The 261,167-nt window shown below is 38.8% G+C and overlaps 1 protein-coding gene across 1 annotated transcript; it reads right to left on the minus strand.

The window, feature by feature from the left end:
• Positions 1-100,618: 100,618 nt before the first annotated feature.
• LOC149219889 (glutamate receptor 3.3-like) lies at positions 100,619-243,225 on the minus strand. Its single transcript, XM_089386945.1, has 6 exons — positions 242,921-243,225; positions 118,408-119,741; positions 117,958-118,235; positions 101,793-101,824; positions 101,138-101,544; positions 100,619-101,050 (listed from the first exon to the last, which is right to left on the minus strand). Exons 1-6 carry the CDS (start codon positions 243,213-243,215, stop codon positions 100,619-100,621), a joined length of 2,778 nt encoding a protein of 925 aa, XP_089243071.1. The 5' UTR covers positions 243,216-243,225.
• Positions 243,226-261,167: the final 17,942 nt, after the last annotated feature.

The following is a 261,167-nucleotide window of genomic DNA, read 5'->3' on the forward strand; positions in this document are numbered from 1 at the left end:
GCCACAAGACCTCCAGGAATAACCCAAGCCCTCTAGGTGTCCAACCCTTGAGACAACTCACCTTTTCCCTAACCTAGAGACCCAGTCACTCCCTTAGAAAGGCCTCCATGTGACAATGGGTTCCTAGTCACTCCCATAGGCCTGCATCACTGCGACTGTAGCATTTTTCTGTTAGTGTTGTGTCAGTGACTGCGATAATTAAGGCTACTTTCCAAGGCTGGGGTTAAGCCTTTGCCCATAAATCCATTAAACTTCCATAACTCATAAAATACAGGAAGATAATGCTTACAAACCAAAATTGGAACTAGGACTTGACCTTACCATCCCCAACTGGGACTGAAATTTTGTCAAATACTTGGTAGATATGCCACCCACAGGTCATGAATGCAAGTAGGAACATAAGGGATTGAAAACTTAACTGAGGTTTAACAAGAACGGTCTCTACCTTCTCACATTAGCTTTCATAACATCAATTAGGTGTTTCATTCATTATTTATTCTGTTACAAGTAAAAACATGAATAGAGCCATGACTAAGATATGTCATATAACCATGCTTATAACCAGCATATAACCATATAGATAACAATAAGAGAACAACCATTAAAGCCACATAATAACTAGTATATTTCCTTACCAAAAGCAAGAGAAACTTAGTTTTTGTTAACCATAGGCAATTACCAACTGGGTTTGGTACTTCCATGTTCCACTCGACCATAGATTGGCTAAACCAGATCTTTCTTTCAGCCAATCACCCCCATGCCATATTCCAAGCATGAATGTGGGATATCATGGGATAAACCAATCCATAAACAACCAAGGGAATCCAGAGGTTAAACCACCTCCACTCTCTCCATACCGTGATCACACCTAAACAGATGTCGAGATCACAAAGCCGAACCGAGCTTGAATGCTTTAGAATTTCTTCACCATCTTTGACGAATTTTCCTATCTCCACCCTCAGGCTTTACTATGTATCCCGCCATTACCGGTTAAGGGATTGCTAGGCCTTTGGGATTTTTCCTGAGACCACCTCACCTCACATTCCAAAACCATCCGATAATTCTAAGCTCAATCCGAGAACAATCCCATCACACCATGGCTATCCAGAGAAACTTAGTTTATATTAATCATAGGCAATTGCCAACTGGGTTTGGGACTTCCGCATTCCACCTGACCATAGATTGACCGAACCAGATCTTTCTTTCAGCTAATCACCCTCGTGCCATATTTCAAGCATGAATGGGATCTCATGGGATAAACCAATCCATAAACAATCAAGAGAATCTAGAGGTTAAACCACCTCCATCCTCTCCATAGCGTGATCACACCTAAATCGGTGTTGAGATCCCAAAGCCAAATCGAGCTTGGATGCCTCTGTATTTCTTCACCATCCTTGAGGAATTTTCCTGTCTCCACCCTCAAACTTTACCATGTATCCCGCCATTACCGGTCAAGGGATTCCTAGGACTTTGGGAATTTTCTTGAGACCACCTCACGCCGGATTCTAAAACCATCCGATAATCCAAAGCTCAAACTGAGAACAATCCAATCACACCGTGGCTATCCAAAAGTGGAAAAGCTAGGCTAAAATCCATTATCGAAACCTGACAAAATCCATGCCAATGACAACAAAAGAACCAAATACCAACATACACATACTGCATGTCAAAACCAACTAGGAAATCACATATGAAATCTGTTACCTACAAGTATCCTCACTAAAGCTGCTTGATCCTCTCCTTCCTTTTCTTTCCTTGTCCTTCTTTGGTTTCCTTTCACTTCCTTGCTTTTCCTTTCCTTTCCTTGCTTGCTTACTTTCTTTTCCTCTTGGTGCTTTCTCCTCTTTGAGACAAATTCTAACACTAAACTGACAAAAGGCTACCAACTAATGCTCAGAGGTCTTTTTATCATTGATGTCTCTATTTTCTTCAATTTTCTATTATTTTCCTTCATTTTCCTCCTCACACACAACATGTGACCTTTCACCTTCCTTTTCTCCTAATTTCCATTATTTTCATAAATAAAGTGCCAAAAATAACTTTTTTCCTTTCCAAATCCTTAGCCATTGCCTTTGTCAATATCCCCTTAGCCATAAAATACAAGAAGTGATGCCCACTAGGATATTTTGCCCAACATTCAACTTGGAATAAGTGTCCCTTGTTTGTGGTCTTATTTTACCTTTATTAACTTTTATTACATGACCTTTTAACCCGGGGTTGTTACATACCCCTCCCCCTTAGGGGAACACCGTCATGGGTGTTAAATCACACCTAGACCCAACAAAACCATTGGAGAGTAAAAATATACTACCTATGGAGCTTTATAACCCAGCTCATTGCAGTATTTACAATAACATCCTGCTAAAAAGCAAAACCATCATGTAAAATATGACAACATGATAACCATACCGCTTATTGGAGCTTTATAACTTAGCTCATCGCGGTATTTACAATAGAAACCATACATAAATATGTAGAAATACCAAGACGACTCATTTGCCTTCACCAAAAAATAATGAAGGATACATAACCCACATATGATCAGTCATCTCTCATGTAGCTTCATTGAACCCAAAGTGGTTCCACTGCACTTTAACCTACTCGAGTGCTCTATTCCAGAGCACGAGATGTTTTTGCTGCAATATGCATTGGAGTTCCGACTGGAATTCTCCTTCTTGCTCCACCTGTAATACATACCAATTAATAACATAATCAACGCAATGAAACATGAAAAACATCATGGAATTTCACTTTTGGAGGCAGTGCAAGTCTATAGGCCACCGGTCCAATCCTCTCAAGAATCTCAAAAGGCTCGCAATACCGTGGTGCCAACTTGGCACATGATCCAATCCTCAAGGAGATCTTCTTGGGCTTGATGCGCAAATACACATGCTCCCCAACCTGGAACTCCTTAAATGCCATGTGCTAGTTTGTATAACTTTTCTGCCTGTCCTGTGATGCCTTTAGATTCTTCTTTATAACCTGCATTTCTTGTTCCATGTTTGCTAACATGTTTGGTCCAATAAGTACCTTGTTCACTGGATCACTCCAGTTGATGGGAGTGTTACAAATCCGCCCATATAGTACATCAAACAGACTCATCCTCAGTGAATCTTAGTAATCGTTGTTGTATGAAAACTCAACTAATGGAAGGTACTCCTCCCATATCCTTTATTGATTCATGGCATGCATCCTCAACATGTCCCCCAATATCCCGTTGACCCTCTCTGCTTGTTCATTTGTCTGTGGATGATAAGTTGTGTTGAAGGCAAACTCTATCCCTAATCCTGTAAACATCTCCTTCCAAAACTTGGAAGTGAACTTGGCATCCCTGTCCGACATTCTTTGGAACACCATGCAATCTCACGATCTCCCTAATGAAGACTTGTCCTACCTCACTAGCTGAACATGTAGTCTTCACTGGAATGAAGTGAGCTACCTTTCTCAACCTATCTACCACAACCATGATAGAATCATGCTGCCTTGATGTCCTCAGAAGACCTATAATGAAATCCATGTAAATGACCTCCCATTTCCACTTTGGAATCAGAATAGGCTGAAGTAACCCACCTGGATGCTTGCACTCTGCTTTGACCCGCTAACAGTCCAGACATATCGCCACGAACTTTGCCACTTCCTTCTTCAAATTTGGCCAGTAATAGAACTTCTTTAATGTTGTCAATGTTTTTTAATATCCCGAGTGACCTAAATATGGTTTTACATGAAACTCCCTCGAGATAAACTTCTTGAGTTCATTGTTGTCCAACACATAGATCATGTCCCTAAATCTCACTAAGCCACTTTTTGTAAGATTATAATCCACATCGTGATCACTTGTACCCTGTTGTAACCTAAGCATAAGCTCCATGTACCTATCATCTTTTTGTGTTGCCTGTAAGATCTGACCCTGTAAATCTGTCCCATATGAGCTCACTGTTGTGACATGGTTCAACTACAATTTCCTAATGAGAGCATCCATAACATTGTTCTCCTTTCCCTTAATGTACCTGATCTCGAAGTCAAACTCATTAAGGGCAGCCAACCATCTAACTTTCCTGACATTCAGATTCGGCTAGTCAAATAGATATCTCAACCCATTGTGATCGCTCATCAACACAAACCTCATTCCAAGAAGGTAATGTCTCCACATCTTCAAGGCATGAATAATATCTGCCAACTCAAGATCATGAGTCACATAGTTCTACTCGTGCTCATTCAGTTTCCTGGACTCATAACATATCACTTGTCCCTCCTGCATAAGGACTCCACCAAGCCCTCTTTTGCAAGAATCTGTACACACTACAAACTCTTTATCCAGATCTGTAATCTTCAACATTGGAGCATTTGTCAATAACTGCTTCAACTGCTCAAAATTGGCTGCACACTCCTATGTCCATTCAAACTTCTTACATTTCCTCTGTAATGATGTAATAGGATATGCAATGCATGAGAAATTTTTTGTGAACCTCCTGTAGTAACCTTTTAAGCCCATGAATGATCTGGCTTCCTCCACATTTTTATGAGTTGCCCACTCCATGACAACTTTTATCTTCTCCGGATCTGCTGCTATGCCATTCTTGGAAACAACATGTCCCAAGTAGTGTACTTCTGTCTTAAAAAAACTACACTTGCTAAGCTTAGCATACAATTGATGCTCTCTTAGCAATCTCAAATTTGTTGTTAAATTCTCGGCATGCTCTTCTTCATTCTTAGAATATATCGAGATGTCATCAATGAATACAATAACAAACTTGTCTAGATAAGGATGCAACACACTATTCATCAAACACATAAAAGTAGTTGGAGCATTAGTCAAACTGAATGGAAGTACAAAAAACTCATAATGCCCATACCTCATCCGGAAGGTAGTCCTGTAGATGTCTTCTTCTTTGATGTGTACCTAATGGTATCTTGATCGCAAATCTATCTTTGAGAAAAATGTTGATCCCTTCAACTGATGAAACAAGTCATCAATCCTCAGAAATGGATACCTATTTTTGATTGTCACCTTGTTCAACTGCGTGCAATCAATGCACAATCTAAGAGTACCATCCTTCTTCTTCACAAACAATACCAATGCACCCCCAAGGCGATACACTTGGTCTAATATATCCCTTGTCAAACATTTCCTTTAGCTGCAATTTTAACTCTACTAATTCTGGAGTACTCATCCTATAAGGTTCCTTTGATGTTGGTGCTGCCACTGGTACCAACTCAATAGAAATATATACTTCCCTGTGTCGAGGCAAATTTGGAATCTCTACTGGGAACACATCCTGAAACTGTTGCAATACAAGGTACCTCTTGAATATTTATGCATCCTCAACATCCTTACCCTTATCACTGGAAATATTAACTACAAACATCGCACACCCTTTTTTGTAACTGCGCTTAGCCTGCATAACTGTGACTATCCTCATTGATGTAGGTTTCTTCTTTCCCTACAAGATTCTATTCTCTCCATTATCATCTAGGTACTCAATATCCTTATCATAGCAATCTACTTTGGTAGTGTGAAGATACAACCAATCCATACCCAAAAGCATACTATACAATCCCAATGGAAGTACATTCAAATGTATTTTTGTAGGCATACTGTTCAACTCAAATGCACAAGCTCTTACCCAATAATGAACTATCTTCTTCATACCTGTAACCAACTGAACCAACCAAGGCTCTGCATGCACTTCTTTTCTCAAGCCACACTTATCCACTAGTTCAGGATTAACATAACAATAATTAAATCGAGGATCAAGCAAAATAGAAATAATTTGATCACAAAGCTTACCATCCATCTTAATGATAGATGCCTATTGATGCGCATACCTCTTGTCCACAACCGCATAAATCCTAGGAATACTATGACCAACATCCCCAACTGCATGCACCTCCTAAGCACTATAGATCTGAGGCCCACCTCCCTATTACAATGGACAATCCTTCTTATGATGATCTTTGCCACATATCCAACACCGCAATGGTGCTCTATTGTCACCTTTAGTATGCTGCTATCTAGGTTGTGGCACATCTCCCTTCTCAACTGTACTGAACTTCTTGTAAGGAGAAACATTTTATTTCTCACTTGCATCTTGAGGCCTTCCCCGCTTCGGTGGGCATTTTCCTTTTACTTTCTCATTTTTCTTCAAGTCATGTTTAGGCTCAGATTTTCGCTTTCACTGCTCATAACGATGCTACAATTTACGAATGGCTTCCTCTAACGATCTAGGGTCATCAAACTCAATCTGGTCTCTATATTCTACTGGAAATCTGCTAATGAATCTCTGAGTCTTAGCCTTCTCCTCCTTGAGATATGGCACATACCTCAAAATCTCTAAGAATCTGCTAGTGTACTCATCATCTGTCATAGAACCCATCTGTAGCTCATAAAACTCCTTAGCTTTAGCATCATAGTACCTCTCTGATAAGTAATTCTTCTTGAAGAGCCTCTGGAACTTATCCCAAATCAATTCTTCTTCCCGAGTACCCTTGACATTATTTACATCCTCCCACCAGATATCTTCCTTCCCTTTAAGACTGAAAGTGGCTATCTTAGCTTTCATGTTCTCTAAATAGCTATGCAATCTGAAGAATTTCTTCATTCCAAGTAACCATGCCTCTACATCTTCTAGATTCTTCATCTCTCCATAAAATGTAGGAGGCTTCACGTTCTTGAACTCCTAAGACAAATACTCAACCCTCCTATAAGGATGATGATGGTGATGACTATGATGATGTCTCCTGGACGAGGAACTAGAATGATGGCCATACATAATAATCCTCCTGTCAGGTGTATCTAGGGATCTTCCACCTCTAACTGTGTCCCCTCTATCCAACCTGTATCAGGACCGAGGTTTGCTACCATAACCTCCATTAGTTTTATCTTCCTTATCTTGACTGATTCTCATTTGTCCCAGTCTTTATCACACTCTGACAAGCTCTGAAGGATTGCTGCATTAACCTCTACTTGCTTCTCCCGAGCCATTGCAAGTCTTCATTGAGCCTCAACCAACTTGTCATTTTCTAATTTGCAACTTTTGATCTTTGCCCTCAAGCTCCTCAATGTATCTGCTATACCATGAGAATACTCTTATCCTTGCTATCCAACAGATCTATAGGGAGAGTCACGGGAACTGTAGTCTACCATTTTGCTTGTCATCTTGAATTCTCTTCTTCCTGCAAGTATACCATGTCAGATAAAACAAATAGATACCAAAACCAAATCCATACCTTAGTGATTTTCAGGGGATGCTTATCTCATCTGCAAGATCAATCCACATTAGCATGTACATGTATAATCATAACCATCTGTGTAATAACATAACATCACAACAACATCATGCATGATCATACCAACTGTATACCTTGATCCCATGCATGACAACCATAACCTTGACAACATCATACTTATTCAAAGAGAGTGAAGCCACACTCTGATACCACCTTGTGGTATCAAATATGACCCAAAGAGAACGCAACCCACTATGATACCACCCTGTAACATCGCCTCCTCTCACATCTACCCACTTTCACCGTCTTACCCAAGGTAAACATGAGTTGATGGTTTACTATGACATGAATCAACCTCCTAGCCAGCCTTAAGGAAATGGAGTTAATACAACAAAACCTCACTAACTTCCCTTAGGTACCAAAGGACCTCCAAGAGTAACCCAACCCCTCCGGTGTCCAACCCTTGAGGCAACTCACATTTTCCTTGACCTAGAGCCCCAGTCACTCCCTTGCCAAGGCTTCCATGCGACTATGGGTTCCTAGTCGCTCTTGTAGAAATTCCCACTGTAGATCAACAGATTATGCAATATACTAAAACACAATACAAGATCTACTTCTACAACACTTTGCAGAAGCTTAATCGAATTGAGCAAGATCAAGAGAATGCATATAACTGAGAATGAGAAATCAATCACACATAACACAGAATAAATATCACGGGGAAAGCCTCATCCTAAAACCCCAACTCTGTATTATCATACAAGTGGAAATCTTGTTCAAGTTACAAAAAGAATCAGCTCTCAAGCTATCCTGCTCTCTCTACAATCAAACAATATAGTTCACAGACTAAATAGACATGGTATATGTCCTCCTCAAGCCCTCCAAGCCCCCATTTCCTTGCGCAATTTTTCTTGGGGTCCAATGATGTCACAAGTGTGAATTGGCCTCATCACACTCACAAAACTTGAAGAAGTAACTACGCAATCCTCAAGGAAAGAATTCCTTCTGCATGCAAGGAATATTCACAATGGAATATTCTAGCAACTGATAGTACACTGCCCCTCCATCTAATCTCGACTGGGTCTCTGTCTGAACTGACATGCATGAGTTATTTATGAGAGAATACTCACCTATTTGAAGTGTAGTGGTTACATGCATGCAAGCATTAACTAACTGAACTTACATTAATTCAACAAACTATTTGAATTAATCTAACTGGACTTGACTCATATAACTGATCCAACTAATTACAACTCATAATTACAAATCATCCTTATCCTTTCAATGATGGATAATATCCTCAATGGAGAAATTGTTGCATGTCCCCACATAGACTTCAAGTTTGATTTTCCTTAACTAATTAACTCAAGATGAATTAATTAAATATTTTACAAACTGTTGCTAAGATCAAATTCGAATTTTACTTCACTATTTTAGTATAGGGACTGACTAAAATAGGAAGGTATCCTGAAATGCTAATTATAGAATGCTATTTTTTACCAATTCTATTTTTAGCATTTCTTGTTGCTATTTTCAATAGCTCCCATAGGCCTACATCAGTGCGACTGTAGCCTTTTTTTGCCAATGTCGTGCCAACGATTGTGAGAATTAAGGCTACTTTCCAGGGCTGGGGCTAAGCCTCTGCCTAGAAATCCATGAAACTTCCATAACTCATAAAAGACATGAAGACAATGCTTACAAACCAAAACTGGAACCAAGACTTGACCTGACCATCCCCAACCAGGACTGACATTTTGTTAAACACTTGGTAGATATGCCACCTATAGGTCATGAATGCAAGTCTGAACATAAGGGACTGAAAACTTAACTAAGGTTTAACAAGAAGGGTCTCTACCTTCTCACGTTAGCTGTCATAACATCAATTGGGTATTTCATTCATTATTTATTCAGTTACAAGTAAAAACATTGATAGAGCCATGACTGAGGTCTATCATATAACCATGCTTATAACCAACATATAACTAGATAGAGAACAATAAGAGAACAATCATTAAAGCCACATAATAACTAGTATATGTCCTTACCAAAAGTAAGAGAAACTTAGTTTTTATTAACCATAGGCAATTACCAACTGGGTTCGGGACTTCCACATTCCACCTGACCATAGATTGGTTGAACCAGATATTTCTTTCATCCAATCACCCTCGTGCCATATTCCAAGCATGTTTACGGGATCTCATGGGATAAACCAATACATAAACAATCAAGAGAATCTAGAGGTTAAACCTCCTCCACCCTCTCCATAGTGTGATCACACCTAAATCGGTGCCGAGATCACAAAGCCAAATCGATCTTGGATGCCTTCGGAGTTCTTCACCATCCTTGAGGAATTTTCTTGTCTCCACCCTCAAACTTTACCGTGTATCCTGCCATTACCAGTCAAGGGATTCCTAGGACTTTGGGAATTTTCATGAGACCACCTCACGCCAAATTCCAAAACCATTTGACAATCCAAACCTCAAACCGAGAAAAGTCCAATCACACCATGGCTATCTATAAATGGCAATGCTAGGCTAAAATCCACTGTCGAAACCTAACAAAATCCATGCCAGTGATAACAAAATAACCAAATACCAACATACACATACTGCATTTCAAAACCAGCTAGGAAATCACACATGCAATCTGTTACCTGCAAGTATTCTTGCTAAAGCTGCTTGATCCTTTCCTTCCTTTTCTTTCCTTGTCCTTCTCTGGTTTCCTTTCACTTCCTTGCTTTTCCTTTCCTTTCCTTGCTTGCTTACTTTCTTTTGCTCTTGGTGCTTTATCCTCTTTGAGACAAATTCTAACACTAAACTGACAAAAGGATACCAACTGATGCTCTGAGGTACTTTTATCATTGATGCCTCTATTTTCTTCAATTTTCCATTATTTTCCTTCATTTTCCTCCTCACTTGCAACATGTGACCTTTCACCTTCCTTTTCTCCTAATTTCCATTATTTTCATAAATAATGTGCCAAAAATACCTTTTTGCCTTTCCAAAGCCTTAGCCATTGCCTTTGCCAATTTCCCCTTAGCCATAAAACACAACTAGTGATGCTTGATGAGCTCCAAAAATGGATAATTATATGGGCTCATTCAACCTCCTAATTCGACTTAATCCACCATTCTCATTAGTTTATTGCATGTTTTTGATTATATTTATGCTAATAGAGTGAATTGGGTTAGTCATTATGCCAACAAGTCTAATGAGTGCTTTGTGCAGATTTTTAGTCAATTTTGAGACAAAATCAAAGGTTTTAATGAGCACTTGGCAGCCAAATTCGTGGGAGAACAAGGGAGAGGATTTGTAGGAAGGTGTCCCCTTCATTTATGGGCCCTTACCTCGAATTCTCCACCATCAGCTCGGAGTTCAAGGGCCACCAAATCAATTATCACAAGGGCAGCCGAGCAAGTGCTAGTAAAAGTGCTGTTAACTACAAGTTTTGGCAGCCGAGTTCCTAAAGTTTAGGAGGGCTGTTGGGGTCCTCAATTTGTATAAATAAGAGGGCTTAGGGCCTCATTTCAGTTAGTCACTTTGTAGGCAGAAGTTAGCTAGTTTGTAGTTCGATTTTAGTCAGTAGATTAGCTTTGCATTTCAGCACATTTTCAAGCTTTCCCTTGTGGACAGTTTTTGATGTAACTCTTCTTTTCTTGCTCAATAAAGATGAATCCAGCTTTGCACCAGCTCTAAATCTCTCTTAGGAGGTTGTAGCTCTTGGGGTTGGGCCCATCTCAAGTGCCCAGTACCTCCTTTGTTTACTTTCATGTGTCTTTGCTGCATTCTTAGAATAAAATCTGTTATTTAGATTTAAATCTTGCTTTGTTATTTAGATTGCTTTTGATGATTAAAAAGACTTTTTATGTTCAGATTGAGTTGATAGGTTATTAACATGGAAGAGCTTCAGAAAAAGACCATCAAGCACCTCTGGTTTCACCTCTCCCTCAGTGGGATTAGGAGCTGAGATCAAGGTGACCTTGCTGCCAACAAAAACACAGTCTTTGCTTCGCCATGCAATCATTAGTGTTAGATTTTTATTTGCAGAAGTTGGTTACATGTTCAGAGTCTTGATTGCTTAGTTTGCATAGCATTTCACGTTATTTCGTTGCAAATAAACTATTGTTCATTTTCCTTGCTGATATTTAGGTCAAATTAGGTCAAGATAGCTAGATCTTGGGTTTGCATAGCCTTTGTTTGGTCAGTTTTAGAAAATTGTGTGCAGATCACCTGTATTACCTCTCTATCTACCTTTCCTCCATCAGATAATCTGCTCCAACCCTTAATCCATGATTCCTACCCTTCATTTGCCATACTTTTCCCACCTTGCCCTAATTTCTACATTCTTGTGCATCATCGCTTCCTCCATCCTTGAACCAAATCCAATCACTCCTTAGCCTCATGCACCAGGTCCTAAACCCCTTAACATCATTATCCAACCTCCATTTCCACTTTCCCACCATTTTTCCTCCATCAACCCTCCAAAATCCACTTTTCGGAACATCTTATAGAAAATTACAGAACATCTTGTAGAAATTCCAGAACATCCTGTAGAACCCCTGCAGACTTCCTATAGAAGCTCACGAATGAGGTTTCTTGGTAGACAAACTCTGTGAAACTCTCTGGAAGGGTGTTAGGGACCCCTTAGGCCCTCTATGAACCTTCTCGACCTCCTCCAAGCATTTCCTCTTGCTAATCCACCTCTGCATAGTCAAAAACAGTTAAATCGCATGCATAATAATTCTGCCAACTTACTCAAAAATACAAAAAGATGGTTCGTTCAGATTTGACTATAAAATTAGCTTAGACACATGCATTTCATCTTCTTAGAAGTCAATGGCATCTCTCCCAGTAGCTTGCATCCTCTTTCTTGCATCAGTAGAGCTAGCTGGTAAAATTAGGGTTTGTTAGGGTTTACGTTTCCTTTCAGCTTTCCAGTTTCTTTCTGCAAGTAGATTAGCCTTCTTTGAGTTAGCTTTCATCCATCAGTTAAAAAGCTTCTTCTAAGAGCTCATAGAAGTTGGCTTAAGCTCCTAGCGGACTTGTGCCAGCTGACCAAGTGACAGCTGCGGCAAGAGCTAGTACTTGTGCATACAACACCGTCACTTCCAAGTTTGTTACGAACTACCGGTTGATAAAATTAAAGAAGGGAGTCCCAGGAGTTGTAGCATTATTGCTGCAATACTGGGGCCCACCACTCTTTTTGGCGCCGTTGCCGGGGAAGCGTCAGAGTATTGGTGATTGCTGCTATTCTTCTATTTTCTACTACAACCTTCTGCTAAGTAGTATATTTCATTCCAATTATGCAATTTCATTTCTGCAAAAGTAGATTAGACATTTCCTGCTTTCATAGATTAGCATTTCAATTTCGCAATTTCATTTCTGCAAGCGTAGATTAGCATTTCAATTCCACAAGCGTAGCCTAGCATTTCATTCCTGCAATTTCATTTGAGCAAAATAGATTAGTCCTTTCCTGCTTTCATTTCAATTCCACATTTTCATTTCAGCAAGATAGTTAGTTGTAGTTCAATCTATTTTAATTTTTGCAGGTACAAGTAGAAAAAAACAAAAATCAACAAAAAAGTTTTCCTTTCATGCCTTGTAGGAGTAGAGATAATTCAGAAAAATAATTGCACAACACCCCCACTGCTTCACACAGCCAACCTTCTCTCTTTTTCGATGGCTATGAGAGAAGAACCCCTAGGTGGCCAACAAGACATATTTGAAGCACCTCTAGGGGAGAAGAAGAAGAAAACATTTCTCTGGAGCAAATGGCTACACGCAGAAATGTTGGGAGCAGTACCTTATCCAAAAACGAATTTGAAAATAAGATGGAAGATTTCAAGAGTGATATGAGGCATTTTCTTGCCATGCAACTGGATACCTTGCAGATCCAAAGGAAGCAAGAGGAAGCCAAGAGGGCTTTGGTCATCTTTTGTCCTAGGTGCACTAGAAAGCATCCTAGGAACGAATGTCCAATGCACTCCCTAGAAGTGTGTTTCGTCTGTGAAGAATACCATCCTACGAATCATTGCCCTTCCTTGCCTGGACTTAAAGCTGCATATCAGAGAGCCAAAGGAGCCACTGAATCACCCTATTTTATGAACCAAAGGAGGCCACATGGACCCATACCCTACCAGCAGGGAATGCAAGGGACATCCCAGACCTATTATGACCCCTATCAAGCCACTTCCATGCCTTCTTGGGGTCCCCCTGCTCATCCTTCCTGGTCCACACCCCCTCCTTAGTCACATCCTCCTCAATACCATGCTTCTCCAGTTGCTCATTCGTTTCATTCTTATGCTCGGCCACAACCTCAGTGGAATGCACCTCATCAGGGGTGGAGGCCCCAGTACAACTCTCCTCCCGCTCATTTGCCTCTACCACCTGCCCAACCACAACCCCATCCACATCCATCTCAAATATACACCCCCACTCAACTACCCATACCACCATTTCCAAACCCGCACATTGGAATAACTCAACCCAATTGCAAAGCTGAGGCACAACATGTCCAAATGACTCCTCTTGAGCTCAATGATCTTCACCATAGCTCAGGAAGAGTGTTGCAAAACAGAGATTATATTGACAACATTGAAGGACCAAAGGCAAAAGAAGATTCCAAAGAGGAGATCAAAGCACCATGGGCTGCACTTGATGAAGAGAAAACATCAAAAGTAGAAATCAAGAAAGCTCCCTCATGGTTACCATCAAACCCTCCATGTAGTCAAGAGAAAAATCAGCACAAAGAGGAAGATGTGAAGGTCATGATAGAAGAAGATATGGAGAATGATCCAGATCAGAAAAATGACCAAGGATATCAAAGCTATATTGAGACATGGTTCCAGACGGTCACTAAGTTGCAGCAGTACTCTCTTCTTCAACTATGTTTGATCCCTTCAAAGTCAAATCATTTGGTCTCTGAAATCCGGATAGCTGTCAAAGCATGCATTTCAAGCCTCCACGTCATCTTGTCTCTAATCTCGATGTGCACATGGCTCCATTGGAAGTATTCTTATACTTGAAAATGATTTTGTTTTTCAAGTAGGGTAGGGTAGAAAAAAAAAAGAAAAAAAGAGAAAAAAATGAAAATAAGAGGAAAAATCTAAGGTGAAAACCTCCTTGGAGGCGCCTTAGATTGGCTCATTGATTGAAAACCTCCATGAGGCGGTCAATGGGTTGAAAAAAAAGAAGAAAAAAGAGAAAAGAAAAAGAGAATAAGATCCCTGGGTGAAAACCTCCCTTGGAGGCGCCCAAGGCAGGCAATTAGGGTGAAAACCTCCATGAGGCGCCCTAGTTGTTTTCAAAAAAAAGAAAAAAGAAAAAAAGAAAAAAGAAAGCAGGACTAATCTCTGTGAAAAATTGCAAGTTGCAGTGAATACTTTGCAGGAAAAGAGGGGCGCGCAAAACGAGGACAGGAGTCCGTACTAGGCTCTAGGACATCCCTTCAGACACTCCCTCCATGGCCACTCACCTCTCCTAGGATTTGGTCACATTCAGGTCAGGATTTGGCTTTCTACAGGAAGTTCCAGGCGTTTCTACAGGAAGTTTTGAAACATCCTGTAGAACCTTCGGACGAACCAAATTCAATTTTAAAAGGGAATCTGATGGTTGGAATCTGTTGGTTAGGCCTGCAAGCACCCCTGTTTCCATCCCTCACCTTTCTCCATCATTTTTTCCACCTCATTGTGCTTCTACAGGAAGTTCCTGTAGAAATTAAAGGAAGCTAGAAATGGATTTCAAAAAGGTAGTTTGGCGAACATGAAAGCTTCCTCAAGGGTTCAGAAGTTCTCCTGCTATCTTCAAACTCCTCCTCCATCATCTCCATGCCTGCATCACAGCCCAAGCTCATTTTTTTACCATGCAAAAACTTGTAGAATGCTTTGAAGAAAAAATACATAGAACAAAATTTGTTTTTTCCCTAGCTTGAAAACCGTGCATCCATTTGAAAAATTGTTACAGGGGGAGTTGTATAGGGACAATGGCAACATGCCTGAGCAATTTCAGCCCATTCCGGTGCACGGTTTCCAAGAAATCAGCCTCCATCACCTTCAACCATTTTTGCATTTTCTCCATATCCGTGCATTCGTTTCAAAACCTGTTTCATGGGGAGATGCACGTGGGTGATAGTAGCCTACCCAAGCAGTTTCAGCCGATTCCGATGCACGGTTTCCGAGAAATTGATCTTTGTAATCTTCAGCCATTTTCCGTTTTCTCGAAAACTGTGCATCCATTGATCGCAATTTTGCTACGGGAGGTGCATAATGATGATAGAAACATGCTCAACAAGTTTCAGATCGATCTGATCTATCGTTCAAGAGCAATGGCGAAAACAAGTTTCGGTCCTGTGAAAATTCGACATCAGCAGCTTGAGGGTGCAGATCTGAACGTGAAGCCAGCTCCTACAGCATGGATCCGGCCAGAGGATACCTGCACAAGAAAAAATAGCCATGAATCAGCAACCAAGCCACCATGCAACCACAGAAACCAGTGCATGCAGCAAATGAAAGGCCACAACACCTCACAACAACCATTCGACTTCCAGGTATGTGACTAAAACTCGTTCCTCTATTGCATAAATCTAATTTAAAAACTGCATGAACGAATGGAATGGTGGGATTAAGCCACGAATCTAGCAGGGTTAACCTGACATTGCCTTCTCTAGCGTTCAGCCGGAAGTCATGCAGTACACGTGGACAGTCGACTCACGTGAAAATTAAAACAACCGGGAGTGTTGGCCGTTTAAACCTCGGTGCAATTGACGGCAGTGATTACAGGGGGAAACATACAGTTCATGAACAACACTACCATCTGCATGTGGCCACGTACACCTGGCCACTTCACTCCCTCACCACAAATCACGCAACAATTACAAAAATGCTCGGCTGACTCTCACCACCCTCTTTTCAACTGCGGTCACAATTGGAGCACGCATCCACCACGTCCAGATCAGTTAACCAGTGGTCCTCTGCAAGATTCCTGCCTGATTTCTTGAGATTTCTACCATTTTAAAAAAAAAAAAATCCCGCCTATCGGGCTCTACAGGAAGCGCAGTTTCGTTCTACAGGAAACGCAGAAAACAACCATGCAGAAAGAAAACCTGGGATTTTCGGCGAATTTCAAGCTCCAAACGAGGTAGGATCGGGGAAACTTCGTTGTGCATGATTTGTTGGTGCAAAATGGTGAATTGAACACGGAATTAAATTAAAAAAATGAGAGGAAAAGTCTGCCTACACATTGAAAAAAGGTGAAAAGTCTGCTTGCATATTTTCTGAGTTCTACACAGTTCTTTTTTCCCTCTGCATTCGAAGTCTGGCTTCTTCTTTCTCACCTTCTTCTGAAAAGAGAGATGCAACCATAGGAACTAAGCCTGTGTGAAAGAATGAATTTGCAAGACTGTCCACTTTCTAGAAAAAAACTATGTTATTTGTTCTCTGATCTGTCAAAAAAAAAAATATTTCTTTTCAAAAACTAAGAAACAAATTCAGGTTGGAAAATTTTGAAGAGAGGAAAAATTGGAGTTGTTGTTGTGAAAAACACGAAAATTCCAAGAGAAGTAACAAGTTTACAAGAGGGGCAATGAGCTATCTTTTTAGAAGAAAACACGGTTTTTTGCAAAATTTCTGGCTTCAAGAGAAGAAGAAAACAAACAGTTTTATTTGTTACATGTTTATGCAAAAGAAGCGATGCAATTCTAGGAAAGAATCAGGCCTGAAGAATGTGAAAAAAACCAATGATGAGGGAGCACAAATCATTCAAGCAGAGGGCAAAACAAAGGAAGAACAGAAAAGAAAAAGACTACAGCAGAGAAGGCAGAAGCTAAACAAGATGAGAAGAAAGCCAAAACAGAGCGTGAGGAAGCAAGCTAACAGAGGCAGAGAAGACAAAAGAAGAGGAAAAAAGGAGGAAGAGCCACATCCAGCCAAGCAGACCAAAACAGTTAAAACAGTTTCTACAGGAAGCATGAAAACCGTTTCTACAGGAAGCCAGAAAACAGTCAGCACAGGACTTTCTACAGGAAGTCTAGAAACAGGGGAACAAAAAGGGAAAATCGCCTGAGATTTTGGCCAGGGAGGCAGCAGCCATGATTGCCACGATTAGCACACCTCCAAGACCAAAAAGGAAGAGAAATAGGCAAACCTCCATGTACTTTAAAGTGAAAAAGGAGCACACGGATAAAAGTAGGCAGACCCAAACCATAGTCAAAGGAGCAAATTGTCATTAAGGACACAAAAGCTAAACAAAAGGAGGAGCCTCCTTCAAAGATATCCATCAGCTATGAATGGGGAAGCCCGAAGACATCCACCTAGAGAGAAAGAATGAAAATGTTGGACACAAAGGCCTCTCTACAGGATGCCGAGACAGTTCTACAGGAGCTAAGAATTCTCTAGGAAAAGGAGCACAGGTAGTGGGAAGAAGCAGAGAGAAAAGCATGGTTTCATGAGCGAGAAGAGGACATCTTCAAAAGCTTGGAATGACAGGGAGGCCACCAGGGCCATCAAAGATGAGGAGATAGATTAGTTGCTCAGAGGATGAGCAACACTTTCAGTAGGGGGGTGATGATGAGCCCCAAAAATGGATAATTATATGGGCTCATTCAACCTCCTAATTCGACTTAATCCACCATTCTCATTAGTTTATTGCATGTTTTTGATTATATTTATGCTAATAGAGTGAATCGGGTTAGTCATTATGCCAACAAGTCTAATGAGTGCTTTGTGCAGATTTTTAGTCAATTTTGAGACAAAATCAAAGGTTTTAATGAGCACTTGGCAGCCAAATTTGTGGGAGAACAAGGGAGAGGATTTGTAGGAAGGTGTCCCCTTCATTTATGGGCCCTTACCTCGAATTCTCCACCATCAGCTCGGAGTTCAAGGGCCACCAAATCAATTATCACAAGGGCAACCGAGCAAGTGCTAGTAAAAGTGCTGTTAACTACAAGTTTTGGCAGCCGAGTTCCTAAAGTTTAGGAGGGCTGTTGCGGTCCTCAATTTGTATACATAAGAGGGCTTAGGGCCTCATTTTAGTTAGTCACTTTGTAGGCAGAAGTTAGCTAGTTTGTAGTTTGATTTTAGTCAGTAGATTAGCTTTGCATTTCAGCACATTTTCAAGCTTTCCCTCGTGGACAGTTTTTGATGTAATTCTTCTTTTCTTGCTCAATAAAGATGAATCCAGCTTTGCACCAGCTCTAAATCTCTCTTAGGAGGTTGTAGCTCTTGGGGTTGGGCCCATCTCAAGTGCCCAGTATCTCCTTTGTTTACTTTCATGTGTCTTTGCTGCATTCTTAGAATAAAATCTGTTATTTAGATTTAAATCTTGCTTTGTTATTTAGATTGCTTTTGATGATTAAAAAAGATTTTTATGTTCAGATTGAGTTGATAGGTTATTAATAGGGAAGAGCTTCAGAAAAATGCCATCAAGCACCTCTGATTTCACCTCTCCCTCAGTGGGATCAGGAGCTGGGATCAAGGTGACCTTGCTGCCAACAAAAACACAGTCTTTGCTTCGCCATGCAATCATTAGTGTTAGATTTTTATTTGCAGAAGTTGGTTACATGTTCAGAGTCTTGATTGCTTAGTTTGCATAACATTTCACATTATTTCGTTGCAAATAAACTGCTGTTCATTTTCCTTGCTGATATTTAGGTCAAATTAGGTCAAGATAGCTAGATCCTGGGTTTGCATAGCCTTTGTTTGATCAGTTTTAGAAAATTGTGTGCAGATCACCTGTATTACCTCTCTATCTACCTTTCCTCCATTAGATAATCTGCTCCAACCCTTAATCCATGATTCCTACCCTTCATTTGCCATACTTTTCCCACCTTGCCCTAATTTCTACATTCTTGTGCATCATCGCTTCCTCCATCCTTGAACCAAATCCAATCGCTCCTTAGCCTCATGCGCCAGGTCCTAAACCCCTTAACATCATTATCCAACCTCCATTTCCACTTTCCCACCATTTTTCCTCCATCAACCCTCCAAAATCCACTTTTCGGAACATCCTGTAGAAAATTACAGAACATCCTGTAGAAATTCCAGAACATCCTGTAGAACCCCTGCAGACTTCCTGTAGAAGCTCACGAATGAGGTTTCTCGGTAGCCAAACTCCGTGAAACTCTCTGGAAGGGTGTTAGGGACCGCTTAGGCCCTCTATGAACCTTCCCGACCTCCTCCAAGCATTTCCTCTTGCCAATCCACCTCTACACAGTAAAAAACAGTTAAATCGCATGCATAATACTTCTGCCAACTTACTCAAAAATACAAAAAGATGGTTCTTTCAGATTTGACTATAAAAGTAGCTTAGACACATGCATTTCATCTTCTTAGAAGTCAATGGCATCTCTCCCAGTAGCTTGCATCCTCTTTCTTGCATCAGTAGAGCTAGCTGGTAAAATTAGGGTTTGCTAGGGTTTATGTTTCCTTTAAGCTTTCCAGTTTCTTTCTGCAAGTAGATTAGCCTTCTTTGAGTTAGCTGTCGTCCATCAGTTAAAAAGCTTCTTCTAAGAGCTCATAGAAATTTGCTTAAGCTCCTAGCGGACTTGTGCTAGCTGACCAAGTGACAGCTGCGGCAAGAGTTAGTACTTGTGCATACAGCACCGTCGCTTCCAAGTTTGTTACGAACTACCGGTTGATAAAATTAAAGAAGGGAGTCCTAGGAGTTGCAGCATTATTGCTGCAATACTGGGGCCCACCAATGCTCACTAGGATATTTTTCCCAACATTCAGCTTGGAATAACTGTCCCTTGCCCGTGGTCTTATTTTAGCTTTATTAGCTTTTATTACATGAAATTTTAACCTGGGGTTGTTATAGAGAATCTACGTAATTGCTTTGACCCTCTCTGAGTGTAATTTAATCCCACTTTTGGCAATTATGTGGCCTAAGAGGTTACCCTTGGACACTGTGAAAATACTCTTCTTGGGATTAAGGGATATCCCATACTTACGACATCGCTCAAAATTTTCCACAAATGGAGTATGTGGTCGGATCTATTCTTAGAAAACACCATGACATCATCGAGGTAGACTACCATGCTTTGTGCAATCAATACACGGAATGCAATGTCCATTGCACATTGAAATGTTGCACCAGCATTAGTCAACCCAAATGGCATTCTCTTGAATGCGAACGTACCCCACTTAGTGCGTAATGTTGTTTTAAGGCGTAATGTTGTTTTAAATATGCCAGACTCTAAGACTAGAACCTGATTGTACCACGAATACCCATCCAATAAAGAAAACATTTATGACCCCGATATTGTTTGCAGTATCTGTACCATAGACGACATGGGGTAGTTTTCTTTTTCTAAGGCACACTTCAGCTTGCAGAAATCAACACACAAGCGGATTTCCCCAAACTTCTTCCTCACTTGGACAAAGTTCGATACCCAGGTGGAATGTCGCACTTGATATATGATCCGAGCTTCCAACAACTTCCTTAACACCTTTTGAATGAGAGGCTCAAGCGTAGGATGTACCTTTCACAACTTTTGTTGGAACGGCTTGGCCCTTACTTTGATTGAAATTACATGTTGGATAATTCATGTGTCATGAGTTTTGAGCTCATCATACGTCCATGCAAGTACATCTCAGTACTGCTTGAATAAGCGGATAAAAGCTTGCCGCTTTTATGGTGTGCAACAAGTACGAAGATTGACATACTTCAGATCCTTTTTTGTTCCCATATTTATCTGCTCATGCGACAACGTTGAGTTGTGGGTCATTGCATTGAATGGCCCTCAAAATCGATTCTGCAATTCATACAAATTTTCTAATGATATCACGCCTTTCGGCACGAGGTTTCCTTTGCTTGTGCTAGCTGCATCTTGCAATCCCTTCTCGTGCTTGTCTTCATTGATCATTGCATCTTTGAATACATCAACGTTCTCCATAAAATGCAGTATTTGCTGGTCATCATTGAATATGTGTCAATTAGTAATATTATTAGGGACGGATGGCTTATAAAGAATCTCTACAGAAAACCGTCCCTAAGCAGTGATAACTTAGCAACAATATTTGTTAATGCATCCGCATATGCATTACGCATTCTAAGAAAAATAATATTAAAATCTTTGAAATATGAAATCAAATGCCATACCTCCTGTTGGTAACTTTTGAGATGAGGTGACACATAGTGTATGGTATCACGTACCTGTCATACAATAATTTTTGAGTCACCTATTGCTTTGAGAACTGCAACGTTGAGGTCGATGGCTCTTTGCAAACCCAAGATGAGTGCTTTGTATTCTGTAGTGTTGTTCATGCACTCAAATTCCAAGCGGTTAGAGATCAAATGTTTTCTCTATTGTGGGTCTATTAAAACACAACTAGCTCCGGAGCCCTCTTGCATTTTGGAACCATCAAAATACAAAGCCCACATATCACATGTACAAGGGCTACATTCCACACTAGTACTACTATTATTATTACTACTAAATGTACAATTATCATTTTCACTAGTTGGACTAGGAAGGAGCTCCAACTTTGTATCTGATGGGACTAGGGATGGCTAAGCAAGATAACACCCAAGTTCTGTGTCCAAAAAGCAATTGCCAAAGATAAGGTCTGCGAAAGCCATTAGCTCATTCTCGCCCTCTAAGGGAGTTACCATGTGTTTCATATATCGCTCTGAGTTCACCCGAATCTGATTGTTTTTTCCCTTATATGGAAGCCACAAATGTGACCAGTCTGTTGCGAAGTACCCTTGTAACTTGCTAGACCAGTACCTACTTAATAATACACCATATGCTTCCAGAATGTCCACAATTACTATGTTTATAGGTTGGTGAACTCAGTGATCAGATGATAAATGAATAAGCACATTTTTGAGTTCACCAATTGCATGGACATGAGTCTTTTCCAACTAAATAATTTGTGCATATGTTTTATCCCATTTTACGTTGATTTTCTTTGCGACGGATAAGGGAATTATGTTTACTGATGCAATAGAATCAACTAAGAAATTATATACATTATAATTGAAAATTTCAAATGTCAATAGAAACGGAGGGCAGAGTCACATTTACATTGAATGTTAAAGAATTAAGTATAGACTCCAAGGAACTTGAGGACTTACCATATTCAACACCCTTTTGTGAAGAAGAATCGTTACTTGAGACAGACTGTCCAAGTGCGCGTAGGAGCATGTCCCGCTAGCTCCTAATCTCTGTTAATTTGAATAGTGAGACATTCGCACGAGCCTTCTTCATTTCATCGACTATGTTGTAATTTAGTGTAGGAGAGATTGCTGAGGTGATTGGGGAAGTTGGCTTGTCCGCTAATTCCAGAGTGATGGGCTTACTTTTTCTACTTGAAAAAGTGATTTTCACTATGACTTCATTTCTAGACTTGTTCTGAGTATTATACATTGAGTTGACAGACAGAGTGATCTTTCTTAACAAATGTTCCTTCAACTTCTGCTTCGTCAACTCTTGTGTAGGAGCCAGCCCTTGGCTTCTTAAGTTATATCGAGTGGTTTGCTTCTGGGTCGGGTCATTACTCAGTGGTTCTTTTTTGACATTTCTCTTTCCATTTGCAAGTACGCAACTGGATGTGTTCACCGCATGCCCCGTGCTTAGGGTCTCTTCGGCTGTAGAAGTTTCTCCCTTTTCTTTCGAAGGCTCAGTCTGCTCGTCAATCAACACCGTGTCAATAAAATGTGCAGCCATAACGTTCATGTTGTGGTTCCACTTTGGGCATGTTTTCTCTAAATGGTATTCTTGATGAAATGAACAATACTGATCCATGGCCATACTTTCAATATTCAACATAACGTTCAAGCTTTGTGCAGACTTGGCCGGTTGATTGTTGCTGCTGTCGGAATTGGAAGTCCTTCTAAAAAATTTGAACATGGGAGGTCGGACGCTCATAGTGGTCTCACTTGACCTTTGTTTCAATTTTGCCAACTCATTGGACAGAGACTTGATAGTGCAGGTCAAGCTTTCAAGATCAATTGCTTCCTTTTCTTTGGCCTTTCTTACAGAGGCCTGAGACATTTTCCCCGTGTCTTTGGAGTCATTTGTTACTTCATAATATTTGATGAATCTAATCACATGCAGGTCCTATTCAACTGCGATTTCCTCTTCAAAAGTTTCAGCCAAAGTTGGTTTCGTAGTTCTTTTCACGAACTACACAATGCTTGATGGTAAGGCAGATGTGAAATAGTCAATTGTGATGGAGTCATGAGGTTTTGTGTTTGGTGGAAATCTGTTCAAGATACAGTTAAACCTCTGATGAAATCTTTCACCTTTTCTTTCTGCTCCATCTTGAGATTTCCCAACTCTTTCAAAAGCATGGCGGGGGTTTTATCATCAACAATTTTTTCAAGAAATAATTTCTTAAAACCCCTCCAATTCTGGATCGAGTTTGGAGGAAGGATATGATACCATACAACTACTCTACCATATAAGGTACACATAAACAGTCTACATGCAACATCATCATAATGTACCTCAAGTGTTTGTAGATGTAGGTAGAAGTTGTCTAGATGGTCCTCCGATTTAATTGCTTTGTTGGGGTCACACTTCATTAGTAGCTTCTCTGGGTGCCTTGTCATCTTGTGTAACACACTCAGCAGTGTAAGTGGGCCTTGAGTCATCCAGTCCAGATCTTGGTCTGCCATGTCTTCTTCGTTTTTATCCCCTTCTTCATCATAATCTGATTGGTTTTCTTCTTCTTCTTCTTCATCGCCTAACACGCGGAAAGTATCATCCGAGAGCACTACGTTATCATTGTCATCACCGTTGAAGGTTGGAGGTTGTTTTGGTTTTTCAACGTTTTCTTCATAATCTGTTAAATTTTCAAGGGTGGCGAGAACCAATTCTTCTATCGTTGAGACCACTATCCCAATGGGGGTGGTTTGGTTCTTCTTTGGAAAATATGAAAGAGTTTCTACTCTGGGTATCAATATAATAACTCTTGCAAACTTTTGGGTGATGGGGTGGATGGCCCAGATTTGATCGTAAGAGACTTCGTAAGCCTGCACAGTTCCAAGCTTATAATAATTACCAACTTCATGGATGTGCACAGGGGAGTTGCTGGGAATGTTATTGCCTTGACCAGAGGAAGTAAGATTGGGGTTGTTGAGGTTATTAACCATAAAAATCTGGTTGCCCTCCTTCTAGCACCAGAAATGTTGATGGTTCTAGACTTGCCAAAATTCAAGGGGTCTCCCCAATATGTGGCCCCATTTGTTGGAAATAATACTGAGAGGGGGGGTGAATCAGTATTATCAAGTTCTTCCTTATTTATACTTTGAATTATTTTTGTATGTCAGTACCATAAAATAATGAGCATGAACAAGAAAAACAGATAGCCACACCAAAGAACACCAGATATAAGGTGGAAACCCAATGTGGGTGAAAACCACCTGCTGCAATATGTCTCTATCTTCTTTCAAATTAGAAACTTCTTTTACAATGATTTTGTACTGGTGCAGTCCTTTACCAGTACGTAGGCTGCAACCTGCAGAGAGCTACAACTCTCTCTCGTTTTCCAGTCTCTCCTGGAAGGGAGCTACAACCCCCTACTTCTTTTCTTTCAAGGATCACTTTTCATAAATTTTCAAACTGGATCCATAAACATCAAGTGATCATCAAGTACAAGTAAATCACCCAGTCAACTGCAGTAACAAGATCAATAGTAACAGTAAACAAAATCCAGAACACCTTATCAACAGAGAAAGGTCAGTCAAATAAATGCCTTAATACAGATCCGCAGTTTTTCTTTATCTGGCATGCGTTGCTACGCACTTCACCTCATGCACCTCTGCGTATCCCCGCATAGAGCCTTGAACTGCACTGCGTATCCACGCACTGTGCCTTTAAATGCGTCGCGTACCTATACTGTGCCCCCGCACCCACTGCTTCTATCGCGCCGCGTACTTTCACTGTGCCTCCGCAGTCACTGCTTCTATCGCGCCGCGTACTTTCACTGTGCCTCCGCAGTTACTTCTTCTATCGCGCCGCGTACTTTCACTGTGTCCCCGCACCTGCGGCTTCTGTCGCACAGCGTACCTCCGCGCTTCTGCTTTCTCTTCACTGCGAACCACCGCACCTGGACTTCTGTCGCGCTGCGTACCCACGCACTGCGCCTTCTTCTGCTATGCGTACCCCTGCACTTGCACCGTTAATCACTTGCGAACCTCTGATTAGGGCCAAATTGGCAGTCCACCAGTGTGCTACAGATAGTCAGATGCCCAGATCTGATCATGCGCCCGAGAGATCACACTTCATAGATTCACTTTCAACTTCACTTTTATATAGATCAAACTTTCAAACCGATAACCCAATATTTCAGATCTTAAGATATTCAATTTGCAAAAGATACCTTAGCCAAGTAATCTCCTTCCCTAGTTATAGTCAAGCCCTTATTCACACCATGGGACAAAACGATCAATAACCAATACAAGGGATCCAAACCGGGGCTAAATTAGATCCTATACCACGGGCCAAAACCATAGAATCAAGAACGGCGGGCTAAATACCACGGGCCAAACATAAGAAACCCCATGTGAGCGCGCTTCTCTGCCTTGAAGTGAGTGAACTGGGGGTCCGCACCTCATGAACGGGTAACCTGCGGGTATGAACGCACTTCCTGGCCGGTGTACCTGCGGGTCCGCACCTTTTGAACCATTCACCTGCGTACCTCTTAATTTCCAATATTTTGAGAGCCTGAACAGAGCATTGCCACTTGAGTGAGTTGCCATCAAGTACAACACAACCTCCTGTAACATAGAGCCATACCAGAATCATAATGCCAACAATCTCCCCCTTTGGACTTGATGGCAACCTCAAGATCCTCAACGTCATTCTCCCCCTTTGACATCAAGGGCAAAGGGTTATGCTCCCCCTAAGAACATGCTCCCCCTGACTATAACCCAGATCTGCAAAGAAGAACCATAATCCATCAAACACCATAAATGACCATGAAAGAGCTAGAAACGTATTGCAGCAATATTCAGACCAACATCCATGATCTCCTTCTGTACTTCCTCCATAATGCCAACAATGCATGATATGCTCCCCCTGAACCTGTGCCATTCGATCTTTGACCAATCGAAACCCAGCATATGTACGCATATACCCCATATGAACCTTGCGTACAACCAACAATCAGAAGAGATTCAATCAATAAGATGATGCATCAACAACCCCCAGCTTTTGCCTGAGGTATTCAAAGGTCTCCCTGGGCAATGGTTTGGTGAGTATATCAGCAACTTGTTCCTTAGAAGGAACATACTCCAACTTGACCTTTTGTTCAAGTACTTGTTCCCGGAGAAAATGATACTTGATCGGTATGTGCTTGGTCTTTGAATGCATGACTGGGTTCTTTGAAATGCTGATTGCACTTGTATTATCACATAAGATGGAGATGGGTGGTATACAAGTGATTTGAAAATCCTGCAAGGTCTGCATCATCCAAAGGAGTTGAGTGCAGCAAGATGCAGCAGCAACATATTCGCTTCAGCTGTAGACAAGGCAATCGAACTCTGTTTCTTGCTGAACCAAGATACTAATCTGGAACCCATAAAGAATGCACCACCACTTGTACTCTTCCTGTCATCCACGCTTCTGGCCCAATCTACATCTGTATAAGCATGAAGTGTGAGATCTGTATCTCTAGGATACCATAAGCCATAATTTTGAGTCCCTTGAAGATATTTGAAAATTCTCTTCACTGCCTGAAGATGAGTTTCCTTTGGATTTGCCTGAAATCTTCCAACTATTCCCACTGCATGCATAATGTCTGGTCGGGTACCTGTCAAATAAAGTAGACTTCCAATCATAGACCTGTAGGTTGGTTGATGCACTGTTGCGGATTCATCATTTGCACTGAGGCTACATCTTGTGACCATGGGTGTACATACTGGTTTTGCATCTTCCATGCTATATTTCTTCAAAATCTGCTTGAGATACTTGGTTTGAGACAAGAAGATTCCTCCTTCCTTTTGTTGGATTTGCAAACCAAGAAAATATGTCAATTCTCCAAGCAAGGACATTTCAAATTCTTTCTGCATCACTGAGGCAAAGCTTTGACTCATAGATTCTTCATTGCTGCCAAAGATAATGTCATCTACATACACAATAAGTATTAGCAATTTGTCATTTTCAATTTTTATATAAAGATTGCTATCTGCTGATCCTTTTGAAAAACCTTGTTGATGAAGATATTTGTCCAACCGATAGTACCAAGCCCTTGGAGCTTGTTTAAGACCATAGAGAGCCTTCTTCAGTCTGCATACAAGATTTGGATCATTTCCAAGAATGAAACCATCTGGCTACTCAATGTATACTTCTTCTTCTAAGTCTCCATTCAGAAAGGCTGATTTCACGTCCATTTGAAATACTTTGAACTTTTGAAAGCTTGAGAGAGCAAGGAACATTCGGATGGCCTCAAGTCTTGCAACAGGAGCAAAAGTTTCTTCAAAATCTATTCCTTCTTGCTGTGCATACCCTTTACAAACAAGTCTGGCCTTGTTTCTAATTACTTCCCCATTTTCATTCAACTTATTTTTGAAGACCCATTTTGTCCGTATAACATTCTTATCCTTTGGTCTAGGAACCAACTCCCAAGTGTTGTTCTTTTCGATTTGCTCAAGTTCTTCATCCATTGCTTTGACCCAACATTCATCTTTGCATGCTTCTTTCACATTTTGTGGTTCAGTGGAAGAGAGTAATGCCAGATAGCTTGAAGCTTCTGCAATTGTTCTTCTTGTTTGTACACCTGCTTCTTTCTCCCCCAAAATCTGAGATTTTGGATGATTCTTCTGAACATACCTGGATGGAGTCTTCTCTTCTATCCTTATCTGTTCCTCTGGTGCTTCTTGAGGTTCTTCTTCTTCATCATTCTGTCTTTGAGGGTAGTCTTCATCTTCTTCGATATTTTCATGATTTACTTGCCTAGGAATGTATCCCTTTTCATCAACCACTACATCAATGCTATCAATAATTCTTCCAAGTCTTTTATTGTAGCACTTATATGCTTTGCTGTGTGGAGAATAACCAAGAAGAATGCCTTCATTTGCTCTAGGTTCAAGTTTGCCAAGTTGCTCATCAGTATTCTTAATATAGCATTTGCTCCCAAAGATTTTGAAGTGCTTTACCGAAGGAGTCTCACCATACCAGAGCTCATGAGGAGTTTGAGTGCTGTTCACTCAGACATTTGTTTTGTTGAGAATAACAACCACAGCATATGCATCTTCACCCCAGAAAGTTGCAGGAGTTCCAGACTCATCAAGCATAGCACGAGCCATTTGTTGGACTGTTCTATTCATCCTTTCCACCACTCCATTTTGCTGAGGAGTTCTAGCTGTAGAGAATTCTCTTCTTATCCCATGTTCTTCACATAAATCGAAGAATTCATTTGAGGTAAACTCCCCACCTCTGTCGGACCTGAGGCACTTAATTTTGTGACCTGATTCATTTTCAATCAAGGCTTTGAAGGATTTGAATTTTTCGAATGCTTCGTCTTTGTGCTTCATAAGTCCTAACCAAACAAACCTGGAGAAATCGTCAATGAATAATATCAAGTATTCTTCTCCTCGAGGTGTCCTTTTCCTAAATGGACCACATACATCTGTATGGACTAGCTCAAGAGGCATGCTGGCTGATCCTTCCTTCTCCGGAAAGTTAGTTCTGGTTTGCTTTCCAAACTGACATGATTTGCATATGGTGTTGTCTGGAATTTTGATATCTGGAAGACCACGAACTGCCTGATATTTGCATGCTTTCCTTATTTGTGAAAAGCTTATATGCCCCAACCTCCGGTGCCATAACCAGTGTTCATCATCCTTGCTCAAGTAGCATTGTTGTTGTCCTTCTTCAAATATGTATAGATTATTTGGAGTTCTTCTACCTTTGATCACTGTTTCACCTGTATTAAGATCACAAACACGACATCCATTTGATCTAAATATTACCTCGGTTCCTTGATCACACATCTGGCTGACACTCAGAAGATTATGCTTCAGTCCATCAACATACAAAACATTTCCAGCTTTGACCTTTTCTTTTAACTGAGCAGTGCCTTTTCCTTTTATAGCTGCAGGAGTATCATTTCCAAAAGAAACTTTCTTACCCTTTTCTAAAGCAGAATATGATTCAAGTTTTTCTTTATCACCTGTCATATGCTTCGAACATCCACTGTCAATGTACCATAGATTTTCCTATCCCTCTGCATAAAATGCTATCCCACATCTTTCTGTTTGTGGTTCCTTTATTCTCCATGTTTTGGTGCTTGAGGCTTATTCCTTTGTCTGCTGATACCTGCTCCTGCATTCAGAATCTTCATGACCAAAGTTATTGCAAATAGAACATTCAACTTCATTTTCAAGAGCCGAAAAGTTGTTATAGGTCCTTTTTGTAATCCCGGTCATACTTCTTTGTTTTTGAGCTTCTCTAGTCATGATTGTTTTATATGCAACACATTGAGCTGCTTTGTGACCAAAGTTATGGCAAGAGAAGCATTGTCCATTGAAGAAACTTCTGCGGTTATCAAATCTTCCGGCCAAATGATTGTAATTTCTATTGTCATCCATTCTTGAAGCAAATTGAGAGAATTTTACCTGTGGCTGGTTGTAGCTTTTGTTCATCCTTAAGACGGATTGACCCTGGTTTACCTGATAGTCTTTGTTTGTTCTTGATGTAATTCGTCCTTGTTTTACCTGGTGATCTCCATTGTGCTTTTGCTCATTCCTTCTTGCTGCATCAAGATAACTCTTTGAGGTGGATGGTTGAGAAGTTTCTCCATTATACCCCAGACCTGTCTTGTTTAGTGGAGAACGCTGTACATTGATGATCTCATCCAGAGTTTCAGATCCTTTGACAAACTTAAGATTAATAGCCTTTGTTTTCTCAATCTCTTTTCTAAGACCAACAATTTCACCTTCTAACTTTTCAAGATATTTTTCTTTTTCATCAATTTGAAATTGTAGAGTATCAATGATCATATTCTTTTCTTCTATACATGTCTTGAGTCTAGAAATTTCTTCATAAAAGCTATCCACATCTATAGCATCCATGTAATCATCATCTTCAAATGCCATTAAAAGTTTATAGTCATTACTTCTTTCATCTTCATCACTATTTGATAGACCATCACTATCTTCATGAGTGTAGTAGCTTTTCTTATTTGCATTCTGTTTCTTGTTCCATCTAGCAGGTTCCTTTCCTTTGTCAATCTTATCCTTATGAGGACATTTCGCAGCATAATGACCTACTCTTCCACAAGCAAAACATTTAAAAGGTAACTTACCTCTGAACCTTCCAGTACCCCGTTGAAGATTTCTGACAAAATTTGATTCTTCTTCTTCTTCTGGCACGTGACTTGCTTCATAGTAGTCTCCTTTGCCTGAAGCCTTGAAAGCGGCTTCTCTCCTGTCTGATGGACCTCCCTTTCTCATTTCATAAGCAGTTAGAATTCCGTGTAGCTGAGACATAGTAAGGGTTCGTAGATTTTCCTTTTCTTCTATTGCAGACACTTTAGATTCAAACTTGGGGGACAATGATCTTAGAACTTTTTCAACCACAATAGCCTCTTTTATTTCTTCACCCAAGTTTTTCATGCAATTAACAATCTCGTCTACCCGAAGGAAATAGTTAGCCACACTTTCATCATTATACATTATGAGATTCTCATACTGAATCCTGAGGGTTTGAAGTTTAGCACGCTTTACCTGTTCATCTCCTTCGTAGCTCAAGACAATCTTGTCCCATATTTCTTTTGCGGATTTATATTGCATAACCTTCACAAATTTTGTTTGAGATAAGCATCCCAGCAGAGTATTGACTGCTTTAGCATTTGTTTCATATTTCTTCTTTTCGACCGGATCTGTAGGAGTAGCTGAAGGAAAAGTGTAGCCTGTATCTATGATATCCCAAACTTCTGTACCAAGAGATTGAAGATAGGCAGTAACTCTTACCTTCCAATAATTGAAGTTTGTCCCATCAAAAATTGGTGGCCTGATTGATGCTTCCCTCTCGTAGTTGCTCATGATGAATGATCTTCCTTCAAGCGATCAAGCTTCTCTGAAGGACCTGCTCTGATACCAATTGTTGGAAATAATACTGAGAGGGGGGGTGAATCAGTATTATCAAGTTCTTCCTTATTTATACTTTGAATTATTTTTGTATGTCAGTACCATAAAATAATGAGCATGAACAAGAAAAATAGATAGCCACACCAAAGAACATCAGATATAAGGTGGAAACCCAATGTGGGTGAAAACCACCTGCTGCAATATGTCTCTATCTTCTTTCAAATTAGAAACTCCTTTTACAATGATTTTGTACTGGTGCAGTCCTTTACCAGTACGCAGGCTGCAACCTGCAGAGAGCTACAACTCTCTCTCGTTTTCCAGTCTCTCCTGGAAGGGAGCTACAACCCCCTACTTCTTTTCTTTCAAGGATCACTTTTCATAAATTTTCAAACTGGATCCATAAACATCAAGTGATCATCAACTACAAGTAAATCACCCAGTCAACTGCAGTAACAAGATCAATAGTAATAGTAAACAAAATCCAGAACACCTTATCAACAGAGAAAGGTCAGTCAAATAAATGCCTTAATACAGATCCGCAGTTTTTCTTTATCTGGCATGCGTTGCTACGCACTTCACCTCATGCACCTCTGCGTATCCCCGCATAGAGCCTTGAACTGCACTGCGTATCCACGCACTGTGCCTTTAAATGCACTGCGTACCTATACTGTGCCCCCGCACCCACTGCTTCTATCGCGCCGCGTACTTTCACTGTGCCTCCGCAGTCACTGCTTCTACCGTGCCACGTACTTTCACTGTGCCTCCGCAGTTACTTCTTCTATCGCGCCGCGTACTTTCACTGTGTCCCCGCACCTGCGACTTCTGTCGCACAACGTACCTCCGCGCTTCTGCTTTCTCTTCACTGCGAACCACCGCACCTGGACTTCTGTCGCGCTGCGTACCCACGCACTGCGCCTTCTTCTGCTATGCGTACCCCCGCACTTGCACCGTTAATCACCTGCGAACCTCTGATTAGGGCCAAATTGGCAGTCCACCAGTGTGCCACAGATAGTCAGATGCCCAGATCTGATCATGCGCCCGAGAGATCACACTTCATAGATTCACTTTCAACTTCACTTTTATATAGATCAAACTTTCAAACCGATAACCCAATATTTCAGATCTTAAGATATTCAATTTGCAAAAGATACCTTAGCCAAGTGATCTCCTTCCCTATTTATAGTCAAGCCCTTATTCACACCATGGGACAAAACCATCAATAACCAATACAAGGGATCCAAACCGGGGCTAAATTAGATCCTATACCACGGTCCAAAACCATAGAATCAAGAACGGCGGGCTAAATGCCACGGGCCAAACATAAGAAACCCCACGTGAGCGCGCTTCTCTGCCTTGAAGTGAGTGAACTGGGGGTCCGCACCTCATGAACAGGTAACCTGCGGGTATGAACGCACTTCTTGGCCGGCGTACCTGCGGGTCCGCACCTTTTGAACCATTCACCTGCGTACCTCTTAATTTCCAATATTTTGAGAGCTTGAACAGAGCATTGCCACTTGAGTGAGTTGCCATCAAGTACAACACAACCTCCTGTAACATAGAGCCATACCAGAATCATAATGCCAACACCATTTAGACCTGACACCATTTTGGATAGGAGCACCATTCGGAATATGGCCCAGTTCTTGATTATCTTAAAGATATGCCTTGGCTCTAACCGTCAGCAAGAGAGAGGAGTACGAATGCACTTTCAAAAAAGCAAGGGGGTGTGCCTGGTGAGTGTTCAATCATATGTGTGCCAAAGCTCTTCCAAAATCGAGGGGAGGAAAAGTGAGACTCTAAGAGAGAGGTAGTAGTACCACCCTAGTAGAGACACACATGGATAAGAGAGGTCTGTACAACATCAAGCGGAATAGTAAACGGAGATGTGACGATCATTGCAACCAATGTAACAAAGAAGATCTACCTAATATCCAACGGAATAGTCCACGAGGCTGCAACAACGATAATAACAATTACAACACATTCTCGATATGATAAGTACCAAAATAACCGAAATGATTCAACTACTTTTGCATAAATTAAAGCAAACACGAATTACAAACATTCACATAATAGTCTTACAAATATCCATAATCAATGCATGAAGAATGTGTTGGCCCATATGGCTTCTTATATTAAGTAAAAGTTCCAAGACACATGTATAAAACGAAAATCACTAGCTCCAATTGTGGAGCATTGGATTCACTCCTTGCTCCTCCAAAGAACTAGCTTATCTCTCTAATGTTTTGTGTGAGGAGCCAAGATGAAAAAGTAATTTTCTCTTACAATGAGGGTGTATATATAATAATGAGGAAGTGATGCTTCACCTTCCTTATGACTCTTCATCTACCCTCATGGATGTTTGACTTCCTATGGCTTTTCCACTTTACATGACTCTTCATATTCCATACATGTCCTTTGTACTTCCACTTTACAATACATTTTTGAAACATAGTTTACATCATTAACCCCAATGGTGTGGCATGTGACAACTCATGACATGACATGACATGACATTGCTGACATAGACTGCTTGATGATGTGGCAATGTCAAGCCATTGTTGCTACTATGTGTTGCAGGTCTTCTTGAGAATACTCTTCTTTTCACCTCTGCATGGCTTGGTGATAAGGGATCTTCAATGATCTCAAGCCTTGAATGGTGATTATAAACTAGTGTACCTTTGATTTCTCTTAATTGATCAGCTTCGTACTTAGTTACAAGATGGTAATTCAACATGTTTCGCTCCTTCATCCCTTTCTTCATCATCTCGCCATGGCATAATAAGGTACTTGTTTATGCAATTCACTCATGACGAGACGATAGTAGTCTGAAAACCACCTAGCCTAAGATTGTGCATGCTAATCCATTGACTGAGCCAAAACCAGATGGAAGGTTGGGAAAATGGCTCAGTGGCTGCGCAATTGTGCAGTTCAAGCAGTCAAGGGGAGCATTAAGCCTTGAGACTGCATAGTGCGCAGTTCAGGCTGGGCTGAGGGGACAAACTATGCAGGCTTGAGGGTCAGTGTGGCATGTTGAGGGGATGAGAATTGGGTGAGCACATTGTGCAATTTTGGAAGACAATAGAGGCTGGGCCATTGCGCATTTACGCATTGCAAGAGCTCAAGGATGAACTTTAGGCTAGAGGCTACGTAGACGTAGTTAAGGCTGGGTTGGGAGAATGAATTGTGCAATTATGGGAGTCAAGGCTAGGGCTTGAGCACACAAACTGTGCAGTGCTGTACTCCTAGGAGGTAGGAACTGCGCGCTGTGCAGTGTTGAGAGGAAAGGTCACAATAGAGGACTGAGACTGCACAGTGCACAGTTCAAGGAGGCTGATGAGAATAATGATAAGACTTCGAATGTGATCACACACTTATAATACTTGACGACACAACAACATAGATCATTAAGGACATATGCCAATGCATTTTCCTCTGTGTGACAACTTTACAACAAGTGCGACACTTAAGATACACTTTGTGACGAACGTGACGACACTTGTGCGACAATGCTTAAAACTTTGGAAATGAGTGTGACCAATGTTTACATGATTAGAAAAATTCATTTACACAAAGGTGACCTCTTGAAACCACTAGAATAAGATTATATACATGATGCGACAACTAACATGCGAAAATACAACATTTTTCCTATCTTGCAAAGGGGATTAAAACTCCTTATGAAAACAATGGAATGAGTTTCAAAGTTTGCGACGGCAATGTACAAGACCAAGGAAGGCTTTGAAATTGAGCGTAAGCCAAAATTTTGAGGGTGTTTTAGCAGCGACAACAATATCGTTAATGAAGGACAAGTACCTCCTCATCCTAGCCTTCTTGCAATTCACCTCATTATTTACCGATTTTTGAGGAATTGAGGGGAAGTTCAACCATAGAATAGGCATTAATTAAAATCTACCAAGACCACTTTGCATCACACACTCAGATAACATTTTTTCATTTTACAATTGGTTATTGTGTAAGTTGAGTTGTAAGCATTTATTTTACTTGCAAGCATTTCATTTTATTGCTCTTGTACTTGTCATTTAAATTATATGCCCATTGTCCTTTGATATCATTCTATCTTATTAGAGTATCTCTCTTAAAACTACAAGTATAAGGTCTATTTATCTTGCAATCCTTTCTATTGATCATATCTCAATATTATACTTAATATCTTGTAATATCAATTCACTAACGCTTGTCTTGCAACATTGCTATTCCTATAACTTGAAAGATCATTTCATTTGCAAGTATCATAATTTATCTTTGAGCATTATCTAAAGGCATTGGTCTCTCATATTTTATCTTGTTGGATGTCTTATTGATTTCATTGAATCTATCTCATTTACATCTACATGCTCATTAATATTCATACTTGCTAATTAATCTTTAAATTCAAGTTATAATTGAATGGTGATTGCTTTGCCCTTTATCTCCTAGGCCTTGTTATCCTTAACAAGTTCTTCTTTAGTGTTATCTTTAGGTACTACCCCCTTTGGTTTAACTAGGAGAGAGCTTAAACAGAGATAGTTGGGAATAGGTGACAACCCCTTATCTTAGCGTTGCACCTTAAAGACCACATTTGGTGGGATTGGGGACTTTTTCCACATTAATATAGGTGTGCATCTTAGGCAACAACATTTTATGGCATCGTTGTCGGGGATAAGTTTGCTTTGACATGGGATATGACTAACTTTCAATTCTTGCATCTTGGATCTCTAGAATTATATTCCTGTTGGAGTGGCAAATCCACTTATTTCATTTCCAGCAAGAATTTCTACTAGAAGGAATCCAAGTAGCTCGATTACTCCCACTTCTAATCATGAAAAGGTATTTAGAGTGCGATTAAATAATCTCTCTTCTTGTAGACTTCTTGTTAATCTCAGGCAGGAAGCTATTTTGAAATCCATTTGCTTTGTTAGGGTCGGGCTCAATAAGACATCATGAATGACTTGTTTGCCCCTTATAGTTTTACTAACATTAATGGTGATTCGCATGCCATTCAAGATAAGGCCATCAAGAATTTTCCTTCTTTCCAAGGCAATAGTGTTATTAGTGCCAAAATTCACCTTAGGAATTTTAACCTTTGTGTGGATAAAAGGTGTAACATTGTTGACCATGTGGACGTTAAGATGAGACTTTTCGTTCTCTCTCTTGATGAGAATGCTCTTGACTAGTTCACAGAGTTTCCTGCTAACATGTTTGACTTGTTAACATCCATTATTGATGCCTCTAATGGAAAATATAAAGATAAAAGAGATGAGAGGCATATGCTTTACGCTGTTAGAAATATGGAGAAGAATGAGAATGATACAATGGAGGAATTTAATAAGAAATTTTATGATATTATGAAAATTTTGCCTCAATATTTTAAACCTCTAGAGAAATCTCTTTTGATTTACTGTATTGATGCATTTAGAGTTGACAATTATTATGAGCTAATGCGCACTAAACTTAAGGATTTAAAGGCTGCTCAAACTTTGGAGAAATCTACAAAAGCGACTGGAAAGTTTGAGATTCCAGGATTTGATAGGGGTCCAAGTAAGTCATGAGAATCTAAGGGAAAATAGATTAAGGAAGTGGATCATGACCCTATTAAAGAGCTCACACAAATGATTAGGAGTATGGAGCTAAACCAAGCAAAATTGATAGCAAATCAAGCACAAATGATAAAGACCATGGAAGAAAAACATGCAAAAGAAGTAACGACCTGTTGTGGCCAGCAACAACCCCCTTCTTATTTAGTGTTATTACTAATATTAAATAAGTGGGGACCCTTTGTCAAAAAATTTAAAAATCAATTAGTGCTTGAATTTCCTTTTTCAATAAAACTTACCATCATAAACTTAGGAGAATACCCTTGAAAAATCTAAAATGCTTAAGTTTCATGATGAGATAGGATAAAATCACTCCTTAAGAGATATCGCATCGCAAAAAGGATAATGGATACCTCCTTACAAACGCAATTCTAAGGTTGCGAGATCGCGATGCGAAACTTCATCGCATCACATACATCAAATATCACTTATGTTGAAAAACCTCAAACTGCGATATGCGATGGCGCATATCACAGAAAACACATTAACGGATGATTGTCATATGCTATGCTCTTGCGATATTGCGATGTAGCGATAAAGCGATAAAGCAATAGAGTGATAGAGCGATAAAGCGATATTGCGATATTGCGAAGCAAATCGCAAAATCGCTTCATCGCAAATCTTTCAGGCTCGTTGTTCAAAAAAGTATTTTCATAAACCGAGATCTGGTTATGCGGTTTAATGCTAATTAATGAGTTAGTTGTCAATCATTAATGAAATAGGGTTTCATGCTTATCGAAGAGCTTTTCACGTAAGGTGGTATATTTTATATGTCTTCAGCATTTAAAGCTTTCCCGTCACCTTTTCCTTATCATGACTCTTACCTCATTTGTAAACTGCAGGAACAAAGAATAGAGAACGATACAAAGCGGTATTCCGGATACTATGGGAAAGAAAGGCAAAGCTCCGAGTTCTGAAGATCAAGAAATGACGCCCTTGTATATAGACACCGCCTGTAATAGAGACACTGGTATTATTACTAGTCTACTTGAGGAAGAGAATCACAAAATAATGGAGGTTACAGCTACTGCAGGCTCACATGGGTCTTCTAAGGCATCTATTACAGAGCTAGCTTGCTCATTCTTACACCGGATAACGGTGAGGCCCAAAATTCTTCCATACACAGACATGGTTAAATGGGTACTGGACAGTGCTGACATCACAAACAGACAATTTAAGACTCAGTGTCAACAACTTACGGAATCGTTATTTTCACAAAATTTAAGCTTTATATCTGCTAACAAAAAGCGTGCAAGAGGCAAAAAATCGCACCAGGGAAGCCCAGATCAAGAAACGGAGGCAATTTCCGATGTGCGATTAATCGCGCATCGCTGAGCAAAACCTCTTGAAAGGGAAAGCCTCTAATTGCTCAGTCACCTGTAAGCCCAGAAATTTGTAAGAAAGCAACGCTAGAGGTAAAAAAGTAAAACTTGAATCCTAAAACTAGTGGTATTTATCAGAAATATCTTCAAAATGGTATGTATATATGCTCAGCAACTACAGACAAGTTGGAGATAGAAGGCTCAAGAAAAGGCAGAATTGATCAAAAGATTAACTAAGTTGAATTGGGATTCTTACTGGGCATATTTGGTAAAACCACACAACCAGTGCATGACTCTCAAATGTATCATCAATTCTGCTGAGAAGATGGCGCCAACTCTTGCCGACGCCGTTTACAATTAAATTTGGAAGTCAGCCAGCCGACTCTTCTCAAACAAATGCTGAACGCTTACGATTTCAAGGAACAGATACATAAATAGTTAGTTGTTAGTTTTAATTTTAGATTCAATATTAGTATTGATTTTGCTTTATTTTTGCCTGAAATGAGGACGGTCATTTAAAGCGTATCCTACATTTTTGTAATAAGTTATTTTTAGATTTAATTAGTAGTATTTAAACCCTTCTCATGCATTTAGAGAAGGGTCCTGAAATTTGTCAAAAACTTCTCCTCAGAACATGCACTTCTGCACCCTCCGAGGAGGTTTTGATGAATGACTGGAACAAGATTTATTGATATCTACATTTAATATCTACTACTGATGTTGCACTTCTGTACTCTTAGTGGATGTTGGATTAAGATGAGATAAATCATTATCGCTTGAAGCTCATGAGTAGAACTAGTTATAAATGGTACTTCTATCTCTTAACTCTTTCTGCCTTTTGTGTTAAAGTGATATTTATGTTTAGTTGTTTATATATTGATGCGTGAATGCTTGAGTTATCATTTGGCACTTTTGTACGGTGATAGCTATTTATTTATGCTTAATGTATGAGTAGCTTATTATGCGATATGTTTTTCACAACTGTTTCATCTAACTTTTTATACGAAGATGTTTATCTCTATTGAATTCTCTTCTTATAACAGTTGAATGATCTTTATTACCAATTGTTATTTGAAATCATTTTAGATCGCATAACGGAAAGATTACACCCCGAGTTAGTGTAGAATTAGATATTTCTGTTTATTAGAATACAATTGCATGTTATTAGATTAGAGTTAAAGTAAAAGCATTTCACTTAGGAACTTTTAGAAAGGAAATATCAAATCTCAACACACACATACACATAAATTGGGAAACTGGTCCCATATCCCCAGTCGGACCCACTATACCAAACGGAAAAGGAGCTGCTAACCAAGGTCCGGACCGGGTGGGTATCCCCCTTGTTGTAGACCCGATTTTCGGGGCTTCAACATATTTGGCGCTAGAAGGAGGGCCCCGAACTGTGAATGGCAAGTAAGTCTAAATCTAAATACCATTCTGAGAGTAAATCGCCCTCACCATCTCCCCCGACTTCTCCATCGCACTTAGAATCTTTAAATCTAGAGCCAGAAGTCGAAAGAACAACAGCCACTGCGACAAACCCTGACATTTCAGAACAATATACTATTGAACCTCCTGAAGTTGAATCTTTGATCCATAAACTTCAGTGATTTTCCATATCACCCCAAAGATCTGATAAATCTCAAAGGAGCGTGACTTCGCAATATAACCGTGCTCATCCTCTTACCAAATTAAAGAGCGAAAAGTTTGGTGTTCAGCCAACCGAGTTACCTCTACCTACAAGAAATAGAGCAAGGAAATCGCCTAAAGGGTCTGATAGCGAGACTCTTTCATCATCATTATCCATCTCCACCTCTCCATCGCGAAGTCAACCATCCACTCCTCCACTTCAGATTATTTTCCACCAGTCCACAAGAACTTCCACACCTTTTTCTCAATCATCTGGAGTCGTAATATCCTCATCTTCTCAATCGCAGGGATCATCTTCTGCACTTTCCTCTGTTAGTAGTTCAGCGATGGCCCAATCTCCATGGAATAACCCAGGGGCAGTCTTAATGCCTGCGCCCTTGAGTCAGTTACCGGTCCATCCTGAAAAATGGCTGCCTAAGTTTAATCCTGAAGCAGGCATGCTAGCGGAAGAACATATAAATAACTTTATGTTATCCATAAATCTCAATGGAGTTACCAATGAAGATGTTGTCGTCTGAATTTTCCCTTATACTCTGCAAGGAGCAACCGGATCATGGTATTTCTCATTACCGTCTGGATCTATCACTAGTTGGGATATCTTCCAAGAACAATTCCTGACTAAGTTCGGTGATGACAGGTCTACGGCAACACTGATCAATGACCTGTCTAACCTTAGGGTTGAGTCAAAAGAACCTATCAAAGATTTTAATTCACATTTCAATAAACTGTTAAATAAAATTCCTACTGCGTCCAAGCCCAACGAAGAAGTGTGAAGTGAGTGGTACATCTCTGCTTTACCGTCAAACATAGCAATCTTCGTTGATAGGACTAATAAAACAACTTTAGCCCACAATATGAAAGAAGCAATAGCGGTAGTGAAACGTATCATAGCTCTAGAAAAGAAAAACGCGATAGAAGAACGAAAATACAAGAAGGTTACTTTCAAGGAAGACCCAAAGAAAAAACAATCGAAAGATCCGTTTGATTTAGAAGGATTGCAAAAAGTTTTGAAAACCATGTCTAACGAAATGGTTGACATTAAGAAACAAGTGGCAGAAACTTCTTCTAAAAAGCCGTACAAGCCTTATAGAAGAAACCCTTCAACCGACTCAAAGCCGCCAAATGCTATCACAAGTGCTGAATCAGAAGAAGAAGAAGAGGAAATTGTTACCGAAGAACATATTGATGAAGAAGAAGTTGTAGAGGTACAAGGTATGTGGGACTTCATCCTCCCAGATGAAGAGGATCAAGAGGCATCCCCAGTTAGTACTCGAAGTAGAAATCAACTTGATCCTCCTCAACCTACTCCTAAGCCAAAGAGCGCAAGCTCAATGACTAAGGATAAAGTCGCAGCCAAGAAAACGACACCTAAAGCGACTCAAACCAGCCCAGTCCAAACAGATTCATCAACTCCATCAAAAACGCTGATCGTTTCAGATGAAATGGAGTATAATATCATAGAAGACATGAAAAAGACTAGGGCTAACATCACTTTTTACGAATTGAGCAAGTTAAAACACCAGCAAAAGGTACTTTTGAAAGAATTACATGCTGTACCAGTTGCACCTTTGCCCACCGCTATAATCTTTTAAGCTTCCCATGAAATGGGAAGACCTCCAACTAACGTGATTAATAAAGTTGATCCAAACAACATAACTTTAATTGGAGGAAGGTCGAGATCTCATACTCCCCCATTTCTTCTTACTTATGAAATTTTCAATAAAAATTTACATAATTGCTTAGTGGATTCTGGAGCTTCATCTAATATTCTACCAAAATCAATATGTGCAAAGTTGAACGTTCAACCGCAAAAATTTACTGTACGCATAGTTCAGCTAGATCGATCGCAAGTTGAAGTGATCGGCGAATTAAATCATGTTACCATAAGGCTATCATCCAATCCAAAGGTATGTCAAGTTATTGACATTTTAGTTGCTGATATTCCGGAATTTTATGGCTTAATTCTTAGCAGAGATTGGTCAGAAAAACTTCATGGATACTTTGCAACTGAGTGGTCGCACATGTGGCTCCCTTACAATGGTAAACCAAATCAAATAAAAGTTGAGCGAGAAAGACATCAGAAATACACAGTTCGGAACTGGAAGGAGAGAATGAACCAACAGCATACAACAATAACATCATTGGCAACTACTCAGTAGATTCTTTCTTAGGAAATTTTAATGCTCATACTTCACCTTACCTAGAACATTCTGTTTTATCTCAAGTAGAAAATTTCTCTCAAACAGATAGTTCTAAATGTATTAATTTTATAGATAGTCATGTAAATAAATCTTTATTTTGGAAGTTATTTTTTGACGGTTCTAAGTCTAACGAAGGAGCAGGAGCAGGATGCGTGTTAATCAGTCCAGAGGGAAACAAAACTATGCTAACTTGCAGACTCGAATTCGATTGCACCAATAATATCACAAAATACGAGGCTTTAGTCCAAGGATTATACAAAGCAATCGGATTAGACATCAAATATCTTCAAGTTTTCGGAGATTCTGAAATTGTAATCAGACATGTACGCAATACTATACATTGTTTATCAGGTCATCTAAAGCATTACCAATCTTTAGTTCAAGATCTAACTGAACACTTTATAGCATTTAATATTTCATCAATTCCCAGACTCCATAATGCTAGTGCAGACCTCCTAGTTAACGTAGCTTCCAAGCTCATTCCTTCAGAAGACTATAGCCTGATCGTTTTTCAATCGAATTAATCTTTAGACCCTCAATTCCTGATAACATTACCAATTGGAGGATTTTTAACGACGATCCTGACATTGTGAGCTTTCTCACATCCGAAGGATCTTACACCAATCAGATAATTGCTGAGGACCAACATGACAGACAATTGCAACAAGATAACTCTAATAATGCTATGCCAAAATCAGTAGTCAAGTTAGAAGACCTTTATGATTTGAAAGATCGATTCAAAAGATCTACCAATTCAAAACTGCAAAGTTCAACTTTGAACTATGAATTAGTAAATCTAGGAACTGATGCCAAACCACAGAATATCAACCTAGGCCTTGGCCTAGCTCCTGAAGAAAAATTAGCGTATATTCGTCTCTTGAGACAATACAAAAGTGTCTTTGCTTGGAACTACGATGAACTCAAAACTTATGACACTTCTATCATCCAACATACTATCCCAATGCTAAACGATGAAAAACCTGTCCAACAAAAGCTGAGAAAGATCCATCCCAATCTAGAAAACCAGATCAAATCTGAACTCAATAAGTTATTGAGAGACAAAATCATTTTTCTCGTTCGACATTCCAAATGGGTTTCCCATATGGTTCCCGTTAGAAAGAAAAACGAAGACATTAGAATTTTCATTGAATTTCGAAACCTTAACAAAGCTTGTCAAAAGGATAATTTTCCTTTACCTCCCATGGAGCAAATACTGCAGGCAGTCGCAGGATCAGAATTAATGTCCTTCTTGGATGGATTCTCAGGATACAACCAAGTGTTGGTTCATCCCGATGATCAATTAAAAACCACATTCAGAACCAAATGGGGCACTTATGCATATCAAAAGATGCCCTTTGGTCTGATCAACGCTGGTGCCACATTTTAGCGAGCCATGGACATCGCATTCAAGGGATTAGTTAATAATTCAGTGGTAATCTACTTGGATGATATAACTGTATATTCCAAGAAATGAGGCAATCATCTTAAAGATTTAAAACAAATCTTCCAATGTTGTCAAAGGTATGGAATTTCACTTAACCTGAAAAAATCCTTTTTCACATTAAGTGAAGGAAAACTTCTTGGATTCATAGTGTCAAAATCTAGAATTCATATTGATCCTGACAGAATCAAGGAGATTTCCGAAATACCCCTACCTCACAACAAGAAAGCTATGCAATCTTTCCTTGGCCAGATTAATTTTGTAAAGAGATTTGTTCCAGATTTTTCAAGAATTGTGTCTCCTTTACAAGTAATGATTAAAAAGAACTCAAACTTCAAATGGGGCAAAGACGAACATGAGACATTCAATCTAATCAAACAACCAATTGTTAATACTCCATCTTTAGCAACTCCAAATTTTTCCGATCCTTTTATTTTATATACATTTGCCTCTGATAGATCATATGCTGTGATACTCACTCAAGCAAATCAAGACAAGGTAGAATCTCCAATTGCTTTTTTTAGTTCAAATTTACAGGGTGCGGAGTCAAATTATTCAGATGTATAGAAACAAGCTTATGCTATTTTCAAAGCAATTAAATATTTCAGACCCTTTCTACTTAAAACCCATACAAAAATCATAGTACCGTTTCCAGCGGTAAGAAATCTCTTAATACAGAAAGATGTGGGTGAGAAAAGAGCCAATTGGGTTATTGCCTTACAGGAATATGACGTAGAAATCAAACTGGCAAGTATTGTAAAAGGTCAAGGCTTTTGCAAAATGCTGGCTGGAGCATCGCTTATTTCCTAAATACCATCTACCGAGATACAAATGTATGAGGTAAGCCTAAACGATGTTGAATCATTATATGCTGATATCATATTTTATTTAAAAAATGGATATGCTCCTTCAAACCTTGATCATACCAAGAAAAGAGCTCTAAGGTTGAAGGCTAAACAATATCAACTTGTAAATGATGTTCTTTTTAGAATAAACTATGATTTTGTTCTCCTTAGATGTCTTGAGAAATCTGAAGCTGAAAAAGTCTTGTAGGAACTCCACGATGGGCCAGCAGGCAGACACTATGCTGGAGACGCTACTGCACATAAAATCTTACGCGCAGGCTATTACTGGCCCACATTATTCAAAGACTCACATAACTACGCAAGGAAATGTCAAGTTTGTCAAACCACTGTTGGGAGACAAAGAACCCATCATTGCCGCTGCAACCGGTCAACATTGAGTAGGGTTTTGATCAATGGGTATTGGACATAATAGGTGAGATCGTTCCTCACTCCTCTAAACAGCATAAATATATCCTTACAGCAATAGATTACTTCACTAAATGGGTAGAAGCAGTCCCTCTCAAGACAGCTAATGCCGAACACATCATCGAGTTCATAGATCAGTTCATAATCACCAGGTTTGGGTTGCCTTCTGCTTTAATGTTTGATAATGCATCATATTTTTCTGGTAATGCGATGACTAAATTTGCACTCAAAAGGGGTTTCAAGCCTAAATACTCTACCAATTATTACCCACAAGGGAATGGGTTAGCTGAATCTACAAATAAAAACTTAATCAGAATCATTAAGAGAACCATTGATAAAAATCACAAAAATTGGCACAAGTCCTTAATATATGCTTTATGGGCAGATCGAATAACACAGAAAGCCTCCATTGGCACTTCTCCCTTTAATTTAGTTTATGGGAAAGAAGTGGTTCTTCCAACTCATTTAGCAATTCCCTCTTTGGCCTTAGTTCAATATATTGATGAAGCACCAACTTCTTCCTTACAACTAAGGCAACTGGAAATAATTAAGTTATAAGAAAAACGAGAACAGGCCAAAATAACTCATGCTCATCACCAAGTATTAGTAAAAGCTTCTTTTGATTCAAACATAATATCCAGAAAGGACTTTCAGATGGGAGATCTAGTTTTAAAATGGGACAAGGCTCATGAGGAAAAAGGGAAACATACGAAATTTCAACGAATGTGGCTTGGCCCTTTTCAAATCGCAGAAGTCATAGGTCCGTCTACTTTTATGTTACAGGATTTAACAGGAAAAAGAGAATCTTTACCTGTTAACGGACAGATCCTCAAAAAATATTTTCCATAGGAGATCATTCTTCTATATTGTAGATTAGTTTTTTTTTATTTTAATTTTTATTTTCATAATAAAACCAGTTGTAAATGGTTACATTCGGAATTCACGAAAAAGACACAAATTCTCTGTTAGATTTTGTTTTTCACTTGTATAAATAGAATTCTTTTAGAAAATTGATCGTTATCACTGAAAGATACAGTTAAAGGCTCTAGGCCTAGAAATGATAATAGTTTCAACCTTGTAAATTTTGATGAAAAATGACCTTTAGTGGGAAATTGTTTTATATTAGTCCAATGAAAGGTATCAATAACAAAACGAAGATTCTCTATAGAAAAGCTCTTTCCAAAAAACTCTACCATTGTCGTCTAGAGCTATCTTAAGGAAACAATGACTTCCTCCCCACCTAGGAAATTACAACGTTCAAGGAATAATCCAATGATACACTTTAACTTAAAGAGTAAGAGGTCTCATCACGAGCTGACTTATCATGATCATAGATATTATAGCTTGCTGACTTTGCCAATACTGCATACCACAACAGGGCAATGACTCAAAGATTGTTGCAATCAAAAGACAAGGGGTCTCATCACGAGCCAGCTTGTTCAGCAAAGTTATAAATCAAGTGAATGGCACTGTCATAAATTGGCTACCAAACCAAGACATTGTTCTTTAAGGGTAAAAAGAAAAATGAAAGCAATAAGTGTGAATATGGATTTCTCTTTGAAAATTGTATATTTCTCCAAGCAGGATATAGGATCATTGCTGGGTAACAGGTAACCTTGTCGAGGCTATAAACGCCTGCTGGCAGCAGAGGCTCTACCTACGATAAATGAGCATATTTAAAACTGATTTACAGAGAAGGCTTTGTTTTTATCTTTATAAACCAAGTAGTAACTGATGTAGATAAAAGGACTAGCTTGAGGGAGTAAATAATCAAAATTAAAAATAGAAGAAACGAAATATCATTGATAGGTAAAAGCATAATGTACTTTGTCTTTCTATAATAAAATTTGATTTTCTGGAAAATTTGCTGTTTTGGAAGTTTAGAAAATTCAAAAGAAAAGCAGAGATAACTGGTTCTTCCGAGTGAATCGCCAATTGTTGTGGCCAGCAACAACCCCCTTCTTATTTAGTGTTATTACTAATACTAAATAGGTGGGGACCCTTTGTCAAAAAATTTAAAAATCAATTAGTGCTTGAATTTCCTTTTTCAATAAAACTTACCATCATAAACTTAGGAGAATACCCTTGAAAAATCTAAAAAGCTTAAGTTTCATGATGAGATAGGATAAAATCACTCCTTAAGAAATATCGCATCGCAAAAAGGATAATGGATACCTCCTTACAAACACAATTCTAAGGTTGCGAGGTCGTGATGCGAAACTTCATCGCATCACATACATCAAATATCACTTACGCTGAAAAACCTCAAACTGCCGATATGCGATGGCGCATATCGCAAATCGCATATCGCGAAAAACACATTAACGGATGATTGTCATATGCTACGCTCCTGCGATATTGTGATGTTGCGATGTAGCGATAAAGCGATAAAGCAATAGAGCGATAGAGCGATAAAGCGATATTGCGAAGCAAATCGCAAAATCGCTTCATCGCAAATCTTTCGGGCTCGTTGTTCAAAAAATTATTTTCATAAACCGAGATCCGATTATGCGCTTTAATGCTAATAAATGATTTAGTTGTCAATCATTAATGAAATAGGGTTTCGTGTTTATCGAAGAGCCATTTCACGTAAGGTGGTATATTTTATATGTCTTCAACATTTAAAGCTTTCACGTCACCTTTTCCTTATCATGACTCTTACCTCATTTGTAAACTGCAGGAACAAAGAACAGAGAACGATACAAAGCGGTATTCTGGATACTATGGGAAAGAAAGGCAAAGCTCCGAGTTCTGAAGATCAAGAAATGACGCCCTTGTATACAGACACCGCATGTAATAGAGACGCTGGTATTACTACTTGGGAAGGCATGTATAGTCTAACTTGAAATAATGGAGGTTACAACTACTGCAGGCTCACATGGGTCTTCTGAGGCATCTATTACAGAGCTAGCTTGCTCATTCTTACATCGGATAGCGGCGAGGCCCAAAATTCTTCCATACACAGACATGGTTAAATAGGTACTGGACAACGCTGACATCACAAACAGACAATTTAAGAATCAGTGTCAGCAACTTACGAAATCATTATTTTCACAAAATTTAAGCTTTATATCTGCTAACAAAAAGCGCGCAAGAGACAAAAAATCGCACCAGGAAAGCCCGGATCAAGAAACGGAGGCAGTTTTCGATGCGCGATTAATCGCGCATCGCTGAGCAAAACCTCTTGAAAGGGAAAGCCTCTAATTGCTCAGTCACCTGTAAGCCCAGAAATTTGTAAGAAAGCAACGCTGGAGGTAAAATGTAAAACTTGAATCCTAAAACCAGTGGTATTTGTTAGTGTCGGTATCTTCATCCCTCCGTCAGAGATCAAATTCTCTTGTTGCATTGCATATTAGGTGTCTTGCTCAGTCAGCTGCATTCCATTAGAAGCATGGATCATCTGATGGTAGTGGCTTCTCCTATAGTTTCCCTCATGTCATTTACCTGCTGGCTCATGTTTACTCATTAATATCATGTACTGTCACTTTTTGTCTTAATAATTGCAAAAGTCTTTTCTAGGGTTTCATTGTCATTTAGGTCTAGGGTTTCATTAGGATTTCATAAAAAAGGGTTTCAAAATGTCCAATAACAACCAACATGCACATGAGGAGGTTTTAGTACCAATAAATTCATAATCACTTGCTTAGAAATGAATTCATAATGTGTTTTTCTAGTAAGAAAAACAGAGTATTCTAGGTTTTTGTTGTATAAATTCATGTAATTTCAGTTCTCTTGTATGTAAATCACTTTAGTGGCAACCCTGGTCACCTTGCCAAGCTTCAGCTGCTCCATCCCCTACAAGGAAAACAAAAAATCAAAGCATTCAGTTCATCACAGACAAAAATAAAGCAAACTGCCCAAAAACAGAGTTTGAAAAGTAAGTCACATTGCAAACATTGTAAAAGTGGGTTTTATGAAGGAAAAATCAAAAGCTCTTGTATATAAATCATCTTTACAATTCAAAAGCTCATTGGCACTCAAAGAAGAAAGATTGAGCAAAGTGAAGGTCATGTTGGAGAAAGGAAGCAAAATCGCAGCAAAGAGTTCCAGTTTTGGAGGCGCGGCGCATTGGGCAACTGGCGCGGCGCACATATCAGGCGCGATGCATAGAGCCGCGATCTCCAGTTCAAATTTACACAGGCATGGCGCATACACAAGGCACGTCGCATTGGGTTTGAGGCGCGACGCATAGAGCTACCAAGCCCGATTTGCTTAAAAATTCCCTCAAATTGCCAAAATCACTCAAGTCTTCTAGTTTGCAAGTAAGTTAAGCCCTCTTCCTTGCTAGTGAAGGAGTTTTTCATACAATTTATGGTGGTTATGTAAAAGAAAAATCAAACCCTACTTCCTTGCCATTTCTCAAGAAACTATTGCCTAGGGTTTGTATTGGTTATTTTGGCTGCCAAGTTCATTCTACCACTCCCTCACTTTTCACTCCATTTATTTTCTCACCTTATTCACCCATTCCCCAACTTCCATATTCAGTCATCCCTATCCCCAATTCCCATTTTTCCCAAATCCTAACTATAAATCCCCAAACCCTAATTGTTGTCCCAAGAGCTTCATATCACCATTCAGCTGAGTGTACCATCATTCAGAGGGTTGTCATCATCATGTCAGGTTCCAATGGGTCATTTTACACCTTGTTCATGCTTCAGTTGTGCCTAGGTAAGGTTCATTTCCCTCTCCTAGGGTTTTGAAGCTAATTTCTCTTGGATGGTCAAATCATCAGAAAAACTTGTATCTTGATGTTCATACACCTTCCCCTATCCTTAATGTACCTTATTAAACACTTCCCATCACTGAGATCCCCCAAATTCCTCATTTTTCCACAAACCCTAGTTTCTTGCTACAACTTGACAATTTTCTAGGTTGGGCCTGTGTTTAGCCCTTTTTGACCCATTCCCCTCACTCAATCTTTGAAATTCCACTTTCCCCTGCTTCCTAACATCCCTCCCTACTTTTAAAATTTTCTCAAGAATTTAGAAGCCCCTTATCCCCTTCATTTCGCTTCATTTCAACAAAACCCCTGTTTCACACATCAGGATAGGTTTTACTCCAATGATGTTTCTGAGAAATAAAAGATGAATTTTGGAAAACTGAGAGAGGTTTTTGTTCAAAATAGGCCAAGGAAGAAAAACCTCCTTCACTTTTTACACAGGTGTCATTTTTTTTTTTATAGAAATGTCAAAAATATAGTTGCCTCAGGAGAATTGATGCAACTCTAAAGATACCTTGGGAAAATCAAGTTTTCTCCTAGCTTGGTTGTACAAATGACTTGCTTGATGAGACAAATGATAACTAGACACAAATATATTTCCAATGAGCTATCATGAGCTCAATTTGGAGTTGAGGAATACTTTCAAAAGTTGACTGCAACAACACTCTACCTTTAGGCAGCCTCATTTTGCACATTTTGACCAGTCTTGAGAGATTTGATTTTTGACAGGGAAAATGAACTCGGAATTCAAAAATTCCAGTTGGGTTGGAAATTAGACTCAATAAAATTTACAACGAGCTATATCGTGCCCAATTTGGACACCGGGAAGGCCCTCAGAACTGGTCTGCAAAAAGGCGCTACACATAGAAATTTTTAACACAGGGTTTTTTGCTCTATGCGCCGTGCCACCTGGCGCTCACTTTTGATGGGAGCCTCCAAATGACAAAAACTCAACATTTTTGGATTTTTCATGAAAAATTATTCTTTCCTACCTATGGCCAAGAAAATTGGGTAGGTTTTGAGCCCTCAAAAAGGTCAAAAACACTCAAAAAATGCCCTCACTACCCCTATTTTGACACACAGGAAGCAGTGTTCGCAGAATGGACTTTTGGAGGGGAAAATGGAGGCAAAATTGAAAAATTCCACTTGGGTTGGAAATTAGACAGGCAGACCTTTCCAACAAGCACACATGGAGCTCATTTGGACACCGGGAAGACCTCCAAAAGTGGGTCCAAACAGGTGCGACGCATAGAGAATAAGGCGCGTCGCATGGAGGAAAAATTGCCAGTTTGACCAAGTTTTGCTCTGTTTTTCACCCAGCTTTTGCTAGTTTGAATTTTTCACTTTCCTAACGGAAAATTTGTGATGTAATTTGATGAACATTGATGGATCATGATGTAATATGTTAAATTTTCACTTGTAGAGGTAGATTCATCAATTTAAAGGTCGTTTGAAACTGAATGAATAAGTTCCCTTCTTTCTAGAGGCATGCTGTTATGTTTCCTAATTTCTAGTTCTCAGTTTAGAATCAGTTGGATCAGCTCCTAAACATGTGTGTTCGACCCCTAGAGGCTAGGATGAGCTATGGTTTGTCTATATTATGTTGTTTTTCAGTCATTAGCATGGTTGGACTTTTGAGAAAGCCTTGAGCTTCATTGTACACTCATATCAGCATTTTGGCTAAGGAATTGAGACCAGGGTTTGCAGCACTCTTTGGGATCCCTGTGGAATTTTGTTTTGGTACAGTGCTTTCTTCTGTATTTTTTTATGTGTTATGTATGACATTATCTATCTTGTTTCTTCCTAACTAAATCAAACAAGAGTGTAAGTAGAATCCATTGAAATTGTAGTGCTCTACTTGAGGTTTGCTTTAGTTTCTTGATGTTTTCAGCTGTTTGGAGAGGATCCATGGTTTCTCTTACCCTCTTCAACTCCTCACTTGTCTAATCCCTCCATCTCATTCAAATTGAAGTGCCAAGATCAGTTTCCTACCTTTCCCCATTGAGATCTTTGCAAGACTGAGCCTCATTCCCCGCACCCAAAATCTGCCTTTCCATTAGAGCCAACAAAAACATCATTTCATTCAATCAAGCTCTTTTGCACATATACCTAGCCTAAGATCAGTATTTCTATCAGTCATCTCAAGCCCTGATCGATCATAATTTGCTGAGATTGACCCGAAGAGAGCCCTCTCCTGACCTGGTAGGGCTAGCTACCAGGCTGAGCATGGTTTGATGTTGGGCTTGGATCCTACCTTTTCAGCCTGAGGTAAATCTAGGCACTAACAGTATTTATCAGAAATATCTTCAAAATGGTATGTATATATGCTCAGCAACTGCAGACAGGCTGGAGACAAAAGGCTCAAGAAAAGGCAAAATCGATCAAAAGACTAACTAAGTTGAATTGGGATTCTTACTAGGCATATTTGGTAAAACCACACAGCCAGTGCATGACTCCCAAATGTATCATCAATTCTACCGAGAAGATGGTGCCAGCTCTTGCCGATGCCGTTTTCGCAGGACAGTTAAAGTCGGAAGTCGGCCAGCCGACTCTTCTCAAACAAATGCTAAACGCTTGCAATTTCAAGGAACAGATACATAAATATTTAGTTGTTAGTTTTAATTTTAGATTCAATATTAGTGTTGATTTTGCTTTATTTTTGCATGAAATGAGGACGGTCATTTAAACCGTATCCTACATATTTGTAATAAGTTATTTTTAGATTTAGTTAGTAGTATTTAAACCCTTCTCATGCATTTAGAGAAGGGTCCTGAAATTTGTCAAAAACTTGTCCTCAGAACATGCACTTCTGCACCCACCGAGGAGGTTTTGATGAATGAATGGAACATAATTTATTGATATCTGCATTTAATATCTACTACTGATGTTGCACTTCTGTAATCTTAGTGGATGTTGGATTAAGAAGAGATAAATCATTATCGCTTGAAGCTCATGAGTAGAACTAGTTATAAATGGTACTTCTATCTCTTAACTCTTTCTGCCTTTTGTGTTAAAGTGATATTTATGTTTAGTTGTTTATATATTGATGCGTGAATGCTTGAGTTATCATTTGGCACTTTTGTACGGTGATAGCTATTTATTTATGCTTAATGTATGAGTAGCTTATTATGCGATATGTTTTTCACAACTGTTTCGTCTAACTTTTTATACGAAGTGGTTTATCTCTATTGAATTCTCTTCTTATAACAATTGAATGATCTCTATTACCAATTGTTATTTGAAATCATTTTAGATCGCATAACGGAAAGATTACACCTTAGGTTATTGTAGAATTAGATATTTCTGTCTATTAGAATACATTTGCATGTTATTAGATTAGAGTTAAAGTAAAAGAATTTCACTTAGGAACTTTTAGAAAGGAAATATCAAATCTCAACACACACATACAAATAAATTGGGAAACTGGTCCCATATCCTCAGTCGGACCCACTATACCAAACGGAAAAGGAGCTGCTAACCAAGGTCCGGATCAGGTGGGTATCCCCCTTGTTGTAGACCCGATTTTCGGGGCTTCAACACGACCATGCATAATAGGTTGGTGGAAATGAAAATATCACAAGTACATAAGTTCCAACGTAGGCCAAATGATATATGGAAGAAGAATAAGGGCCCTCCTAATTAGAGTAGGCCAACAAACCCACTTGAGTCTACAAACCTTGTCGATCAAGCTCCACCATATTGCAGACCCCATGATGATCTTCATGAGGAGACTACTTTTCCCATTGTGAGAAATTTAATTGAAAGTAGCATGAGTAGAAAGGAACATGGGGAAACTAGTAATCATATTAATATGTTTTCCATGGGGAATCAAGCTAAAAGTATTGAGAGAAATTAGATGATTCATCACATGATCACTAATAGTGATGATAAAATTACCAATTTTTTTGGGGAAAAACTATAACTAGACAAATTCTTACTATGGAAAAATATAAAGGAATTACTTATTAAAAGGGGAATAATCGAAAACAAAGCAATTATAAAATCTCCCCCCCCTTCCCCCCCCACCACTTCAGAATTAAATTTTGACTTGGGAGATTGGGTGAATAGTGCAAAGTTTTGTATTCCAATATTAGAGGTTTTGAAGATATCGTCTTAGAGGACAAAGTTTCTAAGTGCCATTAGAGCTACTCAGAGGGAAGAAATGCCTTATGATGAACTTGAGGATGAATAAATTATATTGAAGAGTATGAATTGTTATACTGGAAATGAAGAAAACCAACCTTTCATTATTTCTTTGCTTGTGAATGATCGTCTTTTACATAACTACATGTTAGATTCAGGGACTTCAACTAATATCATGACCAAGAAAGTCATGTAGCAACTGAACTTAAGGATATCTAGGCCTCATAATAACATATGTTCCATGGACTTGAAAAGGATTGAAGTGTGTGGATTAATCAAATATTTACAGGTTTTTCTAGCAACATACCCCGATAAAATAATCACCATGGATATAGTTATGATAGATGTGCCTTATACATGGGGCATGCTCTTATTGAGAAAATGGGCATAGGATTTCGGTGGTAGCCTTAAAATGGACCTATCTCATGCCACCATCCCCATGCCATATAATACCTTTGTCAGGCTGATCGCGAGTTAGAGCGAAGATATCATGTTGAGGATCCAAGGAAGCCCTATAACGAAATTATAAGGGGGTCATCCATGTTATAGAGTGATGCAGTTTTGACAAATTTTCCATCACTCTTCACATGAAAAATTTAGAATGAAAAGGTAGGGCATCCTGTAAAATATTAGGACACTTCAGATTTTGCATCAACACCTTTTGAAGACTAGGTAAAGAAATCTACAATGGTCACATAATCATCAACGCTACAACGTACCAGGAAGAAAATTAAAAAGCATAAACGAAAAAAGAGGAAAAAGATAAAGGATATAAAAGATAATTCATCAACGATAAATCAGGTCAACCTTCAACAAGTTCAAAGTCGGAAAAGAAAACAGAAGTGGCTTGATAAATCTGATGGCCATATGCAACGCAACATTGCGATGGTTAATGTCCCAAGATGATCAGAATGGAACAAGGCACGACAAAGAAACAACCCATGGATCTGCTTGTGAGTCAATAAATTCTTAAGATGGAATTCATCTAGAGCATCTGATGCCCAAGGGGCATCCTTTATATTATCTTTCTAACCCTACTCTCGTAGATTAGATTACATTTCAGCATTGTTGTTTCATGATCCCAGATTAGATTCATATTTCATGTTATTAGAATAACTACATATTTCAGCATAGTTTTTCAATTTTCAATGTTTGATGTGAGGATTTCTAGATTTATATTTGAATGGATATTGTTGATGTACCTTGTTTGAATTAGATGCAAATTCTGGATTCTCACATGATTTCATGAAAGTACACGTCCTCATATGGAGCCAGATGTTGAGCACTCAAATTGGATTTGAAGTTTGGTCAACCATTCCATGATGAGAGCACATTTCAAAGCATCTCAACATTGTCAGAACAACTAAGATATCAGAATTCATCATCATCATTCAACTTTTGGTCATCATCTTATATTCCAAATTTTGCAGCCATGTGGGCATTATGTAAAAATGATTATAGTATGATGATAATGGAGTCATATAACACACCTAGGTAACTTATGATTTTGCTAGAGATTTTTCCTTGTAGGGAGTTTTTTTTCTTTAGCTAATTATTTGTGTTTCTTGACGATAATTAGTTAAGTTTTTCTCACAAATATCCCCCAAAGCTGGAGTGAGGCTTGATGGTAAAGTATTAGGTGAGTTCTAGTGTCTAGAATCAATGTAAATTGTCATACTAGATCATCTCTAAAATCTCACAGAATTTGGTTGTGTCTAGGGGTCAATTTTTAATTGTGAAAATTCCTCGTTGAATGGGATTTTTATATAATAATTGATGTAAAATGTAACAAGTGTTGTCTATAGAAGTTGTATGGGGTATGAGTAATCAAAATTAGACATCTACACCTCAACCTTCTATCTAGAGACACTTTGAGGGTGGAACAATATGTCTTTAGCCCTTGAAAACCAAATTTTCTAATTTTTGGCAAAAAATGACAAATAATTAGCCAAAAATTAGCCATAAAGTAAAATGAGAGAAAAATAAAAATTCTCTCCAAGTGAAAATAATAAAAAATGAGATGGAAAATCCTAAATACTAAATTCAAGTCAAAGAAGTGTGGGAATTCCATTTACCAAGAAAAAATGACCGATGGAAAAAATCGCTAGTCTAGAAAACGAACCCATGTCCTAGCAAAATCGAATTTTTAGAAGAATGGTCCAAGATTGTTATTTTGAATGAGAGATTCTCAAGGATAAAAGAGAAGAAAATTATTTTAGTGGTCCAAACCACTTTGGGATCGAATTCTTGGTCAATCCATCTCCTTCTTCAAGGCAAATGAATTCCCTCCTAGAGATCCGCGCAACTCATGAAGGGATCACATTTGTTTGACATGGATCAAGCCATTTGCTGAAGAGAACTAGCTATTTTCACTTGGAGAGGCTCCACTCTCTCATTTTTCTATAAATTGAGCCCTTGGCTACTCATTGTAACACCTGAGATCATGTAATCAAGCTCTTGGCTCTTGAAACTCTGTTGCACTATGTACTAGATATTTTTTGAAAAATAAAGGCAATCTTTGGGGGTAAAATTTTTGTGGTGTTATTCTTCCATGATTGTGGTAATATTGTACTAATTCATTATGCTTAATTTTGCACCTTTGCTATTAATTGTTATTTCCATTTGCTATTGTAGATTTATTGGTGTATAGTTATCTTGCACTCGTATTTGGATTGGAGAAATACTTTAGATCTAGAAGCGCTAGTGGGTTTTTGGTTGAACCCCTAGTCTTCCTTTTCATTGTACTATCCAATCCCATTTGGATCTAACAATATATTTTTTGAAAGTGCGTATAAATTATTTTTGTGAATCATTTTTTAGTGTTCGGGGACGTTTTTAGTTCAACCAACCAACTCTCAAGCATATGATTGGAAGAACCCACATTAATCTCTTTCAAAGGCTTATAAATAAAAAATCTTAATTTTTTGTAGGGGTTTCTTGGTTATAGCTCAGAAATGTTATTGATCCCAATCTCTTTCTTTTTATCATTGCGATTTAATTGAATAATCTGGCTAATTTAGAGCTATATTTTGTTACCCAAGAGCAGAGTTGTACTCATACTCTTTGGGTTAACAAATTTGTAAATTTTGTAAATAATACTAACCCTTCTTGTATATAAATTCTATTTCTTTTACACGTGTATTTGGGTCTCCTTTGTGTTTACGTAGATTTGAAAGGAAGGAGAAGGGTTTCAAGGTTGAACTTTTGTTTTTTTTTGTAGGTGGATGCTTGAGGTTTGAAGAGATAAAATTTTTGCAAACTATATCTACCTTGGTTTGCGAATAAAACCCCTTTATTTTTTTTAGTCTCTACGCAGATCTTGAGGATGAATAGGGTTTTCAAGTGGATCATAAGAGATTTTTTCTTGAAGCTTGGAATAATTTAGATCGATTTTTGTTTTGGAGCCGTATTCTTTCTTTGAAACCTTTCTTTCCTAGCCGTAAGCATAGGAGAAGCTTCTCCTCTTAGATGTCAAAATTTCTTCAAGAAAAATTATCTCGAAAGAGCAAAGCATTTGTAAGGCTTGGGAATCTGAATATTTAATTTTGGAAAGCTCTATAATTTATTTTTTATTTTCATTTTTGGAGGCTTCTATCTATTAGCCTCAACATTAGAGGGTTCTTCATTAAACTCTTGCGTAAATTTCTTTTCCCTTGGACGTATGGCAACTTAAAAGAAATACATTTTTGGAAGAGAAAATTAAATTATCACTAGTACAAAATGAGGGATGATTGATTGCGTGACTAAAAAAGTTAAACACCACAATTATTTTAGGTGAATTACTACTAAATTTGAGCAATTTTAAGTGATCCAACTAAAAAAAACTAAATTAAACAACTAATTTAATCTAGGGATAAATTATATGAATAGATAGTAAGTGACCCAACTAAAAATGACCAACTTAAATGACTAATTTAGTCTAGGACTAAAATATATGACTAGATAGTGACAAAAGTAAAAATTACTAACATTAACGACTACTATAGTCCAAGAATAAAAGTATGACCAACTAACAAGTACAACAAGTATATGAATTAGTCATTTATGCTAGTCATTTTTAATTATATCACTCCGGGATCTCTAAATCCATCTGCAACATTAAAATTTAGAGACAAAGGTGTCTCTGAATGCATCTACAATTTTGAAATTTATAAAGGGGTGTCTAAATCTGCCTGTAATGTTAAAATTTAGGTAGATGGATTCAACTACCCTCTTAAAGGATCTATGAATACATCTATAATACTAAAATTATAACAATTTTATACAATATATAGTATAAGTTTACAATATATAATAGTTTTATACTCCCTTTGGAGGGAGGGACAAGAAAGAGAGTTTGAAACTAATATAGAAGGGTTTTAACGGTTAATAAGAATTTGTTCCTCACATCTTAGAGAGACAACACACTATTTGTTATTTGTTGTGGGGTTTTAATGGTGTTGTTACATACCATGGTTGATTATTGCAATAGATTCATAAAAATAATATTTTTATTAATTTGAATTCAAAGTATGTTGATTTAAACTTAGTCAATTAATATAAATCTAGATTACTCTAAAACCATATTACTCTAAATGCTTATGTACCCAAGCGAGAAGGATGGATTAAATTTAATGCAATGCATTAAAAGAAAGCATTGGTTGTTACATTGGTGTAACAATATACACTAGAGGGATGGATGAATTCCAATGCAATGCATTAGAAGAAAGCATTGGTTGTTTAATTGGTGTAACAAAGGATGCGTGTTGTTATAGGGTTTGAAGGGGTTTAAGATATTTAGAGTAGTGGATGCGGGCCGCTACCACCAACAACAATGGGATATAAGCAGTGTATGGCCCATGTGATAAATTAATCAGTAAAAAATGAATGAATGAGTCAATATATCTAATATGTTACATTAACTTTATGCTTGAGATGATAATTTCCTTTTACCAATGATCAACAAATCCCTAGCATTGACAACCACTGAGGATATGGATTGGGTTATTGGATTCTGACTGACTAGGCTTTCTTATTCTTTTGGATGCATATGATTTAGAAGGCTACATTGGAGCTCGAAACCCATATTTCAGGCCAATCTCTTGCATCAATTTTAATGTGGAACTCCCATAAGAAGGTTTGGGCGTTAATGATTTTTTTTTTGGGGTTTTTTTTCCCTCTCTAAAGTTTGGTTTAGAGCAATAAATATCTGATTGAAACCCACAAGAGATGCAAGAGCATGTTTATTTATCACCTTAGTTAACACCAAACTGAAATTTGCACACATAATTTATTTTCAGCGTATTATCTTGATACAAAAAATTAACACAATTAAACTTGTAAGAGAACTAAGATTTATCATCTACCAAAGCATGAGTACATAATTTGCATTCCCATAAAATATTTTGGTAATATCTAGTTAAATGAAAAAATTAACTCAGTGAAAGCCTCGAGATCTAAGAGCATATGTATCTTCTACCTTAACTAATGTCTAATAAATGTCGAGTACAAAATTTGCAGACCGATATTTTATGTTGTTAGGGTTTGGTCTATACACAAAAAAATAACTAAGTTCAATCAACTTTAGATCTATAAGAGCATATTTATCTTCCACCTCAATCATTACCAATCATTGAGTACAAAATCACATACCCATAATTTTTTTCTTAGGGTATTGTTAGCTCAATGCAAACACAAGATATCTAAGAGCATATTTATCCTCCACCTTAATCACCACCAGTCGTTGAGTACAACCCCGAGTTCAAAAGTTTGAGCACCTATCATAATTATTATCAGGGTTTGGTCTAGATGTGAAGAATAGCTCAATGCAACCCACAAGAGAACCAAGAGAAAATTTATCTTCCACCTTAATCATCACTAGTACAAAAATTGCACACCTATTAAAGTTTGTGATTTTTTTTTTTTTTTTTTAAGATAAAATATAGCTCAGTGAAACCCACAAGAGATACCATATTTACCTTCTACATTAATCACCACCATAGTTTAAGCTCACAAATTGCAGACCTATGCTTTTTCAGTGTTTGGTCTGGATGCAAAGAAAATAAAATAATCTCAGTGAAACCATAAGAGATTCAAGCGTATATTTATCATCCACCTTGGTCACCATAAAACCTGAAGTACAAAATGATTGGTTATTAATCAACCAATCCTTCCAAGAATTTAAGACCATACTTCACTTCCACTTTAATCGCCACTTCCAGCCCCCTTCCTGCTTTGTATCCATAATCTAAAACCTGCTCGAAATCAGTTGTATTTCATATGAAGAGGCATGTTCTTGTTTTTATGGATTTTCTTTTTCCTTTGTGTTATAAGAGAGTTACACTAGATTCTATAAGCCGAACATGAGTATACCAAATGTGAAACAATTTAGTAACCTTTAACAACGAAGAATCCAAATATGATAGGAAAAATACATATGAAAGTCCTAGACCATCATCTTTCAATGATAATTTTGGCTCTTGTCTATATTGGAGTAGGTTTTGCATACAAAATTCCTAGACCATAGTCCCTCAATGGTAGTTTGGCTCTTGTCTCCATTGGAGTAAGGCTTTCTACTACATCAACAAAACCATGCAAAACACCTCTAAGATATATTGTTGATTTTTTTGCTCCTCATATAGCTATTAAGGAATTCACCCATTTTATTCCAAACTCCCATGGTTTGTGAGGGTGAGTAAGTCATATCAATTACTGAACTATGTACAATTTGAAGGAGAGATCACAATGGTGAATCCCCATCTCTACTGTCATTGTCTTCTGCTTCACATTCTCCTAAAAGACATCCATGATAAACACATCCCTCTACTCACTCTTTAGATACCTTCACTCTTGTTTGGATCTCACCAAAACATTGCTTACCATTTTTGCAAGCAGCTGGTGGGGACCTCCTAAGCCATGGTGAAAACATGGGTGCCTAATAATTAAGGATTTATGTTTGAGCCCTAAGATTGAGGCTCAAAATTAAAATCAACTGTCTCGATCCAACAAAACAAAGTCTTGATTGGATATCAAAAGATCAATTGCAAAAATTTGAGTTAGATATATTGATTTAATACGTTCATATTTCTTCATAGTTTAAATGTGTTCTTTCTTTGCATATTGTCTAGTGTAGCTTTGTGATGATTTCTTTGCAGAGAGTAAAGTTTTGTCCATCTAATACTTTGTAAATGGACTTACTTTCATATTATGGTGTAGGCTTGTGATGGAAGAGCTTTATGAAAAGTAAGAGTTCTCTTTTTTCTAATGGGTATGTTGTGGTATTTAATATCAGAGGTAGCAGACCATTTGCAAGAAGAGCCTTTGTTGATGGAGGCCTTCCACAAAAACATGTCTATCAAAGAGTAGATTTTGAAAGAGAACTAGTTGACAGGGATAAATACCCATGTATTTCTTCTCATGAAATTTGGTCCCAATATAGAACAATTGTGGATGATGAGATAACTCTCATTAGGGAAGCACCAAGGCATGGAAGAGTTGGGTATGCTGACAACTTTCAAAATATAGACTGGTTTTATGAAATTGATAACTTTTGAAAATTTGATGACTACCCTTATACTGATCATCTTCAAGGGTATGGTTTTGAGAGGATTGGACAATTTGGTGAAAAGAATCTTGAAGGTTTGGATAAAGATAATTAATAATAGATCACACTCTTTACAACCAAATCAAAAGGACAACTTTGAAACAGATTACAAGTTTTCTTAATAAGCATTCTAACCATTATTCTGGAAATGATAAAAGAAGAAGCAATGTTTAGTAGAAACAGTTGAGTGACCATGAAAAGTGGGACATGACTATGGTTAATGACAAAAACGGTAAGAAGAGGTGTCGTGACCATTCTAAATATCATGGCCATCATTATCGTTCAAGGTCACAATCACCTAGAGGGCACAACCATGGGAAAAGCTGGAAGGGATGTTATGAATACGTTCATACAAGGACCAAGAATGAGAAACATAGTGACCTTGATGATAAGCATAATCAAGAGGATGTATCTGTGGTAACTTCTAATCATATGAGAATTATTTGATTAATAATGGGCATGATTTTTGTTATAGAAATGTGTTTCTTCTGTTATCTATATGCTATGCTTGAATCCTAAATTATGGAAATTAATAAATTTCTACATTTAGGTACCATCTGTGACACTTGTTTTTAAGGGACTATCCCCAAAAACCATAGAAGATGATTTATATCAGGCTACGATAATGATTCCAATTTCATCCTTTTATTTTTAAAGTTCATCACCAGGTACAGGAAGTAAGGTTGATACAATCTGTTTTATATATACAAATGCAACATGAATGGGGTCCCCTACGCCATGTGTGTGTCATCAAAGAAATAAATAGAGGCTTGTCTTGTGGATTTGCTTTTGTTTATTTTCCTTCTACAGTAAGTGGCTCATCCATACTTGTTCTCCTTCTTGAAGTACATTTCACCATTGTTAGGTTAAAATCTTAAATTCTAATAACTAAAGTACTGGATTATTTGTGATTTTTTCTAAATAAATCCAAGGAATCAATGATATTCAGTTCTAAGATATGCTAGTTTACTAAATCAACAAGCAACTTAACCATTTGGTTACTTGTAATCATCTGAATTTGCGATTTGTTGGCAAGTGTATGTGAAAATGAGCAAGCACAAACAAGTTAAGTCAGGATAAGCTATTTTATTTTAGAAATAAGACGATGTGAACACTTTAATTTTTAAGAACCTAACGAGCAGTCTGTTACTTTAATGGTGAAATCTTACATTTTAAGAACCTAACAAGCAGTCTGTTACTCTAATGGAAGGAAACTCTAGAAATTTGAACAAATATGAAATTTGGAACTAATTGAGCTACACAATAGTTTTTAATGGAGCTAACTGTAGTAGTAGAAGGTTCAACACAAATCGACATTTTTAACAACCATAACCGTACAGATTTTCAAAGTTAAATGACCATGAGAGAAACTAAGCACAAAGATGTAGCACAAAGAATCCATAAAATGTCATAAAAATTAGTAACTTGAACATTTTTAGTAGAAGTGGCTTGTAGTTCTCTGAAAGAGATAGGTGTTTTCTCAAGAAATCATCTAAGTAATTATGTTTAATACTCTGGCAGGAAGCAACCCAAAAGATAATGGATGAAACTAGTGAGAAGGTATTATTAGTGGATGGATATCACCTTTTCCTTGAGTATAGGTTAGTTTTTTCCCCTTTCCCTCATAAAATACAAAATTATGGTTCATTCTCCACAAGCTAGAATATGAGAATGTCGTTGCCCCAAGTGAAAAAGATACATTGTATGTTCGAAAGATTTTGGTCAATTTAAATATTTTGTTTACACAAAGAAATTGTGCTTTAGATGAACTGGATGACCATGGAAATACATTGGTAGGGCAAGGCCTTGTAGGCATGGTGATAGTTGCAAACGAAATTTTCTCTGTAGGCATAGCTTCCAACTCACCATGGAATTTATAGAATGATAAATTTGAGGGAATTAGTTTAGTTTCTAGTTGATGTGCATCATTTATATCATTGTATGCTTATGCAACCTTCTACCTGAGACAAACGCTTCATCTTCCTACAAATTGTATAGAGTCGATGACATTGCAATGTTTGGAGTTTATGTCACTAATCATCACTTTTTATGGATCACAATAATAAGCCAAATGGAGGTTTAGCCCAAGGCAGGGCAGTTAAACTTGACAAATGGATCAAATGAAGGAAGCTCCAAAGGTCCTACTCCTGTAGTTTATTGGATTTGCATTGTATGTGGTTGTGTGAACTTTGCTCATTGAACATCATGCTTTCAGGTCAGTTTTATATCACTCTTGAATTATATTCATGGAAATACACATCATGCCCAACATTTTGTCATATTAAAGTGTTTGTTAGTGTATTTCTACCTCCATGTGTTAGTTTGTTGCCTCTTTTATGCATAAAATAATTCTATTTGTTTTGTCTTATTCAAATTTTGCATGAATGGGCATGAGCTACATCTTCCTTTTGTGAACAGTGTTGCTGCTCAAACTTTCCTTTTATGAAAATGTTGTTTCTCAACCTCTTAGTGAAGGGAAAGCCTATTCCTACTAGCAAGAGCCAACATGCAACTTCTAGGCAAGCCATTAGTTGTCACCTTGGTGGGCTTGCCTCCCACTTCTAGGTTGATAGGAAGGTGTCCTAGACATAGTTTTCAAAAACTAGAACCAGTCAAATTGGCTTACTGGACTGGGTGTGGTATTGAATCAGCTAATGAACCCAACCAAATGGCTAGATCCAATCCTAACTGGCTGGTCAGATCTCACATACGTGGGGGGAGTCCTGTGTTGATTTTTTAGTGTAATTAGGGTCAAAACCTCTTACCTTTGATGGTCAAAAGAGAATCAGGTGGAGTCCTCAACGTGGATTTCTTTTTGGCAGAGCCAATGCCCTTCTTGAGCCCATGTTGAAGCTCTATCCTCAACCTAGTAGATTAAACCTATAATAGCTCTTGAACAATACTAGCAACTACAAAGAAAACAAGACTTTTGCACAAATTTACTTAGATATTCTCTTCATTATTCTTCAATATATTGAAAATGATGATATTGCTTCTTATCTATAATGGAGTTCTCATTGCTTACAATGAGATATAATAAGTGGGCTCGAAACCACTGGCGCTCAAAACCACTTGTTCAAAACCATGAAATGAATTACAAAGTGAATATATCACTCTCAAAATGCTCATTGAGGGGAATTTTTACAATGCGATAATAAAAAATTCCATTAAAAGGGTTTTTATTACAAATCACAAGGGCCATAAAAGTGCTCTCTTCCCTAAATCATGGATTCAACTACCATATGTGCAACTGGAAGTCGAGACAAATCTTAAACTTCAACATAATGTCTTTAAATAGTCTCCTCCAATACTTGATGAATTGAGCTTATGTGTCTAAGGTAGATGGTGGATGTGGCATTCTTTTCTACAATGGAACATTTGTATCTTCATTTGGAATGGTGGTATGGACCCTCTTCATGATTTGTTAGGTGATGAAATCCTAATAAGTCCTCACAACACAACATAATAAAGATAAATTTATAAGCAATCATCAGTTCGCAGGACAAGATGTGCTTAACAAGAGGTTAGAAAAAGGTACGCTTTATAGTAGCTACTTATGGATTGGGAATGAAACAGGGATCTTTCATGGCATAACCCTCAAATTCAATTGATGCATAGGTCTTTCATTGTTTCATGTCTAGCTGTCTAGAGTTAGGACTTCTTTTTCAATAAATTTTAAGAGGGAGCTTAGAGCATTGAGCTTTCATTCTTCAACTTTATTTAACTACCCTTTTTTTCATTCATTCAAGTGTTCAGTTCATTGAACATGTCCCATTTCGATTTAAATGTTCTTTAGACAAGCTAATGACTAGGGGGGAGCCTCATCATGAGGTGGTAGTGGCTCAAGCTTTGTTCAATTTAACTTTGCTCTTCATCTCTTTGTCCCTTTAGATATTCTATGGATAATCTTCGGATTTTCATTTCAGTTAGGTTTTGTTGTACTTCCATACTTGAATAGACCTCTTAATAATGACCCTTGAGAAGCCTAGCATGAAAGGAGGGAAATCCTTCTCATGAGTGGAATTAAGGTGAAGCAACAGAGTGGAGAGTGTGATGTATGAAGGGGATATGGAGCATTACCTTAGCAAGTCACCTAGAAGAATAACTTGACCACGGGAGATGGCACATATTAATGAGCTGACTATGTCCCATAATAGTATGGCAAGACAAATGAATAAATTAGAAAAATATGAAGTGTTATTAGGTCCTACTTTGGTAAGCATCACTATCAACAGCCACTAAAAGCCATAACACCATCCAATTATGTTAATGTGATCATGGTACATCATCTAATAATTTCTTTATGCCATATGGGAGGCGAGGAAGGCATATGGTACTTTAGCAACAACCAAATTGGACTCTAGGCAAGTCCAATTCTTGACTCTATAGCATAAGCAACAAACTTGGCCCTTGAGTGACAACAACATTAATATGCTACCCTTTTCTTCCTCATGCATATAATTGTAAGCAATAAACCCCAAGGGTATATATATATATATATATATATATATTTTAAATGAATTTTATGAATTATACCAATAAATGGGAAACTTATATTATATAAGACTACAACAAAAACTACAACTAGTGTTACAAACCTGTAGTGTTCATAAAGTTTCAAGCTTGACTGCATTACAATTTTTAACCATACCTACTGCAAGCCAGCAATACAAAATAACTTGGTTTCTAAACAAAATATCCCAGATTTCCTTAGTAATGTATACATTTTAGGAGATACTCGAAACTCGCTATAATGAAAAATGCAATAAAATTAACAAAGTGCTAACACTGAAAGCATCCTTCGGGCATGTGCTTGAAGGTTCAATTTCTTGCTCAGATGTTGCCGTCTTGTTTTCAAAATTCAAATTGATTCTTCATTTCTTCGCCCTTCATTTGACCTCTTGAGGAACACATTACCATTCTCTAATTTGATGCTGCAAACTAGTTCCTTTTTAGAAAATTTAAAGCCAGGTTATGAAGGAGACTAGATTCTGCTTCAATCACTGCTATTTGCTTCATTAAATCCATCAGAGAACCCATTATATCAGCCATCTGTGTTGAAATTTGTTGTTCCAATTCATGTAATTTAGAAGCCAGGTTTAAAATAGAGGATCAATTACAATGCACATGTTCTTCATGGCTTTGAAGAGCCCCACAAATATATTGGAGTTCCCAAGAATCCATTTGGTTCCCAACTGAACCAGAATCATCAGTAGAAAAAGACTGTCCATTGCCTCCACTGACCAAACCATCCTATAACACCCCCCAACAAAAATACCTTTGTGCCTGAGTGACCTCAAACCAGATAATGCCATGAACTTCCCTTGCTAAACTAACCAAGGGGTGGCTAGAGACTGTGTGTGCTAGAATTTTGCAAGGGGGTAAGTTACCCTAGCAACTCTCTTGCTCCTAACAGACTTTGAAATAAAAAACAAATTCCCAATCACTAAAAACAAATTTGAGGAACACCCAAAAGAACTGGATACAGGTAGAAACCATTATCCTATAATGAACTTGAAAAAAAAGTGCCAATTAAAGATAAGCATGCAAAATTAAAGATTGGAGCATGTAGCAGATTAGCTCCCATCTCTTCATGTTACAAATTGTATGGGTGATGAATAATGGTTGGTGCACCACGTGCTAGTGAATGTGTACCACGAGCTTTTGCATACAACCATTTAATACCATGCAATGTGGCATTAACTAGATGAGATTTAAGGCATAGATTGTTGTTCTAATGTTCCAATAGCCACTAACTCCCCAACTTTTAGTATCACTCCATTATTGGCCCATTGATCTGCCTAATTGTTGACCTCACACAATACATGATAGAAGGTGTTATGCAGACAAACCACTTCTTGTGGACAAGAAGGATATCCCTAGATTTCCAACAAAACCTAGTAACAAACATCAAAATAATTGCTACCTTTCCTTAGCCTATAACTAAAACATGAAACATGTAGTACACGAAGAATCACTTACCTATTAGCGATGTGCTTGTAGAATTCCTTTCAGTTCTTTCCACAACCATATTTTCCTCAATGCCTTAGAGGCTTTCCTAATGCTTTCCACAACTTCTCCATGATGCTCCAAAAGAGATCTGCATAGAAAAAAACATTCAAAGGGATCAAAGCATCTCACATATAAAATCAAAGGTAAATGAAACTCCTAACTTAACATACAACATACAGTTTAATAAATAATCAATTATAAACCATGAAAGTGATCAAGGAATCTCACAAATAAAATCAAAATATATGCAATTAGGAAAGAACAACTACTCTGTATTAAATTCAAAGGAGAACAAGGTTACAACCTGGTTTCCTTGATGTCACAAGCCTCTTATGATGGTCCCCATTCCTTACCTTGATGACAAGCTCTTTAGACCCAAAATCAACAACATAAGTTTACAAATCCAAGTCTCTCTTTCATCCTCTAGTCTTGTGCTCAATTTATAGGCAAGAGGAGGAGGTTTCTAGTTCCTTTTCTCAAGGGATATGATTCTTAAGAGGAGGAGATTAGTTCCATGAACCAAGGAACGAGGCACATGTATGTAGTGGTTCTAGGTTTCTAATTTGGATAATATTCCTCCATCAAAGCTTCTAGAATTTTCTTTTTTTATTTTTACCTGTGTGAACATGCTTGCGCAGTTTATAGTGGAAGACAGTGCGCAGAATTGCGTAGGCCACAAAAACTGCACATGTGCAGGTAATAACTAGGAAAATTGCGAAGATGCTCAAAAATGGTTTTTTAAGCAATGCAACCCAAAATTCCTTTTGTCCCTTCCCTGATCGGGGTGTGTACTAGATCCTCAGTGCAATCACCTTAATTAAATGACAGGTACATCGAAGGATAAAACCACCACCTTCCACATGCGTGGCAAGGTTGGTAGGGTCACCTCATGCAAGAGGGGAGGTAATATCAACGCAGGTGGCAGTAGGGGGAGCCATCCAAGGCATATAAATCTGGTTGATTGCATGCAGTGGTTTGGAGGCGAGTCATTGGTCCTGGCTCAAAGGAAGGTGGTAGACGAAGTTAATTGCAATGGAGAAAGACCGGAACTGGTGTGCCCTCATCTGTCCTTAGTGCTGGTTATTTGGTATGTAGTTTGTTTCCTCTCCTTTTTCTCCATGAAGAGCGTCTTCTGGATAAAATAATTGGGTTAACCTGGTCTGAAGTTGTGGGGATTAGAGGGTCTGCATCCTGTCTTGATAATGCATAAGTCAGTTTGGGGATTAAATTTTGGTAATTGGACTAGGCATGTCCCTATATATATTTTGTTCAGCATCTGGCTGTCCCGAAGGGGATTAATTGTAGTTTGCTACCTCTCCCTTTTCTCCATGAAGAGAGTCTTCTGGATAAAAGACTTGGGTCGTTCGGGTCTAAAGTTGTGGGGATTAGCATGCCTGCATCCTATCTTGACAATGTATAAATCAATTCTAGGGTTAAATTATGTTAATTGGATTGGGTATGTTCCTGTGTCTGTCATGTTTGGTCTCCTCATGATAATAGAACCCATGGATCTTTATTTGTATAGGGTTGACCTAGTTGGGCTCTAGGGTAGTATAGTGAAGTCTCAGGCTATGACTGTAGGAATTCTGAGTTGATTCGGGACAGGTGGGTGCTGGGTAATCTGGTGCTGGGGGGACTATTCTACAACCGAGACTCCCTGGTAGTGCTGTGGGAGCAAACCCTTGGGCCATATCCATGTGAGTCGGTCTGTGTTGAGTCTGCCCCTTAAATCCAATTGGTCTTGGTGGAAGGGGATGGAACCCCTGCCTGTTTTGGGGAACACTATTAAAATTTTTTGTGAAGCAAGGAAGGCTAGTAATACCCATGTTCTGGTTTTACAGGTGTATGTTGGTCTCTGGACAGGTGGATAGGTTGCTAACAGAAACTGCAAGCTGGGTTGCTATGGGTTAATAACACCTGCGAGTACTCAGCGTCACATTTCTTCAAGCTGCAAAATGGTAACAATGGCTCGTGCTGAAGCTCAAACCTAAAGCCCTGCCCTGCGAGGTCGTGGTAGGAAGAACAAAGGTAAGCATGAAGATGGCCAATCCAGTGCACCTAAAGGCAAGCCGAGAGGCCGAAAGCCTTCTGTGAGCATCATAAATGAAGCTACGGAAGCTTACCATAAAGGCACAATAGACGATTGGTCCAGCAAGCTAGACAAATATTTTGCTACAAATTGGTCTCACATGTGGCTTCCGTACAAGGGCAAATGCAACCAAATTTGGGTAGAGTCCGAGAGGTACATGAAGCATAATGTCACTTCCCTTAACAGTGAGAACGAACTATTGGCCTTCGCAGAACTCATGTTTGGCAACTGCCTCTTGGAAAAGACATTGTAGTGTTATCCTGCACGACCAGCTCCAACCTCATTAGACATGTAGTTCCTTCCTTGCCCAACTGATGGTAATGAAACTTGTACAATTTATTTCTCCAATAGTAGCAGTAGTACTAGCACGCCAAACGGTCCGTGTATAGACGAGCTGTGGGCCATGAGTCTTGACAAGTCAGGAACACATGATGGCTCAAGGACCGAGTGTATCTCAGTCATCCAAAACAATGGACAATGCATGATTTCGAGCTTTTTGAAGTTTGAAGGCACAAACAATGATGCTGAGTATGAAGCACTCATGCTGAACACACAAAGGACCAACACTACGAACGAACAAAGCAACCTGGGAACCTACCACGATCCGAAGATGGCCAATCTCGGTACAAGATACACACTATAGCAACGACAAATCATTGACCACTTGATCGAACAATATCAGGATGGGTTTGCACGAGTAGATGATGACCTGAGTACATCCACACGTGAGCAATCCAACATGAGATTCCAGGTAAAGGAGGAGACAAACCATTGCAGCAAAGAACATGTAACACATACATGTTGTTTGCACTCCTTTCACTGAAAAGATTGACTAACATTTTAAGTGTTTGGATTACTTGCAAAGTTCATCATCATACTTGGTTTTCTAATTTAAATCCTGCACGTAAGAAATCTGGGAAAATCCGCTTACGCATCAACTTCAGAAACTTGAACCCTTCCTGGAATAAAAACAACTACCTCGTGCCATCATCCGAGCCCATGTTGCACACAATACCTGAAATAATGGTGTTGTCTTCACTTGAAGGTCTTTTGGAATGCCACTAGGTTTCGGTAGCAGAGCCCGGTGGACTTGCACTAGTCTACGAGAAGCTTGTCCCACACACGTATCATTTTCTTGCTGCTTGTTGTTTCATTTGGTTTGTTTTGCTTATTATCTTTTCTTTTGCTTTGTTTGTTTTTTCTTACTATATTTGTTCACGTTCATTTTGTTTTTTTGATATATTACTATTTTTTGTTTCCGGAAATAAGTGTTGCCAACTACTACATCCTGGCTCTTGAATAGAATATGTGGCTGAAATTTGAGGAAACTCGTGACACTGCAGCGCTTGGCCAATCTTGTGTCTGCCTTCTCTACGCTTGGTTGTAACCTTCGGCCCTTGAAGTCTTGACGGAAAATATGAACCGTCTGCAAGGGAAGTTTTGGTCCAACCGTGAACCTATGTCCACACTGGGAGGCCCCATGCCTGTACTCAGCCTTCTGCTCTGTGTGTTGAAGCTCATCAAACTAGTAGAAACAGAGAAGGGAAAAATCTAAACGAGCAAACCTATGTTAGAGGTCTTACATGCTTCTCTGAAGTAACCTCTTTTGCTCTCAATAAGTCGAGATCCCTCTTCCGCCCCAAAAATAAATAAGTGCCTATGCATAGTCCTCTTGAAAAATATAAAGGCGAAAGAAGGGAAAGGCTTCCTGTGTAGAGAGGTGAAGTATGCAACTACACCGGGGTACTAACCAGGCTCGATGGCAATGGAGCAATGTGTGTGTTCTTACGTGACTCCGTCGGGGTACTGTCTAGGCCTGCTGGCAGTGGAGCAACACCAGAGATGAAAACTTATACTCTGAAAATCTTCAACTCGCGAGCTAAACTACCCTTCTCGGATTCGAAACACTGAGATTCAAGCTGAACTTTTGATTGTGTTTGATTGAGTTGGCAAAGGGTGAACCACGTATGTCCATGGGGTAAGTGGGGAAACTGAAGTAACCTGCACAACGATTCAATACTCCCCGAAAGACCAAGGCCCTGTGCTAGAAATGAACCGAAACAGAGAAGCTGGAGTTCTACCAGTGTGTCGCCAAGTGTTGTAGCGACTACAACCACCCTCCAAAATTTTGGCCTGCACCAATTTCGGAGCCTCCCTTGAAGAGTTTCACTTGATGACTGCACACACTTGGGTTCACTCCATGAGCTCGTGTGAGTCTTTACATCTGCCTTGCTTGTTCATTGCATTCAAGTCTTTGCATGCTGATGTCTAAGTCATGTTTGCGACCATGTTCTGGTTATGCTCAAAGTCTTTGCTTCGTATGTGCTTGTTGTGTTTGCTATGAAAGCATCTGTCGCACTCACACATAGAGTCACATTCACTGTCGTGCAAGCGTCGTCTCGATCAATGAATGATCAATCATGAGTGTCGCACTTGTCACTTACACCGTCGGTCAGTCTTGTTGAACATGTGTGTCTGGATGGTTTGGTCGTTTCATCGTCAAGTCATGCGAGTGTGTGTTCATATGATCACCTATGTATATTTCGATTGTTCACACACTTAGCCATTTTTGCTGAAGGTTCTGATGAACTTGACTCCCCTCTAATAGTCGGGCCATCACCCTGCCATCGACTCGATCAACTATCAACCAGATCAACGCAGAAGCACCAACTAGTCTTTACAAGCTGCGCTTCCCGCAAGTAATTCAATCAGCTCTCATGTTGGCCACCCGGACAGTCGGACCCGACAATCACCCTGGGACTGACTCCCCTCAAAAATTGTGTAGAGGCCACTGACCTCACCTGCTCAACTGACTGAGGAAATTGTGCAGACAGGCCGGACATACACCAAGTTCCCATCCTTGTATCCCTCAGAAAATTGCGCAGTTTTCCGAGCGAGTCATCCCAATAGTCGACCAACTATTCATCTCAGAAATTGTGCAGTGTTCATGAGCAGGCCTTCCACTGCCCATTAGTCAGCTCACCTCAGAAATTGTGCAGAGATGATCAAAAGGCCGACCTCCTGGCCTCAGTGTAGTTTTCCTTGTAGCAGCCATGGCAGCAGACTGCCAAACTCCAGCAGCCAACTGGCATCTCCCTCTGGGAATTGTGCAATTTTGGTTGCCAGTGACCCTAGTAGCCAACTGGAAGTTCCCTCTGGGAATTATGCATTTTTGGCTGCCAGTCTCTCGGGCAGTTCCCTAGAAAAACTGCGCAATCCTTGCCTTCTGACCCTTCATGCAACCCACATCTCCACAATGGGCTTATTGTCAATCAATGTGATGTAACGTGGAAGTCCAAGAGACCCACTTGTTGAACAAAGTGTCATGCAAGTCGAAAAATCATGGAAGTCAAATGGTCATGAGGGTAGTCAAATAGCCAAGAGAGTCTGTAATCTTTTAGAGGAGTAAGTAGTGGCTCCAACGCCCCGCTGATGGGATTAGTGATGTATGGTGTAACGATGTGTCTTGGAAATTTTGCTTAATTCAAAAGCCTGTTAACAAGCCAACACGTTTTCACACATGTATTGTATTTGTTGTAAGACTAATCTTTAACACTTGTAATGCATGTTGCTTTAACCTGTGTTCTACATCTAAACTGATTCATTTGTTGTAATGCATAATCTATTAATGGAAATGTGTTGTATATGCTGTTAATGTTGTCCGTCTGTGTCGACTGCTCTGTCGGACATTAGACAAACCTTTCACATGAACCTTGTTGTAACAACCATTGCACTCGTTTGGACTGATCCGTGAGTGCTATACGTGTTATCTTACCTTGTATGTTGTGACTTCAGCATCCGAGTGGACTGTTTCGTCGGAAGCTGTGTATGTCCTCTTTGTTGTGTGTTCCTAGCCGAGTTGGGACTGATCCCTTTCAACCTGGAACTCACCTTCACCTTCTTCCCATCACAGTGAAAGAACCATTGACACAAGTACACTTACACTCACTAGGCACGCGAAACTCACTTCTCGAAGACAAAGCGAACCACTCTCCTGTGCTGACAAGCAAGAGTTGAGGCAAATCCTTAAGATATTGGCAACCGGGCCATCATACCGGATGGGACTCCCACACCAAATGGTGTGAGGTCTAGTTGGAACTTCATACCGGGGTGATCCCCTGAATGTTGGCAGGTCCAGCACTGTCAACAAATGTATATAGTTATATACATATAACTATTATTATATAGTTTTCTTATTTAATTTAATACTAATTATTTAATTTTTTATTTATTTAATTATACAAAAAAAAGAAAAGAAAAAAAAGAGTTTTGTATTTAAAAAAAACTAGGGTCAAGTTAAGGAAGAAGGTTAAGCTTGATAAGTATACACCACCACACACTCGATCGATGTCATCATCAATGATGATGAACAATTTTAATAAAAAAATGATAGATCTTGAGATTAAAGTCACCGGACATGCCGAAAAAATTGAGGAGCTTCATAATACAACAAAGAGAATAGAAAATTAGCTCAAGCATAATCATAATGAATTTAAAAGGGATCATGCGATCCTTTCAAATAAGGTGGATCGAAATCATAATGCTTCCTCAATAGTTCATGATCAATCAATGACGATGTTGACCTGTATTTGTGACAAGTTGAAGATTACACCTAATCAAATACCCTAGAATAACGAAGCTAATCAACATCCAAATTCTTCAGATACATCAAACTCATCAGACTCACTTCAAACCCTTGAGTTTCCAAAAGCATCTTCCATGCCCAATCAACAAAATAGTAACATGAATTTTCAAAATATGCAGCTCTGGAATCAATACTCAAATATGCAGTTCTTGAATCAATGCTCCTTCTTCACTCCACTAGTGGTTACATATCAACGAAGAGCAAAATTGGAGTTCTTCAAATTTGACAGTAACAAGAAATATAATGTTGCATGGTTCAATAAAGAAGAAGAATATTTCGAGATTTACGGTATTGACAATGATGATGAAAAGATTAGGCATGCATCCATGCAAATGGAAGGCGAAGCATATAATTGGTATATGTGGTGGAAGAAGATGACACTTGCTATCAGTTGGAAGAAATTCAAAAATGCATTCTTTAAGAGGTTCCAAGGTGTCAAGGAAGAAGAGTTATTCTCAACACTCACCAGACTGCAACAAAAAGGAGATGTCGACGAATCTAGAGAATGGGAAACTATAGCTACATGAGTACCTGTATTATCAGAGACTCGTCTCAGTCAATCATATATCACGGGACTTAAACCACATCTCCAGGCTGAGCTTGAGCTTCATGACATCACTTCTATAGAAGAAGCGAGACAGGAAGTAAAAGCTGCAGAAAAGAGGCTCGAAAAGATACAATGGCAAAAATTTGAAAGAGTATATTCGAGATGAAGGTTTTCCCAAACTTCTAACATGGATAATACAAAATATGTTCCACCACATCTTCGTGAAGGAGAAAAAACTAATTTGGAAATGCAAAGAATGAAAGAAGGTAAGTGCAAACATTGTGGTGAAAAATAGGATCCTAAACATAAATGTGCTAAAGGAAAAGAGACCAAGAACCGATATGCATGTGAAGCAAAAAATGATTCAGACATTGAAGGATCAAATGAAGAAGGAATTGAAGATTCTCCACAATTCTCTCCAGAATCAGATAACGAGAATATTCTGAAAGTGTCATTATCATCCATGACAGGTGTATCTCAACCCCAAACATTAAAATTAAAAGGACATGTCAAAAAGAGCAATGTAATGGTTCTAATAGATATCAGAAACACCCACAACTTTTTGGACTCAAATATGGTGAAAAGGCTCAACATTGTCGCATATCCCATGCCCAACATGAAAGTGATGGTAGCTAATGGTAAGAAAATTGAAAAAGTAGGGAAATGCCATAAAGTCAAATTATAGATTCGTGACTCTAATCTAGAATCTTCGTTCTACACTATATTAGGAGAAGTGGATGTGGTCCTAGGTATCTAATGGCTACAAACCCTAGGCACTTACTCTGCCAACCATCAAAAGCAATTTATAAAATTTAAATGTAAGGGGAAGAAATACAAGTTATATGGGTTTCAACCCCCTGAGAATCAAATTGTATCATCGTTCGAGATGATGAAAATGATCCGGAAGGGAGCACCATCTTATTTAGTGCGGTGTCATCAATTAGAAATGCTAACTTCAAATCTAGTTAATGAAGAGTCACCTGAAGTTCAAGAACTAATTCAAAATCACAAAAAAGTGTTCCAAGACCTTCCAATGAAGATGCCTCCTAAAAGAGAAATCGAGCTCACAATCAAAGTCAAATCAGTATCAAATCCCTTCAACAACAAATTGTATCGCTATCCACATCATCAAAAAATCGAAATCGAGAGATTAGTCCATGATATTTTAAAATGTGGTATTATCACAAAAAGTAGAAGTCCATATGTTGCTCTAGTTGTATTAGTTCGAAAAAATATGGACCATTTAGACTATGCGTATATTACTGAGGGCTAAACAAGATAATGATTAAGAATAAATTTCCATTCCTTTTATCAATGAAATGATGGATGAACTACATGGGGCTAAATCCTTTTCAAAATTAAATTTGAGATTAGGGTACTTCCAAATAAGGATAAGGTTGGAAGACATAGCAAAAAGTGCTTTTCGAACACATGAAGGTCATTATTAATTTAAGGTAATGCCCTTCAAATTAACTAATGCTCCGACAACCTTCCAAGCCACCATGAATGAGATATTTCATCTGTATCTAAGGAAGTTTGTGTTAGTGTTCTTTGATGGTATTCTAATATATAACAAAACATGGAAGGAACATCTACAACATCTGTAGTAAGTTCTGAATATATTAGAAGAACATCAGTTCTATGAAAAGATATCCAATTGCACCTTCAGAAAAGAAGAAGTAGAGTACCTTAGACACATAATATCCAAGGAAGAAGTGAAAATAGATCCTAATAAGATCAAGGCTATAAAAGAATGGCCCAAACTAGTTAACATCTCCAAGTTAAGAGGATTCTTAGGATTGACTGGGTACTATCGAAGGTTTATTAAAAACTATTCCCATGTAACCACACCCCTAACAAACCTTATAAAGAAGAACTCATTTCGATGGGATGATGAAGCATAAATATGTTTTGAATATTTGAATGAAATTATGTCTAATGCACCTGTATTAGAAACTCCAGATTTTTCAAATCAATTTGTAATTGAATGTGATGCTTCAGGTTTTGGCATAAGAGCAATATTAATGCAGGATGGTCACCCAATCGCGTTTGAAAGCAGGAATCTCAACAAGAAATAATGTCTCAAGTCTACATATAATAAGGAAATTCTTGCCATTATGCACACATTAGCCAAGTGGAGACAATATATATTGGGAAGTAAGTTTTTAATACGAATAGACCATAATAGTCTTCAACACCTCCTCCAACAGAAAACATTATCTACAGAACAACAAAAGTGGATCAAAAAAATTGTCACTTTGGACATGGATATATTACATAAGAAAGGGAAGGACAACGTAGTAGCTTATGCTCTGTCTAGAAAAGACAAAGAATCGTCATTACTGGCAATTTCAATTGCTATTTGAGAATGGATTAATGAAATTCGAAGTGAGTATGCAAAGGATCCAAAAATAAGTGATATAATCAATAACCCTCCTCAAAATTCATGATTTGAATGGAAAAACGATATTTTGTGGTACAAGGGGAGAATTTACCTAAGTCCAAATTCTAAATTTAACACCAAAGTTCTCAAAGAGTCCCATGACTCATTGTCAGTTGGACATGTAGGGTTTTTTAAAACCTACTATAATGCACGTCAGTAATTTTTCTGGAAAGGAATGGGTAATGACATTTAAAAATATGTAGCAGAATGTGATCAGTGCCAAAGGAATAAAAGTGAAAGCGTTAAGACCCCTGACCTACTCCATCCCTTGAATATTCCTAATCAAAAGTGGGAAGAAGTATCAATGGATTTTATTGAGGGATTACCCATGTCAGACGGAAAGGAAAAAATTCTCGTAGTAGTCGATAGACTCACAAAATATGCACACTTTATAGGGATGAAGAAATCAGATTCAACAAAAGAGATCGTTGAGATATTTTGTAAAAATGTCTACAAATTACATGGTTTTCCCAAAGTCATTGTTAGTGATAGAGATGCCAAATTTAAAGGGAATTTTTGGAAGGAACTCTTCAAACATGTTGGGACATACCTCAACATGAGTTCAGCATATCATCCTCAAACATACGGACAAACTGAGACCGTCAATAAATTCTTAGAAGCTTACCTTCGTTGTTATGCAACAGACAAGCAAAATAAGTGGGCTCAGTGGTTACACCTTGCCAAGTGGTGGTATAATTCAACGTATCACACTTCCGGAAAAATGACCCCATTTCAAGCTTTGTACGACTATGAACCTCCTAAATGGAAGGACTTTGCCTTCACTAAAACTAGAGTTCTGGCAATTAAAGACCAGTTGGAAGAGGCCTAGAAAATCCTTCAAGCATTGAAAGAAAACTTTAAGTATTGCAAGGAATCACATGAAACAACAAGCCGACCAACATAGATCGGAAAGAGAATTTGAAGTTGAAGAGTGGGTATTTATTAAGCTTCAACCTTAAAAATAAGTATCCCTAAAGCATAAGGGTAAAAACAAGATGGCACCGAAATTCTATGGACCGTACCAGATCAACAAAAATATCATCCAAGTAGCATATTGTAGAATTTCCCACTGTAGATCACCTGATAATGCAATATACTAAAGCAAAATACTTGATCTACTTCTACAAACAAACTTGCGGAAGCTTAATCGATTATGAGCAAGATCAAATAGAACACATATAACAGAGAATTAGAAATCAACCACACATGAACACAAAAGAATACTCTGGGGAAATCCTTAGCTAAAAACCCTGATCTCTGTATTATCATACAAGTGGAAATATGTCCGGATTACACAAAAATTTAGCTCACAAGCTATCCAGCTCTCAGTACAATCCCTCAATACAGCTCACAGACTGAATAGACACAACATATGCCTTCCTCCAATCCTCCAAGCCTCCTATTTCCTTGTGCAGTTTCTCCTGGGGTCCAATGCTGCCACCTATGTGAATTGGTCTCATCACACACTCATCAAACTTAGAAGTAATTACGCAATCTCCAAGGAATGAATTCCTTCTGCATGCAAGAGATATCCTGAATGGAATATTCCTGCAACTAATAGTACATTGTCCCATCATCTGATCTCAACTGGGTCTCTGATTGAATTGACATGCATGAGTTATTTATGAGAGAATATTCAGTTATCTGAAGTGCAGCAGTTACATGCAGGGAAAATTTTAAGAACCCCCCCTAAATTTATAAATATAATAAATGGGCGAATCTCCATGGTATATAGGAAAAATGGAAGGCGATTTTATCAATAATATAATATGTATATATAATTTTTTGGCGAATCTCTCACCAGGCATGGCGAATATTTTACTCAATTATAAAATCTTGTAAGATCTTGGCGAGTCTTTCACTAAATAATAAAACTTTGTAAAGTCCTAGTGAATCTTAGCATAGGCTACATGCTGGTTTAATTCCCCCATTTAAATAGGCTACATTCCAGGTGAATACCATGGGTCAATACCATGTGCCATTTTGGTGAATACCATGGGTCAATACCATGTGCCATTTTTATTTTTATTAATTCTAATATTAGGGTTAATAATGGTTTTTTGCATGGTATTAATAACAATCTAGTCCATGGTATTTGTCCCATGGTATTTTGGCCATAGGTTTCACCTAAATATAACCCATTTTTTGAGTGTTCGTAAATATAAGGTGACTTATGGAGTAAATATAAAAAAATATTTTATTTGTTTACCATACCTCTCGTTTATTTATATTTTTATTAATTTACCATACCTCTTTTACAAATATGGTATTTGGCCCATAGGATTCACTTAAATAAAACCTCTTTCTTGAGCCTTCATAAATAGAACGAGGGTTATGGACTAAATATAAAAAGAGGTTTATATTTATTTACGATACGTCTAGTTTATTTATATTTTTATTTATTTACCATACCTTTTGAGTAAGTAAAAAAAGACGTTTTATTTATTTACCATACATCCACTTTACTTATATTTTTATTTGTTTACACCCTTACATGTATATAAGGTGACTTATGGAGTAAATATAAAAAATTCTTTATTTATTTACCATACCTCTCATTTATTTATATTTTTATTAATTTACCATACCTCTTTTATAAATATGGTATTTGGCCCATAGGATTCACTTAAATAAAACCTATTCTTGAAAATGGGCGAATGGATTCACTTAAATAAAACCTATTCTTGAAAATGGGCGAATGGAAGGTTGTAAGTCCTAATTTCAAGGGCTAAATTTACCTTTTTTACCCTCTCCCTTAAAATAAGGTGGGCTATTTGAGGTGATTTGTAAAAATGTACTATGATACAAAATATTCGCCCACTAAAAATTTAAAACCCCTTAATTTCGCCAAAGGGCGAACATTCGCCCCTAAAATTATCCTTGGTTACATGCATGCATGCATTAACTAACTAAACTCACAATCAGTTCAACAAACTGTTTGAACTAATCTAACTGGACTTAACTCAGTTAACTGAGCTAACTAATTACAACTCAAAGTACAACTCATCCTGATCTCCTTTAATCAAGGGATAACTTCCTCAATCAAAGGGGAAACTGTTGCATGTCTTCACATAGACTTCATGTTTGATTTTCTACAACTAATTAACTCAAGATGAATTAATTAATTATCTTACAAACAGCTGCTAAGATCAAATTCGAATTTTAATTTTCAATTTTAGTTTAGGGACTAACTAAAATTGGAATGTATCCCAAAATTCTATTTATATCAGTGTTATTTTTGGCACCTCTATTTTTAGCATTTCTTGTTGCTATTTTCAACACATATAGCTTAAGCCTTCCCGACAATAGTCGATTTCACAACATTTTTCATGTATCTTGTCTTAAAAAGGCATTGGGTAAACACCAATCAACACAAACTACCTTGATGAAGCTAAGCTCATTCTAGAATCGGAGGGAATCACCACCGCCAGGGAGAAGATGTTACGTTCACGAGTAATTGAAGAATACCTTATCGAGTGGAAGAATCTACTAGAAGAATAAGCCTCTTGGGATAAAGAAGCATTTCACCAAAAACACCCATGGTTACATATGCTTTGAGGACAAAGCATCTTTTCAAGAGAGAGGCAATGTTATGTAAAAATTATTTAAGTGTAATTTTAGGTTGATTAGATGAAAGAGCACGATCATAAGATCATGCCCTTTCCCAAAAAGGTACTCATGGAGGTATATAATCCAAGGACCCTCATTATAAACATCATCATTTTCAAGTAATTAATAAAATATATATCTTTTATCATCAGTTTTGAGCTTGTATTCTCCATAGAACTTATCAAGTCCCTGTTTTTGTCTAATTGTACATGACCTGCAATGCCTTCCAAGTAAGTTTGTAGTATTATATTTCGTAACTGTGCTCCTCCTTCAAAGACCTTCAACGCTTCTAATTTTGAAATATTTCCACCAGCACTTGATGACACATAGTGTTTTGTAAAAGATATCTTTCCTCCTTGGTTCAAGAAGGCATTGATAGATTGGGCAATCATCAATATACTGTCATAGGCATACAATCCAAATGCATTTGAGGACACATTAACCATATGAGTTGTTTGTAATTTACTCCACCTTTGGCTCAACACAACCTGCTGTCTTGAATTTGGAGTATGTGGACGTAGGGCAATTAACCCTTGAAGTGACTTCATGATGTATGTTTTCGGTGGAACTAAATCTAGTACAGAAGATAACCAACATGTGGCTATCCAGACATAACTGGTGCTCAACATTCCAATGTCCATAACTTCAGAAAAAAAAAAGAAAAAAATAAGAAGAAGAAGAAGAAGAAGATCAACATCTGAATACATATGGACTACAAAGACTCGTGTATCCATTAAAGCCAAGTTTTCCAAGACATTATCCATCTCGCTTTAGGTAATTCCAGGAATCATAACAACCTTCATGCTATTCATAGTACCCACACTTGCCAGAGCATCCCAAAGATCAGTAATTATGTTTCTCCCATAGTCGTTATCTATATACACAATGACAACTTCTCTCCAACCATCATAACCCACAAAACCCCCAATTGATTCCATCTGAAGAACATCACTATGGATCATATGGATAAAATAAGGGTATTCATATGTTGCGAGAGTTGGATTAGTGGCAACAAAGGACAAAACTGGTATTTGAATTCCATTTTCTATATGAGATACAACATGAGCAAGGTCAGAGTATTGTGGGCTAATAAATGCGACCACGTATGTTTTCATTAATTCCAAAGCTATATCATTGCATAAAGAACATGAGAAATTATATTTTTCCATTTTATAACTGGCTACAAGGTCTTAATTGGGAGTGCAGAGTTTTTAAAAGCATAGACATAATAAACATGATTTTAGCAGTTGCATAGCTAGAAGTTGGTAGATGCAACACTACTAAACTAAATCAGTACACTTCAACAACCATTATTATGAAGTAATATAGTCTTCTTTCTGCCTTTAGGCAAGTATTATGCCATCTAAACATGATTTTCGCAGTTGCATAGCTAGAAGTTGGTAGATGCAACACTACTAAACTAAATCAGTACACTTCAACAACCATTATTATGAAGTAATATAGTCTACTAAACTAAATCAACACACTTCAACAACCATTATTATGCAGTAATATAGTCTTCTTTCTACCTTCAGGCAAGTATTATGCCAACTGCATCTAAGAAAAAAATTAACCTCATAATAGATGCCTTCAGGCAAAAATTAACTTCATAATAGATATTTTTTGAGGAAAGTAGACATCGTATAACAAAAATACAAGAAAATAATGTAGAGTCAATGCACTTTGACTGCGAAGCTAATGCTATGATGTTATAGTCCCTCCTTGGCCAAGTAGAAACCAATAAGGTAATTGTTTAAAATTAGACACTGAATGGTTGATTTAGACATTCAACAAACAAGACTAACAATTAACTTTGTTCCATATTAAATGCCTAAAATCAAATGTGTGGATTAGAAGTAAGAAAAATGTGTGAATCAGATGTTTAAATCTTATACTTTCCAAAAATATTTCAACTAGAAATTTAAATAAACTATTTGAAGATTTATGTTAACTAATTTATGTTTATGGTTAATTTTTTTTTTTTGGTTTTATATATACTCTATTTAGCATTCAAAAATACAATGTAAACAATAAAAAATAACACATTGTATTTTCACTCTAAAAAGGTTTACACATGAAGAAATTGGATCATATTTAAAACGAATTTATATACTAATACGCTTGCAATTACGTTAATAAAAGATTATTAACATAGTTAATATCATTGTAATATGTAATCAATATTAGTACGAAAGCTATCTCCATAACTGTAAACTACGATCAAATCTATGGAAGCATTGGTTTATACATTCCTATTGGTATTTTCGCTATTTTTTTCTGAGTAGCACTCAAAGTTCCGACTAAAGAGAGAAAATAATTTTACTTCTCCAAATCGTCATTCTTTCTCTCCCATAAAAAAATAACCTTCTTTCTCTCCCATCAAAGGAAAAATGACCTTCCCTATAAAAACTTTCAATTAATCTCGTAACTAGCGTTGAATAACATTAATCATAATCCATCTCATAAAAAGGAACAAATAAAATAATACTCTCAACAAATTATCCTATTAGATATGAATGATTAGATCCCAGAACGCAAGTGAACAGGCTAAAGCATGAGCACAGTCCTAAAAGGAATAGAGCCATTGATATTAATAAAAAGAAATAGACAACTAGTCCAACTTGATTACAAGTATTTCTCTTAAGCAATACATATCATTTTCAATATTAACGATATTAATTGTGCAAAACCAAAATCCATAAAACATAAATATATACTTGGAGTGTTGTCTCGTGATCAAAATGGCAAACAAAATAATTGAAAATATATACTTTCGTTGCAAAACGTTTTCTAATTTGACTAACAAACCAACTCCACTTGGCGCACTTTTTCTAACATGCCATCGAAGTTTGGGACAACCTGATATCTTAAAGTTCAACGCCTTCCAATTATGCTAATTCATCACATTCAAAAACCAACTATGATAATTGTTAAGCCCAACAAATGCCCAACAAATACTTTCAATACACAATTGCTTTCCTTAGCAATTATGGGGGAGAAACTTATGCAGAGCTCAGCATAACGAGAGAAATTTATGCGGAGCTCCGTACCAACGAATTCGTAGAGTTAAGGTCTGCACTTCCTCAAAAACCATTGTAATTTGTAATTTTATTGTGCTTGGGAAGTTGATGTAATAATGATGCCAAATATGTAAACTTATTGTGGGAGAGTGATTATTGTGGGAAAGTGATTGATGTAAGTTTGATTTTTGGTAATAGGACCATTTATATGAGTGATAGAGTCATTTTTCAGAAACTTTAGCATGTGTTTAAGGGAGCATGATCAATGTTCATACTCAACATTTTAAATATGGAAGTTTTCATTCAACATTGGTCAACCTTTTACCCTTGATGTCAAAGGGGGAGAGTAACTTGGTTTGGTGTTTGGTATACTCAACACTTTAAATATGGAAGTTTTCATTTAACATTGGTCAACCTTTTACCCTTGATGTCAAAGGGGGAGAGTAGCTTGGTTTGGTGTTTGGTTTGGAGAGTAGGTGACTCAAAAACCATTGTTAAGTATGTTTTGGGTGATGCTAAAATCGAACAACATACACTCAGGGGGATGGCTCAAGAAAATTGACAATCTATGGACTTTATTTCGGAATTCCTCGATTATGCATATAGGTAGGGAATTCAACCAATAAGCTGATCGATTGTCAAAGGAGGGTTTGCTGGTGCAACTGGCAGTTGCACATAATGGTCAAGATGGGAGACACTACATTTGACGCGCGAGTGTTTCCATTCCCTGGGTGACTATTGCTGTTATGTTTTGTTTTGTTTTTGTTTTTTTTTTTTTATATATTTTTTGACATTATATGCTTATCTACATATCCCTGATCTTTTTCTTACTACTGTGGCATTGATGTTTATATTATGGAGTATGTAGAACATATGCTTTTCCCTCATGGATCAAAATACAGCTTCATAATTGTTACATATTTTTTGTACACTGTATAACGTGGCCAAACTTTCTAGGCCATCTCAATTGGAACTGTTGGATTTATATGATGTATGATGATTTGGATGAGAAGCGAGATCTCACTTAGGGTTGATATGTTGTATCTGATATGGACTCTGGAATCACCTTATATGTAATTTGATCCCATTATATATATATATCTTTTTTATCGTTGAAAAAAGCTCTCCACTTCTTCATATAACATTATAACAAACAATATTATCTATTTTGATTTAGTATTTTTATTTTTTTACAATGTTTTATTATGTTCACATCATATGGTAATTAAGTCATTCATGGAAACTCATTATCCATTTTTTGTCCTCTAAATCCAATCTATCTAAATCTGATCCCTTTTTTTATTAAATCTAACCCTTCCTAAATCCTGCCCTTCACCCTCTCTTCTTTTTCTTTTCTCTACCTTCCATTTAATTCTTCAATTCCTTTTTTTTTTGTTTTTTTCTAAATTTCTTTAAGTTCTCTAATTCTAATTAACCATCATTTCTTTAAGTCCTTTCCAATTTTGTTACATTTCTTAATTAATTTTAATTTAAACTAAATCATTCTCATTTATTTTTAATTTTTAAACTAAATAATTCTTTTAGAAGAGGAGGAATAACCTGTTATAAAGTTTTATGAACCCAACTAATTCTTGTTTATTTTAAATCATAATTGTGTTAAATTATTTCTTTACTACTTTTCTCATTAATTCTAAATTCTAATTTTTATCTTAATCCTATCTTTTTATTACAAATAATATTATTCATAACTCATTATTTATAATAATAATAATTTCATTCCATCTTAATTATTATTCACTATATAATAATAATATTTAATTATATAACAATAATAATTACTTTTAATCAATCTATTTATCTATCTATCTTTAGTATATTTTGTCCTTTTTTTTTTTACCTTCTAAATTAATCTAATTTGTCTCTCTTTTATAATTATATTTAATCAGATTTAACATTTTTTACTTTGTTAAAAACTTAATGTCCTAATTTTATTTAATTAAATCTAACACTCTTCACTTTATTAAAAATACTTAATATCCCTGAAATGTTTACCAAAAAATAAGACATATCAATGTTATAACCAGAAACAATTTACCACAAATATTAAACTTCATCAAATTATTGACTGAAAATATTCATACTAAAATATTTATATTTTCTAAGATTTTAACCAAAAAAATGATATATTTCTTAATTCAGAGATATAACTAAAAATATTCATACTAAAATATTTATATTTTATATTTTCTAAAATTTTAACCTGGAAAAATGATATTTCTTAATTAATAGATATAATGCATTCATATACAAATACATATAGGCATGCAATAATCTTAATTCTTAATTAATTAATAGAGATAATGCATTCATATACAAATACATATAGGCATGCAATAATCTTAATTATATTAGTGCATTAAAACGATTAAGGCACACTATTAAAAAGAAAGGAAATGACACTGTTGCATTCAAATTTAGGAAACGACACTGTTGCATTCAAATTGTTGATTATTGATTAATAATCTCTCATTCCTTTTTTTTTTTCAGAGAGAAAAACATCATGGATTATATTAAGAGAATATAAAGTTCTGTTACATAACATGGCCGTCCCATCCTGGAACAAAGACAGATAGGTCTGATACTGCAGATTAATCGGGAAACTTCCACAAAAAAGACTGTCCAGATAGCTTACAGATATATCATCATTAGAAACAATTTATAAAACCATCCAAAAGCAGAGAGGAAGATCAAAAGAGAAAAATCATCCACATAAACCAAAAAAGAAACGATAGAGGTAAAATTGACAGAAACCATGGCTGGAGGTTAACCAGCAGGGTCGAGGAAAGCGAAAATGTGAACCAGGACAGAGGCAAGGGGCACCCTGGAATCTTGAAAGATGCGAGCATTCCTCCATTTCCACAAAAACCAGCATGTAAGGATGAATACTGATCGCCAAGCTGGTCGCTGTTCGCTCCACCATTTGAAGCCCTCCTGTACAGATGAGAAAACCCGGTGAGGGAAACCATGAGATAATGACAGATCATACCAGATTTGAGACGATGCAGCACACTGAAAGAACATGTGGGCATTTGTTTCAGCCGCCAGACAACACATTGGACATCTGCCCGGACCCTGCCATCCCTTCCTTTGAAGGACCTCCCATGTGAGGTTCCTGTTAGAAAAGATCAACCATGAAAATAAAATCATCTTGAGCGGACACGACGCTTTCCATAATTTGGGAGGAAAGATGGGAGCGGAGAGCGGCGGAAGGCCAGATGAAAAAGCTGCATATAGGTCCTTGACACAAATAGGCTGTGTAGAGTTCTGCATAGACCATACTAGCGCATCCTTTGAGCCTGATTGCTTGATACCTTTGCCTGCAAGATTATTAACAGCCGAACACCAAATGGGACGAAGAGAAAGAGGCAACAGTAAATCATCCCCGTCCTTCCATACTGGAGAAGATGAGGACCAAGATTTAATCAGTTTGTTCCACGTAAAGAAGCCTTTTGAGTGGAAAAAGGAAATCAATCCAGGGGGAAGCAGCGATTCGAGACCATGCACTGTTGGATCAATACTGAAATAGATGCTCGAGCCTGTAAAGATTCTCCATCTTAAATTTCCCAAGAAGAAAAACTGAATCTTCCTAAAACTTTGCCAAATGGCTGACCCCCTGTTAATGCCCAGTGATTTTCTTCTGAACCAGAAAACCAAGCTCCTGCCTTTAAGATATTTTTGGTTGATGATATTGCTCCACTTGCCCTCACCATAGATGGCTCTATGAAGGGATTTGCAAAGGAGGGCTTTACCAAAAGACCTCATGTGCATAAGGCCCCAACCGCCCACCTTCTTCGGCCTTGTGATGGAGTCCATCTTAACTAAATGGAATTTGGATTGATAAGATCTTCCACCCCATAAAAAATTTGCAGCTAAAGAGACCATTTTGCTAATAATGGAAGCAGGAAGAAGATATAGATGGGCCCAATAAACCGCAAGTTGAGATAGAACTGTCTGTACCAAGATAAATCTGCCCCCCAGAGATAGGAATCTCATCTCCCATCTTGATATTTTTTTATAGAAGCGGTCGATCAGCCATAGCCAGTCCTGTTTACGGTTTCCTTTTGCTTTCAGAAAGAAACCCAAATATTTAAAGCCCTCCTTAATTGATGCCTGGTTAATGCCAAACAACGCTGCAATCCATTGAACTAACTCCAGATTGGACTCATTGTGATACAACATGGATTTGTTCCTGTTAATGACCAAGCCAGAAGCTGACTAGAACTTTTGAAAGATCTCATTCAGGCAGAGCCAGGTTTATTTGCATAGCATGGCAAAGATAAGAATGTCATCGACAAATAGATTATGAGATAGGAATATATCCTTGCAAATCTTGATCGGCATGCACCTTCGATCGGCCACTGCATTATTGATCTGGGTGCTGAGAGAATTCATCACAAGAATAAAGAGGAGGGGGGAGAGAGGGCAGCCCTGACGAAGTCCTCTCTCCGCCTGGAAAAAGGATGAAGGGGTGCCATTAATAATAACTGAGTATTTAACATTTTCGACACACGCCATTACCCAGTTTATACCCTGTGACCTCAAACCGATTTTGGCCAGAAGGATTCTAAGAAATCCCCAATCTACACAGTCATACGCCTTTTCTAGATCTATCTTTAGAATGGCCGCATCAATGTTGTTTGATAAAACTGAAAATAAGCATTCTTGAGTCATAGCGACTGCATCGAGAATATTCCTGTCTTTTAAAAAAGCATGCTGGTCCCTGGTAATGAAGGAGTTCAGAACAGGTTTCATCCTTTCCGCTATAATTTTAGAGATGATTTTAAAAAGAATGTTACATAATGCAATAGGCCTGTAGTCCGATAATGATTCTGAATGATCCTTTTTGGGAATAAGAGCTAAGAATGTAGCAGTCAAGGCGCTGTTTATATTCCCAGATGTGCGCGTAGCATCCACCATCCGCAGCATGTCCTCTTTGAACATATCATAGAAGTGAGAAAAGAACTCAATCGGCCAGCGATCTGGCCCAGGACTTTTGTCCTTTTTGAATTTCTTGATAACATCATGAAGTTCCTCTTCCATAATAGGCTTAAAAAACTCGGCATTTGCATCCTCGTCAAACATAACAGGCACCAGGTCCACAGCCCACAGGATGTCATTTATTTCACTTCGCTGCCTCTTATATTGGTTCTGGAAGAATCTTGTGGCTTCCGCCGATATGTCATGCTGAGAGGAAAAGAAACCCCCATTACCATCTTCAATCTTCCAGATCGAGTTTTTACGCCTCCTTGCATTTGCGAAATTGTGAAAAAACTTAGAGTTTCGGTCGCCCTCCCTGAGCCAAGTCGCTCTGCTTTTAAGCCTCCAGGATGCTTCTTCCTTTAGCAGCAGCGCTTGTTTCTTTTTTTCCAAAATTCTGATGAGATTCTTTTGATCAAAAGACAAGCGATCATAATTTACTGAGTCAGTGAGGATACCTATCTCCTTTTTGATGTCGATCAGCTCCTGTTTATCCTCCTTCCTCCGCTTGATTTGCCAGTCCTTAGCCACCTCCCTTAGAGATTGGATCTTTTCTCGGAAAGTAGAGAAGGGAGCCATTTCGGATTGTTTTAAGTCCTCCCACTTTTTTGTTATGACCTCATTAAAGGATTTGTCTTCCAAAAAGACTCTGTTAAATTTAAAGGAATAACCCATCCTGCAATCCATATCCTTCCATTCAAGAAAGATGGGTCTGTGATCCGAGGTAAAATCATTACCTGTACTTTTGGGAGGCATTGTTGGCATGTTTACGCACTATGGATTGGGATTGCCATTGTCCAATGGCTATGAATAAAAAATTTCATGGAAGGTACACTGCATGCTCTCTACCATTTAATTATTTTATATAATTGTTAGATAAATTTGATTCTGTGATAGAGTTGAGGTTGTGTTAACAGTTAGGGTTAATAGTTGTAGTTTGTTGGGTATCTGATATTGGTGACCCATGGTAATAAGCTCATAGTATTATATCTAGTTGAAACCATTAAAAGGCTAGAGGATTATTCATTGTAGTGAGAATAATAAATCTATTGTTGATTGGTTTTTCCCTAATTAAAATTTTCTAGATAAATCATGGTGTACATAGTTTGAATGTTTATTTATTGTTTATTATATTTATTTCTCTTGAACCCTAACAATAACTGTTGTTGCTGTCATTTTCATTGTTACTATTCATGAACGATTTTGCAATGCACAAACAACCATATGCAACTACAACTTCAACTACAAAAAAGACAGTGAGTTAACTCAGAGTAATCTGAATACGATGTTTAATAGTCTTGTTCAACACGCCTCCGAGAGTGGGTTTAACATTTAAATAACAACAACAACAAACCATAAACCCTAGTTATAACCGGCATTCAAACACCATCTAGATGCCCACTCATAAAATTAAGTCACTGCAAAATGCTTCACAACCTAGATATTATGTCAACTGTTATTCATGGAAATCGCTAGCAAAATGCAAATGGTGGAGCGTGAACTAACATCTTCATCAAGTACTCTGTCAATCAGACGAAGATAAAAAGTGAGGGTTAGTTGGTGAGTTGCTAATTGAGTTAAGAAGTTCATTCTACAGTCCAATATGATGTGTAATTTTGTTTGTCAATTATCAAAGTTAAAATTTTGCTCATATCTATAAAAAAAAATAAAAAAAAATAAAAAAATAAAAAATCTAAAAATAAAAAAGCACGTTAAGGAATTGGATCCTCTCAGCTCATGTTAAAAGCTAGTTAGTGAATTGCTAATATATAACATAGTTACCCCCTGATCAGGGTGATGAAGTGGGCTGGCATAGGCATAATGACTGACAGGGGGAGAGGACGGCTAGGACTGCCGACCACTGCCCACATGCTTGTACAACAGGGCGTGGTGGCGTCCTGCATGACTGCGGGACAACCCAGTAAGAGAAGTGGCACAAGGCGGGAGATTATGAGGAGAGAGGGTGGCGAGAACGACGACGATAGAAGGATGGGACGTAAGGTAGGTGTGAAGGGATATGTGAGGGTGGTAAGAGTTGGGAGAATGAACAGATCGCGGAACAGGGAAGTCGGGAGCAGGGCAGCGCAGACGTGGGGAGCTTCTTTGACTGAGCATATTGAATCCGGGTATGTTTCCTCACGTTTCTTTCCTGTAATTCCCACTGAGAATTATAGTATGTAGAGCGAGGGTGGCTAGCTCGAGCACTTTGGGAAGGGGATGTGAAAGGGTAGGCCTGAGGACAGGGATGAGGGGCAGAGAGATAACCTAGAACCGCTGCATATTAGGAGCCAGGGCATAGGCGCGACCAGGGACTGTAAATCTATGATAAAGGGTTGGCCCTGGGAAGTTAAGGATGGGAATTCTCGAGAGGAATGGAGGTTAGACTGCACGGCCTCTTTCCACAGACTGTGGTGGGAGCGAGCCATGACACTCCAGAGCGACGGGGACAAGCTAAGCTGGGTGGGAATTTTTTGAAAGAAAGAGACGCTGAAGGAATGGAAGGGTGAAGATTTTCCTGATCTAATTTTTTATGTTGATCACTGTAAACAAGAGTTTGATAACGACACAATGGCTTGCTTAGGGAGAGGCAGGGGCCGTAGGGGTCGAGGGTGCTCAAGCCAGGCAACAAAAGAACCTAGCACCTCGGAGACTGTAGAGCCCAGAAAGGGTAGGAAACCCATCGAGGTGGTGGTTAATGAGGCGGCCAGAGCATATAAAGTAGGAATGGATGTCGACATCCGCAAGTTGATTCAAGAGATGGAGGACAACATAATGGAGGAAGACTCTGAACCGAAAATGGAAGAATGGGGGAACTCGTCCCTGACCCTGGGAATACTAGGGCAGGATGTCTCAATTTAAACAGATCCTGCACATATATTGGGTCATGAAGCGACTGCTAGCCAGAGCTCTGGAACAGGTGGCAGGGGAGATGGTGGAAATTTCCTGAGGCATGCCCAACCTCAAAAAAGATATGAAGAACATGCAAATTCTACTTTTTGTGTAGGACAATAAGCTGGATAGGATCCAGAACAGAATTATGGAGTTGTCTCCGGCGCTGGGTGACTTTGTTGCAGCACTGGCCATCGTGGATTCCGAGAAGGATGATAACAAGGACTAGTATTTTACTTTCCAGGTTTTGCTAGACTTTTTAGTAGATAACCTTTACTTTTCTTGTCTTAATATGTATTTTCAGACCTTAAACTATGTTTCTAGTTGTGAAGTGTTTCTAGCTTGGGTAGAAAGACTTGTTAAATTTTGCTACTAGATGACATATAACAGTTTCAGGTGGCCAACAGACTTGGTTTCCCATTTGGGCAAGTTGAGGCCACCCAGATTTTGTATATGGAACAACTTGCTTTATAAATAGAAAAAAGGATCCACCATAGCTTACAAAAAAAAATAGATAACATAGTTACCAAGTTCGCCGCAATATATTTTTTAGAAAAATTCGCTAGTCACGTCCATCTTAATACGATATGAAATTTTAGGATGATAAAAAAAATCAATATTAAAAAGTACAAAAAACCAATGTTTTTATATTAAAAATTTGTAATTAAATAACAAGAAGTTTTTATTCATTTTCATAATTTTTTATTTTTATTTTTTATTTTTTACACAGAAACGGGTAGTGGATATATTAGAAACTTGGCCTTAATGCCAAAGAGCAGATTACAAAGGATGAGTCTAAAACGATAAGTGCCGAACAACCTTGCAAGACCGTGACATTTATGATTAGCTCACATCTTTTCTTAGCTGCAACTATGTGATCAATTTCAGAGATTTTCCCAAGCTTGTGGGTACAAACAAACTGATTTAACAGAAAGCAATAAAACATGACAATGTTCTAAATTAAGGGATTGGTTCCCATATTTCCTGTCTGCCTTTGAGCAGAGCACCAGCGGTAAGAAGGGCTGCTTTGTTAGCTTCAGTGTCCGCCTCCTTATTATTGGCTCTCAACACATGATAGAAATTTAAATTCTGGAAAGAGTCACCAAGGTCTGAAATTCTATGAATCAACCTTGCTAGCCTTAGGTCCTTTGGCTTAGATCGTGTCACCATAGTGTTAATAATAACCTGAGAGTCTCCAATAACATTAACCTCCCTGATGTTCAGCTCTTTCAACATCTTGAGTCCTTGAAAAAGAGCCAAAGCCTCTGCTTGGATGCTGGAAGCGATGCCCAAGCCCCAGGCAAAACTGTGAATCCTAAAACCAGCTGGGTTTAAAATAACTCCTCCAGCACCAGCTCTTCCAGGATTGCCCTTAGCAGCCCCATCAAAAAATAGAGAGTGCCTCTGATGGTTTGCAATCCATCCCTAGAGCTCGTTTGCTGTAGCCCTTATTTGCCAAGCTTTTGGGAGGGAGATACTCTTTACCAATTTTTGGAACTGAAGGTCGAGAGAAGAGCCCCAATTTTTATCTTGCTGGGTGAGATTTAAATCATCTTTATAGTCTCTCAGGCACTCTTTTAACTGGCATTTAATTTTAACTATCACTAGCTTGACGTCCTGCTCGCAATTTCTGAAAATCCTTTTGTTTCGTTCAAGCCAGATCTGCCAGCAGGTAATTTTAGGGAGAATAAACCAAGCAGCTCTAATAATTTTGTTTTTTGGAGGAGGACCAGGGTACCTTTGCAGCCATTTGTCAAAAAAATCAGCAGTGGAGGAAGGCAACTCGAAGCTGGGACTCAAAGTATTCAACAACGCGGACCAGATTTGCAAAGTAAAGGAACATTCTAGCATCAAATGTGAAACACTTTCCTGATTTACCTTGCAAAGTCTACACCTTGAAGGGTCGTGGAAGCCACGCTTTTGCAGATTATCGTCAGTCAAGATTTTGGAATGGCATAACAGCCAATTGAAAAAATCGATTTTTGGTAGAGAGGGGTGGTACCAAATCCCTTTCCAAGGCTCTGGATTCGTGGTCACATGGGGGTGCTCACACAGCTTGGCATATCCCTGAGCAACGGAATAACCACCAGCCTGCACACCCCAACCTCTAGAATCCCTGCTTCGCATCCACGATGGAGCCAATCCGTGGAGCTTGGAGAGCAGTTCCTCGCATTCTATAGCCAAATCTGGGGGCATTTCAATTTTCCAGCCAGCCTAGCGTGAATCCTGCCAGGCTGAGATATCCCACAGGGAACGCATTCCAACATCGTTCATCCAACTGCGCAACGCTTGGAGAGAGGGACAGTCTCCCAGCGGCTCATTGTTCATAATTCTGTCTGTCCAAAGGTTGATCCTTTTTCCATTACCAGGGACCCAGTAGGCATGAGTATTTATAAGCGGGCAGGATTTTGAACAGAGCTTCTGGAAGGGTGTATTCAGGAGCGGCAGAGGATGGTCTAGACAGTGGGAGCGCTTGCCCTTAAAATATTTTTTCCAAAGAGCTAGATGAGCCCAGCCAGGGTTAGGAGCAATAATTCTCCAAATGAGCTTAGCTCCCATGGCGATATTTTGATATCCAAGATTTTTAAAATTCAAGCTGCCTTCTAAGAGCGATTTGGAGATGGAACCCGATCTGACTAACAGGATCTTTTTCTGAGATGATCTCCTCCATTTTTCTAAGAATCCTGTAGGGAGCAAGAAGAACAGAAAACTGAAATAAGGGAAGACTGTTAAGGACTGATTTAATGAGGATAGACTTACCAGCAATGTTGAGCTAGGAAAAGCCCCAGGGAAGCAGCTTGTTCTTGAATTTCTCCAGTTGGGGAAGCCAATCTCTACTGAAGGCTCTTTTAAGAAAAACAGGAAGGCCCAAATACTTGAAGGAAGACCAGTTTGAGGAGGCTGCGAAACCAAAGGTTCTGGAAATGGAATTGAGCATGCTGGAAGTGGTGTTCCAGCAATAGATATGGCATTTGCCATTGTTTAAACTGCTTCCCGAAATCGAACAAAACTTGTCTAGGACTCCTTTAAATCTGGAGGATATAAGCACAGAGGCAGCTCCCAATAACAAGGTGTCATCCGCAAAGAGGGCATGATTGATGTTTTTAACACCTCTTGCCATACAGAGCCCAACAATTTCTTGATTCATCATTTTTTTGTCTAAATAGAAGCTCAGGATAGAGGCTTGAAGAACAAAAAGGAGGGAGAGAGGGCACCCTTGCTTGAGCCCTCTCGTGGCTTTGAAAAAGTCAGCAGCTCTACTGTTTACTAATGGAGCGATCCAAGGCTCCAAAATGCAGGCTTGAATCCAATTTATAATATTCTCCCCAAATCCAAATTTGTGTAAGACTTTCAGCAGAAAACTATGCCTGACTCTATGAAAAGCATTTGCTAAATCAAGCTTGACAACCATAGCTTTTTCCTTGCGACTCATACTTGAGTGGATTGCCTCTTAGACCAGCATGTAGTTGTCCACTATCTGTCTCCCTTGAATGAATCCTCCTTGGCTTTCCGGAATGATTTTGGGGAGGATGAGCTTAAGTCGATTAGCAATGACTTTAGTAATCAGTTTATAACTGATATTGCATAGCGATATCGGACGAAACCTGTTGAAAGTGTTGGCTCCTTTCTATTTGGGGATGAGGGGAAGAAAAGTAGAGTTTGTGCTGCCTCCAATTTTCTGGCAAGCTTGGGATTTACTCACTATTTTGTATAGATCTTTTTCCACAATCTGCCAACAATATTGGAGGAATCTGGCTGTAAATCCATCCGGTCCAAGGGCTTTGTCTGGGTCCATGGCGAAGAGGGCATCCTTGACTTCATTCTTAGCGACTTTAGCTTCAAGAAGGTGATTCATTGCAACAGTAATCAAGGAGGGAACCACGTCAATCATATCAGCACTTTGGTCCAGATTATTATCTTCACTATACAAGCTTTTAAAGTGAAGTGAGGCAACTTTTTTGATGCTTGCATTGTCTTTGTGAGTAATAGTGCCATCTTTGATTCGGAAATGGCATTGGTACATTTCCTTGCTTGAGCTTGTTTATGGAAGAAGGAAGAGTTCCTTTCCCCTACTTTAAGCCAAAGACTGTGTGACTTAAGTCTTCAGTACTCTTCTTCTGCTAGGCAAGCCCTGTGGAAGTTTTACTGGAGTTGGGCTCCTTTGTCTAGAAACTCTTTAGTTATGTCTGCTGTTTCAGCTTGGAGGTGGTGATTTTCCAGACTGCGCTGGAGTTTTTTTCTTTCATTTGTTGGATTGGGTAGCGTTTTGGCCCAACTTTTTAAAGCCCTTTTCACTCTTCTGAGCTTCTCTTCCTAGACAAAAAGGGGGGAGCCGTTTACTGGCTGCATCCAGATGTCCTTAACTAGATGCATGAAGTCTGCTTCATTAGTCCAGAGCGGGCTGAATCTAAAGGGGATTGGACCTAGGTCAAGCTAAAACACCAGTTCCAGCTTGATGGGTTTATGATCCGAAGTACTGCATGGGAGGATATGAACTCTAGCCTCTAATCCAAGCAGAAGAAAAGAGCTTTGAATTAAGAATCTATCCAATCTAGCAGCAATGTGGCTAGGACCAATTCTTTTGTTAGTCTAAGTGAACTTACCAGAGATTGGCTTGATGTCCAGCAGGTCCCAGTTCTGCATAAGGACCTGTTCTGCATAAGGTCCTCTGCCCATTCCCTTGCCAGATCTCGAACAATGCTGCCTCCTCTCTTTTATGCTGACAAGAGAGTAAGATTGAGATCTCCTGCTATGATGATATTCTCAAGATTAACTAGATCTGCTTGGATTCTTATGGAGTCCCAACAGGCCTTTTTTTCCACAGCATTCACGGGGATGTACACATTGAAGAGGCTGATAATCTCTTTTGAATCTAAGTGCTGCAATTTTAAGAGCAGCCAGTGAGTATTGAGGGTCTCAGAGACGAATGAGAATTTGCTAGCGTTCCAAAGAGAGGCCAGCCCTCCGGAAGCCCCTCGGGCTGAGATAGATTTTGCCTCACATTTGTTCCAGAGTTTCTTGCTTGCCTGAAGGAAGACAGAGTCTTCTAGTTTGGTCTCCTGGATGAGAAGTATGTCAAGAGTTTCTGTTCTTATTAAACTTCTGATGGCTTCTTCTTTGATTCTGCTCCCCATACCTCTACAGTTCCAGGAGACTATCTTCATCATTTGTATTTCTGATTGGCTCCCTTGGAGCCTTGGGGTTGGTTTCTCGCCATCTTTGCTTTTGATGCTAGGAGCTTCTCAAGGGTTGGCTGGCTGCCTTGAAGCTTATCCTTAAAAGTTTCCTGCTCTCTTTTTTCCCGATCTGATTTGCGGCCTCTTGTGGATCTCCTTATCGAAGCTTGGGATTCTCCTATTTCCCCTTCTTCATCCGAGCACTCCGATTCATGCTCCTCTTCCTCTGTTGCGACAGTGTTTCCTTTGGAGATCTCAGCCATTGCCATATCTATTGCTGGAACACTACTTTCAGCCATTGCCTCTATTGCTGGAACACCACTTCCAGCTTGCTCAACTCCAATTCCAGAACCTTTGGGGGTGCCTTTAGAGGGTGGGGTTGATGTTTGATTTTCTGGTCCCTAAGCTTCCTCTATTTGCGAGCTTAGAGGGGCGAATTTTTTTTTCTTGATCCTTTCTGGGAGGGGGTTGCTGAGAGTGGGCTTGAGGACCTCTTCCGTTTGGACCAGCCTGCTTTTGGGTTTTCCTGGCACACTTGACCTGATTCCAAGATTCTTCTTTACCCTTATCTGGTTCCATATTGGTTGGGCATCCTTTGGCGAAGTGGCCGTAGACGTGACATTTTCTGCATTTGAACGACAGCTGCTCGTAGTCCAGCTTCTGCAAATGGGATCAGTTTCCTAATTTGATTTTGATGGCTTCTGGGAGACCCATCTCTAGGTCTACTTCTACGCAGATACGAGCACAGTCATATTGATCTTTGCTATTAGTCCTATCAATGAATTTCCCAAGGGCATTTCCGATGTGTTTCAGCGAGTCCCAGTTCCAGTAATGGACTGGGAGATTAGGAAGTCTGACCCATACAGGGACAGCCGAGGGGACATCAACTGCAGGGTCGAAATCTGGCATCCATCTGTTGAGATACAAGCCCTGGGGGCCCATGAAATAGGGGCCATTTTGAAAGATCAGATCCTTGTCCTCCTTTGAGGTGAATTCGAAGAGGAAAAACCCTCAACCTAAGAAGTAAGAGGTGACGCTGCTCTTGATCAGGGGAGCCCAGTTCCTATTTACCCAGGACTCAGTGGTCTTAGGAGAGGGCCATAGACCGGTGAACTGACCAACGAGAGCCCGCTCAGCTAAGGAGAGGGCAACTTGAATCGGGGTCTCTGGCGGCAGGGAGATTTCAGGAATATCTTCCAGCCTCTTGACAAACTTGGTTGCTTCGCTCTTCTTCTTCTATGGCAAGCTGGCCAAGAGCCGAGAGAAAGCTTCGGCAGATGAAGGCAGGCCTGCCTGAGGCGAGCTCGGGACCTCCATGAGGGCGAGCCTGGCTTAATCGACCCACCTAGCAGAAGACGTGCACTCTGATCCGCAGAAGCTCAAAAAGGAATGCTGAGAAGGGGGCAGAGGGCCCAAAGCCACGGGCCGCAGAGCAGCAAGGGTGTAGAGGCGCCGAGGCGCAACTAGGGTTTCATGGCTGCTCCAGTGCTTGATCTACTCCTAAATAATGTTTTTATCTTTATCAATTTTTTGGATGATAATAATTACTAAGTTAAATTATAGCAATTACGGTGTACTGCAAAATAAAGGATCAATGGTGTGGAATTCAATTAGAAGGGTTCATTTTCTGTGGTCCACCACAAAGAATGATATACACTCACACTTAATGTTAAATATATTTAGATCTAACAGGAATAATGATTGAAACATAAATTCTTTAGCATATGGAGATCACTCCAATCCTACTTTTAATATCCAGTATGTCATTTTTTATATTGAACTTCAGTTTTGAGATTTTCATGTTATTAGATTTTACTTACAGGTTTTCTCACTCTACAATATTAATAAATTGGATACATTTTGTCTTTCATTATTTTCAGACCATTTTATATGTAAAAGCCCAATCCTAGGGTCTTTTAACAGATCTATTTTTCTAGAATTTAAATGCAACCAGAAGCAATAATTTACTTTCTTACAAGACTTTTAAACAATGTAAATTTTATCATTTACATCTTAATCCTTATAACTTATAGTGAACATTCCATTTTAATAAATTTATATGAACAATCTATAGAGGAATACCTGTACCGGTGGCTGGTGGAGATGCCTGTGCGTTGTTGCTCCTATTGACTAACCCAACTGGATTTACTTCCCAGCCAACTAGGAAATAATCCCTAGCCTAGGAAACCTCCATAGGTTCCCTAGCCCTCCGAGCCCAAGTTAAACCAAATGTAGTGTGTGTGTCCAAGATGAATGATCAAGACCAAGATGAACATAATTTCTCTCCTCTCAACAACCCAAGAAACCTCCACAGGTTCCTGAGGTCTCCAAAATCACAACAAATCCTAAAATCACAACCAACCTCCAAAATCATAAACAAGGCCCTATACCCCTTTTCTCCCTTTCCTTTTTATACCCTCCTTTTCCTCTCCATCTCAACCACCTCTCATTAATGTCATTAACTTCTCATCCATCCTTACAGTTGACTCCTCTTCTCCCAAGTAAAGCTGGAAATACATTTGGAAATGTGACATGAATATAAAATTGAGAAATTAATGGGAGAGGACCATGTTTTCTCCCAAGTAAATCTGAAAGTACATTTGAGAATGTGAGATAAATATATATATTGATAATTAAATGGAGAGGACTATGTCTTCTCCTAAGTAAGTGTAAGGGTACATTGAGGAATGTGAGATGTAATTAAATGTAGAGGATGATGTCTTCTCCCTAGTAAATGTGAGGGTACATTGGGGAATGTGAGATGAATATATATATTGATAATAAGTTGGAGAGGACCATGTATTCTCCCTAGTAAATGTGAGGGTACATTGGGGAATGTGAAATGAATATATATATTATTTGAAATAATGGAAGGAGACCATATCCTTCCTAAAATTCAATTTGAAAAGGTAAGTTGGGAATTTGAATAATAAAAATCATGAATTTTATATTAGAACAATATTTTTCAATATTTTAAGATAATGTAAACATTAAGAAAATTTGCAGGCTAAGATTTAAGTGAGGCATTACATTATATATACACATAAAAAAATTAATATTGGGAAAAAGTAAACAAAAGTATCTATGAAAAAGATTTAATGAATTTTCTTTGAAGTTTTGAAATTACAATTCATTTTAACTTTTAAATTTTTTGAAAAAAAATAAAAAAAAATTATATGTTAATTTTTTTAGATGCATATTCTGGAATTTATCCAGATAATTTTTTTTCGAAACAAATCTGAATCTGAATTTGATAACTTAGATAAATAGTGTATAAGTTTTTCTTGTTATGCAAAACTCCACACCAACGAATTCACAGAGTTGTTGTGCCTTTCAAGTTTGAGCTGACTTAGGAATGCAATTTTTTTAATTGAGTTCATTTCAATTCTATAAATACATTGGATCTTTGCTATCCAATGATCCAGATTTATTTCCGATCAAACTTGCAACGCCACAGGTGTGGGGACTGCTTTTGCATATTGTGGCGGGCCTTCAACGTTATGAACTTTGAAATTCAAAACTGACATTATTTGGATTAGCAGGTCTGTAGTCTTTATAACGCTGATAAGGCCATAGTTTTTGGTATCGTTCTCCCCTGATAGGCTTATAAAGCTACAGCTCGAGAACTAAAGACAGACAAGCGTACAGAGAAGAAAAATACAGAATATCTAAGAAGAAATAACCATTCACTTACATTTAAAATAATAACCGTGATAGCTAAGGCAGCTCAACATCAGAGGACAGACTTTCCCATCCATTGTTCCAATATTATTTAAGCTCCACTTCTTTCAGAGAAGCAGGCTGGCATATGAAACCTCGCCAGCTGACGTGACAAACTACTCCCTTTCAATAATAGATATCCATCTTTACATTTACAAATGTTACTCAGGCTTGTAACTGAAACGGTGTAGTTGGAAGTACAGAACTAAAAGGAGAAATAGCATGATCGACTAACAATGTATGACTGAGACTGAGGCTGGTAAAGGACTCAGGTTGACTCATCTCAGACTCCAGAATGCACATCCATTTTCTTCTCTGATGCCTTTTTCTGGAGCTGTTCGTTTCTTTCATGATCATCGTCCCTCAAAGCATAACTGCAAAATGCTTTCAGAATCCTTGCACTTCTTGAGATGAAGGAACGGGAACCATGATTGGAATCTTCAATATATCTGCCAGGATCACGAGTGAACAGGTAAATCATGCGACAGAAAAATACAAGCAAGGCTATGATGCATACAATTCCAATCAGTAAGAAGAGACCCCAGAATCTGTTCAGGTCAAGCTTATTGGAGTTGAAATTGACTTGACTGTTCTGTTTATCACATTCATCATGTTTCCACCACTTATTGTTAATACTCTGAAGTTTGCCACTCTCAGAAAGGGCCAGGATAGCTGTGGACATATCGGGTGCGAGTGGGGAGTTCTTTGGAAAAACCTGTTGATATCAACATAGATATTTTCAGGATTTTCATATTGAAGAAGAATAAAATGGCAAAACAGAATTGAGAGGAAGGCTACTTACAAATCCCCATCCACTTTGGGAAAATTGTCCACCCACAATTGTAAATCCACAATGCTTGGATAAAAACAATTGAATATAGGGAAGCTCGTCCACAACTGCTGCTACACCTCCTTTGTTTGGTCCCAGAGATAATGCTTCAGCATAGCTGTGGATCGAATCCAGAGGAACTAGTCTGGATTTGGCTATACTGAACGTTTCTGATAGATACTCTTTAACATATGATCCGGTTTGATATCCTATTGGTAAATTGCTTGCCACTAGGCTATTAATTCCTTGAATTTTTGTTGAAAGCCGTTGCAATGTGAGGATTGTTGTTAGACTTGCAGTGTAACTTTGACTGATGATTAAGATCACACATAGCCATATGATAAGAACTGCACGTGCAAGCGTGCTCTTGGTATTTTCCTCTGCATCAATTCCATATATGTTTGCATCATGTTTGATTGTTTTTGCACACACTTGTTTCCAGAACGGATTTTATTTTGGGCACGTGTAATTTATTCCCAGCAATACCTTTCCCTCATTGCTAACCTAGAGAAGCTTTCATCATTCTCAGTACATCTTCGTAAAATAAATAAATCAAACCATTACACTACACAGAATCTCAAAGCCTTTAAAGCCTTTACCAACAGAAATTCGAAGAAACAATACTCACTATGTGAAAAGAACAACGTGGAGAAGGAGAACCTGCACAAAACAATATTGCACTGTGGTCAGTTTCATTTTAAAGTAGAAATATATTATTATAAATGTAATTATTTTTTCTACTTCCAAAGTGAATGAATTTACTAGATTAATTATTATTATTATTATTATTATGATGATGATGTATCATAAGATTGCCTTGCCAAGTGAATAATTTGTTTGGAACATTATATATAAGTTTATGAGGATAATTTTATTTCCAAATTTACTAAGTATGGAAAAGATTAATAACATTAAAATAATTTTTTGGTTTTTTTTTACAGTGTTTAATTTTGTTTAATAATTAAATTTATTGGTGAATGGATAATAAGTATAATATTATTGGTTATAATTAATGAAGGATGACTCATCATTATTATTTAAAGAAAAATCACAATTTTTGAAAAGATTAAATGCCAATCTGCTAGATTTTAAGCGTTTAGATTTTCTATGTGTAAATGTCTTTGGGTCTTATAGCATTAACTTGTATTTTCTCTCAAAGTTTGTCTTCCATGTGAAGAAAAAAAAGATAATATCTAAGTTATTATGTCACCTATTGTAATGAACCTTTCCAAAAACAAGATTCAAAGTTTGTCTTCCATGTGAAGAAATAAGATAATATCTAAATTATTATGTCACCTATTGTGATGAGCCTTTCCAAAAACAAGATTCAAGAGAATATTTTCAGGGTATTTAACATTGTTTCTAAACCAAACATCTTTCTTTCTTATTTTCATAATGTAAGGAAAAAAATTAAATTTACAATAATATCTTTTAAACCATATTGTTAAAAAAATCATAGATATTACACATTTCAATAATAAAACACCTACCTGAAAGTGCTATAAGCTTTCTTCTCTAATCTAACCAAATTTATTATGTTTTTTTCTTTCAGGTATCATGAAATTTCCCCTCTAATTCAACAATTTTCTTTTGGAGCAATTTGAATGGCTGAACTTCCCAATTTTTTATTCATTTGCAGACATTTTCTGATTCCAAATTTATTATGTGTTTTCTTTCTAGTGTCATGAAATTTTCCCTTTAATTCAACAATTTTCTTTTTTTGCTCAATTTAAATGGCTGAGCTGCCCAATTTTTCATTCATTTGTCGATTCCTATATTAAAGGTTTTCATGAAATTTAAACCATTATACAATAAGCAATGAACTTCATGGAATCTAAATCATTATGCAATGAGTATAACAAGATATTTTTCTTTTTATATTTTATTGTTGGTTTCACATTTACATGATATTTGATGGGATTGATTCCAATCACTATCATTATAATTTTTACATGGCTACATATACCTTGAAAATATAATTCTTATTTTTGTCTCAGTTGTGATTCTTTTATGTAAAAGAGTTTGTTTATATCCCTTATGAGTTGTTTAGATCTAGATGTTTCTTAGATTGGTGTGTGGTTGAGATATTCTCTCAACCAAGTAATTGTGCGTCTAAGATAATCTACCTATCTTTAGACAACACTACATGTATTTATATGTAACATTATTTGATTAATGTAGTATTTGATCAGTTTTTCAAATTGGTATCAGAGCTTGTATGGGCCTGAACCCTTCTAGGCATAGGGAAATAAAGAATTTGGTGAATGTTTGTTTGTCCAACCATTTTTTGGTTTGACCATTCATTCGGGCCGAGTTTGGCGAAGTGTGATCCACTGTGTTTTGTGGAATATCGGAATCGTTGCATAGACTCCTGTGGTGAGATCTCATTGTGACGAGGCCAAGAGCAAGCTGTCACTGTCGCGTTCGATTTCGTTGTATGAAGGTCGATTCTTGCTCAGAGGCCGTGAGAAGGTTGATTGTGTGTGAAGAGAAAGCCCGAGCTCTGGTTTTGGAGCGCTTTGAAGAAGAAGCTCTCATTGTCTCCGTTGGCATCTGAAGGAGGCAACAAACTTCGAGTGGAGTATCCCTATGTGGTGTTTTGCATTTCTAAGGAGGCATGCCAATTGAACGCAGGAAACTAAATTTTGTGGAGAGAATAGCAAGTGTTGGAGCCTATTGAGAACCTCTGCCTTGTGTTTTCCCTAGTGTGGAGGGTGGGATCATATCTGCTCAGCGACGTGTTCAAGTCAATGAGACTGTCAACGATAGTGGCCCTCGAGCTCTTTGTGAAGGCTGCAAGCAAAAGGAATAATTATCGATTGTGTTGGAAAATTAATCCCAACCACTGTGTTAAACACACTCACAAAACCGTACTTGTCAGATGAATTTTGCAAGTTGCAGATCTGCTTGTAGGTTGAAGGACAAAAGGTCACACATCAGATCATTCCGCAACACACATCAAGCATTTAAGAATGAATGTGAATTTAATGTAGGGTTGGTAGTTAAGTATGTCAAATATTTACTCCACAAGTGAAATATGTACTCCGCAACATAGATATTAACATTCGCCCATCCTGTGTCTTAATGATTTTCTCTATCATGTATTAATGTCAAAAATGTATGTTTGGATAAATATGAATGTAAAATGTGAATTTAATGTAGGGTTGGTAGTTAAGTATGTCAAATATTTACTCCATCAATGAAATATGTACTCCGCAACATAGAAATTAACATTTGCCCATCCTGTGTCTTAATGATTTTCTCTATCATGTATTAATGTAAAAAATGTATGTTTGGATAAATATGAATGTAGAATGTGAATTTAATGTAGGGTTGGTAGTTAAGTATGTCAAATATTTACTCCACCAGTGAAATATGTACTCCGCAACATAGATATTTACTCCACCAGTGAAATATGTACTCCGCAACATAGATATTATCATTCGCCCATCCTGTGTCTTAATGATTTTCTCTATCATGTATTAATGTGAAAAATGTATGTTTAGATAAATATGAATGTAAAAATGATTTGCAAGGTTGAGTGAGAGAGAGAGGGTGAAAGTCTGCAAGGTAGTGAAGAGAAAATCATGGAGCAATTTGTGGTGCGCGCATGAAAACAAGTTTTACAGACAGTTACTCCCCAACCCCAGTGAAGCGTAAATCTCAGTGAGATTTTTTTTGTGTTTTTACTTGGAGCAAAAACCTCCAATTTATCATGTGAATGTATTTACATATGCTTTATAATATAATCCAAAGTTTGGTTTTTTGCGATGTGGCGTTAAACCTTCATGAGTAGATTTACCACAACCACATTGTTTTACTCTGTTTTGTTGTGAGTTTTTTTTTCTATGTTTTATTTAGCCTATGACTAGTTGTGATTTGCTTGCCGCAACTGGATATTTGACTTGCCACAACTGTTTTTGAATCAAACTCCTCCCCTTGCCCCCTCTAAAAATTTCTAACATGGCATCGGATCAGGTTAAAATTTGTTCGTGTAAAAACAAGTGTTTTTACTAGCAATTAAAAATTGTTTTGAGGGCAGATTTTTGAAGTGTATTTACCAGTAGGTAGAAAGTTTTTTTTCACTCAGAAATGGAAACATCAAGCACAAGCTTGACTAATCCTCAGATACCTCAGTTTAATGGCAAAAAATATGATTATTGGGCTATTACAATGAAGGCCATGTTTTCTTCTCAAGACATTTGGGATTTGGTGGAGAATGGTTTTCAAGAACCAACAGATGCAGTAGCATACAATGCCTTGTCTCAAGAAGAAAGGGATTTGTTGAGGGACAACATGAAGAAGGATGCAAAAGCCCTCTTCTACATTTTTCAAGCAGTTCATGAAAGTATTTTCCCAAGGGTTGCAGCAGCAACAAAGTCCAAGCAAGCATGGGACACCCTCGAGACATCCTACCAAGGCATGCCAAAAGTGAAGACAATAAAGACAAAAATGTTAAGGAGAGACTTTGAGACACTTTGTATGAAAGAGTCTGAGAATGTAGACTCATTTTTTACACATGTAATTGGGTTGGTTACTCAAGTCAGGTCTCATGGTGAGACACTTGAGGAAAGGATAATAATTGAAAAAGTTTTGAGAAGTCTGCCAGCAAGGTTTGATGCCATTGTTGTGGCCATATAAGAGATTCTCAGTGGATGATCTACATGCATCACTAATTTCTCATGAATATAGAATGAATAGAGAAACAAGCTTCTCATTGGAGCATGCCTTCAAGACACAAGTTTCATTTGGTCAAGGTCTAGGCAGAGGAAGATCATATGCTAGAGGAAGAGGAAGAAGCCCACACAGAGGTGGAAGAAGCAACCCTTCAAACTCAAATGGAAGAGGCAACAATCAAAATCTAAGTCAATTCCCAAGCCAAAATCAAGCACAAGGTCAGAGGTATGTTAAATGTCAAGTCCAATGTCATTACTGTAAGAAGTATGGCCATTATGCAAATGAATGTAGAAAGAAGAAATATGACATTAGTAACAAACCAAGTGTAAATTTCACAAAAGAAAATTAGAACCATGATAGCATGTTTTTAGCTTGTAATGTAGCACAAAGAAAACACAGTGATGTATCATATCTATATTTAGGTGTCGCAACCACATGTAAGGGAACATAGAAATGTTTCCAATCTAGATGAAAGTGTGAAATCTGAAGTGACATTAGGGACTTATAACGAAGTCTCTGTCATGGGAAAAGGAAGAGTTAATATCCTAACAAAGAAGGGGGAGAAAAAGTACATCTCATATGTTTACTTTGTCCCTGGTTTGAAGCATAACCTCATAAGCATTGGACAACTCATGCAAAAGGGCTACAATTTATTTTTCAAAAATGATGAGTGCATAATTTTGGATAGGCCTCCAAGTAAACAGTTGATTGCAAAGGTTCAAATGACAAACAATAGAATGTTTCCCCTAAAGATAAGATCCGATTTGAAGGAAGAATGTGCACAAGCACAACTATCAATGAACTCACAAAAGGATGGAAGAAAAGATGCAACTGTCACACAAGTAAACTATCAAGCATAGGTCAAAGATGAAAATTGGTTATGGCATTTGAGATTTGGTCATCTCAACTTTGGAGGTTTGAATTTATTGCATAGAAAAGACATGGTGAAGGGGTTGTCGCTCATAGAAAAACCGAACAACCTATGTGAAGGATGTATCTTGGGCAAATAAACACAGAGAGATATTTCCAGTAGGAAAGTCAATAACGGCAAAAGCACCTTTGGAGATTGTCCACGCAGATTTATGTGAACCAATGCAGACACCATGAATTGGTGGCAGCCATTATTTATTGACCTTCATAGATGACTACACAAGGAAGACATGGGTATATCTCCTAAAACATAAAAGTGAAGTGTTTGAGTGCTTTCGCCAATACAAGGCTCTTGTTGAGAAGCAATGTGGACACTACATCAAAGTCTTGAGGACTGACAGAGGTGGCGAATACATCTCAAATGATTTCCTTCGATTCAAGGAGCATGGAATTCACAAGCAATTTATAACAAGGTATCCACCTCAGCAAAATGGTGTTGCGGAAAGGAAGAATAAGATCATTGTGGAAATTTCAAGGAGCATGTTGAAGGCAAAGCATTTGCCAAATGATTATTGGGCTGAAGTTGTCGCTTGTGTAGTGTATATCATTAATAGGTGTCCAACCAAAAGTGTCAAGAATGTGGTTCCTGAAGAGGCATGGAGTGGAAAAAAGCATAGTGTCACTCGCATGAGAGTCTTTGGATGTGTGGCTTATGCACATGTCCCAGATGAGTTGAGGAAGAAGTTGGATAGCAAGGGGGAGAAATTCATATTTGTTGGATATAGTGATGAATCCAAAGCATACAAGCTTTACAATCCATCAACCAAGAAGGTCATAATCAGAAGAGATGTGTAGTTCATAGAAGAGGAAGCATGGGATGGAAGTCTAGAGAAGACAACAAATGTCAAAGCATGTTTACCACATGAGGACAAAGAGGAATTAACAACAACAAGCAATTCCTCAACAGTGACTCCCTCTACTCCTATTCAAGCGCAAAAAAGCAGGCAGCAAGAAACACCGTCAACAAATAATATGACAGCATCATGCAGTCAAGCAAGTGTTTCTCCAAGCACGCCACAAAGCGCAACACCAAGTGACATGTCAAGCCCATCTTCAACAAGCATAAGAAGACCAAAATTCAGAAATTTAAATGAGATTTATGAGCAAGATGAAGTTGATAGTAGTGCTGGTCTAAATTCCTTATTTGCATTATTTTGTCATGTAGATGACCCAATCCATTTTGAGGATGTAGTCAAAGAAGAAAAATGGGTTGCGGCAATGGAGGAAGAAATAGAAGCAATAGAAAAGAATGACACATGGGAGTTAGTGAACCTTCCACAAGGAAAAGAAGTCATTGGAGTGAAGTGGGTCTATAAGACCAAGAGCAATGTCGACGGTAAGATTGAAAGGCATAAAGCGAGGCTAGTTGTCAAAGGATACAAGCAGCAGCATGGAAGAGATTATGCGGAGACGTTTGCGCCAATTGCGAGGATGGAGATAGTGCATACAGTTGTGGTGATTGTCACGCAACATAAATGGAAAGTGTATCAAATGGACATAAAATCAACGTTCTTGAATGGAGTGCTGAAAGAGGAAGTGTATGTTGCGCAACCACCTGGTTATGAGGTAGAATGTAAGGACCTGTGGTCCAAGGCATGACCGCCACGCGACATGTGACTCGTTTAGCAAAGGAAAGAGTTGGAAAACGAAGTGCGAGCAACTTCCACGACCGAAACGCGGGAAGGAATGAGTTAGTAATGCACATTAGAGGAGGGACCAAAGTGTTTATAGCGTGGGGAGCATGGGCTCAACCCACGGGCCGACTTACAGGCTTAATAGGTCGACCTATACTTGTGATCGTTAGAACGAAGGTCGACGGATGTTTGGAGGGCATTTGCGATGGAGTATAGGGCGTGGGTAGGTCGGCTAGGTAGCCAAGACCTCGCCCAACGCACGGTATAAATAAACATAGTGTGGAGCTCATTTGGAGCATCGACTTCGACCTTCGAACAAGAAGTAAGGCGCAGTCACATGGAGATACGAAGTGCGAGTTGAGGTGTAGCCGGATGCGCCCAAGACTTGGGCGAGTTCGCACGAAGATCGGATAGAGGTATCAGGTGGAAGGCGAAGAGCGAGGAGCGCGCGCTGGTCGAAGAAAGGCATGGACGGGTGAAGGCGTGGGCGCCGGTTGAACGATGGTGTGTGGGTGACCGGTGAGGGCATCCGGGTAGGCGTGCATGACGGGCGATCAGTGAAGGCATCCATGCAGACATGCACGACGGGCTACCCGAGTAGGGCGTTCGCTGAACGAACGAACCGAGGTGCTGAACGGGTGACCTGGGTAGGGCACGCCATGCACGAAGGTGAGTTGGTCGACACAGTGAGGTTGTGCGGATAGGCAGCCGGGTGAGGGCGCGCCGTGCACGACGAAACGGTGGAAATGGTGAAGTGTTGAGATTGTGAACGGAGGTGTGACTCATGTAGAGGCGCCTGTGTGTGGCAACTTGGTTACGGCGAGGCGCGCCCAAGTTGGGCAAACAACACAATCGTGCAATGAGGTGAACGAAGGCTTGGTGAGTCGTGCGACAACCGTGCAGAGGCGCCGACGAGTTGGGCAACCGAGTTTGCCAAAGTTGAAAATTGGCTAAGTGTAAATTTGGGGTTTCCCAAGATTTAACTTGTACTTGTAAAAGAATATTATATATATTGATTCAGGCAGACTCATATTGCAGGGAGTTGCCCCTCCCTTTATACTGTTGTGCATTTCTCTTGTATAATGCTGTTTATGTGAATGTTATGGGCTTTCACTTGTATAAAGGAGCATTAGTAATACTTGGTAACAAGAAATAAACTAAGTATCGAATGTTAAGGCGTAGTCCATGAACATTAGTATTGGTGAAAAGAAAGTTTTCGGTGGTGCCGCACCTCGCTATAAGCGGTTGAAAGACTACCGCAGGTGTAGGGGCGTGACAGGTGGTATCAGAGCAAGGTTGCTCGTGACGAAGTGCAGGTGTGGATGCACTTGACAATTGATGACAGTGGAAGCAGGTACTTGCAGGTGAAGGAAGCTGGTTTCACATACAAGTGGAATAAGGGCTGGTTCATGATCGCAGGGAACTTGGTGAAGCTGGTGAATGGTGAAATAGGTTTAGCAGAGGTGAAGCTTAGTGCTTGGACCAAATTGAACGACAAGGCATGGTAGTTTGGAAGAATGCGAAGGGAAGCTCTTGCTTACCTTATACAGGTTGAAGCAGATGAAAGAAGAGAACCCATGGATTTGAAAGGAGCTTGAAGTCTTGGAAAAGAATGTTGAAGACGAACTTCTTCAACTTGGTTGGACAATGGAGCAAGATGAAGTTGCAGATTGTGCTGACAAGGAAGAGGAAGTCGTGATGATTGAGGATGTTGCAGATGTGACAACGATGGAGGATGAACTTGAGATTGATCAAGTTGGACCAGGATCGTGTAGTTTGCAGACATGGATGGATGAGGATACTCATATGGAGGAACCTCATGATGATGATGTAAGTACTATTGATACTTGTGTTTCACTTGAGCATTTGGTAGATGAACCGTATGCAGGGAAGAGCAAAGTCAGTTTGCCGATGCAGGGGAGCATCTTACCATGGATGTCTATGATGAGACCTTGTATGGAGAAGCAAGGATTGTTGATTGTTGCAGGACTTGTTGGGGTTGTTTGTGACCTTATGACAGAAGGTACAAAGGCCCGTGACAAGGGAGGAACATGACGGTCATTGCGGAAGATTGGGTCATGCTTTAGCCACATGGAGAATTGGCTAAGTGTCCGGCATGATTCATGGGCAGATTGGAGGAGGGCACACACTTGAGTTTGATGATGCTTGGGTGGACTTCTCATGGCTGAGACCAAGAAGGAAGTCTTGGTGGAACCTTTAGTGGGGGAGCTATGATGGAAGGGACTCATGATGCGATGATGATATGGTTGGGTGACTGAGTTCATAGACCGAAGATTATAGATTTGGATGGGGATGACTGATTGTTGTGATGGGTCTACTTGGTTGGACTACATGGGCAACTTAGCCATGGACATCAAGTTGGAGACATGGAGCATGGCAGTCTTATGCAGGGACATTATGCAGGAGCACTTGTAGAGGTGTCACTTATGGACATCCAATGAGGAGTGCCAAGGTAGGGATGTTGTGCAGATGGATTTGCTGGTGTGACATGGAGATGTTTTACTTATGAGCCGATGGAGAGGTTGTGCACTTATGTACAACAAGGCCATGGACTTGGATGGATTTGTGAGCAGACTATGGAGCATTCCTACTACATGGAGAGCTGAGGCATCTTGCAGAGACCTTTGGGATGAGACTTGTATGCTTGCTAGAGTGTTGGTTGGAGATGACTCGTGGAGCTCATGATGACATGAGGTTGTGACTTTTGGGGATTCCATATATGGTGGACTTAGAGGATCTGATGCATTAAGGAGCTGAGGTCAGAGACTTTGATGCAGGATGGGGTGCATACTTTCAAGTACATGTATGGGAATGGCTTGAAAGAGTGACTTGATGTGGAGGATCGATATAAGACACTTTGGAGTGATGGAGTTACAATGACGATGATGCCTTGGTGGCAACACTTGGGCATGGGTTACGCTGAGACTTAACCACTTGACACATGGGAGCTGATTGATCTATAATCATGGGCAGCATATGGATAGATGAGACAGGTGTATACTTGTTTCTATGGCAGACTCGAGGGATGGCACATCGCAGATATGATGGAGGTTGCTTCATGGACCTAGATGTGGCACATCGAGAGTTAGAGTTTGAGGAGATGGTCTCTTCATATGGAGGAGATGGATGTTTTGCAGATGGAAGATGTTGTGATGAATGCGGCTGATTTCATGCAGCACATTGGTACCAAACATCATGGACAACATGTTGCAGATGAGATGAGGACTACTTCATGGACTTGAGCATGGCTTACACTTATATGGAGATGGATTCTTGATCGAGTTGAGGATGTGACGGGATGTTCTGAGAAATGACTGATGGTGGCATGAGGATGTGCATTCTCATGGTTTGAGCATGATAGTTGGATTAGCTACCCAACTAGTTCAGACATGGGGGACGTCAGTGTACAAAGATGTGTTAGCATTGTGTTGGAGTATCATGGCAGTAGTTCACACGAGGACGACACATGATGAGGTCGACACGAGATGTTGCAGGAAGCATGTAGCTTAGATGGAAGGGCCAGCCTTCCACAATGGGGAGCAGCATGTGGAGATTGTGACAGGGTGGTTGATGGTCATGGATTGAGATGATTTCCGATGTATGACATACTGATGGGGTGTATACCTTGGTATGGTGATCTTGGTGACAGATGGTTGCCGGGACGAGATATTGTCAAGGACGACAATGATTTCAAGTGGGGGAGGATGTAAGGACCTGCGGTCCAAGGCATGACCGCCACGCGACATGCGACTCGTTTGGCAAAGGAGCAAGTTGGGAAACGAAGTGCGAGCTACTTCCATGACCAAAACGCGCAAAGGAACGAGTTAGTAATGCACATTAGAGGAGGGAGCGAAGTGTTTATAGCGTGGGGAGCATGGGATCAACCCACGGACCGACTTACAAGCTTAACAATCCGACCTATATTTGTGATCGTTATAATGAAGGCCGACGGATGTTTGGAGGGCGTTTGGGATGGAGTATAGGGTATGGGCAAGTCGGCTGGGTAGCTAAGACCTTGCCCAACGCACGGTATAAATAAACATAGCATGGAGCTCATTTGGAGCATCGCACTTCGACCTTCGAACAAGAAGTAAGGCGTAGTCACACGGAGATACGAAGTGCGAGTTGAGGTGTAGCCGAATGCGCCCAAGACTTGGGCAAGGTCGCACGAAGATCGCATAGAGGTATCAGGTGGAAGGCGTAGGGCGAGGAGCGCCCGCTGGTTGAAGAAAGGCATGCACGGGTGAAGGCGTGGGCGTCGGTTGAACGATGGTGGGCGGGTGACCGGTGAGGGCGTCCGGGTAGGCGTGCACGACGGGCGACCGGTGAAGGCGTCCGTGCAGACGTGCACGATGGGCGACCCGAGTAGGGCATCCGCTGAACGAACGAACCGAGGTGCTGAACGGGTGACCCGGGTAGGGCGCGCCGTGCACGAAGGTGAGTTGGTCGACACGGTGAGGTTGTGCGGACGGGCGGCTGGGTGAGGGCGCACCGTGCACGACGAAACGGTGAAGTGTTGAGATTGTGAACAGAGGTGTGACTCGTGCGGAGGTGCCCGTGTGTGGCGACTTGGTTACGGCGAGGCGCGCCCAAGTTGGGCAAACAACACAATCGTGCGACGAGGTGAACAAAGGGTTGGTGAGTCGTGCGGCAACCGTGCGGAGGCGCCGACGAGTTGGGAAACTGAGTTTGCTGAAGTTGAAAATTGACTAAGTGTAAATTTGGGGTTTCCCAAGATTTAACTTGTACTTGTAAAAGAAGATTATATATATTGATTCGGGCAGACTCATATTGCAGGGAGTTGTGCCTCCCTTTATACTGTTTTGCATTTCTCTTGTATAATGTTGTTTATGTGAATGTTATGGGCTTTCACTTGTATAAAGGAACATTAATAATACTTGGTAACAAGAAATAAACTAAGTATCGAATGTTAAGGCGTAGTCCATGAACATTAGTATTGGTGAAAAGAAAGTGTTCGGTGGTGCCGCACCTCGCTATAAGCTGTTGAAAGACTACTGCAGGTGTAGGGGCGTGACATAGAAGGCCAAGAAGACAAAGTGTATCAGTTGAGGAAAGCTCTTTATGGGCTGAAGCAAGCACTGCGTGCATGGTATAACATGATAGATGCTTACTTGTTGGACAATGGTTTCGACAAATGTGACGGTGAGCCTACTCTCTACATCAAAGAGAGTGATGGTAAGATTCTTATTGTTGTCTTATATGTAGATGATTTGATTTTTATAGGCAGTGATGATTTCCTCATCGCTGATTTCAAAGAAGTCATGAAAAGTGAATTTGAAATGACTGACTTGGGGTTGTTAAGATATTTTTTGGGCATAGAAGTGAAGCAAACAGAAAATGACATTTTTATTTCTCAAGCAAAGTATGTGGTAGACATTTTGAAGAGGTTTAAAATGCAGAACAGCAAGCCCACACCAACTCCAACTGTCATGGGGTTGAAGTTGAGCAAAGAAGATTGCAACAACAATGTCAATCCGACATTATACAAAAGCATGATAGGCAGCTTGATGTATTTGACCGCCACTAGGCCGAATATAATGTATGCAGTAAGTTTGGTGTCAAGGTTCATGGAGACACCTAAGGAAACACATTGGCAAGCAGCGAAAAGGATTCTAAGGTATGTCAATGGGACAAAACAATATGGTATTTTGTACACCGCAACAAGTGATTTTAGATTGGTTGGTTACACTGATAGTGATTGGTCAGGAAGTGTCGATGACAGAAAAAGCACGTCAGGATATGTTTTTCATTTGGGTTCTGGAGCTATTTCATGGGCCTCTAAGAAGCAGCCAATAGTGTCACTGTCAACAACAGAAGTTGAATATGTCATTGCAACAGCAGCAACGTGTCAAGCAGTTTGGATGAGAAGGATGTTGAGGGATCTTCGCCACGACCAAGAGGGAACGACAACTATTTTTTGTGACAACACTTCTGCAATTGCATTGTCAAAGAATTTTGTCTTTCACAAGAGGACCAAGCACATTGATGTTAAATATCATTTTATTAGAGTTAATTAACAATGGTGAAATTGTGTTGCAGCATTGCAAGTCAGAGGAACAATTTGCGGATATTTTCACAAAGTCATTGGCACGTGAAAATTTTGTTTATCTCAGACACTATTTGGGAATTGTCAATGGTGGCAATTGTGATTAAGGGGGACTGTTGGAAAATTAATCCCAACCACCGTGTTAAACACACTGACAACAACCATACTTGTCAGATGAATTTTGTAGGTTGCGGATCTGTTTGCAGGCTGAAGGATAGAAGGTTTGAGCAGGAGTACGAGTTCTCCATTTTGCAACACATCATACCATTCCATAACACACATCAAAAATTTAAGAATGAATTTGAATTTAACATAGGGTTGGTAGTTAAGTAGGTCAAATATTTATTCCGCCAATGAAATATGTACTCCGCAACATAGATATTAACATTCGCCCATCCTGTGTCTTAATGATTTGCTTTGTCATGTATTAATGTCAAAAATGTATGTTTGGATAAATATGGATGTAAAAGTCATTTGCAAGGTTGATCAAGAAAGAGAGGATGAAAGTATTTGAGGTAGTGAAGAGAAAATCATGGAGCGCGTGAAAACAATTTTTACGGAGTTTTACATACAGTTACTCTGCAACCCCAGTGAAGCGTAAATCTTAGTAAGATTTTTTTGTGTTTTTACTTGGAGCAGCAGCCTCCAATTTATCATGCGAATGTATTTACATATGCTTAATAATATAATCCAAATTTTGGTTTGTTGCGATATGGCCTTAAACCTTCATGAGTAGATTTACCGCAACCACATTGTTTTACTTTGTTTTGTGGTGATTCTTTTTGTGTTTTATTTAGCATCTTTCCAGTTGCCATTTGCTTAACGCAACTGGAGATTTGACTTGCTGCAACTGTTTTTGAATCAAACTCCTCTCCTCTGCCCCTTGTAAAAATTTCTAATAGATTGAAGATTCTGGGGAGACGTTGAAGCTATGCTGCGAGTGATAAATCATTTGTGCCATTGTTGGAGACGTCAAAGTGTAGCTGATTTCTACCAGTGATTTAGTTGAGTTGTTGTTGTGCAAAAGAAGCAGTCCTTAGGTGAAAAAGTTCGTAGAAGTAGGACTTGTGTAGACGAAATTCATTAATCATGCAGAGACTGATTCAAAATCATGTTGGATTTGATAGACCTCATTGTAACTGTTATGTCTGCCATTAAAGAGGGTTTCAATCTTAATTCTATCCATTTGATATTTGGAGAGTTAGAATACTTTGTGCGGCAAGTTGTAGTTTATGGTATTGGTGTATGTGCTGAATTTGGTGGATCTAAATTCAAAACTCTTGTTGATGAGGCACTTTCAAGGCTGAATTTTGTCATAGTTCAACCAAATGCACTGGAATATGATAATGTTATGGCAACTGATAATGCAATTTCTGAATTAGGAAAAATCTTCCAATTTCATTGTGACAACATAGATGCACCACATGTGGTTCCATCTTGGCTAAGTTGCTTGCCCATAAAAGAGGTTTTATGTGCTGGAAAATACCGTCTTGGCAACGGTTTTATCTTAGCAGTAGAGTTGAAGAGCGTGCTCATCGGGCTTGGATTAACCAACGAGGAAGATGTTGAGTAGATGATTTGTATTGTGGAGCCAACATTGAGCGCTGGGAGCCAAGATTCATGTGGAAGAGTTGTCAAGTGGTTTGGTCTCGTTTTTCATCTTAAAGCAACGATTGTAGGAATTGATGTGTGAGGGGACGCAATGTGTGTAGAGGTAAGCCAGGGCACCATGGTCGTGCGTGTTATGCAGATGGCGAGAATGGAAATGAAGCGAGAAATAGGAATCTGTGAGTAGGAGCCCTCGTGGGCTGTCAAGGAAATGCGTTCCAAAGGTGTGAGGAAAAGGTCGTGGGGATGATTCGCGGCCAATATCAAAGAGATTTGGATAGTGTCTTGCTCATGCAACTAGAGGTTTACCACCCCCTTCTTTCTCTTCAGGTCAACCTGAGAGAATTGGAGTTTGGGAAGGTAAACACATTGAGCCTGATCAACTCAATGCAAAAGTGCAATTGGTTAGAATTACAGGCTTAAAGACTCTAATGAAAAACAAATTAATAGTGGTGTTTATAAATTTTTGGAATAGAAATATTTACATTGAGCTTAGCTAATTTAATGGAGTGGTTATGTTAGAATTAGTTACTTTAACAAATCTCACATGTGAATCTAAGGAAACAATTAAAAATGAAAGAGGAGACCAAAAACACTTTGTGGTGGATAATAAGTTTGAAGTGCAACCAATAATGGCTTTTGTGCAAAAATTAGGTGATGATGGACAACAAAGTAAAAGTTTGTGCGAGTTTGTGGGATAGACTCCCTAGCATGTTGTATTATGAGTCACCCATCTTCGCTGTAAGTCTATGGTGTTTTGTAGTGGTTTTTGTAAAGTATGTGCCTAGTAACTCCAAGAGTTGGAGTGTGTAATGTAAACTTGATGAGACATGTGTACCCCCATGAAGTTCGTGGTAATCTTAAAACCACTTTGGAAGTGCAGGTTTTTGGTAAGCTAAAAAACACTTGTGAGAGTGTATGCAAGTGCAGGTTTGTGGTAAGCTAAAAACCACTAAAAACCACGTGTGAGAGTGAAATGGACAAGGATTCCTGTAGGCATGGTTTAGGGTCAGCTGACAAAACCCTAGGCATTGTTTAAGGTAAGCCGATAAAACCACAACATGGTATGTGTAATATGAGAAAACCCATGATGACGATGATGGAGGGGGATTTGCAGGTACAAGTACAAGTATGCATATAATGGTTGACTGAATCATGTACACAAAGGACATCCTAGTAGGCTAACGGTTGCAGTGGTTGCTACCCATGCATTCTGGTAGATGGTTGTTCCTTTATATGGACATCCACATATTCTTTTTTTATCATGTTTGTAAACATCATATCACAGTTAGACTTTGTTGATTGATATCGATACAAATAATCATTAAGGGGTTGACTTGAAAATATAATTCCTACTTGTCTCAGTTGTGATTCTTTCTATGTAAAAGAATCATTTCCTATTCCTTAGGAGTTGTTTAGATCTAGATGTTTCCTAGATTGGTGTGTGGTTGAGATATTCCCTCAACCAAATGATTGTGTGTCCAAGATAATCTATCTATCTTCAGACAACACTACATATATTTATATGTAACATTATTTAATTAATGTAATATGTGATCAGTTTTTCAAATCTTTAAATTTTGAATCTTAAATCTTTGATGCATAGCACTTAATTTTCAGGGCACCTGCCAATTAAGTTACCGGGCCTGAGATCGACATAACAAGACACTTCAAAGCTTGGTGTCAACTCTTTTTTAACCGAAAATTAAAACCGATTAAATGTCAAAAGTTATATATGCTGTTCAATCTTATTATAGATTGATCAATCTGGAATCACTCCAAAGGCATGAAAATAAATCAAAGTTAAACGCAAGAAAATAAATCAAAGTTAAACACATCCAACACTTTGTACATACCAGAGAACATTACTAACTTGCTTCTTTGGAGGCCCCCGAAATTCAGGGTTTATTCTATGCTCCAGAAGCCACACAACAGCTCCTATGATGAGAAAAAGGGCACCAGTCGTACCCCACATCTCTGCCGAAAATGGATGCAGGAAAGCCCATGGATCGGAACCTATCTCTTTTACAGGAACCACCACAACCAGGCCAGTTGCTACATAAGGCTGTGTGAAGTCCACAATGTTCGACCGATTTTTCACAATCGAAATATCTCCTACGACTGCATCAAAATTCTGCAGGAGTTCAACTGTAATTAGTTGCGCTGAAGCAGTTTTCAAATACTTATTTTCAGACTATATGATAAATTCTCCAAGGCTGTTAGATTACTCCTAGGGTAGACTCATTTTCACATCAACAAGTGGGCTACCAACCAACGTACGACTCATTGAAGTTTAACATACCAACCTGTAAAGCAACCTGCTTCACCAGATCATCATAATTGGGAGTAGAATTCCCTGTTCCATACGATTTAAATGTGTAGTGGACAGTGTAAGAAAGCAATTTCACTGCAGAAACAAACACATCAATACAATATCCTTTTACTACGCTGCTACCTTTGGTTGTTGTCACATTTACAAATTCTTTGAACCCTGCCTTTCTAGGCACACCAATTACAAGTTGCTTGCCACTCACCCAACCCCGTGGCACTGTTTCACTTTCACCAGGCCATATGACACCAGAAAGTTTCGTCTTTGTATGAGATTGATTATCACTGTTGGCTGTAATTTCCGGAGAGGTAACTGATAAGCCCATTCGCTGTGACCAGTAAGCAATTCTGGGGAAGCCTCTACCAACTATATTGATAATCTCAAAAGTAGAACCCATCAAGTCCCTGTTTTCGTCTAACTCTACAGGACCTGCGGTGCCCTCAAAATACGTTTTTAGTATTATATTTCGTAACTGCGCTCCTCCTTCAAAGACCTTCAGTTCTGCTAGTTCTGAATCGCCTCCACCAGCACTTGACGGCATAGATCGTTCTGCAAAAGAGATCTTTCCTCCTTGGTTCAAGAAGGCATTGATGGAATTGGCAATCATCATTATACTGTCATAGGCATACAGTCCAAACGCACTCAAGGACACATTAACCAGGTTAGCTGTTTGTAATTTTCTCCACTTTTGTCTTAACACAGCCTGACGTCCTGAATTTGGAGTATGTGGACGCAAGCTAATTAATCCTTGAAGTGAGTTCATGCTGTCCACTTCCAGAGGTCCAGAATCCAAAACAGAAGTTAACCAATCTGTTGCTATCCAAACATAGCCGGTGCTCAACATTCCAATGTCCTTGGCTTCAGCAAAAAAATTAAGACCAGCATTTGAATACATATGTACTACAAAAACTCGTGTATCCAGTAAAGCCAACTTTGCCAAAACATCACTCATCTCGCTTCGGTTAACTCCAGGAATCATTGCAACCTTCATGGTAATCTCAGCACCCACACTTACCAGAGCATCCCCTAATGCAGTAATTCCATTTCTTCCATAGTCATCATCTGTGTACACGGCAACAACTTCTCTCCAACCATAAGCATCCACAAAAGCTGCAATTGCTTCCATCTGAAAGACATCGCTATTGGTCATACGGATAAAATAAGGATATTCGTGTGATGTGAGAGTTGGATCAGTTGCAAGGGACAGAAGCGGTGTTTGAATTCCATTTGCAAGATGAGATACAACATGAGCAAGGTCAGAGAATTGAGGGCCAGCTACTGCTACCACGCCCGTTTTCAATAATTCCAAAGCTGCATCATTGCACGAACAACATCAGAAATTATAATATTGCGTTTCATAATTCCTTACTGTACATTAAATCCTCTTTGAAAGGTTTAAATTGGTGCACTCTTTAACAGCAGAGACGGAATAAACAAACGTCACTTGGAGTAACATGTTGCATTTTATATAAAAGTTAGTATCTGCCTGGAGGGTTCAAAATTGAACACTTCACAGCTCTTCAAAGGGGCCACCGGGCTTCAAGATTGAACACTTCACAACCCTTCAAAGGGGTCTGGCACGTTCCATAAGTGTTAAGCGAAAATCAAGCGTCAAAAAAATGTTAATTTCTAATTCTACTTGTTTTTAAAAAAAATCACATAATATAACAAAATGTCTGGTAAACGGTTGCTGAATAAATTGCCTGGCAATCTGCGTTAACAAAGGAACTGCATTAATTTGCATTATCGTTGTTTGGGTTGTGTCACTACTTGTAATTTAATGAAGGTTTGAATGCTCAATGGATTTCACGATCCTGGGATAATTTTTCTCTAGACGTACAGTGAAAGTACTTTCTGCAGCATTTGAAGCCACAACGGCCAGCTTTTGAATTGGATTCCAAATTTCCAATATGTCGGAACCTTAAATGTTTTCTGGGGAACCTCAAATGCTTTCCGGGCATTTTTATCCGATACTCTGAATTCAGATCACATGTCTTGAGCCATTCCTATATATTCCTGGAACCCATTTTCTGTATATTCTGTACAAAATGGCCAATGATTTTCTCTATGGAGTGGGAATCTCATGGGAAAGCACACAGGTATACCAGGGCCAAGTAACGCTCTATGTTGTTGTTGCGTGCATGGTTGCTGCTATGGGGGACTCGATTTTAGGCTATGATATCTAGGTTTAGCTGTAGTTCATGCAATTTTGATGACAGTTGGAGGTCAGCACACCTCCAACTCTCAACCAGTAGCATTATTTTTTGTGCAAAGTTTGAGAAGATCATATTACAAGGTAATTGATTTATTTTGGGTATATAAAACTCATATTAATAGAACTTGAATCATTAATGCAACCGTGATTTGACCATGACAATTGCTAGTTTTGACTTCTCTCGGGGAAATGGTGAATATGAAACACTTAAAAATATCAAAATGGTGGTTAAGAATATTAAGAAGCTTTGTGTTGTAAGTTTGATTTTCCATTCTATCATGATTCCATTATCTTTTAAATCTGGATGAATATTAATATTGTCATAAATATGAAACTCGGAAGAATCAACAACAAAAAAACAAGTTGATTTTGTGAAATTATTAAATCACTATGGCTTGATAGAATTCCAATTTAGGCCAGTGATAAAAATTATACTCTTTTCATTTCAAAAATTGGTATTGTTTAATTGGTAGTATTCAATATAAGTTAAGTGCAAAGATAATAGTTGATGTTCATTGGACTTGTGAATGCAAAGTTTGTTTCAGTCAGGATAATAACTATTTGAGCAGAGTTGAACACATGGGACTCTTTCTATGTATAAACATTGGTATCTACTATCACACATGTATATGCATTTCATTGTACATATTCAGTTTTAGTATATGAATTTATATGCATAAATTCATATTGTTTAATTTTAGGTGTACATAAATATTTTTCTGGTTTAATCATAATATGATTTTTAGCATGCCTACTTGTTTCCAACCTGCATGCAAAGATTTTGATCACATAGTCTATATCAAGGGGAGTTTCTTATGCAGAAATTCCAAGAGGGGGAACTTCTTAATGCACGTTTTAGCTATGCTTTAAGATACTCAGGTTTTAGCTATGCTTTAAGATACAAACAAACAAAAAACTGTATATTACAATATTTTTTTCTTTACATTTTATAAAATCTTTTTAGTTAAAGAGCCAGGGTATGAGGGGTGTATTTATGATGTCAAAGTTGCACAGGAGGGTTTGAACATGGGTCATGCATTAAGACAAGTCTGACCACTTTGTTGTTTGTTGGTAAGCAACAATTGGAATAAATTTGATTGAAAATGAAATGTAGAAATAATACATTGTTGTCATTTAAAATGTGATTTTTTTTAAGCTTTTCATTATGGAAAGGCTGCCTTTCTTTAACATCCACAATTAGTGTTGCGTAAATATTTTGAAACTTAAATACTATTTCATTATTGTGCTAAGACAGTTAGTGTTGTGTAAATATTTTGAAACTTAAATATTATTTCATTATTGTGCTGAGATGTTCATTCTACATAAATACATAGAGATGTGTATTTAAAAATAAAAATAAAAATTTTATTAATAAAAAACAATATTAGTTATAATGAAAAAAATAAAACACACACACACACACACACATATATATATTTAATTAAAAGTATTATAAAACATCAATATTCTCATTTTAATTATGATGTTTTTGTCTATTGTTATATTTTATCATCACTCTAAAAATTAATATCAGTTATAATGAAAAAAATAGCACAAACATGCACACACACATATATTGATAGTTTTAATTAAAAATATTATAAAACATCAATAATCGCATTTTAATTATGATCTTTTTGTCTATTGTTATATTTTATTCTATTATTATAAATAGAATATTTCAATATCCATGTGAAGTAAGTAAGATAATTTTATATGAACTTTATAGAGCCACCAAAGGCTCTTATCTACAAGATTCCCCTTCACCCTATAAGGTTTGGAGGGTTTATAGATCCAAATCATTCCATTTTTTTCAACCATATGGGGTCTATAAGGTGATAAAATTTCTCAATATGATTTTCCAAGCGCCATGACCCTTCGTGACTCTAATAATCAATTTGGCATGTAAGGTTGAAGCTTGAGTTCTAATGGTGAGGATTCACATTCCTCATTTATCTATGGTGTACAACACAAACTCTAGTTGAATCTAGGGAATCATTTATCTTAGGTAGAGTTATCCCAAAAACTATTTCTAAAGAGATCTTCTAGTCAAATATAGGTCTTGAATGAAGTAACCTATTAGTAGTACACATGGCTCGATCCTAAAACTTTAGTGCATACTTGGAATTCAATAGAAAGGGATACAAACTTCATAATCCATCTGTTAATCTTCTTGATGCTCTTTGTAATATTGCATCCAAAAGTTCTTAGGGGGAGGCATGAAAGAAAAACATAATTTTTAGTAACTTGAATACTTCGGAAGTTGTATTTATGCCCATCCTTGCCCCCATCAACCTATCTATCACTTCCTTTTGGCTAAGGTAGAGGCACTGAATCTTAGCCATTTTCAACTAGACCTTGATGCCTCACAAAATATTCACAAACAACCCACAGTGTTATATATATATAATCATCAAGAAACCATTAACCAATTGTCCACCATTATGACTAAGAAGAGGAATTATTTGGATTAGGACAATGATATGAAAATGGAATGTACTTGTTTAAGGGTGCAAGGTATCCATTTCCAATAATTTCAACTGTGAGCTATACACTCCAAATGACCTCTAAAAATGTGTAAACCTCTTATTTCTTATACAGAGATAGACTGTAGGGGCATTCACTGGACATGTCACCTCTAAAGAGAGGATGAGTTCCAGAGGCTACCTGGCCCTCTACAGGCTCTGCCTAAAGAAATAAACAAGTAAACACTTAGAAGTCTTTGACATACACATACTTGAAGTTTAAGGTCTTGCGGAATGAGACAAGAAACTTTCTGTAGCTGAACATGAAATTATGTGTGTATGCAAGTTATATTTATTTGCTGTTTAATACATTATATCAGTTTTGTTTAGCATACCATCTTCAGCAAATAAAGACATCAAAATGATAAAGCAGTTCACCCCCTCCTGGGCTACATCTGCTGGACCAATCCTCTCCAACTAGGCTTGTCCTCTTGTATTAAAATTGCTACAAAGGCTAATACAAGAATATGGGTGTCTCAAAGGACAGATCTGACTGCAAATACATAATCAGAAGATAGGAATTAGCTAAACATGCTCTTTCCCAAACACTAAACAGTGTAATTTGTACCTTATACAGTACTTTCCTCAATTGGCCCTGATGGCCCTTTAAGCTTGCATGGAGAATTTTGAGGTGAAGATGACCTCAATTGGTTCTAAAACCTCTGCCATTAGACTCAAAAGGTCGAAAATAGCATACATAGGCTTTTGAATCACCAAAAACGGATGAACATAGCCCCCAAACAGCTCATGCACTGAAATGGCCCTAGTGGCCCTGAAAGCTTCCCTGAAGCTAAACAGTGAGAAGAATGCCTCAAAAGGAAAAACGAGCTACAGAAATAGATTCAAAAGGCTGGAAAACTTTAGGAATGACCTTCGTTCCACATTCACTCGCTGCACAATTCCCAATGCAACTCCCAAACTGATTTGGCCCTGGTGGCTCCTGGAACTTCCACGAAGAAAAAACACCTGAAAATGACCTCAGATGGATGTGAAACCTGTGCCAATGGCTTCAGAAGGTCGAAGAGACCCAAAATAAAAAAAAAATTCGTCCAAAACGGACTTTCCTAGCCAAAGTTATGGCCATTTACTCCCAACTGCCCGCTGCCCCTACAAAAACTCCAGCTAACTTTAGTTAACTCCAGTTAGCTCCGCCAATTATGGCGGGTCCGCCAAAAAATCCGCCAGTCTAACTGCTGCTTAACTGCCCACAAATTCCGCATGTGACCACGTTGCAGTTATCCTTGGATTGCGCGCTGTGGTTAGGGTTTAGCCCAAGGTTCTGGGCACCCGGTCATATGGTGTGCGGGCGCTGGCGCTTAGGGGCTGGCCCCCTTCATTTTCCCGCCCAAAGTAATTTTAAAAGTTAAAAATCGTTTCTGCCCCATAGCACTCAAGTTCTGCGCCCGTGGTGTGTTGGTAAGGCATGGCGTTTGTTCCCAATAGGTCGTGGGTTCAAACCATGGAAGTTGCAAAATTTTTAAATGCATATGTGCCCACATCTTTGATGACGTCACCCAAGGCCACTTGGTAGCTTCCGAGCCTGCCACGTGGCAGCTTTTGATTCGGTGCTAAAAAGGAATATTCCGTGGAATATTCTTTTTTTAAATTTTTATTTTATTTTATTTTTTTTTTTTTTTTTTTAACTCAAAAATTAAGGGTTATTGGACGATTTTGTTTTTGGCATAACTTTCTCATACGGAGACCGTTTTTCGAACCGTTTGCGGCGCCGGAATCATGAAGACGAGCTCTATCCGGTCGTTTAGGTTCCAATCAGTTCTAAGCACTTTCATTTTGACCATTTTACAACACTTGGTCCTGAGCTCCTGATCACACCTCCCAAATGAGAAGGCTTTTGGTCCCCAAAAGCTCACTGAATCTTTGAACTGAACTATACAGCACTTGAGGAATAGAAATATCCTCTCCCTTTCAGCCAAAAGAGCATACTGATGCCAAAATGTCTTGCCTTGCCAACTGTCGTCATGGCAACTTTTCGCTGCATAAGCCAAACTCTTGTCGAATCCCGACCAAGCTTGTTCGCCAGACAAGCTGAAAGTTTACAGAAACCAGCAATGAAACTTTCTGATGTATGAGCTGAAATATTCTCCTGAATATCTGGGCTTGCCAGCTGTCACGATGTCCATCCATGGCACCTCTGCTCCAGAAGAAGAACTGCCTCCCAAATGAGAAGGCTCTTACAAAGATGAAATACTTCATCATCTCTCCTCTTTACAATCTTGGAGATCAAATTAACTTTTTCCAAGTCAAGATTACATTACATGCATTGTTAAAAACAAAGTAATCAACCCTTCAAGTTAATCACACATACATGTTTAAAAAAAACAAGGAAATCATCATGATCCCTGTGCTCATGCATATCATTCTCATGCATGCAGTTTATCCTTCAACTTTCTCTTAAGTACAATCATAAGTACAAGATTCTCAATCACATGTACATGTACTTTCAAAGCTGAACTGAATATAACTTTTGCTGCAATAGAGTGAGTCTCATACTCAGCTTTTCCATCCTGCAACTTGCATTCCCTTAACAAAGAAATGCATTCAATCAAAAGACATGCAACTTTAATTCGATAAGAATTCTAACCATTTCTTACCAATCCATTTCAAAGGCGCTTCCTTTAACTGCACATCGATATCAACATGTGTATCATCCTGACACATATCAATGATGGAAACTTCCTTCCCATTCTTGCCATACTCTTTCTCCCATTTTTTCAGTTTTCGTGGAAGCATTGTTGGATTCAGAGTCCAACACCTTTCAGCAGTATGTCCATGCTTATGGCAGTAAGTGCAACACATGTTCACCTTCTTGATAGCATGATTTGCATTGTTCATTGGAACTTTGGCTTCTTGCCTCCTTTCCTTCAAAAGTTTCCTGTATGTTGCCATTCTTTTCCAACATCTAGAAACACTATGGTTAAACAAACCACAAAAAGAACATGCAATTCTTTTCCCATGCTTGTGTGGAAATTTTCCATGCTTTACATGATCAAAGGAAATATGATTGAAATCAGATTTATACCTTTCCCTTTCACCTTCATTACCTTCATGAGGAGATGAATCAAACGAAGAAGAAGCTCCTTTTGGAACACCATGAATCCCTTCAATGGTTTTAGAGCTTTCACCACTCCCTTGTTCAAGTGCATGCTTATGCACACCTTCTTCTTGCAAGGTATGTTTCAAACTATTGCATTCATCAAGAATACAACCTTTACAACCTTGAGATAAAGAACCTGAAATGAAACTCCTTCTAGGAACTGTTTCAATTGCCTTCATGGCTGCTTTGGAACTTTCTCCATAAGATTGTCCATAGCCCAAACCCAAATTCTTAGGCCTTACCTCAACCATTATTGGCTCAACTATACCCTGTGCATGTTTTCCCAATCCTTTTCCTTCATATCCCATTTTGGACATCAACTTGGACCCTATGCCTCTAGTATGTTTCTCAAAAGAACCAACATAAACATTCTTATCAGAATTTGAAGACAAACTAGAATTGTTTACCTCTTCTTCCAGCTGATACTTGGCTAAGGCTTCTTTGGCAACAAGGAGTTGTGTCTCCAACTCATGAATCCTTTCCAGCTTCATGTTTTCAATATGAAGTTGGCCTTCCATTTCCTGCAATTGGTTAGAAAGCAACTGATTCTCTTCCCTCATGGAATTCAACTGCTCTTGAAGTCTATAGCTCTTTCTTTCATCCTCATACATTTCTCTCACCATATTCATCATGATGAAAAATTCTTGCTTCAAGCCTTCATCAAAGAATCTTGTGAAGGAGGACGATTTTGAGAACTCACTTATGGAAATTGTCATTGTAAAAATGAACAAAAGAGCTTCAGCAACTCAAACAACAAGTAATAAAGCAGTCAATCTTCAACACTGCTTAAGACACCTTTCAAGCTACACAATCAAGCTAGTGATGTTAGTCAAGAAAACCTAGTGCTCCGATACCATCTGATCTGAAAATGGAATGTACTTGTTTAAGGGTGCAAGGTATCCATTTCCAATAGTTTCAACTGTGAGCTATACACTCCAAATGACCTCTAAAAATGTGTAAACCTCTTATTTCTTATACAGAGATAGACTGTAGGGGCATTCACTGGACATGTCACCTCTAAAGAGAGGATGAGTTCCAGAGGCTACCTGGCCCTCTACAGGCTCTGCCTAAAGAAATAAACAAGTAAACACTTAGAAGTCTTTGACATACACATACTTGAAGTTTAAGGTCTTGCGGAATGAGACAAGTAACTTTCTGTAGCTGAACATGAGATTATGTGTGTATGTAAGTTATATTTATTTGCTGTTTAATACATTATATCAGTTTTGTTTAGCATACCATCTTCAGCAAATAAAGACATCAAAATGATAAAGCAGTTCACCCCCTCCTGGGCTACATCTGCTGGACCAAGCCTCTCCAACTAGGCTTGTCCTCTTGTATTAAAATTTCTACAAAGGCTAATACAAGAATATGGGTGTCTCAAAGGACATATCTGACTGCAAATACAGAATCAGAAGATAGGAATTAGCTAAACATGCTCTTTCCCAAACACTAAACAGTGTAATTTGTACCTTATACAGTACTTTCCTCAATTGGCCCTGATGGCCCTTTAAGCTTGAATGGAGAATTTTGAGGTGAATATGACCTCAATTGGTTCTAAAACCTCTGCCATTAGACTCAAAAGGTCGAAAATAGCATACATAGGCTTTTGAATCACCAAAAACGGATGAACATAGCCCCCAAACAGCTCATGCACTGAAATGGCCCTAGTGGCCCTGAAAGCTTCCCTGAAGCTAAACAGTGAGAAGAATGCCTCAAAAGGAAAAATGAGCTGCAGAAATGGATTCAGAAGGCTGGAAAACTTCAAGAATGACCTTCGTTCCACATTCACTGGTTGCACAATTCCCAATGCAGCTCCCAAACTGATTTGGCCCTTGTGGCTCCTGGAACTTCCACGAAGCGAAAACACTTGCAAATGACCTCAGATGGCTGTGAAACCTGTGCCAATGGCTTCAGAAGGTCGAAGAGACCCAAAATAAAAAAAAAATTCGTCCAAAACGGACTTTCCTAGCCAAAGTTATGGCCATTTACTCCCAACTGCCAACTGCCCCTACAAAAACTCCAGCTAACTTTAGTTAACTCCAGTTAGCTCCGCCAAAAAATCCGCCAGTGTAACTGCTGCTTAACTGCCCACAAATTCCGCATGTGACCACGTTGCAGTTATCCTTGGATTGCGCGTTGTGGTTAGGGTTTAGCCCAAGGTTCTGGGCACCCGGTCATATGGTGTGCGGGGGCTGGCGCTTAGGGGCTGGCCCCCTTCATTTTTCCGCCCAAAGTAATTTTAAAAGTTAAAAATCGTTTCTGCCCCACAACCCTCAAGTTCTACGCTCGTGGTGTGTTGGTAAGGCATGGCGTTTGTTCCCAATATGTCGTGGGTTCAAACCATGGAAGTTGCAAAATTTTTAAATGCATATGCGCCCACATCTTTGATGACGTCACCCAAGGCCACGTGGTGGCTTCCGAGCCTGCCACGTGGCAGCTTTTGATTCGGTGCCAAAAAAGAATATTCCCCAAAATATTCCGTGGAATATATATATATATATATATATATTTTTTTTTAATTCAAAAATTAAGGGTTATTGGGCGATTTTGTTTTTGGCATAACTTTCTCATACGGCGACCGTTTTTCGAACCGTTTGCGGCGTCGGAATCAGGAAGACGAGCTCTATCCGGTCATTCAGGTTCCAATCAGTTCTGAGCACTTTCATTTTTGACCATTTTACGACACTTGGTCTTGAGCTCCTGATCAGACAAGTTCCATTATGTTCAAAAGAAGACCATTGAAAGCTTGTACTACCATTAAATAGAGGGAAAGTGCTAAGGGACATCCTTTCCTACTATATTTGAAAAGACCTATTTATTCAGACTTTCCATAGTTAAAGGAAAGACATGTATTAGATTTTAAGAATATATTTCCCATTTCTTTTACATGAAAAGGGCCAAATCCTAGGTTATTGATCACATAATAATAATAATCCACTCTATGTTGTCATATGATTTTTCAAATTCAAACTCCATGAATAGGTCCTTGAGACATTGGCTCTTGAATAACTCAATTTCTTTTAAAAAATATAATCACATTGTCCAAGTTAAATCTTCCTTTGGAAAAGGTAGTTTTCTCAAGCATTGTAAAATTTGATGATAGTATGCTTCACTTCCAAGGATAGGGCCTTAGCTAGAATTTTATAAAACACATTTACCTGAGTTAATATAATATGCCATCTAGTGATAGACTTGTGGTGAACAAGATTTGGGATGAATTTTGTTAGCCCTTTACTCATGCATTTTCTTAATGTCCAAGTTTAATCTTCTTTATGGATAACAATTGTTTATTGATGTGAGCCATACATAAATATATTGAGAGATGGCTCTTGGTTTCATATAATTCCAAGGGATTCAATGACTTTTGACATTCGTTTATGACTCTTTATGTTCCTAAATTAATATTTACAATAGTATTTAAAAAAGAACATAATCCCAAGGATTAGGTAACTAACATTCTCCTCTTTCTCCCTTAATCCAAAGGTGCATTTGTAAATCCGATCAGGAGCTCAAAATTTGCCAAAAATTCAAAGTTGTCAAAATGGTATGGAATCTAAATGAACACGTAGATATTGTCATTCTAAATCCAACGATGCAAATGACACTCAAATATGAGCTCGTATGCAGAAGTTAGAGCAAGTCAAAGTTCAGGTTTGACATGGACACGTGGCAGGATTGGATGGCATGGAAAAGGTCTCAGTGAATGGGGAAGCACCATATGGAAAGCCTCCATTGGCCCTCGCATGTCACAAATCTCATAACGTAGGCTGGTCAGCATTACAGAATCGGCCCCGGCAGGTACAGGTTGCGATGCGATCGCACATCGCAAATCGCAACAGGGTAGAGTTTCGCAGACCTTAAGATCATCAGAACTCTACCGATTGTGATATCTTGGATGTGATAAGTTATATGTTCCAGTTTAATATCTCGTTAGGTCCGTCGAAATCACATATCACACTAGTACCCCATTGATATATATGTTATCGAGGCACTCCGCCGATGCGATTTGTAGATGCGATATCATTTCAGAGTTATAGTTTATACCTCGTCGGGTCTTCCAGATCGCCAAATCACATATTGCAATGCGTTAAGTCCTAGATATAAGAATGACCCCCAGAAAATTTGATTGCAATTTGTGACAGAGCTGTGAAGCTGTCGCCTTTTCCACTGGACCGGCCCCAATTTGTATGTGACCACTCGGTCTTAACTACGAGATAGGCGGGGAAGATGGTAGGACTGTCGATTTCGGTGGAACTGCCATAATTAACTCCATATATTGAATTTAACTGGTAGTAAGCCAAATTTGAAGGAGAAAATTGTGGAAGACTGATAAAAGTCATAACTAAGGCAATTTTCGACCAAATGGGATGCAAAAAGAGGCTAGATAGCCATTTTTTAGCATTCTGAACTCATTGGAACAGGTTTCAGGATCAAAGGAGCACTTATGGATAGTTTTTTTGCAAAGTGAAGCCTATGGTGCCATGGTCAACCAGAGTGTTGATTCAGTTTATGGAGTTTGAAAATGGAGATGACCTTGCAGGGGTCTTCCAACCTCCATGTGCTTCCTGCAGCAGCCATTACATCAGTGTTGCAGCTTTATTTCTTCTTTTATCTATATTTGTTTCGGAGAAGAGACTTTTTTATGTACTTCAAGTGGATTGTGGTTAACATGTGTATGGAGTGAGAACTTTTGCAGAAGTTGTTTCTTTGAAGGAGAAACTAGCCATTCCATTTCAGCAGTTTATGTACTCTTCTTTTCTAGATATTGAGCATAATGAGAAGGGGTCATGCCTTTAGAGCTAATCCAAGGAGATGTAGCCTAGGAGGGGTGAACTCCTTTAACAATGGCTGGTGTATTACTGGTTGATGCATGTTTCCATTCAGTGTTTTGGTTTCATGTTTTAAGTTTTCTTCATGAAACTAACTTAAGTAAACACACATAAAATTCATGTTTTTTACTTGCTATTTTGGAGTACAAACCTCAAGCACATTTTTATATTTTGATGAGGATCTTAGCACAAAAATCTAATATTCCAAATTCATATCAAGTTGGTATTAGAGCATAGGTTTTCTTTGTGCAAGGAGGAATTGGTTGTTGTTTGCAAGTGGATGTTTTTTGAAGCTCAAGTGAGGAGAAGGTTTTGGAAAGGAGAGCAAGATTGTTACAATCTCTACCACCAAGTTCTACCTCAAATTGCAGCAGAAGCTTCAATCAAAGCATGTCCTAAGGAGGAGAGCCTGCAAGAATGTCAGAGGATGTGAAGGCTTTTAGAAAGGCTTTCTTAGACATGGCAGAAATGGTGAAAATCCTCTATGAAGAGAGGAATACCAAATTGCAAGGTGAAAGCTCTAGACCTCCAAGAGGAGAATGTTCTCCAAGGGAAGAAGGTAACAAGAATGGTGATAAACCACCATCTTCTCCACAATCTTCATGTTTTTCTACAACTCTTATGTAAGATGCTAGTGTAGAAAGTCCCTCAGAGAAGGTAGATGGACAAGTTTGTACCTTTTGTCCACATGATGTGGAAGATGAGGTTCTATCAGCACCCAAATTCAAGGAGCTGAAAGAAGAGAGCCAAAGAGTCCAAGAGGACACATCCAGAATCAAAAGGGAGTTCAAAAACATCTTTGTATGTCAATCAAAAGATGAGGCAAAAAGTAAGAATTTACATGCTTCTTCCTTATGCAAAAGTGTTGACGTAAATTCATTTGCAGCCTTTGAAAAACATAGTAAAGGCATTGGATCCAAGCTCTTGACCAAGATGGGTTACAAGGGAGGAGGCCTTGGAGTAAACCAACAAGGCATTAAAAATCTAATTGATGCCAAGGAGAGGCCTAAATATGAAGGCTTAGGCTATGTTGCAAAAGAAGCATGGTTTTCTAGCGATAGCTCATGGGTATCATGTTCCTTTTTCCGTAAGAGAAGACATGAGGATGCAAGATGTTGGGATTTACATCCAGAATTGGTTCTTGCTTGGTTTCTCAAGCGTAAGGAGGAATTGAAGTGAAAAACATATTCAAAGAGAGATGAAAATGTTGAAGAAGAAGGGAAGTTAAGTTCTTCTTGCCATGGAAGTTCCTCACACAAGAAGCGTAAGCCAAAGGACAACAAAAAGAGGTATAATCGTCCTATTAATGCAAATGCCTTTCATAATGGAAAACAACATGTTGATTTGAATAACATGTTGATAAATATGTTTCCATTCACATTTTGTCTTTCATCTAACCATTGTGTAAATAAGTGCAATAAAATTAAAGAAATCATCAAGAAGATGTTTATGTCTAATGGAATTGAGATCGAAAAGAGAAATATCATCCAAGGTTAAAGGAAAGTGAGCCAAGAGGAGCTCAAAATAACTTTTTTACTCACTGCAATATCAGTGGACATTGGGTTGAGAAGTGTGGGAAATTGTTTCCAAAACTTCATCCTGGTAAGGGCAAGCAAATCATGCAAGCACCAAAAGAGGAAGCGACAAAAGAAAAAGTGGTGCAAGATGCGACCATCCCAGAAGCAACTTCAAAAGAAGAGAAAGTTCAAATAGAGGGTTCATTTACCTGGTTTGGTAAGAAATAGGTGGACTATTTGTCCATGCACCTTTTTCCTTTCATCTAAGCTTAAAAAAAATCACATTTTAAACGTTTGTAGGCACTTTTGGGGAACACCTTGAAGACCGTTAGGTGTACATGAACATTCACAAGTCTAGCTTATACTGAATTGCATGCAGATATCCCGTGTTCCCATGCACGGACATGATACACTGGACCGTCTCTCACACTAATCCCGAGACGATGACCTTGAGTAGTGTCAGTGGGACGAAGCTTGCGACCTTCTGGGAACAGGATTATGATGATATGTATAAGATGTGTTATCACTCAGGTTGTTCCCTGCCTCCTGAAGGGAATACGGCCGAGGTAACCACTAACCAATCTTTTAGCTGTAGGTCCTAGCCTACCTGCAACCAGAGAGGGCTCTCTCTTTGTAATTTAGCTTTGTTCTGGTGTATTTTAGGCTAGTTATGGTGCACAGGATTTTGTTTTAAGTTTGTTGGATGGTGATTTCAGGCAGAGCTGGGATGCAAGTCCAAGACAGTCTGTTCCATTGGGCTATGGAGTCGATGATGGAGTACAACTGAAAGTGTTTCTTGGGGAATGGTAGAACTACAGAGCAAGATAGGCAGCTATGGAACAATTTTCAAATCTGGAGATTGATGGAATGAAGTCAGGGAATGAAAGGCAATCAAGAATCTTTCATCATGCTGGCAAGGGAAATTGTATGAATATTATCTAGGAGCAATTAAGAATTCCTAAACAGTATTTCAAATGAAAGAATTAGTGCAAATATGAGCAGTTAAGAATTCATATTTATGACTAATCCTGAAGAAAACATAATTAATAGCAGAGATTGAGCACAGGGTGCAATTAAACAAATCCTGGGTTATTCCTTCTCTCTGTTATCAAGATTATGAAACATATATGAAATTTGCAAACACAGAAAACATAAAACACAGTTTAGAATAACTTATTGTTCCATTGAATGACTCAGGAATTCAGTAGTAGGTCCCAGAACCTCCTTTGCACATTCAGACAACGCAGAAACCATGAACTTCAATAGCCATTTGTATTAGAGAGTCTCAGAAATTACAGCGTAGCTTAGAGAGAAAATCACCAACCCACAAAACATATGAGTTTGGTCTATATATAAGAGAGTTTGTTACAAAAATATCCCGTAGGAAAATATCTAGTCATAAATTTATCCATCTACTTTGCTGAACATCAATAACTGATGTGGAAGCCCGCGCAACTTGAGTGAGTAAATATGCTGTACTTGGCCGCTTTGGGTGTCCTGCTTTGTTGACTTTTAGGCTGCTTCTTCGGCTGGTGGCTGTAGCTTTGGCTTGCATTCCTGATGTGCTGTCTCTTGCCACTTGTGATTGCTTTGCTTTAATGAGCTGCCATCATATTTGACTTTCTTTTTCTACCACCTTGACACTTTGGCAGCTGACCCGTATATGTGGAGCTGCTAACCTGTAGCTGACCAAAAGGAAAAACAGAGACAAAGTTACCTTGGCAGAATCTCCAACATTGACTGCCACCAATCTTCTATAGGCAATTGATGCCTTTGTATCTTTACTAATGTCTCATCTGCTTCAGTATATCTGTAAAAATTGGGCTGTACTTCAAAGAGGTGATTTATTTCATGTTCAATATAAAACAGGTTCTCTAATTTTTCATACAGAGTCTGTCCAGAGGGAGGCCCTGTTTCCTCTGAGGTACTTGAGGATGCTGTAATATGATTTGAAACATAATTATTCACCCTGGTAGCATACTACTCACGGGTCAGCAGTCTTCTAGTGCTGGTTAATAGGCTGGGAAATCCTCTGCTCTGCAATGCTGCAAGCTTTAACTTGAAATCATCTATTTCTGCCTGCATTTCCTGGCACTTTCTTTCTAGAGTTTGCACAAAATTTCTTAGGGTCAGCACCTTCTTTGCTGTCAGAATAGTATCTGTCCTGCTGCTAATATCTAATGCTGCCAATTCCTCTTTGGTATGAGTGTTGAGGAAGTGAATCATTTTATTGGCCTGCTCAGGCATATTTCCCAATGCTACTCTAGCCCTTTGAGTCTCAAATTGGGCTAGGCCTATCAATTCTATTTGTTCATGTATGGCCTGAATCGACCGCCATTGGTCAGTGATTGACTGGTTAATTTTGGCCCACAAAATCTTCTTTATTTCAGCTAGAGTCTTGTCTAAAGTAAGCTCCTTCTCTAAGGCCTTTATTTTGTTGTCCAAGGCTTTTATTTCTCTTTGTTTCTCAGCCACTGTCATCTTGGACTTGTCATAGCTTGCCTCCAACTTGGCCAGCTTTTCTTTGGCCTCTTTTACCTCTGTCACCTGAACTTCTAGCTCCTTGACAACTTTCATCATTTCTTCCATGCTCATGCTAGATTCTGGTGCTGTTGTTGTTGCTGCTGTAGCATCTGTAGTTGTTGTAGTTGCTGGGATAATAGGAGGGATTGCTGCTGCTTGTGTGGGAGGAACAGTGACCACAGTTGGAGCTGTTTGAGGTGGCTGGGAGGTCGACTCTCCCTGCTTGCCTTGCAATGCTCTCTCCAACTCTTGTTCCATCTGAATTATTCTTTGGTTCATCCTCATTAGCAGATCCATGGTATCCTCTCCTTCCTTTTCTTGTACAATTTCTGCAGTTTGAGGGTGCATAGTTGAAGGCAGCCTCAATTGTTTTTTAAGTGCAGCAATATCATCCTCTTTTTTCCTTATGAGGGCCTGGATGGCTTTAGCATCCTTCTTAGGATCATGCCCTAAATCCACAATAATTTCCTCCAATGTCTTTATTCGGTTATCTTTGGCTGAGGAAGACATTCTCTCCAAATCCAATTGAGTGTTTATGTTTTTCAGTGATTCCTTCAGTTGATGGGCCAGCATAGCCTTGTTTGCTAGAGTGGCATAGACCATCTCACCTGTTTGCTTGTGCAGCTCTATTTGGTCCATCAGGTGTATGTCCTTGGAGAGGACCTCTAAGCTTGTCTTTATATAGTCTGCAGCTGTCTGGGGTGTGGGATCTTGGGCTTGAAATGACTTAGTATCATTTTCTTCTCTTTGAAGTCATAAGCGGCCATTAATCTTTGCTGTTTGGATGGTGTTGCCTTGAGAAACTGATCATATAGCTGTACTCTTAACAGTTCATTCTGAGCTTTGATTTCCATGAAAGTTGCTTTGATGCCAGGCGGTTGCTTGCTTTGCTGTCTTGAGGAAGACACCTCCATACCATGCTGCCTCTCTTGCTCTTGCTGGAATGAGCTAGTAGGTGTCTGTTGGCTTGTTTCCCTTTCTCTCCTCGGACTCTCTAGGACTTCTTCACTAATTTCCTCCTCAACTTGAGGATCAACTCTTTGTCTTTTGGCTTCCGGTTGCTGTGTTGACCCACTAGCAGGTGTAGTCTCTTCTCGGTCCCGCTTCTTACCTCTTTCCTCATTAACGGGAGTCTGTAAAGCTGGCACTTGTAGTGCCTCTATTTGCTGTGGAGGGGCTTGCCCTTGACCCTGCTCCTTTGAGGTAGTAGGCTGTTCTGTCACTGTTTCCTGCCCTGCATCCATTACCTCCTTGCCTTTTGCTGTACCTGTTGCTGATGTAGATCTTTCTTGGGTAGTTTGTGAAGCTGCAGCAGTAGATGGGCCTTCTCCGACTTGTTGTGGCAGTTTGAATGTTACCTGGTCAAAAGAATCCAAGTCAAGAGTTTTTTCTAAATCTTTGACATTTTGCTCCATTATTTCTTCTTGAGTGAATTCCTCAACTAGTGTACCTTGCACCCACTCATCTTGGTTGGCAAATTGTTCAATCTGTGGGATTTTACAATGTTCATAGGCTGTCAGCCTATATTTTACTTTTCTGGCACTGATAAAGCCATCTGGGTCATAAGGAACCCACCAAAAACTCCTCTTTAACTTGAGTTTCTGCCCCAATATTTGATCAGCCTCTTGCCAACCTTCTTTCTTGTTCATGACAAAGGGGCCTAGTTGGTCTTTGAATTTTAGGCGAGCCTTCTTCTTGGCACTGTGAAAATGAGTTAAATCTGAATTGATGAGTTGCCTGTAATACTCCAAGGCAAAGAGTCTCATTGGCACATACCTTGGGAGCCTGTAGGGACAGATCTCACAGCCATAGATCCTAATGACAGTTTGATTCTGGTAAAAGTACCAGTCACCTATTTTGTAGTTCTTTGAAAGCTGCAATATTTTCTGCATGTCATAGGATAACCTAGCAGGAGGAGTTCTCTTTAGAAGACAAGAGACTGGATAGACAAACATGTCAATAAACTCACAGTAAGAGTAGGGGGAGTTCTGGACTTCATGAAAGACCGAGGTCCAGAAAATTACAGACCTCTTTTCCCCTTTAGAGTCCAATCTTTTGATGGGGCACTGGAAGTAGTCTAGTTGATAATACATGAACAAATGATAAATGTATGATGAGTATTTGAAGACTCCCTCCCTATCCAGTTTCAGTAGTTGGTCATGTATCTTGTTGGAGATAAATTTAGCATAGTTGTACTTGACAACAGGAGGCTGTCCTGGGCTATATGCAGACAATAGGACCAGAATGGTTTCATCAATGTGCTCACTTGTTTTGAAACCTAGAACATAGGATATCATGTCTACCAGTAGTTTCCCTACTTCATTGAAATTGACATAGAGAAAAGGAGGTGGCTCTGTAGGCTGGCGATCCGCTCTCATGAATATTTTGGCAACTCTGGCTATCTCTGAGGTGGAGAGTTTGGGACCTTCATCAAGCAGGTATTTCATAGAAAGAGGCATCAGAAGCTAAGTTTGCTTGAAGTTAAGCATTTGGTTGATTGAATCAGGAGTTATTTGGAAAAGAATGCTCCCAGATGGAGACTTGATTGCTCTTTGATTTGGCTCATAGTTTTCAGCACAGAGATGAATTATCTCAGGGAAAATGTTGATAGAAGGGAGGAAGTAAATGGGCAAATTAGATTCCCATATCCCATACATATCACAATTGTTTAAAAAACTATTTCTCAGCTGACAGAAGGTCTGCAAGTGGTTTTTGTCCCCAACCAGATCTTGAATAAGGTGGTCTCTATCAGCTAGGGGTAATGCTTCAAGTTCTTTGTGAGGTGCATTGAGAGGAGTGATGTTCAAGGCTGCTGGAGTGGCCATTTTAAAATTCTGAATGTCTATGACCTGAAACTTGAGCTTGAGTGTAACACTGTCAATAGAACAGGGAATATGAAGCTTCTCTCATAGAATTTGCAGCTTGAAGTTTAATATGAGACGGGTTCAACGGGTAAAATTCTCAGGAAGATAAAATTGTGCAGAGATAACTTAGAAGATCAGCTTATACAAGGGCAATGGGATCTTTGGCAAAGAAATTTGGCCAATGCGCTCAGTCAATGGGCAGCTTGGAGATTCTGCTGGGAAAAATAAGTTTAAAAGGCGCTTTATGGTGAATTTACAGAGGAGGGCAGGTTTGCCAGGTTGCTTTTGAACAGGGGGCCAATAAGCGAATTTACAGGTGAACTTTTAGGTGCTGGAGTTCTTTTGGTCTTAATTTGCAGATGCTCAAACCATTTTAATGGAGAAAGAGCGGAAAAAACAGGGTTTGCAGGTGAACAGATGGTAAATACCTGCTTATATGGCGCGGAAAACAGTTAGCAGGTACAACTTCGAACTGCAGGGTTGGACTATGGAGCCGAATTCACCGGGTGATGCACTGTGCAGGTTGTTGGGCGATTTAGACGTAAAATCTCATGAAAACGGCTCCACGGGCGCACAATAGAAAACAAACAAAATAGCCGTTTTCACGACTTTTTATCGAATTTTGGACATTTTGGCACTTTTCGGGGATGACGTCAGCATGACGTAATTTGGCGCGTAGCGGGTACAGAAGATGACGTGGCAGTCGACGTGTATGGTGTGGCGGACGACACGTTGGCGGGGCGGCGATGTCAGCAAATGACGTGGCTGCACTGTAGAGGGCTAGGGGGTGACGTGGACGCGTGGTCATGCGGTGACGGGGAGCTGACGTCAGGGGGCAGGTGGCGGGCGGTTTCCGGTTTTCCCCGCACCGCTTTTGGCCTGGTGCGGTATTGTAGAGGGGGCCTCCAATCACGCCGGGAGATTGACGCGTGGCAGGGGTACGGCAGCAATACTGCCCATCCCCCGGACGCTAATCTCCGACAGATAGGGCCGCGCGATATGGCCGCCCACCGTTAGATTTGAGGCCCTGGATCGGACGGCGGTCAGGACGTTAAAGTTGCGTGGTTTTGGAATGACGGGGCCCGCGCATATTTAAACGTTTTGTAATATATGCGGGGCATAAAACTTAGGTTTATATAGGTTTTATGTGTTCGGCGCCGGGGTTACGGTTATTCGTTTAACCAGATATCAAACGAAACCCAAATAAAATGTATGCGCGGGGGGGAATGTGGTAAGGTTTATGAGGGAGGTTAATATAGTTATTAATCTAACCAAATGTTAGATTAATCCCAGGTAATTGGACGCGGAAGGGTTAATCATAGGTTCCAAATGAACCAATGTTTCCCGAACTTTAGGTTATATGGCTATAGTGCCAAGGGATGGGGAATTTTAGATTTATGGGGTTTTTTATATAGTTTTTTATATGATAGGGGTAGGAAAATGTTTTTAAGGAGCTAAATAATAGAGTTAGAGGTTAGTATGACTTTGTGAAATGAAAAAACATGAGTGAATGCCAAGTAGGTGGAGTGAAAATTTAGACATAGGAAGATGAAAGGAGTATGGAGTAATGATTTTTACACAAGAAATGTGGCTTCTTTCCACTAAGTGGAGTCAAGATTCAACTCAACATTTAGCATGAAATGAAGTGAAACAGGACCCTTGGGCAGATCCCAAGCTCCTTGAGGGGATGTTAGTAAATGATTTGTGGGGAATGAAAGGGAAATTAGTCATGCTTCCATTGTTCTACAGTCCAACAACTGCCTTAGTACTTATGTCACTGATGATATGAGTCTTTCTTGACAAGACAAAAGTGAGCACCCACCTGCTTCTGCAACCTCAAACTGCCTACCCAGCCTAATACACCTAACATTTTTTCTTCCTTTTGATTGGGTGCATTTGAACTAGCAAACCCTGATTGTCCTCTTTTCTTTTGACTGCCCTCCTATCTAAATCTACCCTTATCTCTTCCAAGGGTCCAGATTAAGCAGTTGGGCTCCTTAATTTCTCTGCCTATCTACTCATCTGCCAAGCTTGAACTGTTTGGACAGGTAATCATTCTCTATTCTATAACAAGCAATTTAAACATGACATGGTCCAGATTGAACTGTTGGGCCATCCATCAAGTGTGATAAACAACAATATTTGCACATTGTGAATTTGCAAATAATATGATAATGGCATTTTGGCTGGCCACTTTCCTGGTCTTTTGATTCGGGGCTCATTTCTATCATTTTTTCTGACCAATTTACTCTTTTTTCCCTTTGATTTTTCTTTTAGGGCATACCCTCTTTACATTTTTTAATTTTCTTCTTTTGTTTTACAAAATATGGAACCATTGCAGCATGCAAGGATGAACATTTTTGGCACTTCCATAGTCAATCATGAAAAATGAAACCTATTGCTATAGGAACCTAACAAGATGTCAAAGCCCGTGACTGTCATGGAGACTCCATTCATCTTACCCAACAGAAGTGTTAACCCCAGAGACATTCTGAAGGATTGGGTAAAGGAGCCAACTCGTTTCAGGATGACACCCAACTAGGCCTACAAGACAAAGATACTCAGGAAGGTGTACCAATACTTGATCATATTTTCTTGTCGACTGTATGGCCAAGAAATCACAGAAACCTTCCCACAGAGTTGGGTAGTTTCATTGGACCAAGTGGCTAGAGAAGGAAAACCATGTAACTGGTCTGACATACTAGCTTGTCAACTGAAGGAACAAATCACGAAGGCTCGACAGTCACCCGAAGGTATGCATGCAGAGATTTACATGTCCGACTACATCTTAGATGCAGTCTGTGCCTGACATGAGTTCTCGGGCTTGGAGTGGGCATGGTCACTCGCGGAGACTGTTGTGAACACATATTTCAAGTTTTTGTCTGAATGTAGCTTCAAAGGAGTAATCACATGGTTGTTCGATCATTTTTTCATCCCTGTGTACAAGATGATATTTGAACAAGATCCACCCTGCATGTCAAAGGAAGCAATGGAGCCATTGATAGGCTTTACATATTGGTATTCATCATCGTTCGACACTTTCATCCGAATATTCAGTGCGGAGAAGCCTCCACATATTCTGCCAAAATTTACCTTGGACGTACTTGTCATGAAGGAAGTAGCATATCACATCTCGGTAGGATTGATAGCTAGACTATAGTGGAAGAAGAAGGCACCTTGGCCCACTCTTCCATTGCGGATTGGGTTATACAAGATCCGGAGTATCAAGCAAGCGGATGTCGAACCAAAACTGATGAAGAAATACTGGTCCGACTTTTGAAGCTACAATTTGTATGACCCAAATTGCATTGTGAAGGATCACTGCATGAGAGTTCAGTTCAATTGGATCTATGGGGCATTTCATTGGGTCGAGGAGGACCCATGGAGATATTGCTACATTTTCTCCAGACCTAATGAACTGGTCGGATTCACTGTGGAGTGGTTAGTGAAGCAGTGTGAAGTAGCATCATAGAGAACACCAGCAGTAGCAGAGCCAAGCATACCAGTGCACGATAAAGGGAAGAGGAAGATTGTCGATCGCATGGAGGAGGAGAAAAGCTGCAAGTTTCGAGCAGATCCACTTGTAGAGAAAGCAGCTATGGTTATAGAGGCAAAGAGGTAGCAGCGCGACAAGCGAATCACATGCAGTCAGAAGGACAATAATAGAATGGAAGAAGCAGAGAAGGAGTTGGATGAGCTAAGGGAGAAATTCCGAAAGGAGCAAGAGCTGCCCAAACAGGAGAGGGAAGCGAAGCAACAACAGATACAACAGGGGGTTTAACATGTGCCAACAAATGAAGTAGCGTCCGTATAAGTAGTTGATTCATATGAACAATTGGCATCAGGCGGACAGGGTGAACCATCGCAGGGGCAAGACTTTTCTCATGAGATAGAATAGGAACTTCAACAGTTGGATGCAGACATGGAGCAACAGGAGTTGGAACAGGACATCGACCTCATGCCTCACCACAAAGAGGTCGACTCACCCACTTCAATGCATCCAGAAGAGGAGCAAGTCTTGGATGACCAAGGAGGCACTGAGATCCTTTGTGATTAGCCGGAAGAAGAGATGCACAGCAACTCGTTTGATGAATCCCAACATAGAGTTGTGCAGTCTCACAGAGTTTCAACTCTGAAAGATTAAACATCCCCTACACAAGTTGAAGAATGAGTGATCATGACTGATGTGCGCAAACACCCAGCTGCCTTGGCCGATGCAACTAGAGTGTATGTCGAAGCCATTAGCTAAAGTGTTCATTTCTTAATAGCTGAGAATGAGCGAATGGCAAAGGAACTATAAACGACCAAGAAAGGAGGAGACTTGGTGACAATGTCCGCCCGAGTTGAACTGAAGAAGGCAATACAAGATGAAGTATTGTCTCTTGACACAGTTATGCGAGCATTGTACTCCAAGTTTCGTACCATGCACAAAGCAGTCGTTCATCTCAACGGATGGCAGTAGCAATGTGCTAGAAGAGCACACATCTTGACGAATGTGCATGCTACTATTGATGACATGCAAACATGGACGATGAAGTACAAGGGAGCCTCACTTCACTTTCCTAAGATGATGAGGGTAAATGCGGTCGAGATGAAGGCACGTATCCAGAGTCAGATATGGAATTATGAAGAGCTCCCGCAGTTCATCACTAGCATACAGGTCTCCCATGCACGAGTATTCAAGAGTATGGATGTTGTGGTGTGTAGGCATGCGATCCCATCAATTGGGACTATCACCCAGGAGAAGACAAAGAAGCGGGTCCGACTAGAGCTTGACTCATACTTTGACGAGTTGATGTGCATCGCTACCAGCCCAGACTTGCCTAGCAGTGCAGACATCATGCACAAGTATGTTGTTGGTTCGACCACATTGAAGACAATGAAGTGCATGCTTTCAGATGAGTTGGATAGAGGAGCCCAAGCAGTGTACCTGGATGTTATGGAGGCGAAGGTAAGGTTTCAGATGAATGTCACCGTGGAACACACAGACACTATCAGAGACTACAAAGCTTGGCATCAATATGTTATTGTTGATCAGCATGAGGATGTTGAGCAATTGGACTTCTATAGTTGTCTAAGTTAGAGTGATGTCTAGTTTGGCTTGCTCAAGCCATTGTGTTCACATGGGTACATGTGCATTGTAATGTTGAGTCATGTCAAGTGTAAGTCAAGTGTCAATAGTGAATGTAATAGTCATAGAGTAGGTGAAGAGTCATGAGGGTAGTTGAACAGTCACAAAGGGGAATGTCAAGGGCCACCCCACCCTTTTCTATAAATAGTCCCTCATAACTCATTGTATAGGCTTTTGGTCAGCCAAGCTTCTAATAAGACTATCTTGGAGAAAGCTTGGACAATATTGTAACACGCCTTGGCTTCTCCACTGCACGGAGCTAGTTCATCTCTTTGGCGGAGCAGGCGGATGTGGCTGTAATGTTCCACTGTTGGGGCTAGTAGGTTTACATGGATGTATATTATGATTGGGACTTGCACTTCTTTATATAATAAGAGCCAACACATTTTCATGCATATGTTGTTATTATAGTTGGACTGCTCCGGTTCCTTAGCAATATATGTTTTTTAACTTACGTAGTTGTGTATGAATTGCTTCATATGAGATTATATGAATCTTGTTGCAGATGTGTTGTTGGTTTAACCATCACTTTCGATTGCCGATTGATCTGCTTTCCAGCTTGTGATGCATCTTCGCTCATGTGTTCCCTTCTCAACTGAGTACTACTACAGGTTGCTAAGGGGCACACTTATCTCCCCCCCATTGTGTTAGAACCTATCATTTTCCTTCCTTGACTCACTGCAACGATCACACCCTTGCTACCGACAGAGTTATCTTACTTTCCTCTGTTCGACATCACGGTCAAGGCATTACCTTATGACCCACTGTTGGGACTCCTACACCAAACGATCTAAGGTCTAACTGGGACTTCTTACCGGGGAGATCCCCTTGACATGTTGGCAGGTCTAGCACCATCAACATTTCTGGCGCTAGAAGGAGGACCAGATGACATGTTGTGTTCTCTCATCCAGTTTTGAGCCTTTTCATACCTTTCATGGATTATTGCACTCTTCTCCCCCCACAATGTTTTTCGAATCGTGAAGATGTCTCCATCACGGGGGAGTTTTTTGATCTCTTGTCCACTTTCACGTATGATGGTGAAGGCGAAGTGGCCTGGCCTGAGTACTTACATGCCTTTCTTTCCATGCTTCATGAGGAAGATGGGTGTTCTGACAAATAGGCCAGTTTGCTGCTTGCACACACACTTCGCGAATCTCCACGTAGATGGCTGCTCAGCCTACTGGCTAACAGCATGCACTCACTTGAGCACTTCTGTGATCTTATTGAAGACACTTTCTATCATTTTGATCCAAACCATCTTGACCAAAAACTGTTACAACAACAGAAGGCTCCGCATGAATCGATTATTGATTTTTGGCAGCACTTCCGTGACTTGCAGTTTCAAGCTCCGAGGAGCCAGATGAAATTTTCTTATCTTTGGGACTGGTTCGAGTATTTCCTTAAGAAATCTGCCTGTCCCAAGAAGAAGCTTGAGATCAAGCCTTGCTCAACATTCTTCATTGATGGAGTTGCGCAATCTCATGTGGATGCGGTCACTGTCTCGATTGACTGTCCGTCTTCCTCTCATTCAACAACTCCACCACTACCTAGTGATGTTGAAGATCATGCTCACACACCTGTTCATCTTTCACATTCTCCCAACATCACTTCACTCAATTTTCACGCAGATTTGGTTGTGAGTCCTTCGAGTTCTCATATGCATTTTGTTCTACAACCTCTGTCTTCGCACTCAGGTGTTCCTCCAGATGATTATGTCTTGTGTTCGTCCATCCTGAACTCTTCACTTGTTGTGAACGAGGAGCAACCCATTGACGGAGTTGGTGTTGCACAACCAACATGCGCTGTCATTCATGAAGAGTATGAGTGGGAGCTTGAGCATCAACACTCAACGAAGGATGACTCCCTTCTGTCCGAGCCCCCTCCGTTCTTTCCTAACATCTTTGGTGAACCTGCCATCCATGATTTTGCATGTGTGTCTTCATCCACGGATGCACCCATTGTTGATCACTCGCAGGACTCACCGGATGTTGGTCCATCATTCAACAACGAAGAGGATAAGTTATTCATTGAAAATCCACTTGATCTTTCATCTGTCTTTTTCAGAAACACAGAGGATGAATTTGTTCGCTTTTCATCTACCCCTCTATTTGATTCATATTATCATGAGGATGCCGATGAAATCATTCATTTTTCTGATTGTGGCGATCGTGATCCATTTGTTTCCATATTTGATCATGATCATGAATCTATCACAGTTGATCTTTCGAAGCCACCGGTTTATGATGATCTACCTGATGATGAAGTTGAAACACCCAAGACTATCGAGGCACTTCAGCCCAAGTTGATGGTTATGTTAGGCCCTCGCTCTCTTGGGGTTAGTCTCACTTCTGATCATGAAATTGTTCAATCACCCAAGGCTCCTCATCACTCATCTATATACATTGAAGATCCATCTCACACATAGATCACACTTCCTCCACTCGAACTGCATGATCCCATCGCTCATTCATTGGAGGAATCTTACATTGCAAGCACTCATTCGCGACGCAAGTTATCTTTGTTTCTTTCGTTTGCTTGCATGTCATAGTCAAGAGTGTGCTTATGCTTCAAAGTTGCACACAGTGACCCACAACACTATGATAAGTTCACACACTGCTCGTCATGAATTGGTACTCACTTATGTCCCGTGGGCACTTTGAAACACAAAGTGTGGTTGTCTTCATTGTTGTATCTTTCTTGCTTGTTGGTTCGCACAATTGGGTTGCTCGCGAAAAAAACCTTCACCAACATGGGTCAATCAATGTGTCGGTGGCTGCATTGGAAATATCACTTCACGTGATCAGGCCCATGCACCATCAGTGTAGGAGTAGGAGTAGTGTTTTCTTTCAGTCAGTTTGCTTGCATGCTTGTTTGCTTATTCGCTTTGTTTGCTTGTTTTTCTGCTTTCTTGTTTGCTTACCTACTTTTCTTTCACTTTTGCTTCTACTTTTGCTTTGCTTTGATGTTTCTTAGTTTGTTTGTTTCGTTCGTAGGTTAGTTTTGCATGAAACCATGTACGACTACTTGGTTATCTGTCATCTTGCCTCTATATGAAGAGCTTGTTACTTTTAGTCCATGATACGTCGAAGGAAAATACATACTGTTCGAAGTGAACCTTGGTGAAAGCACAACGCTTGCGCGCTAACTAGTGTTACCTTCTGTAGTCAATTTTTTTTGGGTTAACCCTTGTCATCTCAATTAAGTAGAGTAAGGTGAGGGGGAAAACCTTAACATGCACGTCAAAGATACAATAAACTACTTCTCTGCTGGAACAACCTCTTCTACTCTCAATAAGTTGGAATCCCTCTTCTACCTCTGAAATGAATAAGTTCTATGCACAGTTAAAAAAATGAAAAATGAAAAAAATGAAAAGTCAAAAATTTAAAATGAAAAATGAATAAGGTGAAAGAAGAGAAAGGCTTCCTAAGCAGGGAGGTGATGCAAGTAACTCCGTCGGGGTACTGACTAGGCTCACTGGCAGCGAAGCCATGCTTGTGTTCCTATGTGACTCCACCGGGGTACTGTCCAGGCCTACTGGCAGTGGAGAAACACCATAGATGAAACTAAGACTCTAACGACTATACTGCTTGTGTACCTATATACCCCTCAACCCAAATCGAAACAACTGAGTTTCCTTGGCTTGGAATGTGTGTCAACTGACCAAGAGCTTGGCAGATGCTACATCTTACAATCAAGCTAGTGTGAAACCAAGATGAGCTGAGAATTGAACAATACTTCTGGACGTGTTAGACTTGTTTTTCACGAACAAGGTCCATTCAGAGATCTATAGTTCTACTGGTGTGTTACCAACTGTTGTAGTAGATACAACCACCCTCCAAATTTTTTTTTTAGCCCTTTTTGGAGCCTCCCTACCAACCTTTCACAACACTTTGTCTTGTTTCATCAAGTACACAAGCTTCAGTGTTTTTCATGCACAAAGGCACCTTGCCGAGCACAACTTGGTGCACTTCCCTCATAGGTTGTTCACCCGGACTTGGTCTAGTTGCAGGCTGAGCATCTTCCCCAAGAAAATTGCACATTTCTGGAGGGCAACCAGCCTTCCCTCCAAAAATTGCGCAATTCTACCAGCCAACACTCCCCAGCCAAAAATTGCGTAAAATTCCCCAGCAGGGCTACTCAGCCTAGAATTTGTGCAAATCTGGGCAATAGTCAGCTACTCTGCCCAGAAATTGCACAAACCTCCTTGGAAATCAGCCCATCTCCCAACCAGAAATGCACATTTTTCTCAAGCAATTGAGTAGTTGCATGCATGAGTAGTCTGGTTAACCAGTTCTACCTGGGACCAAGAAAACTTGACTTGCATGCATGTATGACTTGCTCTTCCCAGAATAGCAAAAGGAAACATGCAAAAGGCATCCCATGATTCAGGGAGCTATTTTTAGCAGTCGGGGGTTACATGCAAAGTTGTTTTAGAAGTTTCCCTCCAAGTGTCGCTTTTTCCTAGATTTGTGGCATGCGCGTCATGAGCCCAAAATAATTTATTAAACACATCAGAGCTCATTCTTTCACATCTATCTTGGAGCTCTAACATTCCACAACACATCTAGGACTCTTTGACACATCTGGCTCAACTATTCACAGGTAAGTGGCCTCAACTTGTCTTTTTCAGCATTTCTATCGCTTTTCATGTATTCGTTCATGTGAGGGTTGTTTTCTTAATTTCTTTGAACGCTTGCTATCATTTGAATGTATACTAGCTTATCCTAGCTCTGTTTCATCTTTCGTTTCTATCTCACTATTGTCGCATGCATGAAACTGTTTTGCACATACGTTCGTCGAACCAGCGAACCGCTTCACCCACATGCATGGTGATCTGTTTGCTGAATCTTTCATTCATGTTTTGCATGCACCGTCAATCACTTCTACTATCACTTAGTGTTACCATGCATTCACTGTCTTATTTTATTTCAGTTTCTCGTCGGCAAGTCGGGCCAACCTTGACCCGGACTCTACCTTCACTGAGACTGCATTGCACAATATGGGGAAGGAAGGCTCTGCCTTCCTCTCTAGAAATACACATTTTTTCCCAGCACTGGCCTCTAGGATTGTTTTATGCATTTCTGGAGGATAATGACTGATGGCCCAGGAAATTGTGCAATTTAGTCCCTGGGCCTGCAGTCCTTCCCAGCTAGAATTGTGCATTGCACAATCTCAGCAGCAAGAAGCTAGTCTAGATTGCGCAATGCATAGATATAGTAACCAGTCCTACCTCCCAGATAGCCAATACTACCTTTTTTTCAGTTCTGGCAGCCAGTCACCTAGCCTCCCAGAAAAAATTGCGCAATTTTTCTCATTAGTTTCCCAGGTATTTGTTGTGTCATTCCCCAGAATTTGCTTTGTTTTCGCTGACAGATTTCTTGCCATGCATGTTACTTGTCTACAAATCTTTCAGGTGTTCATCTATCTCAATGGATTCTAAGAGAACAAGATCTCAGGACACTGATGGAAACACAGTTGGAGTAGTAGTTGAGCAAGTGTCCTCTAGTTTTCTGATCTATGAAGATACAAAATTGTATCTAGACAAGGAAATCAAACTGAAGTGGAAAGAAGTCAATGAAACGTTTGTAGACACTTTTGGGGAACACCTCGAAGACCATCAGGTGTACATGAACATTCACAAGTCTGGCTTATACCAGATTACATGCAGATATCTCGTGTTCCCATGCACGGACATGATACACTGGATCGTCTCTCACACTGATCCCGAGACGATGACCTTGAGCAGTGTCAGTGGGACAAAGCTTGCGACCTTATGGGAACAAGATTATGATGAGATGCATTAGATGTCAAAGCCCATGACTATCATCGAGACTCCATTCAGCTTACCCAACAATAATGCTAACTCCAGAGACATTCTGAAGGATTGGGTAAAGGAGCCAACTCGTTTCAGGATGACACCCAACCAGGTCTACAAGACAAAGATACTAAGGAAGGCGTACCAATACTTGATCATATTTTCTTGTTGACTGTATGGCTAAGCAAGCGCAGAAACCTTCACGCAAAGTTGGGTAGTTGCACAGGACCAAGTGGTTAGAGAAGGAAAACCATGTAATTGGTTCGACATACTATCTCATCAGCTAAAGGAACAAGTCACGAAGGCTCGACAGTCACTCGGAGGTATGCATGCAGAGATATACATCTCTGCCTACATCTTAGATGTAGTTTATACTGGACATGAGTTCCAGGGCTTGGAGTGGGCATGGTCATTGACAGAGACTGTTGTGAACACATATTTCAAGTTGTTGTTTGAATGCAGCTTCAAAGGAGTAATCACACTGCTATCCGATTATTTTGTCGTCCCTGTGTACAAGATGATATTTGAACAAGATCCACCCTGCATGTCAAAGGAAGCAATGGAGGCATTGATAGGCATTGAAGATTGGTATGCCTCACTGTCCGAAACTTTCATCCGAATGTTCAATGTGGAGAAGCCTCCCCATGTTTTGCCAAATTTTGCCTTGGACGTACTTGTCATGCAGGAAGTAGCATATCACATCTTGGTAGGATTGACAGCTAGACTGCAGCAGAAGAAGAAGGCACCTTGGCCCACTCTTCTATTGCGGATTGGGTTATATGAGATCCAGAGTATCAAGCAAGCGGATGTCGAAGCATAACTGATGAATAAATACCCGTTCGACCTCCAAAGCTACAATCCGTATGACCCACATTGCATTGTGAAGGATCACTGCACGAGAGTTCAGTTCAAATGGATCTACGAGGAATTTCATTGGGCCGAGGAGGACCCATGGAGATATTTCTATAGTTTCTCTAGACCCAATGAACTGGTCAGATTCGTTGTGGAGTGGTTAGCGAAGCAGCGTGAAGCAACATCACGGAGAGAACCACCAGCAGCAGTAACAGTAGTAGCAGTGGTAGCAGAGCCAAGCATACCAGTGCATGACAAAGGGAAGAGGAAGATTGTCGATCGCATGGAGGAGGAAAAAGCTGCAAGTTTCAAGCAGATCCACTTGTAGAGAAAGCAGCTATGGCTATAGAGGCAAAGAGGCAGCAGCGCGACAAGTGAATCGCGCAAAGGCAGAAGGACAAGAAGAGAATGGAAGAAGCAGAGAAGGAGTTGCATGAGCTGAGGGAGCAACTCCAAAAGGAACAAGAGTTGCGCAAACAAGAGAGGGAAGCACAACAACAATAGATACAGCAGGGGGCGCAACATGTGCCAACAGACGAAGCAGCACCTGTACAAGTAGTCGATTCATCTGATTAGCTGGCATCAGGCGAACATGGTGAATCATCGCAAGGGCAAGACTTTGCTGATGAGATAGAACAAAAACTTCAACAGTTGGATGTAGACATGGAGTAGCAGGAGTTAGAATGGGACACTGACCTCATGCCTCACCACAAAGAGGTCAACTCACTTGCTTCAATGCATCCAGAAGAGGAGCAAGTCTCGAATGGCCAAGGAGGCACTGAGATCCTTGGTGATCAGCCAGAAGAAGAGATGAACAACATCTCGGTTGATGAATCCCAACATAGAGTTGTACAGTCTCCCAGAGTGTTAACTTCGGAGGATCAAACATCTCCTGCACAAGTTGAAGAACGAGTGATCATAATTGATGTGCGCAAACACCCAGCTACCTTGGCCGATGCAACAAAAGTGTATGCCAAAGCCACTAGCTCAAGTGTTCGTTTCCTAATAGTTGAGAATGATCGAATGGAAAAGGAACTACAAACGACCAAGCAAGGAGGAGACTTGGTGACAATGTCCGCTCGAGCTGAACTGAAGAAGGAAATACTAGATGATGTATTGTCTCTTGACACAGTTATGTGAGCATTGTACTCCACGTTTGGTACCGTGCACAAGGAAGTCATTCATCTCAATGGATGGCAACTGCGATGTGCTATAAGAGCACACATCTTGACGAACGTGCATGCTGCTGTTGATGACATGCAAACATGGATGATGAAGTACAAGGGAGTCCCACTTCACTTGCTGAAGATGATGAGGGTCAATGCAGTCGAGATGAAGGCACATGTCTCGAGTCAGATTCAGAATTATGAAGAGCTCCCATAGTTCATCATTAGCATACAGGCCTCCCATGCATGAGTATTTAAGAGTATGGATGTTGTGGTGTGCACGCATGCGATCCCATCAATCGGGACTCTCACTCAGGCGAAGACAAAGAAGCAGGTCTGACTAGAGCTTGAATCGTACTTCGACGAGTTGATGCGCATCGCCACCAGCCCAAACTTACCTATCAGTGCAAACATCATGCACAAGTATGTTTTTGGTCTGACCACATTGAAGACAATGATGCGCATACTTTCAGATGAGTTGGATAGAGGAGCCTGAGCAGTGTACCCGGATGATATGGAGGCGAAGGCCAGGTTTAAGACATATGTCACCGCGGAACACACAAACACTATCAGAGACTACAGAGCTTGGCAACAATATTTTACTGTTGATCAGCAAGAGGATGTTGAGCAATTAGACTTCTATAGTTGTCTAAGTCAGAGTGATGTCTAGTTTGGCTTGCTCAAGCCATTGTGTTCACATGGGTACATGTGCATTGTAATGTTGAGTCATGTGAAGTGTAAGTCAAGTGTTAATAGTATGTAACAATCATAGAGTAGGTGAAGAGTCATGGGGGTAGTTGAACAGTCACAAAGGGGAATGTCAAGGGCCACTCCACCCTTTGCTATAAATAGTCCCTCATAACTCATTGTATAGGCTTTTGGTTAGCCAAGCTTCTGATAAGACTATCTTGGAGAAGTCTTGGACAGTATTGTAACACGCCTTGGCTTCTCCATTGCACGGAGCTAGTTCATATCTTTGGAGGAGCAAGCGGATGTGGTAGTAACGTTCCACTGTTGGAGCTAGCAGGTTTACATGGATGTACTATATGATTGGGACTTACACTTCTTTATATAATAAGAGCCAACAAATTTTTATGCATATGTTGTTATTGTAGTTGGACTACTCTGGTTGCTTAGCAATATATGTTTTTTAACTTACGTAGTTGTGTATGGACTGCTTCGTATGTGATTATATGAATCTTGTTGCAGATGTGCTGTTGGTTTAACCATCACTTTAGATTGTCGACTGGTCTTCTTTCCAGCTTGTGATGCATCTTCGCTCGTGTGTTCCCTTCCAAGCTAAGTACTGCTACAGGTTGCTAAGGGGTGCACTTGTCTCCTCCCCCATGTGTTTGAACCTATCATTCTCCTTCCTTGACTCACTGCAGTGGTCACACCCTTTGCTGCTGACAGAGTTATCTTACTTGCCTCTATGTGACATCGCAGTCAAGGCATTACCTTACGACCCACTGTTGGGACTCCTACACCAAACGGTATGAGTTCTAATTGGGACTTCTTACCAAGGAGATCCCCTTGACATGTTGGCGGGTCGAGCACCATTGACAGAAGGAGAAACTAGCCATTCCATTTCATCATTTTATGTACTCTTCTTTTCTAGATATTGAGCATAGTGATATAAAAATCACAATGGATCGAATATAGCACGATAACAATATCCCTTTCCTCAATGTCCTTGTTGTGAAAGGAATATGTGGTTCCCTATTCCACCAAGTTTATAATAAAAAATCCCATGGGAAATTACTTACATGCCCATTATCATTGCCACCCTGCTTAAAACACCAGGAGGAAATGAGATAATAGTAGAATTTTTTAATTTAAATATAAGGGACAAAATTTTCAAATGCTTATGGATGCTAGAACCTCTACAATTAGAAGTGAAGTTTTTTTTTTGATGTTTAGTAGAAGATTTGCATAGATTTTACATAGGTTTCTAGATAATGGATATAGGTGTTTTGTGGTGTATTTTTTATTTTCATTTTCTAATACAAATGTGAAGCATTAACATGGAAATGGTGTGGTAGAATTTCCATTAATACAAAAGTAGTGTATTATAAAACTATGAGATGGATATGAAACATTAGTCTTGTAAGGAAAAAGTAGAGAATTGATGATTTAAGACCAAAGTGGAGCATTACCTTTCTCAACAAATATGAAATAAAGTGTCATTGCTCCAAAATAGATATAAAGCATTGGTTGAGAATAATGAAAATGCATATCAAGTTAATAATTAATCATTACTTTTATTATTAAAAAAATATGAATATTTCATAATGATTTTTTAGTCATTTATTTCATGAGAAATTTGCATCTCAACAAATTCTCATGAACTTGCAATACAAGAAAACAAAAATCCCTTAGTACTTGCACCCATGTTGCACAAAACGCACCCCTTCCTTACCCAAACTCACATTTCATTTTAACTATGCCTTTTGCTATACAACCCTAGAGATAATCGGTGATTAACAACATAAAAAACATATGTAAAACCCTCAAATGACCACACAAATAATATAAAATAGAAAAACTAGCAAATAAATACAAAATAAATTATAGTAAGAATGGAAAAATAGTAGAAAAATATACAACCCATGTCACATGCAAAAATAGATTTGTAATACATTTAATATATCCATGTAATAAAAAAAATTAAACCCTCCTACCTTGCCAATAAATAAATAAAAATAAGATAAAATCCATGATGGAGAAAATTTAAACAATAAACCAAAATTCCTCTTTATGTCTATTCTTGATCTTTCATGTGAAGCATTAAATTAAAACAAAACCCATCTTTCCCTACATTTTAACATCATCTCACATTCTTCCAACATCTTGTAATAAGTTAAAGAAAGGTATATTTTTCTATTGCATTTGTGTACTAGGAGCATTGGTGATACATAAACAAAGTCAAGCAAGATTCACCTAGAACAAAGTAGCTCAGTGGTGCACCTAGACCAAATCAAAGCATTATGCATCTCAGAAAAAGAAATGTTTGAATCTACAAGAGCTTGGGAATTTGAGGTATCATATGCACTAAATTTCCCCTAAACCAAGACCAAAGTGGAGAATTAATGATCCAATATCAAAGTGGTGCATGATCGTGCATTTTTGAGAAATTTCATAAACTTAAAAGAGACTTAGAAATAGGGTGATCTAGTTCACTACAAAGTACCTAAATCAAAATGGAGCAAATATTGCAAAAATAGGGTGGATATTTGATGGTTTAATACCAAAATGGAGCTTTGATGCTCCAATAATAACATAGAGAACCAATGCTCCAACACCAAAGTGAAGCACCACAAATCCTAGATAAATTGCATGAATCTACAAGTTCATGATAATTAGGGTTGTGTGATGCATTAAATTGCACCTAGAATAAAATAAAATGGTAGTTATCTGAGACCAAAGAGAAGCATCAATGATGCACAACCAAAATGAAGTGCTAGTGCACTAGCACCTAGACCAAAGTGAAGAATCAATTTTCCTAATGGGGTTATTGTGCCTTTAGTGCACTAATAATGGTATTTTAGTGTTCCTTGACCAATTTGGAGAAGAATGCATCAAGACCAAAGTTGAGCATACGTGTCTTGTTTTGGGTTATTTTCCTCCAAAGTACATGAGTAATAAATTAATTTAAAGACAAGCAGTGGGTGTTCCAAGACTAGTTTGAAGCATCAATGTTGTAAAGCCAAGTGGATTACTAATGTGGTAGGAATGACATGGAGCATTAATGTTATTTTTTGGTTTTTTATCTCATTTGTTGTACATTTTTCATGGAGACAAATTATGTAAACCAAAGTTGAGCACTATTATGCTAAGGTAAATGTGGAGCACCTATGCCATTTTTGGTGTTTGTCTCTTTGGTGCACATGGGATCAATAAATGTTGGTGCTCCATTATACTAAGCACATATGGAAACATATATCCAATGGATGCATCAAGGGTTAATTTCTTAAAAAAGAAAATCCCGCCACCTCTACAAAACCTTCATTAAAATCAACCTCCACAAATGAGGAATGTTAAAATCACCTCCAGTAAAAGCTTGTTTCCTAATAGGGAAAATTCATCAACACACTTGTTGCAAAATTTCTTTGTACATTTATTAGAGACCATTTAGATTGCTAAAAAGCCAATTTTAAAAATTCCCTCAAAGGTAATGGATACTCTAAAACTCAAATCAATCTAAGCGTTCCACAAAGTTATCCATCCTAATTCCCATCTTAACTATAAGTCCCAAAATCATTCTAAACAAACTTGCCTCCCCTTCATTTCAATGATTATCAATGAAATAGCCAAAATATTATCAAAAGGAAAATTAAAACCATATTTAAACCCTAAACATAGTCAATAATGTAAAAGATAGATTTGACCCTCTCCTTTGCAAAAGAATTCATGAGATCCCATGCTCTTGTGGGGTATGATACATCAACCAAACAACTCGAGCCACATTGACCAAGTTTAAAGAAAACATTTTTTTTCTTATTTTAATGACAATTACACCACTAAATATGTTGTTATTAAACATTTTAATAAATTTAGTAAAATGAAACAACATGTTTGCTTCAATTAAACCAAAAATTTTGCCAATATTCAACATTACTCTATAAGAATTGTAAGGAAAGTAATAGAATTTAAAAATAATATCAACAACATTATTCAATCAAAGAGCTACAAACTTAGCCAATCTTAACAATCAATCATAAATCTCCTTTATAAACCATAGTGATTTTTAATGTTTCCCTCTACTTTATAAACCACTTATTTTTTCCTTGAATCTTATGGCTTCCTCCCTTTGTTTTCATCCTCACCTCCCTAGTTGATTATTTAGCTTTCATAATGATCCGGATTTAAACAGGAACGCAACAAATTACAGAAATAACCATAAATGCAGAGATGCAACATAAATAATACTTCATTTCATTAATGTAAAATACTGAAATATGCTTACAAATAGAAACAGAAATAAACCAGCTAGGACGATGGTAGCTTATCTCTGAGAAGAGATGTGGCCGCTACATGCCTCTGAATTGTCTTACAATGAGGCTTGCAGGCCTATTTACTGTTGAGAAACAATGGAAAACCATAACCATCCAAAAACCTAACCCTAAGAGATGAAGCGCCAAACCATGGGCCACGTTTTGGGTAAATTGGTACATCAACTTCCCGGGGTCATAACTTTGGCATACGATCTCCATTTGACGTGCAAAATACCTCGTTATAAAGATCTATCCAAGGACTACAACTTTGGGATGAGATACATCAATCCATGGAACCATGTTGCTCCTAGTTTTCCCAAAAAATGTCGTTTAGGGACTCAAAACGGCTCCGGAAGTTCAGGACCTAAAAAACGGCTAAAAATAGTAAACTGTGCTACAATTAAGGAAACTAAAAAACTAAAAGAGATAGTTGTGGGGGTCCAAGTGGGATAGGTGGGTGGCCACCAACATCCACCTAGATCATTCCTCCCCCCTTAAGAAGCAATGGTCCCCATTGCGTTGAGTTCCTCCATGAGATGAGGAAACCTCTGCGGAACTTGGTCCCTGGTGAGCTGTTCTGTAACCTCTGATGTGTCTAGTAATGGTGGGAAGCATGGTCAAGGGCGGTCCACATTGAACATTCGGTGCAAGTGAAGGAATGGGGGAATGCTGTGCTTCAAAGCATTGTTTCCCACAACCTTGGTAATGGTGTATGGACCATATCGGAGTGGTCTGAGCTTCTGATGGGCTCTTGTAAGGCATTATTTTTGCAAATGCAACTAGACTTTGTCATCCGCTTGAAACTTGTGTGGTACCTGATGTTGATCATGTCACTACTTGTACTTGGCATTTTCCAAAATAGAGTGGCAATAGATTGGCTCGTTGGGTAGAGGTGCTATGGAAGTCAGATCAGACAAATGCTTGGCCTGATAGTGCAATGGTACCCCTGTGGGTGAGGAGAAGATGTCCCTGTCTTCTTTCATGACCGTATCCACCTGCTTCTACTGCGTGGAGGAACCCTTCCCGGGGGCCATGGATGTAGCTACGATCTTCCCCTTACTTTGAGAGAGAACTAGACAGAAAATAAATTTCGTAGTCAGGAAGATGATCTTACTGCCTTTCTTAGCAGAGATCAAAGAAGTGGTGGTAGGTGGGGCTACCTCCGATACCCTATATAATGTATTACAAAAAGAAATAATAACTGCGTGAGGCCTTCACACATACACAACATGTTTCTTGCACAAGTATGGTTGGCCTAATAATACATCACAAACATCAAGCATTGCAACATCATACAATACCTCATCTCTAAAGGGCTTGATACTGTAGGGAAGGCGGCACTGCTGGCACACTCGAAGATCTCGTCCTTGGTGAAGCCACCTGATGCTATATGGTTGCAGGTGTGGTATGGTTGGTAGTCCCAGCCGCTTCACGAACTCTGTTGAAATGAGGCTCTTTTGGCTCCCACTGTCAATAATGAATTACAACGATGAACCCTTCACCCACATCTGTGAGTGGAAAAGACGCTCCCCCTCCTCTGGATCTTTGGGCTCATTATTCTAGACATTGGCGGTGGCAATAGTGGCGCTGGGCTCCACATCAATGATTTGCTTCCCTTTTTCATTCCCCTTATCGGGTTCTGACTCAGGGTCGGAACATGCATCTGATTCTGAAGCCTTCAACTCGGCCACCAACGACTGCTTGGTCCAACACTCACTTGTGTTATGAGTGGGTCTGTTATGGAACTCACACCACTTTCCCGTGTCCTTCTTTGAATTCGTGGTGTTTTTCTTTTCTTGTGGCTTCGACGAGTTGTCTTAGGTCACCCCGCCTTGGCTTTGTCCTTTGTTCTTCGGATTCGCAGATCCAAAGTCTCGCTTCTTTTGTTTAAACTTCTGCTTGATCTTGACAGCATATCGGTATGCCGTGCTGAGCGAGGAGATGTTCAGGAACTCCATCTTGTCCTGGATGTACCTGTGTAGGTAGCTGCAGTATTTGAGTACCAAATGCAGCTCAGAATCCTTGATACCCAACTTTGTGCGAAGGGTATGAAAAATATTGGTGAACTCTGGCACGTCTTGGTCCCTTCCCTGCCGCAACATGGTCCAATTTATGTATTTATCCTCATAGCTTTTGATAGGGTAGTACTACTCCTTAATGGCATCCCGGAACGAATTCCAAGTGGGTGCAGCTGAAAACAGTGATTTCATACTTTCATCCTTCTGCTCACAGTAGGTTTCCCACCAATCCTTGACGTGGGGGGCTGCTTTGAGAAGAGTGAAAGTAATCTTTTCCCAGCTGGAAAAATCATGAACAAAAAAATAACCTTCTAGCAGATTTAACCATTTATCTACGGCATCTGCATCTATCTGACCCTCGAATATGGGGATTTCAAAGTTAACTTGTACCTTAAAGGGTGTGGTACTTCCAGAGTGGTTGTTGGAAGTAGATGTGTCGCCCCTGGGTAGCCGCTGAAGGATCTGGGAAAAATTGTCCATCATCGCGTTCCTTTGTTGCTCGAGGGCCTCTTTGAGCAATATTTTGATAGGATTTCCTGCCCCCTCGTCTTTCTTTTCATCCACCATGGGAGGCCGCCAAGATTTGCAAGGTTGGTCTTGCAAAGGTTCGACCAGTTCAAGCCCTAACTCCTTATATCCTGACCTCGTTGGGGACATGCAAAGAAAAACAAAGAAAGAGCAGACCGCTCTGATACCACTGATCTAGATTTAAACGGGAACGTAACAAATTACAGAAATAACCATAAATACAGCGATGCAACAGAATAATACTTCATTTCATTAATTTAAAATACTGAAATATGCTTACAAACAAAAATGGAAATAAACCAGCTAGGGCGATGGTAGCTTATCTCTGAGAAGAGATGTGGCCACTACATGCCTCTGAACTGTCTTACAATGAGGCTTTCAGGCCTATTTATTGTTGAGAAACAATGGAAAACCCTAATCATCCAAAAACCTAACCTTAGGAGATGACGCGCCAAACTATGGGCCACGTTTTGGGTAAATTGGTACATCAACTTCCCAGGGTCGTAACTTTGGCATACAATCTCCATTTGACATGCACAATACCTCGTTAGAAATATCTATCCAAGGACTACAACTTTGGGATGAGCAACACTAGTCCATGAACCCATGTTTCTCCCATTTTTCCCAAAAAACGTTGTTTAGGGCCTCAAAACGGCTCTGGAAGTTCAGGACCCGAAAAACTGCTAAAAATAGTACACTGTGCTACAATTAAGGAAATTGAAAAACTAAAAGAGACAGTTGTGGGGGTCCAAGTGGTATAGGCGGGTGACCACCAACATCCACCTGGATCACATAAGATACCCTCCTATTGTTGATGTTTGTATCTTGGGTAGGTACTTCTAAGCAAGCCTTATGGCTAGGTGTGCAAAAGTTGCCCATAGTCTCCTTAGGTACTTGTTCTACTGTGAGAAATATTGCTATTGTAACATAACCTAAATTATTCTAACTTAGGAAAAAAAACATATTATTATGTTCTTATTGAGCTAAATAAAATTGGAAAAGTAAAGTAAATTACTTTAGTAAATATGATTTAATCCCAATCGTTGATCTCAAGTAAAGTGATATCTAATCTTGGTTGTCAATCACTTTAGAGAATATGGTTAGGGATTTAGCTCAATGTAAAGTTATAAAGCAAGGTTATGGAGAAGGGAAGTACACACTACACTAGAATAAGATTAAGAGAGGCATCTCATTGAGCAGTGTGATGGGTCCGAGGGAGTGTAGGGAGGTTGGAGATCTAGATCCGCAAACAAGATCAAGCATTGATCTAGGGTAGATATGTGGTATTAGATCCATTTTTATTTTGTATTATGTATTTTCTCACTTGGGCCATTATCCTAGAGCAGGAGCCCAAGTAAGTTTGGATTATTAATGAAAAGATTTGTAGGACAAAACCTATGTGTCATTTTATGATATTGGTTATTTTATTTTTTCTTTCGTTGAATATTAAGAACCTAGTTGTGTAAGTTATTTAGTAGATATAAATTCTTCTTGGTTAATAATTTTCCAGTGTTAGGTTTAATGCAAATTTAGCATCTATTATGTTTTTTTCCCTTAATCATTTTACATTCTTATTATCCTTCCCCTTCTTAAATGTTCTAGCATTTTTTGTATATATTCATTCTCTGTGTGTGTGTGTGTGTACACACATACATTCCTCCTATCCTTTTGCATACTTCCTCTTGATTTTTCATGATCTTCTAATCTAATAATTACTTCCAAATTTTTCTTAATTAAATCTTCTTGTGTCACATTCATCATTAAGCAATTATGCATAGAAAATCTCAATAGAAAAAACAATAATGACAGTAGGATCTTGAAGAGACATCCAAACACAAGAGACACAAATTTTTACCCTGGGAAAACACTAATTAGGGAAAAGGCCAACAACCTTTTCTCAGATAAATTGTCCAATTCAACAAGAGATACAATTTTATTTTTCCAGTGAAACTAGGTCAAACAAGACAACAATATTCAATAATTCAAACCTGGTCAAACAAACCACCTTCTCATCCTTCTGTAACTTGATCAAGATTTGGTCAAATGTATCAAATTTATTCCTCTTGTAATTAGGTCATCTTGTTGTCAAAACTGTGCCCAAAATGCAGATAACGTAGGTCAAGGAGAATCAGTCAAATCCACGATCAAATTCCACAAAATCTCGATCAACTACTATTGTAGTTGCTGCAACAACCCCTCCAAAATTTCAATCTCTTCAAAATTTAGGAGCCCCTTTTACCTCTTCAAGAGTTTCCCTCATCCTTAGATTCTGTTTAAGAGCTTGAGAGGCTAGAAAAGTCTTGTAAGAACCGAAGGCCTTTTCCAAGTCAAGTTAAATTCATAATTCAGTCCAAGCCATCCAGTTGCAGCTGCATGATGCAACCTTTCCTTCGCCTGTGACTAGTGCGACCCATGTGACCTAGCCAACCCAATTTGCATAGGTCACATAAGTCAGAATGGTAAAATCGCGACCTTTGCAACCACGCAACCAAGAGGTCACAAAGGTTGCAAGGGCCCAAGCACCTAGACATGTGACTTGCGCAACCCATGGGTCACAAGGTCGCATAGGTTGCAAAGCCCAATCACCATAGACATGCGACCTAGCGACCTTGGGGTCGCACAGGTCGCAAGTTCGCACTCTTTCCCGTTCAGAGACTTGTGACCTATACGACCCCTCGAAACTATTTATAGCTCTTTGCCCAAGCTCATTTGGTAACGGTTCTTGGGTCACATAAGAGATAAAGAAGCTTTGCGACCAGGGCGCATGTGAATTTTTCTCTAGGTAGGTGACCTTTCCTCTTCCCCAGTAATCATTTTTTTCGTCCAGGTGTCGCCCTCTTCCACCCCGACCCTGCAAATTCCAACCCTGGGGGTTTTTATCCGCATTTTGACCCAGTTTGCACCATGAATCTCAAATCAATGTCTTTTGGCCTCATGATCCCCATTGTGTTTCCTCACATTTATTCCTTGCCCTTAGCCACCCCTTTTTTCCTATGTGCCTAACCATTTGGCCCTGAAGAGTTCCAGAGACCCCTCTAAAGTCTCAGTCTTCCTTTCAGCTTTCCCAGCGCATAGGTTGTGTGGCCAAAAGATGCGATAGCTAAAATCTTGTGACTTGTGTGACCTCGCAACTGGCATGACCTCGCGACTTGAGTGACCTCATGACTAGCTTGACCCTGTGACTTTGCTCATCTTACCTAGTCACTAGGTCACACTCCTCTCCATGTGACCACTGCGACCTCTTTCCCTTGCGACCAGCTCAAAAACCTCCTCACAGCCTCTGAAACTAATTTTGTTTTTAAGCACTCTCTTTTATTTTCATGTCGTCACTCTCATCGTGGGATTGTTTTTTCAACATGCCAAGTGATGTGGATCTCGACTGCATCTCCATCTCCTCTTTCGAAGATGAGATGGAACCCCCGACTACAAAGGCTGCCTGTAAAAGCTCGGGGAGCAGTTCACAGGAAATCTATCAGTATGAGGAACCACCTATCTATGGAGACATGACCTGCAATATTAATAAGAACACGAGGCTCTCCTCGTACAACATTTATGAAGAGTTCACCAAGCCGAACATACCAAAAACCCAAGAAGACTTCCCAGTGTACCTGAACGTCAAGAGGTCCAAGCTCCACAAGATAGCGTCACACCCTCCAGTTTTTCTATGTGCCAAAACCATTGATTGGATCCTGCAAAGCACAAATACAAATTCATGGACAGTGAGGGACCATACTGGCACACCCTTAGCAGCGATCTCTTCTACAGACATTGCTACTTACTACAGGCTCCCTGAGAAGCAGGAAACTTTCAACACCCAATGGCTCTCCAACTTCATGATGCCTACCAAAGACATCTTGAGGGAATGGTGGCAAGACCCATCTAAATTCTAAGTTAGGATAGATCAGGTGTACAGGATAGATGGGCTGAGAAAGGTTTATCAACTGATCGTCGCCATGATGTGCCGCTTGTATGGCAAAGCAGATTGTGATGTATTCCATGGTACCTGGGTCCCTCTCATGTACGTTGTCGCCACCCGTGGAACAATCTTCAACTAGGTGAGCATTCTTGTGTCGGCCCTAAGGACAAACATCATTGCAGCAAAGCAGCCAGAGCTAGAGCAGCCACCAGAATTCTACATGGCCTCATACCTCCTAGATGTTGTGTGTGCAAGATGCCAATTCAACAGCTGGAGGTATAATTCAGACACGTTTGTAGCTAGCCCTGTGCACCACCACTATAAGATCTTCTGGGACATCGCCTATAAGGGTATGATCGATGTGATTTCTAATTATTTTATTGCCCCACTATACCAACGACTATTCAAAGAGGAGTCGCCTTACATGTCGAAGAGGGCCATGGAAACCATTTTCAAGGTGGCACATTGGTTCCCCATCCAAGAAGGTACGTTCATTAGAGTTTTCAGTTCCCATAAGGCCCCGCATGCTCTGCCCAGGTTCACCACAGATAAAGTACTCCTATGAGAAGTATGCTACCAGATGACACAAGGTTTCTCAAAGGTACTAAGAAAAGGCAAGAAGAAACCATGGCCGGCTTTCCCGCTTGTCATTAGAGCATATGTAGTTGAGAACTTCAAGCAAGTAGAGGCAGAGGCCAAAGCTTTAAAGGGTAGTCACTTTGTAACCCTCAATTATCGTACATATGACCCTGAGAAAGTTGTGGCTGGTCACTGTAAGAGAGCTAATTTTAACTGGTCATATTCGCACGTCAGACAGGATCAAGAATTGGTGTAACACCACTAGGGAACTCTACCTAGTGAGCAACAGGCAAGAGACGAGGAGCTCCTCAAACACTCCCAGGAGAATGTTAGCCTGTAAGAGAGGTCCTCCACCTTGAAGAAGAAGCAGCAAGAGAAATAGAAGGCCACCGGGAAACCCAAGAAGCAGAAGGAGAAAGAGGTCGAAGATGTCCCAAGTGACCTAGAAAAGGGGGATGATAATGAAATGTTGGAACAAAGGAACGCTGCCCTGGCAAAGAAGAAACAAGATCTCAAGAGAAAAATGAAGGAGGAGCTCAAGCAATCACAAGAGTCAAGTGACCAAGGCCAGCTCGAAAAGAAGAGGCGACAAGAAGAGGAAGAAAGGAAGAAACAACTAGAAGAAAAGCAACAGGAAGAACAAAGGGCCAAGGAAGAGGAAAAAAAGAAAAGACAACAAGAAGAGAAGATAGTCAGGGAAGAGGAAGAGAAGAAGAAACAAGAACAAGAGCTAAAGGAGCAAGAAGAAAAACTTAAGTAGGCCGAAGAGCTCAAGAAGCAACAGGTGCTAGCAGAACAAGAGAGGAGGCGGTTGGAGGAAGAACAAAGGAGGAGTAAAGAAGAGGAAAGAAGAAATATTGAACATGGAGAAACTAGTAAGACATTTGAGGCTTCCTGGAGGAGCGAGAAGAGGAATTCCTGGACCTCACTATGCTCACCTTCGACCAAGTCAGCCTCAAGATCATGCAGGAGAGAAAAAAGGGTTATGTTAGAAACCCGACAAAACCCTTATCGATCACCACAACCAAGCAGATTGTGCCTAACATCACGATGAATCTTGAGATGATCGCCTCAGCTGGAATGACTTTTGTGACTACGATGGAACATAATGTGGCTCGAATGAGAAAACAAATCACAGAGCTCCAGAATAGGCTTTATGCATTAGAGCAAAAAGCCACTAGAGCAGATCAGGAGAGAAAGAGAGCAGAAGAAGAGAATGTGACCCTCTATTTAATTCACTCCAACACAACGAAATTCCAGGAAGAAATCAAGGGAGAGGCAAAGATGCTCGGGGAAGCCATGGAGATGGTCTATGAAGAGATGTCAAAGCTACATCACACAGTGGCCCCGATCTTGGCTATACAGGCTCACACAAAAGAGAGGGATGCTATGCTAAAGGAATCCATTGTCACCCTAGATAGTATGCATGAGTGGTCCGTCAAGTACCCAGGAGCACTGATGGTAGTCCCAAAGAAGGATTGGATCACCATGCAAAACGCCAAGGTCCAGCTACGCATCAAGATCCAGTCAAAGGACAAACTAGCCAAAGATGTGGATAGGGTGTTGGCTTCATATAGACACCTTTTCAATGGTCTGGAGTCTATGATCGAAATTCATGGAGTTCCATCGGGGAAGTCGGGCATGTGAGAAAGTAGGAAGATATCTCATGGGAAGTTCAGGCATTCGTCGATACATATAGACAGGCAACCCTCACAGAAGATCTGCCTGTTACAAAGGAGAATATCACACGCTATGTGGTGGAACTAGTGAGAATGTACACCAAACTAGTAACCTTGGGGAATCAGGTGAATGCCAAAAGGACCACTCTCATACCGGATTCCCTCGAATGCCTACACAAACATGATGAAGAAAAACCGCAGATCACCCCCATTGCAACCGAATACAAGCTGTGGCACACATACCTAATGGAGAAGCTCCACCTGGACATTCCCGAACTTTCTATTGTTAAATTGATAGATTAGATTATCAGCTTATTTTGTGATTTTGGCAATTAGATAGGATAGGACATTTTTGGAATGTAAAGAGTCATAAGGAAGTCCAAGAGTCACCAGGTAGTTGAAAAGTCATGAGGAAGCTCAAGGGTTAGGGGTAGGTCAAGAGCCACCCTCATTTTATAAATACACCCTCATGACACATTGTACAAGATTTTTAACTGAGTACTTATTTCGGGAAGATATTGTTTTAAGAGAACTTATGATCTTTTGATATATGGAAGGAGTAATTGTTATTTTCCACTATTGGATTACACAAATATTTTTATGTTGTGGTTCCATGAGTATTCTTCGCTTGATGGATCGGATGTTCCTGAGAGTTCTTTGATACATAGTCTGTTCATGTGTTGTCTCGTGCTACAAACTTTGTTTTGCTACGCGTGGATGGTATATGATTTGCTAACTCTATGCTTGTATTGGTGAATTGTTTCGTTGATATTGGCGTAATCTTATTGTTGATTGTGTGCTTACTTACACTTATAGAATCTTGATTACTATGAGTTGCTTTACGGTTGTTAAGCATTTTCTTTTTATGGACATAAGTCTTATCTGAAGTCTACTGACAGTTACTTTATGTAAGGTTTATGTTGTTTATAATATTGTTATTCATGGTATGCATGTTATAAAATTTTTTTCGGTTATTTCCTTGTATTTATTGAAGTTCATGCATTCAATTGAGCCCTCATCCCACCCTTGTCTGAAGCAATCTCAACTCATCTGAGCTCTAGCCAGGCCTACATACTGGACGGGATCCCTAGATAAAACGATGCAAGTTCTAATTGGGATCCTACACCAGGGAGACCCCCTTTACTGTTGGAGGAGAATTTCGGCCCGTCAACAACTACTTAGATATTATACCCAGAAAAACTTAGTGAAAAGCTCAGGAAATTTGGTCAAAGCTACTTCAGAAGAACTTGGTGGTAGTTGGTCAAAGTGAGTCAAACTTTAGAATACTTCTCCTTTCCTTCACACACATGAACAAAACCATGGAAGAGATGATCTGAATTGTTTCCAATGGAGGACGAGGAGTGGCAACATATAGTGGATGATTGAGCCCAAATAGGTGTGCCTCTAGGGCTAGTCGACTTGAACTTCTTGGAGGATCGACTTGATTTTTTGGAGGCAAAATTTGAAATTCAAATTTAACATTTTACCTCTTTTATTTGGAGCTGACTTAAAATCAAATTTATATTTTTATTCTCTTTTATTTTTTTGGGCTTATACAATGAATGAATACCGACCGTAGCTACCAAAATTCAACACTCCCTCTTAGCTAGGGAGGTATTCACTTTGACTTTTTTAGATGTATCTCTTTTTGAAAGATTTCTCTATCCCAAGAAAAGGTTGAATGAGATAGCTATGTTGATGTATCCATCCACTACATCTGGAAAACATCTCACATCATCGTCATGCAAAGGAATATAGTCACCCACAAGTCAATTCCCATTGGCTGGTTAGGTACCCCTTGAGACAAGACTAGTCCTTGTTTCAATAACCCACCAAGTCATCACTTGGAACTATGTCAGGTACCCCCTGACAAATGGTGAAACCCTAGGTCCATTTACCATTCCTGCATGTTGTCACATTCTATTTAATGGTAAAATTACTTTCACAATGCTATGAGGCACTCACTCAACACACTAGCCAAGTAACCCTTTGCAATATGGTCAGGTAACCCTTGACTGGGGGAGCACTATAGGTATTGATGCTCACTAGGCCACTATCCCTAGACATATTACATGGCTCCCAGTCATTACCCATGACCTGGTTAATACCCTTGACCTAGGGAGAATTTCCATTCCTTTATGGTACACCATCAACACTCACTCCCTTTAACTTAGGGAAGCATTCTCAACCACTCCAATCTTGTCCTTGAAGTATACAAACTTCATCCTAGGATAAAGGATTTTAGAGAATGTCAACAACCTGCTCATATGTAGAAACGGATTGGACCCTCATCGCTTTTGTCTATACCATGTCCCAATACTTGATCTCAATGTGCTTCGACCTTTCATCATAGTCATATCCAATATTTGATCAAACAAGTTTGTGGATAACTTTTGAAGCCACTCTTCTTCCTAACTTTCCAAACAAGCTATAATATACTCTACTTTAGTGTGTAGTCAACTTCTTACTTATCATAGTAGACCCCCAGTTAAATCATCATCTTGATGTGTTTTTCTTGCATTTTGCACTTTCTTCCAAATATGAAATTGTATATCCCTACAATTGTACTTCATCATTTGAGACTTATGGCAATCCATATCCAACAACACCATGTTGGTACCTCAACACATGTTGTGCCACAACTACTTTTCGGTCACTCTGACCGGGTTCTCCCTCCGACGCTAAAATAGATAATGTTGTGGCAATCCTAGTTGCTTGCTCTGCCACTCAGCTTCTTCATATTGGTAACCATGGGAATGGCCATGGAATTACTTCCATCATCCCAAATTTGTAAAGAATCGTATCAATATACTTCCTTTACCCAAGAAAGATCTCACTTGACTTCTCCCATATTTCTATTTCTAAGAAGTAACGTATCAAATCTAGATTATTCATCTCAAACTTGGAGGTCAACTTCCTTTGTCACTGAAGTAGGGCTTGACTGTTCCCTCCATCATGGAAGAAAATCTTCCTGCCACTGTTGCTCCCTCTGTCTCATGAGTCCTTCTTCCCTATCAGAAACAAGTCATATAATAACAATATCAACCAAGACTCATCAAATATCCATCAATCCAAGAATATCATGCTTAAGGATCATACAAATATTTCTTCAATCTTGAGACATGGTATTCCCTCTCATGTACCTCAAAGCCCTAAGGTAGCTCTATGTACACTTCTACCTCAACTAATCCACTGAGGAAAGCAATCTTTACATTCATATGATGTAATTTACAACCCATAATAGAAGTAACGGAAATAATAATTCTAATAGAAGTGTACTTGACAACTGCAACAAACGAATCCTCATGAATCTTGCTTTATACTTCTCTATGTTTCCATCTACCCCATACTTGATCTCACTGACTTATCTTCAATAAAAAATCCTCCATCATAACATCTGTCAAAATTGCTAGCTTGCCTTCTCCCTCTAAACTAGGAGGAAGAATGATTATAACCCCGGAAAATAAATAAAGACAAGAGGCTATCTAATATTAAGGAAATAATAATCAAGGAAGAGAGAGGTATAGAGTACTTATCTTTTGTTTCAAGGATTGGAGGGATTGTGTTAAAATTGGAAACTAGGGAAAAATTCCACCTTAGGATAGCTCATATGATGCAGAAAATTATTGCATTGGATTCCTATTTTCGAGAGGTCCAATTTAGATATAAATATCATCTCATTCTGACAAGAAGAAGTGGAATTTTGAATTTATTCTCTCTCATGCACAAATTGTCAAGGCTGACCTCAATCAAATAAAGCCCAAGAGATGTGTCTCCACACCCTCAACAAATTATATAAATAGGAGTGACCTCTCTCCTCATTTGGACATCACTCATCACACACATCTCTCTCTCCTCTCTTGATTGGTTCATGCAAATTAAGGACATCCTCTCTCTTCTTTGCACATGTGGCAGGAGGTCCAATTTTTGGGACTGTTTGCTGGCCAAAAATTTTAGGGTTACAGGGCAGTGTTGACTAGTGTTAACCCTTGTTGTTTGACCGAATTTTGACTGCATTTTGAAGGCAAAGTTTCGATCTTTGGAGGTTTCATTTATTGGCGTAGAAATTGAGTTTGGGATAGTTTGACCAAGGTTGACTTCAGATTTGACTGCATAAATTACAACAGTGTTTCTCTCTCCTTTGACTGGGTTTGACCAATTTGTTTTGGGCTGACTTTGACTCTCCTGGAAGGCTGAATTGGACTGTTGTTGACCAAGTTTCTTGGAGGACATTTTGGTGCTTCTTTGACCAATGTTGACTTTTTGGTTACGGTTGCAGTTGACTGTTGTTGACTGCTAATTTTGACAGGGTTGTTTTGGGCAAGTAAATTTGATATTTGTACTCTCTCTTTGCTAAATTGTTGAATAATAATAAGAAGATTTGATCAAAGGTTTTTCTGACATTGGGGTTTTTCCCTGCCATCCACCAAATCTTGTGTCCTCTTGTCTTCTGCACATGTTTTTATGTTCTATCTGCATTTACTATCAATGTGTTTAAGTTAATGTGATTGCTACTGGAAATAATTGGAAATTGTGATTGGGTTGAAAAGGACATTGAAGTAAATTGTGTTAAAGCATAGAACATACCATTGTTATCTAAAATTAACATGGTATCAGAGCTCAGGTGAAGACAAAGCCAAAGCAAGGGTGAGGAAAAACAATCACAAAGGGAAGTTGTTGGAAAAGAACTTGGAACTAGTCCAAATGACGACTACATCCTACTTCAAATCTGAGGACAACCTTAAGGAAAAATCTGACTATCATGCATGGAAGATGTCTCTATATTTGACTTTGGAAGAAAATGATGCCATGGACTATGTTAAAGGAAGAGTAGTGGAGCCTCCTTCAAATGCATCCGCAACTACACAAACAAAGTACAAGAAAGGTGAGGTTAAAGCTAAGAAAATTATTGTTGATTCTATTCACAAGCCTTTGGTTGCCTATATTTCTGATTTGGAAACATCTAAGGAGATGTATGCCAAGATGGTTGGGATGGTCAAAGTAAATAATGAAAATCAAGGTCTTTTTCTCAAGAACAAGTTGAAAGACATCAAGATTGATAGAGGAGAATCCATTCAATCCTACTTCATAAGGATTACCAAGATCAAGAATGATCTTCTATCTATTGGAGAAGTCATTGGTTACAGGGAGCTCACTATTATTGCACTTAGAGGCCGCCTTACAAGAGAATGGGATGTGTTCAATACTACCATCCTCAACAATGACAAGATTTTGGGATTTGATGAATTATTGGCTAGATGCACTCAAGAAGAAATAAGGATGATGGAAAGAGACAAGCCCTCCGATGGAAACAATCCTACCATATTATCCACTCATGCTAAGAGGAAGAACAATGCTAGTCCAAGAAGACAAGGTCAAGGGTTCAATCCGGGATTCAAAGAAGGAAGAAAAGGAAGATGCTTCAATTGTAACAAGTTTAGCCACTTCACTAGAGAGTGTCCTCACAAGAAGGATACTCCAAGAGATGATGACAACCATAATAACAACTTCAAGCAAAATGGAAATTAAAGGAACAACAGGTTCAATAAAAAAGGAAAGAGGAATGCTCCTGTTGCTCGAAATGGAAATGGTTGTCCTCCCAAGAAGTCAAGAAAATCTAGGTATGAAGAAGTTAATGTTGGTGAAAAGCAAAAAGAGTTTTATCTTATTTATGCCCTCACCACTACCTCTCCTCTGGATATATTAGATCACTGGTTTATTGATAGGGATGCTTTAAGGGACTTCACTGGGTACAAAGAGGCTCTCTTAAACTTGATTGAAAAGAAGATGAATATGGAGATTATACTTGGGCATAATGCCACTCATCCTGTAAAAGGAATTGGGACTATTACTCTTCACTTAAATCAAGGTCAAACTCTACATTTACAAGAAGTATTTTATGTACCTGATCTGAAAAAAGATTCTGGTCTCTATTTCTGTGATGGAAGATAAAGGTTTCAAGGTGAAATTTATTGATGGGAATGTGCATGTTTGGAAAAGGAGCGGAAGAGAGGCATTCACTCTCAGATTCAGGGTTGAAGGTCTCCATCAGGTTGGAGGAAGTCTGTTGGGAACAATGAATTGTGACGCTTCTCTTCAATCTGAATTATGGCACTAGAGATTTTCTCACCTTCATTTCAAAGCCTTACCTGATGTAAGGAAGATGGTCACAGGTATGCCCAAATTTAACTTAGATCTTGAAGTTATTTGTTAGGGTTGTGAAGCTAGAAAACATACAAGGGGACCATTCCCCTCAAGTGAAACTCGAACTACTGATATTCTTTAATTGATTCATTTTGATCTATCAAGTATGTTTCCCGTGACATCTTTGGGTCGATATTTGTGCTATGTTATTTTTGTACATGACTTTTCTCGCAAAACATTGATCTATTGCTTAAAGCCCACGAAGTGTTCAAATGGTTTCGCTATTTCAAAGCCTTGGTCAAGAATAACACAAGGAAGAAGATCAAAATATTGAGGACTAATAAAGGGACCGAATATGAGTCAAATGAATTCAATGACTATTGTAGAGAATCTGGCATTAAGAGGGAGACCACTACTGCATATACTCCTGAACAAAATGGTGTTTCTGAAAGGAAGAATCGAACTATCATAGAAGCCACTCATGCCATGCTTCATGACCAAGGTCTACTGAAGTTCTTATGGGAAGAAGCTACCAACACTAGTATGTATGTTCAAAATAGATGCTCACATCAAGCATTGGACTTCAAGAAACCTGAAGAAGTTTTCACCGGTAAGAAACCTGATGTTTCTCATTTTATAATTTTTTGTTGTCCCATATATTTTCATGTACCGAAAGAGAAAAGAAATAAACTAGATGCATCTAAGAAGAAAGGAACATTTGCGGAATACAATAAAACTTCAAACGCATCTAGAATCTATGTGCCTGGTCAAACAGAAGTGGAGATAAGTCATGATGTCACTTTCGAAGAAGATTTTTCCCTTAGGAAAGCCCGAGATATTCCTATCCATAGGAAGGACAATAATGATGATGATGCAGGAAAGCAGGATGAGCCTCTGACTGATGATCCAATGTCTTATGTTGAAGGTCTGATGGATCCCATTGATACACCTCCTAGTGAGCCCACTACTTCAAGAAAAAGACCCTTGTGGCTCAAAGATACTCTTGAAGATGCTGAGAAACATATTGCACCGAGGGGGACATTTCGTGAAATCAAGAAGCCGAAAAAGTACCAAGGGTACTTAGCTTCCATGAGTACCATTTTACAATCTGAGCCTTGTACATTTGAAGAAGTCGTGAAACACCAAGTTTGGAAGGATGTGATGAACAATGAGTATGATTATATCATGAAGAACAATGTCTGGGATGTGGTTCCTAGACCTAAGGACAAGTCAATGGTCACTTCAAAATGGCTCTACAAGATCAAACATGGAGTTGATGGTAATGTTGAAAAGTTGAAGACCAGATTTGTTGCTCGGGGCTTCTCTAAAAAAGGAGTAGACTATGATGAGATATTTTCACCGGTTGCCTGATATACCATCATCCATTCGATCATAGCCCTTGCTACCTTGTAAGGATGGAGCCTTCACCAAATGGATGTCAAAAATACTTTCTTGCATGGCTCTCTTGATCTGAAAATGGGGCACTAAAGGCTTCTTGTCAGCTTACAAGAACCTCTCCCACCTCTAAAGCTTATATATTTCCAAGACCTTATGATTAACCATTTGTGGAATTAAAAAGTGCTTGAAAATAGGTGTATGCTTGTGTTTGGTTTTAAATTGTTTATGTGTTTGAAATTCTATTGCTTATGCTGATATTTAAATACATGCGACAGTAAATAATGCAGCAATAAAACACATACATAGAACAACAATATAATATGGAGTTCACCCAAAACTCTTGGGCTACATCTCCTTGAGCTCTAGTCAACTCGACTAGGCTCTCTGGTATTATGGCATAAGTCCTTTTACAAGCTCCACGCTCAACTCCACTGGTTTACACTGAACACAATGGGCTTAGAACACCATCTTATCCCTGGCTCTGAAGCTCTTCGGCTTTCTGGCTCTGGCTCTGGCTCTAGCTCCCGGCTCTGGCTCTTGGCTCTAGCTCGTGGCTCTAGCTCTGGCTTTGGCTTTGGCTCTGGCTCTAGCTCTTCGGCTCTGGCTTCTCTAAGCTCTCTCTCTCGGCCTCTGCTTGCCTCTGTAATTCGCTTGACCTCCAAGTGACTCTTTGGCCCTTCCAGCGACCTTTAGCAACAACTCGCTGCTGTCAATTGAGCTCTCTGGTTCACTCGACCTCCAAGTGACTCCAAAAACTCTTTGTGGTCTCTTGGCATACATTGAGCTTTCCCTTTGGATTCCTCAGTGTTCAAACAGCTCTGGGCTTCTCCAAGCTTCCTCTGCACATTACTCTTGGCTTCTGCGCAAATTCTCAGCATACCTCAGGATTTGGGCTCTCTGGCTTTTTATGAGGTAGCCTTCTGGCCCCGTGGCTTCCACAGCCGTTCCTCTGCATATAATCATTCATCTATGTCTTCAGCTGGCCCTTTGGCTTTTAGCTCTGTGGCTCTGCACGTTACAAACGCATCATTGTTTACAAAACACCCGCTTGCAGCATGTCACAATGATCAGGGGTAGTTACAAAGGAATCGGGGCCTTCCTTCAGGTGAAAACCCGAAAAGAGAACATAATTCCAATACACAGAGATATATCAGAAATACATAGGAAAACGCCTGCAAAATGCATCATGGGCCTTTATCCCAGAATTCAAATTCTATAAAATCGCGCTTCATAATCCCCTATCGGGTTCGCCTTCGGTCGCAATATCGCTATCGCATTGTCGCATGGCCAAAACCAAAATACACAAGAATACATTGAAATTCCAAAATTCCCAGATTTAAAATATTATGCAATCGAGCGGATAATCCCCATCGGGTCCGTCCTTTATCGCAAGTCGCATATCGACATATCGCAGTGCATTGGCCCTTTGGTATCGACGATTACCGGTCGCCGATCGCCGATCGCCGATATCAGCGTATCGCTATCGGCCCCATCGGCATATCACATATCGCTGTCACAACGCGCTGGGGGCATGGTCCTCAACCTTCTCCGATCGTCGATCCACTGACCACCAATATCTCTGATCATCTCTATCGGCTCCAATCGCAAATCGCAATCAGCATATCGCAGTGCCTGGGGTCCCGATATCGGATGCGGGCCTACCTCCGATCCGATATATCGGAGATCATTGATTGGGGGTCCCTTCTACCTTTGCGTTAAGTCCTCCTCTTTGGCCTTCTGATGCGATTTTCCTTTATAAGGCCGTAAGCCCATCTTTAGAAGAAATGCCTCCTTTTTAAAAGGACAAAGGCAATCTTCTTTCTGGGATAACTTCTTCGTCCGAAGTCCATTTTAGCCCATTCAAATTGTAGTAGATTCAGAATGAAAATATCTATGCAATGGGACTATTTCCAGGAGCATCCTTGGACTTTCAGTTTCCTCTGTGAGGAACACTTTAGACTTAGAATTCTATCCAAGATCCATTTTGGATCATGCCTTCCCACTAAAAAAAACTTTTGGTCTCCAAAAGACTGATATACTGATCTGAATAGTAAATGAAAGTAACCAAACCCTCATCTTTCAGCCTCCATACACTTGCCTCTGCATAGTGCCTCTGAACCAAAGTCTCTGACCACTTTCCTTCTTGGATGTGCTGGTCCTCTTGGGAAGAACTGTCTTCCTTCTTGACTTCATGCAGAACTCCTGCTGAGATGGTCACAGAAGGTAGTTTGAACTTCTCTGCCTTGATCATTGATCCAAGGTGGCTTAAACAAATGTGAAGTACATCTGCTCCACAAAATTTTCATTTGTACCTGTTTGAAAAGCTGTCAACAACAACTGTTAACAATAACAGAAATACAGACAACAACTGGATGGCTTAAACTCCTGCTTCAACAAAAGAAACAGATTTCACATCTTGTGAACACCTCCATGTCTTACATCTGCATAAAAATGATGGACTAGATAACAAGCCCACAAAACATGCCTTTAAACAAATGACTCCTCAAGTCAAGCATGTAGAAAAAGACCATTAGGACTCTTTTTCAAAAGATGAAACACTCCATCATTATCTCCATCTTGGAGACCAAGTTAACTTCTCCCAAGTCAACACTGCATGCATGTTTACAACAAAGCAATCAACCCTTCAAGTTAATTACACATACATGTTCAAATACAAGGAAATCATCAGCATCCCTGTGTTCATGCATATCATGCTCATGCATGCATTTCATCCTTCAACTTTCGCTTAAGCACATTGTACTTTCGAAGCTAAAATGAAATATAATGTTGCAGCAACAAAGTGAGTCTCCTACTCAACTTCTCCATTCACCTTCTTGGTAAAATCCTACAACTTGCATTCCATTAACAAAGAAATGCAAACAGATGCCTTATATCAATAGACATGCAATCTTAATTGGATAAGAATTCTAACCATTTCTTACCAACCCATTTCAAAGGTCTTTCCTTTGTCTGCACATCAGCATCAACATGTGAATCATCCTGAAACACATCATCCATGGAAACTTCCTTTCCATTTCTACCATCTTCTCTTTCCACCTTCTTCAGCTTTCGTGGAAGCATTGCTGGATTCAGAGTCCAACACTTTTCAGCAAGATGCCCTTGCTTATGGTAGTAAGTGCAACACATGTGCATCCTCTTGACAACATGATTTTCCTTGTCCAATGGAAATTTGGCTTCTTGCTTCCTTTCCTTCAAAAGTTTCCTGCATGTGGCTATCCTCTTCCAATATCTAGAAACATTATGGTCATCAAAACCACAAAAGGAACATGCAATTCTTTTCCCATATCTATGTGGAAATTTATCATGCTTTGCAAAATCAAAAGGAAGATGATTAGAACCAGATTTATACCTTTCTCTTTCACCTTTATTGCCTTCATGAGGAGGTGAAGCAAATGAAGAAGTGGCTCCCTTTGGAACACCATCAATCTCTTCAAGGCTATTAGAGTTTCCACAACTCTCTGGTTCAAGTGTGTGCTTCTGAACACCTGCATCCCGTAAATGATGTTTCAAGCTATTGCATTCTGCCTGAATACAATCTTCACACTCTTGAGGTAGAGGACCTAAAATGAAACTCCTTCTTGGAACTGTTTCAATGGCCTTCATGGCAGCTTTGGAACTTCCTCCATAAGATTGTCCATAGCCAAGACCCAAATACTTAGGCCTTTCCTCAACCATTATTGGCTCAACAATACCTTGTGCATGCTTACCCAAGTCTTTTCCTTCATAGCCCATCTTGGACATTAGCTTAGAACCTATGCCTCTGGTATGTTTTTCAGAAGAAATAATATAAGCATTCTTAGAAGAATTTGAAGACAAACTAGAACGTTTTACCTCTTCTTCAAGTTGATACTTGACCAAGGCTTCTTTGGCAACAAAGAGCTGTGAATCCAACTCATGCATCCTTTTTAGGTTCATATTTGCAATGTTAAGTTGCCTCTCCATTTCCTGCAATTTGTCAGAAAGCAACTGCTTCTCTTCCTCCACGGAATTCAACTACTCTCTAAGTATGTTGCTCTTCCTTCCATCCTCATACATTTCCCTCACCTTGTCCATCATGATGAACATGTCTTGCTTCATGTCTCCATCAAATAATCTTGTGATGAAGGAGGAATTTGAGGACTCACTTGTAGAAGTTGTCATTATGCAAAATGAACAAAAGAACTTCAAACAAGATTTAACAAAGAGCTTATTCAAGCAAACTTTTGCAACAAATCTCTTGTGCTTCAAGGATTGCTTTGAGGTCCTTTGGGATAAGAAGAATGCCTTCAGCCCTTATTCCTTCTTGTCCTTCCTGGACTGAGCTATCAATATCTTTCCCTTCACCTCTGCAAACTCAAACAATAGTCAGTCTACAAACAAGCATACAATCAATCCTTGACTACCCAAACACCTTTCAAACAAGCAATATTTGCTCCGTCAATCAAGCATTCTAATCTGATACCACTTGCTCTAGTATAACCAGCTTTGATATCACCTTCTTGAAGGTGGGGTTAACCAATCTCAAGCTTTGATACCACCTGATCTAAAAATGGGGCACTAAAGGCTTCTTGTCAGCTTACAAGAACCTCTCCCACATCCAAAGCTTATATATTTCCAAGACCTTATGATTAACCATTTGCGGAATTAAAAAGTGCTTGAAAATAGGTGTATGCTTGTGTTTGTTTTTAAATTGTTTATGTGTTTTAAATTCTATTGCTTATGCTGATATTTAAATACATGCAACAGTAAATAATGCAGCAATAAAACACACACACAGAACAACAATATAATATGGAGTTCACCCAAAACTCTTGGGCTACGTCTCCTTGAGCTCTAGTCAACTCGACTAGGCTCTCTGGGATTATGGCATAAGTCCTTTTACAAGCCACATGCTCAACTCCATTGGTTTACATTGAACACAATGGGCTTAGAACACCATCTTATCTCTGGCTCTGAAGCTCTCCAGCTTTCTGGCTCTGGCTCTCGGCTCTGGCTCTGGCTCTGGCTCTGGCTCTGGCTCTTGGCTCTGGCTCATGGCTCTAGCTCTGGCTCTAGCTCTGGCTCTTCGGCTCTGGATTCTCTAAGCTCTCTCTCTCAGCCTTTGTGTGCCTCTGTAATTCGCTTGACCTCCAAGCGACTCTTCGGCAACCTTCCAACGACCTTTAGCAACAACTCACTGCTGTTAATTGAGCTCTCTAGTTCACTTGACCTCCAAGTGACTCCAAAAACTCTTTGCGCTCTCTTGGCAAACATTGAGCTTTCTCTTTGGATTCCTCAGCGTTCAAACAACTCTAGGCTTCTCCAAGCTGCCTTTGTGCATTACTCTCAGCTTCTGCACGAATTCTCAGCATACCTCAGCATTTGGGCTCTCTGGCTTTTTTGAGGTAGCCTTCCGGCCCTGCATCTTCCACAATCGTTCCTCTGCATATAGTCATTTCTCTGTCTCTTTAGCTGGCCCTCTGGATTCCGGCTCTGTGGCTCTGTCCGTTACAAAAGCATCATTGTTTACAAAACACCCGCTTGCAGCGTGGCACAATGATTAGGGGCAGTTACAAAGGAATCAGGGCCTTCCTTCAGGAGAAAACCCGAAAATAGCACATAATTCCAATACATAGAGATATACTGGAAATACACTGGAAATACACAGGAAAATGCCTGCAAAACGCATCATGGGCCTTTAGCCCGGACTTCAAATTCTATGAAATCGCACTCATAATCCCTATCGGGTTCGCCTTCGGTCGCAATATCACTATCACATCGTTGCATGACCAAAACCCAAATACACGGGAATACATTGAAATTCTGAGATTCTCGGATTTCAAATATTATGCAATCACACTGATAATCCCCATCGGGTCTGCCCTTTATTGCAAGTCGCATATTGACATATCGCATTGCATTGGCCCTTTGGTATCGACGATTACCGATCACCGATTGCCAATCATGATATCGACGTATCGCTATCGGCCCCATCGGCATATCGCATATCACTGTCGCAATGGCCCGGGGGCATGGTGCTCAACCTTCTTCGATCGCCGATCCATCGACCGCTGATATCTCCGATCATCGCTATCGGCTCCAATCGCAAATTGCAATTGGCATATTGCAGTGCCTGGGGTCCTGATATCGGATGCGGGCCTACCTCCGATCTAATATATTGGAGATCGTTGATTGGGGGTCCCTTTTGCCTTTGTGTTAAGTCTTCCTCTTTGGCCTTCCGATACAATTTTCCTTTATAAGGCCTTAAGCCCATTTTTAGAAGAAATGCCTCCTTTTTCAAAGGACAAAGGCAATCTTTTTTCTGCGATAACTTCTTCGTCCGAAGTCCATTTTAGCCCATTCAAATTGCAGTAGATTCAGAATGAAAAGATCTATGCAATGGGACTATTTACAAGAGAATCCTTGGACTTTCAATTTCCTCTGTGAGGAACACTTTAGACTTAGAAGTCTATCCAAGATCCATTTTGGATCATCTCTTAAGGAGGAAGTCTATGTAGAATAAATCGAGGGGTTCGAAGTTCAAGATCAAAAGACACATGTATGCAGGTTAAAGAAAGCCCTCTATGGATTGAAGAAAGCCCGTAGGGCTTGGTATGAGAAGATTGATAGCTATCTTATGAATTTGGGACTTACAAGGAGTGATGTTGATCTGAACCTATAATTCAAGGTTGAAAAGGACAAGCCTCTCATTTTGGTCCTTTATGTGGATGGTCTCTTTCTGATAGGTGATGACCCTCTCATTCATCAATGCAAGAGGGAGTTGGCTTTTGAATTCAAGATGAAAGACCTAGCATTGATGCACTACTTCCTAGGGCTGGAGGTCTTACAAAAGCCAGGTGAGATTTTCCTTTCTTAAGGAATATACATTGTGAAGCTACTTGAGAGATGTGGGATGGTGGATTGCAAATCCATATCTACTCTAATGGAACTCAACTTCAAGAAGTTAAGTGGAAGTGATGTTGGGCCCAAATTAGAACAACCTTCTGAGTATCATCAACTTGTGGGGGCCCTGATGTTCTTAATCAACTCCCGTCCTGACATATGCTTCATTGTGAACACGTTGAGTCAATTTATGGTCGAGCCTCATCACATTCATTGGATTGCTACTAAGAATCTCTTAAGATATATCAGGGGCACAATCCACTATGAACTGAGATATACTGTCGGGAATTTGAGGCTTCATGGATATTCAAATGTTGACTGGGATGGTAGTGTGGTGGATCGTAAGAGCACGTATGGGTGTTCCTTCTCTTTGGGGGTGCTTCAATATCTTGGATGAGCAGGAAGAAGAAATCAATTGCTTTAAGAATCGCTGAGGCCGAATACATTGATGCAAGTATGACTTGTTGTGAAGTTGTTTGGTTGAGGAAGATATTCAGTGAGCTATTTGAGCATGTGCTAGATACCACCATGATCTTCTGTGAAAACCAGAGTGGGATTCACCTATCAGATAATCTTATGTTCCACAACCGCTGCAACCACATTGATATAAGGTACCACTTTATCCAAGATATGGTACAATGGGGAGCAATAAGGCTTCAACACATTAGGATGGATGAGGAGGTCACATACATTCTGACAAAGCCTTTAGGGAGGTCAAATTATTAACCTTCCGAGAGAGAAAGTTAGAGTCATGAAACGACCCTCCTATGAGGGTCCTATATGAGTTGGACACTGAGCTCTGGGATCTCCTGGGGGATTAGGGTAATTCTTGGAGCTATGAGCGACCATAGGTTGAGTGGTTCACCTTCCCCTAGTGGTGTGCTAGATACAGGGTGAGTGGTTCACCTTCCCCTAGTGGTGTGCTAGATACAAGGTGAGTGGTTCCCCTTCCCCTATGATACCCCATGATGGTTGAAATGTGTGTAGGGTGAGTGCTTCACCTTCCCCTACCATTGAGGGCACATGTATGTAGGGTGAGTGGTTCACCTTCCCATACGATTGACATATGCATAGGATGAGTGGTTCACCTTCCCCTAGTGGTGTGCTAGATACAAGGTGAGTGGTTCCCCTTCCCCTATGATACCCCATGATGGTTGAAATGTGTGTAGGGTGAGTGCTTCACCTTCCCCTACCATTGAGGGCACATGTATGTAGGGTGAGTGGTTCACCTTCCCATACGATTGACATATGCATAGGATGAGTGGTTCACCTTCTCCTATGGCATATGAGCAGGATGAGTGGTTCACCTTTTCTTGTCGATGCCCTAGCACACATCCTACCCATGGATTTTGGGACTCATGGGAAGTACCTCTCATCTAGCCAATGATTTGGGAAAATATGGTTAGGGACCATAACACTACCGATAGACACATTGTGTATTGCCATACTCCCTATGACTAGGATGCATGGTATTCAACAAATTGATATGGGATCAAGGACTAACTTTTGTCAGTGGAGAGTGGTAGATATTATGACTCACTCTTGATTAATTCTTCTTCATTATCATTTCATGGTTCAACAGAGAAGAGCAGTGATGACAGAGATTGGACATCATGACAGGATGGCATGATGATGACAAATGGATTGGTAGGTGGAATTCTCCCTAGTTGAGAGGGAGTGTTAAAATTGGAAACTAGGGAAAAATTATACCTTAGGAAAACTCATGTGATGGAGACGATTATTGCATTGGATTCCTCTTTTTGAGAGGTCCAATTTTGATATAAATATCATCTCATTCTGACAATTAGAAGTGGAATTTTGAATTTATTCTCTCTCATGCACAAATTGTCAAGGTCAGCCTCATTCAAATAAAGCCCAAGAGATGTGTCTTCGCACCCTCAACGAATTGTATAAATAGGAGTGACCTATCTCCTCATTTTGACATCACTCATCACACACATCTCTCTCTCCTCTATTGATTGGCTCGTACTGCTTAAGGACATCCTCTCTCTTCTTTGCACATGTGGTGGGAGGTTGAATTTTTGGGACTATTTGCTGGCCGAAAATTTTAGGGTTACAAGGCAGAGTTGACCCTTGTTGTTTGACCTAATTTTGACTACATTTTGAAAACAAAATTTCAACCTTTGGAGGTTGCATTTATTGGCACATAAATCGAGGAGTTTGGGACAATTTGACTAAGGCTGACATCAGTGTTGACTTCAGATTTGACCACATAAATTACAGAAGTGTTTCTCTCTCCTTTGACTGGGTTTGACTGAACTATTTTGGGCTAACTTTGACTCTCCTGGAAGTTCGAATTGGATTGTTATTGACCGAGCAACTTGGAGGAAATTTTGGTGCTACTTTGACCAACGTTGACTTTCTAGTTAGGGTTGTTGTTGAATGGGTTGTTTTGGGCAAGTAAATTTGATATTTGTACTCTCTCTGTGTTAAACTATTAAATAATAATAAGAATATTTGATCAAAGGGTTTTCCCCACATTGGGGTTTCTCCTTGGAATCACCAAATATTATGTCCTCTTGTCTTGGATTGTCTTCTACACATGTTTTTATGTTCTATATGCATTTACTATCAATGTGTTTAAGTTAATGCGATTTATACTAGAAATAATTGGAAATTGTCATTGGGTTGAAAAGGAAGATTGAAGTAAATTGTGCTAAAGCATAGAACATACCATTGTTATCTAAAATTAACAAATTATCAACTCCCTCTTGATCCTTGCCTTCTTGTAGAAATCGTTGAAATCCATGTCACTTTTATTTCCTTCCTTGCATGAGCTAGGGTTTATATATTCATCAAATTCATCAATTTTTACACTCTAGGTATATATCTAGGGTTTTATCCACAAAACCTAGGGATTTCATATTCAAGTCATAAAATTAAGGTCATATAGGATTTACAAACCCTAGATCTTTCAAACTATCTTGCTATAGTCAATATAGGTGAGAAAATTCCTCAAATCCATATGCAACTATATTTAACATAAACGTGTGTCCAAAATGATAAGTGAAAAGAATGTGCACTAAAGTCCCCATGCCAATGCATATGTGATGAATTTTGTCAACAAGGTGTTTACCCTTCAACTATAATGTTAGAATACTTCATGAAAGTAAGATGTCTCGATGGCTTCCAGTGAACTGACTCCATCAACATATCTTCATATCTTTAGAATACATTAATGACAGTGATCCCACTCTTCATTTTATTTTTTTATTTCCTTAATATGAAAAAATAGACTTCAAAATTCTGGGTTGGGCATCCACTTATCTAAGTGGATGGATTTTGCAAACATGTCATATTCACAAAATAGGCCCTATCCTTAATCATTTACAACACCCAAATAACCCAACATTGTAGTGTGCTTGGATTGCTATGATAAAGTAACAATTTGCATGTTGTGGAAACCTTATCCAATAAATTCCTTTGTTTACATAAACATAATTGTTTTTGTTACTGTGAATGGAATTTCAAAATTTTAATTGCACAATATACATTTTTAATGCATTATATCAAATCTTTAAAGATCATTAATCATTGGTCAATCTCATCACTAGAATTTTATTGCTTTACACAAATAGGTGAAGGGGCTCCCTCTGGCTTTGGTGCAACTTCCAACTTTCCATTGCATACAATTTAGATTGTCCTCTAATGCTCATTTAAAGGTTTATTTTACACATGGTTGTCAAGGATCATACAAGGTTCAAGACAATGTACACTTTTTACTTTTGTAATACAAGGGAACAACTCTAAGGAAAACTTTGATACAAGCCTTAACACAGTCTTTTTAAGCTTGAACTTTTGTCTCCTTTCATGAAAAATAGTTTCTAGGACTCCTTGCTAGCCTTTTTGCAACACAAATACACCTAGGCCTTGTTTCCTAAGGCTCTGAGTCCTATTGGATCCCTTTATAGGCCTGCAACCTAACCTACGCCTACGGCCTTAGCACATAATTATTGTTGCTCCCCTTTTTATGCCACAAATGGCCTCTTTAAGGTCGCAATCCCTTTTGAACAGAAGGCTATGAATCTCGAATTATTTTAGGGCTCCTTCCAACACCTTCTTCTAAATCAACAACCTTATCTAGCATACAACACTTGACCCTGCTCACGTTTCTTAGAAACATTTTTTTAGCCCTACCTGAGGTCTCCTTTTGCTACTAGATATAAATCTTATGAGGCTCAGAATTAACACTTGTTTTTGCCTAGAATACTCATAGTTCATCATAGCCTATGTTTGTGGCCTACACAATCTTAACCTCTACTCCTTCCTGTAGCTTATACAAAACTTCCTTGGCCTGTTTAGTTTTTATTCCTCAGGGCTTTCAACCTTCTTGGGTATATCACTGATGGCCAAGTTTGTGATTAAAATATTAACCCTAATCCTTTCTCTTCATACTATGATCCACACAAAGTTCATCTAGACTAAATCAAAATTATCCTTGATTTGACCTTTGTTTACTTGACCATCCTTGACTTGACTAGGGATACACTTTTAATGGTTTCTCTTTGACCTTTCTTTGATACCATGTTGATTTTTCATGATCTTCTAATTTGATAATTACTTCCAATGATTTCTTAATTAATTCTTCTTATGTCACATTCATCATTAAGAAATTATACATAGAAATTCTCAAAATAAAAACAATAATTATAGTAGGATCATGAAGAGACAACCAAACATAGGAGACACAAATTTTTACCCTAAGAAAACCCTAACCAGGCAAAATCCCAACAACCTTTTCTGAGAGAAAATGTCCAATTCAACAAGAGATACAATATGATTTGTTTAGTCAAATTAGGTCAAATGAGACCACAAAATTCATAAGTCAAACCTGGTCAAACATACCACCTTTTCAACCATCTGTAGCCTGGTCAAGGTATGGTTAAATGAACCGATTTTTGTCCTCTTGTAATAGGTTAGCCTGCGGTCAAAACTATGCCCAAAATGTATTCAATGTAGGTCAAGAAGACTTAGTTAAAAATGTGGTCAATAGATTAGAAAAACTCAGCTAACAACTCAGGAAATTCAATCAAAGTTACTTTAGAAGAACTTGGTGGTAGCTGGTCAAAGCAAGTGAAACTTCAAAATACTTCTCCCCTCCTTTGCACGTGTGAACATAACCTCATAAGAGATGATCCAAATTGTTACCAATGGAGGAGGACAAATGGAAATATATAGTGGATGAATGAGCTTGAATAGGTTTGTCTTTAGTGCTAGCCGGCTTGAACTTCTTGAAGGGATCACTTAACTTTCTGGAGGCAAAATTTGAAATTCAAAATTTAACTTTCACCCCTTTTATTTGGAGTCAACTTAAAATAAAATTTATATTTTTGTTCTCTTATAAATTTGTAGACATATATTATAAATGAATACCAACCACAGCTACCAAAATTCAATAGTTTCCTTATTCTTTCTTACTAAACTTGACATGTCTCTCCATATTCTCTCCCATACTTATATGTTGTCATCAATGATTTTATCTTTATTTTCATTTCCATCTGACAAATTCATATATCCTTTTTGTCTTTATTTAACACATTTCTTCTCACCTCGACTCATGTCCTCCTTTATTCTTCATCTTTAACTTTAGCCACCTCTTATAATATGTCAATTTAATCCTATATATTTTTTTACATTCTTCATTTATCTTTATTTTTATAAAATTCTATTTATTTACAACATTTTTTTTTGTCAGTTGAAATATTTCATTTATAAGGCAAAATTACATTGTTTTCCATTGCTTGACAAAATTCTACCGGTCTCATTCTTACTAGATTTGTTGGCTAGTAGAAAATTTCAAAAAATGCTTACTTTGAGCCATAACCATTAGGTTGTCCCAAATCTAAGAGGGGCATAGGACCAGAAAACCAATAGTATTATGACACAAAAAATCACCATTAGGACTATGAAACAGGGGGATGTGGCGGTTGAAATTCACAATGCATATGTTTTTCCATATGGCTCAAGTAGTCATTAAGATGATCTAATATTTCCTATAGGAACAATTGATTGTGTTGGAGACAGGCCAAAATATCCTTGATGTTCTATTGATTCCATTGGAGGTCATTCATGAAGGAAATGAGTGCATTTCTGTCATTGTGTCTTGCCTTTAAGAGTTTTTCCATTGACACCTGATGCTTCCTATGCATGGTAAGCATTTCATTTAATAATCCAGAGTGTAAGCTTGAGTGCCCAACACATTGTGTGAACCCCTCTAAGTAGTGATGTTCTTCTTGCAGATTTGGAAAAGTAGATACCTGGTCAGTTTCAGGCTCAAGTAGAGTCAAAGCCTCAAGAAGAGGGCAACTAAACTAGCATATTTTCCCTGCAACCCTACAGGCGTGACCACCTGTCATGGCATTCTAATACTTGCAAGAATCCAATGGTAGTTTAATCTGCAAAATTTACCAGAGAGTGTCAACAATGCAGATTTTCACATCCCCATAATTGAACAGGAACCTTGGTCCTTAGGAATTACCCAATGTTGGATGTTCCCAATGCACCAAAGTAACCCAAGCAAGTGGGGCAACTTTGAACAAGAAGAGTCTGAAAGAGAAAACACAAAACCAAAAATCCTAGGGGCTAGGAAGTAGGAGATCCAACCATTGCCCTTGGTCAAAAGCCACAAACGAATACCAAAAGAGGAGTTCACAAAACCCTACAGACCATAAGGACAAGCCCCCATATAAACAAACATGACCCAGGGAGATAACCAACAATGCAAGACCCCAAGCCACCAACATGATCATCACGATATTGACAAACCCCCTCTTCTTAGACTTACAAGAAAATGTTGTAATATAAACCCATAATAAGGCAATCAACAAACCTTGAGCTTAACCCGCATACTATTCCCCACAAGAGATGGCAATAATCTCAATAGACCATAGAAACCTTAAAATAGAGAAAACCACTAGATTGAATGATGCGGGAGCATCAACAATAGCTAGGCAACATTTTTTTCTACGCTAAAGGGTGTTGCAAAACCTCCAAAGAAAAATAAAAAATATTCAAGTTTGTATAGAATTATGTAAATTGATATAAACATAAGTGTATAGATTCTAGAAGATTCTGGGTGGTTAGTTTGTTTCAATGAGCCAGTTTATTGGCCAAATGGGTCTTTGTAATAATGCCAAGTGCCAACCTCAGGTGTTAGGAAGTTTTGAATTGTTAGGACAAGTGTTCATTTGTGTTGGTTGTTAGGATATTTTCCTCATTAGTGGGAAACTTACATGTATAATAGAATTCAATGGTTGGGATCTCTTTATGAATAGTAGTATGGAAGGAGAACTCTCAAGGAAATTAAATAGGTGTGATAGAGTTGGTATGAGTACGACTTGGGTGAGTGAGCCATTCTAATCACCCTGTAACCCTTTCAATTTTAAAATAATTTTGGGTAGTTCTCTGCAAATGAACCTTTGTTGGAAGTTAATATAGTTTGTGTATTTCCTTGTATTTGGAACTTGTTTGAATGCATGTTAGAACCCATGTAAGGATTGTATAATCTTACTTTAAGATCAATTTACAAACTAAAGGATAATGGAGACCATAATGAAAGAGAATCTATGGACAATATGTTCAGGCCAAAGCCCATACAATAGTATCAAGAAGGAGAGCGGTGATCGCAAATCATCACCTAGAACCACGATTATAGGACTACTCCACTGTGTAAAGGGAGTGTGGGCCATCCCAGTAGCAAGAAATCTACAAAGGAACAAGGAATTTTGATCAGATTGAGCCATAGAATCATAAGCTTGGGAGGAAGCCTTTGGAAGCCCAGGAGAGGTAAAGTTCGAGAATGAGATAAAGCTTGAGAAGAGTTGATTAGAGATCAAGTTCAACGAAATATTAAATTGAAAATAAAAGAAAGGAAGTCAGTTGGTGGAGGACTAATAGAGGTCGGGAGTCGGCCCCTTGTAGCCTATTCATTTGAAATCAAAACTCCTAGGTACATCAAGTCCTAACTTAATGTTGGTCCTGTTGAACCTTAGAATTACCCTCTCCTTGACATTTTTTCTCACCTTTTTCCCTCACTTTCTCATAAGATTACAGACCCAATCATTGACAAATGCTAGGTTTTGTCTTAAGGAAAGCATTAAAATTATCGCCATATTATATTTTCATGTTCTTGCTATTTGAATAGATTTTTGCAAATTAGCTACAGAACGCAGCCTATTTTGCAGCTAATTGTGGATTCCGTAGCTACTCTCATGGTTTGGCAGGTTCCAGGTGTCAAATGAAGAATTGGGCCACATGGGCATTTATAGAATCATATCCACATGGATTCTATCATATTCACTTAGTCTAGATCGATGAAAAAGCAAGCCTAAGGTCATGCTCAAAGATGGAGTCAAAGTACGTTATCCGAAAACGGTAGGACTCTTGATTTGCTCTTTCGTAGCTAATCAAGAGTCTAACAGTTCTGTTGCAAATCTAATTCGAATTAGCCACTTGTAGCTAATCAAAAGTTTAAACAGTCCTATTGCAATTCGAATTAGCCACCTGTAGCAAGTTTATCTCATAAACAATTATGTTATTTTCCTTTAAATATCGGTTGCATGGAACCGAGTTAGTTAGTAAGAAGTTAGAAGGAATTACGTGTTAAGTTTAGGCTTTTTGCTAATACTCTGTATTTAGACTTCATTTTTTTCATAATACAAATTTCATGTTGCCAATGATCGTTTAAAGTGCATCCTTAACTAGCTAGCATTCCAACCACGTCAGTTGCAGAGGGCCCCTGCACTGAAGGAGGTTTTTCATTTGTTGTTTTTAGTTCAATTTCCATTACTCTGTTTCAACAAATCTGTTTTCTAATTAGGATGATATTTCATTTCAGTTTTTAATCAATAGCATAATGATAAATCACAACTGTGCAACCTTGTTCTTCTAAGATATTTCGTGGAGAAAAACGACTCTGTTTCCAAACTGAATTAAGATTGAAGTAATAAGAATACACAGTTGCTTAGTTTTCTTACTGTTTTGTCATTCATTTTCTTAGAACAAAATTGTCAATTAACTGTGTTAATGGATGTTTTCAAAAGACATTTCAAGATGATGATGTTCCTAAACTAAATGGTTAAATGTCAAATTCATACAGTGATTGAATTTACTCAATACATTGTTATTTTCTTAGGAACTTACGAACTAAGGTATAATTGATTTCTTGCATAGCACTTCAAGAGGGCAATGCTTCACATTTGAATGCTGGAGAAAGTAAAAAATACATTAGTTGTTTACAGTTAGTTTTACATGCTTTTACCTTTTTGCTTTCAAATCCTCACTTAGTTGCATCACTAATATTCCCAATAATTATTTCAAGGAGATTGATTTAATCATATTCCAAAATTGAATGGTTGAATGTTTAATGAATGCAATTACTGAGTTACATTCTGCATCAATTTCATTCTTGGTTTTAAGAATTAGATCCATGGATTAGGACTAATGATAGGATAAGATAAATGCTCTATTTTTTATTAGGTTCTAACTAGCCAACAGTTCTTTGTCCATTTTTAGGAAATTAGATTAACTTAGGAACATTTCCTTTCCTTTAAAATTCATTAGATTCACATAAATTTTATCATAGTTTCAAGTTGTACATTCTTAGACATGACAGAACAGAAACCCCCCAAAAACAACATAAAATACAAAACAACAAAGTAAGAAAAAGGTTAACTAAGAACATATAATGCACCACACTTCATCAGCATACAAACCTCGGTTGATAATCTATGCAAGCAATTTAGGACACTAAATTGACTGAATATTTTGGCACCATTGCTGGGGAAGTGTAATTAGGTAACCTCATCTCTTACATAAAAAAAATGATATGCGTAGAGAAAGAGACTCTAGGGGTAGATTCATAGCTAGAGGTAGGAGTTTAATTCCTACAACACCACCTGCTCCACCAAGGCTAAGAAGAGATACACCTCCATCTCAAACTCATATTCCACATTTCACTAGCCATAGACTTCCTGAAGTTCTAAAGTTAGAAATCAAATTAAGGGGATCTCCTACATCATCTACTGAGGCAGTCCTAGAGGAAGAAAATCTTGGATCTCCAACAGAAGGAGTAGCCTTTTTCACCTCTACAGGGGAACATATTTTAGCTGAAGAATTAGAAATTCCTAGTGGAGAGGGAGAAGTAGAACCTTTCTTCCACATACCATTGATAGAGGAACCAGAGGAAGAGAAATTAACCTTGCAGGTTGAATCTTATATTAACTCTGAAGAATATATAATGGAAAGAAGAGAAGAAGAATGAGAGGGAGTTTTGAATGGAGAATTTGCACTATTTGGAGGAGGAAGAGGTAGAGGAAATAATGGAGAAGGTAGAGGAAATAGGGAAGTTGATAATTCTTTTGGATTCCCTATAGTTGATGAAGAAATAGATGCCACAATGAAAAATATCTCACCTTCTGTCCTCCCAAATTTTCATGGATTAAAAAGTGAAGATCCTGAAACCTTTTTATTTGAATTTGAAGTCTTGTGCAGAACTTATGATTATTTACAAGACTCTCAAAAACTTAAATTGTTTCCTTCAACATTGAAAGGAGCTGCTTTAAAATGGTTCATGGGATTGATCACTCAGTCTATTAGAACATGGAATGACATGAAGAGAGCATTTTTGGATAGGTATTTGGATTATTGCATGCATATCAATCACAAAGATGAAGTGTTTAAAATGATGCAAAGAGAGGATGAAAATTTGGAGGATTTAATTGAAAGATTCAACTATAACTTAAAAAGAGCAAAAATGGATAACTTAGATCAAGATACTTTAAAAGCTCTTTTATTAAAAGCCATTAGAGATGAGTGGATAGACATCCTTAACATGATGGGGAAGGGAGATATCTCTCAACTCCCATTAAATGACATTGGAGAATTATGTGTTCATCTCTCAAGAGGAAAATCCAAAACTGGAAAAGGTCCAAGAGATCCTTCTCTTACTAGAGTGAATAAATCTGCAATTGGATCAGTGAGTAGGGCAGAAATTGGAAACATGCTTGATGAATTTAAAACAGATATTCTAGGGAGCCTTAGTGAACAAATAGACACCCTTAAGTTACAAAAAAAGCAGAAAACTGAGACTGATGCTTTAGCTATTTTCTATCCCAAATGCAGAAAGAAGCATGCTTTAAGAGAATGCCCTTTGGATGCAAAAATCATAGAGACTTTTGTGATTTGTTCAGAAAACCACGAGACCAAGAGTTGTCCTTTAATTCCTGGTCTTAAGGCTATTTTTCAAGAGGAAACAATTTCAAATCCAGCAGAATCTCTTTGCTTTGTCTCTAGAATACCTTGGCAGGGGCCACAAAACTCGGGTTTTAACAACCAAATGTATATTCAGCCGCCACCAAATTGGAATTCGTGGCAGTAACCTTGGCCTCAATCTCAATCTCAACCTTGGGCTCAAGGAATGCAAAATCCATATGGAATATTCTCTCAATACTATCAATATCCTCCATCATATCCAAACTATCCTCCCCAACAAATTCCTCAACAAAATCAACAGCCCCAACTTCAAAACCAAAATCCTCAACTTTCACTGTCATTCCCACAGATACCAAATCAGTTACCTGCCCAACCATTACCAAACCCCAACAATAAAAATCCTCAGAATACCTATATGGTGGAAGGACAACAATTTCCAACTTATATGATCACTCCTCTAGATCTCAATGATGTCCAACTAAGATCTGGTAGGATATTAGAAAAGAAAAAGCCTTATGTAATTATTCAAGAACAAGATAATTCTGAGGAAGATTCTCTGCAGCCAAATAAAAGTTTTGAAGGAAAATCTCTTCAAAACCATAATACTGAAAATGAAAAATAGAAAGAACCAATAAACTCAACTCCTATCATAGAGCAACCACCAATATCTACTTCTACACCTCCTTTTCCTGAAAGATTACAAGTTGATAGAGGGGTAGAAAAGCATATTATGTTGCCTAATTATGATTTTCTAGATGAATTGAAAAATGTTTGTATCAAAATCCCTTTGTTACAAGCCATTAAGGAGATTCCAATTCTAGCTAAAACAATAAAGGAGTTGAGCATGAAGAAACCAAGAAGAAAAACAAAATAAATAAAAAGAATTCAGCTGGCAGGAAAAATAGCAAACATAATGATGGGAAAAATTGCCATACAAAAATATGTAGATCTAGGAAGTCCAGTTGTAAAAACACATATCAATGGAGTTGAAATTCTGAATACATTGATTGATTTAGGAGCAGCAATAAACATCATGAGAAAACAAACCATGGAATAGCTCAAGCTTCCTAATCTTCTTTATACACCTACATTACTGCAATTGGCAGATAGATCTGTAATCAAACTAGATGGTGTGTTAGAAGATATTTCAGTGTCCTTGGACTCTTGGGAGTACCCTGTTGATTTTATGATATTAACCCTTAAGAACAATCTAGGAGGACTTCCACTTATATTAGGAAGACTTTGGCTTACTACAACTGATGCTTTCATTAGCTATAGATCTGGTGATATGTATATCTCTAATGGTAACTCAACTAAGAAATTCACTCTATATCCTCCAGCAAGAACAATCATATAGATAGATGACAAAGAATGGATTGATGATGAAAATTATATTCAACCTCTCTTTATTATTTCAACCATTAGTGAAGATAGTTAAATCTTAAATATAATGGAAAATTCTGAATCATCTCCAGAATATGAACATGATCAATTTCAAGAAAAATCCAATATTGAATATTTTTCATCTAGGCAGATGTCTCTTTATTCTATGGAATAATTTGGTAGCTCTATAGTTGAAATCTTTCCAGGGAAAACATTGAACATAAACAATAACTTGGAAAAATTACAACAGAAAAGGCTAATCAAAACATTACAACAACATTCTTTTGCATATGCATGGGAATACACTGACATGAAAGGAATTAGTCCTAAGTCTTGTATACATAACATCTACATTGAGGAAAATTGTAAACCTATCAGGCAACCTCAAAGAAGGATGAATCCAAATATTAGGGAAATTGTGAAAGAGGAGTTGCAAATTTTTTTTATTTACCCAATTTCAGACGGCCAGTGAGTTTCTCCTCTAATGATTGCGCCTAAAAAGAATGGTAAATGGAGGGTATGTATTGATTATCGAGAATTGAATAAATCTACCCTAAAAGATTATTTTCCTTTGCCCTTTATAGATCAAGTGTTTGATACATTAGCAAGTAAAAAGTATTTCTCATCTTTGGATGGTTTTAGTGGTTACAATCAAATTTAGTTAGCACCTGAAGATCAAGATAAAACCACATTCGCCTGTCCATGGGGAACTTATGCCTACCGAGTACTTCCTTTTGGATTATGCAATGCACCTGCAACATTCCAAAGAGTAGTACTAGGAATTTTTTCTGATCTAATACATGATTGTGTAGAGGTGTATATGGATGACTTTACAGTTTATGGGAATACATTTGAAGAATCTTTAGAAAATTTGGAAAAAGTTTTTAAAAGATGTAAGGAAGCAAACCTTTCACTAAGCCATGAAAAATGTTTTATGATGTTTATAGAAGGGATTGTTTTAGGACATCACATTTCAGGAGATGGAATTAAAGTTGATAAATCTAAAGTTTAAGTCATCTCTAAACTATCAATTCCAAGTTGTCAAAATGATGTTAGAAGTTTTCTAGGATTCACAAGATACTATAAAAGGTTTATAGAAAATTTCGCTAAACTAGCATCCCCACTCTTCAAATTACTCACCAAAGATTGTGAATTCAATTGGAATCCTGATTTCCAGTTGGCATCTGAGACTTTAAAAGCAAAAATTTCTGAAGCACCCATCTTAAGAGGTCCAAATTAGAAACTACCTTTTCAGATTTCAATAGATGGTTCAGATACAACTCTCGGAGCTGTATTAGGACAAAAAGATTTGATCCCCTATGCCATCTATTACACAAGCAAGAATTTGACTCCCACTGAGTTAAATTACACTGTAACTGAAAATGAATTCTTAGTTGTTGTTCATGCTATCAACAAGTTCAAAAATTACATAACAGGCTATGAAACCTTTGTTCATACAGATCACTCTACAATTAGGTACTTAATGAATAAACCTATTACTAATGGTAGAGTTACAAGATGGTTATTACTCCTACAAGAATTCAACATCATTATTCTAGATAGACCTGGAAAATAAAACAAAGTTGCTAAATTCTTGTCTAGAATTCCAAATATCAAAGATGACACTCCAGTTGAAGATAAATTTCCTGATGAATATCTTTTTACAGTAACTACTCAGACCCCTTGGTTTGCAAATATCGCCAATTACTTAGTCACATGAAAATTACCTTCACATTTGTTTCTTAAGGAGAAAAAAATAATCATTCAAACAAGTGCAAGTTACTCATGGATTACTAATGAATTGTATAAAATAGGTCCAGATCTCATGATCAGAAGATGTGTTCGAGAAGATGAAATGCCTGAAATTCTTAAGGCATGTCATGATGAACCTTGTGGTGGACACTTTGCTGACAAGAGGAAAACCTATAAAATCCTTCATTTAGGATATTATTGGCCCTCCATCTTCAGAGATGCCAAAGAATATGTTAAAAGGTGTGATAGCTGCCAAAGGGTAGGAAAACCTGCTCCTTTAGATGAAATGCCACTACAAACTCAGGTACTCATTGAACCTTTTGAAAAATGGGCCTTGGATTTTGTTGGACCAATTAATCCTCCATCTAAACAAAAGAAGTATATTTTGGTATGCACTGATTATGTCACTAAATGGGTAGAGGCTAAAGCATTACCTTTTACTAATGAAAAATATGTAGTTAATTTTCTTTTTTAGGACATCTTCACTCGTTTTGGTGTTCCAAGAGAAATTGTGATAGATCAAGGATCTCAATTTACATCTAAAATGGTGGAAAGGCTTGTGGAAGATTACAAGATCAAACACAGAAAGTCTACTCCTTATCATCCACAAGAAAATGGTCAAGTTGAATCTACCAATAAGGTGATTGAAGGAATTCTCACTAAGACTGTACATCTACACAGAAGAGATTGGGCAAAAAGGCTTCCTGAAGCCTTATGGGCCTACAAAACTACATGGAGGAATACAACAGGACATACTCCCTATGAGCTTGTTTATGGGAAGCAAGTCCTGTTCTCTATAGAGTTTCAAATCAGAACCTTCAAGATGGCGGTCCAATTGGGACTGGATTTATCAAAAGCACAGAAACATAGATTTGAGCAACTCAATGAGCTTGATGAAATCAAGCAAGATGTATTTCAAAGAACCAGTATAGTCCAGCAGCAAAGGGCTAAATGGCATGATAAATATATCAAGGAGAAGAAGTTTCAAGCAGGGGATTGGGCACTTTTGTTTGATTCAAAATTCAAAGATTTTCAAGGAAAGTTTCAGACTCATTGGCTTGGGCCATATGAGATTGAAGAAGTCTTTAATAATGGAGCAGTGATAATAAGGACAATAGATGAAAGAAAGGTACCTCTTCTTATGAATGGTCATCGGTTGAAGATATATCATAAGCCAATTTCAAGAGAGGATTTTATCAAGATTTTCCAAGATAACACAGACATGAAGTTGGTGAAGAAGAATTCTTCTTCTACACTAACTTAGCTTTTATTTTTCTTGTATATATATATATATATATATATATATAATAATAATAATAATAATAATAATAAAATATATAAGTATGAAAACCAATAATTAATTGGCATACTTATACAGAAAATACAGGGTGAAAATCAGAGATTTCTAACATCCTATATTTTCCATTTCCTTTTTGTAATAAGTAGTGACATAAAGCTACATTCATTTGCAGTTCATAATCTGCAAATTCATTTCATTTTACAGTTTCATTCCATCTCACTCCACTTTCATTCCATTTCACTGTCATATTCCATTTCCATTTCATTTCACATTCATGTTCCATATCCATACTTCTTTTTTTTATCAGTTCTGCAGTTTATTCCATTCTGTAGCTAATTTTATTCTGCAGCCATATCTCATTCAGCAGCTCTGGCATAATTATACAACTTACAAACAAATGATGATTGCAGGAAATTGAAGAATCTTGTTTTGAAGACCAATATACTAAAAGGGTACCTACAGATCAACACTAAAGAAAACAACAAACGAAAATGTTAAGTTCTAAAAGGTAAAGTGCAAAAATTTATTTTAAATAGCAAGGTTAAAACTTAAAGCATATATAATATGGATATTCATATGTTTCCTTGACGAATCATTATTTGATTTGATTGCAATCTCCATCATACTACATATCCGCCACATCCTCCATATTTTGTCACATAACAATCCATAATTAACTCCCTCATCGATTATTAACGGTCATGACTATGACATGACATACTTGTCTACATTTATCCAGAACCCCTACCATCTATTTATTTCATACAAACCCGCAGTTCCTTTCACCATATTCGTAGCCAATTCATTTCATAAAACTGGGAAGGGTAATTCTGAAGGTTGAAAACTCTGCATAGTAGAAGGCATGGGGCTAATTGTTAGATCAGAACTGGTATGAGCAAAGTACATGGAAGGATACCCACGGCTCAAAGGAATGTTGCAAAAATATGGATGGCTTAAATTCATCAAGAAATTTGATGGTTTTCATAAGGAGATTACAAAATCCTTTGCTCGATCTTTTGATGGCACATAGGTAGAAATTGGAGATATCAAGTTTGCAGTGACTAGGTCATTCATGACCAAGGCTATATAACTTCCAAGGCATGGTGAAAGAAGGTTCAAGAACAAGGAATTCCACAATGAATCATGGAAAGTAATACTCAAAAACCTAGGTATGGATGTCTCTGTTTTTAGAAAAAGTATTTCCATTTTAGCTCTTAAAAGTAAGTGGAGGAACATGCTCTTGGTTTTACATAAATTTATCACTTGTGAGGGGAGGTTTGGTTGCAAGTATGTCTACCATATCCATTTACTGATGAATTTCTTAGCAAATGGAGAAATCAATCTTCCTTTCTTCCTACTAAATAGTTTAAGAAGGATGGCCTCAAATGTGCAAAAGAGAATACAGTTCATAGATACAACCATGTATCATCATGGGCTGATAAAGATATTGATTGAGTTTCATTTAAAAAGCATAGGAGATACCTGGGAGAATTTCCTTATTAGAAACCATTTCCACAAAGCACTAGAGTCACCTAAAGAAGATAATGTCAGAAGAAATAGAAGAAAGAAGACTGGTATAACTATTGAAAACAGACCTGAGTCTTCATTGCAGAAAGATGATGAAAAGTTAATCTCTGAAGAACTGACAGAAATCAGGAAGAAAATCAAGGCAAGAGGGAAGATAAGAAAGGAGAAAAAGGTCACAAATGAGGAGAATGTAAGTCCTCCACAACTTAGAAGGAGCTCTAGACTCTGAGGTTTGGTAAAGAAAACATCATCAAAAGGGACAGAGTTTATAAATTTAGACGAGGAAACCCCATAACCATCTCCTGTTAACATCTCTTTTGCACATAGTCCTCAAAATTCTCTTGTTCATCATTTTGAAGGTAGCCCAAGTAGAAGATCTCCAGGCATAGACCCAGTGCAACAACAAATATATGACTATATAGAATCACTGGAGAAGAGAAGTGCCTCAATGAACCCAGAACCTTCTGTCAATCCACAAGAACCTCTAATTGATGCTCTCAAATAGGAAATTTATAAATTAGATATATTGAACAAACATATCAAACAGGAGAATGAGACCTTGAAGGAACAAAATAAATTGGACAAGGCAATTCACGATAATACCATTCTGCACCTAGGACTGTGGTATAAGAAAAACAAGAAATTGAAAAGAAAGAATAATATTTTGAACAAAGCAGTCATTAACCTTAAGTACAAGCTTCTTATGAGAAAGCCCAGAATGATAGTCACTTCAAAGAAGAACAAAAGAAGGAAATTGGATGTACTAGCAGAGGTGTCTGAGAAAATGCAGTAGGGACGAAGAACTCACATTTTTGGAAAATTACATGAGGACTTGCAATGATTTTGCAGTGGGGGTATGTTGAACCTTAGAATTACCATCTCCTTGACATTTTTTCTCACCTCTTTCCCTCACTTTATCATAATATTACAGACCCAATCAATGATAAATGCTAGGTTTTTTCTTAAGGAAAGCATTAAAATGATCGTCATATTATATTTTCGTGTTCTTTCTATTTGAATATATTTTTTCAAATTAGCTACAGAACGCAGCCTATTCTACAGCTAACTGTGGATTCTGTAGCTACTCTCATGGTTTGGCAGGTTCCAGGTGTCAAATGAAGAATTGGGCCGCATGGGCATTTCTAGAATCATCTCCACATGGATTCTATCCTATTCACTCGGTCCAGATCGATAGAAAAGCCCTAAGGTCAAGGTCAAAGATGGAGTCAAGAGTCTAACAGTTCTGTTACAAATATAATTTGAATTAGCCACCCGTAGCTAATCAAAAGTTTAAACAGTCCTATTGCAATTCGAATTAACCACCTGTAGCAAGTTTATCTCATAAACAATTATGTTATTTTCCTTTAAATATCGGTTGCATGGAACCGAGTTAGTTAGTAAGAAGTTAGAAGGATTTACATGTTAAGTTTAGGCTTTTTGCTGATACTCTGTATTCAGACTTCATTTTTTTCATAATACAAATTTTGTGTTGCCAATGATCATTTAAAGTGCATCCTTAACTAACTAGCATTCCAGCCACGTTAGTTGCAAAGGGCCCTCGCACTAAAGGAGGTTTTTCATTTGTTGTTTTTAGTTCAACTTCCATTACTCTGTTTTCAGCAAATCTGTTTTCTAATTAGGATGATATTTCATTTCAATTTTTAATCAATAGCATAATGATAAATCACAACTGTGCAGCCTTGTTCTTCTAAGATATTTCGTGGAGAAAAACGATTCTGTTTCCAAACTGAATTAAGATTGAAGTAATAAGAATACATAGTTGCCTAGTTTTCTCACTGTTTTGTCATTCATTTTCTTAGAACAAAATTGTCAATTAACTGTGTTAATGGATGTTTTCAAAAGCCATTTCAAGATGATGATGATCCTAAACTAAATGGTTAAATGTCTAATACATACAATGATTGAATTTACTCAGCGCATTGTTATTCTCTTAGGAACTTACGAACTAAGGTATAATTGATTTCTTGCACAACACTTCAAGAGGGTAATGCTTCACATTTGAATGTTGGAGAAAGTCAAAAATACATTGGTTGTTTACAGTTAGTTTTACATGCTTTTATCTTTTTGCTTTCAGATCCTCACTTAGTTGCATCACTGATATTCCCAATAATCATTTCAAGGAGATTGATTTAATCATATTCCAAAATTGAATGGTTGAATGTTTAATGAATGCAATTACTGAGTTAGCTTCTGCATCGATTTCATTCTTGGTTTTAAAAATTAGATCCATGGATTAGGACTAATGATAAGATAAGATAGATGCTATGTTTTTTTATTAGGTTCTAACTAGCCAATAGTTCTTTGTCCATTTTTAGGAAATTAGATTAACTTAGGAACATTTCCTTTCCTTTAAAATTCATTAGATTCACTTAAACTTTATCATAGTTTCAAGTTGTACATTCTTAGACATGAAAGAACAGAAACCCCCCAAAAACAACATAAAATACAAAATAACGAAGTAAGAAAAAGGTTAACTAAGCACATATAGTGCACCACACTTGATCAGCTTACAAACCTCAGTTGATAATTTATGCAAGAAATTTAGGACACTAAATTGACTAAACAGGTCCATTCAACCAAGCTAAGGTTGGGTTAATCAGGACTTGATCTTAGTTAGAGATTCAGGCATATTAACTCATTTTTTGTGATGCATTGAAATATTAATCCCTAATTTACTGCCTACTGTCGGTCCTAACATGAAATCTTAGTCATTGGTTTTGCAGTGTAGCCAAAGGTTGTTCCAGTCTTCTATTCCATGTGGAAACTGCACACTCGATCAATGATACATGGCATGGACTTTAGGTCAAGCCTTAGTTCGAATGATGGGCTGAGAACTGAGTGGAGAAAGAATTGATGAGCTCATAGTCACTAATCTCTATCATTTCATCATGACCATGAGTACTGTGGTCTCGAAGTCGTAGCACCTATCACCAAAATTTGTTTAGTTATTTTTATTTTGTTCGCGGCTAGGGACTGGACCACAACAACAACAGTTTGAGAAATATAATTAAGCACTTTATCACGAGACCTTGGTCAAGTAGAAGTGACAAAGCATAGGGGAGTCTTAGAAGGTGTAGGAGTAGGAGGACCAAAGAAGAAAAAGCCACAAATGCCACCTGCCTAATACATGATCGCATTATTAAATTTGTTTTCAATAGAGAGGATAGGAAAAACTGTTGTTGTGATTTTCATTTGGGCACATTGTGAATTTATCAAAGAAGACAAGAGAGTGTGAGGTAGTGGGAGGCTAAGAGAGCAGGATGAAATGGAAAAAGCCAAGTTGGCAGCATCAACACTCTATTATGTTAAGTTGACAAATGTTTTTTTTGCAAGGATTTCATAACCAATGAATGCTTGAGAAAGATGGCGTGACAACAAGGAGATTGTTGGTAGAGAACTCAAGGAATTTCAAACAAGGGAACCAAGCAAAGAGGAACAAGGCTTTGAATAGAGAAGAATGAAAATTGAGATACAAAGATATCAAAGGTAGAGGAACCCTATGAGGTAATCTGGCCTAGGAGGTAATCTTAGCAGGTATATGGATGGACCTACTAAGAGCATTAGGGGAAGGTTAGGTGCCTCATATTTTTAAAACTAATAAATCATGTCCATATGTAGGCCATGAATGTGATGAAGTAAGGCATCCATCACAAGCTCTCATAAATAAAGAAGAAAATGCAAAATTTTCTCTAGTCAGTAGAGAAGACAACAAAGTTTCAAAGGAGTTAGCTCTGTGGAAGAATGAAGTGGATGCAACACAGTGTTTTAATGTAATGCATATAGAGTGACATGAAGAAGTTGAGTTTCTTGAACAATTTCAGTTGACAAATGATCAAGATGAAGCAAAGTGGTTGGAAAGGAGTAATATTGCATCGGGACTGCAACTGCAATTCTACTTGATTTCGCTAATTTGTATGACAAGTTAAATTACTTGGACGGAAGAGTAGAACATATAAATATGCACATTCAACACACTAAATTGGAGTTGGAAAAGGGTGTGGATGAGAAATGTAACAAACAAAATGAAAGAGAAGCATCTAAACCAACTTTGAATAATGTTTTTGTGACTCTTCGGCTAGAGGAAGAACATGAGCAAAAGTTGAATCCAGATCAACTTGGCAGTTTGAAAGTCCAAAGCTGAAACGAGGCTAGGGATTCTTACATATTTATATCTAATGAATTTTGCATAAATGTAGGTTATAAGAGTGATGAGAAAGGACAACCACTTATAATTGTCATAATAATAAAGGAAGATGAAGGAGCACTCTTCCAGAACATTGGAAGAGGAAAAACATTGAAATCTATCAAAAGAAATGCTTAGATCACATTGTCTCACAAAATGAATGATACATAGACCATAAGTGAAATAATTTGGGTACCATTGCGAGAGCCTATGGTTAGTAGCATATTGGGTTTTACTATGGGCCAACAGGAGGAGCAAATAAATGATCGACTGTAACATATAGTTGCAATACTTGTGAATTTTGAAAAGGATAAAATACAAGGGAAATGGATTAGTGTAGGGAATTCATTCAATTTCCAAACTGATAATTTAAATTGTAGATGCAAAGGGAGTTGAGGCAAAAATGAGAATGTCCCAAATGGATAGATTTTTATTTCATTTAAGAAAATAGGGGGACAATGAGAACAAGAGGTTTCCAGCACAAAATATGAGAGGTGGCAACAATATAATCCAACTGAAGGAAAGACTAGACATTAACATTGGTAGGATGTTGTCGCTAATGAGAGGGTAGCCTAAGAGGTGATACAACAGAAGGAGGAAGACAACCAACAACAAGGTAAAACATGATTTGTGAGATTGCCTCAACCATGTATATGGGGAACCGAAAAATCAAATATGGGATCTTGGAAAGTTTCGGTCAACCATGGAGAGGAAGCACAACTCGACACATGGACATCAACAAAATTTTGTATGGTACCAAGATGAGTACACTAATTGGACACTCATGACCAAGAGGTCTTGGAAAATTTTGATCGCGGGAGTTTGATGCAAAAGCATCAATGCCAACCAACCAACAATTTTTTCTAGGCTGAAGGGGGTCATAAAACTGCCCAAAAAAAAAATTCTTCAAGTTTGTATAAAATTATGTAAATTGATGTAAATGTAGTTTTATATATTCTAGAAGAATTTGGGTGGTTATTTCGTTTCACTCAGATGGTTTATTGGCCAAATGAATCTTTGTAATAATGCCAAGTGCCAGCCTCAGGTGTTAGGAAGTTTTTACTTTTTAGGACAGGTGTCCATTTGTGTTGGTTGTTAGTATATTTTCTTTGTTATCGGGAAACTTACTTGTACAATAGAATTCAATGGTTGAACTCTCCCTCTCGATATTAGTATGGGAGGAGAGCTCTCATGGAAATTAAATAGGTGTGATGGAGTTGGTATGAGTCAATCAAGACTTGGGTAAGTGAGCCATTGTAATGATCCTGTAAATATACCCTTTCAATTTTAAAATAATTTTGGGTAGTTCTTTGAAAATGCACCTTTGTTGTAAGTTAATATAGTTTGTATATTTCCTTTTATTTGGAACTTTTTTGAATGCATGTTATAACCCATATGAGGGTTGTATAATCCTTCTTTAAGGTCAATTTACAAACTGAAGGATAGTGGAGACCAGATTGAAGGAGAGTCTATGGACAATATTTTCAGGCCAAAGTCCATACAATAGTATCAAGAAGGAGAGAGGTGACCACAGATCATCGCCTGGAACCACAATTACAAGACTACTCCATGGCATAAAATGAGTGTGGGTCAGCCCATGTGTGAGAAATCCACAAGGGAATGAGGAATTTAGATCATATTGAGCGATATAATGATAAGGTTGGGAGGAAACCTTTGGTAGCCCAAGAGAGGTAAAGTTCGAGAATGAGATAAAACTCGAGAAGAGTTGATTACATATCAAGTTTAATGAAAGAGTAAATCAAGGATGAAAGAAAGGAAGAAGGTCAGTGGAGGATTAATACATTCGGGAGTTAACCCTTTTTAGCCTATTCTTTTGAAATAAAAAATCCTCGGTACATCAAGTCTCGACTTAATGTGGGTCCATTCAACCAAGCTAAGGTCGGGTTCATGAGAACTTGATCTTAGTTGGAGAGTCAGGTGTATTGACTCATTTGGTGTGACACATTGAAATCTTGACCCCGAACTTACTATCTACCGTCGATACTGACACAACATCTTAGTTTTTGATTTTGTAGTGTAGCCAAGGTTTTTTACAACCCTCTTCATCACGTGGAAACTGCACACTTGGTCGATGATACATGGTGTGGACTTCAAGTCGAGCCCTAGTTTGAAGGATGGGTTGAGAACTGAGTGGGAGAAATCATCAATGAACTCAGATTCGGTGATACCTATCATTCCATCATGATCATGAGGACTATGATCCTGAGGTCGTAGCACTTATCACACAAATTTGTTTGGTTATATGTATTGTCTTCACGACTAGGGTTTGGACTATAACAACAATAGTGATGGTAATATTATTAAGCGCTTTAGCACGAGTCCTTGGTCAAGTAGAAGTGACAAAGCAGAGGGGAGTCTTATAAGGTGTAGGGGTGGGAGGACCAAAGAAGAAAGAGCCACAAATGCCACCTACTACCTAATACGTGATCACATTATCAAATTTGTTTTCAGCAAAGAGGATAGGAAAAAGCATTGTTATTCTTTTCATTTGGGCACCCTGCGAATCGATCAAAGAAGACATGAGAGTGTGAGGCAGTGGGAGGCTAAGAGAGGAGAAGGAAACATAAATATCCAGGGAAAATGCGTCAAAGATGTATAAGAGCTACAATAATTCTCCCTTGGACTAAGCTGATAAATGTTTGTGTTGCAGGGATTTCATAACCAGTGAATGCTCAAGAAATCTGGGGTGACAACAAGGAGATTGTTGGTAGAAAACCTGAGGAATTTCATACAAGGGAACCCAATAAAGAGGAACAAGGCTTTGAATAGAGCAACATGAGACTCGAGATACAAATATCTTAGAGGTAGAGGAACCCTAAGAGACAATCTAGCTTTTACTTCTCTTTTTATATTTGATAAGTGCGATTAGCAGCCATTGTAGCCAAAGAAGTCATGAAAGAGGGAGAAGAGCACGTGGAACTCTAAGAGGAGAAAGAGAAGCTAATAGAAGAGGAACCCTCATAGCAGGAGAAGCTGTGATAACTTTTGAAGAAAAGAGACCAATCATGTTCTCAGGGGTTGTGGCAGAAGGAACCCTTGCAGCAGAAAGGATGCATCTAATGAATTCCAGCTAAGGCTGGAAAGGAGGATGGGACAAAGGAATTCCTAGAGAAGGAGAGAACTGAGATGTTCTCAAGAAGTGAGCAGTAGGTGCAATAGCCAAAGAGGAGTAAGGAGTGCTCAAGTAGTTCTAGAGGAAGGAACCAAAAGAATACCAATAGCCAGGTGAGGTGAGGTGTTCGGGTAGAAAGTGAGGTGAGGCTTGTTACAGGCTAGGTTGTAACTCATGATGAGCAAAGAGAAGCTCATGAGGAAGGTTGAAGCAATGGCCATTACTAGTCATGATCCAGATATAAATGAGGGCCACAATCGAGGAAGGAAAGATGGAAAAGGAATTGGCATGAAGAGAAAAATGAGCCAAGAAGAGTTTGATAGGGAGATGGCTGAGTTGAAAGAAAGACTCAAAATAGTAGCTGCTATAAGAGAGATAGAAGGAAGACCGGAAGTATAAATTTCCTGTTAGAAAGAAGAGATTTAAAAAGAAGCCTAAAAAAATGGTGAAGGGGATAAAGTATGTGTTGAGTACTTTACTAATAGACCCCAGGGTTGTCGAACCTAAGGCTAACACAATTCATACTTTTGGACTTGGTGAAGATGACGATGATGATGAGAGGAGACTGATAGAAGGTCTCACAGACTATATAGAAAGTCCAAGAAAACAATTGATGTTAAGATCATCAACAGAGGTTCTGGTGCCTCATATTTTTAAAACCAGTCAATTGTGTCCATATGCAAGTCATGAAGGCCACAAAGGAAGGAAGCCATCACAAGCTCTCATTAAGAAAGAAGAAAATGGAAAATTGTCTCTAGTGTATAGAGGTGACAACAAAGTTTTGGAGTTAGCTCTGCAGAAGAATGAGGTGGATGCAACAAGGTGTCTAAATGTAATGCACATAGAGCAAAATGAAGAAACTGAGTTACTGGAAGAATTTCAGCCAACACCTGATGAACATGAAGTAGATTAATTAGCAAGGACTGAATCTTGCATGGGCATTGCAACCACAATTTCACTTGATTTTGCTGATTTGTATGATGATTTAAATTCCTTTAAAGGAAGAGTATAAAATCTAAAGGTGCGCATTCAACACACTAAACTAGAGTTGGAAGAGGGTATGGATGATAAATGTAACCAACAAGATGAAAGAGAAACATCGAGCCAACTTTGAATAAGAGTTTTTTGACTCTTCCATTAGAGGAAGACCATGAGAAGAAACTAAATCTAGATCAACGAGGTGGTTTGAAATCCCAGATCTCAAACGATGCCAGGGAGCCTTACATTTTTAGATGTAACAAATTGTGAATGGATGTAGGTTCCAAGAGTGATGAGAAAGGAAAACCACTTATAGCTATCATAATAATAAAATAATATGGGGGAGCACTCTTCCAGAACATTGGAAGAGGAAAGACATTGAAATTTGTCAAAAGAAATGATGAGATCACATTGTCTCACAAAAAGAACAAGGGAGAAATCAATACACATGCCATAAGTAATCAGTGGGGTACCATTGTGAGAACCAGTGGTTAGTGGCACATTGGGTTTTACTCTGGGCCAACAAGAGGATAAAATAAATGATCGACTGCAAGATATAGTTGTAATACTTGTGAATTTTGAAAAGGACAACATATAGGGGAAATGGATTAGTGTAAGGAAGTCATTCGATTCTAAACTGATAATTTAATTGCAAATGACAAGGGAGTTGAGGCAATAATGAGAATGTCCCAAATGAATAGATTTTTAATTCATTTAAGAAAAGAGGGGGAGAACATGATCAAGAGGTTTCCAGTATAAAATATGAGAGGTGGTAGCAGTACAATCCAACTGAAGGCATGAATGGACATCGAGACTGATAGGATGTTGTTATTGATGAGAGGGGTGCATAAGAGGAGATACAACAAAAGGAGGAAGACAACTAGTGGTACAAATGACTATGTGATATTGCATTGGACATTCATATGGGGAATTTCCAAACCAAATATGGGATCTTGGAAAGTTGAGGTTAGCCATGGAGAGGCAACACAACCTAATGCATGGACATCAACAACAATTTGTATGGGACCTAGGAGGGGTATACTAATTGAATGCCCTTGACCAGGAGGTCATGGAAATTTTTGATTTGGGGAGTTTGATGTAGGAGCATCAGTGCCAGCCAACCAATTATTTTTTTCTAGGTTGAAGGGGGTCGCAAAACCTCCAAAGAAAAAAAATATTTCTTCAAGTTTGTATAAAATTATGTAAATTGATGTAAACATAGGTGTACATATTTTAGAAGAACATGTGTGGTTAGTTTGTTTCACTAAGTTGGTTTATTGGCCAAATGGGTCTTTGTAATAATTCCAAGCCCCAACCTCAGTGTTAGGAATTTTTGAATTTTTAGGATAGGTGTCCATTTGTGTTGGTTGTTAGGATATTTTCCTCATTAGCTGGAAACTTATGTGTATAATAGAATTCAATGGTTGGTCCCTATATCTATCGATAAAAGTATGGAAGGAGAGCTCTCGAGGAAATTAAATAGGTGTGATGGAGCTGGTATGAGTCAAGTAAGACTCATGCAAGTCAGCCATTGTAATGATCTTGTAAATATGCCCTTTCAATTTTAGAAGAATTTTGGGTAGTTCTCTACAAATGCACCTTTGTTGGAAGTTAATATAGTTTGTATATTTCCTTGTATTTGGAACTTGTTTGAATGGATGTTAGAATTCGTCTGAGGGTTGTATAATCATACTTTAAGCACAATTTACAAACTGAAGGATAATGGAGACTGAAACAAAGGAGAGTTTATGGATAGTATGTTTAGGCCAATGCTTGTACAATAGTATCAAGAAGGAGACAGGTCACCATAGATCATTACCTTAGAGGGCTACTCCACTGCGTAAAGGGAGTGTGGCTCATCCCAAGAGCGAGAACTCTGGAAAGGAATGAGGAATTTAAATTAGATTGAACTATAGAATCATAAGCTTGGGAGGAAGCCTTTGGAATCCCAAGAGAGGTAAAGTTCATGAATGGGATAAATCTTGGGAAGGGTTCATTAGAGATCAAGTTTAATGAAAGAGTAAATCGGCAATAGAAAGGAAGTCGGTCGATGGAGGATTAATAGAGGTCAGGTGTCTGCCTTTTGTATCCTATTAATTTGAAATCAAAGCTGTCGAGTACATTGGGTATCGACTTAACGTGGGTCCATTAAACCAAGATAAGGTCAGGTTAGTCGAGACTTGATATTAGTCGGAGAGTCAGTCATATTGACTCAGTTGGAGTGATGCATTGAAATATTGATCCCTGACTTACTGCTTACCATCAATCCTGACACGAAATCTCAGGCACTGGTTTTGTAAGGCTTGTTGCAGCCCTGTCCGCCACGTGGAAAATGAACACTTGGTCAATGCTACATGGTGTGGACTTCAGGTCGAGCCCTAGTTCAAATGATGGGTTGAGAACTGAGTGGGAGAAACCATTGATGAGCTTAGAGTTGTTGATCTCTATCATTTCATCATGACCATGAGCACTGCAATCCCAAGGCCGTAGAAACTAACACCGAATTTTTTTTGGTTATTTTTATTATGTTTGCAGCCAAGGCATGGACTACGACAATAGTAATTTTGGATATATTGTTAAGCACTTTAGCAAGAGACCTTGGTCAAGTAGAAGTGACAAAGCGTAGGGGAGCCTATTGAAGCCCCGAAAATCGGGTCTACAATAAGGGGGATACCCACACGGTCCGGACCTTGAAAGCAGCTCCTTTTCTGTTTGGATGGTGGGTCCGACTGGGGATAATGGGACTAGTTTCCCAATTTGTGTGTGTGATAAGAGTTGATATTTACCTTTCTAAAGATTTCTAAATAGAATGCTTTTAATCTAAGTCTAATTTAAAACATGCAATTATACTCTAATGAACAGAAATATCTAACTCTAAAACTAACCTGAGATTTAACTTTTTGCTTATGTGATTTAAAATAGTTTCTAACAGCAATTGGTAATAAAGATCATTCAATCGCTATGAGAAAAGAATTTATTAAAAATGAATTGTTTCGTATAATAAATTAGCCGAAACAATTGTGAGAAGCATATCACATAATAAGTCATTCATACATTAAGCATAAACAGAATAGTCATCACCATACAAAAGTGCCAAATGATAACTCAAACATTCAAGGCTTCATATATAAATAACTAAACATAAAATATTACTTTGACACATAAGCAGAAATTATTAAGAGATAAAAGTACCATTGATAACAATTTCTACTCATGAGCTTTAGCAATATAGATTTATCTCTTCCTAATTCAATATCTACTAAGAGTATAGAAATGCATTTCAGTAGCAGACATTAAACACAAATATCAATAAATCTTGTTCCATTCATTCATCAAAACCTCCTCTGAGGGTGCAGAAGTGCATGTTCTGAGGAAACGTTTTTCACAAATTTCAGGACCCCTCTCTAAATGCATTAGAGGGGTTAAAATAGTTTATTACAAAAATATAGGAGGAGTTTTAAATGACCGTCCTCTTCTAAGGAAAAAATAAATAAAAAATAAAACTAAAATTGTATCTAGAAATTAACTATCTATGTATCCGTTCTCTGAGATCGCAAGCATTTAGCATCGGCTTGAGGAGCGTCGGTTGGCCGACCTCTAATTTTAGTTGTCCTGTGAAAACAAAATCGGCAAGTGCTAGTGCTATCTTCTCGGCAAAGTTTGTAAGGCATTTGAGAGTCACGCATTGACTGTGCGATTTAACCAAGTACTGCCAGTAAGTGTCCCAATTCAACTTGGTTAACTTCTTGATGGACTCTGCCTTTTCCTCAGCTTTCTGTCTCCAGCTTGTTTGCAGTTGCTGTGCCTTTGGGAGAAATCCCGGAGTGGTTTCTAATATTAGGTTTTCTCTATGAAGTTTTTCATTGAAATAGTTAATGATGTTGTTAGCCGCTGTCACTACCTGTTCTGACTTTTTAATCTGTGCATCCCACTTATGGAAAAGCATTTCTTTGTGGGCTTCATTGATTCTGAGCAAGCCTGCTTTCTTCCCTTCCTCTGATTCCTGCCATTTCAAATAATCAGAAATTCTTTTATCAATCAAATCATAATCGAGTCACAAATCCATGACTTGATTTGTAATTTTATCACTCATCTCGCAATGGGAACTCCATTGCGATATTCTTTGGCATAATGCCTCTTGCTGTTGCAAGAGTTGGTCGTTTAAGGCAAGGGCTTCTGAGACAAACTCTGTAATTTTGGGGTCATCTCTATGCAATTCTAGCATAGTCTGTAATTGATTTTCCTTTTCGGCCAAATTGTTCTGATACCCCAGTTGCATCTGTTGAAAATCTTGTTGTAATTTTTCTAACTTCTCCTCTACTTCTCGATTGGCACTAGCCTGCTATAGCTATTGCTGCAAAACTTGGATTTGTTCCTCTCTATCCTTAAGTAATTGTTGTACCTCGGACGCTTTATCAATGGTAGCAGAAGCATAGGCTCCTGCGATTTGGGATAACTTAGTCAGATTTTCAATAGGGTCAGTGGTAGGGTCTCGCCAAAGGACATCTAGCTGCTCTGCCTCAGGTGAGAGCACACTGTCCAATTTCCTTTTCTTTATTTATCTTCTTACCATTGCCTTGTGCTGCGGACTATAAAATACATCTAGAGGAGGAATCTCCTCTATCTTGAGCATGATTTCAGACGATGGGGTAATGGGAATATGCTCCATTTCTGGAGCATTGCTGACTGTTCCAATGACCATATCTGTCATTGTCTGCACTGTATTCTCAAGTGTCTTCGTGTTCTGCTCCTCAATATTAATCAATTCATTGAATGTTTCCCACTCTTTATCTAGCTCAATTCTCACTGGCTTTGGTGGTTGGATGAGGGGAGGGGGAACCTTTACCTGTGGTGTAGTCAAGACCTGTTGCTTTGGGCGCTCTTTAGATTGGGCAGTATCTCTAACTGACCCTTCACTTTTATTATGGTCGCTCTCGGACCGCTTAGAGTGTTTTGGTGATTCTTTCCCAGACTTAGACCTAGACTTGTCTATACCCGAACTTCCACTTAAACTGATATTGGGAGTTGGCTCCCTTATTGGTTCTAAGCGCAACTTATCCAAGGGGATGTTTGCTAGTCTCCTTTCTCTGTACAATTTGAATTCTTGGAATTCCGCTGGGGGAAATTGAATTTGAGCCATATGAAAAACTTCTTTCAGTGTGCTTTTCTGTTGGAAGATATCATCAAAAAGATCATCTTCTTTAGAAAATACTTTTATCTTGACAGCAGTAGTAAAATTCTTAATGACATCAAAGGGGTCAAATTGTCTCCCTGGAAACTTGAACAGTCGTAGACTTAGCATATTGTCTACTTCTTTGAATGCATGACCTAAATCAAATAGTGAAAAGGCCCCACAGGCCATAGGAAATTGCGGTTAGATGGCCTTCTTCTTGTCTTTCAACTCTTTGCTCATTCCTCCCACCCCATAGGTCTGGTAGGTAATTTCTTGAGCCAGTAACTTATTAGGAACATATAAGGGTAGCACATGAGGGGAAGCAATGCTTCCAAATACTCTAACATAGGTGAAAAATTCTTCCCCAAACCATCTTCCGATAGGGAGAATATCAACTTCTGCTTCAAGGGAAAATCTTGGGGCGTCCCTATTATACAACATTCTGTGAAGAGGTAACATAATTCCATGACAAATTCTGTAAAAATACGGGATGAACTTGGAATCCCACAATTCTTTATGATAAATGTGAATGGGCAAGGGATTCTATATAGTCCACTTCCAACCCATTAAAGGAAATTTGGAAACATAACAGATTGCATCCATAACATAAGCAGCTAAAAAGAAAGGAGGATAAATCCTCTGAGAGGTAGTTCTTTTAGATTGGTAGTTCCAAATAGCCGAAGCTAAATTATCAGACAATATCTGAGCCGAATCCATAATAGTGGCGTTAGTGGCCACATCTAATAGGGGTATCCACTCGGATGAAAATTTGTTGATGTCAGGCCTTCCAAATAACCTACATAGCATAGCAGCAGCAAAACAATACGTGGAGGAGAGGGAACCAGTACTGTACATATCGTGTTTGTCCCTTTTCAATGGTTCTTCCCTTGCTGACCAGTTCTTGGTGCACTCCACCAAATCTTTGTTTTCTTTGGCAAACTTCTCCACCAACTATTTGTTGTAGCTTGCCTGCGGCTTTGGTAGATGATACATAAGCCTTAAATCTTGTGGGGTGAATGACCCAATGAGGTCTTGGCTCCGAGACTTGAATTGTCTGTCTGTTATATCAGCACTGTCCGGTAGCCACTTGACCATATCTGTGTATGGAAGTATTTTAGGCCTTGCCGCTATTCGATGAAGGAATGAACATGAAAGTTCAATAATTTATGCCTTAGATGACCCGCGTGAGTCTGCTGTTGCTTTAACTTCCATAACTCTGGGGTTTTCTTCTTCGAGAAGACTGTACATGCCTTCCCAAGTGGTTATGCTAGCATCTCTGGTACAGGTGGTGTCTGTGAATAAGGGCGTCATCTCTTTGTCCTCAGCAACTGGAGCTTTTCCCTTCTTTCCCATTACATTCTGCACACTGTTGCATATATTATTCTGCTTGCCGCTCCTGCAAGTTTTGAAGTAAAGAAAGAATAATGGTAAGAGATAAGGTGACAGGAAAGCTCTTAATTCCAAAATCATATCAAATATATCACCCTACGTGAAACAACCTTTTGATCAGATCTAAATCTTATCTCATAAATGACCATCAATAAACCACTAAGTTGACATTAATGCCCATAACTCGGTATCGGATTACGAGAAATACTTTATTGAACAATGAGCCCTGTCGATCTGCGATAAAGCGATTTTGCGATTTGCTTCGCAATATCGCAGATTGCAATATCGCTAATCCTTTTCGTTAACAATCATTTATTACCTTATGCGTCTGTAAGATTCGATTTGCGAGATGCCTTATCGCATATTGCTGGATCGAGATATTTTATCTTAGGTGATACTTGCGGCATATGAAATCCGCGATGTGCGATGAGTATTTAAGGCGCGCGATCTCGTATCATCGCGTTTTCACAATTTCGAAAGTTTGTTTATATGATGTCCTCCATTACCCTTTGCGATGCGATGTTTTATTGTTAAGAGAACGATTTTATTCGAAAATTATCATAAAACTTAAGTTTTTGGGTTTTGCGGATGTGTTTCCTAAGTTTATGATAGTGTGTTTTATTCAAAGGGAAATATAAGTGTTAGTTTTTTATTTTTTTAGAAAAGGGTCCCCATTTATTTAGTTTTATTACTAATGCTAAATAAAAAGGGGGGGTTGTTGCTGGTCACAACAATTGGCGATTCACTAGGAAGAACCACTTATCTCTGATTATCTTTTGAATTTTCTAAACTTCCAAAATAGAAAAGCTTTTTGGAAAATCAAACTTTGTTATAGAAATATAAGGTGCATCATGCTTTCAGCCATTAATGGTAGTTTGTTTCTTCCGTGTTAACTCTGATTATTTTCTTCCCAAAGCTAGTCATTGTATTTACATCAGCCACTACTTAGTTTATAAAGATAAAAACAAAGACTTCTCTGTAGATCAGTTTTAAGTATGCTCATTTGTCGTAGGTAGAGCCTCTGCTGCCAGCAGGCATTCATAGCCTCGACAGGGTTACCTATTACCCAGCAATGATCTTGTATCCTACTTGGAGAAATATACAATTTTCAAAGATAAATCCATATCCACACTTATTGCTTTTTTTTTCTTTTAATTCTTAAAGAACAATGTCTTGGTTTGGTAGCCAAATTATGACAATGCCATTCACTTGATTTATAAATTTGCTAAACAAGTTGGCTCGTGATGAGACCCCTTGTCTTTTGATTGCAACAATCTTGAGTCATTGCCCTGTTTTGGTATGCAGTTTTGGCAATGTCAGCAAGTTATAATATCTATGATCATGATAAGTCGGCTCGTGATGAGACCTCTTATTCTTTAAGTCTATAGTGTATCATTGGATTACTCCTTGAAACTCGTAATTCCCTAGGTGGGGAGGAAGTCATTGGTTCCTTAAGAATAGCTCTGGACGAAAATTATAGAGTTTTTGGAAACAACTTTTCCACAAAGAACCTTTGTTTTGTTATTGGTGATTTTCATTGGCTGATATAAAACAAATTCCCACTAAAGGTTTATTTTTATCAAAATTCGTAAGGCTGAAGCTAGTAACATTTCCAGGCTTATATCATTTCACTGTATCTTTCAATAATAATGATCGATTTTCCAAATTAGTTCTATTTATACAAGCGAAAAACAAAATCTAAAAGAAACACTAATCTTTTTCGTGAATTCCAAAGGTAACCATTTACAACCTGTTTTATTTTCAAAATAAAGCTATAAACAATAATTTACAAAAATAGAAGAGGTAATCTTCTATGGAAAGTATTTTTTAAGGATCTGCCCATTAACAGGTAAAGATTCTCTTTTCCCTGCTAAATCTTGCAACATGAAAGTCGATGGACCTATAATTTCAGCAATTTGGAATGGTCCAAGCCACATTCATTGGAATTTAGAATGTTTGCCTTTTTCTTCATGAGCCTTATCCCATTTCAATACTAAATCTCCAATTTGAAAATCCTTCCTAGATACCATGTTTGAATCGAAGGAAGCCTTTACTAATGCTTGATGATGAGCGTGTGTGATTTTAGCTTGTTCTCATTGCTCTTCTAGCTTAAGGATCTGTAGTTGTCTTAGTTGTAAAGATGAAGTTGGTGTTTCGTCAATAAATTGAACTAAGGCCAAAGAAGGAATTGCTAGATGAGTTGGGAGAACTACTTCTTTCCCATAAACTAAATTAAAGGGAGAAGTGCCAATGGAGGCTTTCTGTGTTATTCGGTCTGCCCAAAGAGCATACATCAAAGATTTGTGCCAATTTTTATGATTCTGATCGATGGTTCGCTTAATGATTCTGATTAAGTTTTTATTCGTTGATTCGGCCAACCCATTCCCTTGTGGGTAATAATTGGAAAAATATTTAAGCTTAAAACCTCTTTTAAGTGAAAATTCAGTCATAGCATTGCCAGAAAAATATGATGCATTATCAAACATTAAAGCATAGGGTAAACCAAACCTAGTAATTATGAACCGATCTATGAAATCAATGACGTGTTCAACATTAGCTGTCTTGAGAGGAACTTCTTCTACCCATTTAGTAAAATAATCTATAGCTGTCAGGATATACCTATGTTGTTTAGAAGAGTGAGGAACGATCTCACCTATTATATCCAATCCCCATTGATCAAAGGGTTGATCGATATTGACTGGTTGTAAAGGCAGAGATGGTTTCTTCTATCTTCCAGCAGTAGTTTGACAAACTTGACATTTCCTTACATAGCTATGCGCATATTTAAATAGTGTAGGCCAATAGTATCCTACGCGCAAAATTTTATGTGTTGTAGCATCTCCCGCATAATGTCCACCTACTGGTCCATCATGGAGTTCCTGCAACACCTTTTCAGCTTCAGATTTCTCAAGACATCGAAGGAGAATAGAAACATAATTTATCCTAAAAAGTATATCGTTTACGAGTTGATACTGCTTAGCCTTCAATCTTAGGCCTCTTTTCTTTGTATAATTTAGATTTGAAGGAGCATATCCATTCTTTAGATAAAATATGATATCAACATATCTCGATTCAATATCGTTTAGGCTTACCTCATACATTTGTACTTCTTGATCAGGAGATGGTATTTTAGAAATAAGCGATGCTCCAGCCAACATTTTGCAAAAGCCTTGACCTTTTACGATATTTGCTAGCTTGATCTCAACGTCGTATTCTTGTAAGGCAGTGACCCAATTTGCTCTCTTTTCACCCACGTCTTTCTGTACTAAGATATTTCTTACCACTGGAAATGGCACTATGATCTTTGTATGGGTTTTAAGAAGAAAGGGTCTAAAATGTTTGATCGCTTTGAAAACAACATAAGCTTGTTTCTCAACGTCAGAATAATTTAATTCAGCCCCTTGCAAATTTGAACTAAAGAAGGCAATTGGGGCTTCCGCCTTGTCTTGATTGGCTTGAGTGAGTATTGCAGCATATGATTTATCAGAGGAAAATGTATACAAAATAAAAGGATCGGAAAAATTTGGAGTCGCTAAGGATGGGGCATTAACAATCACTTGCTTAATCAGATTAAACGCTTCATATTCTTCTTGGCCCCATTTGAAGAGTGAATTCTTCTTGATCATTTCTTGTAATGGTGACACAATCCTTGAGAAGTCTGGAACAAATATTTTAACAAAATTAATCTGGCCAAGGAAGGATTGCATGGCTTTCTTATTATGTGGTAAGGATATTTCAGAAATCTCCTTAATTCTATCGGGATCAATATGGATTCCAGATTTTGACACTATAAATCCAAGAAGTTTTCCTTCACTTAATGCAAAAAAGGACTTTTTTGGATTAAGTGAAATTCCATACCTTTGACAACGTTGGAAGATCTACTTTAAGTCTCTGAGGTGATTACCACGTTTTTTAGAATATACTGTTATATCATCCAAGTAAATCACCATTGATTTGTTTACTAATCCCTTAAATGCAATATCCATCTCCCTTTGAAATGTGGCACCAGCGTTAATCAACCCAAAAGGAATCTTTTGATATGCATAAGTACCCCATTTGGTTCTGGATGTGGTTTTTAGCTGATCATTAGGATGAACCAAAACTTGGTTGTAGTTGGAGAAACCATCTAAAAAGGACATTAATTCTGATCTTCCAACCGCTTGCAATATTTGTTCCATAGGAGGCAGGGGAAAATTATCCTTTTGGCAGGCTTTGTTAAGATTTTGAAAGTCAATACAAATTCTAATATCTTCGTTTTTCTTTCTTACTGGAACCAAGTTGGAAACCCATCTAGAATGTTGAACGGGAAAATAATTTTGGCTTTCAATAATTTATTGAGCTCATATTTAATCTGACTTTCCAGATTAGGATGGATCTTCCTCAGCTTTTGTTGGACAAGTTTTTCATCAGCTATCATTGGGATAGTATGCTGAATGATTGAAGTGTCGTAAGTCTTAAGGTCATCGTAATTCTAGGCAAAGACACTTTTATACTGTTTCAGGAGCCGAACAAAGGCTAATTTTTCTTCTGGGGCTAAGCCAAGACCTAGGTTGATATTCTGTGGCTTGGTATCTATTCCTAGATTTACTAATTCATAGTTCGGAGTTGAACTCTGAAGATTTGAATTGGTAGACCTTTTAAATTTGTCTTTCAAATCGTATAAGTCTTCCAACTTGACTACAGATTTTGGTACAGCATTATTAGTGCTTTCTTGTTGTAACTGCTTGTCATGTTGGTCTTCATCAATTATCTTATTAGTGTAAGATCCTTGTGATGTTAGGAAACTTACAATATCAGGGTCATCGTTAAAAATTCCCTAGTTGGTAACATTATCGGGGATGGAGGGCCTAAAGATTAATTCGATTGAGAATCTGTCTGGGCTATAGTCTTCTGAGGGAATGAGCTTGGAAGCTACATTAGCCAGGAGGTCAGCACTAGCATTTTGGAGTCTGGGAATGGATGAAATATTGAATGCTATAAAATGTTCAGTCAGATCTTGTACTAAAGATTGATAATGCTTTAAATGACCTGATAGACAATGTATAGTATTTCGTACCTATTTAATAAAAATCTCAGAGTCTCTGAAGACTTGTAGATGCTTGATATCTAATCCAATTGCCTTGTATAGTCCTTGGACTAGAGCTTCATATTCTGCAGTGTTGTTTGTACAATCAAACTCGAATCTACATGTTAGCATAGTTTTATTCCCTTCTGGACTAACTAATACACATCCTACTCCTACTCATCATTAGACTTAGAACCATCAAAAAATAATTTCCAAAATAAAGAAGTATTTATAGGATTATCTACGAAATTAACGCATTTAGAACCATTTGTTTGAGAAAAGTTTTCTACTTGAGATAGAACAGAATGTTCGAAGTAAGGCGAAGTATGAGCATTAAAATTTCCTAAGAAAGAGTCAACAGAATAGTTTCCAATTATATGTTGGCATTATGATTCAGGTGTTGTACTTGATGGCAAACTCTTTCAGATGGTAAATCAAGAAGGACGCAGGAAATTTTGTTCAGCAAGTGCGTCCCCGCAGGTATTCCATACAGAACCCGCGTCCAGGGACGCTGGCCAGCCGTTCAGAAGGTGCGTCCGCCCAGTGCACACATTTCAAGGTAGAGAAAAGCTCGTGGGGGCTTCTTGTGTGGTATCTAGCCGACGGTTGCGTGTTTCTATGGTGTCGGCTCGTGGTATTGTTCCACGCTTTGGGGAGAAGCTTGCCTATATAAAGCAAAGGAGTTCATTTGGATTATGCATCATCTTGGTTGATCATCTCTTGGTGTGATCTAGTCCATATCTTTAAGGGTAAATCTTCTAATGGACTACGATCTATATGGCGCATGATCAGATCTGTGGATCTGAGTGTTTGGGTTGGTTCTGAAGTCCTCTTATCTTCTATATCTAAAAGGACGCAGATTCAGTGAAGGGAAAGTGCGCCGGGACGCAGTACAGTAAAGGATCAGGTGCGTCTCTGAAGCGAAGGACGCGGCGCGACTGTGGTATTGGGTGCGTCTCTGAAGCAAAAGACGCGGCGCGATAGTGTTGATGTGTGCGTCGGTCGCAGACAAGCAAAAGTAACAGTGCGTCTGCACGCAGAACAGCATAAGGTATACTGCGTCCAGTCGCAGGCCACAGAAAGAAAATATGCGTCCCTGTCTCAAGATGATCTGTTAACTGTATATTTCTGTTCATAAGGTGTTCTGGGTTGTTTCTGTAATTACTGATCTGATATCTGTAGTAGACTGTATCTGTTGTATACTTGTTGATCATTTTGAAAAGAAGTAGGGGGTTGTAGCTCCCTTCCAGGAGAAGTCTGGAAAACAAGAAAGAGTTGTAGCTCTTTGCAGGTTGCAGCCTGCGTGCTGGTAAAGGACTACACCAGTACAAAATCATTGTAAAAAGAATTTCTTGAAAGAAGATAGAGACATTATTGCAGCAGGTGGTTTTTCTCCCGCATTGGGTTTCCACCTTACATCTTGTGTTCTTTGGTGTGACTGTCTATTTTCTTTATTCATGCTCATTGTTTTATGGTACTGATATGCAAGAATATTTCAAAAGATCAAATAAGGAAGATTTGGTAAATTGCTAGATAATACTGATTCCCCCCCCCCTCAGTATTATTTCCAACAATTGGTATCAGAGTAGGTCCTTCAGAACAGCTTGATCGCTTGAAGGTAGATCGTTCATCATGAGCAACTACGAGAGAGAAGCATCAATCAGGCCACCCGTCTTCGATGGAACAAACTTCAATTATTGGAAGGTAAGAGTTACTGCATATCTTCAATCTCTTGGTACAGAAGTTTGGAACATTGTAGAATCAGGCTATGCCTTTCCTTCAGTTACTCCTACAGATCCAGCTGAGAAAAAGCAGTATGAAACAAATGCAAAAGCAGTCAGTACTCTATTAGGAAGTATATCTCAAACAGAGTTCATGAAGGTCATGCACTTCAAATCAGCAAAAGAGATATGGGACAAAATGATCACTAGCTATGAAGGAGATGAACAGGTAAAAGAAGCTAAACTTCAAACTCTCAGGATTCAATATGAGACTCTCAAGATGTATAATGATGAAAGTGTGGCTAATTATTTTCTTCGAGTAGATGAGATTGTTAATTGTATGAAAAATTTGGGTGAAGAAATAAAAGAGACTATAGTAGTTCAAAAGATTCTAAGATCTTTATCTCCCAAGTTTGAATCTAAAGTATCTGCAGTAGAAGAAAAGGAAAATCTCCGTGTTCTCACTATGTCTCAGCTGCATGGAATTCTAACTGCTTATGAAATGAGAAAGGGAGGTCCATCAGACAGAAGGGAAGCTGCTTTTAAAGCATCAGGCAAAGAAGATCACTATGAAGCATGTCATGTTCCAGAAGAAGAGGAAGAAGAATCAAACTTTGTCAGAAATCTTCAAAGGGGTTCTGGAAGGTTCAGAGGTAAGCTACCTTTCAAATGTTTTGCTTGTGAAAGAGTAGGTCATTATGCTGCAAAATGCTCTTATAAGGATAAAGGAAAGGAACCAGTTAGATGGAACAAGAAACAGGGTACAAATAAGAAAAGCTACTACACCCATGAAGATAGCGATGGCTTATCAAACAGTGATGAAGATGAACAAGGTAACAAATATAGATTGTTAATGGCATTTGAAGATGATAATTATGAGGATGCTATAGATGTGGATAACCTTTATGATGAAATTACTAGACTCAAGAGATGTATAGAAGAAAAGAACATGATTATTGATACTCTACAATTTCAGATTGATGAAAAGGAAAAACATCTTGAAAAATTAGAAGGTGAAATTGTTGGTCTTAGAAAAGAAATTGAGAAAACAAAAACTATTAATCTCAAGTTTGTCAAAGGATCTGAAACGTTGAATGAGATTATCAGTGTGCAGCGATCTCCTCTAAATAAGACAGGTCTGGGCTACAATGGAGAAACTTCTCAAGCTTCCACTTCAAAAAGTTATCTTGATGCAGCAAGAAGAAATGAGCAAGAACACAAGGAAGATCATCAGGTAAAGCAGGGACAAACTTCAAACTATCAGGGGCAATCCAGCTTAAGGGTGAACAAAAGCCACAACCAGCCACAGGTAAAACCTTCTCAATTTGGTTCAAGAATAGATGAAAATAGAAATTACAATCAGTCGGCTGGTAGATTCAATAATCGCAGAAACTTCTTCAATGGACAATGCTTTTCTTGCCATAACTTTGGTCACAAAGCAGCCCAATGTGTTGCGTATAAAACAATCATGACTAGGGAAGCTCAAAAACAAAGAAGCATGACAGGGAATACAAAAAGGACCTATAACAATTTTTCAGCTCTTGAAAATGAAGTTGAATGCTCTATTTGCAATAATTTTGGACATGAAGATGTTGAATGTAGAAGCAGGTTTCCGGAAAGAAAGGTACAAGAACAAAAAAGGGAACAAACCTCAGGCACCAAAACATGGAAAATAAAGGAACCTCAAACAGAAAGATGTGGGATAGCATTCTATGCAGAAGGACAAGAAAATCTATGGTACATTGACAGTGGATGTTCAAAGCACATGACAGGTGATAAAGAAAAACTTGAATCTTATTCTAATTTAGAAAAGGGAAAGAAAGTCTCTTTTGGAAATGATACTCCTGCAACTATAAAAGGAAAAGGTATTGCTCCTTTAAAAGAAGATGTTAAGGCTGGAAATGTTTTGTTTGTTGATGGACTAAAGCATAATCTTCTAAGTGTAAGCCAGATGTGTGATCAAAGAACCGAGGTTATATTCAGATCAAATGGATGTCTTGTTCGTGATCTTGATACAGGTAAAACAGTTCTCAAAGGAAAAAGAACTTCAAATAATCTATACATTTTTGATGAAGAACAACAACAATGCTATTTAAGCAAGGATGAAGAGCACTGGTTATGGCATCGAAGATTGGGACATCTAAGCTTCTCACAAATAAGGAAAGCTTGCAAATATCAGGCAGTTCGCGATCTTCCAGATATCAAAATTCCTGACAACACCATGTGCAGATCATGTCAGTTTGGAAAACAGACTAGAACTAACTTTCCAGAGAAAGAAGGATCAGCCAGTATGCCTCTTGAGCTAGTACATACAGATGTATGTGGACCATTCAGAAAAAGAACACCTAGAGGAGAGGAATACTTGATATTATTTATTGACGATTTCTCCAGGTTTGTTTGGTTAGGACTTATGAAGCACAAAGATGAAGCTTTCGAAAAATTCAAATCCTTCAAAGCCTTGGCTGAAAATGAATCAGGTCACAAGATTAAGTGCCTCAGATCTGACAGAGGTGGAGAATTTACTTCAAATGAATTTTTCGATTTCTGTGATGAACATGGAATAAGGAGAGAATTTTCTACAGCTAGAACTCCTCAGCAAAATGGAGTAGTGGAAAGAATGAACAGAACAGTCCAGCAAATGGCTCGTGCTATGCTTGATGAATCAGGAACTCCTGCAACCTTCTGGGGTGAAGCTGCACATGCGGCAGTTATTATTCTCAACAAGACAAATGTCCGAGTGAACAGGACTCAAACTCCTCATGAGCTCTGGAGTGGTAAAACTCCTTCAGTAAAGCACTTCAAAATCTTTGGGAGCAAATGCTATATCAAAAATACTGAGGAGCAGCTTGGCAAACTTGATCCTAGAGCAGATGAAGGAATTCTTCTTGGCTACTCTCCACATAGCAAAGCATACAAATGCTACAATAAAAGACTTGGCAGAATTGTTGAAAGCATTGATGTAGTGGTTGATGAGAAAGGATACATTCCTAGGCAAATACATCGTGAAGACATTGAAGAAGATGAAAGCTACCCTCAAAGACAGAATGATGAAGAAGAAGAACCGCAAGAACAATTTCAAGACGGACCTCACGAAGAAGCAGAAGAAAGAACAAGAATAGAAGAAAAGACTCCATCCAGATATGTTCAAAAGAACCATCCAGAATCTCAGATCATGGGACAAAAGGAAGCAGGTATACAAACTAGAAGAACAGTTGCAGAAGCTTCAAGTTATTTGGCATTACTCTCCTCTACTGAACCACAAAATGTGAAAGAAGCATGCAAAGATGAATGTTGGGTGAAAGCAATGGATGAAGAACTTGAGCAAATCGAAAAGAACAATACTTGGGAGCTGGTTCCTAGACCAAAGGATAAGAATGTTATCGGAACAAAATGGGTTTTCAAAAATAAATTGAATGAAAATGGAGAAGTAATTAGAAACAAAGCCAGACTTGTTTGTAAAGGGTATGCACAGCAAGAAGGAATAGACTTTGAAGAAACTTTTGCTCCTGTTGCAAGACTTGAGGCCATCCGAATGTTTCTTGCTCTCTCAAGTTGTCAGAACTTCAAAGTATTTCAAATGGATGTGAAATCAGCTTTTCTGAATGGAGACTTGGATGAAGAAGTGTACATTGAACAGCCAGATGGTTTCATTCTTGGAAACGATCCAAATCTTGTATGCCGATTAAAAAAGGCTCTCTATGGTCTCAAACAAGCTCCAAGGGCTTGGTACTACCGGTTGGACAAATATCTTCATCAACAAGGTTTTTCAAAAGGTTCAGCAGATAGCAATCTTTATATAAAAGTTGAAAATGACAAATTACTAATACTTGTTGTGTATGTAGATGACATTATTTTTGGCAGTAATGAAGAAGCTATGAGTCAAAGCTTTGCCTCAGTCATGCAGAAAGAATTTGAGATGTCCTTGCTAGGAGAACTGACATACTTTCTTGGTTTGCAAATCCAACAAAAGAAAGGAGGAATCCTTTTATCTCAAACCAAGTATCTCAAGCAGATTTTGAAGAAATATGGCATGGAAGATGCAAAACCAGTATGTACACCCATGGTTACAGGATGTAGTCTCAGTGCAAATGACGAATCTGCAGCAGTTCATCAACCAACCTACAGATCTATGATTGGAAGTCTACTATATTTGACAGGTACCCGACCAGACATCATGCATGCAGTTGGAATAGTTGGAAGGTTTCAGGCAAATCCAAAGGAGACTCATCTTCAAGCAGTAAAGAGAATCTTCAAATATCTTCAAGGGACTCAAAATTATGGCCTATGGTATCCTAGAGATACAGATCTCACTCTTCATGCTTATACAGATGCAGATTGGGCCGGAAGCGTGGATGACAGGAAAAGCACAAGTGGTGGTGCATTCTTTATGGGTTCTAGACTGGTATCTTGGTTCAGCAAGAAACAGAGTTCAATTGCCTTGTCTACAGCTGAAGCGGAATATGTTGCGGCTGCATCTTGTTGCACCCAACTTCTTTGGATGATGCAGACTTTGCAGGATTATCAAATCACTTGTACACCTCCTATTCCTATCTTATGTGACAACACAAGTGCAATCAGCATCTCAAAGAATCCGGTTATGCATTCAAAAACCAAGCACATACCAATCAAGTACCATTTTCTCCGGGAACAAGTACTTGAACAGAAGGTCAAGTTGGAGTATGTTCCTTCTAAGGAACAAGTTGCTGATATTTTCACCAAACCGTTGCCCAGGGACACTTTTGAATACCTCAGGCAAAAGCTGGGGGTTGTTGATGCATCATCTCACTGTTGACCATCTTCCTATTGATGGTATAGGCTCAGGGGGAGCACATAATGCATTGTTGGCATTATGGAGAAGGAGATCTTGGAAATAGCTGCAATATGTCTCTGTCTCCTTCATGATGGATTTCTGGTTACAAATCTGGAGAAGCATGAGCATAGGGGGAGCATACCCTTTGCTCTTGATGTCAAAGGGGGAGAATGATGAAGCTGAAGATTATGTGGTTGCCATCAAGTCCAAAGGGGGAGTTTGTTGGCATTATGATTCAGGTGTTGTACTTGATGGCAAACTCTTTCAGATGGTAAATCAAGAAGGACGCAGGAAATTTTGTTCAGCAAGTGCGTCCCCGCAGGTATTCCATACAGAACCCGCGTCCAGGGACGCTGGCCAGCCGTTCAGAAGGTGCGTCCGCCCAGTGCACACATTTCAAGGTAGAGAAAAGCTCGTGGGGGCTTCTTGTGTGGTATCTAGCCGACGGTTGCGTGTTTCTATGGTGTCGGCTCGTGGTATTGTTCCACGCTTTGGGGAGAAGCTTGCCTATATAAAGCAAAGGAGTTCATTTGGATTATGCATCATCTTGGTTGATCATCTCTTGGTGTGATCTAGTCCATATCTTTAAGGGTAAATCTTCTAATGGACTACGATCTATATGGCGCATGATCAGATCTGTGGATCTGAGTGTTTGGGTTGGTTCTGAAGTCCTCTTATCTTCTATATCTAAAAGGGCGCAGATTCAGTGAAGGGAAAGTGCGCCGGGACGCAGTACAGTAAAGGATCAGGTGCGTCTCTGAAGCGAAGGACGCGGCGCGACTGTGGTATTGGGTGCGTCTCTGAAGCAAAAGACGCGGCGCGATAGTGTTGATGTGTGCGTCGGTCGCAGACAAGCAAAAGTAACAGTGCGTCTGCACGCAGAACAGCATAAGGTATACTGCGTCCAGTCGCAGGCCACAGAAAGAAAATATGCGTCCCTGTCTCAAGATGATCTGTTAACTGTATATTTCTGTTCATAAGGTGTTCTGGGTTGTTTCTGTAATTACTGATCTGATATCTGTAGTAGACTGTATCTGTTGTATACTTGTTGATCATTTTGAAAAAGAAGTAGGGGGTTGTAGCTCCCTTCCAGGAGAAGTCTGGAAAACAAGAAAGAGTTGTAGCTCTTTGCAGGTTGCAGCCTGCGTGCTGGTAAAGGACTGCACCAGTACAAAATCATTGTAAAAAGAATTTCTTGAAAGAAGATAGAGACATTATTGCAGCAGGTGGTTTTTCTCCCGCATTGGGTTTCCACCTTACATCTTGTGTTCTTTGGTGTGACTGTCTATTTTCTTTATTCATGCTCATTGTTTTATGGTACTGATATGCAAGAATATTTCAAAAGATCAAATAAGGAAGATTTGGTAAATTGCTAGATAATACTGATTCCCCCCCCCCTCAGTATTATTTCCAACATTATATTGTTGTTGTATGCTACAGGTTCATTTTCTCCTTCCAATTCCGTCACTACGTATTTTTGGTGTCTTTCTCACTCAACCTTTATCTGATTCGGTTTACCATTGTAAGGGAGCCACATGTGTGACTAGTTAGTTGCAAAGTATCCATGAAGCTTTTCAGACCAATCCCTACTAAGAATTAAACCATAAAATTCAGGAATGTCTGCAACTAGAATATCAATTACTTGACATACCTTTGGATTAGATGATAGCCTTATGGTAACTTGATTTAGTTCACCAATTACTTCAATCTGCGATCGGTCCAGCTAAACTATGTGTATTGCAGATTTTTGAGGTTGGACATTTAACTTTGCGCATATTGTTTTAGGCAAAATATTAAATGAAGCTCCCGAATCTACCAAACAATTATGCAAATTTTTATTGAAAATTTCATAAGTAAGAAGGAATGGGGGAGTATGGGATTTTTACCTAGCTTCAATTAAAGCAATATCATTCGGATCAACTTTATTTGCCATATTAGTTGGAAGTCTTCCCATCTCATGAGAAGCTTGCGAGATTACAGCGGTAGTAAGTGGTGCAACGGGTATTGCATGTAACTCTTTCAAAAGTAGCTTTTGTTGATGTTTCAATTTGCTCAGTTCATGAAAAGTAATGTTAGCCCTAGTCTTCTTCATGTCTTCAACGATATTATACTCCATCTCATCAGAAACAATCAGTGTTTTAGATGGAGTTGATGAATTGGATTGGATTGGGCTTGTTTGAGTCGCTTTAGGTGATGATTTCTTACTGGCGACTTTATCTTTAGATGTCGAGCTTGCGCTCTTCTGTTTAGAAGTAGGTTGTGGAGTATCGGGTTGATTTCTACTTCTGGTACTGACTGGTGATGCCTCTTGATCCTCTTCGTTTGGAAGAATGAAGTCCCACATTCCCTGTAACTCAACAAATTCATCTTCATCAGTAGGTTCCTCGTTAGAAACTTCCTCTTCTTCTCCTTCAGATTCGGCATTTGTTATAGCATTGGGAGGCTTTGAATCAGTTGAGGGATTTTTTCTATAAGGCTTGTAGGGTTTCTTAGAAGAAGTTTCTACTACTTGTCTCTTAATGTCAACCATTTCATTAGACATGGTTTTTAAGACTTTCTGCAATCCTTCTAAATCAAATGGGTCTTTTGATTGCTTTTTCTTAGGTTCATCTTTAAAAGTAACCTTCTTAGATTTTCTCTCATCAACAGTGTTTTTCTTTTCTAAAGCTAAGATACGTTTTTCTACCGCTATCGCTTCCTTCATGTTTTCGGCCAATGTTGTCTTGGCAGCCCTATCAACGAAGATCACTATGTTCGAGGGTAAAGCAGATATGTACCATTCACTTCGAACTTCTTCGCTAGGCTTGGAAGCGGTCAGAATTTTATTCAAAAGCTTGTTGAAACAAGAGTTAAAATCTTTGATCGGTTCTCTCGACTCAGTCTTAAGATTCGATAGATCGTTGATCAATGTTGCTGTAGATCTATCATCGCCGAACTTAGTCAAGAATTGTTCTTGGAAAATGTCCCAACTAGTAATGGATCCTGATGGTAATGAAAAATACCAGGACCCGGCTACTGCTTGTAAAGTATAAGGAAAAAGTCTAACAACAACATCTTCATTTGTAACCCCATTTAGATTTATTGATAACATAAAGTTGTTTATGTGTTCTTCTGCTAGCATGCCTGCTTCAGGATTAAACTTGGGCAGCCATTTTTCAGGATGGGCTGGTAATTGGCTCAAGGGTGCAGGCATTGAGACTGCCCCTAGATTATTCCATGGGCTTTGAGCCATCGTTGAACTACTAACAGAGGAAAGCGCAGACGAAGTTCCTTGTGGTTGGGAAGGAGTGGATATTACAGTTCCAGATGATTGAGAAGCAGATGTTGAAGTTCCAGTACTCTGATGGACAACAACTTGAAGTGGAGGGGTGGATGGTTGACTTTGCAGTGGAGAAGATGAAATGGATGATGATGATGAAAGAGTCTCACTATCAGACCCTTGAGGTGTCTTCCTTGCTCTTTTCCTTTTAGGCAGAGGTAATTCAATTGGTTCAATACCAAACTTTTCACTCTATAATCTAGTGAGAGGATAAGGATTGTATTGCGAAGTCACACTACCTTGAGATATTTCAGACTTTTGCGGTGATATGGAAAATCCTTGAAGTTTATGAATCAAAGACTCAACTTCAGGAGGTTCGACAGTGGATTTCTCTGAAATGTTTGGGTTTGTGGCAGTGGTTGTTGCTTTCTCAACTTCTCGCTTAGGATTTAAAGATTTGGAATGCAACGGAGAAGTCGAGGGAGATGTTGAGGGCGATTTATTCTCAGAATGGTATTTAGATTTAGATTTACTATCCATTCACAGTTTGGGGCCCTCCTTCTAGCGCCAAATGTGTTGAAGCCACGAAAATTGGGTTTACAACAAGGGGGATACCCACCCGGTCCGGACCTTGAAAGCAGCTCCTTTTCCGTTTGGGATGGTGGGTCCAATTGGGGATAATGGGACCAGTTTCCCAATTTGTGTGTGTGATAAGAGTTGATATTTCCCTTTCTAAAGATTTCTAAATAAAATTCTTTTAATCTGAGTCTAATTTAAAACATGCAATTATATTCTAATGAACAGAATTATCTAACTCTAAAACTAACCTGGGATTTAACTTTTTTCTTATGTGATCTAAAATAGTTTCTAACAGCAATTGGTAATAAAGACCATTCAATCGCTATGAGAAAGAATTCGTTAAAAATGAATTGTTTCGTATAAGAAATTAGCCGAAACAATTGTGAGAAGCATATCGCATAATAAGTCATTCATACATTAAGCATAAACAGAATAGTCATCACTGTACAAAAGTGCCAAATGATAACTCAAATATTCAAGGCTTCATATATAAATAACTAAACATAAAATATTACTTTGACAAATAAGCAGAAATTATTAAGAGATAAAATTACCATTGATAACAAGTTCTACTCATGAGCTTCAGCAATATAGATTTATCTCTTCCTAATTCAATATCTACTAAGAGTACAGAAATGCATGTCAGTAGCAGACATTAAACACAAATATCAATAAATCTCGTTCCATTCATTCATCAAAACCTCCTCTGAGGGTGCAGAAGTGCATGTTCTGAGGAAACGTTTTTGACAAATTTCAGGACCCCTCTCTAAATGCATGAGAGGGGTTAAAATACTACTACCTAAATACTAAAAATAGTTTATTACAAAAATATAGGAGGAGGTTTAAATGACCGTCCTCATCTAAGGCAAAAATAAATAAAAAATAAAACTAAAATTGTATCTAGAAATTAACTATCTATGTATCTGTTCTCTAAGATCGCAAGCATTCAGCATCAGCTTGAGGAGCGTCGGTTGGTCGACCTCTGATTTTAGTTGTCCTGTGAAAACAAAATCGGCAAGTGCTGGTGCTATCTTCTCGGTAGAGTTTGTAAGGCATTTGAGAGTCATGCATTGATTATGCGGTTTAACCAAGTACTACCAATAAGTGTCCCAATTCAACTTGGTTAACTTCTTGATGGACTTTGCCTTTTCCTCAGCTTTCTGTCTCCAGCTTGTCTGCAGTTGTTGTGCCTTTAGGAGAAATCTCGGAGCGGTTTCTGATATCAGGTTTGCTCTATGAAGTTTTTCATTAGCACAATCAATGACGTTGTTAGCCACTGTCGCTGCTTCCTCCGCTGCCTATTCTGCCTTTTTAATCTGTGCGTCCCACTTATGGAAAAGCATTTCTTTGTGGGCTTCATTGATTCTAAGCAAGCCTGCTTTCTTCCCTTCCTCTGATTCCTGCCATTTCAAATAATCAGAAATTCTTTTATCAATCAAATCATAATCGAGTCGCAAATCCATGACTTGATTTGTAATTTTATCACTCATATCGCAATGGGAACTCCATTGCGATATTCTTTGGCATAATTCCTCTTGCTGTTGCAAGAGTTTGTCATTTAAGGCAAGGGCTTCTAAGACAAACTCTGTAATTTTGGGGTCATCTCTATGCAATTCTAGCATAGTCTGTAATTGATTTTCCTTTTCGGCCAAATTGTTCTGATACGCTAGTTGCATCTGTTGAAAATATTGTTGTAATTTTTCTAACTTCTCTTCTACTTCTCGATTGGCACTAGCCCGTTGTAGCTGTTGCTGCAAAACTTGGATTTTTTCCTCTCTATCCTTAAGTAATTGTTGTACCTCGGACGCTTTATCAATGGTAGTAGAAGCATAGGCTCCTGCGATCTGAGATAACTTAGTCAGATTTGCAGTAGGTTCAGTGGTAGGGTCTCGCCAAAGGACATCTAGCTGCTCTGCCTCAGGTGAGAGCACGCTGTCTAATTTCCTTTTCTTTCTTTTTCTTCTTACCACTGCCTTGTGCCACGGACTATAAAATACATCTAGAGGAGGAACCTCCTCTATCTTGAGCATGATTTCAGACAACGGGATAATGGGAATATGCTCCATTTCTGGAGCATTGTTGACTATTCCAATGACCATATCTGTCATTGTCTGCACTATATCCTCAGGTGTCTGCGTGTTCTTCTCCTCAATATTAATCAATTCATTGAATGTTTCCCACTCTTTATCTAGCTCAGTTCTCACTGGCTTTGGTGGCTGGATGAGGGGAGGGGGAACCTTTACCTGCGGTGTAGTTAAGACCTGTTGCTCTGGGCACTCTTTAGATCTGGCAGTATCTCTAACTGACCCTTCACTTTTATTATGGTCGCTCTCGGACTGCTTAGAACATTCTGGTGATTCTTTCCCAAAATTAGACCTAGACTTGTTTGTACCCAAACTTCCAATTAAACTGATACTGGGAGTTGGCTCCCTTATTGGTTCTAAGCGCAACTTATCCAAGGGGATGTTTGCTAGTCTCCTTTCTCTGTACAATTTGAATTCTTGGAATTCCGCTGGGGGAAATTGAATTTGAGCCGTATGCAAAACTTCTTTTAGTGTGCTTTTTTGTTGGAAGATATCATCAAAAAGATCATCTTCTTTAGAAAATACTTTTATCTTAATAGCAGTAGTAAAATTCTTAATGACATCACAGGTGTCACACCCCTACACCTGCGGTAGTCTTTCAACCGCTTATAGCGAGGTGCGGCACTACCAATCATTTTCTTTTCACCAATACTTACGATTGTAGACTACGCCTAACATTCCATACTTAGTTTTATTTCTTGTTACCAAGTATTATTTTTATCCTTTATATAAGTGAAAGCCCATAACATTCACATAAACAACATTATACAAGAGAAATGCACAACAGTATAAAGGGAGGGGCAACTCCCTGCAATATGAGTCTGCCTGAATCAATATATATAATCTTCTTTTACAAGTACAAGTTAAATCTTGGGAAACCCCAAATTTATACTTAGCCAATTTTCCAACTTCGACAAACTCGATTGCCCAGCTCGTCGGCATCTCCACACGGTCGCCGCACGACTCAACAACCCTTTGTTGACCTCGTCACATGATCGAGTTGTTTTCCCAACTTGGGTGGGCCTCGCTGTAACCAAGTCGCCACACACGGGCGCCTCCGCACGAGTCACACCTTCATTCACAATCTTAGCACTTCACCGTTTCCACTGTTTTGTCGTGCACGACGCGCCCTACCCAAGTCCCCGTCCGCATGATTCTTCGTTTCAGCGTGCACGGCGCGCCCTCGCCCGGCCACCCGTCCGCACGTCCACCCGTTCACCCAACTCGTTTACCCAAGCTCATTCACCTGAGTTGCCACACGACCTCACCCGGGTCACCACACGACTTCACCCGGTTCGCCTGAACGACCTCACCTGGGTCGCCACATGACCTCGCCCGGGTCGCCCGAACGACTTTCCTGAATGACTTTTTTGAACGACTTTCTCGAACGAATTCTTGAACGACTTCCTCGAACGAATTCTCGAACGACTTTCTCGAACAACTTCCTCGAATGAATTCTCGAATGACTTTCTCGAACGAATTCTCGAACGACTTCCTCGAACGAATTCTCGAACGACTTTTCGAACAAATTCTCGAATGACTTTCCGAATGAGTTTTCCACCCGAGTTCCACCCATCGTGCGGGCTCATCCACGCACTGCAGAACTCCTTGTTCGAACCTGTGTTGATCAAATGATGGTCGTTTGCCTCCAAACGCCCTCCAATATATACAAGCAGGTGGCGGGTTGTGTCACCCAGTTGACCCACACCAAATGGCCAGCCGACTCGTTCATAATGCGAACTTTCACCCATGAGGTAGGTCGGCTCGCCCAACTCGTGGGACCACCCCCTCATCGCTCACCCAACGCCTTATAAACTCGTCCAAGGTTCATTTCGTTTCATATTTTGCACGTCCTTCGCATAGTGGAGTCGCCCTGCCCATCGCACGGACCGCAGGTCCCAACATCCTCCCCCACTAGAAGTCATTGTCGTCCTCGACAATATCTTATCCCGACAACCATCTGTCACCAAGATCACCATACCAAGGTATACACCTCATCGGTATGTCATACATAGGAAATCATTTCAATCCATGACCATCAACCATCTCGTCGTAATCTCCACATGCTGCTCCCCATTGTGGAAGGCTAGCCCTTCCATCTCAAGCTACATGCCCACTGCAACATCTCATGTCGATCTCATCATGTGTCGTCATCATGTGAACTGCTGCCATGATACTCCAACAATGCTAACACATCTCTGTAAACGCTGCAGCCCCATGTTTGAACTAGTTGGGTAGCTAATCCAACCGTCACACCCAAACCATGAGAATGTACATCCTCATGCCATCACTAGTCGTTTCTCAGAACATCCTGTCACATCCTCAACTCGATCAAGAATCCATCTCCATACAAGTGTAAGCCATGCTCAGGTCCATGAAGTAGTCCTCATCTCATCTGCAACATGTTGTCCATGATGTCTGGTACTAATGTGCTGCATGAAATCAACCACATCTACCCCCACATCATCATCCATATGTGTATCTCCTCAATATGAAGAGACCTTCTCATCAACCCGACTCTCGATGTGCCACGTCCAGGTCCATGAAACAACCTCCACCATATCTGCAATGTACCATCCCTCAAGTCTGCCATAGAAACAAGTATACACCTGTCTCATCTATCCATGTGCTACCCATGATCATAGATCAATCAGCCCCCATGTGTCAAAGTGGTTAAGTCTCGGCTCAACCCATGCCCAAGTGTTGCCACCAAGGCATCATCATCGTCGTAACTCCATCACTCCAAAGTGTCTCGTATCGATCCGCCACATCAAGTCACTCTTTCAAGCCATTCCCATACATGTACTTGAAAGTATGCACCCCATCCTGCATCAAAGTCTCTGACCTCAACTCCTCAATGCATCAGATCCTCTTAGTCCACCATATATGAAGTCCCTAAAAGTCACAACCTCATGTCATCATGAGCTCCATAAGTCATCTCCAACCAACATCTCAACAAGCATACAAGTCTCGGCCCAAAGGTCTTTGCAAGATGCCTCAGCTCTCCATGTAGTAGGAATGCTCCATAGTCTGCTCACAACTCCATCCCAGTCCATGGCGTTGTTGTACAAGAGTGCATAACCTCTCCATCGGCTCATACATAAAACATCTCCATGTCACACCAACAAATCTACCTGCACAACATCCCTGCCTTGGCACTCCTCATTGGATGCCCATAAGTGACACCTCTATAAGTGCTCCTGCATCATGTCCCTACATAAGACTTCCATGCTCCATGTCTCCAACTTGATGTCTATGACTAAGCTGCCCATGTAGTCCAACCAAGTAGACCCATCACAACAATTGGTCATCCTCATCCAAGTCTACAATCTTCGGTCTAGTGAACTCGGTCACCCAACCATATTATCATCACATGAGTCTCTCCATCATAGCTCCCCCACTAAAGGTTCCACCAAGACTATCTCTTGGTCTTGGCCATGAGAAGTCCACCCAAGCATCATCGTACCTTAAGTGTGTGCCCTTCAATCTGTCCATGAGTCATGCCGAGCACTTACTCAATTCTCCATGTGGCTAAAGCATGACCCAATCCTTTGCAACGACCATCATGTTCCTCCCTTGTCACGGGCCTTTGTACTTTTTGCCACAAGGTCACAAAAAACCCCAACAGTCATGCAACAATCAACAATCCTTGCTTCTCCATACAAGGTCTCATCATAGACATCCATGGTAAGATCCTCCCTAGCATCGGCAAACTAATTTTGCTCTTCCCTGCATACGGTCCATCCACCAAATGCCCAAATGAAACACAAGTATCAATAGTACTTACATCATCCTCATGAGGCTCCTCCATGTGAGTATCCCCATCCATCCATGTCTGCAAACAGCACGATCCTGGTCCAACTTGATCAACCTCAAGTTCGTCCTCCATTGTTGTCATATCTGCAACATCCTCAATCATCACGGCTTCCTCTTCCTTGTTAGCACAATCTGCAACTTCATCTTGCTCCATTGTCCAACCAAGTTGAAGAAGTTCGTCTTTAACATTTTGTTCCAAGACTTCAAGTTCGTTTCGAATTCGGGGATTCTCTTCTTTCAATCGCTTCAACCTGTATAAGGTAAGCAAGAGCTTCCCTTCACATTCTTCCAAACTTGCCATGCCTTGTCGTTCAGCTTGGCCCAAGCACAAAGCTTCTCCTCTGCTAAACCTATTTCACCTTTCACCTGAATCACCCTGATATTCCACCTGCCACCTGCAAAACTTGAACTTCCTACCAAGTCTTTGGTCTTCGTAGAATCAGCTCCTTGATTCAGTTCACCAGCTCTGATATCACCTGTCATGAAGTGTAGGTGTGTATCAGCTTCAACGCTTCAACACCAGCACCAGCTCCCCGGCACTAGCTCTGATACCACCTGTCACGCCCCTACACTTGCGGTAGTCTTTCAACCGCTTATAGCGAGGTGCGGCACTACCAATCGTTTTTTTTTCACCAATACTTACGATTATAGACTACGCCTAACATTCCATACTTAGTTTTATTTCTTGTTACCAAGTATTATTTTTATCCTTTATACAAGTGAAAGCCCATAACATTCACATAAATAACATTATACAAGATAAATGCACAATAGTATAAAGGGAGGGGCAACTCCCTGCAATATGAGTATGCCCGAATCAATATATATAATCTTCTTTTACAAGTACAAGTTAAAGCTTGGGAAACCCCAAATTTACACTTAGCCAATTTTCCAACTTCGGCAAACTCGGTTGCCTAGACCGTCAGCGTCTCCACACGGTCGCCACACGACTCACCAACCCTTTGTTCATCTCGTCGCACGATCGTGTTGTTTGCCCAACTTCGGCGCGCCTCGTCGTAACCAAGTTGCCACACACGGGCGCCTCCGCACGAGTCACACCTTCGTTCACAATCTCAACACTTCACCATTTCCACCGTTTCATCGTGCACGACGCACCCTACCCAAGTCGCCCATCCGCACAATTCTTCGTTTCGGCATGCACGGCGCGCCCTCACCCGGCCACCCGTCCGCACGTCCACCCGTTCACCCAACTCGTTCACCCAAGCTCATTCACCCGAGTCGCCACATGACTTCACCCGGGTTGCCACACGACTTCACCCGGTTCGCCCAAATGACCTCACCCGGGTCACCACACAACCTCGCCCGGGTTGCCCGAACGACTTTCCTGAACGACTTTTCCAAATGACTTTCTCAAACGAATTCTCGAACGACTTCCTCGAACGAATTCTTGAACGACTTTCTCGAACGAATTCTTGAATGACTTCCTCGAACGAATTCTCGAACGACTTTCTTGAACGAATTCTCAAACGACTTCCTCAAACGAATTCTCGAATGACTTTCTGAACGAATTCTCAAACGACTTTCTGAATGAGTTTTCCACCCGAGTTCTGCCCGTCGTGCAGGCTCATCCACGCACTGCAGAACTCCTTGTTCGAACTCGTGTTGATCGAATGATGGTCGTTTGCCTCCAAATGCCCTCCAATATATACGGGCGGGTGGCGGGTTGTGTCACCCGGCCGACCCACACCAAACGCCCAGCCGACTCATTCATAATGCGAACTCTCGCCCATGAGGTAGGTCGGCCCACCCAACTCGTGGGACCGCCCCCTCATCGCTCGCCCAACGCCTTATAAACTCGTCCAAGGTTCATTTTGTTTCATATTTCGCACGTCCTTCGCACGGTGGAGTCGCCCTGCCCGTCGCACGGACCGCAGGTCCTAACAAAAGGGGTTGAATTGTCTCCCTGGAAACCTGAACAGTCGTAGACTCAGCATATTGTCTACTTCTTTCAATGCATGACCTAAATCAAACAGTGAAAAGGCCCCATAGGCCATAGGAAATTGCGGCCAGATGGCCTTCTTCTTGTCATTCAACTCTTTGCTCATTCCTCCCACCCCGCAGGTCTGGTAGGCATTTTCTCGAGCCAATAACTTATCAAGAACATATAAGGGTAGCACATGAGGGGAAGTAATGCTTCCAAATACTTTGACATAGGTGAAAAATTCTTCCCCAAACCATCTTCCAACAGGGAGAATATCAACTTCCTCTTCGGGGGAAAATCTTGGGGCGTCCTTATTATACAACATTTTGTGAAGAGGTAACACAATTCCATGACAAATTCTGTAAAAATACGGGATGAACTTGGAATCCCACAATTCTTTATGATAAATGTGAATGGGCAAGGGATTTTGTATAGTCCACTTCCAACCCATTAAAGGAAATTTGGAAACATAACAGATTGCATCCATAACATAAGCAGCTAAAAAGAAAGGAGGATAAATCCTCTGAGAGGTAGTTCTTTTAGACCGGTAGTTCCAAATAGCCGAAGCTAAATTATCAGACAATATCTGAGCCCAATCCATAATAGTGGCGTTAGTGGCCGCATCTAATAGGGGTAGCCACTCGGATGAAAATTTGTTGATGTCGGGCCTTCCAAATAGCCTACATAGCATAGTAGCAGCAAAACAATACGGGGAGGAGAGGGAACCAGTACTGTACATACCGTGTTTGTCCTTTTTCAATGGTTCTTCCCTTGCCGACCAGTTCTTGGTGCACTCCGCCAAATCTTCGTTTTCTTTGGTGAACTTCTCCACGAACTATTTGTTGTAGCTTGCCTGCGGCTCTGGTAGATGATACATAAGCCTTAAATCTTGTGGGGTGAATGACCCAATGAGGTCTTGGCTCCGAGACTTGAATTGTCTGTCTGTTATATCAGCATTGTCTAGTACCCACTTGACCATGTCTGTGTATGGAAGTATTTTAGGCCTTGCCGCTATTCGATGAAGGAATGAACATGCAAGTTCAGTAATTGATGCCTTAGATGACCTGCGTGAGTCTTTTGTTGCTTTAACTTCCATAACTCTGGGGTTTTCTTCTTCGAGAAAATTGTACATGCCTTCCTAAGTGGTTATTCCAGCATCTCTGGTACAAGTGTTGTCTGTGAATAAGGGCGTCATCTCTTTGTCCTCAGCAACCGGAGCTTTTCCCTTCTTTCCCATTACATTCTGCACATTGCTGCGTATATTATTCTGCTTGCCGCTCCTGCAAGTTTTTGAAGTAAAGAAAGAATAATGGTAAGAGATAAGGTGACGGGAAAGCTCTTAATTCCGAAATCATATCAAATATATCACCCTACATGAAACAACCTTTCGATCAGATCTAAATCTTATCTCATAAATGACCATCAATAAACCACTAAGTTGACATTAATGCCCATAACTCGGTATCGGATTACGAGAAATACTTTATTGAACAATGAGCCCTACCGATCTGCGATAAAGCAATTTTGCGATTTGCTTCGCAATATCACAGATCGCAATATCGCTAATCCTTTTCGTTAACAATCATTTATTACCTTATGCGTCTGCGAGATGCGATTTGTGAGATGCCTTATCGCATATCGCCGGATCGAGATATTTTATATTAGGTGATACTTGCGGCATATGAAATCTGCGATGTGCGATGAGTCTTTAAGGCGCGCGATCTCGCATCATCGCGTTTTCACAATTTCGAAAGTTTGTTTATATGATGTCCTCCATTACCCTTTGCGATGCGATGTTTTATTGTTAAGAGAACGATTTTATTTGAAACTTATCATAAAACTTAAGTTTTTGGGTTTTGCGGATGTTTTTCCTAAGTTTATGATAGTGTGTTTTATTCAAATGGAAATATAAGTGTTATTTTTTATTTTCTTAGAAAAGGGTCCCCATTTATTTAGTTTTATTACTAATGCTAAATAAAAAGGGGGGGTTGTTGTTGGCCACAACAGAGCCTTAGAAGGTGTAGGGGCGGGAGGACCAAAGAAGAAAAATCCACAAATGCCACCTACTGCCTAATACATGATCACATTATGAGTTTTGCTTTCAACAAAGAGAATAGGAAAAAGCATTGTTGTGCTTTTCATTCAGGCGCGTTGTGAATCGATCAAAGAAGAGAGGAGGATGAAATCAAAATAGCTAGGCCGGTTGTGTTAGGGACCTGTCTGAAAAGTGAACTAGCATGTCACACAACAAAGCAAGAGAGCTAGATAAAATAGGGATCCAACTTATCTCTAGGGCCAATTGAATTTTAAGGGGGGAGCACCACTATAGGTTCGTCACTGGCGAGAGAAGCGTGTCCTCTTTGTTTAACAACACTTTATATTTAGAAATTTTCCCAGAATTAGGATCTCATGTTTTACTCATAAGCCCACATTCAAAATAGGTAGTATAACAGGAAATTTCCATTATATAAATTCCTTAGTAGACTTGTAGGGCCTCCATGTGGCTGACCCCTCCACCCCTCATAACACTAGACCACCATCGATAAACAGTAACAACAAGAAACCTCAAAACACCAATTAATCTCCATCGTGGTAAAATAATATATGCCACACGATCGCTGCATGGGGGAGCATGCCACACCGCCCCGAAACCTCAAAACACCAATTAAGCTTCATCATGGTAAAATAATATATGCCACACGACCGTTGCATGGGGGAGCATGCCACACAACCCCCCTTCATGAGTCTTGGGATTCAGTGGGGTCGTTGGTGACCCTCCTCTCTCTCCCTCGCCCCTTCCCCCAACAACCCCACTACCATTTTGATCATCCACCCCCATTGAGGTATTTATTTACAACATTTTATTTATTTATTCATAATTGTTTTCTAATTATATATTCAACACTTCATCTTTATAGTTTTTGTTTTTCACCCTTAAATATGAGTAAATGTTTCAACTTGGTGATAAAATAAAGTGAAATTGAGTAAAGTATAAATCTACATGTTTTATTTGATTGTTTGTGTAATTTTAGAGCTTTTTCAACTCATGTTGAATGAATCATGTATTTTTAAGAGGAACAATTTATTTTAACTTTCTAACTACTTAAGTTGGATTAAACAAGGACTTTATAAATGATAAATAATAAAATAAGTTTGAACCACTTTTAAATAAAAATTTGGGTGAATTCTAACATTTCAAGTGATAATAAGATACCAGGCAAGCAATAATGATATATAAGGCATGCAATTTGAAAATTTTCATCATCATTCAACAAGTAAAAAGGATAGAGCTCTCCTACAAGCATCCCGATATATGAATGGCCCAACCTTAGTAGCTTTCATATTCCACTATGAAGTATAACTTTATGGAAAACATCAAAGCCATGGTAACCATTCTTTTGATATTTCCATATCCAACCACAAACACAACCCATTTTTTGAATCAAACTAATAAATAGACCCATTTTATAGAAATTGCACTCTATCACAAGTATACCGACATTGAAGAAACTATTGAACAACTAAAAGACCCTTACTCTCTCCCCATAGGTTAGTGTTCTATGTCCATGGGTGTTGGTGTGATGTTGAACCTTTAGCTTTAGGCATTAGGCTTTAACATGCATAATGTAGGATTGCATCATGTGAATTGGGATGGAGGGAAGCATTTTTTAGCATGCCTAAGATTGCATGATGTGTATTAGGACAAAGATAGACTTTTTCTAGCAAAGACCAAAGACCATCTATGTGCACATTCTCACTATGTGTGCCTAATTTGTACATATCTAGGAGTGTGATATTAAAGTCTTAGCATGGTGGTCACCATGCAATTTTTGTTTATCTCAGAATCTTAACTAATGAGATTGTTAGCTTCTTTTATATTCTCCACTTTGATTTAGAATTACTAAGTAAGATATTTATTATAAATATATACATGATATCTTTAAGAAGCACACACATATATATATAAATAAATATAGTTAAATCTCTGACTTACCTATAAAATTAATGATTTAAAAATTAACTAAACATTATTGTTAATGTTTAGATTTCCAAAGTGTTTATCTATAAAAATTAACTAAATAAATTAAATGGAAAAAAATATAATTAAATTTAATTAATAATGATAAATATAATATAAAATATTTAATTTAAATATACTTTCTTTTATACCTCAAAAGTATAAATCAATTGATGCTGTTTAGTGCAAGGGTCAAAGGTCATGGGCAGAGGTTAAATATGGAAGCCACTTTAAAATAATGAAACTATCCACAGACTAAATCCATCCTTCCCTAAGTTAATCATTTTTCTTCCATCTCATAGATAAGCTAGCAAACCTTAACCACAAAACATATTCTATCTATCTTTTGTTACACTAATTTTTTTTTTTTTATGTTTAAGTTTATAAAATTAACATGCAAACATGCTAGTTGAAGGGCAATATAATACTTTTTACGCATATTCTTATAACTCCGACGGTCGTAGTTTATTAAAAAAACGTTTATAGTTTTTATAAGACGACTTCATTGCTAATGCAAATCACTCTGTTATCAATCCTGTTTTACGGGAATTTGCTTTTTCTTGTTTTTACATTGCACATAGAGTCGACCATATTAAGTTTTAGCTTTGTCCGGTTAAGCAGAGTCTCATCGCTGTTCACATCTCTTACTGCCAATTCTATAGCCGTTTTTGCTACTCTTCCGATCGTGGAATTAAATGCAAAAAGAGCACCGATATTCACGACATGAGGCCTTGTATTGTCAAGGATGCTGACATTTGTGCTATAACTGGGAATCACTATGGAGAACACTACTAGAAGAACAGGAACGACTAGATAAATCTGGCAGTGCGGCAGGCGCCACATGGTTCAACGTTCTGACCTGGATAGGAAAACGACAAACAAGTTGAGGAGGAATCAAAATGGATTATCCTGCTATCGAAGAGGAATTAAAAACACAAAAAGTTTGTATTAATGCATTTTGGAGGCTAATGAGATTTAAACTTCAGATTTCTAAGTTCAAAACTGCATCGGTTGCCATTGAAGAACAGCCAAAACCTCTAGAGCTTCAAAGGCCTTCAAAAGAAAGCGTGGTTCTGAACAAGAAGTGTGAATCTGAGCATTCTTTGACTGGATTGAAATTAAAGATCCATTTCTATAGTTTCAGAAAATTATTCTGATCCAGGCAATACACATTAAATGCCGAACTTAAAGCTGACGATGATGTTAGCCTTGGGATTGAAAATAAAGATCCATGACTCTGGCTCCGAATCGTAGAGGCATTCACAAGGCAAAGATAATAGGTGGCCACTAGTTCTTAAATCTACCGTCAGAGATCATGACCTTATAAATTACAGCGGCTTAGGAGTTGAGAGTGCTATTTTTAGCAAGCTCTTTAACAAAATAAATTCTATCGGGTTAAAGTATAAGTTTAAAGTTTCGATTTCACTAATAAAAGGATCTCAAATATCAGAATTTAAAGCTTTGCAAACCTGTTCCGGAGAATAAAGTTCGAATTTGGAGTGTGAAAATACTTGTCGAGGAATCCTTTGCAAAGCTCACCCCACATGCTTTCTCTAGTGAAATAAATTCGGACTTTGAATGAAATCGGACGTAAATGCTTCGCATTTTCTGTAAAATTGCGTTTAGTATGCCTTTCTCTCCACTTCTGCATTCACGAGAGCTTCTTCCGGTCAAGAAAAATCTGGGAAGATCAATGCACTCGGACATTTTTAATTTATGGCGGGGCACCTCTGGCCGTGCGATTCAAACCTTGCTCTCTTTCGTTTACTTTTCTCGAGAACAGACCCGTGACTCCGCGGAGCAGAGATTGGGATGAGTGGAAGTCAGCAGGAAAATAAAATGGGAAAGGAGCGAAAGAAGAATGTATTTATTATGTACTCGATTCTCCCATGATAATTCCGCATTTAGAATATAGTTTTTTAATATCAAATAGCCAGGACACGGTCCTGCTGCGCGACACTTTCATATAAAAGATAAATTGATGAAAGATAAATTTAATATTTTGATTAAGTAATAATCAATATTCCAAATCGGGAAAAATTTGAGAAGTCATAAAATAAATCACATTGACTCAAAACACCAATTATGCTCCATCATTGTAAAATAATATATGCCACATTAAGAAACCTCAAAACATCAATTAAGCTCCATTATGATAAAATAATATATGCTACACGATTGCTGCATGGGGAGCATGCCACACCGCCCCCGAAACCTCAAAACACCAATTAAGCTTCATCCTAGTAAAATAATATATGCCACACGACTTACTAATATATGCCACACGACGGCTGCATGGGGGAGTATGCCACACCACCCCCTTTATGAGTCTCGGGATTCGGTGGGGTTGTTGGTGACCCTCCTCTCTCTCCCAGCCCCCAACAACCCCATTACCATTTTGATCATCCACCTCCATTGAGGTATTTATTTACAACATTTTATTTATTTATTCATCACTATTTTCTAATTATATATTCAACATTTTATTTTTATAGTTTTTGTTTTTCATCCTTAAATATGAGTCAATGTTTCAACTTGGTGATAAAATAAAGTGAAATTGAGTAAAGTATAAATTTTTATGTTTTATTTGATTGTTTGTGTAATTTTAGAGCTTTTTCAACTCATGTTGAATGTATCATGTATTTTGAAGAGGAACAATTTATTTTAACTTTCTAACTTTTTAAGTTGTATTAAACAAGGACTTTATAAATGATAAATAATAAAATAAGTTTGAACCACTTTTAAATATAAATTTGGGTGAATTTTAACATTTCAAGTGATAATAAGATACCAGGCAAGCAATAATGATATATAAGGCATGCAATTTGAAAATTTTCATCATCATTCAACAAGTAAAAAGGACAGAGATCTCCTACAAGCATCCCAATATATGAATGGCCCAACCTTAGTAGCTTTCATATTCCACTATGAAGTATAACTTTATGGAAAACATCAAAGCCATGGTAACCATTCTTTTGATATTTCCATATCCAACCACAAACTCAACCCATTTTTTGAATCAAACTAATAAATAGACCCATTTTATAAAAATTGCACTCTATCACAAGTATACTGAAATTGAAGAAACTATTGAACAACTAAAAGACCCTTACTCTCTCCCCATAGGTTAGTGTTCTATGTCCATGGGTGTTGGTGTGATGTTGAACCTTTAACTTTAGGTATTAGGCTTTAACATGCATAATGTAGGATTGCATTATGTGAATTGGGATGGAGGGAAGCATTTTTTAGCATGCCTAAGATTGCATGATGTGTATTAGGACAAAGATAGACTTTTTCTAGCAAAGACCAAAGACCATCTATGTGCACATTCTCACTATGTGTGCCTAATTTGTACTTATCTAGGAGTGTGATATTAAAGTTTTAGCATGGTGGTCACTATGCTATTTTTGTTTATCTCAGAATCTTAACTAATGAGATTGTTAGCTTCTTTTATATTCTCCACTTTGATTTAAAATTACTGAGTAAGATATTTATTATAAATATATATGTCATATCTTTAAGAGACATCATACATATATATAAATAAATATAGTTAAATTTTTAACTTACTCATAAAATTGATGATTTAAAAATTAACTAAACATCAATAATAATGTTTAGATTTCCAAAATATCTATCTATAAAGATTAACTAAATAAATTATAAATAAATTAAATGGAAAAAAATATAACTAAATTTAATCAATAATGATAAATATAATATAAAATATTTAATTTAAATATACTTTCTTTTATACCTCAAAAGTATAAATCAATTGATGCTGTTTAGTGCAACCGTCAAAGGTCATGGGAGAGGGTCATGGGAGAGGTTAAATATGGAAGCCACTTTAAAATAATGAAACCATCCACAGACTAAATCCATTCGTCTCTAAGTTAATCATTTTTCTTCCATCCCATATATAAGCTAGCAAACCTTAACCACAAAACATATTTTATCTGTCTTTTGTTACACTAAAAAAAATTGTATGTTTAAGTTTATAAAATTAACATGCAAGCATGCTAGTTGAAGGGCAATATAATACTTTTTACGCATATTTTTATAACTCCGACGGTCGTCGTTTATTAAAAAACTGTAATTACTAATGCAAATCACTCTGTTATCAATCCCGTTTTACAGGAATTTGCTTTTTCTTGTTTTGCCTTCCTAAAACTATGACTATGAGTTCGAGTTCCGTTTGGTATAAAATTCTAAAACTATGACTATGAGTTCCGTATGGTATAAAATTCACGATATTGCTATTTAACAGGAAATAGCTCAAACATTTCTGAAGCCATACCTAGAAGCCAATGATCAGTTTGCAAGAATCGTAAAAGTTAAAGTAATCTTATCCTTTTGGATCCAGTGCCACAATAACACTGACACTAAAGCTTTCCTTCGTAAATACAAAAAATGAAAGGGTTAGATTCCGAACCTTGTGCAGTTCCTGAGAAGACATTGCACATAGAGTCGACCATATTAAGTTTTAGCTTTGTCCCGTTAAGCAGAGTCTCATCGCTGTTCACATCTCTTACTGCCAATTCTATAGCCGTTTTTGCTACTCTTCCGATCGTGGAATTAAATGCAAAAAGAGCACCGATATTCACGACATGAGGCCTTGTATTGTCAAGAATGCTGACATTTGTGCTATAACTGGGAATCAATAAGGAGAACACTACTAGAAGAACAGGAACGACTAGATAAATCTGGCAATGCGGCAGGCGCCACATGGTTCAACGTTCTGACCTGGATAGGAAAACGACAAACAAGTTGAGGAGGAATCAAAATGGATTATCCTGCTATCGAAGAGGAATTAAAATGACAAAAGTTTGTATTAATGCATTTTGGAGGCTAATGAGATTTAAACTTCAGATTTCTAAGTTCAAAACTGCATCGGTTGCCATTGAAGAACAGCCAAAACCTTCAAAGGCCTTCAAAAGAAAGCATGGTTCTGAACAAGAAGTGTGAATCTGAGCATTCTTTGACTGGATTGAAATTAAAGATCCATTTCTATAGTTTCAGAAAATTATTCTGATTCAGGCAATACACATTAAATGCCGAACTTAAAGCTGACGATGATGTTAGCCTCGGAATTGAAAATAAAGATCCATGACTCTGGCTCCGAATCGCAGAGGCATTCACAAGCCAAAGATAATAGGTGGCCACTAGCTCTTAAATCTACCATCAGAGATCAGGACCTTATAAATACAGCGGCTTAGAAGTTGAGAGTGCTATTTTTAGCAAGCTCTTTAACAAAATAAATCCTATCGGGTTAAAGTATAAGTTTAAAGTTTCGATTTCACTAATAAAAGGATCTAAAATATCAGAATTTAAAGCTTTGCAAACCTGTTCCGGAGAATAAAGTTCGAATTTGGAGTGAAAATAATTGTCGAGGAATCCTTTGCAAAGCTCACCCCGCATGCTTTCTCCAGTGAAATAAATTCGGACTTTGAAAGAAATCGTACGTAAATGCTTCGCGTTTTATGTAAAATTGTGTTTAGTGTGCCTTTCTCTCCACTTCTGCATTCCACGAGAGCTTCTTCCGGGCAAAAAAAATCTGGGAAGATCAAGGCACTCGGACTTTTTAAATTTATGGCGGGGCACCTCTGGCCGTGCGATTCGAACCTTGTTCTCTTTCATTTACTTTTCTCGAGAACAGACCCGTGACTCCGCGGAGCAGAGATTGGGATGAGTGGAAGTCAGCTGGCAAATAAAATGGGAAAGGACCGAAAGAAGAATGTATTTATTATGTACTCGATTCTCCCATGATAATTCCGCATTTAGAATATACATTTTTAATATCAAATAGCCAGGTCACGATCCTGCTTGCCCGACACTCCTATAAAAGATAAAAGATCCTTGATGAAAGATGAATTTAATATTTTGATTAAGTAATAATCAATATTCCAAATCCGGAAAAATTTGAGAAGTCACAAAATAAATCACATTGACAAAAAATAATAATACGTATAAATTTAATTTTTCATTAATGTAATAATTAACATTTTTAATATTTTATATATGTTTATATGGTGGTATAGGAGAGGATAAAATTGTTGGTGATAAAGTGTAATGTGAAGATATTTTAATATAAATAATTGGTGACAAAGTATGTTGTTAAGATATTTTGTGATAGAATATTCCGTGATAAAGCATAATATTAAAATATTTTTATTTGAATTTAAAAAAATCGAATAATTTTTTTGATATTTTAAAAAATTATAAATATAATAATTTAATATTTTGAATAATAAATCAATTTAATATTTTGATTAAGTAATAATCAATATTTTAAATATGGAAAAATTGAAAAGTTAAAATAAATCATACTGGAAAAAAAAATAAGTATGCATTTATTTTTTTATTAAGGTAATAATTAACATTTTTAATATTTTATATATGCTTACATGATGTTATGAGAGAGAATAAAATTGTCTGCAATAAAGTGTAACGTTAAGATATTTTAATATAAATAGTTGGTGTTAAGATATTTTAATATAAATAGTTGGTGACAAAGTATGTTGTTAAGATATTTTGAGATAGAATAATTCATGATAAATCACAATGTTAAAATATTTTTTTTGAATTTAAAATAAAAATTAAATATAATAATAATAATAATAATAATTTAAAAAAATTAATATTTAAAAAAATTATAAAAATAATAATTTAATATTTTGAATAATAAAAAATAAATTTAATATTTTGATTTAGTAATAATCAAGATTTTAAAGATGGAAAAAATTGAGAAGTCATCAAATAAATCACATTGACAAGAAATAATAAGCATAATTTTATTTTTTCATTATAAGTAAGAATTGATATTTTGAATGTGTTTACATGGTGGTATAGGAGAGGATCAAATAGTCGGTGATAGAGTGTAATGTTTATTTTTTCATTATAAGTAAGAATTGATATTTTGAATGTGTTTACATGGTGGTATAGGAGAGGATCAAATAGTCGGTGATAGAGTGTAATGTTAAAATATTTTGATATGATAAAGTATGTTGTAAAGATATTTTGATATAGAATTTTTGGTGATAAAGTATAATGTTAAAATATTTTTAATGTAAAAATGATTAATTTGAACTTAAAAAAAAAATTATAAACATAAATAAATAGATTTTAATATTTTTAAAATTTATAAAAATAATATGTATATATTAATTAATAAAATTAATAAAATGAATGTATGTAAGAGGTGGAGGTAATACCCAAATACACCCTTCTCTCCATCCAGGGAAGTGTGTATGACGAGAGTTGGATCATCTTCCATGGACCGGGATAATTCCAGCACAATGAAACCACTTAAAAACTAGCGTAGTACATGAGTAAAGTACAACTTATATTAATGGGTGATGTAAAACAATGTACACACATGACCATTGTGCCTTCAAAACAATTAGATTATTTAAAGTATTCATTAATTAATGATTTAAGAGTATCAACCATGTATTAATGCCTTGTTGATGAGGATTGACAAAAAATTAGAAGAAAAACATGTTATATGTCTCAATTTTTTTTACATTATGTAATTATCCTGAGAAAGATAATTAAAGGTACTGAGGTATGTGACAGGTGTGGTTACCCTAACGAATCCCGGTGAAACTGGAATAGTTTGATCAATCCCCCATAGATCAACAGACCATTAACCCAATGCCAACATCGAGAAGGACCGCCAGTGGTGGGGTGGATGAACTTTGTTACATTACATGTGACAAATTGCAAATAAACACAGTGTACGATCTAGTGGGTGATGTGTTGCCAAACCACGAGGGTACCAAGCTAATTCAGTGTGGAGAACAGTTATATTAAACCATGAATGAACCCTTTCCTCAAGTTGCATTAAGTGCATAGGTCTTGAAGGTGTATAACAGGATTAATATATCTATTAAATGAAAATAATGTGTACATGTTTACCACATAATCGATAGGTAAGGCTTAAGTGCTATAACTTTATGTATAGTGTTATAAACTTTGTGAATAACATATGAAAGATTGAGAACATAAGTTTACTCTTACTGTTGTGACTATAGTTTTAAGGCCTAGGTATTGAGATAAGTTTGTATTATATAAGTTCAAAAAAAAAAAAATTAGGTGTGACATGTTACAAGTGGTATCACACATGTTACTGTTTGTTACCTCAAAATCTATCAAATATGACATGTTACTGTTTGTTACCTGTATTTTTTCAAAATCTATCAAATATTTGTTATTGGAACTTGAAAGACCATCTTTGAAGATGAAGAGGCAATCTATGTTGGAAAGGTTATAGAATATGTCAATTTGGCAGAATGTAAGTGTTTTCTCTTTATCTTCTACTTTTGAAAGATATTTGGTTTACTAATTTTTATCTTCAATGATTTTTTATATGTCACAATGCTTCTAGAATTTATGCCTTACAGTGTTTCCTTTGCAACATATGATGTAATTGCTAGTTTAAATATGTTTACATGGTGCTATAAGAGAGGATCAAATAGTCAGTGATAGAGTGTAATGTTAAAATATTTTGCTATGATAAAGTATGTTGTAAAGATATTTTGATATAGAATTTTCGGTGATAAAGTATAATGTTAACATATTTTTAATGTAAAAATGATTAATTTGAATTTAAAAAAAAATTATAAACACAAATAAATAAATTTTAATATTTTTAAAATTTATAAACATAATATGTATATATTAATTAATAAAATTAATTTTTATTAATTTTTTTTTTTTTTTTGAGGATTTGTATAGAAGTAAATAAGGAATTCAAAACGACAATAAATCTCTAGCTAGATAATTGAACTTATTATTAGAAAGTGACAACCACAATTTAAATGGAAGAATTATCATGATAATGGGCATTTTTGCAAGAAAATGCCCAAAAGCTGAATAAATCTAAAAATAAAATGAAGAAGAATAACAATGACAATAACTAAAAAGAAGAAAATGTGCCCTTAGATGACAAGGGCATAGAAATGAAATAAATTAGGACCTAAAGGCCCTCCCTATCCAAAAAAATAGTTGCCAAAGTTGAAGAATTCTTCTCTAGCAAGAACAAAGGTTTGTCAGGAAACAAATTTGATGCCCTCAATCAAGAAGACGAAGAAGGGGAAATTCTCGATCCATTACACTTCCCGATTCATTGCAACAAGATATCCAATTGGTAAACTCCTAATGCAAGTGTTTTGAGAGTCAAAATGACATGCCTCCCCTCAAAGATGTTCTAACTCATGAGAATTTAGCCACGGAGGAAGAGGCTACATCAGAAAAGGAAGAGGTATTTCATTCCGTTAGAAACATTAAGAACCATCCGGGATGTTCGATTTATGGGTTTGAAGATGAAAATCATAAGGTGAAAAGGCAATCCGTGAAAAAACACATCTAAAAGTAGGTCACTGCATTATTAGATATGTTTGAAGTGCACATGCAGAGAAGGATAAAGAGCTAAGCTCACAAAGGTCATTGGAAGAGGCCTTTCAGACAACCCCTAAACAAACCCAAGACAAAGACAAGGGGTTAGAAAAAGAAGCCACACCTACAAACAAGGATAAAAAGAAGGAAGGTGATATTGCACCTATAAAAAGGTTAAAGGTGATAATGCTTGCTCCTCTTCATCCTTTTTAGAAATGTTAAAGAAAAACTCAAGTATGTCCCCTCCTTTAACAAGAGGTAGGAAATACGACAAAGAAAGAAACACCAACTCCTATAAATCTCCAAGCTTCTTTGATTTATTGGGAGTGTCTTTTGATCATTCTTTATCATGCTGTGTTTTTTATCAGTTTTATGTGTCATAAATTTTGTCAATTTTTGCAAGTCCTTTGGTATATTTAAGCACATAGGCATAGTGGTTTAGATATTAAAGAAATCAAAATTTTTAATTCATTGAACATTCCAAAGAATTGTATGTTAAATAACTAAAATATCCTCTCTCTTTTTTATTGTAATGACTATATCCAAAATATTTTTTTTATTAATATAATATTCTTATTCTAATTATATAAATAAACTTATTATTTTAATAAACCCCATATATATATATGTTTTATTGAGATTTTAAACTTAAAATCTCATGAAACATAATACTTCGTTCTAAAGACATCACCCATCAAACCACCTCTATAAACTAAAACTTTTAAAATTTTGATATAAATGATTTTTAGATAAAATTTACAAAATAAATTATTTGCTAAACAAATCTAACAAAATATCTATAAACAGAATAAAATATATAATTTCCTTTTCAAATTATTCTATTATAAAAACAATTTAATAGAATTTCCCTTTTCAAATTATTCTATTATAAAAACAATTTAATAGAATTTCCTTTTTCAAATTATTCTATTAAACAAATCTAACAAAATATCTATAAAAAGAACAAAATATATAATTTCTTTTTCAAATTATTCTATTATAAAAACAATTTAATAAAACACGCTAACCAATTTAGCTTTAATTTTCAATTTTCACATGTTTTAAAACCACTGCGAATCAATAAATATAAGTATTAAAATTGATGTTAGACTTTAAATTTCTCGTACAAATATTTTGGGTTTTCGAAAAATTACGAGTACATTGGGCTTATTATGGCGTAGCGTTCTCTTTCAACGATATAAATGGTGAAAGTTGACTATATTCGATGTACAAGATATTATTGTACCATGCTCGTGTAATTATTATTATCTTATAGTGGATGTACAAGATGCTATTGTGTCATGTGGGCATAATTATTATATTTTATTTTTGGTTTTTTTTTAAGTATAATTTTTGGTTAATTTTGTTCAAATTTCAGTGGAAAATTGTTATAATTATGAGTTTGAATTGTGTGGTCTACATAATTCAAGTGCCACAAAGGGTTTTAGGTCATTAAATTTATATATGCATTCAAAAATATATTAATGAAAGATTATGATTTTTCTCAAATTTGTATTGTCCAATTCGAGATAAAAAAGCCAAAATGTAGAAAAGTTAGACAATGTCATGTAATAATGATCGCATGCTCCTCAATAAATAAGTTTGACTACTTGAATTTTGAATAGGGACATTATCTTTCTTTTTTGTGTGCTAAGGGAGCTCTCTAATAGGCTTTGCATAGGTTTTTGTTTTTTTTTTCAACTCCTAGTGGGTTTCTCTTGATATGTATTTCATGAAGAAAAAAGTGAAAATTCAAGGCACTCCCTCCCTAACTTTTGATCGTAACATCATCATCTTCCAAGGTGAAATGTTGTCATTTTGTTAAGAAGCATAATCAAATCCCTAATGTGATAGTTCTTTCTCCAACTTCTTCCAAGAAAGAACTTATCTACACACGCTAACCTTTGGCCTTCCATAGCAATAATTAAGACTAGGTTCCACCAAAACTAGTTTGTGTTGATTGAAGGAAGAATGCAAACATTGTTATATGGATAGAGCTTTTATGTATTTTTATTTGAAATTTAGGAAGATATGTATTTTTTATATTTAGAAGTGGCCCACGAATTCTTGTGGGATGTATCGTAATCTATTGTCTTTCGATTTTAACCCAAAAGAATATGTTCTTACAATATTTCCAATATGATTTTGTTTTCCCATCTCTCTTTAATCTTTTGGGATAATCAAATTCTACTATAAATAGGAAGCTCCATTGGAAAATACAACCACTATTTTAAACAAAAAGTAAATCAACATACATGTTCCCACATCTGCACTAAAGTGGAGCTTGAGAAGTTATTACCAGAAGTAATGTAGCAAAATATTGATGTGTAACCACATATCTAAGTGCCAGATTATGAGAAACTCCATATTTTTTAAAAATGTGACCATTATCATAAATGTGTGTATTTCATAAAGGATTTCAATAAATTTTAGTGCATTCAAAAGAAGAACCACTTGTCACTAGCAAGTGATCCCCTCGTCCAAAGAAATTTTGGGGAACAAAAACCCCACTGACCACCAAAGTGGTTCCTTCCCCCACTACTTAAAATCAATTCAGAAATATTAACAATGCAATGAAAACAAAGGATGAAGACATTTGAAAGGCCTTACTCTGACCTGTGAATTCAAAGGATTTGTCTTATAGGTAAATCCATCCATTTGAATGGATCACTCCCACATGCTCCTGTTATTGTTGAAGTAGGAACTAATGACCCCACTATACTGCTTCCTGAATCTCAACAACTCTTGGAAACCCTCTCAAGTGCTATCATGCATAATATAGCTTTCTAAGTCTTTTAGGACAAAGCTCCAATAAGATTGGAAGGTTACCAAACAAGAGGGTGAATGTCAAACAAGGGAGGAAGATGAAGCAAACCAAAGTAAGGATTTGGGGTCTTGAACTACACTCCAAACCACATTTTGGGGAGGTAAACCTACCCAATTGACGAAACAAAATTCATCTTCTCGAATTATAGAAGAAAAATGTAGTAGAACAAAATTATAGTACTTGGGGAGCTTAGTTGGAATAGAGAGGCTAGTCTTATTATTCACTTGGGGCAAATTAAGATAGGAAATATAATGCTTTCAGAGTTATGGTCTTACCTTTGTGCAAATGCTAAGTGGTTTGTATCAATGCTTAAGGATCTTCAAGGTGAGTAGCTACTCTCTTAGATCCAAGGTCTCTACAAATCCTTCAGCTCCAAAAAGAGGCGACTTGGATATTCACTTAGGTAACTAATATTACATATGGCTTATCCATGCATTTCTTTAACATTTATGTCCCAAATCAATATATAGCCAAAAAGGATTACTGGGAATCCCTTAGAGAACTTGGAAATTTAATAGAGATGGAGGAGAGAGTCCTTGTTAATGACCATGACTTGGTCCTGGGTCTGAAGGGGAGGGAGGTGGGTGTGGCAAAAGGGGGGGGGGGGGGGGGGGTTGGACCTATATTTAAAATCTTTGTTCGGAAATGGTGGATGCCATCATTATGGACTATGCCTTGATGGATTCTCACCCTTGCTAGGTAAAAACATGTGAGGAATTGTATTTTGGGCCAAAGGAATATTTCGAAGGGACTCATATTTTATTTGATGCACAAGACTTCTAGTTGTGCATGTAGAAATTCTCACTATAGATTAAATTGATTATGCAATGTACTAAAGCAAAATACTTAATCTACTTCTACAATCAAACTTGTGGAAGCTTAATCGATTTTGAGCAAGATCAACCAGAACACATATAACAGAGAAGAAGAAACAATCACACATGAAACATAGAAGAATACTCTGGGGAAAGCCTCAGCTAAAAACCCTGCTATCTGTATTATCATACAAGTGGATGTTAGGATTCCAAGAAACTCTCCTAGGTTGTAGCTCGGAGATGCCTGGTAACATATAAATTCAACTTATTATTGCAATGGATGAATGGAATGAGTGATGCTTGTCCAAGCTGGATAACCACTTCTACTTTGTTTCACTCCAGACATGCGTGAACACCCCCAGACTACAAGGCTTTAGACCACCAACTACTCACAGTTTAGAGATAAGGTGAATATGGAGAATACTGACCACACTAGCAGATGCACAAGACCATGTGATGGCCAGCTGCAACTAGTAAAGAAGCCTGTAAATCTATTCTACTAATGCACAGACAGGATGACAACTCTTTGGCACTAGATAGAAAGAAACCTGAATAACCTATTCAATGATACATTCAACAATCTAACACATAGATAGGATGACAACTTTCTAGTGCTAAACCTTAAAGATCAAGAACACAGCATATCAGGCACAGCTTAGAGCAGAGGAAAATGAAAGTGAGCAGTTAACAACAAAAGAAGCTTGTATTAGCTGAAAATGAAGACGAGACACTGCAAGTGTCAAAATATCTACAGTCTCCAGAAGTTGAACCTTACATCAAATGCCAACCTATCAACCTTGATTACATCTTTCTTCTGGGTATTTATAGATTTTACATTACAAGGGCACTTGGCCATTAGGTATGGAGGGGTCATAATTGACCACCAACTACATTTAACTGCCTGATGGAGTCTCTGATCATGCTTGCTTGCTTCAGTGGATGAATCTGATCTGTTCAGGTGCTGTGCTGTCCTCTTAGGCAGTTGGAGTGCTCGTACCAGTGGGGTTCCATAACTGATAAATTCGGTCGCAGGGTCGTGCTCTGTCCTTTTCTCCCTTGGCCATCCTATTTGTTTAATATGGTTGTTGGAAGTCTGACAGTGACTGGTAATGGCAAGCGGGTCATCTTCCTTCTTCGGGCAAGCGGAGTGGTCAGGGGACGTGGACTGCATGGGCGAGTGGACGAGTTGGATGAGTGGTGAGAATAGACGTCGGATCGGGGGAATGGACGGCGGAGGCTATCGGCCATGGTGAGAGCAGGGTCAATCGGGGCTGTCAGATCTCCGGCGGATAGATCGGACGGTGATCGGGCGGCAGAGCTGCGCAGGCGTTAACGAGCGGGGGCGGATTGGTCGGGCAGTTTTGGTATTGATCGCACCACTTTTGGGTGTAAAGCGGTAAAAGGACAGGGGCGTGCGATGCCACTCAGCAGCCGACACATAGCAGTGGATGAGAGAGAAAAACCACTCTCATCACGCGCTAACGTTCAGGTGAGTTGCAGGCGCGATAAGTGCGAAGGTCGTCGGATCTCGGCGAAGATGATCAGACGGTTGGGAATGGTCGAGCGGGTCGCTTTATCGGGCGCGACGGGAGCCGTCAGATCTGCGGGAGGAAATCAACAGCGGGGAAACGATGAAAGGTTTTAGCAAGCGCGCGAGGGCGTATGGAAGGGTTTTATGAGGGTTTGGGCTTTTGGCGCTTGGGGCTAAGGCCAAAGGGGTTAATTTGTCGGGTTTATGAGAAAAAGAGAGAAATGGAGGTGGAAGAAGGGAAGCGGGGTGTAAGCAAAAGGAGGAATGACCAATTGTGAGCCTTCTTTTGGGCACAGACCAACAAACCATGCTTTCCTTTGACCTTATAAAATTGGCATTACATAGCAGAGCTAACACTAGCTCCTTCTGGGGACGAGATCCTCCCTGTGAGGTCTTGAGAACCGTAGACCAATGCCTTTCCTACAAAATAAGATCAAAAACATTGCCTAGTGTTCCATTGGGCATGGAGTCTAATTAAGTCTACACTAAAACCTGATAAAACAACATATTTACAACATTAGGGCCTGAAGACCTTAAACAACATAAATTTTCAAAAACCACCCATTAACTGGGCCATCAAAAACTGTCTCTCCTTCCACACTTTGCAGCATGAAAGTATTGTTCCCCTGGATCTGAGTGATGACAAAAGGTCCGGTCCACAGAGCATCAAACTTCCCATGATTTCCTTTCTTTTCCTTCAGAGCATCCCATTTAAGAACCAAGTCTCCAACTTGAAAACTGTCTATCTTTGCCTTTCTGTCGAAGGCTTCCTTGATTCTCTTTTGATGTGCTGCAGACTTTTCAACCAACTGATCTCTGATTTGATGCACCTCTGCCAAGTCACTAATCCTCCTTGCCATGTCATCCTCCTCATTCTGCTCTTCCTGCAAGAATTTTGCCATAGGGAGGATTAAGTGGATTGGGAATACAGCCTCAGTGCCATAAACTAGCTTGAATGGAGAATTCCCTGTGGATTTCTTGGTGGTGACCCTGTCAGCCCACAATGCATACTTCAGCTTGGAATCCCAGTTCCTCTTATTGTCTTCCAATAGCTTCTTGATTATCCTTATCAGGCTCTTGTTGGAAGATTCTGCTAGGCCATTGCCTTGAGGGTAATATGAGGTGGAATGAACTAGCTTAATGCCCATTGAGTCACACATGTCCACCAACTCTTTTGCCCTGAAGGCTGCTGCATTGTCTGTAACCAATTTGTGTGGGTAGCCAAACCTGGTGAAAATATTTTCTGTCAAGAATTTCATGACCACATGATGATCAACTTTCCTAGTAGGGATGGCCTCAATCCACTTAGTGAAGTAGTCAGTGGCTACTAAGATCCATCTGTGCTGGCCACTGGAATGTGGATTAATTTCTCCTATGAAATCCAAACCCCACTGCTGAAAAGGACCACTGGCATGTATTGGCTTTAAGGGCAGGGATTTCAACTGCTGTTTTCCTTCAAACCTCTGGCACCTATCACAAGATTTAACAAATGAAAAGACATCAGAAAACAAGGTGGGCCAATAATACCCAGCTCTGAGAATCTTGTGGGTTGTGGTTTTCCAATAGTGATGTCCTCCACAGATGCTGGAATGAAACTGATGCATGACCTCCATGGATTGTTCTTTGTCCAGACACCTTAAAAGGATTCCAGATGGGTCCCTCCAATACAACAAGTTTTCATGAATGCAATACTTGGCTGCTCTGAGCTTAATAGTCCTGGCTTGGCTTGAACTTAGGCCTGAAGGGACTTCTAGCTTCAGTAAAAATTGAGCTATTGTAGAATACCATTCACAAGAAGCTAGATTTTCTGCCAATGACTGGTTCTGCCCTGGTGCAACTATTTCTTCTGTCTGTCCATCTTCTGAAATTGTGCTTATAAGATTTATGTCCAGCATCCTGCAATTTTCTTCAGCCATTAGTTTGGCAAGGCCCTGACCTCTGACAAGCTTGGTGGGCTTCAGCTCTATGTTGAATTCAATCAGCTTTGCAATCCATTTAGCCCTTCTTCCATCAACATCTGGCTATGTTAGGACATCTTTAACTGAAGCAGAGGGCACATATGCAATTACCTTGGAGTGCAGAATGTATATTCTGAAAGCTTTCAAGGATTTGATAAGAGCATAGGCCTGTTTTTCTATAATGTCATACCTCAGTTCAACATCCCTTAAGGTTTTGCTGAAGAATGCCACTGGATGCTTTGAACCTTCATCATCTTTCTGCAACAGAACTGCTGCAAGGGTGTCATCTAAGGCAAACGAAAATATATGGAATTCCTTGCTATAGTCTGGGCTAATCAAAGTGGGAGCTTCCATAATGGCTCTTTTTATGGCTTCAAATGATCTTCTCGCTGCATCAGTCCATTTGATTTCTGACCCCTTTTTCAGCATGGAGGTGATGTGTTTCACAAGTTCTGCAAAATTAGGAATAAACCTCCTTACAAAATTTGGACTGGATGTCCTTCTTTGATCTTGGGACAGACAAGGTCTGTATTGCTTTCACTCTTTCGGGGTCAATTTTGACACCTGCAGCAGAAACAATGTGTCCTAACAGCTTGCCCTCTTCTAAAGAAAACTGTGACTTTTTAGGATTGACTGATATCCCAAACCTTCTGCACTTCAGAAACACTTTCTTCAGGTGCTGCAAATGATCTTGATGGCTGTTGGAGTATACTGTTATATCATCTAGGTAGACCAGGACAAACTTGTCCTTCTCCCCTACAAATGCTATATCCATAGCTCTCTGAAAGGTGGCTCCAGCATTCATCAACCCAAAAGGCATCTTAGAGTACATGAAAGTGCCCCAAGGAGTGGTGAAGGCAGTCTTTTCTTGGTCATCTGGATGCACAACAACCTGGTTATACCCTGAAAATCCATCCAGGAAAGACATCACTTTGGCTCCTGAGACTTTTTGTAACAAATGCTCCATCTTGGGCAGAGGATAATTGTCTTTCTTAGAGCATTTGTTCAGGTTCCTGAAATCAACGCACAACCTGATTTCTCCACTTTTCTTCCTCACCACTACCAGGTTGGCTACCCATTTTGAATATCTCAGAGGAACTATGATTTTGGCAGCCAACAACTTCTTGATTTCTTTTTCAATCAAAGGAAGGAGTAGAGGGTTAATGGGTCTCAGTTTCTGCTTGAAAGGAATGGTGTCTTTTTCCAAGGGGATCTTATGCTGGATGATCTTTTTATCATAAGTTTTGAGGTCATTGTATTCCCAGGCAAAGACATCAGCAAACTGCTTCATTAGGGTGCAATATTTAGCAGTTTGGGCAGCAAACAAATGGGTGGACAGATTTATATATTTTGGATGATCTGGACTCCCTATGTTATGTCCATAGACTGCAGATTGGTTTTCTTTTTGGGCCACCTTATAAGGCACGTCATTCTGGTCAAACAGTTTCTCCAGGGGAACTAAGCCTTTAGGTATATAATTGCTAGTTAACTGAACAATGTTGTCTCGGCCAATTCTGTGCTTTAGCTGGGGCTGGGGGCTTTCCTCCAAGGTTTCATTCTCTTGATCAATTTGCATTTCAGAGAATTCATCAATGACTTGCAGAAACCTATTTACTTCATCATCATCCTCAAAGACTTTCCAATGCTGGACATTATCAGGCAAGGATGGTCTATATTTTATCTGGACTTCATAAACCAATCTAGGAGGTATGGGAGGGATGAACATGCTAGCAGACACAGCAAGGGAATCAACAAGCTGATTTTTGACTCTAGGAATGTATGAGATACAAAAACTATCAAAAGAATCTTTGAGTCTCCATACCTCATCTCTGTATGCTTTTAGCCTTGGGTACCTTGCTTGGAATGTTTTGTTCACTTGCTGAATGATGAGATCAGCATCTCCAAACACCTTTATGTCTCTGATTCCTCTGTCTTTGGTAGCGTTTAGGCCCAATATCAGAGCCTCATACTCTGCTATATTGTTGGTGACCTGAAAAGTCAGCTTAAAAGACAGATGTGTGCTTTCTTGTTTTGGAGACACCAGCACCACTCCTGCTCCTGCAGTTTCTTTTGAACATGCTCCATCAAAGAACATATCCCAAACCTGATTTCCTTGCTCTTCCATGGCCTGGCCTACTGGTTTCTTGAGTTGCACCGAGGCCTTATGGGATTCTTCAATTTGGAGAATACATGCTCCAAAATCAGTGTCCACAGCGTAAATAGGATGATTAGTGGGATTCTTCTCATCACTGATGATGTAGGCCAGCTGGGCTTCCCTGTACAATCTCCTGCTTTCTCCTCCAAAAACTGGGACAGTGGCATAAGATAAATCATTTTGTAATGTCCCACCCAACCTCTTAATCCACCCTCTGGAAAGTAGCATGCCAAACTTAGGGGGGACATCTGCTACCACAATATCCATCATCATGCTCTTCATGGGCAGCTGAGTTAGGGTGATAGCCAAGTCTTTGATTAATCCCAGACATTTCACCTTCCTTGAATCAAAGGAGAATAAATCATGATAAGGTTTGGTAATGTCAAGGCCTAACTCTTCCATGACATCTTTGGGCATCAGATTATGGCTGGCACATGTGTCCAGTAGACAGTTATGGAGGGTTTTGTCATGAATGGTCAAGGAGACATAAAATGATGGGGAGCTATTATCAGAGGATTCAGTCATTGGGCTAAGCACAACTACAGGTTTATCATCTTGTAAATTCACATAGTCATTGGAGGCTTGTGAGGCTTTTAGCTCAAGGGCATCAATGATAGTCTTTCTAAATACCTCACTCTTTGCAAGCTCTATCAGAGGTACAAATATTTTTAACTTTTGGACTTCTGATTCGAAACTGAAAGGGAAAGGGGACTTGTTAGGGCCTCTTACCTCTTGAGCTGGTGCTTTGAGGATAACTGGATCAGTTGCTGGCTTTTTTTGCTTGCTGCTCTGCTGCTTTGTGGGGGCAGCAGCTCTTTGGGCAGGACTCTCTTTGACATTGCTTGTTCTTGACCTCAGGTTATACCTTTGTTGTTCTTCAGTCTGTAGAACAACTTCTCTGTCCCACTCTTGGCTGGTCTGGTCTTTGAGTAATGACTCTTCATAAGCAACCAATGTCAAAAAGGCAACACTGCCTTTGTCTTCCATACAGTGAATCTCATCCTCTTCATCAAACTGCTCCTCCTCCATGACCATGTTTTGGAAAGGAGCCTTAACCCTTTGTTCTTCACTAGCCTCTTTCCCCCTCTGAATGTTTTGCAACTGTTCATTTGCTCTTCTGAATGGATTCGGATTTCTAGGAGCAAATGTGCCAGGCAGCCTTGCCTTCCCAGAGCTCTGCTCAACCTTTAGCTTGGATATTTCAGCAGCCAATGACTCTATCATTTTAGTCATTTTGTCTATTTTAGGCTCAGAAGATGAAGAAGAGGAGGAAGCTTCACCTCTCTGCCTCCTTCTATCAGCATGACTTTTGAGTTTTTCTGCAGCCATGATATTGGATTCCACCTCTAAGGCTGCATCTTGCATTTCAGCTAGGGAGGCACATCTTCTTTCTCTTAATAGCAGGCAGAAATCAGAGTCAAATGCATTAGCATAGGTGAGTTTTGCAGAGGTGGGGGTAGGCTTTACTTCAGCTGGTATCTTGTTATGTATTCGATTGAATCTCTTATTAAAATCAGGCAATGATTCCCAATTTTCTATTTTGAGGTTGCCAAACTTAGTATGGTAGTATAGAAAGTCTTTTTTATCTCCCCAATGCATCAAAAACACATCATCTAATGCTTCAATGTTTGCTATGGACCTGGGGGTCAGCTCTCTGAACCACTTTCTAGCCTCTCCATCTAGACTTTGGACAAATACTCTCATCCACACATCATCTTCCCTGATATCTAAGTTATCAACATAGCTATAGAAAGACTCAAGGTGCTCTTCTGCTGTTACTCCCTCTGTACCAGTAAACTTAGGCATGTATTTCTGGTATTCTCCTGCAGGCATGGCATTCAAGGGAGTAGGCAGAATCAGGGGTCCATATCTAGCTGCTATGATTCTCTTCATCTTAGTGGGTGCTTGTGGACCTACCATGACTGGGATAGATGGAAGAGTACTGGTAGTTTGAAAGGTAGGGAGCTGTGAAATAACTGACAAGGATAGAGGAATATGATGGACTATGGGGGAGATCTTCTTTGGACTGAGATCCAAAGGGGAACTTACTGAACAAGGAGCTTTATGAATCTCTGGAATTATTTCTTCACTAATAATGCTAGGCTCTATATTTTCAACATGTACATGCTCAGTTACAAGCCTCTCTTGTAGAGATACATAAGATTGTTTAGGCTTACCTGATCCTGATGCTCCTTTCTATGATGTTTTTCTTTGCTTAACAATCTTCTCAGGGACAGACACCGGGTTAGCTGGTGATTTCTGAGGATTTCTCCGAGTATGTCTCACAAACTGAGCCAGAACTGTGATGTGGAGTTGCCAAAAGGTTGGTCCTCTAGTAGAGTCGCTAGATAGATGATTACAACCAAAAATGTGTCCAGACTTTGTCTATCATCAAAGCTAGATCTGTGTCGTTCTCCCAGGGAAGTTGAGCTTCAATCTCCTCTCCCCGGCAACGACGCCAATTATGTTAGGATTCCAAGAAACTCTCCTAGGTTGTAGCTCGGAGATGCCTGGTAACATATAAATTCAACTTATTGTTGCAATGGATGAATGGAAGGAGTGATGCTTGTCCAAGCCAGATAACCATTTCTACTTTGTTTCACTCCAGACATGCATGAACACCCCCTGACTACAAGGCTTTAAACCACCAACTACTCACAATTTAGAGATAAGGTGATTATGGAGAATACTGACCACACCAGCAGATGCACAAGACCATGTGATGGTCGGCTGCAACCAGTAAAGAAGCCTGTAAATCTATTCTACTAATGCACAGACATGATGACAACTCTCTGGCACTAGATAGAAAGAAACCTGAATAACCTATTCAATGATACATTCAACAATCTAACACATAGATATGATGACAACTTTCTAGTGCTAAACCTTAAATATCAAGAACACAACATATCATGCACAGCTTAGAGCAAAGGAAAATTAAAGTGAGCAGTTAACAACAAAAGAAGCTTGTATTAGCTGAAAATGAAGACGAGATGCTGCAAGTGTCGAAATATCTACAGTCTCCAGAAGTTGAACCTTACATCAAATGCCAACCTATCAACCTTGATTACATCTTTCTTCTGGGTATTTATAGATTTTACATTACAAGGGCACTTGGCCATTAGGTATGGAGGGGTCATAATTGACCAGCAACTGCATTTAACTGCATGATGGAGTCTCTAATCATGCTTGCTTGCTTCAGTGGATGAATTTGATCTATTCAGGTGCTGTGCTGTCCTCTTAGGTAGTTGGAGTGCTCATACCAGTGGGGTTCCATAACTGATAAATTCGGTCGCAGGGTCGTGCTTTGTCCTTTTCTCCCTTAGCCATCCTGTTTGTTTAATATGGTTGTTGGAAGTCTGACAATGACTGGTAATGGCAAGCTGGTCATCTTCCTTCTTCGGGCAAGCGGAGTGGTCAGGGGACGTGGACTGCATGGGCGAGTGGACGATTTGGATGAGCGGTGAGAATAGCCGTCGGATCGGGGGAATGGACGGCGGAGATGGCTCGGCGGAGGCTATCGGCCATGGTGAGAGTGGGGTCAATCGGGGTGGTCAGATCTGCGACAGATAGATTGGACAGTGATCGGGCGGCATAGCTGTGCAGGCGTTAATGAGCGGGGGTGGATTGGTCGGGCGGTTTTGGTATTGATCGCACCGCTTTTGGGCGTAAAGTGGTAAAAGGACAGGGGCGTGCGATGCCACTCAACAGCCGACATGTAGCAGCGGATGAGAGAGAAAAACCGCTCTCATCGCACGCTAACGTTCGGGTGAGTTGTGGGCACGATAAGTGCGAAGGCCGTCGGATCTCGGCGGAGATGATCAGACGGTTGGGAATGGTCGAGCGGGTCGCTTTATCGGGCGCGACGGGAGTCGTTAGATCTGCGGGAGGAAATCAACGGTGGGGAAACAATGAAAGGTTTTAGCAAGCGCGCGAGGGCGTATGGAAGGGTTTTATGAGGGTTTGGGCTTTTGGCGCTTGGGGCTAAGGCCAAAGG

Source organism: Pinus tabuliformis, chromosome Q (assembly GCF_031772625.1).
Source record: "Pinus tabuliformis cultivar Carrire ecotype Pingquan chromosome Q, CPIR1, whole genome shotgun sequence".
Classification (NCBI taxonomy): domain Eukaryota; kingdom Viridiplantae; phylum Streptophyta; class Pinopsida; order Pinales; family Pinaceae; genus Pinus; species Pinus tabuliformis.

What these genes read in the sequence shown, in the direction of transcription:
- LOC149219889 (XM_089386945.1), bottom strand. Translation starts at nt 243,215, where the DNA reads ATGTGGCGCCTGCCGCATTGCCAGATTTATCTAGTCGTTCCTGTTCTT. An exon ending in CAAGTTAGTAATGTTCTCTG is followed by an intron (nt 101,825 to 117,957) that starts GTATGTACAAAG and finishes TGTTTTGTGCAG; the next exon opens with GTTCTCCTTCTCCACGTTGT. An exon ending in CCCAAAGTGGATGGGGATTT is followed by an intron (nt 101,051 to 101,137) that starts GTAAGTAGCCTT and finishes TGATATCAACAG; the next exon opens with GTTTTTCCAAAGAACTCCCC.